Source organism: Xenopus laevis, chromosome 9_10L (genome assembly GCF_017654675.1).
Source record: "Xenopus laevis strain J_2021 chromosome 9_10L, Xenopus_laevis_v10.1, whole genome shotgun sequence".
NCBI lineage: Eukaryota > Metazoa > Chordata > Amphibia > Anura > Pipidae > Xenopus > Xenopus laevis.
This window is the reverse complement of record NC_054387.1, coordinates 76,296,385-76,537,387: the sequence shown is the minus strand read 5'-3', so window position 1 is coordinate 76,537,387 and position 241,003 is coordinate 76,296,385. Positions and strand designations below refer to the sequence as shown.

Genomic DNA, 241,003 nt, shown 5'->3' with positions numbered 1-241,003 from the left:
ATCACAGATTCTGAAATCTTTAGATACCAACAAATACAGTATGTAACATTATCGAATCAATCTATAATGAATCATACACACAACTGAATCACTGTATGATTTAGATGCTACATGGTCCCTGTTTGGCACCATAAAATATGGTCCAGTGGTATGGTCCTACAATGTTTGGCTTATGAACTAGGAAATAAAACATACATAATTTTTAAAAAATCAACAATTCAAAAAATTAGTTGATAGCTACTTAGATACTCAATGTATTCCTGTATCAACTTGAATGTACTTTTTTTTTGCTGTTGCCTATGTCAACACTATGTCTACATTCACAGGCTGCAAGGGCACACATAGTGAAATGCTCTCCCTCTGTCAATCATTCAAGAGATATGAGGAAGACGGCTGTGCTTTGCCAACAGCTACTGAAAGAAGGAAACTGATTTAGGGAGAAAAAAAAAAGATTAAGACTTGGTAAGTAATCTAGGTCATGCTATCATTGGGTGGAGTTCTCAGTAACTGTAGGATGATGATTGACAGGATGGAATCCATATCTTTAATAAAATAGGGAAACGAGAGTTTAAAGGCAATTAAGCAAGTCTGTTAAACTAGTTAAGGCCTTGATTATTTACTAGATAGGGAAAACCAATAGGCAGGTCAATGATCTGAATGAAGAAGACCATAAGTAAGCCAAAGTTCTAGAACAGGTGGCAGATAACAGGCCAGACTGCATATAGATGAAAATCAATTAATGAACCCAGAAAAAGAACTGAATAAATGCTAAATAACTTAAGAACCAAGAGCAGGGAATGGGTAGGGGCATGAACCCTTGGTTGATGGATGGACAGTAGTTGGGCTTAACAAGGTTGCAGCTTGATGTAAACGGAGGTAGCAAATGTAGAAGAGACACTTTCTACAACTATTTGCAAATATAAGCCTACAAGGCCTCCTGTTCATGAGCCAAGAAGTTCATTAAAGTCCACATTTTTAGGCAGGGTAGGTTCTGTCAAGAGTACTCTAAACAATGACAATTTTAAGAAACACAGTTTAATCATATCCTGCCTTTTAGCTCTTTGTTCACAGAAAAGGGCACTGTTATTAAATTATATTAATGAGCCAACTTACTTCTGCACTGTTTTCAGAGGGCCACAAAAACCTCAGATGTTCCTGTAATATTGTGATAAACACTGGGTAATACATATGCTGGCAAATGTTGTAGATGTGCAGCTATAAAAAATGCAAAGAGCTGTCTTTGCTAAGGACAGTAAGAACATCCCTGTTCTGTTGGTCATGTCCAATGACATTATACTCTATCCCAATGACATCATAATCCATCAGGTCACACCACATTCTAGCTTCTTTTAATCCGATTTTAAACAACAGATTTTGAGACTAATCAGCAGTTTGTGACCAACCTACCAAAGGGACAATGGCTACTAAGGAGAGGCTAAAGGTGGCCATAGATGAACTGATAAGTTACACTCACCGACAGAGAGTGTATGAGGGAACATACAACTGTTCCAAGCGGTCATGCAAAAAACACGAACAGTCAGAACAGTAGAAAGTCAAGAGGAGCTGTGGTTCTGTTGCTTAAACATGCACTGGCTGACATGGTGCATCAGCAGATGATATTTATAGTACATGGATATTGGTTGGAACTTGGGATCAGCAGACCACCATACAAGCACAAATACTTATACACAATGCTTATCTGTGCATGTACAGCCACCTTAAAACATTACATTAATGTTGCTGGGACCACACAACCAGCAAAGCAAGTGCTTTGTAAGCAACACAAAACACAGATATTGGCTTGCCATAGATGCCTGTGAGCATAAGGCTATAGGGGCCCCTGATAAAAAAAAGCATAGCTGTCCAGACCTCACAATTCACTTTGCCTCCTACAGGAATACCAGCTTGCTCCTTCCCCCAAAGTTAGCAATAGTTTGAACTGGTTCTCTATGTTTGTCATTATCTAATCAGTATAATAATTAGATGTTATCTTTATATCCCGTAAACTAGCAACATACAGTATATTTAGTCTAAACATAAAATGCTCATAGCAATGGCAATAATTTATTGTACAGTATATCTCTACTTACATATAACAACAACGTTCTGCATCTAACAACCATGCGGAGAAATCTCCCTGTGTCTGCATTATTATTTCTTCCTGACCTAGATTTTGTTGACAGGATAACAAAACAGCTAAAAATGCACATCCCAAATCAAACTTTGATTATTTCTGTATTTTGCTGGGGCATTCTTTTTTTAATAGCGGAGCAATGCCAAACCAAAAACAGAGTACAAATACAAACTATTTGGCTTCTGACTGATCTATTTATATAAAAACAATCATAAATATGTCAATTAGAAGCCAAGTAATAAAGGAAAGTGCATTGCATTCCTTCTCTGCAAATATTACAGAAGACATAGAGCTAAAATAGTTTTAAAAAAACATAATGCGAAAACAGTCTTTTGCCAGAACTAAACACATAGCAACTCCTTCAGATTCATGTGGGTTTTGTTTACATTGCCAGACGTTCCTACAATTGTTAAGAAGATAGTGTGTGGGTGGGTGTGCAAGAACATAGTATTGCCCGCTGATGATAAAAAGGGCAATCAGTTTAGCAGGCATCTTATGAAATGTACAGAGAATGCTGCTGTAGAAATAAGTGCATGCAAATTGAATAATGGTATATCATAGATGGCAGATTCATAGTTGAAATTCAGTGTAAAATCTCACATTTTTCATGCGATGCTATGATAACAGAAAAGAACAGTTGCTTGTGTGAACATAGCCACAATATGTTATATTCATTTTGGAGCATTTAATATCTAATCGAAAGGTACGAATTCCTTGGCAAAGTTAAAGAAGACTTTTCGACAAGGAAAAGCAACACGCCTGTATAATGCTGTCTACGGTGGGGAGCCTTGAAAGTGATGCCGATGCTTGTAAACTAAATGCTGCAAATTGCGGTGCAATCTGGCCATCCACACAGTTGCTCTTATATTTGAATTTGTCCCATCTATGAGAGGGGATTTGGGCATTGGTTAATTTCCAACTTTGTACAATTTACCAGTTGGATTCCACACCTCCTTATAGTTGCAGTTATAACCCCAATACACCATTCAATAAAAATTAGAGTTGGCTGGGGTAGAGCTAAATGTCCAGCCAGTTTGTTAGACTAAATGGAGTCTGATAGGACTGTAGTATTGTCTAGAGACTGTGACACCCTACCCAGTACAGAAGGACCAAGGGCAGAATGGTTGAAATTAACCAAATGTCCATTAAAAAACGTGGATATACTTTGCCATATGTAAACAGTTTATAGTCTCAATGACAGAAAAAAAGATGATCCTTGTAACCAGATAGAATTTTGAATTCGTAGCTGCAAAAGGTCATGCAAAATGCCCTGAAAATGAATAAGTAAGCAGAAGTTGCTTTACTTTATATACAAAATACTATAAATGGTTTTTTTTGGAAGCTTCCCATTTAAGCCTATTTTTATCACATTGGAAAATATGCAACATCTAAGGGGTGTGGATTAAACTTTTTAATGTTGGAGCAGAGACTAAAGGAAATAAAATGCTATATTTTTCACCTAAAGAATGTACCTGAAGGAGAGTGAGCGTAAACTTTCCTTGCAAGCCTGAGTAGGAAGCACAAGGATACTAACTGGTACAATTGATTGGTTCACTGAAAGTTTTGGGAAGTTGCCTTGTGTATACTGTGTCGTGTACAAGAAACATTTGTTGGATTAACAAAATAACACTTGTAGATTACACTCTAGGGGTATAACTACACAGGCGATTTTACCTGCGATACCTTCCATTGCTATGCGATGAGACTAATCGCAGGCATCAAGTTGGATGAGCAATTTAGGTTAGAGTAGGTACCTGATTAAAGAATCTACCTTGATGTGATACTTCCACAAACACATCTAATGCAGAGGCTAAATTATGCCTAACTCCAAGAACACAGAAAGTAAAGCAACAATATCAAATGTAGAAGCTTTTACTCTTGTGAACTGCAGCTGCTCGACAACAGTCAAATGCTATTTGGACTCCTGGGAACTCCACGAATATCTACACTTGGAACAAGAATGTATAATCTTATCCTATTTAAAATATGTAGCCATGCTAATTATGGATTAGCTATACATACTGCATATTACATATTGCAAAATATGTAGAAAATAACATATTGTCAGTATTTTATAATGGGAAAGAATAAAAACTGAAGTAATTATAGCACAGGTAGCTGTTATTCAGAATGCTCAGGAACTGGAGTAACAGATAACAGATATTATGGTAATTTGGATCTTCATACCTTAAGTTTACTAGAAAACTTGTAAATATTAAATAAACCCAATAGGCAGGTTTTCCTTAAAATAAGGAATAATTATATCTTAGTTTGGATCAAGTACAAGGTACTGTTTTATTATGACTGAAAAAAGGATATAATTTTAAAAATATTGATTATTTGGATAAAATGAAGTCTATAGGAGGTGGCTTTTCTGTAATTGGAGCTTTCTGGATAACGGATTTTCGTATAACGGTTTCCATACCTGTACACAAATGTGCCCAGAGATACCATGGAGATATTGCAAGGGTTCTGTATAGGATGCTTGAAACTTCCAGCAATAACATTCAATGCCAAAACATAAGAGACATAAATCCAGCGCCGATTCTGACTAAGGAGCCGCCTGAGGCAGCTCCTGCAATGCCGCCCCCCCCCTCACCAGCTTACTTGTCGGGAGGGGAGGCAGAAACACTATTGCGGAGAGCGCAATTGCGCTCTCTCGCAATAGTACAGCCGAATTTCCGGTTCAAAAACCAGAAATTCGGCTCCAACATCATGCAGGCTATTAACATTTTCAAATGGTTCAAGGGACTTCTGCCATTAACTTCTACATGACCTTGACAGGTTTTAGATGGTGTATTTTCAGATTTGAGCTATTTCCAGGGTTGGGGTATAATAAATCTTGAAAAAAAATTAACCCGAATGTGAGTTTTGACCAAAAAAATCAACTAGAATTTTCATGGAAAACACAACTTTGGTCAAAACTCACATTCGGGTTAAATCTTTTTTCGAGATTTATAATACCCCAACCCTGGAAATAGCTAAAATCCGAAAATACACCATCTAAAATTTGTCAAGGTCATGTAGAAGTTAATGGCAGAAGTCCCTTGAACCATTTGAAAATGTTAATAGCCTGCATGATGTTGGAGTTTTTGTTTTTTTTTTGGGAAGGTTTTGCCCGAAAACTTGAATTATGTAAGTGATTCAAGTTTTTCCAGTGGAAAACTTGACTCATACGAGTTTTCGGGTTTCACAACTGCATTCAAGTTTTTTTCTTAAATAAGAAGCCATTCTAGTTGTGAGTTCATTCGAGTTCATTCAAGGTATAAAAAAACTCAATATTAAACCTTTGATAAATAACCCCCTAAATCTATATATGGAAAACATGGTAGCGCACCTGGAACACTCAATGCTTACATTAATGGACCCCTTGGATTTCATACACTGAGCAATTGCAATTTATATCTGCACCTATTAATGATGCCCCTAGAATTTTGACCTTTATTTTTTCCTCTTCATTCCTTTTGTCCCATTCTTATTTGTTATTTCATCTATCCCTCTACAACAGTACCTTTCATTTGCAATGTAATGTTGTGAAAGAATGCAAATGTAAAAAAAATCTTTACAAAAATAAAGTAAAAAATCCAACAAGTTTTTACCTTTATCAGTACCCCCCTGTAGAGTATTGTTTTTTCAAATACTTGTACCCTCATACCTGCTATGTCATATTATCATTGACACAAGTGAACATTATATAAGTATAGATATTGCATCATTATTACCTTTGGATTCTTTACTATTAACTTATTTTGTACCAGATCTAGTTAACCCAAACGCCAGTAGCAATTTATTCTGATATTATAAGATTTATCACAAGCATGAATAAATTAATTTGGATCTTAACTGTAGCTCTATTTCTCTCAATATAAACAGTAGTTTCTGTTTTTAATCATTGTATTAAGGATTTATGTGCTGAGTCTTAGGTAAGTGATTATAATCACTGGGATTGGCAAATTGGCACCCCCAGTAATTATGCCTTTCCTTGTCTTTTAAATGAGTTTACTGTGAGAATAGCATTAGAGTTACTGCTATAGGGATGCATCAAATCCTTAATTTGTAGATGCAGCAGATTACAGAATGCTCCCTTATCTCTTTAAATGTAAATGCATAAGGTTAGATTGGTTGGCAAACATTGAAGCAAGAGATATTTTAAAAATATGCTTACAAATTATTAAAGACAGATGTTTATAAAATAGCCAGTGAGGTGAAGTAGTGAAAAAAATTGTCAAACAGACCCCAATGCAGTATATTGGTCAATAAGTAAAAGTAAATATATATATATATATATATATATATATATATATATATATATATATATATATATATGAAAAAGTATACACAGGGAAGACAAATCACTACGGCGGGAAATGATAAAGTTACATGGATGTATATGCTGCAGCAAATACATTACATTACACAAGTCCAGGGGACCTTATTAAATAAAATAGAGTTGTTATAATGCCCTACACATGAGCCCACTGTATAGTTTATGTTCCATATGTTAGAAAATGGAGGGGGGTACTCGGTTACCCCAAAAAAATTTACGTTCTACTGCGCATGCGTGAGAAGACCAGGAAGCAGGAAGAGGCTTGCTCTGTGGTGCTCTCTAGAAGAACCCCGGGCCAGTGCAGATTTCTGCTGATATAATCACTTGGGGTGTCTAACTTTTGTAATTTGCCTTCAAGTTTTTTACTCCTTTAAAGTTCAAGTTGTGTTTTCCATGAAAATTCTAGTTGATTTTTTTGGTCATTATTTATTTATCATTATTTATTAAAGTTGGAGGAATATTACAGGTATAAACAAAGTAAGCATTTTATTCATTCCCTGATCACTTACAGGTCAGGATTTTAGCTTGTTCCCCTTTGTGACAAAGTTTGTGAAGTTGCCTGGTGGGAAACTAAGGGGTGCTGGGAAGTGTGTTCTTTCAGAAGCCAGATGATATTTGGTTTTATCACCTATCAAAAGAATAAAAACTTGATGGATTTTTCAAGGAATTTCTCAAGTACTGTAATTTTGTCGTAATTAATAATATAATAATTTCCAAACGGCAGGTAAAATTGCTACTGGTATTTTAAGATATAATTAACTTTCTCATATGCATTAATAAGCTTGTTTTGGATCTTAATCATAGATTCGTATTATCTCTATATAAACAGTAGTTTCTCAATCAGTTTATTAAGAAGTTATGAGCTGAGATTAAAAGCCACCATTCTTTTACTTTCTGTCATTTAATGTGAGGGGAGATCAGGACTAGAAATTCATATAACCTTGTTAAATCAGTAGATGAAATACGGTTGATACAGAAGACTAGAGTTCCAAAACTTTGGATGGGCTGGAAATAGATTCAGGTTTTGCAAGCAGAAGTGGTCATTTAAAGGGTAACATTCAAAGCTGAAAAAGGAGAAAAGGCACAGGATACACAGCAGATAATAGATAAAAATATAGTATACAATGGGATTCTTCAGAACTTATCTTTTATCTACTGTCTATCCTGTACTTGAATAGCTACACAACAGTTTATTTACATAAACTATTATAGAGTTTATGAAGCAAAAATAGTAGTTCTACCAGTGCAGGGTAACAGTTCATTATATTGTAATTCCATTAATACACTTTAATTTTTTTTTTTTTAGTGTTGCTGTTCCTGTAAGGTATAATTTACTTTCTTGTGTGGATTATTGCATTCATTTGGATATTAGTTTTAGACTTATAGTCATATAAATAGTTCCAATTTCTAATCATTATCTTAAGGTTGTATGACCTTAGATTATAAAACTGCACAAAAAAAGGCACTCAGCATGGTTCTGGGCTGTACAGAGATAGCAGCACCTTAATTAATCCCTAATAACCCTTTCATCTTAATATTGCCACTCAGTTTCTTGAGAACTTCTTTAAAAAAGTGCATATTTCACAACATATTAACATTTAAGGTTACTGTTAAAATTCCCCTTTGCCATAATTCGTTTTAATAATTGTAAAAAGGCTCCTCCCTAAATAACTGTTGTTGCCAGCAGCCCTATGACAACTGTAGTGCAAACAAAAATAAATATTCCCTCTGCTAAAGGCCACTTTATTTGGAATACAGCCCTGCTATATTTGGCATTATTTCCCAGGAACTGCTTTTCCCCTGATATCTATTAATATCTTACAGAAACCAAGCCTTTTTTTCAAGGTTTTTAGGTATCACAAATGAATCTAACAAAATACATTTACTATATGTTCAAAATGCACAACCTATATACACAGTAAAATGTTTTTAAAATAGTCTGTTTAAAATTTCGGGAACCTTTAAATGCTGGGGAGTAAAATCGAGGTTTGAGTTTACTATGCTGCTTGACAAAGCATTGCAGCTTGACAACTTTTGCAATACTATAGCTCTCTGGCCAGTCAGATGCAGAATAATGCATATGGATAGTATTTTACACAGCTTAATTTCATGAAAACCAACGTACAGAAAACAAATAGTAATGTTTATGGAAATTTTAAATAATTACTTATGGTGAGAATTAGCAGCTAAGAAATTAAATGTACAGATTATAAGAAGAAAGAGAATTTAAGGAAAACAAGGGGAATCTTTTTGCACCAGAGTAATACCCTAAAACCTGTCCAGTTATCAGCTCTTTCACATGTATTGTCCAGTTATCAGCTCTTTCACATGTACATGACATAAAACAATGCCACACAGAGTTTATAGAGGTTTGGAGCATGCTGGGTCATAAAAATCTCTTGGAAGGCCACATTTGGCCTGCAGGTCTCTAGTTGAACATCCTTTGTCCTAATCTTTTTATAAAGTTTAAAAATACCTAATTGCACCAGAAATATTTTAATATTAAATAACATCCAGGTTAGTTTAACTGCCTGTATGAATGCTCCCAAAATAAGGGTAGTGGTTCACCAGGAACTCTTTACATGCTTATGTTGCTTTCCAAATTTTTACTTTTGAATATGGCTCATAGGTAAATAAGGTTTGAGACCTCAGGTCTATGGCAACTTTCTGCAGCCAGAATCTACTGACAGCCAGTCCGGCCTGGGTCCCTTGATCTACTGTCTACTTGAGAGCTGGCTACAATATGGTTGATATCAGCACTTCCTTAAAAATTAAATATATACAATCTTCTGTGATTTGGGCTTCAAGAGATTATCAGGCCTGGATTTGTGGAGAGGCCATCAAGGCCAGGGCCTAGGGCAGAAGAATTTTAGGGGGCGGCATGCTGCCCAACCACAATCACATTGGTTCAGAAACACTGGGATGAGCAGGAGATGCGATAAGTTTTTTAAATCTCCCGTGTGCCAATCCCCATTGCTCCGGTACCAATAATGAAAATTTGAGCGAATGAAAGAGAGGGATTGGGGGTGACGAACGACAGCGGGCCTAGGGGTGCCCTCTATGTAAATCCAGCCCTGGAGATTATGTAAAATGTTAATGGTCATGGTAGCACTTCCCTTCATATGCCCCTGAGACTTGAACACCCCAAAGAGCAGCTATTGTGTCTACTGCTAAAAAGGAGTAAAATTAATTAAATACAGATGCAGATTATTAACAGATGAAGATTTGTTTTACCTAAAATATCCCCAAACTAATATTTGCTTGTCGTCTATATACTAAGATGTTTAAATAGCCAATTATTTGTTGATATGTTGCACAAGGACTTCAGCTTCCAGAATGTATAGCCTGTAGTATGGTAAAACCAAAAAACAAGAGGCCTCAGCATCATCCTCCTCAAACGCGAAGCACTACTTTCTACATTAGCAGGTGCTCTCTTGCCCCTCTCTCTCTCTCCAGCCCTAAATACTGTATAGCAGAAAAGAGAACTCATTTTGTTTTGGCCTTCAACCATTCAACAATTCTATAGTGTAGCGGAACTAAAATAAACTCCATAAAGGATGCCTTTCCAGTAACTCCTGCCTGGAAGGAATGGATATGCAACTACATACCGCGAACGTAAAGCACTCCGCGCGTCCTCTGCGTGCTCGCCCCCGTCTTTTCCTCAGATCTGGGATAACAGGAAGCGCGCCTTGGGAAACTACCAAGGCGAGACAGAACTCGGTCGCTCAAAGACCCTCCAATAAACTACAGCGGGGGCGCGCCTGTACGGCTGTGAGTTGCTGATTGGTCAGTCCGCGGAGAGAACGCGCTGAGCTCGCCCTCGGTGTGCTGTGAGTTATTTGGGAAAAGAGAGTAGGAGGAAGGAGACGACGACTGGTGGGGAGGCTGTGGGAGGAGAAGTGATGGTGGTTCGGCAGAGTGTAGTTGAAGCGAGTCTGATTCATAGTGATTTCTGTCGTCTATTACGTGTTCGCTTGGCTTTCCCACTGGGTGGAGGAGGTCCTTTTCCCGGCGAGTAGACGTGGCCGAGGGAGAGTGGAAGTTCAGGTACTTGTGCAAACTTTTCCCCGCGGACTGGGGCTGAGAGCAGTGGAGTGAGGAGGAGGCGTGTGGTGCTGCTGAGCTCTTTGTGCCTGAGAGGAGGCAGGGTGCCAGCAGGCAGCACTCACTAACTACATTCTTTGTCCAAGGAGGGAATGAGGGAGGGCAAGGAACAAACTCCATCTCCGCACTGGTGAGCTTCGTATTTCTCTCATATCATTTTATCATTTATTTGGAGCTCTCTTGGATAGGTGCCTGTAGTCAGTAACATTATTTATTAAGAGCGAGCTTGTAACTGCTGCACTGTCGCCCAGCAACTGGGGCTGTCACCTGCTGCTTATGCTTTTTATAAACTCTCAGGGTGGGTTGTACCTGTCCCTACAGCAGGGAGCTCCAACATGTGGCCCTCCAACTGCTGACAAATTGCTCCCGCAATCCACTGCCACTTCTTTTATATATGCTGGAGGGCTGCACATGTGGCATTCTTATGTCATACAATACATATTTTTAACAACCGCCCAACCTAACACTAGTTGTTAATATAAAGTGTCTATTGCACTTGTACTATGCATCAGGTGTACAATCCACAGAGTAAATCATTAACAAGTAATTACACCACAAGGGGAATGTGCAGTCAAAAGGAATAGTTATTTGGATTGTGTTTGCCTTTATAGTAGCCATTGATAGTGTAGTTAATGTGCTGGGTCACCAGGAGATCGAATAACTTGTCCAGGGTCACAGAGAGAGAACCTAGTATTTGAACCGGGGTCTCCAGTGTTGGAGAGTGAGCTGCATTCAGACTCTGTGCTTAGCAGATCTGAGCACAAGATGTACAATCATAACTATGGTTTTAGTCTTGAAAGCGTAGTTCTAGTATGAAAAGCCCAGCCCTTTTTAAGGTGCCACTTATCAGCTTTGATGTCTAAACATGCTTTTATGTTGAACTATTTTTAGTAAATAGCAAGTGATGTCGTGATCATTATTTTGAACGACCGTTGTGGGTAGCACAGTGTTAAATTGTTTCTGCTTCTTCTGAATGTCACGCAGCACATGAACTAATATGTGCACAAAGTCAAGTTCTTAATTTCATACAAAAACAAGCCTTGGCAATTCTGCTCTTCTGCGTGAGCACAGGTGCCTGCATTCATTGGCGCCCTGGCTCATTGAGGGCATTAATGGGTGATTTCAGGGGTGCTGGGGGCAAAGCCTAGTAACGTGCATTATTGTTTCTAGGCCTCTTAAAAGTGGTTTCATGTTTCCAGGTGTAATTTAAATTTTTATGTGCCACAGGAAAGAAAATGTACTTAATCCTTATTCCCAGAATAATGTGCTTTTTATCTGTCTTGGGTTCATCATTATATGAACATCCCATTTTTGTGTGTGGCACACAAAAATATATTCTAGTATTATATAAAGCCTAAACACGCCCCACACATTTTTGAGAAAACTATGTGTAACTGTAGAATAGAAGGCAGACACTCAATGAGCAACTCCAAACCAGGCTCATAAGAACAAAGCAATAATATCTAAAAGTTCCTTTCTTGATTCATTCTTGCACAAGAACATATTCGTATTGGAAGCATGAAATGTGTACTTGTCTTTTTTTATGTGCTTAGTTTGGAGTCGTTCATTCAATGTATGTCTTCTGTTTGATGGTTTCATCTGCACCCCTTGCTGAAGGCTCAGTGTTGTGCACCAGGCCCTCTGATCGCTGTGGTGAGTTACAACATTGCAGTGTTCTCCACAGCATAACTTTTCCACCCATGATGGGTGGAAAAGTAGCTGTGGGGGGGGGGGGCTGCACCACCCCCTGCCCCAGGTTCACTTCACATAAGAAAAAGTTTTTCTAGGTGCTGTTCATGCAGAAGTTCACAGTCCTACCAAGGCCTGTAAACGGTTTTCTATTACAGCAGGTGAGGCTGGGGTACGATTTATGGGGGCATCAGGAAATGGAATGTTTTAGTGTAGAATTGTCTAGTTTAACCTTTTTTTTTCATTTTTATAATTGAATAGTATTAAATGTCTTCAATGCCAGGTCTACTCATGTCTAAAGCATATATGCAGCTGGGTATGAGATCATAGAAAGTATTTAATTACCTTATATGTTTTAATTCCTTTCTTTTGGCAGATGGCATTTATGTGGCAATGATATTACTCAGACAGCTGAACGTGGAGGGGGTGATTAATTTCTTAGGATTTCCCACAAAAGCAAGAGAGCATATCTTTATTTGATTGAAGCCGCCCATGTAAAGTTGTAGTGACTTTCAAAGTTTCTTCCTGGAAGTATCTTTTAAAAGAAGAAAAAATGTTAAAAACAGAAGGGAAAGGGGATAGGACCCTGAGAAGTGCTTCACCACACAGAAATGCATATAAGTCTGATTTTCATACCATTAAGTGTTCATTTGATGGTGGAAAGCCAGAGATTTCACCAAAGCCAATGTCTTTGAAGTTTAACACAAATGGAGCACCTGCTGACATTACCCGAGGGCGGGCCTCGTATGGTAATCGGGTCCACAAGATCAAGAATATGTTTATGCAGATGAGCTCATCACCAAATGAAGTGCAACCTGAACCTAAACTAATTAAGGCTGATTTTTCATCCCTTCCAACCCATGCATCTGTTGTAAGTGTTCAAAAAAATAATGCTTTTAATGCAAGTGGTGATCTTCCATCTCCTGAAAAGGTGATCAGGACAGGGGAGGAAGTGGACTTGGACAAAGTAGCTTTAGCAGAAAAGTTTTCTGAAACTAGGAAACTGTTTGAAAGAAGCGTTAATCGCCAAAACACTTCTGACAGGTCTTCCCCAACTAAGGAAGAAAAGTTAATCAGCCAGCAACGGCAAGGGTCACTGGACTCTGAAAGTCCCACTTCTGATCAGAGCCAGTCTAGCTCATGCTCCAAAATGACTAAGGTTACATCTCCTTCATTTAAGAGTAAAGACACAGAAGAAGCTTCCAATTACTCAAGTCAACGATCAAATTCATCAACATCCTCATCTCTTAACGCAGGGCCTATATCAAGGAGACTGGAAAGTTTTCTTTTAGATAGTGATGGGGAAGAATCTAGGGACTTCATAAACAATGAACAGCATTCGGAAGTGTTTTGCAGCCCTAGCTTAGAACCTTTGGAAAATGTGCCACAAGTGACTGAAAAAGATATTCATATTTGTTTTGGCCATGAACATACTAGTCCTTCTTCGATCCAAAACTTGGGGAAAAAACTGGATATAGATGAGGAGGTACAAAAAATAAGTAGTGTAATTCAGGATGACCAAGTCTTCATTCCAAGTAACAGTATATTATCAAACCAGACTGCAAATGATTCTTTGGTCCCTGCAACTGAAAAACCAGTGGCGGGAATGGTAAGGGCAGAGTTGGTAGTTTTACAAAATGAGTCTTCAGAGAGTGACGATGAGGAACAGATTAAAGATGATGTATTTGACGATATAAAACCTCTTGATGTGGAATCATCTGATACGATTCAAAGCGTGGACCGCGTGGTTAATCAGAACAATGAGGAATTGTTTGAAAAGGCTGCAGTGCCTCAACAGGAAAATATAAAACCAACAGAGGACATAGATGATGAAGACAGTGACGAAGAAAATGAACGTGAGTTTGATGAGCAAGTTGAAAAGAACAAAATCATGTTTGGATATTCTAATCGTGCTTTTGGGATCGAAAATGCAGCTTTTGATGGTGACAGGGAAACAGAAGTAGAGGACCAAGCTGTTGACTTCAAAGAAGTGTTGACCACTGAATATGAGAATTATGGATTTGGTAGTGACTATGAAGAAATGCCGGGACTCTCTGCAGAGGAAGACCTAGTACCTTCTCGTAAGGTCAAGTTCTCTACAGCTCCAATTAAGGTATGAGAAGTTCAGTATTGTTGAAAACTTCTGTTATGTGAACCAACTTGGGCCAGACTTAAATAATAAAATTCTTCCTAAGGGATCTCCACCTAAAAATTGTAACATTTTTCTTTCTTAATGAAAGAAAAATAATTCTGTGACATACATTTCCAATTATTCTAAATTTAATTTGTAAATGAAATGGCAGCTGGAATGAGTTTCTATCTGCACTTTGCTATTTTCTTCTCAGTTAGCCAGACTGGAGTCCTTCCACTTGACTGTTCCTCCTTAGTTGAGGACAATCTTCTCTTTTAAGGAGGCCATCTGTGTCTGCATGTAGGCCAAACTGTCAGATACCATGTGAGGGACCATACTATATATGTTATGGCCACTTTTTTGTTTTGGGAGAGTCAGACAAGCAAAAAATGTATCAAGTAGAAGTTGCTGTGAGCTTGGTAACGGAGACAAGTAACCATAATTGTCACTCTGGGATCTCCACAACATCCCTGACTTTTCATTGTGGGTCTAACTAACAGATTTTACCAGCCTTTAATTAAATTGAAGAACGCATCATATTCTGCTTTTTTTCTTGCAGTTTTAGAAGAAGGGCCTTAAGTTTACTAACGATTTACTAAAATTACGTTTTAGTAAAGTTTATTTTATTCTAAATTATTCTTAATTATTCTAAAGTTAATTTGTAAATGAAATGGCAACTGGAATCTATCGGCACTTTGCTATTTCTTCTCAGTTAGCCAGACTACAGCAGCAATGTATCAGAAATCAAAAAAGGCTCACAATGCCCCATTCTATTATTCACCTTCATAGATCTTTTATTTACAGAACATGTGAGACATTGTGTTTTTGCTGGAGGAGACCTGACTGACTACAGATTCAGTGTTGCAATGGTTTAATGGGGTGGTTCATCTTCAGGTTAACTTTTAGTATCTAATAGAATGGCTATTGGTGCATTATCTATTCAAAATGCGCTTTCTAAGTGTGTTCGTTTTTTGTTTATTGCATAAGGATTTTCCTTCCATAATAGAAACTGTTTGGAATCATGGAAAGATATCTAGAGTGAAGAGGCAACAAATTAGAAGTTTTTGTACTGGATGGCATTTGATTTCTACAAATCTTTTAGACAGTTTGATGTACAACACCCTGTGGCTTTTTAGAGCAAAAATGTACACTATATAAGATTTTGCCTAATGCAAGAAAGTATCTAGTATAGTTAAATCTAAAAAAACAACTGGACTTGCTGAATAATCAATGAAGATGTTTCACTACTCATCCGAGCAGTTTCTTCAGTTCAACTGACTTGTGTGGGAAGTTCTCGGCATATAAACTCTTCCACTAATCCAATCACAATGGCACATTGTCGATTCTGTGTAGTTACTGTGATAGGATTATCCAATGTGTCATGCAACCCATTCATTGATTACTCAGCAAGTCCAGTTGTTCTTAGATTTACCTATACTAGATATACCATGACCTGGATGAATGAAAATCTTCATAGTCAATGAAAGAAAGTCTTAATCTGAGCAACAATCATTAATGATTTCCTGTAGTTTTAAAGGGCACTTGTCACTTCTCATAATATTCACAATATGAATAGTTGTATTAATCCTTAATGTAAATATGCAGATAACTGAAATTGTTAGCATAAATTAAACAGATGGTTTATTTTCATAGAGAAGATTGCTGTGACATTTCCCACAACCAGCCTTATTATGCCTCTTAAGATGGAGCACACATGCCAGCCTGTCTTGTATTTCTCCAGAATGACCTTCCTTCTCTGAACCTTTCTGGGCAATATGCAGGGTACCATTGTGCCTCCATTGTACTGAAGGTTTGAAGAAGGAGAACTAAACTGGATTAAGGTAGAAGGTTTGTGAAAATTACATTGGGTGACAGTCTGAAAGGGGTTGTTCACTTTTGAACTAACTTTTAAGTATGACTAAGAGAGTCATATTCTGAGACAAGCAGTTGGTTTTTATTATTTTTCTTTTTTGAGTTATTTAGCTTTTTATTCAGCAGCTTTTCAGTTTGCAATCTAAGCAATCTGGTTGCTAGGGTCCAAAATACTCTAGCAACCATGCATTGATTTGAATAAGAGACTGGAAAATGAATAGGAGAGTGTCTGAATAGAAAGATGAGTAATAAAAAGTAGCAATAACTATACATTTGCCACCACACAAAACATTTGTTTTTAGATGGGGTCAGTGACCCCCCTTTTTGAAAGAGCGAAAGAGTCAGAAGAAAAGGGCAAATAATTAAAAACTATACAAAACAAAGAATGAAGTTCATTTGAAAAGAGACTTAAAATTGGCCATTCTGTAACATATTAAAAAGTTAACTTAAAGGGGTGGTTCACCTTTAAGGTAACTTTTATTATGTTACAGAATGACCAATTCTAAGCAACTTTTCAATTGGTTTTCATTATTTTTTATAGTTTTGTCTTTTTCTTCTGATTCTTTGCAGCTTTCAAATGGCGTCACTGTCCCCTTCTAAAAAACAAATGTTCTGTAAGGCTACAAATGTATTGTTATTGCTACTGTTATTAATGATCCTTCTATTCAGACTCTCCTATTCATATTCCAGTCTCTTATTCAAATCAATGCATGGTTGCTAGGGTAATTTGGGCCCTAGTTACCAGATTGCTTAAAATGCAAATCGAAGAGCTGCTAAATAACTCAAAAACCTTCAATAATAAAAAATTAAAACAAATTGCAAATTATCTCAGAATATCACTCTCTACATCATAGTAAAAGTTATCTCAAAGGTGAAGAACCCCTTTAAGGAAGGGCTGATAATGAACAATGCTAGCAAAGTTGATGAATAAAGCCAGAGTAATGCTTTGAGGTGCTAGAGTGAAACTCCATAACAGGTTGTCATTCCATAGCACCAGACTGGATTAGAAAAGTTGTGTGTATAAATGGAAATAAAAATCAGGCAAATGCAGATGTAATGAAGGCTTAGTGAGGCTTGAAAATATCAGGTAGGAATGTGCTATAGAAACTAAAAAACGGTATAAGAGACAAAATAAATAAGTATATGTGAGTAGGAAAGAGGAGTTAAAGGTGAACTACCCCTTTAAGGGTTATGGGCCTGCTGGTCAATGGATGAGGTACACCAGCCATATAAATATTAAAACAGCCAGCGGTTGCCATTTAAGCATCTGTCCATGTCATCTGGTTGGTGTCACTAATTTGCTTTTTGTTGCAAAGGAATAACATGCTAGTTGCAAAACTAGTAACATCTGCTGCACTGTGCAGCTCAAAGCTCTACCACAATTTCTTTCTCCTCTTATTATCAGGTAAAAAAAAAAAGTTATGCTTTCCCACGTGGTAGATGAGAAGTAGAGTGCTTCAATGTCCCCATTACATGCAAATGAGTTATTTATTGCTTCTCCCAGACATTCAGTGCAGCATTGCTTTGATATGTCCTGCTGGAATTGTTTTAAAAAAGTATTCTGGTAACTGCAATTTGATTCATTTTGATAAACAAAGTTGTGCCTGCAACTCCCCCACAATATCTGGGAGCTGGTAGAAGTTGCAGCATTCTGTGTTACAGAATGCCTTTTTGTTCGGCCTCCCTTCAACCAGAAAATATAATGAGCTGGTGGGATGATGGGATCAATGGCAATATATAATACATGGGGAACTATCCCCACAACCACCATCAATGAATGTATGTAGCCATGGTGCTATCTGCATGGAGATTATATGTTCTCCCTGTGCCTGCATGGGTTTCCTATAACACAAAAAGAACACAGGTTCCTGATAAAATAGACCATTATTTGTGCGTGAATGTGTGGCAATAGATTGTAAGCTCCATTGTAAAGCACTACAGAATATGTTGGCACAGAATAAAAATAATTTTTATTGCTATGGAACACAAGGGGTATATTTATCAAAGCGTGCCGTCAGAGATTACCACAGTCCACTAGAGTGAAATTCTGCCACTCTACATTAATTTCTATGTGATTTTTAAAAGAGTATTTATCAAAGGGTGAACTTTCACTTTCACCCATTGATAAATACTCTTTTAAAAATGAATGGAGAGTGGCAGAATTTCACTCTAGTGGACTGTGGTGATCTCTAATTTCACTCTTTAATAAATATACCCAAAGATTTTTTAAGCTTCATGTCTTGCTTCTTATTAAAGGGATCCTGTCATCGGAAAACATGTTTTTTTTTCAAAACACATCAGTTAATAGTGCTACTCCAGCAGAATTCTGCACTGAAATCCATTTCTCAAAAGAGAACAGATTTTTTATATTCAATTTTTGAAATCTGACATGGGGCTAGACATTTTGTCAATTTCCCAGCTGTCCCTGGTCATGTGACTTGTGCCTGCACTTAAGGGAGAAATGCTTTCTAGCAGGCTGCTGTTTTTCCTTCTCAATGTAACTGAATGTGTCTCAGTGGGACATGGGTTTTTACTATTGAGTGTTGTTCTTAGATCTACCAGGCAGCTGTTATCTTGTGTTAGGGAGCTGTTATATGGTTACCTTCCCATTGTTCTTTTGTTTGGCTGCTGGGGGGGAAAAGGGAGGGGGGTGATATCACTCCAACTTGCAGTACAGCAGTAAAGAGTGATTGAAGTTTATCAGAGCACAAGTCACATGACTTGGGACAGCTGGCAAATTGACAATATGTCTAGCCCCATGTCAGATTTCAAAATTGAATATAAAAAAATCTGTTTGCTCTTTTGAGAAACGATTTCAGTGCAGAATTCTGCTGGAGCAGCACTATTAACTGATTCATTTTGAAAAAAATTTTTTTCCCCATGACAGTATCCCTTTAATGACATATGTTCCACAAGCAATTGCAGAGCTCTGGTTTTCAAAGTATTTTTTTTTTTTTTTTTTGGATCGCAAATACTGCTACAGGTATAGGACCCGTTATCCGGAAACCCATTATCCAGAAAACGCTGAATTACAGAAAGGCCTTTTCCCATAGACTCTATTTTATCCAAATAATCCAGATTTTTAAAATGAATTTCCTTTTGCTCTGTAATAATAAAACAGTAGCTTGTACCTGATCCAAAGTAAGATATTATTAATCCTTATCGGAAGCAAAACCAGCCTACTGGGTTTATTTAATGTTTACATGATTTTCAAGTAGACTTAAGGTATGAAGATCCAAATTACGTAAAGATCCGTTATCCGGTCCCGAGCATTCTGGATAACAGGTCCTATACCTGTATTGAACTAGAGCTACTTCCAACAATTTTACCAATCCAAGCAGAGAGACCAAACCCATAGTAATTCCTGGCATAATGATGCTAAATTGCCTAGATGGCCATAAATTTATTTTAAACAGTTCTCTTTTTAAACTTATCTGGGCCAGATTTGGCCACTCACTTTTTGGGCCAAATTGGGTTGATCTGAATTTACACAATATTAAATATCTTCAGTTACTGTTTTAGCTAGATAGCAGTATCACTGCAACGAGTGAGCCAACCACCTCCCTCATCCTTTCCCTTTAGTGATGGGGTCAGACAGAAATGTGGGGCAAGTTTCATATGTTGCAAATGTTTGAGATAAAAAGATTTTTGCGTTATGTGAAACTGTAAATTATTGAGAAACTTTGATAAAAATTAATTCAGTGATTGTAAAGAACATTGCATCCTCACACCACGCAAATTGTAAGCTAGCAGATATAGTTACTATGGTTACCATTTCATTTTGCTTATATTGGTGGGTTTTAGGATACAACTACATAACATTATTTTAACATTATATGTAGTAGCTCATAAAGAGAAAATAATTCTGCTGAAGTGATTTAAAGGAGTAGTACACCTTTAAATTTACATTTAGTATAATGTGGACAGTGGTATTCTGGTACATTTTTATATTTGGCTTCATTTTATAATGGTTTTTAATGGTTATTTAGCTTTTTATTTAGCAGCTCTCCAGTATGGAATTGCAGAAGCTATATGGTTGCTAGGGTCCAATTAAACCTAGCATTCAAGCACTGGTTTGGATGTGGGACTGCGAGATGTATAAGAAAGGGCATAATTAGACAGATAAGTAATAAAAAGTAATCTAACAAATAACTGCAGCCTCACAGAGCAATAGGTGTTTGGCCACTGGGGTTATTTAAAATGATGCAGTAGGGGCTGGTGTCTGCATGAAAATTTATATGCTCCATTCAGATTTTAGGAATTGAACATCCCACGTAAAATTTTAATATTCCTGCATTGTATCAAAGTATTCAGAAGCGCCGGCGCCATTACGCGAATTTTTCGCCATCTTGCGTTTTTCTGAGAAACGGCGCAATTCCATCACTAGTCCGTATTATATCTTAATTTTTGTAAGTATGTAGGACACATGTCTAGTTACAGAAGTAGAATTTATCACAAATCTAGGCTAAAGTTTATTTGTTGTTCCCGGAAAAAAAAAAAAAAAAACTTTGAAAAAGGCTGGTGTTCCAGCTGAAACGTCAGTTATTTGTGCTCTTATTAAAGACTTTGTATATTTGAGTGAGCACCTGTGAGTGCTTCTTCTATGAACTACGTATGTGTGCGCGTGTGTGTGTGTGTGCGTGCGTGCGTGTGTGTGTGTGTGTATATACACACACAACACACCGGTTTCTTATGCTTGTCTTGCCTTGCATCCTGAGATCAGGTCTGTAGATTACTGAATGGAGTGCCACAATATCATTTAACTACCACAACGTATACACCACGTAGACTTTAGACAGCTGCAGGCACATGAAAGCCAAGAGGCCCATGTATGAACATTCTGATATTAGTGGTTGCAGAGGTTTTAGAAACCATGAAAAAACAATTTTCCTTAAACCACAAATGCCAATTAATTAATTAAGACAGCAAATCTAGAAAGCACACACGAATAAAAACATGGAATTAATCTGAATACTAATAAGAAAATGTAGAAATGTAAAAAAAAATTCATGCAATTGCAAACAAAATAATATCTGAAAACTTCTAAAAGCTGTAATTGAAGAAGGATTTTACAATTGTAAAATGACAGCTCCCGCTGACTTCTACATTCCCTTACTTGCCAATGTTTTGTATTAGTGTTTTTCATGGTGTAGAGTAGTTCATACACTGTTTTAGCAAAAAAAAAATAAGATTTTGTGGGAAAGAAAAAAATATTACTGTTAGTCAGTGATCCCCAACCAGTAGCTCGTGAGCAACATTTTGCTCTCCAACCCCTTGGATGTTGCTCCCAGTGGCCTCAGAGCAGGTCATTATTTTTGAATTCTGGGCTTGGAGGCAAGTTTTGGTTTCATAAAAAAAAGTTGCACTGCCAAAAAGAGCCTCAGTTTAGGTTCATCACCCACATAGAGGCTACCAAATGGCCAGTCACAGCACTTATTTGGCACCCCAAGAACATTTTTCATTTTAGCATTGCTCCCCAACTCCTTTTACTTCTGAATGTTGCCCACGGGTTCTAAAGGTTGGGGATCCCTGCTGTTAGTAAATGGGCCCTATATTATTTGCATTGTCTTTATGTCCAGACCCTTCCAATGTCCTCCAACATCTTGAGCCACATTTCTGATTACCTGCACCAGGTGAAGGACACGCATTTGTTAGACTACACACTTAGATTTACACATACAGAGACTTTTGGGTTGGTGGGAGGGGGGGTTGCACATGCACATTTCAACTTCTGCTTGTTTTGTCACTATGTAAAATGTGGTTTTGTGTTAAAAACTGTTTTATTGCCCAATGTGACTTGTATCAGCATTGTTCACTCTGCTTAATAGCTTTTGTTTTGTTTGAATTTCCTCTTTTTTTACAGATTTTTATTGCGTTGGCAATTTTGTTGTGGTTTCAGTTTTCCCATTGAGGTTGCTTGTTTGTGCCTTGTGCACTGGGTCATTGACTTTGTTTTTTTATTGAATGTAACTGCATTCAGACCCCATTATTTTATAGGGGAAAGATTTACTGCTGTCCCACCAACTTTAATGTAAATCACCTGTATAGGCATAGGTTCCTGTCCAAGAATGTCCTGTACTAACAGGTTCAGATGCTTTGAAAACTGGTGTTTTTTTTTCTGCTGGCCTGAAATATACAGATGGAGACACCACCTCATATGGTGCCATTCTAAAAAGGCTGCATATTTCACTATCCTAAATAAATTGCTCTTTAGTAACTTTTCCTTCAGTTTTGTCTGGCATAGTTATCGTAATCCTTTCAGTCCTGTTCCAAATCTGCATTGAATTACATGATCGGTGAAAGGAGTTCTGAGGGGTGCTCGTGTAAAGGAGTGCCTTTTGTCATGCCTTGTGGAAACAAATAGAGTGTTTGTGTGACTTAATGGACCTCTTTTTCAGAGCCTTTTCTCTTAAATCTTCTTAAAGTCTCCTTATGTAGTGAGTGACAATTGTTTGTAAGGCTTTTGTATGGCTGTTTGTTTCTACCTGTATCTACTTTTGTTTTCACTACAGGTAAAGGAAAAACAAGAGGTCATTCCTGTATGCTATATTTATCCTGTGATCCTTTAACAAAGTTCACAGTTTTGAGAATGCGCGTGTGTGTAAATATTTATCTATGTATAGTTTTGCTAGCTGTTTGAGAAACACATTTTAGTGGGCAAAAATCAAATTAAGTCCATTTGATTTTTCAGGTCAAGAATTGAGATCTCTGGAGAAATATAGTAGCTGGGGAAATATGGTAGCACCAAGGGGAAATCTTCATCTACAGTGGTTGCGGTGCAAAGTAATAAAGTAATATTTGGCAGATTCTTACATTTATAATCTAGATAACGTAGGGAACTTTAAGGGTGGTGGCACACGGGGAGATTAGTCACCCATTGACAAATCCTCTCAACTGCGGGTGACTAATCTCCCCGAAATGCTTTCCCCCACGGCAAGAATACCCATCTCTGACATGATGGCATATGAATCGCTTCAGCTTTCCGAATTTTCCTTGTGCGGTAACTTCGAGCAACTTCGGAAATGAGAACTTATTCAGAAAAATGAGTGAATACCCCATCAAATAGGTCTACCACCATTAAAACCACAGTTAATTGACAATTTTAAGAACAGTAAAATAATTATTAAAAAAAAAACCCAATGCAAACCATTCAAACAGGTTGAATTTATTGACTTTGACTTTTGTTTCTGCTTTGCATATCATCAAGGATGTAGCAGAAGGTTGCCACTGCAATATTCTCAGGGGAATATTTGCTTTTGGATTGGTACATTTAGGTGGCAATTTGTTAATTTTTTTCCTAAGGAATAAAAATAATTTAACTTTAAATCTTATCAGCTGAAACCCCATTGCGATGCAGTTTTTAGAAATTGGGTAGAGCATTTGAACTACAAAAAAATAATGGCAAGAACACGCACAATTAAGAAAAAAAAATTGCAATTTATGAGAATTGTGGTAAAAAACTGATAAATGGACCCTGTTGCTGCCTGATGGTTTAGGTGCCTGAAGGCATGATGAATATGAGCCTGAGCAGGTAGAAAATTATGATAAAATTCTATAACTAGAAATTTTTGGGTTTCAGGTTTTTAGATTTTTTTTTTTAAAATTTAGTTCAGCTGAAGACTTAAAACACTATAGACAAATGTTTGTCCATATATGGTGCAGTATTATAAGTAAAGAAAAAAAAAATCATGATTTGATTTAATATTTGGCCAAATAATTTTGAAGGATTCTTATTCATTAGAATCCAAAAATGATGGATTCATTGCATTCCTACAAAATAATTTAAAAATTCCCCCAGAAAGCAAAGATGTATATGGTGGCCACACAAGTGCTGTCCCATAGATTGATCAGCCAACTAGTAATAGTAATTTGCCACATGGTCTTGTTCACTGCTAAGAAAACAAAATGTGTGCACAGATTTTAAACAGTAGTAGGGTAGTACTGAAATCCATATTTTTTTATATTTTCTTTAAGGAACAATTTCCCAGCTGAATTATTCAAAATTTGTTAGTGCTTCAGTTACAGTGGCCATTGTTTAGAAAGTGCTAGCCAAGGCTTCTCTGTCTATAATGATGATTTATTATAGAGGGGGTTTTGGAAATAACTTTCATATTCATTCATTCATTCATTCATTCATTCATTCATTCATATTAGACCTATTAATATGCCCCATTCCCATCTACCAGTTTGGACTCCTACCCCTTGGCTAGGGAACCTTTAAATGAACCATATGTATGCTTTTTTTCTTTCTTTTTAAATGGTTTTCTGTATCTATTCTCAAAATTTCGAGAACAGCTGTGCCGTCTCTCTCCCCGTTTCGTTTTGTACTTGCAGTAGCAGACTTTCTGAAAGAAGAACGTATAATTTGGTATTTGCTTGGCTTCCTTTACTAAGAAGCTTTTGGAAAAGAATGAGAGCCATTGTGTATTGTGGCTGAGGTATTCCTTAGCAACTACACAAATTCTTCTGACAAAGAAACAGCAATAGTTTATATTATTTTTCTAATACTGCTAAAGAATACAGCTACCTTGGCAAAAAAAAAAACACAGCTGTGTGTTCGTTGAATCTACATTTATGTTTATAAAAATTTTATATTTGTCAGATAGCAGAAAATATATATTTTTTAATTATCTTTGTGTTTTCTTCTAGATGCGTTACTAATTGTACTGACTATATTTTTTAGATGGTGGCAAAATATCATTATCAAACCTGGGGGCATGGCAAAATGGTTAGGGGGGCAATCATCATTATTGGGGACACAGCCAACAGACATTCTTGGAAATATACAGGCACACGTGCTGCAGAGCCAAATCTCCAAATGATGCAGTATATGCATTAAATTCACTAAACACATTGGAACTTATTTATAATGATTGCAGTTGTCAATATCAACCACTCTGGAATTAGACTTAAATACTGTAGTGTACTGCAAGTTGGAAAATTAGAGGAAAAACTCGATATGATTGGTTATTGGTAACTGCCCTTCAAGTGCCACCTATGTTCACAAATGAGCACTAATCCTGCAGTTCAACAGGGCATCTCCGTTATGTGCTTGAGCTGTTGTGTGCATTTAAACTATTTATGTGTGTGTCGGTGGGACCACAAAACAACAATGTAAATGAGGGAAAATTTAAAATCAGGGAGTGTTTCCCTTCTAAATATGCTGTTATGACACATTTATTTGGGTTTGTGTAAGCGGTAGCTCTGATAGCCAGAAAAGCTTAGTTTTACCTACAGTCATTGCATGTGAGTGCTTAACCAGGGCCAGTTTAAGGCCTTGGGGGCCCTGGGAAAAAAATCCAAAGGTGGATTATCCAGCTGCATGTAGCATGGCAAATATTTCAAATCCATGCCCACTTGTTGACCACACCACTTAATACCACATCAATTTTGTAATTACTATACAAAATGGATTATGAGCATATTAAGCCCCCCAGACATCCCAGAAGTAACGGATAACAGTCATATTAACCCTACATCTGTCAGTAAAATAATATAGAAAATTATTAATCCGCATATTAACCACAGCTCTGCCAGTATATATAATAACTGTAGAAATGATCAGTGAGCACTCCGTCCCAGACATGCCAGTAAGATTACTGAAAATGTCCAGTTCCAGTAAGATTAATGAAAAATGTCCAATATGCACTCCATTTAACTCCATCCATTCCAGTAACATCACTGGGGGGGAAAAGGAACAATCCATTAACTCATGCAAAGCCAGTAAGAGCAGTGGATAGATTGAAAGCATTACCTGCACTGCAGAATACCAGTGCCAAAGTTTTCTTCTTTCCTTTGTTTCCACTTTGGCACGCTTTCTCTCTCCCTGGTTAAATACCTGTGAAAAAGCCATCTTGGATTTTAATCAAAAAACAGTCAGTGAAAAGAGACAGAGCAAAGAGCAGTGAGACATAGAGCCTGTGTGGCTGGGGGTGAGGCTGGCGGTGGTGGCATGGGGATATTTGTAAGAGGGAGGCAAAAAAAAAGACATAATGGCACAGTGGGCCCACCAAATCAGTGGGTCCTGGCCAGATGACCCTTTGGCCCAATTATTAAAACAACCCTGAGCCCAACCCCCCCAGAATATTGGAGAAAACAGAAGCAACACTGGAGGAACAAAAATGTCATATATGGTGAGTTATGTATTTTTTAACACAACCTATACAGTGCATTTCATTGTTATATTAATTGGGAGGCTCCTTTGTACTTTCTCATTCCCCATGCACCATACACTACTTTTAAATCATTCACATTCAGTTCAGAGCTGTCAAAAGCCTTGATTTGCCTCATTGGAAAATATACCTTCATGTACCATGTGCTGATTGTTTTTTAAATATTTGTCATCACATCAATGGTTTAATCTAATTAAACATATATTGGTAAAAGTACATTTTTATTTTAGCATGTGTTCTATTTTGCCATGTTCATTACATATTACAAATACCTTTATGTAAGCTGTGTTCTTTATGCACATTAAACCATGCCTCAGTGGTACTTGTGTAATGTTCCTATTACATTCCCATGTGCCATTATCCTTGGCGGGTTAATTGCTCTTCAGAATTCAAGTTGACTGAAGTGAAGGTTGACTCATACAGACTTCCTTGTTTTTGTATTCAGGTGTCTCTTATACAATTATGTGAATCCCTGAGCAGGAAGCCTACCCATATTTAATAATATATGTCATGGAGGCAACAATATGTAAAACATACTTGAGCTAATCAGAAAATTATTTTTATTAAATATATTTTATTACATGTAAACATTATCTGCTCAAAAAAAAACAACAAAGAGCATGAAATATCCCCCTTAACTTAATTTACACACACACATTTTATTTTTTGGGGGGGGGGGGGTGAGGTTTGTCCAGGGTTTAGCCTCATTGATGAGTGGATGTAAGCTGCTTGTTATGTCTAGCTGTATTAAGTGATCAAGTACAGTTAGGCCACTTCTTCTTATGACTGCTACAGAGTCTAAAGCTGGCCATAGACAGACATATTATAGCCTATTGTCGGACGAACGATTGTCTGTGCCAATCTTCCGACCTGCTACTAACCATTCTGATTTATATAAAGTAGTAAAGAGAACAGATGCTCGGGCCATTAATTGACAGACAGCAATTGTACGAAACTTGCGTACAACAAATAGTAGTGACCATTTCCCATTGATGAATATCGTAAAAATCGTAATTTCGTACGATGTTAACTTTGCGTCTGTGGCCAGCTTTAGGGAGAATTGCATCAGTCAGAAACATAATTTCTCATCCAATGGAATGGTTAGTGCACTTTCCCGCATTTCTAAGGTTTATCTGAATGCCCCCCTACAACATCTACCGAAGGCTGGTTGGTTCTGGGCCTTTTTAACAGGAAAAGCATTTTAACTGATCCTGCTCTGATGAACTATACACATGTGAATGCATTGATGCAAGGAAATCTAGAATTCCCTCTAGCCTGGGCCTTGGTTATTATAGGGTTCCCTTAGCCAATTGCAACAGTATCTACCGCTGACTTTTGCCAATTGAATTGGACATTAATGGAATTATTATACTCATGCACTGGAAGAGATGCCGTTCTAACCTGATTCCTGTGGAAATTGCAGCCATTAAAATGGATGTATTAAAGTGTTCTTGAAAGTGATGAAATAACAATTGTCATTGGGTGATAAATTTAAAATTCACAGACTTGACCTTTTATAATACCTTTTGACTTTTTTTTTGTTGTCGCATTAGAGGTTCCAATTTCATGTATTTGTATGGTTCATAAGTACTATGCATCTGTTTACATTGCCTCAACTAAATCCTCCTTATATTTATCTCTCTCATTGTTAAGCCACAGACATTCCAAGCAGCAGTTCAGTAAATATTTGGTCTATTTGATCTTGTTTTGTTTCATGGAACAATCTCTAATCCTGAATCTGAAATCCCTGTCATTAAGACTTGTTTTCCAGAAAGGAAATCAAATTAGTTGATGTCAAAATATAGGTTCCCCATTACCTGAAAGCAGTATAAAATATTGTGTAGCAAATTCTGGTGACATTATCTCTAACTTGCCATCGATCACAGCATTTTTTACCTTTGTAAAAACCTTATTGACAGTGTACACTTCGCAAACACGAACACTGAAAGGCAGTTTTTTCCGTTTTAAGCAAACTGATTTTTCCCTCCCAGCTATTCCTTGTTCTAAAAAAGCTTAAGCACAAGGGAGACTGTTCCTTTTCAGTGTATTAATTCTTTTGACTGGGAAAATATCATCTAATGTAATTTTTTAGAAACGTGGGCCTGTAGGGTAAGGGCTAGGGTTGCCTCCTTTAAGCGCCAACAGAATTTCCCATTTTGGTTAGGCGAAATGCCAGCCGTTTGTGAAACATTTTGTGCTCTCTCACTTTAGGGAAACCTATAGTTTACCTAGGAAAACGATATATTGTTTCTTTCGGGAGAAACTGAGCTTTCTAAATCTGCCTGAGTTTTCATGTATTTCCACCTGTGCAAAAAAAATAAATAAATTATAGCGCTAAATACGAAAAAAGTATATCAATTTATACCAGAAAAATATTTCATTTTACATATCAAAATCCAACTGATTTGGAAAGCCTTATGTCAAAAATTCAAAATTCAGAAAAATCACTTCAAAGGTTTTATTTTGCTGCTCCGCATACCCACACTAAGTACCAAGAAAAAGCACCTAAAATATGGTTGCCAGGGGTCCACTGAACAGTTTGATGCCCATTGTGAATAGGTTTACCAAAGTATCTGGCATTTAGAGACACCAATATGAAGTTAGCGCATTCAAATTGTTCAGGACTTCAGCTACTGAAAAATCAACACATTTACTGCAGTTTTTGTGGGGTAAAAACACAGAAAAATAGGTTTTCCCCCCCAAAACCATATATTTTTGGAAAGTACACATTCTACCGAACCTAAAATGGGTACACATGCCTTGCTGCTACACACTACAGAGACGCAAGGCTTCCTCAAAACTGTCAGTTTTGGTGAAATATCGGAAAATTGCCTCAAAGCTTCAAATTTCCAGCATCATATCGCCCATGTATCATTATGTACCAAGAAAAAGCACCCTAATTATGATTGCCAGGGGTCCACTGAACAGTTTGGTGCCCATTGTGCATAGGTTTACCAAAGTATCTGGCATTTAGAGGCGCCAAAATGAAGTTAATCAGCTAATGAAAAATCAACACATTCACTGCATTTTTCGTGGGGTAAAAACACAAATATATGTTTACCCCCCAAAACCATATATTTTTGGAATGTACACATTCTACAGAATCTAAAATGGGTACCCATGGCTTTCTGCTCCAAACTACTGAGTCGCAAGGCTTTCCCAAATTTGGCAGTTTTGGTGAAATACCTGAAAATTGCCTCAAAGCTTTAACTTTCCAGCATCTATTGTCCATGTTTCTTTACCAGCATAAAGCATCCTAAATATAAACACGGGGGTCTTCTAAACATTTTGATGCCCAATATGCATAGATTTACCAAACTAGGTGGCATACAGAGACCCCCCACAAGTTAAAATAGTGTATATAAATTTTCACGTATGACACTCTGGCTACCACAATAGAAGCACCTGGTATGTATATTTATGAGACCCCCTAACAGTGAGGAAACCCTAGAAAACCATATATTTTTCCGAACGCACACATTGTGATGAATCTAAAGCAGGTAATTACATCTTTCTACTGCAAACTACCAAACCGCAAAGCTATGCTAAACATAACCCTTTTTTTTTTAATTTTTTTTTTTAAATCTCTGAAAATCGTCACAGCTTGCATTTTACCCCATTATATGCCCCACATTTTGTAACATATCCACATAAAACATCCGAAATATGAATGCATGGGGTCTACTGAACACTTTGATGCCCAATATGCATAGATATACCAAACTGTGGCACACAGAGACCCTCAAATGACAATAGTGTATATAAATTTTCACTGCTGGCTGCTGCAATATAAGTACCCGGTTAGTGTATTATGCAAAATAAGACCCCCTAACAGTACAGAGACCCTAGAAAACTGTATATTTTCAGAAAGTACACATTCTGACTAATCCAATATGGTTAAATATGTGTTTCTACTGCAAACTGCTAAACTGCAAAGCAATGCTGAATGTAACGTTTTTTTATCAAATTTCTGAAAATAGTCACAAAGCTTGAATTTTACCCCATTATAAGCCACACATGTCGTAACGTATCGGCATAAAACATCCAAAATATGAAAGACGGGTCTACTGAACACTTTGATGCCCAATATTCACAGATTTACCAAACTATGTGGCGCATCCAATTGGATATATAGTAGATAACATTTACAAGGCATAACAAAAGAATACAGAAATTCAAACAAATTACTAAAATCCAATAAAACCACAAAAATCTATGCTTTTTTTCCAGCCTAGTGTAATCAGACATCAAAATTACAGTTTGAATATTTTAGCTTGGCAAAATAGGTTTTACGGACAGAATAAAGCAAGCAACACTTATGCAGAGCTGAAAATGCAATAAAATGGCTAACAATGCATCAAAATCCCCAAAATTTCAATATAATCACCAAAATAACATACAAAAGGTATTGCACAGTTAGCGAATACGCTATTCGCAAAGGCAATAAAACATTTATTTTTCAGCCAAAAAAAGTCACTTCTGAGAATATTAATAATAATAACAATAATAGACAATAGATAATTAGAAATAAAATACAATGTGAATGTTACCAATTTTGAACACCATAGAAAAATAAGGATGTTAACTGGAGTGTTTCATAAACGTATGTATTAGCTATCGCTCTTTATCCTGCAATAAATCCAGATTAAAGTAAAATTTTCGTTTTTTTATATATATATATATATATATATATATATATATATATATATATATATATATATATATATATATACCTCAAATGAACTCACTCAAATGGTTTATAATTTAAGAAAAACTTGAATTAAAAAAAAAAAACTTGAATCAGTGAATTTGGGGTTATAAACCTAAAAACTCAAATTAATTTAAAAAAAAACCTCACATCATGACAACTATTAACATCCTAAAATGGTTCAAGGGACCGCTGCCATTGACTTCTACATGACCTTGACATGTATTGGATTAAATCTATTTCCAAGTTTGGGGTATAATTAATCTTGAAAAACTTGACTTCTTTTTATTTTTTTTAACCTGAAAATTAGTTTTACTGAAAAATATCCTCGAAAACCCCATTTTTTTTTTTTCCTGGACTCTGTAAATCCTCTATTTAATTTGTCAATATATAACATACTTAAAGTTTATGTAAAGGTGAATTCATTGTTACTATTAAGGCAATACCTTTGTATATAGGTATTCCCTGAATCCATGATTTTTGTATTTGTCTTAATACTGAATCCTCCCCCAAAGATTTGGCTGATTACAGAACCAAATCCACGCCTTAATTTGAAACAAATGTAAGACAAATTGCATCATGTTGTTTAAAATGATTAAAATAACTAGACTTTTTAAGTTTTGGATTTGATTTTGGCTGAACTGCATGAGTCTTGCATGACTGAATCCCATGCTAAATCCTGGATTCAGTGCACCTAGTTTGTAAGAATTCTGTAACATCATCTAGATTGAGTTGAGATTGTGTGCCCGATTTTAACTACTGAAAAAGAGAGCAGCATCTAAGATAGGCTGGAGTCCCAGAACGTTAAACCATGTTCCAACAGCATAGCAGTCATCCCAGACTGATAATTTCAGATGAAGACAGCATTAGTAACCAGGACTGGAAGGTGATTGTGAAACTATTCAGGATTTCCGCGTTCCTCTTGATTTTTTACTGAAAAAACAAACATGTGGAATTGTTATTCTAAATGAAGAGAATGTTTTCATAAGCTGTTATTGAACATCTTCTGTTTATTCAGGTAAAGGTTGTCTGTACTCCGCATTGATGCAGTCCAAGAGATTTGCTCTGGAATGGGTGGCATTCATTTTATTTTTAGTCATAAACACCTAAATGACAGGTTTGGAAATGGTTTGTGAAAAGCCTACTGTTTCAGCAAATAACAGGGTGCCTTTCTAAAAGCTAGTAGAAATACTGCCGTAACCTCCTTTTACAATATCAAACTATGAACTGAAGCAGATCATGATATAAATGCAGTGAGTAGTAGTGCATGGTTCTTTGGAACCAAGTTGCAAGGCTTGGTGGGAAAGGCAGAATGGGGACATAATACTTATTTAATGGCAACATATTCAGCAACGATGTACAAAAAATGCATTATACATACAGAAAAACACACAAAACCACCAGTACAAAAGTTAAAGAGGGCTCTTTTGAAAAAAGCTTACAATCTAAAGGAGAAGGGCTTGAGACACAAAGGGGCACATTTACTTCGAATATCGAAGTTGAAGGATTTACCGCAATTCTTCGATCGAACGATTCGAAGGATTTTAATCCATCGATCGAACGATTTTCCTTTGATCAGAAATTGCTAGGAAAGCCTATGGGGACCTTCCCCATAGGCTAACATTGGTGCTCGGTAGGTTTTAGGTGGCAAAGTAGGTGTTCGAAGTTTTTTTTTAAAGAGACAGTACTTAGAATATCGAATAGTCGAACGATTTTTAGTTCGATTCGTAGTCGAAGTAGCCAAAAAAATACTTCTAAAGTCGAAGTATTTTTTATTGTAATCCTTCACTCCAGCTAAGTAAATGTGCCCCAAAGTGTGGAATGGTGTAAAATGTCTCTTATCTTATAATTCAAGTGAGCGAGGTATGCAGTTATACCTTCTATAGAAATGTAAAATGCTCACAAACATTGTGTTGCAACTAACAGATTTATTACAATGAAAACAACCAGTTAGTCTGGGGACCTCTTAACTTACATGTAGGTCTGCACTTTTTTCATTTTTACTGTGGTATTAAAGGAGTGGTTCACCTTTAAGTTAACTTTTAGTATGTTAAAGAATGGCCAATTCTTAGCAACCTTTTAATTGGTCTTCATTATTTATTTGTTAGTTTTTTGATTATTTGCCCTTTTCTTCTCTTTCCAGCTTTCTAATGGGAATCACTGACCCCATCTAAAAAACATATGCTGCTGTTGTTTTTTTTTTATTACTCATCTTTCTATTCAGGCCCTCTCTTATTTGAATCAGTGCATGGTTGCCAAAGTAATTTGGACCCTAGCAACCAGATTGCTGAAATTGCTGGAGAGCTGGTGAATAAAAGGCTAAATAATGCAAAAACCACAAATATTGACCATCAGTCAAAAAACCCCCCTTGAGCTGATTTACTTACATATGTTATTAATTACACCAGCACAGTTGCCTGCAGTAGCATAGAGCTTTGCTTTAATGATTAAATCATTAACCCCTAGGTTACAACCCAAATTAACTCTCCTTACCATTCAGTAAAATTTATGAGCCTTCGTGCATCAGCCCATCCGTTCTGGATTTAGAAGGGTCTAACTAAAAAATTTTTTATTTTTTTAATGCAGAGGAAAACATTTTGCTCCCTGAATCTGAAAATGAAAATATCAATAAGAATTTCTGTAAGAAGTTTTCAGGTGTATTTTTCAGTCAAAATGAAAATTTTGGGGTTTAAAAAAAAAAATAGATTTTTTTTCGGGTAATGTAAAAAAAATTCTTGGAAATAGCTAGAATCCCAAAATTCTGCAGCCAAAACCGGTCTATGTCACGTAGAATGGCAGAGATCCCATGAACCATTTGAAGATGTTTGTAGCCTTCATGATGTTCGGCTTTTTTTCAGTGGGTTTTGCTCAGAAACTTTTATTTTGACTGATTCAAGTCTTTTTTCACTAAAAACTCGATTAAGTGGAGTTTTGTAAGTTTTTCACCCCAAATTCACTGATTTCATTTTTAGAAACCATTTTTTAGAAACCATTTGAGTTGTAAAAAATCTCACAAACTTCTAAAACTCAACCTTTGATAAATAACCCCCTAAATGTATTGCCATAATAACCAGAAAACTTCTTCCTGCTTTGCAGCTCTGTTGGTTTCGACTGATTGGTTACCAGGCAGTAACCAATGAGTGACTTGAGGAGGAGGACATGGGCCATATCTGTTGCTTTTGAATCTGAGCTGAATGCTGAGGATCAATTTCAAACTCACTGAACAGTTATGTCCCATGTGGCCCCCTTAAAGTTGCAAAGAAACTCAGAGTTAGAGAGCTGAAAAGCAAGTTTTGTTCTGTTCTGTTAGACATCCGCTCACTCCAGCCTTTATAGATTTTTGGCTAAATAACTATATTAAAAAAACATGTTTATTTTGCACAACCTATCTACCCAGTTTTTATACTGAACTGCTCTTTTAAAGTGTACAGATGTGGGGTGGAGTTGGAATCTTATTTTAAATAAAAGCTACTGTGCACACCAATGTTTAAAGTAGTTATCCATCCTGCTTCTCACTTTTTATATTATTGTCAGGTTTTCAGTACATTTTCAAATGAAGATTACAACAGACGTAACGAAGAGGTTGATCCAGTCGCTGCCTCTGCGGAATATGAGTTGGAGAAGAGGGTAGAAAAAATGGACGTGTTTCCAGTAGAGCTTGTAAAAGGTCCACACTTTATCATTTTTTTGGTAACATTTTTGAATCTGTTGAATGCATAAACATTTGTTTGCATATCAGTTTTTGAGGCACAGGGTAGTTCATTTAGTAATGCACTTCGGTAAAGTGTTAACCTATATCAAGAGTAGCAGTCAACTCATTTGTTGAATGGCTGAGCTGTGTGAATTGACATTAATTAGAATGTTGGGGCATGCATTGTATTGTCTCATTGTGCCTTTATTTTGTGCGTATTTCTGTGTCTCATTCTCATCAGGTGACAGTGGTCTCGGCATTAGTATCATTGGTATGGGTGTTGGTGCAGACCAGGGCTTGGAGAAGTTGGGAATATTTGTGAAAACTATTACTGAAGGTGGGGCAGCTCAAAGAGATGGTCGGTAAGTTTACAAACCATTTTGAATTGTTAAAAAAAAAATCCATTTAATATCATTACAACAATAACATCTTTGGTTTGGTATCATATGAATTATTTTGTGTTTTTGCTGTGAATAGGTAACTCTGGGTGTTACGATTTGTGTGCGGATGTTTCCTTAAAGAAATAGTCTTAACAAAAGTCGGTTTAAGCTTGTTAGGCGGTTCTCATAGAACATCCCATGTTAACAGTTGCCATCCACTCATAAAGAATTATTGCGGTCAAATGCCCTGCCTAGTCCGGAAACCTATTATCCAGAAAGCTCCAAATTAAGGGAAGGCCATCTCCCATAGACTCCATTATAATTTTTAAAAAAGATTTCCTTTTTCTCTGTAATAATAAAACGGTTCCTTGTACTTGATCCAAACTAAGATATAATGAATCCTTATTGGAAGCAAATCCAGTCTTTGATTTATTTAATATTTACATGATTTTATAGTAGATTTAAGGTACAAAGATCCAAATTACGGAAAGAGCATATGTCAAAAATGGGTGTATTTTTCCCTATTATTGGGGATTAATGAACTCATATGGCAGCCATTGATGCTGTCAGATGGAGACAATTTAGGATTGCTCAGGTGATCCCTCTCATTTCCCATTGAGATGAATGTTAAGTTATTGATAGGGAGGGGGTAATACTGTGCTGCAAGTGTGTGTATTGCTCCATGCTTCTTGGGGTGTGTTTACTCAGTCATGCAAGTTAAATATATTAGCATTAGATGAATAGTAAGTCTAAACTGTACAGTCACTCTTCCCTTTAGGCTGACTTCAGATAGGTCACTTTCTTGGGGGTGTTTCTAGAAAGACTCACTCTGAATTTAGCTGCTCTCTTTTGGATCAGATGCATAATGACATTTGTGAAATCTGCAACTACCCAGATACATTCTAGATGCTGGCCAGTCATATGTGGCCATTTGTTTGTTCATTTTTACATACCTTAGGTATTTGGCAGTTCCTAAAATAAATACCAGAATTGAAATAGTAATACTTAATTGTTTTGGGTTTATCTTCCTTCCTATTCTAAATTGCTTGCAGTCAGGGGTTCCAGCATCCTGCAGCTCCCTTTGAACAATAACCAGTAGCAAGTTAACTGCACACACTTGGGTACCTTGCAGGCCATGGCTCTTTAAGGCACAGAGTGCAGCATTGATTTGCTGTATTTTTATATGTATTGAAGAAGCCAATTACTATAAAAGTACAATAACAGTGGTTTATCTCAAGGCTTTGGTTTGTTGCTATAATTAACAATAATAAAATAATAGTAGACATGTTGATAGCGATGGGTGGAGGGACCACAAGCTTAAGGGGTGTCCTAAACTGCTACTTGTCAGGTAATTAAGTGATTATTTTGCTCCTACTTAACAAAAAGGCACTTGTTTTTTAAGATTTTCACATTATACCTTAAATACTCTTTTCATTGTCAGAAATTACATATCACCTGTAATTTTAAGGATTATGTATTTGTGCATACCTGCAAGCAAGAAAACTCCGGGAAATCCTTGTAAAAATATAGAAAAAATGTGGTCTGATCTTTAAATATGTTACAATAATAGACACACAATGGGCCTAAACTAACAACAGTCAATCAAAATAAAACTGAACACACTCAGGCTCATATACAGACACCAAATTTGCTGTTGAGCTGTGACTGAATGGCTGATGTTTGTATATTTTTTTCCTGCAGCCTTGATATAATCTTAGAGGGCCCGGACCCAAAGATGTGGGGGGGAGGCAAAATCAGTTTAATTATCAGATGTGAGCAATAACAATCAAAATAATTTTTCATTTTATTTTTCATTGTTTTGTTGTTGATGGTACATATTTTTATTTTCAAGCAGGTGTTCTTAGCAACTGATTTTACAATAGTGACACACCACACCTGGCCAGACAAAGTAACACACTCTCACGCCCCCCCCCCCAATTCTTGTTTGCAAATATTTATTGTATTTCCCAATCTAGTTAATGATTGAAGCAGTTTTGCACAGTTCAGGATTGAACACTGTTCATGAACACCTGTTACGTTTCAGAACTGTATTGTGCTTAAATATTCACTGGAATTTTTACAAATTCCTTAATTTCTTAGCCAAATTTTTTAGTATTTCTTCCAATTTGCAGGATTCAGGTAAATGACCAGATTGTTGAGGTGGACGGGACAAGTTTAGTTGGAGTGACACAACTGTTTGCAGCTACAGTGCTTAAAAACACTCAAGGCACAGTCAAGTAAGTAATCTATTTATTTGGCTTTATATACTACTGGGGTTTAGTTTCCTTAACCTTTGGGTTGCTAATATTTCTAATAGAAGGATTAAATATTTGAGGTAATTTTGTTGCTAGTGTTTTGTTTCTGTTTACCAGTGTTTAATTGCTTACTTTCTGTTACAAAGTAAAACGTAAGGTGGTGCCATCTTTTGTTTTGGGATATTTCCAGTAACCTACCAGCCAGGATCACCACTGTGTATAGCACACATTGCATATCAAGCAGTGGCCCTGGCAGCCCCTGCATACAGCCATTATTTATTACTAAACTTTAATAGTAACTAAGTTGAATATAGTTTCACAATGAGTTTATTAGTTTTACATAAATACACTCAAAATGTCTGTATAACTGTTTCTCAAAGGCTTTTTGCCTCAGTCACATCTTGTCTTTGTTGTTAATGCTCCATTTTTTGTAGGCCTGTATAATCAGGATGAGTGCTCTCAAATTACTTGTGTTGTAGGGAGAAAAAGTCATTTGAGAGCAAATTCCCTTGTCACCCATCCCCCTAGGACTCCCAACTGGTGAGAAGCCAAAAGGAATGTGGTGTATGAATGTAACCTGAAACACTGAAACAGTAAAATCTGATTTTGCAAAGACAAAGCCAGGGATAGCCTTTGATTGCCTTTCACTAAAAGTAAATACTAACACATTTTAAAAACATGCATGCACCGAATCCAGGATTCGTTTCAGGATTCAGCCTTTTTCAGCAGGATCCGGAATAGGCCGAATGCAGGTGCCTGGCCAAAATCAAATCAAAAAATATCATGAAACTTTTTGTCACATAAACAAAGCACCAGCAGGTTTAATTTTTGTCTGGTTCTGTGCTCAGGCATCTGGTTCTTTTCCCAGGCATCTGCAGTGCTGACTGAGACTCACAAATGCCTAGTAAAATTTGAAAATTAGATTAGCCTTGGAAGGTGGGGAGTAATGATGGCATCAGATTCTTCACCTTCCAAGGGCCCAGGATGCTAGAGAGCACTTTGGGTTCTGGACTGATAAACAAATACAAAGTAAATTGAATATGTACATTTTTTAATAGATTTCTTATTGGGAGAGAAAAACCAGGGACTCAGAGTGAAGTGGCTCGGCTAATCAGTGAAACTCTGGAGCAAGAGCGATGCCAACATCAGCTGTATGAGCCCCAATATTCAGAGGGCAGTACTGGGCAGGTATTGGTTGTTTTCTGTTTTGCAGCTGAGAAATTTACTTAAAACTAACTGTACTGACACCATTTACATTTTCTGTCTCAAATCTAGCTGGAAAATTATTTTCCCTTTTTAATTTTGGTGAAATCTTCTCTTTATAAGCCACCAGTGACTTTACTGTTTCTTGCAGCTAGTAAGAGTCATTATGTTACAGGGTCACCATCAAGGTTAGTTAAAGGAAAACTATACCCCCAAAATGAATACTTAAGCAACAGATAGTTTATATCAAATTGAATGACATATTAAAGAATCTTACCAAACTGGAATATATATTTACATAAATATTGCCCTTTTACATCTCTTGCCTTGAACCACCATTTCGTTACTCTATCTGTGCTGCCTCAGAGATCACCTGACCAGAAATACTACAACACTAACTGTAACAGGAAGAAGTGAGGAAGCAAAAGGCAGAACTCTGTCTGTTAATTGGCTCATGTGACCTTACATGTGGTTTGTATGTGTGCACAGTGAATCTTACGATCTAGGGGGCGGCCCTTATTTTTTAAAATGGCAATTTTCTATTTATGATTACCCAATGGCACATACTACTAAAAAAGTATATTATTATGATAATGGTTCATTTACATGAAGCAGGGTTTTACACATGAGCTGTTTTAGTATCTTTTTTTTTTTTTTTTTAACACAAATGCTTTATTGTCACATCCATAAAAGCGTCACATACAGCATATTCAAAATAACTGTGGAATGGCACATACAATGACCTGCATTGTACTCAGTATCTTTTAATAGAGACCTACATTGTTTGGGGGGTATAGTTTTCCTTAAAGGTTCATGCACCCTGACAGCATAAAATGGGCAGTGTTTGGGTGGGGTGCTATGTGGCCAGGTTGGTGCCTGGTACACCACCATTTCACACGGCAATCCTGCATAAATCTAAGACATGACAAGACGAGTAAAATGAGCATTATCAGTATCACTTTAAGTTGCAGTACAGCTTCATTGGAAGCTATATTTACTTGCCTCTCTTGCAGGAAGAAGATTTTGAGGATGATGACGACGATCTGAGATCCGATTTGCATAGTGGGAAGTCAGTGGAAGTTTTTGATCTGCCAGAAAGCGAAGACACTAGTATATCTCTGGACATGGATTCATCACAGCTGGCACTTAAATTTAAAGAGGTACAATTACCATACTCAGTCTTTATGCCACTGTTACAGTGCAGACAAATCTGCGTACTCAGGTCTCTACTACAGCCCACAATTACGTTAAACTAAAATCAAAATTAAACTGGCATTATTACTTTACTGAAGCTTCACTAAACCACTGATTCTAATGTATTAATTCTGCTTTTATGCCTGTTCTTCTCTACCCTTTTTATTTTAATGCTATTGCAATAAACACCAATTTAAAAATACATTTGCTGACTGCCATGATTGGTAATGTGTCTCATGACTGTAAACCATTGCAACCAAAGTAATACTGGGAATAGCTGGACATTATTGCTATCTAGCTATCTATCTAGCTATCTATCTAATTTTAGACAGTTGGATTTGATTGCAGTATATTATGTGTTTTAGTAGACCAGTGTGATGTGTGCAAGGGGATCTTGTTTTTGTAAGACTACGGGTAGGACTTCACGGATAATTTCCGTGCGATCCGATGTGCTGTGCAAAAACACAGGCGTCACGTTGGACGCAACAGAAATAAGGTAAGTAATGGAAATGTCAGATGGAAGTCACAGCGTTAATCCAATGCGACACGACTGCCGGATGCAGACGCTGCATCTGCATCCGACAGTCGTGTTGCGTCGGATCAACGCTGCAACACTATCCGACAATGCTATTAACTTTCTGTCACATCGGACATGACGCCTGCGTTTTTGCAAAGCGCGTCGGTTAGCTCGGCAATCATCCATGAAGTCCTAGTGATGCTGCCAAATAGTTGAGGAGTATTTTTCTGTATAGGGAAAGGCAAGTGTAGGGGTAGATTTATCACAGGCTGAGATACTTACTTGGTATTTTCAAGTATTGTTGTAGTTTTCTGCCAGAAAAAAAATTGTCAGCTGAAAGCAATCCATTCAAAAGTGCAGGCCAAGCATCAGTCATGCACTCCCTTTGCTGAAGGTTCTGGGTGGTGCACCTGGGCCTGTTCCCTGACATGGTGAGTTGTTCTCTTTTTTTGTACGCTTTTGGACCCTTTCAGTTTTTGCCTATGTTATTTTGGCCTAAATTATTCCTGCACTCCATGTAATCAGAATTGTTTGAGTTTTCACTTATCCTTACTTCTGGCTAGATGGACGAAATCTGCTATTAATTGTCACACCTTTTGTTTGTTTTTAGCTTCAGCTAAAACATGCAGTCACTACAGCAGAAGTTAAGCAGCTGAAAGAGAGGGTGAGTTACTATGCTGGTGCACACTCCAAATAAATATAATATAATAATTGTCTTTGCAATAGAATATCTTTGTGTGTGTGTATATATAGATATAGATAGATATAGATAGATATATAGATATATGTGTAGAGATATACAGTGGTGTGAAAAACTATTTGCCCCCTTCCTGATTTCTTATTCTTTTGCATGTTTGTCACACAAAATGTTTCTGATCATCAAACACATTTAACTATTAGTCAAAGATAACACAAGTAAACACAAAATGCAGTTTTTAAATGAGGGTTTTTATTACTTAGGGAGAAAAGAAATCCAAACCTGTGTGAAAAAGTAATTGCCCCCTGAACCTAATAACTGGTTGGGCCACCCTTAGCAGCAATAACTGCAATCAAGTGTTTGCGATAACTTGCAACGAGTCTTTTACAGCGCTCTGGAGGAATTTTGGCCCACTCATCTTTGCAGAATTGTTGTAATTCAGCTTTATTTGAGGGTTTTCTAGCATGAACCGCCTTTTTAAGGTCATGCCACAACATCTCAATAGGATTCAGGTCAGGACTTTGACTAGGCCACTCCAAAGTCTTCATTTTGTTTTTCTTCAGCCATTCAGAGGTGGATTTGCTGGTGTGTTTTGGGTCATTGTCCTGCTGCAGCACCCAAGATCGCTTCAGCTTGAGTTGACGAACAGATGGCCGGACATTCTCCTTCAGGATTTTTTGGTAGACAGTAGAATTCATGGTTCCATCTATCACAGCAAGTCTTCCAGGTCCTGAAGCAGCAAAACAACCCCAGACCATCACAATACCACCACCATATTTTACTGTTGGTATGATGTTCTTTTTCTGAAATGCTGTGTTACTTTTACGCCAGATGTAACGGGACGCGCACCTTCCAAAAAGTTCAACTTTTGTCTCGTCGGTCCACAAGGTATTTTCCCAAAAGTCTTGGCAATCATTGAGATGTTTTTTAGCAAAATTGAGATGAGCCTTAATGTTCTTTTTGCTTAAAAGTGGTTTGCGCCTTGGAAATCTGCCATGCAGGCCATTTTTGCCCAGTCTCTTTCTTATGGTGGAGTCGTGAACACTTACCTTAATTGAGGCAAGTGAGGCCTGCAGTTCTTTAGATGTTGTCCTGGGGTCTTTTGTGGCCTCTCGGATGAGTTGTCTCTGCGCTCTTGGGGTAATTTTGGTCGGCCGGCCACTCCTGGGAAGGTTCACCACTGTTCCATGTTTTTGCCATTTGTGGATAATGGCTCTTACTGTGGTTCGCTGGAGTCCCAAAGCTTTAGAAATGGCTTTATAACCTTTGAAATTGAACTCAGGTGTGATAAACCACAGTTAAGTTATTTTTTAACAAGGGGGGCAATCACTTTTTCACACAGGCCCATGTAGATTTGGAGTTTTTTTTCTCCCTTAATAACGTAAACCTTCATTTAAAAACTGCATTTTGTGTTCAATTATGTTATCTTTGACTAATAGTTAACGGTTTTTGATGAGCAGAAACATTTAAGTGTGACAAACATGCAAAAGAATAAGAAATCAGGAAGGGGGCAAATAGTTTTTCACACCACTGTATATATATATATTGTTTGATTTATTTATTTTTTGTTAGAAGATTTTTATTTTCATTTTACAAAAACAAAGAAAATTTAAGCAAGGGAGCAGTTACACAGTATCTGTTACTTGCATCAAATTTTACATCATGCCTACGGTAGCATTAAGGTGTTAAACATATAATTCATTCTGGTAGAGGTATATGAGGGTTGGCGTCTAACCATGGTTCCCATATTTTCTCAAACTTCCCAGGTGTGCCCCAAGCATTGTACGTCAATTTTATTTGGGGTAGTGTACCATTTATTAGCTCAACACACTATTGGAGTGTAGGAAAATTAGGGCTCATCCATTTCATAATTAATAACTTTTTCGCATAAAACGACAGCAACAACAAGTGTAAAAGTGCTCTTGATTTTTGTAATGTCTCATCTAATATACCCAATTAGCAGGTCTCTGGAGATCTAATACCAGGGAGGGATAGGTAGACAATAATGCAGTGAGTAACTTTGTTCCAGTATGGTGCTACCATAGGGCATTCCCAAATCATGTGGAGAAATCCTGTCTCTCCCATACCACATTTCGCACATTTGCCTTCTTTTAGTTTAATATTCTCAAATATTTATATAAGTTCCAGAACCTATTTCTTGCCTTCTCATTAAATGCTGGTTCATCGGTGTCAATATGAGAAAGCCAGGCAAGAATTTCAGCTTTTAAGTTTAAAATTCTTTTTCCGTATTTTTTTGGTGTTAATGAGTTACATAGTAGACAATGTGAGCAAACCTGGTGGAAATTCAGAAATATTTGTGGAATCCTTAGCAGTAGCATACATGCCAATATTCAGTTTTAAGGGAAAAAAAATAGTTTTCCATAGGCACTCCCAATCATTGCCATTCAACCCCTTTCTGGAAATAAAGCTCTTACACAGAAATGTTATTCCCTTCTAGAGGAATGAATCTGGCATGGGGCTCATTGCAGCCGTTTTGTTCACCGCAAACAGCTGCTATGTAGGTGGAGAGAGCTTATCCAGGCAATGAGTGATGGCAGCTGTATTACAAGATGACTCTTTCACTACTGTGGATTACAATGGGAGTGCTCTGTATAGAGCTATATAGCTGCAGGCAATTTTGTTTTACTGTTTGATGACTCTGCTTTGAGTGTAGCAAGGCAAAGCAAGCCCGGCCTTGGTTTTAATTTAATTATACAGTATGCCTTGATTAGTTAACATCCCACAGATTGTTGCATTTGTTAAACTCCTACTCTTCTGTTACCTCTGCCTTACATCATTGCCATTGATCCCCATAAAATGTAATCTGCCTTTGGCTCGAAGAAAAATGGTGCATTAGTCTCCTTAGAAGTTGTTTTTATATGTATGGGGATGTTTTTATTTTTTATTTAAGATAAAAGCAGCTGAAGCTGAGAAGTTAGATTGGGAGTCCAACAAGCAGAAATACCAACAATCTGTAGAGGAAAATAAGGAAAAAATAAAAAAGCTGGAGACATACTGGCTAGAAGCGCAAGCTCTTTGCAAAACTGTCAACGAGCATCTGAAAGAGACTCAAGAGCAATACGATGCCTTGGAAAAGAAGTATGCCAAAGCCAAAAAATTGCTCAAAGACTTTCAAATAAAGTAAGTACCAAAGTTCTGTAATGGCAAGAAATCAAGTGGATTATTCTTAACTGTTGGTCCACTGTTGTTGTTGGACTAGAGCATCCTTCAGTATTGAATCAGAGGTTTAGACATACTAGGTACTGTAATTCAGCAACATCTGAGGGTCCATTGTTAAGAAACAGGGCTGTGCAGTATTTCTCATCTCTTCCTTATGAGGCAAATTAGTACTACCATGCGATGCATATGTTTTACCATTGGCAATTTACATTAATTCCAGTCCAATTTTGTCTCCTGTGCTGGAGAAGATTAAGCACAGGCAACAAATGGTCCCATAAAAGCTGCCACCTCTTCCCCACTAGACTGAGTGGGCCTGTGTATGGGACTATATTGACAGCAATATTTGGCAATAATAAGGCAGATCTCTGTTGAGCAGGTTTAATACCATTGTTTGAGGACTGCATTGGTATGTTGATGTGTTCCAGATCTCCCTAACCCCCATTAAGATCTGATCTGTGGCCCAGGAGCCAAATGATTGGATCATCCAAGTGTATTGGTGGCTAAATCAAGTAGCAATTCTTTAATTCATGACTACCTTGCTAAATGAGTGTATCTTACAGTGTATTCAGTGAAGTAAAGCTATTTGTGCAAAGACAAGCAGTCCTCTGCACTCGCCTATAATCTGTATGCTCTTAATGACTTGATAATGAGTGCAGAGGATCTCTTGTCTTAGTCTGTATGAGTTTTGTGGTCGCAGCCTCATTGCATCTCCGCCTAATGGTTTAAAATTTAGTGACAAGCACAACTTTTCCTTTTTTTTTTGCTAAATCTATTTGTGCGTCATGTTGTCGTGCTGTGAAACTCTAAATTATGTGAGCAGTTTACATAAATCATTTTTTTTCTTGTATAATTTGCTTCTAGGGAGCTGGAATTTGAGAAAAAAGAAGTGGAACATAATGAACTTTTAAAAGAAAAAGACAGACTACATAAAGAAAAAATCAAAATCCTAAATAGCAGGGTAAGCCAGTGACACTTGTCATTTTCAAGGCAGTTTCTGTTCACACAGTTTAGGCTGCATTTTACCGACATGAGAAATAGATTGGAGCTTCCCTCGGTTAAAGGTGATACTATCCATTTACTACTGAGCGCCGTACAGCATTGAATTCCCTTTCTCTTCCAACCAGCAACAGACGATCGCTTGGGTATTCCCCAACACCTGCCTAAATTAGGGGTGTTGATCAAGAACCTATGTGCAGTAGCACCGCTGAATCCAATTGCTGGGTGCCAATTAAAAATGGATATTGGCCCGATATCGCGGGCTGTAGTTTGGACACCCCCTGCCATAGACGTAACAGTTATGATCTTTCTTGGAAAATCTTCTTGGATCTTTCCAAGAAAAAGAGTTTGTTTCAATACACATGTGTAGACCTTAATCGTCGGATATACCGGTAGAAACAATAGAATTCTACCTGTAGCTGATGATTCAGCACTAACAATGGCCTTCAAAGGCCCCTGATCAAAATTTTCTGTCCAGCCCGATCGACGAGCCGACCTATATTCAAGTGTTCTGCCAGCTCTTTTCCCACCATACACGCACCGAATATCGTACGAAAATTTGTTTCATACGATATTATCTGTGCGTCTATGGCCACCTTAACTGCTGATACATATTGCCCCCAGAATAAAATACTTTTAGTAGCAGATTGTTTTATTTATATAGAAGTTTGCTTTTCTTTTTTCCCCCCTAATTATTGCAGGGCAAGGGAAAGGAACAAGCAGTGAAGGGAGGAGGGAGGAAAATGAACAGGGCAGAGAGGGGGTTAAATGAACAGGGCAGAGAGGGGGTTAAATGAACAGGGCAGAGAGGGGGTTAAATGAACAGGGGAGAGAGGGGGTTAAATGAACAGGGCAGAGAGGGGGTTAAATGAACAGGGCAGAGAGGGAGAGAAAGGAACAGGGCAGAGAGGGAGAGAAAGGAACAGGGCAGAGGGGGAGAGAAAGGAACAGGGCAGAGGGGGAGAGAAAGGAACAGGGCAGAGGGGGAGAGAAAGGAACAGGGCAGAGGGGAGAGAAAGGAACAGGGCAGAGGGGGAGAGAAAGGAACAGGCAGAGGGGGAGAGAAAGGAACAGGGCAGAGGGGAGAGAAAGGAACAGGGCAGAGGGGGAGAGAAAGGAACAGGGCAGAGGGGGAGAGAAAGGAACAGGGCAGAGGGGGAGAGAAAGGAACAGGGCAGATAGAAACCAAAAGGAACAGGGCAGAGAGAAACCGAAAGGAACAGGGCAGAGAAAGGAACAGGGCAGAGAGGGAGATAAATGAAAAGTGCAGGGAAAGGGCGGGGGGAAAGGAACAGGACAGAGAGGGAGAGAAAGGAGCAGTTCAGGGAAGGGAAAACAAGCAGTAAGGGTTAACAGATGTCTGCAGGGAAGGACAGTGTGACATCACAGACATGCCCACTAGGCAGAAAGAGCCTTGGTAGTGGAAAGTCTTGGACAGGAAGTTGCAATACAGATGTTTTTTGCCCAAAAGGTATTAAAATAAAAACTATTTCTTCTATTTCACATTATTTTACATGGTTTGATGCATTGTGAAAATGTACCGTATGCTATATGTCCCCTTTAAAGATCATTTTGATTCATACATTTGAAGCATTCCTGAAGTGTTCATGGTACAAATACTTAAAAAGTGGCAGATATTTGATTTCTACATTCCTCTTGTGCTTGTTTTAACTTGATGTTGCTGGTGTGAATGCAAATGTTGATGAATGTTCACCTACCGGGAAATCCTCTTTCTTAACAGATTTCAGATCTCGAGTACAAACTGTGCAATTATGAGCAAACTGTTCAAGGGTTGCCAGACCATAATAATCATACAAATGAGAACATTGCAGAAATTGGTGATAAGGATCCAACTTTGGTACAAGCTTGTGAAGCTCTGGAGACGGAGAGCTCTCCAGTTTGTGACGATTTAGTACCAGGTAAAAAATTCAGTACATATCCCAGAAATCAGTGCCAACTATTTAGCCACAATATAATAATTGTACTTGTGTATTTCGTTACACACGTTTACTGTTTCTATTTTCAAGTCCAACTTGATTGCACAGTACAGTTGTTAGATGAATGGAACTTCAAGACTTGTAAATAGTAACCAGTGTACAATGTGCACATAATACATGTATAGAATACAAACGATGGGTGAACACAAATAGATTCACTATAGTATACCAAAGGAAAAGTTACCAACCTCATTGCAGGTTTGAGGAAGCTTTGGGGAGGGGTGCAAAACAGATAAATGTAAATAGCAATAGCAAATAAATATTACAAAGAATATAATAAGAAACTGTATCTTTCACTTTGTAGTCCACCCAACACATTTTCTCTTTTGTGCAATATGATTGTACAATAAAAGCAACTGCAACTGAATTGTATCTTGTAACACAGCACTGTCACAGAATACATTTAGGGGCAGTGTTATCAAAATGTGAGATTAGAGCTCCCCTCAGAAAAACGCACCCACCTTCTATTCATTCCTATGCGATTTTTAGAAGTGTATTTATCAAATGGTGTTCTGTAACTTATATCTATTGATAAATACAATTGGAAAAATCCCACAGGAATCAATAGAAAGTGGGTGAGATTTTCTGAGGGGTGCTCTAATTTTGACAACACTGCTTCCATTTTTATCTTAGATTTTGATGAATGCGTTGGAGAAACTCAGCGATTAGACACTAGTGCACATAAAGCCAAAGCACAACTTGCTCTCAGAGTTAAACGACAGCGGCCATCTCGAAATAAATTCAAGGAGCCTTTCACTGGGGAACAGAGCATTGGCTTGGAGGTGAGAAATCATTTCATTTTTGCACAATATGAAATTATAGTGTAGTGTATAAGTTTGCTTAGCCACTTATATATTAATTGATTGGTTGTGTATCCCAACCTGCAATAACAAACACAGCTCAGTTTATTGGTTTAAAAAGAATTGCCCAGTGCATGAATAGTCCTTGATACAATATGCCAGACAGCATGACGGGCAGCCCACATAAAACATTCTGCCACATACTGCCTAACCATAAATAATAGCCTGTTTTTTTATAGTTTTCTACCATGATTTACATGCCTCTCATTATACAGGATGATGCAGAAGAAAGTATCCTAAAAATGGAAAGTTCCAGCCCATCTGAAAACAAAGTTGAAGAATTGGATGAGCAGACTGTCTCACCCTCGTATCCATATGAAGGTCAAAGAACTGAAAAGACTCGGGAAGCTGAAAGTTTAGGTAGCCTTCTGGAGTCCGATCCCTCCATTCCAACTTCCTCCCCCACACCCAGGACTAACACTGAACCCATTCTAACCAAAAGTCAGGTTCCCACTGGGGAAGGGGTAGATCAGACCTCCCCTGAAGCATTCAGTAGGAATACCAAGCAGAGAGAATCTAAAGGAAAAGGAAAAATTATTAAAGGTAAGCTTAGCTACCAGGCTTAGCAAAATAAATTTAAGTCATTGTGCTTACTAGCACTTTGCAACTTATAGCAGCTGACTTGATGGAAAATCTCTTTCAAATTGATTTCAGTGTGACACATATTTTTATTAAGAGGAAAGTCCAGTATAAAATCTGATAAAACTAAGGCCCTGTGTGCCCAGGTGTTTTCAGAGGTGTTAAGGGCAGAGACACATGAGGAAACTTCGTACGACTTAGGAAAACAAAGCTCTCGTGGTACCATCCCACCAGCGTTTCAGTTTGTAGCCGGCGGTAAGGCTTTTCAGGGCAGGGCGACTAAATCTCCCCGAATCTTCGCATGTGTCTCTGCCCTAAGGGTGCAGCTGAAAAGCTGAATGCTTCAGAAGGTGGTATTGCATGTATGCTGTGGCTGCATCCATATCCTGTGAGCCAGTCCTCCACTCACAGTAAATGCAAAGCTTGACAGCATGTATGAATGCATCTTGAACGCTACTTTAAAGCCAGCGGGTATGAGCGTTATGAAGGACCAAAATTATGTTCTGGGTATCGTTATTCAAGTAATTCCAACGTTTAACATACTTACGTAGTAGTAGTAGTTAAACATAATAGGTAGTGGTTTGAAAGCCATAATAAAATAAAAAATACCAAGAATTTGTGTTAACTTATTTAAAAGGTAACTAATCCCCTCTCTGATTGGTACTGGCTTCCAGTGCACATGTTCATAATTGGAAATCACCACCATGGAGCTTATTTTCAGAAACGTTACTGCAAAACATGGCTGCCTCCACAACTACTCTGCATTTGGGTACCAGCTACAAAGAAACTCTTAACTTCAGGTTGATGCAATTGGGAAGGAGGCATGGGCAATTGTTGAAAAATAAATGGAGGTGGGGAGTTTAATTGCTTTTAATATCTCATATGTACAACATGAAGAAAAGATTAGACCCATGATAGCAAGAACATAAGGCATATCACATTTCTGATAAATAGGTTTCTGTTTATTTTAATTGTTTTTCATTGTCATGTCACACATTTGCTGTGATCACTGATATTACCAGTGTGCATGCTGCCCTACCAATACATATGCATGTTTGAATGTGTTTCTCTCATTGCAAAAGGCGGTTAAGCGAGTATTGATTCCTACTAGTTTTGTGTTTTGCACACTCACTCTCTCTCTCTCGTCGGTGATTGGCCATCACAGTCCCTGCACTGTGGGATTTGATAAAAGGACATTTTTGCTTGAGTACTTAACTCTATGTACTTCATATAAAAAATCTTTCATGTCTCTCTTTTACACCACTTAAAACCACTTGTTTGGCTTGATACATGTCTTAATAGACTATCTTCAAAGGGCGCATAAAGAGCCCTTGGTAAATTTGTTTTAAAAGAATCAAAACCCCTTCAAATAAAAAAGGTAACGGAGTATTTCATAATATCATGGGATCCAGTGAGGGCCCTGCAATGCTGTCCCTAGTGTGCAAGTGTACCAGTTCTTGAAAATAAATATCTGAGCTGTTCAGTACATTATCTTCTATTCCAAGATGCCTTGGTAATCAGTTCTTGGCAATTTTGTCTTATGCCTCCCACTTGTGCTCGGGGTATATAAGATTGACTGGAGGTAGGGGATAGTTCTCAGACCTATTATTGGATATTCTGTGGGATGGAAACATGTCACTAACTCGGCTACATTTTCAGATGAAAAGAGAAATGAGGAAAAAACAGTGGAATCCAATGAGAACACAGGGAAGCATAGAAGGCGGTTTCCAGATTTTGGGTAAGTAACAGAACTCTAACCTTTAACCTTAGTATAAAATAACTTAATATGATACAATATGAAATTCTGATAACATTTGTGGGTGGTCTTAATTTTTTTCATATTTTGTGATTTTCCTTTCATTAAACTTTTTGTTCAGCTCTCCAGTTTGGAATTTCAATGGCTATCTGGTTGCTAGGGGCCAGTTTACCAATGTCTTGATACTGCAAAACACTGTTATTGTTCTACAACTGACCATGTAATTCTAATATGCTGAATTGATACTGCTATACATCTCCTTTTTTCTTCTGTGTCCTACCTAGGGTTGCCACCCTTTCTAGAAAAAAATACCAGCCTTCCTATATAGATATCTTTTTTTCCTATTAATAAAATTGGGATCAACCATCATTTTTACCGGCTAGGTGGCAACCCCTAGTCCTACCCCTGTTACTTGAAAATAAAAAGTTAACTATTAAAAAAATAAGTGAACTGCATTTTAGGTAGGTTTAATGTTTTGTATTTGTTTTTGTTTTTTAATGCCATTTCTTTTGTTATTTAGAGGACTGCGAAAATCTGGAGGCAAAGGCAGAAAATCAGATAAAGAGAATCCTAGAGGATCCTTGGACAGTCGGTAAATATAAATATATGCATAATAGTACAGACACTGATAATCAGTGGTTATTTTCTTTATTCATATTGCAAACTTCAATCTTAATAAGTGCTACTAATTGAACACATTGCTATGCATTGACTTTTTCAGGCACGGGGATTACAAAAAATTAGGGCTTGCATTGAAAATTTTATTGAAATACGGGTTAAATTTGGAGAGTTACGGATATTATTTAGGGATGCAATGAATCCAGGGGTTGGATTTAATCTTGGATGTGCTATGGGATCAGGGCATCTCTCGTGCCTGGTACAGCAAGGTGCCACAGAATAACTCCCATTGCTGCACTGACTACAGACGGGCACACTAAAACTTTAACTTTGTAATCATTAGGAATATGTCATGGGTACTATGGACACTGATACTAGTTTCCATTGACTATTTTTTTACAGGATGGCTTATTAATGTCTTGGAATTTTTATATTGACTAGATTGTAAACTCTTAAAGTCATGGCCCAGCAGTCTTGTTTTGGGATTGCTACATTATAAAAACAAGTATTAATGAAAGCTGTCATAATGATAGTTTGGTTCAGTTGCAGAGTTGTCATTAATAAAGGTAGAATGCCTGCTAAGCATTAACATTTGAATAAACTGCTTAAATTATCTTGTTAAGATGGCCATACATGGGCAGATTTGGGTGTGTGGCTTTAACCTGAATCTCAAGGTAGTACTTCACCTAACTTTTAATAAATGTCCTGTTCTTAGCAGCTATTCATCTTCCAGTTTCTTCATTCATGCACACTGCCTGGCTGCAAGGGTAAATTGTACACTGAAACTCCATACTGGAGAGGGAAGACAAAAAAATAATAAACATTTTAAAAACAAAGAATATTACAGTCTACATGCAGCAGGCACCATGCGGAATGAGGGGAGGACTTTTATCCATGCACACTGCCTGGTTGCTAGGTTAAATTGTACACCAACAACAAGGGAGTTTCTGAAACTCCATACTGGAGAGGGGAGGAACAAAAAATAATAAAACATTTAAAAACGAAGAATATTACGGTCTACATTAGAGTCTTGCAGCAGGCACCCTGTGGAATGAGGGGAGGACTTTCAGGTGCGGATATAGATGCGGGTCTCCTCTAAATTTCTTATCTTATGTATATTGCCTATATTTTACTTTTTTTTTTTTTTTTTAAAGTTTTACAAAATTTTACTGTCCTGCCCACTTTTGATGATGTCACTTCCGGTTTGCAGCAACATCACTTCCCTTTTGATGGTGGTCGGCGGGTTGCAGGTCAGGTTTGCGGAGAAGGCAGTTGTGGGTCGGGTATCAGATTAAAGTGGGTAAATATGCGGGTTGCTGTTCAGGGTCGGGTCTTAGAAATTGGTTTTTGCGCAGGACTCTACATCATGCTAAAAGTTAAATTAATGATAACTTCCCCTGAAAAGCTGTAGTTACACAAAATGCTACCTTAATGAACTAGGAGGCACAGTGGTGTACTTTCCCTCTCTCTTTATTTTGCATTTAGCTGGAGGGAGATATGTGCCTGCAGTTGCACAACAAGGAACTGGGTGTGTGTTTAGCTGAATGTCTGCACCTACAAAAATATATAAACAGATCAATTAGAGGCTGTATCAGTGTGCTTGGGCATGTCCCATGCTTACCTGCACAACACATCAGAATTTGTATATCTACAGTATCCCATTGTAGTTGAACTGAGGGAACTAGCTGCCACAGACACAAAGATGAAGTTGTACGAATATTCGTTTCGTACGATTTCTGTCGGCTAATGATATCTCTGCATGTATTGCCTATCTGACGATATCCAAGGATGACTGTCACTACTATTTGTTGGATATAACTTTCATACGATTTCTGTCTTGTCAATTAATTGCCAGAACATCTTCTTGTTCTTTTTACAACTTTATTTAATCTGAATGGTTAGTGGTAGATCGGGAGATTGCAACGAACAAGCCTTCGTTGAACATAAGGATATATTTGCATGTCTATGGCCATTTTAAGGCCTGTCTTGCAATAAGTCACAGTAGGGGGGCACAAACATTGGCTTTCTCCTGCAATTTCATAGTGCTAGGGTTATTTGAACCCTAGCAACCATACAATGATATGAATAAGAGGCTGGGATATGATTAGGAGACATTGGGAAGATGTGTATACCTTCTGGGATTGAGCTTCATCGGGAGGTATATATCAACCCCCCGGAACAGGACTTATACAAGATCCTTTTTAGGTGATGTATTGTATGTAGGCTTCTGTATTTTTATCCCTTTTTATTTTGTAACTGTTTGCTACTCTGTATGTTGTTTTGTAATCTGATCTTTTTGTATAGTTTATGCACTGTCCATTTTGGATTATTAAATATAAAATGTAATGTTTGTCTGCTGCTCAAAATGAACCTGTGTATGTTGAATGTGTATGTTGCTAGTTACAAGGAAAGCTTTGTCTGCTCAACACTGTACCCCTATAGTAAAATATAAGGATGTGTTGTATGATCATCTGCTGGTGCAGGGGGTTCAGGCATTTCCCATTCCAGTGAATAGAAGACAGCGGGGCAACATTGAGCAGAGGAAAATATTCCTTTTACCATAGAAGCAACGATTCCCTGCTATTCTCTTCTGTCTTTTGAGGAAAAATTATATCAAGATTAATCCTGCTTAAAAAAAAGTGTATTTCTTCTGCTTCTGTGCAGAGGTTCCAGAGACTTGCTGGAGGAGGCCGACAATCAGTCGCTATCTGATTCTGACTCACCAGTCCCCACTTGCATGCCGTTTTCTTGGTTCGGAGAAAGCCACAAAGAATCTCCCTCCAGTGGCAGCCTGAACTTCTCACAGAGCGGCCCTGACCTTACTGTGGAGCAAAGCCAAGAGAGAAGCAAGAACAAGGTACATTCTCACAGAGGAAACATTATGCTGCCTCCATAATGAAGCCTTTGTGTATTCCCGAGACATTTGTATCATATGTCCTCTGCTTAGCCGGCAGCCTTTCATTAGTGCTTCCTCACTTTTTGTCTAGGAAAGGCTTCTTTGTTTTTTAAAACTAATGCCACACAGGGCTGATGCTCGGCCTAATCAGCCAACCCTGGTTTTCATCTATATCAAATATGCATGGACACAACTTTGTATGAAACGCCAAGGTCTACAGCTTATATCGGCACATGTACAGTTAGTGCTAGGCCTGGGCTGTATAATAATACAAATAATGCTGGCCATACGCTAATGGATCCACTGCAAGTTTGCCAAACAAGCAGATCTTTGCTCAGTGTGGCCAACCTTGTGCTTGGTTTTAAGGAACAGTAGCGCCAAAAACAGGTACTGTTGTCCTGCACTGGTAAAACTGATGTGTTTGCTTCAGAAACACTACTATAGTTCATATAAACTAGGGATGCAACGAATCCACTATTTTGGATTCGGCCGAATACCGAACTGAATCTGAATCCTAATTTGCATATGCAAATTAGGGTGGGCTGGGAAAATGTACTTCCCCGCCCCTAATTTGCATAGGCAAATTCGGATTTGGTTCGTCTGGGCAGAAGGATTCAGCCAAATCCGAATCCTGCTGAAAAATGCTGAATCCCAAACCTGGATTCGGTGCATCCCTAATATAAACGAGCTGCTGTGTAGCAATGGTGGAAATTGAAAAAAGGCTATATGGCACAGGTTAAATAGTGGATATCAGATAACACCATTATGTTCTACAGAGCTTATCTGCTCTGTAACCTAAGACTTTTCTCCTTTGAATGACTGCCCCCATTGCTACACAGCAGCTTATTTATATAAACTATAGTAGTGTTTCTGAAGCAAACAATCCCGTTTTACCAGTGCAGGGCAACACTGCATTATATTTGTATTACTTTAAAACAATTACATATTTTGTTACTGTTCCTTTAAGTCTGGCCTCTGGGTCCACAATCTAATTCTTACATTGGCCTATGCAGACCTGTTGGGAAAGGACACCATTCTGATGTAGTTTTTCCCTGCAGGATTTTCTAGCTTTTTTTAGTCTGTTGGGACAGCTTTTATGGGTACGTGTAGGGACAGCTTTTAATGCGCATGAGTATGGTCACCTTTATACCGACCAGCAATGTAATAAGTGAAAAACTCAACATTTCGGGGTTTGAAGTACACCTTCCCTTTGTAAGGTTAGCATTGCTAATAGTCATTTAACATCCATAATGGATTATATTCTATATTATGGGATTACAGATTTTGTGAATATGTAGTTTATGTAGAGGTACCTATGAAATGATACAGGGAAATATGAATGAGAGCCAAATTCATGTTTATACAGAGCGTGAATTATTATTTGGAACAGTCATTTCCCATAGAAAGGCACAGGGAGAACATACTAAGGGTAATTGTGTTTCCCCACTCAGTAAGTTTTGTTTGTTACATTTCTGTTGATCTGGTGCCATTGATCATACAGCTATAGCACCCCATCACATATTTGGATCGGTCAGACAATCCTCACCTGCTTAGCAGTAACACAAAGCACACACAGCTAGTGGAAGGAAAAGGTTAAACGCATTGCTAATCTCTAGCGAGTAAAAGTCTCTGTGTTATTGGAATTTAGTAAACTGGAAGACATGCATGCCATTTACTCCTTTCCCATATAAGTGCAGGAACTGCTGATCATCATTCAAACAGAGGGAGGCTGTAAAATTCCACTTGTCTTCTTTCCTATGCTGCAGAAACATTGCTCAAAGCAGCTGATGTAGAACTGCAATGTGTTTTACCAGCCTTGCACTGGTACTTATGTGAGGTTGTTCTCCTTGTGGCCGTGGCTTGAGGAGGGGTCTAGTTAATGCCATCTTATCTCTACTTGTTTTCAGAGTAGAATGCTCATAGATGATTCATACAGTTACAGCCCAGGCTCTGATCTGTCAGGGTTAGTGGCAGAGCCAAGTCTGTCAGGGCGCTCACACACTTTCACCTTCTCTTCGAATGAGGTGAGTGCCAAAGTGTGTACTTGGTGTTGTGTTAGCAGTCTGTCTGTCTTTCACCATAAAAGCATGTCTGTTGTGTTTGACTAGCGCTGTACAGTGAATGGGTGGGGACAGCAGAATAGCTGTATTATATACACAATGCTGTAATCATTATGAACCTAAAGTGCCTCCCTTGTTATATCCAGTAATAACTTTCTGCTTGTACCACCTACACATGTTCCATACTGAGCATCCACTGTCTCAATTGGCTCAAGGCTGCTAAGTGGCATGAGCCACAACCCCATCCTGGGAAATACACATTTACTTTACTACAGTCAAAAAATGGGCAGTTTTAACATATGTGCCGTAGAAACCCATATGAGCACACAAACACCTCAGCGTTTGTCTAGAAATATGGTTACCGTTGCACTATTTCCAAACAACTCCCTGATGAGACTAAAATGAACAGATCTACAGCAAAATCATTTTGAAGTTGACATGGGTCCATACTTCCTTACTTCACTATGTTTTGTTTTTGTAAACTGCTCCACCCAGATTAGAAGGATTCTGTCTCCCAACTGCAGTTATCCGAGTTCTCCCACCATTGTAATGTGGGATTTAGATCTGGACACTCTCATGGCCACTTCATAAAAGTCCAACTATTATTGGTCATTGTGTACATGGCCCATGATCTGTGACACAGACTCTTCCTTCTGACTCTAAGTTCAAGAATATGCTCCATGGTGTCTTGGTCATCCCTTGATTTCATTCTGTCATGCACTTACCCTGGCCGCAGAGCAACTCCAAAACTTCAGTAAAGGATGGTGGGCTTTTCTTGGAAGTTTTCATTTTTTCTCTGCAACCTTTAAGCTTGAATTTATCTGGGAAACCAGACAGAGTATGACACACACAGGGAGCACGTGGAAGACAAAACACAGCAGGAGACGGCAACCTATGAGGACCCTCATAGGTTGCCTGCCGGTGCCCCATCAGCAGTTTGTATGAGCTGTGAACAATGTGGGCAGTTTCAGTCTGGGTCTCAGGTGTAAACAGTACAGGCCTTTAGGGGTGTGAACAATAGAGGTGTCACAAGTGTGAACAATACAGGGGGATCACAGGTGTGAACAGTACAGGGCTTTAGGTGTGTGAACAATAGAGGTGTCAGGTGGGAACAATGCAAAAGTTTACAGTCTGAATTTGAGGTGTAAACAATTCAGGAGCCAGTTAATCTCAGTACTGATAACTTTTAAAGTTTACACAAGGTAAACGGTCACATCAGACAGACTTTTATGTGGGTGCCACATAAGGGGGGTTGCAGGCCACCAGTTGGACAGCCCTGATCTACATTGTTACCACCAGACCCATCATAGTTTCTTTCTGGCCATCTGCTGGTTCCTACTCCCATCTTCACACCAGTCTGGCCAGTTCTCTTTATGTGCTGAAGGCCCTCTCACATGGCTCCTCTGTCTTCTCTCAGACTGCCCTCCGGCTGCTTCCAGTGTTCTTTTAACCTGCTTTGAGATACCCCCACAGCTCACCTCCTAACTGACCAGATGCCAAGACAAATCCCTCAACTTGCCCAATTCTAGTTGAGCGAGTTCCTCACATACGGAAATGCGTTCTGTGGCTCCAGTAACAACATATAGCCCCTTCCAACCACAAGAAACCCTTTGATATATATCATTTGGGTAAGGCTGTGACTTGGTTTCCTGGACAACTGGTTCCCTATGAAGGATACATTACCATATACTCTGGGTAAAACACAATTGTCATGATCACATGAATCGATACAAGAAAATTCCAGATGGCAATTTCTTACACTACCATAGGCCTGTATATTGTATCTGAACTCAAATCTGTCTGGCAGTTGATTGAGATTCTTTCACCACAGTTTGAAAGTCCATCTCTGTGGTCTTTGGCCAAGTTTTCTCTTGTGACCACGTCCAACATTAAGCTCTCTGGAGAAGAAATTGTAAAAAAGCATGGACAATCTCAAGGCTCCAATTGTCTGTCATCTTCTCACACTTCTCTGCTTCTCTTTCTTTTCTCAACTTTCAGTTGGTGCACACAGACAATCCATAGTGGCTGAAGGTCTACTCTTTATGTACCTGCCACACAGGAATGACTTTTTATCAAACACGTTGTTCATGTCTGAATTAACTTTTAGTATGATGTAGAGTGTGATGTTCTGAGACACTTTGAAGTGGTTTTCATTTTTGATCATTTGTGGTTTTTGAATTATTTAGCTTTTTATTCAGCATTTCTCCAGTTTACAATTTTAATCAATTACAATCTTGTTGGTAGGGCCCAAATTACCCTAGCGACCATGCATTGATTTGAATAAGACACTAGAATTTGAATATTAGAGAGCCTGAATAGATAGATGAGTAATACAAAGTAGCAATAACAAATGTGTAGCCTTACAGAGCATTTGTTTTTAGACGGGTCAGTGACCCCCATTTGAAAGCTGGAAAGTGTCAGAATAAGAAGGCAAGTCATTAAAAAACTATAAAAAATGAGGACAAATTGAAAAGTTGCTTAGAATTGGCCATGCTATAACATACTAAAAGATAACGTAAAGGTGAACCAACCCTTAAAAGATTTCTTAAATTATACAATTTTCATTTTTGAGTTTTAAACTATGTTTGTGTTACAAGTATATTTGCCATTCCAACTCTCCGTGGCGTTGGTACTAGATGGAGCCATAGTAATAAAGGGGATGCTCAGTTTGGATGATCAGAGGCCCATTACCCATCTGTATCTGTATAACTGTCAATGTGTGGCTTTACATCCATTTATAATCTGCTCATTTTGTTCTTTGTGCAAATCTCACATTTTATATTTACTTTAATGGAATCCAGGACTGGCCTACAGGTTCCCTCCATCACAGTGTGTGCATGATAATAAAGGGCTTGGGTTCAGACACATTTATATTGTCCCATTCTCTGTATATAACGGATCAGCCCAATATGGCTTGGTAGTGGGTTAAAGGCACAAATGGATGTCACATCTGATCCTCATTGCTGTTCCTGAATATATAAATATTCATTGCTGAACCCAACTATAAAAGTAAAGCAAGATCACTTACATGTGTGACTTGTCTGCATTGGCCTCGCTGCAATGACAGCTAGTGGATCTGTCTTCTTTTATTTATTATCTTTCATTTAGTTCACTGGCTGCTCTATACACTTACTTTTCTACCCGCATCGCTATTAGCTAAACTATAACTGGGACGGGGGATCATGCCATAAACATGAGCCATTATACAAACTTGTCCCAACAATACTGTCTGCCCAGTGTGCTTCAGACTGTTGAAACAATGTAGCAGAAGCCAGTCCTCCTCCCAGTTTTTTAACCAGCTGCTTCTGCTACATTGTTTCAGGAGTCTGTACTAGCAGTGCAGATACTCCTTTTATGAGCAATTGCAATAACAAATAATTTCACAAACTTAAAATGTTTTAATGTATATTGGAAATTTGCTTAAAGAGCTACTATCCTAATAATTAATATATTAAAACAATTATGCTCCCCTTTGACCCTGTCATATTAGGGATTCAAATTTCAAGAATTAAACGATAGGCAACACCTCAGTCACGTGCCTCTGTACTGCACAAAAGTTGTCATTTGTAGAAGCTTGTTGTGAAAGCAGAGCAGCACAAAGTGGCGGATCCCATCTTGGATTGCAGGTCCTTTATCTCCGCAGTTGCTGAGTCTGTGCAGTTTATGGCAGATCTGCATCAGTTCAACTGCTCTTGTTCCTATTGGAAGAATCAGAAACAGACTAATGTATTTGCAGCAGTGCTGTAAATAATCCAGAGAGGAGGTGATCAATTTTACTGTATGTCTTGTGAGACACTTGCTCTGATCCTGAGAATAAATCTGTCCTCCCTGCCAAAAAGCAAGACGTGTATCATCCTATTCATTAATAGTGTGGCTTCATATCTGTCTCCTGTTCCTTTGTATTATTTGATAACATGCCCCTTACATCTATCTGTTGTGTCTTGCTCCAGGTTCTGGATGATGATTCCTCCCCAACGGGGAAACAAAATCAGTGGCACAGCCGGCCGGTTACCAACTGGACAACACAGCAAGTGTGTCACTGGCTCATGGGAATGAATATGGAGCAGTACATCGGAGAGTTTACATCCAAAAACATAGATGGGCAGCAGTTAATGTTACTGGACAGCGAGAAACTCAAGGTACTACTGAGCGTTGAAGCCAATGTTCCGTGTGTGTGTGTGTGTGATTTTTTTTTTTTACACCTGGAAACCATTTAGGTCATTAGAATAACACTTTTATTTCTCTGATTTGTATATACATGTATATCCCATACTTCGCCTCTGTTATTACCACTAGACAGTAGCCCATAGCAACTAATCACTAACTAGCTGTTCAGACAGCAACCAGAAGACCAATAAAAGCAAAAGTCCTACATTATTTTTAAGAGCTACATTCTCTCTGTATATTATAGTAGTGATGTGATGCCATCTACTGGTGAAAAGGCTTCTTTGTTTTTTTTTTTGTTTTTTTCCCATGTGTATAAAGAAATTCTAGATCTAGACACATTGATATTTTCTGATTCGCTCTCTTGTATGAAATAGGACCAGGGCCTGTATGTAGATGTCATTTTACATGTTCTAGTGCAAGGGGTCCCTGAAGTTGTTTTACCCGTGAGCTACATTTAAATGTAAGAAGAGTTGGGGAGCAACACAAGCATTAAAAAAAGTGCCTGGGGAAGCCAAATAAGGACTGTGATTGGCTATTGGTAGCCCCCATATGGACAGGCAGCCTACAGGAGACTCTGTTTGGCAATGCACCTGGTTTGTATGCAACTAAATCTTTGCTTCACACCAGGAATTCAAAAATAAACACCTGCTTTGAGACCACTAGGAGCATCATTCAAAGGGCTGGGGGGCAACATGTTGGCTGGTTGGCGATCACTGTTCTAGTGGATTTGGGGCTCATCTTTCTGTTTCTGTCCTGATAGGCTTTGGGTGTTTCCAGCCAGACGGACAGAGCAACAATAAAGAAGAAGATCAAAGAAATCAGAAAAGCGCAAGAGAAAATGGAAAAGCAGAAGGAGAAAATCATGAAAAAAGGGGCACCGAGGCCAAGTGGGAAAGCAGCAGTCACTGTGGATTCCACCTGCTAAAGTCTATTCCCTCCCAGTCTCTATGTATATACTTGTACAATGGGGGAGCTTATATATTTGGGGTTATTGTATTTCAGATTTTTTTGTAGTGTCTTTTTCTACTTGGAAGTCACCTAGAATCATTTATATATTTTTTTTTCTCTCCAGACTTAAGAAGTGTGAAGTGAAATGTAGTCATTTAGGATGTGTAAGGAGCATTATTGTGAGGCCACTAACACAGTTAGGGTTGCACATGAATGAGCTGTGCTTCTATCTCCTATAAGAACACTGCTTTGTTTGTCATGTGCTCCCGCGCTACATTAGACTTGTTCTTTCACTTAACCACTTCTTAATCCTACTTCATGGCTGCTAAATGTATTAGTGACAAATGACCAACTGCAGCAGCGCTGTGTGTTGTATATAAATGAAAGTAATCACTGTTAGACCTGCTGGGACTGGATGGTTTCATTCGGCCATTGTCCAATGAAAATGTAGATAAATGTTGTTCTGAAGGAAACACCTGATGCATCATTTGTTTTATAACCACTTTCCTACAATGGCTGCCTCACTACACCCTGCCTTCCTTGGAAAGGGGAGATTTTTTTTCATGTACTATGTGGCCTTTAGTCTCTTTCCACTTATTCCTGAAAGGGAACTAAACTTCCAGAAGATAAATATCATGTGAAATTGTTCTTCTGAGCACTTATGCAATTTACATAATATTGTTCTCAAGATACTGACAGTTTGTGCACTGTTAATACAATGAAGAGAGTGCCAAGCCACCAATCAGAAAATGAACTTACTGAGCAGGAAGCATCTCTGGGAGCTTGTCCCTCCATTTACAAACAGCTGTCATTGTATCAACTATGAGAACACTGGTTTGCTTGTCATGTGAGATACTTCTCTGCTCTGACTACATTTACTGATGTCTAGTCAGCCGATAGAACAGAACAGCAGGGCTGCTGTGGTTCCTGATTCATTAAAATAGTGTAACAACTGCTACTGTCTTGCAAACTGATAAGAATTCCTGTAACTTGCAAAAAAGTGCAATCTGAGCAATTTGAGTTAAGTTCCCCGTGAGCACAATAAGTTCTACAGAGTATAATACTCCACGAGTTGCAGTTTGTTTAAGTGATTGCTACGAACAGTGGCTGAGATTATGGTACAGGGAAGGGAGGTGTAGCACTGACGGTACTTACTCTGCTAATACTACATCACTACTACTGATAGGCGCACGTTTCTTAACCCTTGCTGGGACACAGAGCTGCCATTTTTATTCCTATGGATTTTACCAGTATTGCACAATTTATCGGCACAACCTTAGTCTTGAGCTCTTGGATGTTGTGGGACACAGATGCAGAGAGACTGAAATGGGGTTGTGAATATGTCTTTTATGTAGTATGTGAGCTTGGGCTCCATTTGAGGATAGAAATAGTGGGTATAGGAGGGTATTTTTGTACTGCTAAATAGAAGAGATCCGCACAACTAGCATTTTATTGGAATTTAACTAAAGAATTAGGGTAATATATTTTTAAATGAAATTAACCTGTTCCATTCCCTACACAGAGTAGTATAGTGTTTTATATGTGAGCTGCAACTGTTGATTGAGGACCAAATGTTCCATTAGCTCTTCCACTAAATTAACCCCTTTAACAAAAATCATAACATTTATTATCTGTTTTTGTAAAAAGAAAAAAGTTTTATATAATAAAACTGACTCTTTTCTGAGCCTCTGTGGTTGTTTTACACACACACTTGTGTCTGCTGGACAAGCTGCAGTAAGTGGAATCGCACACTGAGGGTTTGTATAGAAATATTAAAGTTGGGGGGAATGGAGATCCCCATGTGACCTGCTGGCTATGTATGCTTCCATCACTACTGACCTCCCTTACACACTCAGTTGCTCAGGGATTCAACTTGTTGCTTTGCTCCTTAGAGGTGGGGCCTCATTTAAATTATACCCTACCCAATATTGTAGTATTTTATATTTTTATTTTATAATAAAAGGAAAGTGTCAGTGGCCTCATTCACATCACCTAAAATCAGTGCAGTGCTTATGAGTTAATATCCACTTCAAAGGAGAAGAAATCTCACAAACAAAGATTACCTTTATTTTCACTCATTTTACTATTCTATTCATTCCTATGGGATATTTAGAACTGTACTTATCAAATGGTGAGTTCTAACTTCCACCCATCGATACATACAAATCTAAAAATCCCATAGGAATGAATAGAACATGGGTGAGTTTTTATGTATTAAGCTCAACTCACATTTTGATAAATCTTGGTGTATGCACATAAGCACTTTTGGGAGATTTAAATGTATCGTAAAAAGGAATGCGCAAATAGTGTAACTATATCTCTCTGTACTTTACCACAAGTGATTTATTATTTAGATGGGTGATAATCACATTCATTGTATAATTTGAGTATTAAAACGACTACATTATATTTATATGTTGAATGACTTGCAGGGAAGGCAAGTCAAATCAAAACAGAGAGGCCTATAAAACCTGCCCTGCAGCACACAAACAGGAAACAGTTGCAGGAATATTTGACCATTATTGTTATGAAAACAAGGAATCCAGTTGGTGTTGATCCTCAAAACAAATCATTTAACCAAAATTGTTCCAGGTTCCTGTTTGTACTGAGCACAGAGCTGCAACAGTGTCATAAAGCAATGTGGTGCAACATCAGCCAATCATTTCATAGCCTTTTAACTACAATTGGATATATATTTCTCTGCCATGTGAGGCCCAGCAGAATGCCCCAACACGCCCACAAATCAATAAATAGTTTATCCTGCCTTTTTTTTTTTTTTTTAATAATTTGTATTTGTTGCACACCACACCACGGTTATTAGGGAAGGTGATTCATCAAATGTCCCTTCCAAGAAATACACACCTGTAGGTAGAACCTTATTTATATAGCAGTCATGTGTATCATCCAGGAGGAGATAACTAGGAGACAAAGTTACTGGAGGGACTTGTCCCCCTTCAATAGTTCAATGGAAATGAATGACCTGTTTCCCATGGTTTAGCAACTGCAGCTATAAAAAAAAAAAGAACAGTTACATTGATATAAAGAACAATATAATGACTAATTGTTTTCAGCCACAGATGCACAACTCACCCACGCTACAACATTTCCCAACAAACCTGAAGTTTACCTTATGGTGAATCTGTATGTTTAACCCATAATACACCTAAAGGAAGCATGAGACTTAGCCGCACCCTGTAATTTGGTGATTCTGAAAACAGTGATGGTGGGGGGTTTTATGCAGAAAGGAAACACACACCATTAATACACCATTAAGTATTGTATTGCAATAGACAACAGGTCATACAGTAAAAGGTAACAATCACTTTAACAACTGAATTAAATTAGTTTTCAATATTTTCATAGTTTTTTTTATTGACCTTCCTATTTTGCCTATTTCAAATTGTTGCATGGTTGTCAGGGCCACTGCCCCCAGCAACCAATAAAACAGATGAGGCTTTTATTTTACTGTCATTCAGAATTCAAGGCGTGAGTCAATCTATATACAGTGTATATATTATACGTGGTACTGGGTGGAAGGCCTTTATTACTGATATGTACTGGAAACATACAAAATGCATTTCCATCCATAAACTCCCATGTGACACTATCTATAAGCAAACTCAGTTCCACACCAGCACCCCCAGCAGTGAGCTGTAGTTCCACAACACCTAGATAGTGCCAATACCTCTAATTTATATTACTGCAAACAGGTTTTAACCTACACTAGTTGGACCTGCTTCTCAGAACTAGATAATGAACTGGTTAATTGGCAATGTCACACATTTATATCCAGACGGAGTTAAGGCCACATTACACTAGGGTTCAAATTCTCCCTCTCCCTCTCTCTCTCTCTCTCTCTCTCTCTCTCTAGTGGGGCAATAAATACATATAGTGATGGCTGGAGAAATTAATGAAACAGAAATAAATATCAGTTCAGAGAAAGAACCCACAGTAACCAACCAGAATTTATTTAATCTGATTGGTTACTACAGAGCGAAGCTGCCCGTGCAGGAATAGACCTGGCCAAACGCGTTAATATTTGCCCAATTTGGCCACCCGTGTGCTGGGCAAATGAGATTCCAATACAGACCTATGGACACTCATGCCGAGAGGACTTCATCAATGCTCCAATATGTTGGGTCTGGTTGTGCTACTTTTTCACCAGTTTATTGGCTCATCACCATTATACCAGTATTTACTATTCCCCACACTGTGACTAATACTCACTGTACACTCTGTTTCTTCATCTCACCAAGGGATAAGACATAAAAGTGAAATGTGGTTCTCCCTGCCTGAGATGATTTATTTGCTGTCCCTGACACAGATGGGAAGAAACCAAAGTCATGATAGAAAATAACAGGCTGAGCTTCCCTTTTAAAAAGGAGTGGGGAGCCAGAACAAGAGTCACAGGCAAAATGCAACAATAATACATAATGTAAATGCTGAAGGACGAAGTAGAAATGTGTCCAAGGACTGTGTCACCTGAATAACTGCTGATGGTTTTGTTCACATACAGATACTGAGCCCAGCTTACATGTGAGAGGCTGATAGAAGGGCAACGTTCGTTTTTAAAACTCTGCTCCGAGCGTCCGAAATTCAGTTGCTGCGAAAGGTGGTCATGTCCTTGGGCTCACTGCTGGGGACGCACCAGTCGTCTGCTTCATGGTTGGTCTTGTAATGTTTCCAGGCAGATTTATTGTACACAGGAAGCCTCTCCACTGACTCTGTTGATAAAGCCTGGCAGGGAGAAGGGTTATAATGTAATTATTGCTTTTAAAGGGGAACTGTCATGAACTTTTAATATAAGTTTCCTTATACTGAAATAAGAAACTTTCTAAATATAATCAATTAAAAATTCTGTATCGTTTCTTAAACAATGAGTTTTATCTTCACTCTTCTCTTAGCATCTCATTCAATATACCTTATGGGAGGGGGCTTTTGCCTAGAAGATGTATTAGAGCTAACTCTCTATTAAAATTCCCAGACATCATGTCTCTCTACACGCAGGATTTGTGCAAAAGGCAATTATTCAGTTAGATTTTATTTGTACTGGATTCAGTTATTTAAATGAGCTCTAATTCATCTGCTAGGAAAAGGAGTCCCCCCCCTGTAAGATATAATGGATCATTCTTTTGACACCCAACTCCTGCAAGAAGACAGAATGAAGAGAAACAGATGCTGACAGAGGGACAGTGAGTATAAACTTGATTATTTCAGAAACAGTGCAGACTTTTTAATCAACTGTTTTTATAATGTTTCTCATTTCAGCTTATACTAAATTTTCATTTTCGTTATAGTTCCCCTTTAATTACTGCTCTGAAACATTTCATATCTGACAGTGAGTGAAAACCAGTTGCTACAGAGTATTTCAAACTGTAATGCCATGTAGCGGGCACAATTTACCTGTCCCCTGGCAAGCAGACAATCTGTAGAGGGGTTGATGTAAGATGCCATAGACAGTCACTATTTACTGGGCTTGTGTTTGGGCCGCTGTATAGCTGAAATGTCAGGGGCTATTGTGAACCTCAGTTTGGATCAGGTACATGATTACACAGCGGATAAACAATGGTTTTAAATCTTATGTAGGAAGATATACATTGGGCAAATGCTATTTGTGGCTCTCTACAGGACTACAGTACAGAACAGAAAAAAACTCCCGTGCTAAATGGCATATTTGTTGCCAATAAACAGTTTGTAGGTGCTGGATGAGAGAGACAAGCTTTACATGTAAAATACGTTCACATCATGGCATTACTGGTCCTTTAAAGCTTGTTTTAGAAACAAAAGAGCCTGCCAGCTTTAGTTGTGCATCATGTGTCTGCTACAGGCTCTATATGAGAGTTGTCTGCTCCTGAACACAAGTCATGTAACTATTAATAAATTAACAGAAAAGAGCAATAAATTGGCAAGAACAGCCTTCAAGCAAAAAGAATTCTACTCCCATTAGTTAGTTGATATTATACCTTAAAGTATATAACAGCATCTGTCCCATAACCCTCCAGCGAATATAACTTCAAGTCTCCTTGAAAATACTTTGCATAGAGGCGAGATATTGGCAAGCCATACCCAAACCCGGCCTGCAACAGAAATAATGATGTGAAATGAACAATGGACAGGCATTCACATAACAGATATACAGGTATGGGACCAGTTATCCAGAATGCTGGGGACCAGAGGTTTTCTGGATAATGGATCTTTCCATAATTTGGATCTTCATACCATAAATCTACTAGAAAATAATTTAATTACTAAATAAACCCAATAGGCTGGTTTTGCTTCCAATAAGGATTAATTATATCTTCGTTTGGATCAAGTACAAGGTACTGTATTATTACAGAGAAAAAGGAAATCATTTTAAAAAAATTGGATTATTTGATTATAATGAAGTCTATGGGAGACAGCCTTTCCTTAATTCGGAGCGCTTTCTGGATAATAGTTCCCAGATAATGGATCCCATACCTGTATTAGAAATAGATATAAATATAGGGTGAAAACATTTTGTTCTTTATTTGCCTGATTTTTGTGTGCAGTGAAGCTATTACTAATATTGTATGGCTGGCACCAAAGTAAAAAAAAAAAAAAAAGTATTGGCAAAGCTCATCCCTTGTGTGCTGCTGTAGGAATGTGCATCTACCAGCACTTATTTCTGTCATTTCTTATGGTTCAAAGCACGTTATCCACAATTAGGCATGCACCAAATCCACTATTTTGGATTTGGCTGAACCCCCGAATCCTTCACAAAAGATTCGGCTGAATACCGAACTGAATCCTAATTTGCATATGCAAATTAGCGATGGGAAGGGGGGAAACATTTTTTACTTCCTTGTTTTGTGACAAAAAGTCACGCAATTCCCTTCCCGCCCCTAATTTGCATATGCAAATTGGGATTCGGTTTGGCCGGGCAGAAGGATTCGGCATTATCCGAATCCTACTGAAAAAGGCCGAATCCTGGCCGAATCCCGAATCCACAATTGAATAAATGAGTAACTCTATGGTTATTTCTTGAGCTAAACAAGGAAACTAAACAAGGCTACTTCATGTCTGGTCCTTGCAAGGCAGGAATGAGAGAGGGCCTGTTGTGTAGATTTTTTTTGTGTTACCTTTGCCCAGGTTGTATGACCCAGCAATAGGATTTTCCAATGCTTTGTAATGCTATTGGCACTGTACACAACGTGGAAGGGTCATATACCTCGCTTTTGCTTAGTAGTATATATTTAATCTTCCATTATATATAGGAACATCCATTCTCCCCAACAGAAGAGCCTTGTAATTATTCTGTGCCCCTTAGTGTCTTGTGCATTAATAAATGACCAGTCTGATATGCGCCATTTGAGAAAAGTCTGTAAATCCATTCAGGTTTGGGCAATCCTGCATCACAGATAAAATTCATCTAAAAAGAGATTTATACAAGTAGTTAAAAAAAAACTGTAACAAACCAATGGGGTAGCACGGGATGTTTCCATTCGAGGCAGTGGCGCAGTAGAATACATGTAGTTGAACAAGCGCTCGATTTTCCTTAGAGGAACACCTCCACCTCGATCACTGAGCTGTAATGCAGCACAGGCAACATGAACAGAAATCAGGAAATTTGAAGCAAACAAAAATCAATTTATTTATCGACTGGCACACTTCTCTGATGTTGGACATAGGATGCCTATAATTATTATCAAATCAAAGTATTAAAGTGCTGTGAGAATGCCAGCTGCACATAAGGACAATCTTTACTGTATAGGTTATTAAAGGAGCACAATAGTCTTTAGCTAGTGCTTAGCCATATCTTTGCAATGGCAGAATTAACACTGTTGATTTGTTTTCCCTTCCTAAAATGAACCTCACCTTTAGCCTTTTACTGCTTTAATGGGGGGGGGGGGGTTTGAAGCAAGCAAACTAACTAAACAAAATAACACTTTATTACATACAACTCAGCAAGTGATTATGTGTAAGGAACAGATGTGTTTGTAGATTGTACAGTTCCAGGCTCCCTTTGGGTCCATGCTGGGTTTACTGTCAACAACTAAAGATTCTGGCACAGAAATGGTTAAAGGAAACAGTGATATATTTGTAGAAGAACGATGGGACACACAATTTTTTCCAGAAAAAAAGAATTTAGCGATCAGCTAGTAGATTGAATGAATGTGCAAAGTGTTAGCATGTGACTGGTACAGGAGGATACATAAAGCTCTCAATTCCTGCAGTTGAATGTTAGAAATCTCACATTATGAATGGAACATTCTCCTTTAATTCTAGACTTAACAAGGCATTTGTATCACTAATCCTACTCTAGAACATGGGCAGGGCTATTTACATGTCATTAGTCAGAATATGTTGTGCAAGAAGTGAAATTACCTTAACTGTTAAATCCTCACTGCCCAAAACCACATGCACTTTTATAGGAGGATAGACTCCTTTGTCTGCCTGGAATTCCATGGTGGCTCTCATTGCATTCTGTAAGAAAAAAACAAGTAATGATCTGCTGTCCTTGTAATGCACACTTGTGTGACATGACATTCCTCATAAACTGGCACTAGCCACAGCAACCAGACAAGTTTCACAATCCAGGGGTGTGCCAAGCTCTCAAGCTGCAGTTAAATGCCAACAACCTCCCAGTCAGTATTAAATGAAAGTCAGATAAAAATTAGCCTGGTGCCTCACGTTGGACACTGTAGAAGCTTTTAGATTCTTAAAGGACAACTAAACCATAAAAATGAATATGGCTAGAAATACCATATTTTATATATACAGGTATGGGGCCTATTATCCAGTTCGGGACCTTGGGCTTTCCGGATAACTAATCTATCTGTAATTTGGATCTTCATACCTTAAGTCTACTAGAAAATCATTCAAACATCAAATACACCCAATAGGCTGGTACTGCTTCCAATAAGGATTAATGATATCTCATTTACAATGTATTGTTTTATTATTACAGAGAAAAAGGAAATCATTTTTAAAATTATGGATTTTTTGGATAAAATGGGAGTCTATGGGAGCCATACCGTAATTCGGAGCTCTCTGGATAACAGGTTTCCGGATAATGTATCCCATACCTGTACTGAACTTATTAAACCAACCCAAAGGGTTCAGCCTCTCTATAGTAGCAATGATCCAGGCCATCAAAATTATCACGTGAGATTCCCATCTTGGATTTTGTTAGGAGTGTCTGCAATACCAACATGCTCAGTGTGCTTTGAGCAGCAGAGGAGAAGCTAAGCTTAGTGGTGGTCACAAATTATCAAGAAGGTGGTCACAAATTATCAAGAAATTTTGCCATTTCCTTTTGATTTACAAATCTTTGCCTATCAATGTGTTGTGATTGGTGTTTCCATGATCCCAGTTCCACAATTTTCCAGATTTATTATATACAGAACATAAAATGAACATAAATTTCTTCTATCCAGCTTTTTTTTTCTTCAAAAATCTATGGGAATTTGATATTGTAATTTCGGGATTTGGATAATAATTTTTTTCCTCAAAAACTTGCAAATCAAAAAAGGGATTCAGAAATTAATAAATCTTTTGATGCTGCTCTGTTCAGAAAATTATGTTTGTGAGCAGAGAAAAGTCATCTGACATTTCTGTGGCTAGCTGTGCTACTTCCATATGTGTTTATCTTTTCCTTTGTTAATGCGAATTTGTGACACACACTTCCAGGGTCGGACTGGGCCGGCCCAGACCCCCTCCCCCGATCTGTGCACATGCGCACAGGGGCCCAGAGTTGGCACATGCACGCGGGTGGCCCCCAGAGGTTTGGAACCCGGTGGGCCCCCTAATGTCCAGTCCGATCCTGCATACTTCAGTAACATTACATTCCTAACTTTCCTATGACTGTTGAAATAATTTAAAAAGAATAAAGTGAACCCACACCAGCTATGGGCATGTCTTCCTGTTCAAGGTTTGGCACAAGAAGAGATTCTACATACCTTGAACAGTTCAAACACCATGTGGTAGAGATGAGATGGCACATACACCACTTGAATGGGCTGTCCTGGAGATTTAGCTAGAAATAAGGAAAGCAAAATTAAAGTAGAATGATGCGCTATGATTATTTATGTAATGCTAACATATTCTGAATCATTTAAAGAGATTATACATACAGTCAAAACAGTCCCTGTCCCTGAGGAGCTTATAATTTAAAATCCTTATCACATGCACATGAAGTGAGTTAGCCTGCCTGTATGTTTCTAGAGTGTTTGAAGTGTTTGAAGAAATCCACACAAGTGCAGGATGAACATACAGAATCCTTGTAGATAGTACACTGGCTGGAAACCTAGTACCCCAGCAATGCAAAACAGGAAACAATACACCACTACACTGCCCTTTTTTCTTTAAAAAGCCAAGTACAGCATTTATATATAATTTACTGTCATGCTCCACCTGTCATTTGTAAAGTCGAACCTGTCCCTTCAGCCATTTTGTCTGTTGAAGCAATCTGGCCATCTACACTTGTAATACCAAGCTGTATAACAAATATCCCACTACCCATGTGACCTGCTCAATAACTTAAAATTAAATCTGAAGAAAGTGAAAAAACTCATAAATCTGAAGAGAAGTGGAAAAACGATTACCGTTGAACTCTGTTAACTCTAGTTCCGGGGAGCTCATATAATACAAATCACACAGATGTTTTGCATTTTCATATCCATCTACAGAATAATGGAAATAATGATTAGTCACAAAGTTCCATGTGCTAATTTTGATACATGTAAATCATAACCAGACCTCACAAAGTGTAGTGGGATAGTCTTTAAGTCAATGAACCATGTGAGTTATGAAAATCTTAAGCACTGGACGGAATCCATCCACAATTTTTCGAAACTATAGCTCCCAGCATGCTTTAACTCATGATAAAATCTCAGATTATGCTGAGAGTTGTAGTCTAGATATATTGTGGTAGAGATAGATTGCTTCGGAAGATATACTATATAATAATATGTTTGTTGGCTGTGATCTGATATGGCTCTCCAGTTTATTAGTGTATTTACAGATGAATATGCATATGCAGAGCTATTGTTAATGTAACTTCACTCTCAGCCACTAAAGTAACTGCAAACTGCCCCACATACAGGACATCACACCTTGTCCCTTTTTATCTAGGTCACACAACTCCAAGCTGACCTCCTTAGATTGCAATCAATTTAGTACAGGTAGTCATGATTTTCTTTCTCTGTTCAGAGAATAAAGGTATGGAACATGTTATCCAGAATTCTCACAACCTGGGGTTTTCCAGAAAAGGGGTCTTTTGTAATTTGGATCACCACACTAAAACAATCATTTACACAATAGGATTTTCTTGCCTCCGATAAGGATTAATTATATCTTAGTTAGGATCAAGTACATGATAAAAAAAAATGAATTATTTGATTAAAATGGACTCTATGGGAGATGGCCTACCTGTAACTTGGAGCTTTCTGCACACCATACCTGTATAAGCATTTAAATGTATTCCCCAATTTTTTATTTTGATTGGTTCCTTACAGAAGTTCAGCCCCTGCTTCCTATAAACATCTTTCATTGACTTCTGACACGAGTAGATTAGTCTGCATAACAGTTCAACACAAGCCCATGTGACTAAATATCTTGAAAAGTCTATGAGCAGCATATTATACTGCACATGACTACAATGCCTTAGATGATATTAGTTGTAATGGAGAGCATTCCAGCTGCTGCACTATCTCCAGGTGTCATATAGACTTTAGATATTGAAGTCATACCCTGTTGTTATCCAAATTAACACATGATGTAAAACAGAACTGGTCAGTCATCTGAACGAGTAACTACAGATTCAGAGCAGCATACAGAGGTCAGGTTGAGTTCTATATACTAAAGTAAGGGGGCTGGCTCCATATTAAGTGCATGACAACTTATTATAGGATGAAGATCACTATATATATAGTGAATAAAGTACCCCCTCTTGTAAAATATAAGGATATTATAAGTTACCGAGGAGTTTCATGACCATATAAAAACACGAGGCCGAAGGCCGAGTGTTTTTATACAGGTCATGAAACTCCGAGGTAACTTCTAATATCCTCATATTTTGCAACTGGGGGTACTTTATTTATTATAATACACAAATTTCAGTGAGTCATGTGACAGAAATGACATCAGAACTCACCGTTTATAACTGATGACATCAGAACTCACCGTTTATAAGGATATAATTTACAACATATTCATGGCTTTTGTGTATTATAATAATTTATTGACTAATTTGACTAAGGATGTGCATACACTCCATTAGTTATCGTTAGCACTACTACACATATTTCTCAGCCTGTGATTTTTCATCCAGACAAATAATATTTGTTAACTATGACAAAAGTACTTACTCTAAAAGCTAGATCAATGATACGACTTTACCTTTAACTACGTCAACAACATTGCATGCTGGGTCAATGCTACCAATGTGCTTCGGATGTGCTGGATTCACTTTCACTTCCCCTCCAAAGAGCAAAGCTGCAATTCAGAAAATAGGAAGGATCATTCCTCTAACTCTACATGAATCCTAAGGACAAGTTGTTCTGGAAATTTCTCAATAACTGATCATCTATGCAAAGAAACAGTAAGGTCACATTTAAGGGGAATGTTTCTATTGTAATGTAGTTTCAGCAGATTTTATACACATGGATATTATTCTGAGGCATTTTGCAGTTGCTTTTCTCTTTCTAATTTGCATTTGATTTATCTTTTTATTCTTCCCTGACGAAAGTTCCTGTGAGGAACTGAAACTTTGGTCCAATAAACCTACACGACAGTGGCGTAACTAGATATTACTGGGTCCCACAACACATTATTTTTTAGGCCCCCAAAATGTCTAGAGGTTGACCTGTTTTACCAATATTTATTGAAATTGTGTATGAACTAAGGCCTCATGGGGCCCCTTTAACTCTTGGGCCCCCCTGCAGCCGCATGGTCTGCTTCCTCTGTAGTTACACACCTGCTACACCATGTTTTCAAGTTGACTTTGTTGTTGAATTGTCCTTGGTGTGCCGTCTATTCTCCCAAATGTTTACCCTCATTGAGATTGGCACCCAGGCTTTACTATTTTGTTTGGAATGCATTCCGTATGCTTTTGTGTGTATATATATATATATATATATATATATATATATATATATATATATATATATATATATATATATATATACATATATATATATACATATATATATACACAAAATATTTAAAAAAACTGCAACTTTGTTTCAAATACTTTGCACTATTTAAAGGTTTAAAGTATACCGGTCATCAAATGTAGTCCAATGCATTTATTAGGCAGTGGTTTATAGTTAGCAGGTGCTTCTGAGCTGATAAACATTTAGAGAGCACTGGAATCCCATGAATGAAATGAAGCCGGGAGACAGCATACTTTCTGACTAGTTACCTAGGTAGCAGGACATCTAAATAACAAACAAGTATATCACGCACAATGCAACCGCAGATACTTACTGTGTTGATTTAGCAGCATTCTAATCGATATGCGACTCATGTAAAAGCGGTCTAAAAAATACTGCACATTCTGAGAAGTTACTGGATCGACCCCAAAACTGTCTTTAAATTCAACCACTCCCTGAGCCATAGTTGGGATGACATCATTGTGTCGATTCCGGATGGTGATCACTGTGTCTGTGAATCTATTGTAAAGACAAACATAAGGCCTCTTTCATACTTTCTGTGCAAGATGAGAAAAGGAACTGCCGATTTCAACAGTCATCAGATATGGATGGATGAATTCAACTGGAAGTAAACTTCAATTTGGCATGTATATAATTTATATTTTATATATACATTTACTTGCATACGCAGCTGTCAAATATACAGGAGGAAGGAAGTCCGGTCCTTACAGTCTACCTGACTTAAACACATAGGGACTACCTACTATTAAGGGCTTAACTGCTAGTTTGAAAATACATGCACCTGTTAAATCACATGCACATCAGTTGCACCCATATTGCTGTATGCCTAGAAATGTGAAAGAGCACCCACAAAGGTTTAAAGGATGCTTGTAGTTTCTACCAGCCACTGTCCAGTTTTAAAAGTAGAGGGGCTTCATCTGTACATTACACACATATTAGTAAACTCTGATAATCAACTGACTAGGTTTGTGTCAGCCATGGTCTTAAAAGCTTGTGACTGAGGATTAATCATTTAGGACCTTGCTATGTCTGGCAGATGTAATGCATTTGGCCAACGGCAAGAGCACACAGAGTACCTGTAAATAATATCTCCTAAACCAGGAAACCTTCTAGGTCCTGAAAAGCACTGAGGAGTGGTGGCTGAAACAGCTAAAAACACCAAACTTGTACTGGAAGTTCTACGGAACAGGGACTGCATCAGAGATGTTCTATGCACAGAGCTCCTGTATCTGGTGATGTACAGGCACTATAGATTGACTGCAGACCACAAGATTTGGGGGAGGCACTGTAGCCCTGACTATATAGCGGTTTGGAAGAAAGTGCCATTCCCATAATACTGTGTCCTGAAGATGGCACTGCTGAAATGGAGAAATTGCATTAGTAGCTCTTTAAATAACTATAGTGCCCAGACAGTGGATTCACTGTATTCCAGCTTGATAAAAAATAGTGCAATTCCCATACCATAGAGAACATTGTTTAATAGGTCCTACCCAACTCCATTCAGTGGACCAATTTATAAAAGGAGACCTATTATGTGAAAAACAAGAATGTGCCAGTGCATTCAACTCTTGAGTTGAGTTTCTGGTTACTTTATTGAAAATGTCTGCAAAAACCCTACTAGTCCCGCCTATCTGTTCCTCTTCTTGCTGCCTCTTTTCCCAGGCTGTGTAGGGGAGTTGGCGGCACTCAGCATACTGCCCTGTAGGATAGGAACCAATCAGCAGCTAGGCTGACCTAGGGAACTGAAGCCTGTCTTTACTTGTGTGACTGCAGGGCTGTGATTGGCTGTCTCCCCCTACTGTGCTTTTGGCAGGGACTGTTAGGACACACCCGCCCCTCATTTGAAACACAGACAGGGACCAGTGAACATCTTTAGGGAGCTCCAGTAAAGGGTTCATTTGTAAAGACAATATCAATATATTGCCAAAAGTAAAACCAGCACCATAGAGTATACATGATTGTCTACAAAATTAGGGGGGTTTCATTTATCCAATATGTCTCCTTTAAACTATGTTATACTGGCAATCTAGTTGGTAACTATATCATTTCTGATAGGTTACAATCCTGCATCTGGTCAGGTAACATCTGAATACCTGCAAAGTATTTGAATTCTGGGAGAAAAGGGCTTGAATAAATATTTTTTCTTTTCAGCTGAGCCGCCTCCTACACTGAAGTCACTTCCAGATTACAAAGCAAAGGATACCAGATTGGAACACGGTAAACTCTTGGGGTTAAAATGCAGAGTTGGGCTACAGATTTCTACCATAACGTATATTGGAAAGTTGCTTACTGTGCAAAAAAAAAAAAAACCAAATAAATGCAGTTTTCGGCTTGAGGACTCCTGTTCAAGGTTGGACAATATCCAAAACAATTCTATGGTGTCCTTTTGATAAAGCCTGACCCACTACATGTCTGTAACAGCCCAGTACGGCATACTTACTTTTGGACTGTATTTAAGTCCTCTGCATTGGTGTCCTTGAAATCAATTATTTCTTGGAAGCTCTGAACATACCTGCATGAGACATATGTGGAACACAGGGACCATTACCCAAACTGATCTCAGTGACTGCATCTGTAGTATATTCACATAAGGAGTTCAATGCACTTTTTACATTTGAAATACCATTGAATAAAATAATAATAATTAAATAATTTAAAAATTTAAAAAAAAAAACTTTTTACCACCTGCATTGTACATTTAGATGCAACTGTAAACCAATATATGGATAGACATGGTGATGTTGCACTGCACATCCAACCCTGGACAGGCACCACCATATATAAAGCCACCAGCAGATCCCATTTCTTCATCTGCACACTATTTCATTTACATTCATTTTCAATCAGTGTCAGTACTCAAAGCAGCTCAGCTGAGAAATAACAGCTACCTGAACTCCTTAAAATGTAAAATGCACTTTGGGGGAAAGTATTCAGGCAAATGGGACCAGCACAGAAGAAATCGTTTTAAATAGGAAATGATTATTATCATTATCATATCATATTATATGATTACATATAGTGGTGACTATGGTCAATGGGAAAAAATGTATTGATTATTGATGAATAATGTGTTGTGACAACAGTCACCCATGTACCTATAATGAGTTTTAAGCCTTTTGGGACATATGATATAGTGGGGATGACAGCTGGAGCAGAAACAGAGAGAGGGTGGTAGCAGCGAATAAAGGTATATGTGCCCTTTAATCAATTTCTTTGTAGTGACATTTTACTCTTATTAGGGAACCATACCTTTCTACTTCCTTAATTGTAATGCTGCAGACAAGTCATTCTACTGGTTTGAAAATGAAGCTTGTCAATCCAACCAAGCAATATAATTAATTTCTGTTTTTCAATCCTTACCAGCTCTGAACTAGCTTAATAGATGGCATCTTCAGGAGGTTGTCTGGAAGCAAATTTATCTCTTTCATGATGTTTGCTAATCGTACTGGCAATTCATGCCTCAGAAATATAAATGATGTCTTTTCACACGCATTCACTGAACCTGGAAAAGCAAATGAAAGGAACAATCTTGAAAAACTTTTCATTTTCCCCACTTCATAGATTCTGATATTAGAACAGAGAATACTTTCTTTCATTTACCCAGTTGATAACTAGGGTTTTTGTGTGCTTTTCCCTTCACTTATTACATCTTTCTACTTGCATACATAAGCCGAAGCTTTATCCATCAGCAACATAAGAACTATCTACTCCTTCAACTGCTGCATACTTACAATCCTCATTGCTACTAAACATATATACTTAAATGGATTATGTCATGATTTTTATAGTGTAGTTTTTATTTGTAAATTACACTGTTTACACTGCAAATAATTCACTCTACCATATAAAATTTAATTCCTGAATAAACAAGTCTATTTTTTTAGTTGTAATATTGGTGTATAGGCAGCCATCTCAGGTCATTTTGCCTGATCCTGTGCTTTCAGATACAGCTAGCACTACCCAATGGAATTGTTTTCAGACATGCTATTGTTTCTCCTACTCAAGGTAACTGAAGGAGTTGCACGGAGACTTGAATCTTTGCTATTGAGTGTTGTTCTTACATCTACCAGGGAGTGTTTATCTTGTTTGAGGGAACTGCTATCTTGTTACCTTCCTATTTTTCTGTTGCTGGGGGAAGGGTGTGCCTGAAGTTAATCACAGCACAAGCCACATGACTGAGGGCACCTGGGAAACTGACATGTCTAGCCCCATGTCAGATTTAAAAATTGAATATAAAAAAAATCTGTTCTGCTCTTTTGAAAAATGGATTTCAGTGCAGCAGCACTATTAACTGATGTATTTTGAAAAAAAAAATGTTGTCCTGAGACAGTATCCCTTTAAAGTAGAAGGAAAGGCTTTGTGCACTTGGGGGGTCTCAAATGTTAGGCACCCCAAGTGACTGTATTGACTTACCTGAAGCCCCGAGCCGGTGCTCCGATCAGCAGAAAACTGCACCAGCCCTGGGTGATATCAGTGAGCACCACTGAGCAATCCTCTTCCGTCTTCCTCTTTCTTTGAGCGGCTGCACATATGCAGTAGAACGAAAAGCCAAACTTTAAATAAAAAGTCAGCTATTTCGTTCAACTGAGCATGTGTTTTCCCTGGGAAATTTAAAGAAAGAAGAATCCAGAAGAGGATTACTCTGTGGTGCTTACCGGTATAACGAGGCCGGTGCAGTTTTCTGCTGATAGGTGCACAGGTGATTTATTTATATGAAGCAGATTATTACATATGAGCTGTTATGCAATATATTTTATAGAGACCTACATTGTTCGTGGGGTATAGTTTTCCTTTAGGGTAAGGGCACACGGGCAGATTCGGGGAGATTAGTCGCCCCGGCGACAAATCTCTCTATTCTTTGGGGCAACAATCCCCCCTGAACTGCCTTCCCCAACCTTCCGCCGGCTATAATGAAAAACCTCCAGCAATATGGCACTGGTGGCTCTTCGTTTTCCATAGTCGCCCAAGGTTGCCTCACAAGGAAACTTCGGACGACTTCGGAAAACGAAGCGTTGCTGCTGGAGATTTTTCATTATAGCCGGCGGGAAGGCAGTTCGGGGAGATTGTTGCCCTGAAGAAGAGAGCGATTTATCGCAGGTGCGACTAATCTCCCTGAATCTGCCCGTGTGCCCTTACGCTTAAACTGCTTTGTGCACCATTGTTTGCAGGGGCCTGCCTTGCACTGCAGGTAACAGATAAGCTAGTGAGAAGACAATGGGTTCTTGTTCAGTAATAGAGGGCAGGCTGCAGGAAAGCAATGTATGATATAGCATGGACAAGGTCATGTTCTCTAGCAGAGAGCAACATGTACTATTACTTGCACTGTTACACAGCAGCAGTGGCATGACTAGAAATTACTCTGGCCCCACAGAAAAATATTTACAGGACCACCTAAACCTCTGTGCCGATCAGCTACTTATAACATATGCCTTTTTATAAAAAATGTGCAATGCTCTGTTACTGCAGTTCCTTAAAAAAACACAACTCATACAATAAAAAGATATTGGCATATTGAAATGTAAATAAATGTCCAGCATATATTCATTGCAAAGTTATTTGTAAATGTCATTGCTACTGAAGGCAGCATCGGTCTGGCCATTACTAATCTCTGCACAGATTGTCCAGACTGTTGAAACAATGCAGCAAAAGTCCGTACTCCTCCAGACACAACTCCAAAGCCCTGTATACTTCCCCATAAAGAGATTTAACTGGACAACAGCTGCTTTTGTCACACTGTAAAATAATTCTAATACTGGGTTGAAGTGTAACAGAAAAGAGCACAGAAACTGCACCTCCCCAATTGTATTTTAAATGGTATAGTTATATTGGCTCAATAAAAAATACAACACTTGGGAAGACGATGTTTCTTTGACCCTGCCATTTTGGGTTGAATGTTAAGCCAATGGTACTACTTGTTCTATGTATTTTGGACATAAGAACACCAATTAATTAGCAGGTAATTGTGTTGAACATCTGCTCAGCCTGATAATTCCTAGATTTTACCTTTTTACCTGCCCTAAGCCGGCCGGGAGAGGTACTCTTCCCAGAACCATTGTTGCAGAGTCAGTAGAGTAAGTGTTAAATGAGGACTCTCAGAATGAATGTATCAGTCAGGTGGCAGTGGTTCTTAAACAGTTAACAGGAAATGTATTTCATAAATTATTATTTATTTAATAAGAATAGTGATGCCAAGATTTCTTTAAAAGTATAGCTGCAGCTACTTGTAATATAAGTAGAAGACAACAGCAACTACAGAAATCCTATACTCACTTATATGGAGCTCAAATGAGGCAAAACACAAAGTAAATGGAATATGAACCAGGATAGATGCAGAGACACCCAGTGAATGGCATCCAGGAGTAGGCTAGTATTGTCTGGGGATTGCTAACCCCACTGATTCTCATATGCTGGGGCACTGAGCTGCCCATGCACACTAACCCAACCTGCCTCACAACCCTGCGGTGTACTAGGACTATGGGTACTATGGGTCTGACAATTCAATAACTGGTATCCCAAAAAGTAAGACCTAGTCCATCCTTTGGGCTTCCAGCACTCCTCAGGCAGAGTACCAAAAGCCCAGCACATGGTGATCCCACCGCTTTTATCATCTATGGAGAGGGACCTCCTATAACACACAAAAGCCATGAATATCTTCGTAAATTATATCCTTATAAACGGTGAGTAGTGATGTAATCAATCAGTTATAAACGGTGAGTAGTGATGTCATTTTTGTCACATGACTCACTAAAACTTGTGTATTATAATAAATAAAGTACCCCTCATTGTAAAATACGAGGATATTAGAAGTAACCTCGGAGTTCCATGACCTGTATAAAAGCAATAGCATATGTATATGGTCATGGAACTCCTCGGGGACTTATTCTTATATTTTACAATTGGGTACTTTATTCACTATATATCACAGTGCTAAATAGAAACACTTCAGCTCCTTCCTATCTCACATCCTGTCAGTAAGAAAAAGAATCATTATTTCACATCCCTACACAATATTATATATTTTTAATAATTTGGGGAGATTACACAAGCAGGTGAAAAGTGAAAAAAAAATTGCACTTTGCCCCAAGTCATTGGGGTAGATTCAGAAAAGGGTCAAATTGTCACCAGCGACCGCTTCACCATACATCGCACAACTTTGCCAGGCGCAAATGCGATATGAATATGCTAATTCACGAAAATGCAAAGTTTCGTCCAGCACGTCAAATGCTGACGACTTTTTGCTAGAGTTACTTCAGCTGTGCTAGCATTTCATAGCGAAGATGCGCAATCGTTCATTTGTGCCTAGATCTTGCGCTTAGGTCAATTTGCATAGGGCGGGTAATTTAAAGTTGCATGGAGGTCTTTATTATAAATGTTGGTGCAAATACTTGAAGTTACCACTTTTTCAAATACATGTCCAGGGAACCTCAATAAAAAGACAAGAGAGTTAATATAATGCCTTACACATGAGCCCACTGTAAAATGTTTGGAGATAACCGGTTACCCAAAAAAGTCAGGACTTTTGCAGGCAATTCCGCTTAATAAAAAGAAAAACGTTTTTGGAACTTTCATGCATTTTTGACACAGAATATGATGTAAGTGAAAGAAGATAGAGGAAGATCTAGCTTCTTTTAAGCACTTCGCCTGGTCTGAGGTGGCAAAGTCAACTATGGCGAAACAGGCAACGTTCACAGTAAAATCCACACACTTTAGTGAATTTGTGGAGTAACGATTGTTTGCCGGAGAGAGAAAAGTCGTCTGGCGATAGAGTGAGAATGAATGCTAGAGACAGTCCCGTCGCTAGCGAATTGGCGCCTGTTAGTGAATTGGCGATGTCCCTGCGCAGGGTCGGATTTGTCTGAGGCCTCAAGGTCCTAGCACAGCACGCAGTTAAAACAATTTTGACTTCCTTGTTTGTGTAATCAAAAGTCACATAATTTTTTTGATTTGGATTCAATTCGGCTAGGCACTTGGATCCAGCCGAATCTTGACTGAATCCCAAACCGAATCCTGGATTCTGTGCATCTCTACATACAATACAGTGATGCTGAAAGCTACCATACAGTGAGTTACATTTTGACCTCTTTTCTATTTATTCACCACCCTGTATTTACTAAAGTTGCACTCGTGATCAGCACTTTATTCCTTATCTGTATTATAAGGCTAATGTTAGACTGGGAGATTTCCTAGTAGCAGTTAACAGAGGGAGTTATCCAAATTTCCAAGCAAGTGCTTGCTAATTACACCAGTCCCTGGGGAAGAGAGCTGGCCTTCAAAACAGTATACATGGGGTGAAGTCCCCCTCAGCCACAACCAGGAAGTGCTCTCAATATGGCAATGTATATAGAGATGGGGCTCTGTAAGTATGTGTATGGATTTGTCAGATGATTGATATTGAGAGGGTACACCATCACAGTAAATTCCTTACGGTGCCTAGATCTCAGGCCTGATTACAGAATTCATTCCATGAATGACCAAGAGATGGGGGTCTTTAGGATTTGCTAATAACTGGTAAAGGTATGCCCTTGAACCCAGGTAAGTTTTTTTCTAAATTGTGCATGGAACAGTAGGGGGTAATAAGAAAGCATGTTCAGAGACTGCAAAGATCAACAATAGAAGATACAGCAGGCAAGTAATAAACAATGTACTTACCATACCTTTATACCTACAAGATAGGGCTTATACTGTGCCACCAAAACTATGTATTCCTAATGGAGTGAGGGGGTCAAAAGCCCTATCTCCTCTTATAAAAGTATCTAAAAATTAAATAAAACCCTATGTCTCCATTAAAAACTTAAAACTAAAAAGGAATGTTTTTTATTTATTTTTATTTTTTTTTATTAGACCCCCTACCCTAGAAGCATAAGGTGGAAGCAAATGGGTATGGAACTTTTGATAATTCACTACCACAGTGGCCAGAGATTGAGGTGGTCAGGTGAAAGAGCTCACTATATCTCCTTGGTTACTTTCTCACGCCCTCCTAGCTAAAGACACAGGGGCTCAAAACCACCTAATAGCCAGCCTCAAGATCAGGGATCCAATAAATCCCACACAGCCCTGTACAGACACCCCAGTGCATTTATTCATTTCAACCATTTCTCCATCATACACACAGTTACCAAGGGGTCCGGACCCTACCCTAACACACATGAGAATATTAAAAGCAGGAGTATGTCACGGCATGCAGTGGACACAAAATATGTGAACGTACACATGCACAATGCCACATTTTGATGTTAAGGCTTTGAACAAGCTATTTATAGAAGCTGTGATTTCCCTACAGTCAGACTTGGTTAATTTATGTATTTCATATGTATTTTTTATTTCATTATGTATTTCAGCATCAATAGATACCCACAATAACCAAAATCCTCACTGTCATAGGCAGCAAAGGTATAATGCCTATCTATCTATACACAAGCAGGCCCAATACTTTCCCCAGCCCAGTTTGTACCTGCATAAGCAGTGAATTGCTCAATGTTAACAAAACAAGTCTAATCTTACCCATAATTACCCAAAGCAAACAATAAACATGTTGCTGTCACAGGTTTACTGCAGCTGATTGCTCAAGTTAATAGTAACTCATAACAACCAATCAAAATTTGGCTTTAAGTCTTACCGTATCAAAGCTGAGTGACTGCTATGGATTATCAGTCCAGAGTAAAATTATAATAGCTTTGTAAACCAAGTTGTATAGGGGAAATGTAAACCATATCAAGCAAACAACACAAAACCTGAGATCAATGAGATATAAACCCCAAAATAATTTTTTTTGCCTAATGAAATCAACTGTAAGTCTACTTTCCAGGCAGCACCTGCCTTTCTATATTCTGCCCTGGAGGATCTAAATTTTGAAATAATGTAACAAACAACCTGCTACATTATGAAGAAACATGCAACTATGCCTCCTTTCATATTATTTCAAGAGACATAAATAGCAGTGCAGAAAGGGACAAATCATACTTTCAATTTGCAAATAACTTAAAATCCACAGAAAACATGTAATAGACAAATATTGGATGTTGCTTAGAATGAAATTTTCTCTCTTTTGGCAAAATTGTATTCTTGGTTTAACATCCCCTTTAACAGTTTCAAGATCAAGGAAAGCAATTCTGTTGCTATATAGAACTACTTCATAGTGCCATTTACACCATTTTTTTGGATTAAATGTTCTCCTGGCCATCAGTATGGGTGCTATTCAGACCAGAAATATCCGCAGTCAATGAGAGATTAGTGATCAATGTGCTGTTGAACTGGAATATTTGATTGTATGAGGGATGCTGGGAGTTGTAGTCTCACAACAGCTGGAGGTCAGCAGATTGGATGCTACTGCTGTGTATAATAGTAATAGCCAACAACTGTTACATACTTACAGTTCATGGCACCAAGGGGCCCCTGAAATACTTGGCCCACATCAAATGCTCTTCCCTAAATCCAGTGCCCATTATCCAAAATGCCCAGGGGCCTGGCAAAGACATCTCAGTCAAACCCTTGCATTACTTCAGCAGCATCAGCTGACCAACAGGCCCGAAGCACTTAAGTGTGTGCCTACCCAGACATGACCCATTTGGGCCCTTGGCGGGTCCCCAACTCACCGAAATCCAGGAACTGTTTCATGGACAGGGGGGACGGGGAAAACTTAGAGTAGAAGTCAACCAGGCTTGGGGTATTTCTGCTGGATAGGGGGGCGCTTCTCATCAAAGCTCTGAGTAGCCTCATCTTCACCCTGGCACGCAGCGGGCACTACCAACTAAGGAGCGCTGCGGGGTACACTACCATACCCTCCTCGTAGTCCTTTTGGGATTTACCCAGCATGCACCACTGAATGCCGCCTTATATACAGGCTTCACCAGGCGCTTGTCAGTGCTCACAAGCTACCCGAGTGGCACCGCTCACCCTCACCAGCCATACACCAGAGGGCTCAGAACCCCAGTACCCAGCAGCTGGCCAGTCCGCAGCCTCTCACACGCGTCCTTCAATATCCAACCAACCAGTACCACCGGAGTGAAAAGGGGCGGTACCTAGTCTCCACACAGTTCCGTCCCACCTTTGCCAATGAGAAACGGGAAAGTGTTGTGGGGGCGGGACAATAGGCGTCAAAACTGGAAGCCATTTTAGAGAAGGTTATGTGCTCAAACGGAGTACAAAGAATTGCGGCCATCATCAGCACCCAATAATTTCAGGGATAACGATTCTAAAAATCTGAACTTCCATTGTCCCGCCTACTGAACGCTTCCTTACTGGGCTACACTCACAGACCGTGCCCTATTGGCTCTCATAGATTTGACTAAATACGAGCCTTCTTATATTTTTAGCTTTTTTCCTTGTTGGTAATGGCATCAAGTATCTTTATTACCGGCCAGGTGGAAACAATTGAACCACCAACTGCAGTGACCCAGCTGGCATGTGTATTATTAATGTTCTTATAAGGCATTTTTGCTCTTCCTGGCATGTGGGGTTAATATGCTCATTGCACATAGGATGAATGGTAGCAAGAGGCAGTTAATGGAATGCCAAGACCTGTGTGTTTCTCATGAATGTGCCCTCTGAGGACTCAGACACCCTATTATATTTCATCTTTTATTATATTTAGGCTTGCAATCTGGCCGGTATTTTACCAGCCTGGCCAGTAAAAATGATGCTTGATGCCATCATGCCAATGTTATTAATAGGGAAAAAACAGCAACAATATAGGATTTTTTTCCCAGAAAAGGTGGCAACCCTTATTATATTGGAAATTTCAAGTGTAATGAAGCAGAGGCCTAAGCTCAGTTTGTAACACTTTCCAAAGCAATGTCTAGGTTTTACACGAATATACGAGGCTCTGCTTTCCCAGGATATTTTACTTAGGACACTTGTATGGGTTATTCTGTAGTACATTGCTAGTATAAAGGGGAAATATACCTCCCTTTCAGACCGGAGCTCATTCAGGTGGGTTTAAAGAATCAGTAACAATTTAAAAAAAAAAAGTTAATATAGAACGGAAAAAAAAACACAAAGACAAATTAAACCTTTAAATCGCTAAGTCTTTATTAAGAAATAATTTACCGAAACTCCGCTTGCGCTCCTCTTTAGAAAAGGCGACACGGTGAAGATCCATCATGCTGCACTCAATTTCTCCTCCATGGTTATCTCCTATAAGGAAAGCAGGGAGGAGAAATTGAGCGCCGCCCAATGGATCACCTTTTCTGAAGAGGAGTTTCGGTAAGTTATCTCTTAATAAAGACTTAGCAATTTAAAAGTTTAATTTGTCCTTGTGGTTTTTTTTTCGTTCTATACTAACGAATTTCTCTTCTATTTATCTTATAGTCTCTCATGGAAACAACTGCCTGGTTGCTAGGGTAAATTAAACCCTAGCAGCCAGATACCTGCTGAAATTCCACATTGAAAATCTAAATATTCTCAAAAAAACAGAAAACTGAAAAAAGAAAGACCAATTGTAAATTATCTTGATCATACTAAAATATACACTGACCATTCCTCCAGCCGCCCAATTCTGGGAGCTGTAAAATAGCTGGATGGCAAAAGTTCAACATCCTAAATTTAAGCAGTGACATCCATTTTATTTATTCCTGCCAGCTGCCACATTTATTTACAGTACAATCTCAATTGATGCAGCAGAAAGGCTGAGGCCTTTTCAAAAGGGTATTTGGTTATGAAGGACAATATTTGGTCAGCTATATGCGTGTGTTGCCTGAAATGTTAGCAGATGAATAAAATACGGAATAATAAACTTGTGGTGTAAAACAAAAGGAAATTAGAAATCAGCTAAAGTGAAAGTTAAGGAATTTTGACCTCTAATATTCTGTATAATTTCATTAGGGGTACATTATCTCTTAAAGGAGAACTAAAGCTTAACTAAAGAAGTAGCACAGTACATTGTTTTGGGCATCTACACCAGCCCAAAGAGAACCCCAGCCCTTTTAGCAGGGAAGATATTTGCCCCCAAAGATGCCCCAGTAGCCCCCCCAGCATCTGCCATTGACAGGTTTTAGCTGGAGTATTTTTGGATTCAGATTTTTAGCAGATTTGGGGTATAATGAATCTCTTAAAATTCAAGTTTTTTTCTTCCTGAAAAACTTGAGTTTTCCCCTTTAAAAACATGGACTGGATAAATTTGAAGTTTAATAAATGGGCCCCTTAGTGTGTCCATTCTAGATAAATACACTGACCATCCCGCTAGTAAGCAGAACCTAAATAGTAGTTTCTTCAAAGAACAAGAGCATTACACAGCCCTCCCTGAGAACTCTCTTATTATGACTGACCACCTCAAAATGGCATCACTGACTTGCTTGGCCTCTGATTTTGTCAATTAGTAAAGTCTGTGAGAAATATACAGATTATAGCAAAAAAAAAAAAGAGGAAGTTGTGCTCACCAGTAAATTTTGAACCGTAAGGAGGCTGTGAACTCAAAATTCATACAAAAAAAATTCTCTGCCAGGGTCGGACTGGAGCCTTAGGGGCACACCAGGGCTGCAAACGAAGGGCTCTCCTGGCAGTCCCTGGGGCCCCCTCCAGACCTCCAATTCCCTGGCCTGCCCAAGGTTCATTTCTTTATGGGGCAGCCGGGGTGCAGGTCTGGGTCGGTGTCCTGCCGGCCTAGTCCAATACTGTTCTCTGCACTCACCCATTATCTATGTTATTGCCTGTTCTGTTTAAAGGAGAGGGCATTTTTTAGTAGCTTAATATACAAAATGTCTTAGGGGTTCTCATTGTTTCAATAAAAAAAGCTCGAACAAACTCCCATCCCCAATTTTGTCCTATTTATTAATAAAATAACTCAATTTAATTGGATCGGTAAAAAACTTGATAATAACATGCGAAAACCCAAATCACTCGTTTTTTTGGGGGTTTTGCCCGATAACCCCAAATGTATCAAATTATCGGTCTAAACCCAGTGCAGACCACAATACCTTCCAGTTGGGATAGGGGCATCTCCTATTGACGTATACATGACCTTGACAGGTCTGATATGGCGGATTTTCGGATTCTGACTTTTTGTATCATCGGGGTATATCATCTCAAAAAATTCGTTTTTTTTTTACTGTGAAAAATGTTTTTGATCTAAAAAGCACTACCAGATACATGTGAGATTTAGTAAATAACCCCCTTAATGTCCTATATGTATATTGATAATGGATGAGTGCAGAACTTTTATTTTAAACATTTATTAAAAGTAATGTTTTTGGGAATTAATATATAGTTCGTCTATTAACTTAAAAATAAATAGCAGAAAAAGCGGTCAGCTGGCCATTACTGTTTCCCCACAATGATTGTAGTATATCCATGAATTCAGTGAGAGGAAACAGGAAGTGGGCTCCACTTCCTGTCCCAGGTCACTGCCTTGCATGCAGATTTCCAGTCAGATCAGTAAAGGCCAAATTGCTAACCATTAAGTACATTTTCACTCAGATAATTCTCTCAGATTATTGAAAGGAAATTGAAAGAGATTTTTAAATGCAGATCTCTTTCAGACTATTACATGATATATTAATAAGGGGGGATCATTTTCACTTAATACCCACAATAATGGCTGTTTTGATCATTCTGAAGTAAATGCCCAATTTAGCAGAGACAAAGGGTTCAGAGGCAGGAGAGAAGATCAGCATAAGAATGTGACATTTATTCAAATTAAATTCTGTTCCTTTTTAAAAGAAAGATATTAATGTACACTCTAGTATTTACATATACAGAACATAGGCTGTGGGTTTGATCAGGTACAGGATTAACAGACACATTGTCAGAGTATTTAACATAAAAATTCAGTAGTTGTGTCTCATTGTCCATTCATGAAGGAAATATTGCATTACACAGATGAGCTGCTAACAGTTGTCCATCTTGATTATTTGTATGTTAACCCCAAAAGCAGCAACAGATCACAGATAAATCTTTGGCGTTAACAAAAAAAAGGGCAGAAGAATTGAAATATCAATAAATATCATGAAGGCACCGTTATATACAGCTAACACAATATATAAAAGTTGGTTTTAAAGGGACAGGAACACAAAAACATTTTTTTAAAGTTATCTACTTATATTGACATGCCAGTTATTGTTATCCAGTACATATAAAACTTGATTTTCTTTGAAGTAGAATTCCTAGTCTATATTACAGTGTGTTTACTCACAGCAGTAGTGTTTGCAGACATTTTTAATCTATTGCCTAAAAACAATATATAAATATTATATATACATAGCCACCCAAGGGTTCATGCCTAGGTTAGCAGCCCTCAGGTGCCTATATATAGGCACATGAAGTATATATATATGTATATATATATATATATTTCTTTATTTGAAACAAGTTTATAAAAAAAAACTCTCCTCATCCTGATGCTGGATAGTTGGAACTAAATCCAGCAACAGAGCTAAGAGGAAGGGATGGTACCCCTCTCTCTTCCAATTAGAGCATGTGCAAAGACTATCCTGGGAATGTGCCAGTCTGTGAGGAGACAAACGGCTGGTAACTATTAATACAGCCCTGGTCCCCACCAGACCTGTTGTGTTCTGAAGTCTTGAGTATGTGTTATCAGAAAGCCCTACAAAACACCAGCACATTGAATTTCTAATAAAACTACTTTGCAATCTAGAAACAATGCAGAATTTTCAAATAGGCAGGCTAAGTAAACCCTGCATATATGGCATTTTCATTTCCTGTTACAGCTCCCTTTAAATAAAATGGCACTGTATTTAGTTTGTTGATCTACTGCACATTTAACTAACACAAAGTATGAAAATGCATTTAGGACTTTAATGGTGGGTAGCTTGCTTTCAACTTCATTGTTTTTGTGTGTGTGTGAATATATACACTCAGGTATGACATCTATTATCAGGAATGCTTGGGATCTGGCTTTGGTTTATGCAGTGTTAGTTAACATCAAGTATGAGGTACTATCTTATTGAAGATTCTATAACTGCGTGTTTGTGTATGTTTATATATAAGACCAAGCCTACATTTTTGGGATTGGCACAAACATCTTGCATAGGATAATGCATAACAACGAAGGCACCACAAAGCTGTGCCCTAATGATGTATACAGACAGATCTAGGCACCAGCTCGGCTGTGAAAGGATTATATATAGACCTTGGATAAATCTCTTGGGGACTTTGTACAATATATTACAATACATTTCTTCTAGCATGACATTGGCACATAGTTATGCATTAAGGCAGATTACACTGTGTATATGGAAGACTTGTTGTGGCTCTGGGTAATTCAATACAGGATGATGTGTATATCTGTGTCTTTAGTAGTAAACTTTCTTGATTGCAGCGGCAGCACCCAGCTAAAATATCTGAAGGCCACTTTCTTTCCCAGAGTAGCAATCATAGGGCTTCACCACGTTCCCTGCTGATGTGACAGCCACAGCAGAAGCTAACAGATCTCTCCAGTAGAACAAGGTTCGGTGCAACCATTTAAATACAAGTCTGATTTGAAGTCTACGTCCCCATTAAAAAATACAGTGCAAACTGAAATAGCCATGGCATAAGTAACAATATACAAGTCAGTTAAAACAGAAGCCTAATTTTTCAGCCTTTCTGACTATCTTACATGGAAATTCAATTCATAAAAAAAAAAAAAAAAAAAAGATGAAGGAAATAGAAAACTCTAGGAATAGCTCTCATTTTCATTCCATTTTGTGACCCACTGCTTTTTTTCACTGTTCTTAGGCAATTTTCCATCTTTGTACTCTCGTTCTTCTTTGGGAATTCGTACAGCGTGGTATCGTGGGACACTGTCATCGTACCTGGATCGTTTGAAGAATCCACACTGCAAGAAAGTGAATAAAAGGCATATGTTATTAAATGCATTGCAAGGTGTTGGCTTAGAGAGACCCTTATACTTTTGGTTAAAGTGTTAACTGCAGCCAATGGGAAGGTCAACTTGGAAGGATAGATGCAAATCCATGCGCGAGGAGCAATAAACAGAGTGCAGAGAAGCTTTTGCAAGCAAAACATCCACACCAAGCAAACACGTGAAACTGTTAATACAGGACTTTAGATAAAGATGCAATTTAATGGAGAGTAAAGATAAAGTATGTTACTTCTGTGAAAATCGATATAAATTGTATAATTCATAAATAATTATATTTATTTATGTATTCCAGAGCTTATGACATTTTAAAACCCTGTGCTTAACCAGCTGATTGGAAAAGTTGTTTGCTTGACTAGCAACATAAAGGAGACGTAAAGTTTATAAAATGATGCTTATCACAAAGGTTCTTTCTATTAGAATTGAATTTGCATATGCTTTTTTAATCAAGCTGAACTCTTTAAAAAGTATATAAATGAGATGCCTGCATATGTGTAGCATGTGCTAACTAGCTAACTACTACTTTCACGGAAACACTCTCTGTTATGCCCATCCATTGTTGTTTATGATCCAATAGAATGCTGGTAATTCCTGTGTAGTGTGTATAGCTTTTCTGCATGCCCCTTTTACCATAATCATGGTGTGCCACAATGTGTTACCATTAAAAAATCTCCTTCATACGCTATCCAATTACTCTTAAGTACATGTAATTATTTTCAGATGGTGAATGGTCGAAGTCGAATTTTTAAAGAGACAGTACACAAAAAATAGCTCGAAATTCAAATTTTTTTAATTTGAAAATTCATCTTGACCTTTGATAAATCTGCCCCTAAGTGTGCCATTCGCATTAAGGCTATGGTATATAAGGCATTTCGTCACAACAAATGGAATTAATACATGATGATCCAAAACTGTGTGTCATAACCATTATAATAAATCAGCATACTGGTTAAGTCTTAAAGCCAAAAAGCCAAGGGAACAGTCTCATATTAATGCAGACATGACCAATATCAAAATAACCAGTAATAACAAAGAGTAGATGAAGTAAAGACAGATGCAATCCCAAGTTACCTCATATTTAGAGAGAGAACACATAATTATGCCAAGCATGCACATTCCACTGTAGGCACAGTTAAAATAAGAGCTGTTTTGAGGTTAGTGTTTGGTAGGTGTTACATAAATGTAATTCAAATGGAATTAATTATTTTAGTTATTAGTTCTACAGTCCCATGGGTACCACCTACCATACAGTCTCTTGCTTTAGTAAAAAATCCTAGTACTGGTCCTCAGTAAAAAAGCCTAATACTGGTCTGGTTCCTAAGATAAATCGTTATATTAAAGGGGTTGTTCATCTTTAAGTTAACTGTTAGTATGATGTAGAGCAGGGATCCCCAACCTTTTGAACCCGTGAGCAACATTCAGAAGAAAAAGGAGGTGGGGAGCAACACAAGCATGAAAAATGTTCTTGGGGTGCCAAATAAATGCTGTGATTGGCCATTTGGTAGCCCCTATGTGGATTGCCATTCTACATTGAGGCTCTGTTTGGCAGTGCACCTGGTTTTTATACAACCAAAACCTCCAAGCCTGGAATTTAAAAATAAGCACCCTCTTTGAGAAAACTGGGAGCAACATTGAAGGGGTTGGAGAGCAACATGTTGCTCACGAGCTACTGGTTGGGGATCACTGATGTAGAGAGTGATATTCTGATAAAATTTGCAATTGGCTTTCATTTATTATTATTTGTGACTTTTGAGTTATTTTGTTTTTTATTCATCAGCTCTTCAGTTTGCAATCTCAGCAATCTGGTTGCAAGGGTCATAATTACCCTAGCAATCATGCATTGATTTGAATAAAGCTCCCCATAGACGCGATGATTCTTCTTGCCGAACGACCGATTTCTTATCGTGCGGTTAGTGGTATTCGAACGATCGTACATCTTACGATTTTTGGCCGACATCTGTCAGGAAATTGATCGGCCAGGTCAAAAAATCTTTGTCGGTCCCAGTGCAATCTATCTATGTTTGCAGGGCCAAGCAGGCAGCTCCCCTTTGTTTTCCTGGCAAATTGGTCTTTTTAGTTGATGGTAAATTCGTACGATCGTTCTGAGAAGATCGTGGTCTCACGATCAGGATCTGATCTTTTAAAAATCTAAACATCTATGGGGAGCTTACGAGATTGGATTATGAATAGGAGAGGCCTGAATAGAAAGATGGGTGATAAAAAGTTGCAATAACAATAAAGGTGTAGCCTTACACCGTATTTGTTTTTTTTAGATGGAGTCAGTGACCCCCATTTAAAAGCTGGAAAGAGTCAGAAGAAGATGACAAATAATTCAGAAACTAAAAAAAAATAATAATGATGATGTCCAATTGAAAAACTCTTTACAATTGGCCATTCTATAACATACTAAAAGTTATTGTAAAGGTGAACCACCCCTTTAATTCTAAAATGGGTGTGGATGGTCTGCTAGGGGTTTTTTCCCCCTTAAGTGTGCATCTGAAATCCACCCCATGTGTACAGTAAAAATTAGGAACAATAGTATTGAGCAATCTGGCATCTGCCATTACCATAATGATAATTGTATAGAATCTGGCTCTTTGAGTTTACCCGATTAAAGCAACTGAAACAATACTTTAGCTTGACTAAAGAAGTGTGTGTTTCCCCATTACTATTAAAGACAGGAAGGACAGAAGCCCAGTTAGAAACATAATCCTGAAGATTTAGTAGAGATTTGTGCAGTAGAAGAATTTGCAGGCAAACCACTTCCCACAGCCAGCAAATAAAACGATCATTTACCAAATCACAGATTGTTGATCAATATTATGCATCAGAAGTTAGCCTCTCTTTGTCTGAAGGCTGAGCATGAATCTCAGCCTTGTGATATGTGGCATCAAATTGATCTTTCTTATCTCTCCTGAAGAAGCCACACTACAAAGAATCAAGGGGAATTGATAAATTGCATGCATTTTGATGATTGGAAAAATGTGAACAGAGATATGTAATCAATAGTTATCATTGGTGACATATATTTATAGCATTGCAAAGCATCTTTAAACAACAGTATACACTGTGAGCAATGAAACAGGGTCCCCCAAAAAATTGCAGTGTCTGAATTATAGATTATAGAAAGCGGAAGGGCCCAGCTCAAGATATATTTTTATAGTCTTCTGCCAGCGCAAGGGCTCTTACTTTTTATTCTATGACATTGTCATTTTATACAATCCATCCTGTGAACTGATGTATTAGCTGATTGGTGGTTGAAGCAAAACAGTAGACAACACTGATATAGGAAAAGTGAAAATATATCACTATGATTAAATGAAATATGATCCTACTAAATGACTGATGGTATTAATGGGTCAGATTGTGTATTGTTCCATGTTAATAAAGATACTGAATCCTACAGGAAATAATATACTAGGACAATAGGGCCAGTTGTGAAAATCATTTTAATTAGGGGAGAAACTGTGCATCTCACTAGTGGCTTCAGAGTAACAACTCCCAGCAGCCTCTGCCCATCTAAGTACAAATCCCATCCACCTTTGCAAGCTCACTATTTTAAACAGTCACCCTCAAAGCTCCCATTGCATGTCACACATGCCTATTTCAAACATCACTACCAGAATTACAATTAGGGTTGCAAGTGTGTGCAAACATTACATTTATATACATTTTGATATTAGCCCCAAAGCAGCTCCCTCTATCAGTAAGGACCACTCAGGCTTCCCACTATCTCATTGGCTATCCCTGATATAAAACTCTTTCAGCCTTTTTCAGATCATCATCTTACTGTGAATGTTTACAGAGCTAAGTAATGTATATTTTTGATTTTAGACAATGAGAACATAAACATATGTAAGTACATATGTAAAATGATAAGCACATACCTTCCACAGCAAAAACACTAAGAGTGCAAGCATCAATATACCAGCAAGGATAGCCACGAAAATAATCCACCAAGGTACACCTGAGTATTGAGCAACTGTCTTCTCTGGGAAAACGGTGACGCGAACCTGTGAAAAAAGATAGAGGGAATCTTCTATGCATATTTACATTCATAAATATGGGTTAAAGCTTCCACGTTGTTTGTCTTAGCTGATGCATTCTTTGTAGGCGGCAACAGCATCCCTAAATACTAGAACGTTTTCAGTTCTTTATTTATTCAAATAAAGCAATGAAGAAACTCAAATTGCATTTCTACACTTCACTGGAAGACTCAACAATATTTCAGACACTTCCCTATAGCAAGGGCCAGAAAGCTATTGTATTATGTTAATAGCGGTACAGGCTCAGTCTAAAGTATGCAGTACAGTTTTGATTTCCAGTACAAAGGATTCTTTAAAGAACTATAGAGAAATTAGCAATTAAACAAACTGGGTATGGAAAATCTCACTTAGGAAGAAAGGCTGGCCACAATGAGGTACTTTATACTGGTGCAGAGTCATTTTAAAGAGGATGTGATTACAATGTGTGAATATAAAAGTGGACCATAGATTTAAGTTTCTTCATTCACCAGTAGAAGTTTTCAGAGAACAAGAGGGTATCCCTTGAGATTAGAGGTAAGGTTAGGCCCAGTTCCATTAACTCACACCAATCAATCAGATGCTTGCTTTCAAACAGATGCAAGCTGCTGGTTGCTGGTTGCTAAGGGTTGGCAGACTTAAAGCCAAGTTAGGACTTGTTAAGACTTTGCTGTAAAAAGCTGCACAGAATGGCATTGCAGTAGTTCAGAGCTTTCTGGATAATTGGTTTGCGAATAATGGATCCTATACCTGTACTAGATACAAGCCCTTACCTGGTAACCTTCATTGGCCAATTTAATGTTTTGTGCTGCTGTGTCTACACTTATGAAAGCCTTCACAAGGATATCAAGGTAATTCATCTTTGAGTATTCCTATTGGAAATAAAAAGCAAGTATTCCATGAACAAACAAAACATCCAGTAGCCTTAATTTACATTAACATCCAGGGAACAAGTATTAAATGCATACCTCTATGAAGGTACTGTTCCATAGTCTTGACCTTGCCTTAATGACTGCACTACTGTCCATACCATGGAGAGGACATTTAATAGTCACACATTTTGCTTGGTTGTTGCAATCCTGGAACCGACATTGATTAGTCATTAGTTGAAAATCAAATAATATAACATTTCCTTATACATAACCACATATAAATAATGCCAGTTTTTTAGGCGTTTTTACTGCTTAAGATCACTATCAAACATAATAATAACGTGAAAATTACAACTATCACATCTACCATGGCTATAGAAAAGGTTCAGAGTGACTAGGGGGTATAGTAATCACTGAGGACATAAATTAGCTGAACAGAGGTGGCCTTGTATACATCCTCAACACCTTATATGCCACAGATTATAGAACATGTACCTGCATACTAAGGATGTAGATTCTACATTTCCAGGCTCTCTTGAACTGTATGTGCACTTAAAAGATTGGAGATGTCATTGTTTACTGTGGCCCTCTTTCTAGCAAAAAAATGTGTGGATACAATGTGCATAATATGTCTGTTATTGGAGAATCCGTCTTACCAATGTCATGTACTTCCTCTCAGAAAACAGAGAAAACGATTTATCACTTGTTCCACTTTGGCTTTCTCCAATTTCACGTCTGTGTCTCGTTTTACCTGATTCCTATCAGAAAAAAATCCAGCAGTTACAACCTTTCATCTGGTTTCTCTAAAAGAAATAGAACTATGGTAAACCGGAGATGGTTAAGGGTAGCAAAATATGTTGTTCCCTTAAAGCCAAAACAACTGCAACAGCCGAAATGTGAAGTAAAGGCTTGGATGGAGGTGAGCAATGCATTTTTGTCCCTGCTGAGCTGCTGCACATGTGCTAATTAATACAATGGGCATATGCACCAGAGACATCAACAATGATCACAAACAATGCAAAGAGGTCAAACGATAAAGTGCATTTTTTATTTTTTATGGCAACATTTATGTTTGTACAGCTGCCAGGTACATTCAAAGAATATACAGATGCTTTTACAGACTATAATAATGATGTTTTGACTAGAAGCATTTAGGTCATAATTTACAATATCTAGTAATTATAAGTCTACAGTAACTGGAAGATTACTCCGCAAATCCAATTACTTTAGACTTATCGCTGCTAGTTACTGTAAACCAGCATTTAGTAAACGAATACACTGCAAACAGGTAGTAAACCTATTATTTATAAAGCTATGGGGTAAATTTATCAAAGAGTGAAGTTCCGCAGCTCTCTATTCATTTATATGGGATGTTGAAAGGCGTATTTATCAATGGGTGAAAGTGAAATTTCACCCTTTGATAAATACGCCTTTAAAAACCCCATAGAAATGAATGAGAAGTGGCGGAATTTCACTCTAGTGGCGGAACTTCACTATTAACTTCACTCTTTGATAAATATACCCCTAAGTATTTAAGTACATGCTACCTCTGCAGTTTCATACTTTGGATGTTAAAAATACATCAAACATGTAGCTGTATGTATGTAGTAGCAACCTTGATAGCATTCAGCATTTGTAGTATTGTGAATTTGACAAAGCAGCTGTAGATGCAAATAAAAACCAAAGTACTCATTGTTTTTATCCAGCATAGCTACTTAATTAACACCTTACCAGCAATTTCAGTTTATTTATTTCCCCAGCAGGCTGACACTCAATTTTGTCAAGCCCCTCTGATTCAATTTTCACCAAGTAAAGCAACCATTTGCCATTGTGGATTTCTTTTGGCCACTGAATATTCAGGAAAGTAGTACCAAGTGCTTTAAGAGGCCTTCCAAAATTCGTTACCTGAAATGAACACAAAAACAAGTAATTAGGTACAGAAAATGCAAATGTGTGTAACTTTTTTTGATTCTGTCTTGATAAATTGTTTGAAATAATTATTTGAATGAATTATTGTGACAACGCTGGGAAATTGACAAAATGTCTAGCCCCATGTCAGATTTCAAAATTGAATATAAAAAAATCTGTTTGCTCTTTTGAGAAATGGATTTCAGTGCAGAATTCTGCTGGAGTTATTAACTGATGAGTTTTGAAAAAAAACATGTTTTCCGATGACAGGATCCCTTTAATGAATACCGTTCACAATGTGAACTAAAAGTAATTGTATTTCTCCAAACAGAGGGAGCTTAAGGCACGACATTTTGACATGATTTTACACAGTACTTACTCGGAAATCAAACTCTATTAAGTTTCCAATTTCCTCTTCTGACTTCATGGCGCTTTCGCCAACAACATTGCCCCCAAAGTACACTTGGGAAGGTTTGGCAACTCTGAAAGATAAAAAAAAAATGATTTACAGAAGATATATTTCAAGTTTTTATTGTCTTGTCATTAAATGAACTATTACATGTGCATATTACATTCTAGGTCCCATATGGATTGTTCTTTAGCTGCAGTTAAACTTCTGACTGATAGAGTCCACTGTAATGCTATAAGCCAGTTCTGTAACAAAGGAACACAGGACCAGCAAATAGGAAAACTGATGCCCTTATGCTGATTGTGAATATTTACGAACATGTTCCCCTGTACCATGACTATTATGAGTGTGCAGACAGAGTAAGACCAATTTATACATACAATCAATATACTGTACAATACAACAGCGCAATTTATTCATGACCAGTACAGTTTTGTTTGCCTTAGAGCAGTGTTCCCTAACCATTGGCTCAGAAGCAATATGCTGCTTACCAACCCTCTGGATGTTACTCCCAGTGGCCTCAAAGGTGCTTATTTTTGGATTCTTGCCTTGGAGGCAATTTTGGTGCATAAAAACCAGGTTTATGGAGACCTGTAGGTTGCCGGTCCACATATGGGGCTACTAAATAGCCATTCACAGCCCTTATTTGGCACCCCCTGGAACTATTTCATGCATGCGTTGCTCCGTGACTCTTTTTACATATGAACGTGGCTCATGGCTACAAATTAAAGTGAGAAACTGTAGGTAAGCAGATATATGAAGGGAAGGACAGTAATTCAAAGACTTACCCAGAGACAGAAAGCAACAACTCCACCACCACTCTGGCCTTTGCAACCACAGGGTCCAAGTTGGCTTGGGAACTTGTTCTGTAATAGATAACCTAATGTAAATACATTTTTAAAAAAGTAACCTCAGAAATTTGGAATATAAAATGTAAAAAAAAACATACGTTTTCAAATTAAGGTCAATATTCAGCTCAGTAGTATCAACTGATATCTCATTTGTGCTCAGGATCAGATAGAAAGTCACCTGTAAAGATGCAATAGATGAAAAAAAAACACAATTACAGGGCATTAGTATAATGTGTTTTGCCAACAATCCTATTATCTTATCATCTTCATGGCTTCCAAGCATATAAGAAGCATATCCCCAATCATAACTATGTGTGTGTGTATATATATATATATATATATATATATATATATATATATATATATATATATATATATATATATATATATAAAACTTCGAACTGGTGCACACGGCAAGCAAAAACGTTAATGCCTGTGTGCTGGTTTATACAAATCATGTTGTAACTAAAGAAAAAAACCGCACCAAACAGGTCTCAGCATAGTGTCAAAAAGGAGCAAAATTTATTATCGACGTTTCGGCTCTGTAGATCGAGCCGTCTTCAGGAATATTCCTGAAGACGGCTCGATCTACAGAGCCAAAACGTCGATAACAAATTTTGCTCCTTTTTGACACTATGCTAAGACCTGTTTGGTGCGGTTTTTTCTTTAGTTACTATATATGTATATATATATATATATATATATATATATATATATATATATATATATATATATATATATATATGTCTGGAAATATCGAAAATAATTTCATCAGTCAAAAAGTGTAGCATTTTATCTGGAAGGAACATTTGGTGGTTGATGGCACTTCTTCAACAAGGCGGTTCTGTAAGACTTACATTGGCATTCCGTTTAAAGGGGTTTCCAAGTTCACAGAACACCACTGAGCCATTGGGGTTTGATGCACAAGGTAAAGTTTTATCCTGTGTTCACAAAAACAGAGAAGAAAAGAGAATATCAACATTACTCAAGTAATAAACAAACACACCACTCAATGACTTTCCTTATTGGTTACATACCAGTTGAGGATTCAGCTCTTGATATCTAGAATAGGATAAAGAGCTGGGAAGTTCTGCAGTAAGCTGCGCTTCGTGGGCATCATCGCCATCCATTTTTGGATTTGCTGGATCAGACGGTTTGTTAGTGACAGTGATCTCTAAAGCAATTTCTTTCTGGTTTTTCAGAGCTAACACTGGAATACCATTCTCTCTGTGTCATTGAAGGAAAAAATATCAATGAATTATAAAAAAAAACCTGTTTCTACTAGAAGGAAGTACAAACTGAAAGTTTTTTCTTACTTCTTTAATTCTGTGAACGAATCTTGGCTTCCTTCTCTGGTTAAAAACTTGTATTTCAGTTGCATGTTGCTATTGCAGATGTTATCCTCCCCGCATCCTTCCTTCAGAAACGGGACCTAGGGAAAATGAAGGTGCATCGGTAAAAAAGTTCACATTTGCATACACTGTTAGCATGTTAGAGATGGGTCTATTCTAAATATTATTTTTTAGTAAATTTATTTATTTTGTATTGTTTTGTTTTTTTAAAATATTTACCCTTCCTTTTCTTCATTTTCAGTCTTCGGCTAAAAATGCTAACTGGTTCTCAGGGGCACCGCCCAATGTTCCCTCTAATTCCTTCTTGGTTATGTGCACACATAAAAAAAATTATTTTGTGCGCACATTTTAAACTATTGTTTTAAAGGACATGTCAAGCCAATAAAAGAAAATACAATTATAAGCAACTTTCCAATATGAATTTATTAAACGTATTAATGCTTAAAAGTTGTTTCTACATGTAATTGCTATACATGTAAACGCTATTACATTTTAGACAATGTTGCAAAAGCCAGTCTCCTCCAGCAAGAAAATCTCTAGGCTTGTCTTACATTGTTTCAAATGCCAGAACCACCAGAGCCGAGAATAGGAAGGGACAAACAAACACTGATTTCAATAGCAATACAAATCATTTAAAAACCATAGAAAATATATTATGTATTTTTTTGAGCTGACATGTCCTTTAAAATTGTGTAGGAAAGCAAAATGTTGGAGCAAGGCACTCAAATAGGTCACACATGGAGTAAAAATAGAAATTTTATTTGTATAAACAACTCATGCCTGACATGTTTCGTGTCTAAGACACTTAGTCATAGGCTCAGGTCAGAATTAATACAAAATGTTGTGTTTTCACACAAAATTCTTTGTGCACACCACAATTTGTTGGGTGTGTTGGCCTCAAGAGCACACACATTTGTGGGAACATTGGCACTGCCCAAAAAAAGATTTACTGTTTAGTTCCATTCTATTGCAATTCTTATTTGTATTGAATACATTTCCTTTTAGGCCCTCTACTACTCATTTTCCATTGTAAAACTGCTTCCTAGGTGCAAAGCAGGATGCAAGTAGCATGTTGGATTGGGTCCATTTTTTGCACTTGGCATCATGCCCTGCACTTAGTAAATGAGCCCTTCAGAGACAAAGCTTAACAAACCCTGATCTAATACATATTACATTTCAATATGAAATATTTTCTTGCACAGATCAATACTGACATAGGTAATGGGCTAGAACTAAGTGTAGGCAGAAGAGGCACAGTACTAAGGCACTGGATATGTTCCTCAGCTACCTGCCTACCCATAGTTCTGGCCCCATTCATATTGCATATTGCATCACCGTTTCCAATCCACCTCCCCCAAACTCTGCCCACCCTTTCTTCACTGTGAGAGGGAGGGGTGATTAAGGGAGGTGCAGTGCCATGGGCACACCTCACATTTGGCCCAGCACTGTCTTCAGAGCAAGAATACTTACATTGGCGGTAGCAGTCTTAGGCTCATTAGAATTCAGGATTGGCATAAGTTCTGGGAGTGGACTACTTTGTCTCTTCTTCCGACTCACACTTTTTATGTCTGCACTAACAGACACGGCAAAGGGGTGTAGCTTGTCTCTAATACTTTCCTGAAATGAAAATTTATGGGAATTATGTTTAATTGGCCATTTGGAATTATGTTTAATTGGTCATTTGTAAGTATAATGGCAGTTATGTCATTATTGTACTGACATTACTTGCTTGCTGGCTTGTTCTGTATAAATAACTTGTGACACACACACAAAATAGACAGCTATGCCCACACACACAAAACAGACAGCTATGCCCACACACACACAAAACAGACAGCTATGCCCCAAACACACAAAACAGACAGCTATGCCCACACACACACACACACACACACCCACACATACACAAACAGACAGTTTGCCCAAACACATTCCCAGTCTAGCAACTCTTAAAAAATAGGTAGAGCTTTATTTTCATAATTCTGTCTCAGCAAGGATAATATTTTCATAACAACTGCTATAATTAGAGCTAATTGCTGTTTGGTGGCTTTGGGTTACAGGACAAAGTAACTACTTATGCATAGTCTCTTAACTGCAACCGGGGTTACCATAATCTACCATGAGATTGACCTGGTCACACCTCCAACCAAACTAGACCCACCCAACCCCTGCCCTAATACGCCAATACCCTGCCTACTTCTGGGAAGCCCACCCATATTTTAGCTGATCCATACAGTGCTCTTATTGGTGCCCCCCCCAATGGTGCACCCCTGTGCAACCATGAAATACATTATAATCTGTCCATGTCACTGGTGTTACTGCCAGGGGAACATTGGTCTCAACAAGGGACTTTGGTAGGTATGTGACTCAAATTCAAATTCTGACTGGAAAGATGAATCATAAAGAAACATAGTTATAACAGATTCAGTGGTTCCCAAACTGGGGGGGGGGCACTTTCGGAGCCAGAACAGTGGATGTTTTGGCTCAGTCTAAAGGCCTCTTAACTAAAATTTGAAAAGCACACCTATTTGCCCTTCTATATACTCCTAGAAACCCAATGTACATTTGGTGATATCTGGAGCGAATATGTATCTGTTATTTTATATATATTTGGAACTATGGCTAAAACAGCAATGTTTCCATGTACAGTATGAGTGAAGGAGGCATGGACTATATTTTGTCCTCATATGGTTGCTTGAACTAAAAAAGTTGCTGGCAGTAAGTGCATATTTCCCAACAATACTGTAGGAAAATAGGATTACACATAAGGGGACAAAAGGACAATGCTGATAAAGGGACATAGCCAAAACCGTCCCATTTTTAAATTTCCAATGAGTAATTGTGATAATAATGTTAGTAACACTGTTCTCTGGTTGAACATTGTCTAATTCATCAACACAGTGTATAATTCCAGTACTTGGGGAGTTAAATGTGTGTGCCCAAAATAAAGATCTAAACTGTTTACCAGAAGCTGAAGTGCTGTTGTGACACATCCTCTTTGATTCTGACCTCTAAGTTCAATGGTTTTTGACAATTTGCTTTCCTGGGGAAGTTCTTTAAAGTTCATCCTTAATGGCTTGTGCAATTGTCGCCTGTCAGTTTCAAGTTCAAATGTGTAGTTCAGGGCTAAGAAAAAAATGAGAACTTGGTTGGTAAAGGATTCTGTGTGCAATATAAAGAGTTAAGTCCCTCCTAATGCATTATTCAACACTATAACGATATCAGCCCAAAGTATACTGTATATAGCATACCTAAAACTATGGGCCAGGATACCAACACATTGCCTTACAGGTACAAGGTACATCTGAAGATGTTGGCACACAGGGCATTTGCTGGTGAAGAATCACACGAATGCCCCTGTGCAGCCTTTAATTGACTTGAATGGAATCTATCTGTCAGTAACATTGACAAGAAGATTTTTCCAGAAGTGCTTGAGCGTGTGTTTGTGTTGTGTGATACAACAAACTACCCACCCTTGAGTGCTGTAACCAGCATCTACTTGTTACCCTGCACAAAGGTCTGCATTTTCTCTGCCAGCAAAGAGAACACCAAGGGGGTTATTTATTAAAGTCCGAAAGCCAAAAACCGAAAAATTTGTTTGTTTTTTTTTTACTATAAAACGATTTGGGTTTTTTTCACGATTTTTTCAGGTTTTTAAAAAGCACAGGAAATTTTCGGTAAAGTGTATTGATAAATAAGAAGAAAGAACCGTGCGGATTTGGTCAGAGTAGTTTTCAGAAAATATTGAGATAAATTCGGACTGTGATAAATGGGCCTCCACGTGTGACATTGTCCTTAGTGTAACTGTGAAGCTTCTTCATTTACTTGTTATTCTTACCTTTCTAGTTAGACCATTTTTTATTTACCTTTCATCCCTGCATTCAAAGCACTGCCTGTAAGTAACTACTGGCCACAAGACACCAAATGTTGCACTTACTTAGAACTGGATTGTAGCTTTTAGGATTTGCAGTGTATTCAAAACAAGCTTCTACGTCCAAACTGAAATTATAGAATAATATTTATAAGCATTAAACGTTGCAAAGATAAGGGTGATTGGCTGTTTTGGATTATAATACATTGGTAGATGTCTTCATGTTACTTCCAGTGCACTTGGAAAACATCTAATAAAATGCAGTTGTGATCTATGGAACTGAATATGTCTTTTACATTTAGGGGCAGATTTACTAAGGGTCGAATATCGAGGGTTAATTAACCCTCGATATTCGACTAGGAACTAAAATCGTTCGACTTCGAATATCGAAGTCGAACGATTTAGCGCTAATACTTCGATCGAACGATCGAAGGATTATTCGTTCGATCGAACGATTAAATCCTTCGAATCGAACGATTCGAAGGATTTTAATACAATGATCGAACGAATATCCTTCGATCAAAAATACATAGGCAAGCCTATGGGGACCTTCCCCATAGGCTAACATTGAGTTCGGTAGCTTTTAGCTGCCGAACTAGGGGGTCGAAGTTTTTCTTAAAGAGACAGTACTTCGATTATCGAACGATCGAATAGTCGAACGATTTTTAGTTCGAATCGTTCGATTCGTAGTCGAAGTCGTAGTCGAAGGTCGAACTAGCCCATTCGATGGTCAAAGTAGCCAAAAAAACACTTCGAAATTCGAAGTTTTTTTTATTCGAATCCTTCACTCGAGCTTTGTAAATGTGCCCCTTAGTGTTAAGTATCCCTAGCTATACTATCCACCTATAATATCTACCTTGTTATAACCATTATAGAAGTCAGTTATCATCCAGCCCCAAATCTGTTTTTTAGCTCATTCCAGGCTGTTATCTAATGTTTAAAATATGAATACATTTGTTTAAAGCTTTTTATTTAGCATTTGGCAATTAGGGATGCACTGAATCCACTATTTTGGATTCAGCGAACACCGAATCCTTTGTGAAAGATTCGGCCAAATAACAAACCGAATCCAAATCCTAATTTGCATATGCAAATTAGGGGTGGGAATGGGAAAACATTTTTTACTTCCTTGTTTTGTGACAAAAAGTCACGCGATTTACCTCCCTGCCTCTAATTTTCATATGCAAGTTAGGTTTCGGATTCGGTTCGGCCAGTCAGAAGGATTCTAAATGAATCCTGGATTTGGTGCATCCCTATTGGGAATACAGTGAATCGTTTATGGAAAAAGTAGGTTAATACATTTTTATATGCAGTTCGCAATGACTGGACAGGGAGTCATGCTGGCCACCAATATGAAAATTTATCTATATGAACTGCTGAATGCATTTGGAGCAACTAATTTCTAGATCACACAGGGGCAGCTGGCAGATCAATTATGCTCAATCAATCAAGTGTGATAGAGTATTGCTTGCAGACAGACATATCCTTAGGGGGTGGCAGCTGCTTGTGCCCTGTGCTTGAGAAGAACAGTGGGGGCCCTGTGTTGAATGCAGAATCACATAAGTAAGAGAATCTATTTCATCTGGGCACAGCCTTGCTACAGCCATAAGAATGCAATTTTTGAAGACCTTCTCTTGGTGTTTAAATGCCCCAATATCACTTTGATCATACATTCATGGAATTCATAAAATTACATACCAGATTCCACTCGGGGCATCACAGTTTTTCTTGTTGAAGTCTATTTTATCAGGTGTTACTTTAATAGTCTTTTTCACAGTGATAACAGAACGGGATCTAAACAAAACAAAGACAGAACTCTGATATTTAAAATAACATCAAATAAAATCTCGATTAAAGATTGAATTATCACATATCATTACATACCTGAACACTTTCACAGTATCTGATAAGGACCCAACTGCAATATCTGGGTAAGAATTTTCATCTAAATCCAAATTTCCTGCAATGGAGTAACCAAAGAACCGCGTATTTGTGCTTCTGCCCTCAATAACCTTTAAAAGAAATACATAATTACACATTTCATTATGACAATAACAGACAACAGCAAGAACAGTGTTAAAATATAATGTACATGAACATATGAGATATCTAAAAACTACACTCTTGTATATTATATCAGAAGCAAATAAAATTCTACAAAGCCAAATCTGTTGGATGATAGTGGTATTGCAGCACTGCCGCCATACAATTTTCACAGAACAAACCCTAAACACAACTATTGGAATGAACTATAAAATACTGTTTAGGTTTGGTTCCATGACTACCACAAGTCCTCACCTGAGCAGGTTCTGTGATGATTCCATCTTTAGACCCATGGTACACATATACTTTGCCAAATCCATCATCATACGGCGCTCCTACTGCAATATCTAAAAAGAAAATCAATATTGTAACAGCTAACAATAATTGCAGTTCATTTGCTTACAACAGATCCCATGTACAACATAGTTAGATCCCTAAACCTTGAACAGGGCATAGAAGAATGGTGGGGAGTGTTCCCAACATAACTATTCAAACATATTACAGGGCTGATGCAGAGGGGGTGTCAGGCAATTTTTCTGCATCAGGTTGTGTAATAAAAATGCTATTTATTTCTTTTTAAATATGTGCCTCCATAAATGTCACACTGCTCTCCAGTATTTGTTACAGTGATTCAAAATGGAGTGTGTACCCCAATAAATAGAGTGTTGTCTGTGTTCAGCAGTGCTGTATTCACAGGGCAGGGAGAAGCTTGTAGGTGCAGGAAAAAAAGAACAGCCATAACCCTCTAAACTACTTTTAGAATGAGCACTAAGAGTCGCTTATTACCAGGAAAGCCATCTTGATTTATATCCCCAATGTTCTTCACTGATATACCAAACATAGAGTCCTTGGTTCCTACAATGCGGACAGGCGCAACCTCATTCCATTTTCCATTCTTATTTATATAGACATAAATGGCGCCTCCTATGTCTCTATTATTTTTATCAAAATATTGGGGAGCACCAACAACTATATCATTCCACCTGAAAAAAAAAGAAAAGAAAACATTTAGCACGGTTGCCCTAACAGAAGTAGTGCACTCACTGTTAATAACTCTCTGTATATGAATATATGCATATAGTAATTAAGGGATAATACCATGCCTATGTCAACATGAACCCTTTTAATGCTATGGATTTATAAATCTACGGCACTTGTTTCCTTTATTGTTAATTATAATGCACTTACTAAGTTTGACCACTAGAGGGCACAGGAAATCCACATAAGAAGTTAGATCGTAGAAGAGGTCCCACAGTTGCTGTAGGTTAGGGAATTGCCCTAAGAAAATCTAAGGGGGGAGAAGATGCCAAAGATCTCTTAGGCTGATATAACATGGAGTTGATGTCAAGGGAACATACCTCAGTAGAGTTGCCAAGTTGAGATTCAGAAATTCATCTGTACTTTTGACTATTCATACCAGATATTTTAAGGGTAAATACTGCAGTTGCTCATGTTAGAGGGTGAGCATTGGGACAGACCAACTATCAATGGAGCTTTTCAGTACAGTTACAAAATGGCCAGTGATATTGATATCCCTAAAAAGTGAAGACTCTTTAATGCAGGCATTAAAGAGTCATGTTAAAGAGGCATGTCCAAAGTCTGGCCGTTTTCAAACTGACACTGGCCCACAGCCTCCATCATGAAATGAATTATAATGCAGCCCGCCAGCACAGTGCGAGAGCGGCGCATCACTGCGTGCCAGTACGCGTCTATTGCTAACACCTTCAGAACACTGGCAGCAGTATAGACTAAGTGGCAGATAATTTCACTGATGCGCCCAAATATTATTGCTATGGCTACGTGATTCCTTGTTTAAATGAGTTAAATGATGTTATTGGTTCAAAGAATCTCAGGCTGAATGGTCGGCCCCCACACATTATACCTCACCAAATCTGGCCCTCGTTGCAAAAAGTTTGGACACCCCTGCTTTAATGTGTACTGACAATAATGTAATGTGTATCTAGCAATCAATGCATTTTTCAAATCAGAGTTGTATTAGTATCAGAATCAGTGAAACCTCATTCTGTTCAATGAGGTGTTCGAGCTCAGCAGCAGCCCTGTGTCAGTATCAGAATGTGAGCACTGCAACCTCATTCTGTTCAATGAGGTGTTCAAGCTCATCAGCAGCCCTGTGCTCTAACACCCCCACTGTATCAATAATCCCCCAAAATGAACAAATTAATATAGATATATTTAATATTCCAAACTGTGCTTCTCAGACATGCACACACATACAATACGGCAGAGACATAACAGCCGTGCTCACAGGAAGGATGTGAGCCCTGACCTGGAGATTAAAATGAAAGCAGATCTGCTGAACAGTGTCAGAGTAAAGAATTTGTCATTCACTTTGTGTTTCCTGACAAATTCTTCTTATCTGTGTTTTTGTTTCTTTACACCATTAACAAAGTGAGGTGATAATGACAACTGAAAGGCAGTGGCACAGAGCACTTTGGCTGACAGCATATGTTGGTGATACATTTCGCAATAAGTGATATCTGTAAAGCGCACGTTGCAGTTTTTCATGAACAGTGACTCCCACCTCTCCACCCCAAACAGAGTAAAATCTATTTTTGCCACCTGAGTCACAGGGACATTGTTCCCTATGCCTCGGATGCCACAGCGCTGAGTCTCATCTGTGCATATCTCTTAAGTTCATATCATCAGGTCACAGCTATTGAATGTGCTCCTTTTGAGCTTTCATGACATATATACAAGGAGCCTTACCTATCTCTATTAAGATCAACCACCGCTACATCATAACCAAAGGACGATGCCAGCCCTTCTCCTTGAAATGTGTGTACAGCAGACAACATCCTCTCATCAGGTGGAAACTTCCGCATCAGGACTACAGCTCCACTGTGATTGGCTCGCGGGGCTCCAGCAACAAAAATCATTTCATTCTGGGAAGATATCCCAAGCCCAGTATCCAAAGAAAATCCTACAAGTTAAAAGTGAAAAACCAGAGAAAATTGTAATTAGATATACCTATGCAATTTGTCTATCTAACTTTAATGATGGTTGGTAGTTTTTTTTTAAAGGGATCATTACAATATTTACTACACTACTTTTTACTCCTACACTACCATTACTAACTTTCTAAAATGAATAACAACAGTGCTCTAAACTTGCTGAACCAGTCTTTGCAGTCTCACTCAAAAATAAGCCAAGTTGAAGCATTCCTTGACATCATATCCTTGTCAGTGTCATTTCTGGTGGGAAAGATGGAGCAGTTGGACTCCGGTACAGAGTTAGATTCAAAATATTTCCTGGCTTTTCAATTAAACAGAGGCCCAAACAGCTTTAACCAGAACCAGTAAATAGTAGGGATGCACCGAATCCAGGATTCGGTTCGGGATTCGGCCAGGATTCGGCCTTTTTCAGCAGGATTCGGATTCGGCTGAATCCTTCTGCCCAGCCGAACCCGAATCCTAATTTGCATATGCAAATTAGGGGCGGGAGGGAAATTGCATGACTTTTTGTCAGAAAAGAAGGAAGTAAAAAATGTTTTCCCCTTACCACCCCTAATTTGCATATGCAAATTAGGGTTCGGATTCGGTTCGGTATTCGGCCGAATCTTTCACGAAGGATTCGGGGTTCGGCCGAATCCAAAAAAGTGGATTTGGTGCATCCCTAGTAAATAGTGACTGTCCATGGCATCTTACAGGAGCCCATCTTTCATTCGCTAGAATCTACATATTGCATGTCTAGATCTGGTTGCAGGAAGTACCCTTCTTTGTTGATGTCAAAGACCGACAGAAAAGGAGCCTGAACAACTGGGTTGATAAGACTTTACAGCACTGATATGGCTTAAGTAAGTCAACTAAAGTTATTCAATGGCCATATCTTAAGAAGCTAAAAACTCTCTTGCTATTTTTGACTTCTATACCTAGACTGGGACTAAAAAGTAGGGTAAGGATAATAATCCCTTTAAGTGAATACAAATAACATGCAAAAAATGAATATGCGCCTTCATTACCATACAGAAGCTGTTCTGTTGTAAATATGTCTCTCAATAACATTATGAAATGAATACAAATAACTCAGTACATGCATTTTGATGATACCAAGCTGCTATACCAAAGATAAGTCACATACATACAGCCCCACCAGATCTGCTGAAGAACATCTGGAGCCGCAGGTGTCCCATGTCTGTGCTATACATTTGGAGCAACACCCAAAATGGTGGCTACAAAAATTGGTGCAAATGTCTTCATGTCATGTATAAACTAAAAGTTGTGTTTCAAGGTAATACTAAATATGGGATGGATTAAGTAGGAAATACTTAATATACAGCAATCTGTAGAGGAATTTTCGAATTGTTGTCTTACTAAGTGACCATGAAACACATTAGAGTAAATATGTCATGTATAAACTAAAAGTTGTGTTTCAGGGTAATACTACAAATGGGATGGATTAAGTAAGAAATACTTAATATACAGCACTCTCTAATGGAATTTTAGAATTGTTGTCTTAGTAAGTGACCATGAAACACATGAGCGTAAATATGAAATGCAGGGATATCTCCCTACTGATATTGTTGAGATGCATCTGACTGAGCATAGTCACTGCTAGAGGAAGAACGTGACCATAATGGTATGTCGCTGCCAGTGATGATGCCACAGTTGAGGTATGAAGGGAAATTGCTTCTGCAGCCAGTCACCACAAACCTAGGTAGCTATTAGTCATCACATCAATAGTTTTCTCCGACCTGGCTCTGGGGGGCTCAGATTTGTACAAAAACTGGTCTGGATCAGTACTGGACATAGTTGTCATGAACAGAAGGCCTATACGTACGTATGAAGTCCCAGAGGAATGAGAAAGCAGATAAACAGAGAGACAACAAAGTTATGGAAACACAGACACAAACCAATATATCAGCCAACCAAGTGATAAAAAATACAATTTAAAGACAGTAGATATGTAAATGTGTTCCTCCTGATTTTGAATTCCAACTCACGGAGATGTGTAGCTCAATAACAGATGGAATGCTGCCAGTTAAACATAGTTTTCCTACTGGAACAGTCTTGAAGTTATAATATGACGAAACTAGACCTGTTAGAATTTGTAGTTTAACTTGCAATACATTTTGATGATGATTCTGTTTTAATCCATTGGGGAATGTAGCCACATTACAAGGAACACCTACATTTATAATTAGGGTTTAGCCTTCCCTTCAACAGAATGTAGAAAGGCAAAGATCACCGTATGTACAAAAAGTGACTTACCTGCATATTTGTAATGACATAATTGGGAGAACTGAATATCGCTTCTCCCACTTAAATGACAAAATGCAAATAGGGAATGCTCTTTGAAAGCAAACACCTTTGTCATCATATTTCACAATTTGGTTAAGGGAAAGTAATTGTGCAGTAAAGCCACGTTACAGACAAAAAGAGAAGTGGTTTGTAGGCTCAGACTATTATTACCTAGGTAACTGTTATCTGGTGCAGGAACTAAATCTGAATCTCTTTTGTTTTCACCACCAGTTTCATAAGGTCCATCTTCAAAAATATTAAACAAGTCTTCCAAAGTGTTATTTTTTTGTTCTGCCCGAACCACTCCTAAAGGGTGAAATGGAAAATTATGGAAAATTATAAAAAGAAAAATGACACCAAAAATGAGTTAATGGGGTAGTTCACCTTTAAATTATCTTTTAGTATTATGTAGACAGTGATATTCTGTGACAGTTGCAGTTGGTCTTTGTTTTTTTAATTATTTAGCACTTTTTTGCAGTTCTCCAGTTTGGAAGTTTAGAAGGTGGTTGTTAAGAGTCCAATTAACCTTTGGAACCAGGCATTGGTTTAAATTAGAGACTGGAATATGAATAGTAGAGGGCCTGGGTAGACATACAGTATATGTAATAAAAAGTAACAACAGCATATTATGTACAGTATATAGAATTATCCATAATTATAGCCTCACAGAGCTGGGGTCAGTGACCTCCATTTCAAAACTGGAGAGAGGCAGAAAAATGCTGATCATTAAATAACTATAAAAAATGAAGACCAGCCCGAAAAGTTGCAAAGAGCAGTATGTTCTATAATATACTAAAATGTAACTCAAAGGTTAACTACCCTTTCAAAAGGCACACAACTGAATGCATGTAAAAAGTAAAAGTGCAGTGAAACACGTGATGTATGGTCTTTGCATATTTTCAGGAAATTCATGAAAGCAAAATGCAGTGAATGACCTTAAATCACTTCTAATTAGCGCAATAATATCTGGGTCCATTGTAGGCCTTTTGCCTGAGCATTCTTTAAAGGAACAGTAACACCAAAAAATTAAAGTGTTTTAAAGTAATGAAAATATCATGTAATGTTGCACTACACTGGTAAAACTGATGTGTTTGCTTCAGAAACACTACTATAGTTCATATAAACAAGCTGCTGTGTAGCAATGGTGGAAATTGAAAAAAGGCTATATAGCACAGGATAAATAGTGGATATCAGATAACACTATTATGTTCTACAGAGCTTATCTGCTATCTGCTGTGTAACCTGAGCCTTTTCTCCTTTGAATGGCTGCCCCCATTGCTACACAGCAGCTTATTTATACAAACAAAAGTAGTATTTTTGAAGCAAAAACATCAGTTTTACCAGTGCAGGGCAACACTGCATTATATTTGTATTACTTTAAAACACAATTTTTTTGATGTTACTGTTCTGACAGGGGCAGTGGAGGGGGATTTCAGAGGTCTGGACCTGCATATATGTCTAGGCAAAAAACCCATTTGCTATTGCACCTATAGCTGATACATGATTACAGAAGCTGCATACCATACCACGCAGCATTTCCCAAAAACCATAACTAGAAGTGATTTGAGGTCCAAGTTGGGTACAATGTAATACAAGGTGAAAAGTTTGCCCCAGGTCCATCAAGCAAACTTTCTTCCTGTTATTAGTTGACCCCTTATTTGTTTGTCTGCCATAAGACATCACTGCCCATAGTGAAAATGAAGAGCTGTTTTTTAAATGCATAAATAAAGGCTATATGACATAGTGTAATGGACATTGGACTAAAAATGCTTTGTACAAATATGGATAAAATAGGGATAACATAATATGAGATGACATGCAGCCCAAGTGAATCTAGATCCCAAGAAACTTGAATATTTAAGAGTACTGCTAAAGGTTCAGTCTGAAACAGAATAATTTGAGAGTATTTCTTATGACCCATTACACGTCCTGTAACATCTGATACACTATAGGGTCAACAGTAAAAAAATGTATGGAGTAATGATATTTTGGACTCCAAATAGCATTTTAAGTACAAAGTGGGCCCAACCCGTCCAATTAATTGTGACTGTCTGTAGCATCTTGTAGTAGCCCCTGAATCTGAATCAACAGATTGCCAGTCTGAGCCTGGAGAAATGTACAAACTGGTTTCACAACTGTAGGAGACAAAGTGGGCAATGCACAGATTGTTTATATAGCAGAAGGACTTTAAGTCCCAGAATCCATCACTTCTGAACGGAACAAGGTGAGGCAGGGGGTTGAATAACTCCAGTCGAGAGGGCTAGGAAATGTTCTGTGCAAATAAATAAGCTTATACTAAAAAAGGGGGTCAGCTGAAGGGAAGCTGCTGTGGCACCAAGCTGACTTATATACCCTGCATTGCTATAGAACTGTTAAGGCAACCATCTGTAAGAATAGATACACACAACAAGTTTAGAAAGTTTAGAAAGCTACAATTATTCACACACACTATCATCATGTAATACATTCCCTCAACAAAAAAACATTCATTGTTATAGCTTTCCACGTGGCATTGTCTTATATCCTAATATATAGCCAAAATGTCCACCTTATCAAAAAATAAAAGAATTCTAGAAGTCACAAAGGAGTACCCTAACCATATAAAGGCAGGAGGTCACTAGCAGGTGTTTTTACAAAGTTTATGAAATTCTAAAGTGAACCATGAATATCCTGTAAATGATATCTTTATAACCGGAACTTAGTGATGTCATTAGTTATACTTGTTATTTAGTGATGTAATTTCTGTCACATGTCCAGTGACAAGAACTTGTGTATTATAATAAATAATGTACCCAATGTTGTAAAATGTTAAGATATTAGTAGTTCCATGACCTGTATAAAAGCATTCAGACTTTATATGGACATGGAACTCCTTGATGACTTATATTATCATTATATTTTACAATGGAGGTCATTATTTACTATATTAATACTATTCTCTGCCATTAAATTTCTAGAAATGTTATATCCATCAAACATTCTCCGGTCCCACCTTTCCAGTTGTATGTTCCAGGTGCACCAAATACGATATAATGAAAATCTTTTGTGAATGTAGCAGCTACACCTTGTTGGCAAGAACCAAACTGTTCGTGCCCCCTCCTTCGTCCTTCACAGAAATTCCAGTCTCCACCATCCATGTCATCTTTCATGGTGAGGTCTTGGCTGAACACATAACATCTTCCAGTGATATCACGGTTTTCATAGTTTGTATTAACCCCCGTTCTCCTTTCATAACGATGAGCACAAGTCTGTTGCGGAAAATATATTTTTATTAAAGGGAATTTTTATCTAAATCAATGGCTACAAAACTGTGACTGGGGTGGGGCAGCAGAGTGAAGACAGTTTACGGGAGATTTGGGAACCATGCGTATTTTCTTTCTTAGATAGCCCTGCATTTTAATATTGTTTAGTTCCCAAGCCTAGTATTTCAAATAACTGGATTCTAAAATATTGTGATCCACTTTTACTAGCATGGGGTAATTTATAAAAGTAGCAAAACAACCAATTAGAAAATGTGCTTTTGATCAGGTGACAAGTAATGCTTAACTTTTATTGATCGCTTTGGGTTATTAGACCTGATAAAAACCTTGCAACTTTGTGTAATACTGTTTTATATTATCAGTAAATGAAATTTGTCTCAAATGAGGCACACAGCCACATTGCAGTTTGTGATTTCTTTAGTTATTTTAATGCTGAAATTGTAATTCTCATTTAAACTACAGCAAGATACTTGCACATGAAAACTTACCACAATTTTCCCACCAGGCCCCTGGCTTTGAACACTCACACCCATCCACTGATTTTCTTTGCTTTCTACATTAACATCAGCTGAAAAGGAGAGAATAATGAAATAAATGCAAAATAAACTGACCTAAAGACTGTTTAGTTCACTCTCTGCCATAGAACAAGGGTAGACTATTAGGAGGTAATCATAATTGGGCTGTCCAAAGATGGAGCGTGTGACATTGGGGGGGGGGGGGGCAGGATGATGAATTTGTGGGGGGGCAGACAGGCCAGTAATGTCAGGAGGCAGGTTTATGACTTGGGTTCCAGGCCAGGATTTACATATCGGTTGCCCCAAGACTGGCAGCTCTTGCCGTCCCCCATGCTCTTTACGTGCGAATGTGCACATGCACATGTTGAGCACTAAAGATTAGCACACAGGAAATTGAAGGATCAATTACATTTCCTGCGCGTCTCCAGTGCTTAACATCCAATTAAGATTTGGCTGGGTGGCATGCCTCCCCTTAAATCCCGCTGACCTAGGCCCAGGCTTTTGGGGCCTGTTGGGGCCCACGATTAGCAGAATTGTGAGGGAATCAGGGCAGAGTCTTATCCGGGTTTCATATTTCTAAAATCTAGACAGGAAGTTTTGATCCGTACAGGAAGCAACTCTAGGGTAATGTAATAAATGGTTTTAAGTTTGCTACTTGTCTAGTAACCCATAACAGATAAAAAAAAAACATCTGGTTGGTTGCTATGTGTTACTAGATGTGAGCAAGACTTTTTATGTCCACAAAATAACCCCCCAGTGACAACCCTGGACTCTTATGCTAAGATGGTCTAGTGAACAGTATTTGGGAACGGCACCCTCCTAAGTATAATAGAAAGAGAAAATACTGGCACGCAAGACTCCATGCAAGCAGGGATTACCCCTGCCTGTTTATTGACGTGTAATGTTTATTGACATGTTTTGTGTCAATAAACATGCAGGGGTGATTAACAACAGATTAACAGACTTGTCTTGCTGGAAGAGAATGGCATTTGCAACATTAACAACCAGTAGTTAAAGGGGACCCGTCACCCAAAAAAATTATTTCAAATCCTATTTTATAATGCTAGTCAAGCAAAATGAACTTTAATTACACTGTATAAATTATTTGAATCTTGTTTCCATAAGTCTGGGACTCATAATTATAGTAAGCAGGCAGCAGCCATTTTGTGGACACTGTTATAAAGACAAGCCTTGCATCATCTCAAGAGTCTTGTTTGTGCACCAGAATGGGGGACCCAATGTCCATCCCCATGCCCTGGCTACACAATTAAATGGTTAAGAGAACTGGGGGAATGTAGGGAGAGCAGTGACACCTAGGAAGTGCTGAATGGAAAGTGAAATTAATTGCTTGCCCCGCCTCTATGCCTAGGCATAGAGGAGGGGCAGGCAATATTTGATTGACAGCTGATATTTTTAAATGAGTTTACAACAGCTATGAATGTGTTAATAAAAAAAAGAAATTGGATTTCATATTTAATTTGAAAAGGACTTGTATTATACAGATTTTTATGTCTGGGTGACGGGTCCACTTTAAATAAATTCTGCTTTCAATATTATTATATTTGCAAATAACTAACAATTTTTAATAAATTCATATTGGAAAGTTGCCTATAATTGTGTTTTCTTTTGTTAGGCAAACACTTTTTTTTGGGTTGAAATGCCCTTTAAGGTCACATGGCTACCAGATAGTAACTTCAGTAGCATTACTAGACACCAATAACATTTTCAGGTACAAATGATACCAAGATCCACCCTACTGAGAAAAATAAGAGATTTCCTCTCAAAAATATGCTAACAATATATGAAATTACTTTATCACAATCTTACAACATACAGAAGCCATTCCAAGAAAATAAGTAAATTGTATTATATAAATTGTTTGTGGTACCTGAGTCATCGAATGAAACCCGATCGCATTTTGTAGAAAGCGATGTGAAGTCACAAACATATAGCCCGCCTGTTACATTTGCTCTCTGTGCTGGCAAAGCTTTAGCTCTAGGTGATCCAACCAACAGCCTGTAGAAAGAAACAGAAAATAATATATCTATATTGTTCAATGCAATAAACTCTTACACATCTGAAAATATGAAAGTCTCAAAAAGGTAAAATAAACTACATGTGTACAGATTCCTTCAGACACAACGGTATAACCTTTGTCATGACATGAAAACCCATCTCTAAATTGGCATTGGCTGATCCACTCCTCAGTCATCTAGATGGGCAGCTATATGTGTCTTCATATATAGCTAGTATTAGAACTTGAATGGAGGAAGAGTTAAAATAGGGGTACCAGATTACTTGATAATTCATGGGCACAGGTAATAAAGCATGTTACAGGGCTACTTGATTTAATTGCAATCATTGCAGCCCTTTAAACTGGATTTTCTTGACGTGTCCCTGAATTTTCTAGTGATCTGGTAACCCTAAAAATAACTTCTTAGGCTAAAGGAAAAGAGCACATGCACCAAAGATTAAACTGCCTTATACAAGGACAAAACCATCATAATTTTCAAAATTAAATAAATCAATTCCCATTCACGAAACGCTATAAAAATTTTAGGCACAAACACTATTTTATTCTGATTAAAAACGCTCTATAGCTTTTTCAAATGTAAAGAGCTCATGTTTTCAAGACTGCTTTGCTATACACATTATTCTATCTGTGGCAACAGTATCCCTTTATTAAAAAGCTCACAATAATTTTGTTTAAAACAGGGGAAATAAAAAGACTAGGTAACAAATCAGCTTTTTAATTAAAAGCCATTAAGAGAAGTTAAAAGGAAACGATTCCTTTTGTTAATATTATGCATTAGGATTTTCAGGGATAAATCGAGGGCATTCTTTGGCATATCTGTTGAAACAGTAACTCCAGAGCAACATTATCTGTGACCCATACAATGAATTTTCCCCAGTGGCTCTGTCTTGGCAAAGACATATGTGATAAGCCAAGAAATAAAAGTGTATTATGACTTGTGAGAGGGTATAAATAGCCAAAAGTAAATGCATTACATTAAGTGGTGTAGTGCAATGAATTTTAAATGAATTCTGCAGTAATCCAAGTGCTAATCTGCTTGATTGGATTCTCAAACTAAATTTGTGGCATACTAGGGTCACGGGTACACAGACTTCTGTATGCCAGACGTAGCTCACTGGAATGGGAGGTAGAGGCAGGGGGTATACCGAATATTACAGTCAAGGAGTGGAATCCATGTAAATGCATGGCAGCATCACTACCTGCATAAAGTACAAACAAAAATGTATGTGATAAAGTTCAGTTGGGATCCAGGATCTAGTTTGTAATTCTGCCAAATCCCAGCACCCAACAAAATCCAAACCATTATAATCATATGACTTGAAAGTGCTGGATAATTAAAGGCAACAACATTTCAGATAGTTTGGTATTCAGTTGAATTGTTTGCTATTTGTTTTTGTAGTTTGTTATTTGGTTGAATCCAAAAATGATGAATGCAGCACATCCATAGTATATATGTATTGGATTGCCCTGAATAGGCTAGCTAAGGTTGAAGTGAAAACCCTTTATTTATTTTTTTTTTTATCAGTGTTTATTTTATTTTCAACTTAAGGGGGTACAGAAGAGAAGGGAGTGGGGTTTTCAGGTACAGCATCTAATCAAAATTTGTTAATACAATAGTCAGCATTAACAGTTATTCCAAGTCAAGTTCACATGGATACACTGGAAGTGGGGGTTTTATTGGCCTAGGTGTTAGTTGCCCTAATGGTGCCCCTGGTGGGGCCCTTACAGAGCTCCGTCCACTCATCCCAGATTTTCCCATATTTGTCTGGGCAGCCTCTGGCTAGGTACATCTGCTGTATTGGAGGGAGGCACTTGCTGATTAGGTTTAGCCAAGATTGAAGGGAAGGTGGTTTAGGGTTCATCCATTTAAGGAGGAGTGCCTTCCTGGTATAGAACAGCAGGGATCGCCACAGGTCTCTCTTTGCATTCAGTGGAACAATCTCATCTATAACACCTAGGAGACATACTTGTGAAGACATTATATTGGGGAAGGTGTTTTTTTCCTGGATGTGGGTCATTACTCTGTCCAAATACTTATGGATCTTGGGGCAGTCCAATATCATTTAGAGGTACCCCACCGCTTGCTGTTGGCATTTCGGCAGCACACTTAATTAGTGTCGCCCATTTGGCTAAGTAGTAATGGTGTAATGTGGAGCCGGTGTATCACCTTGAATTGGATGAGCCTGTCCCTTGTTGCAATGAACAAAAGGAACACCATGAGCCCCAATAGTGTAATATGTATTGGTAAGGGATAATAAGAGTAGATAACATATACTCACAAACCAAGGTTACCAATAGGCAACCACTGTAAAGGCAGGTGGGGAGATTGTCCTCACCCCACTCAGGATTAAGAAGTCGCTCTCTGTAGATAGAAAAAGGGTATCAACCCTCCACCCAGGGTGGTCTTAGTATTGTATAAACTTGGTAATCAGAGGAGGCAGTAGTGGACTTACCTCCTCCAAGCAGACACAACGACTGTAATTAAGCAGTCAAAATTTATTAACGAACTCCAATCGTTAATGAGGTATTGATATGCGTGCCTGAATTGCAAATATACTAGCTGGTTTCTTTGGCCCCCGGACTAACCTGTAGCATTTGTTCTCTAGTAAGCATCTGCCCCTCCGGTGCTGCATCCTTTAGTGTGTCGTAATCCCCACCCTGGGCCACCTCATATTGCTGGAAATGGGGTAGATGAGAATTGCCCCATAGAGGAAGGTTACTGTAGCTAGCGAGTTACGGAGATAGCTAGCTCTTAGTACCACATTCCAGGCCTTATATGGGGTGGTGAGAATTGGGTGCCTCACTTGCAGGTCTGTCTTTCTCCAATAGGGTATGTATCTCAGGGTGTCTGCTGAGCCAGTTAGAGTAGCTTGCAGTTGAAAATTGGGGTTGTTGGGGTCTGGTGTGAGCCACGAGCCTATGTAGTACAGTTGGGAGGCTAGAAAATAATAGTACAGGTCTGGGAGCCTTAACCCCCCTTATCTAATGGGGCCTTCAGTTTCGATTTTGCCAATCTCGGGAGCTTCTTCCTCCAGACAAACAAGGATTGGATCTGTTCAATATACTTGAATATATTTAGGGGAGTTATCTGGGATATATAAGAATTTAGGGAGGAAAATCATCTTTATCAGACTGATTCTACCCCAAATTGTTAGGGGAGATTTTCCCATGGCCTAAGCTTAACTATCATGTTTCCTGTAATTGGAGTAAGATTTAGCTCCATGTATGTGGTGCTTTGCCTTGTGATCATGATACCCAGGTATTTACAGGAGTTTACCCATCTCAGCTGGGATGGGGGGGTAGTCATTGGGGGAAACCCCTTTATGAACAGCAGTAATAATACTGTAACATGATAGATAAAGCAAGAGATATGAGTATTTTCCTAATAATTCTAGGTTAATCAAGTTAAATGTTTCTGGGTAATGAGTCGCTAGTTTTGCTTATTGAGGGAGGAAGAACCCCCCCCCCATTCCCACTTATGAAGAATAGTTCCAAACTACCATGTTCGGCTCTAGTATGAAGGCTCAGTTTGATCTCATTTTCTCCCTTACATTACATTTAGCTTTTGAGACACTTACGTAAAATAGTCTGCAGTGACACTCATGTCAAATATGACAGTGTTGTGTCTTCATTTACTTGAAATGTCTAAATTATTAGAAAATACCTAAGTAACCTATTAAGCATAAGCAATACTATATGTGCTACTTTTCGCCAGTCCACCAGCAATCTGAGAGGGTGCAAGTACCAAGCAATATACATATATGTTGAATTGTAACTTGTAAATTAACAGGAGCAGCAGATCTTTTTAGGTAAAGGGGGTGGTGAATGACTTTAAATGAAAAGTTTTGCCTTATGCACACATTTCTCTAATGGACAATTTTGCACCATTGACTGCACATTTAGGTTACTTGACCTTCACACATGTTTTCTTTTGTCTTTGTAAATTAGATCCAAGGAATTATTAAGCACCCAAAGAATGAATGCCTCTGTAGTTAAGCAACTAACGATCCTGGCAGGAAAACATGAAGCAATGAGTAAATGACTAAAAAAATATTAATATACTCTACATTCATTATGCTAGTCCATTCAACACCCTCAAAGGAGAAAACACAAGTATTATACACATAATGATAAGAGCCCAGTAATGATCACTAGGTAGTATGCAGAGACAATCACCACATTGGCAGAGCAAGCTTCAGTTAGAGCAGTCCAGACCTATCTATGGGGGAGCTGCCTCAGCCCACCATTTTCTTTGGGTACCATTTTCACATAGAGCAAAAACATTACAGCTATCAAATTAAAATGACCCACATTCCCCCAACTAAGACATCACAACCTTAAGCACAACTGGCTAATCAGTGTTTCAAAATCTGAATAGGTAGGTATCAAGAAGAGGGTTTATGTGCTGAAATGGGCTGTGAAATTGATGGAAGGTCATGCAGAGCATCCTAGTGGGGCCAGTGGAGTAACTAAAACACAGCAGACCCCATAGGGTTTGCAGTATAGGAGTCCCCCCAGCCCCTCTTCTGCCTAAAATTTCAGGCTGGGTGGGAAGGGGGTTCCCCTTAACAGGCATTTTGTGCCACTGAAGATTTTCTGTGTTTAAGCCACTACCTATTGCTGATATTTAAGTGGGTCCCAAGAGCCAAGTACTCAACAGCAGCAATATCAATACAAAATTGGGGCCCCTGCTGACATCCTTGGTGAGAGACAACCCTATTGTGCCATGAAATATCATGAAGGTTACTGCTAATGTCATGGAGGATTCCTCTAAAATAATTTGTGGAAAAGGGATATACTGTATATTATCAGAAAACTACTTTGCATTAAAATAGCACAACAAATAGGTAAAACTATTTAAAAGTTTAAAAACTTTAACTTTTTTTGATGATATTATACCTTTCAATCACTTTTAATCACAGTTGTCCCCCTACTTGTACGACCTTAAGGAAAGTGCAAGGTTAAGCATTAATGAAATATGTTCATGACTTTTTTCCTATTATAGGAATTTCCTCCAGGTTAGGTGGCGGCCAACACAGCATGCCTTTTGCCCCAAGGTGTAATATTCTTACAAATCTAACAAAATGGCAAGTTTATTGCAGGTTCCTGCAGATGTACAAGGCCATGTACATCTGCAGGATTCTGCAATAAACTTGCCATTTTTCACCGGAGTGCCGTCCTTTGTTAGATTTGCTACGTGTGCTTGTCGTGGGGACGCTGCGGACAGAGCACCCGGTCTCAAGTGAACAGTGGGGCAGTGAGTTTGGAGCGGTCCCTAGCGTGTGAGAGTAATATTCTTACAGTTAAGTGTCTTAATTACATTGGGGGAGGAAACAGAGCCTTCCCACCTAACCTACAAAGACAAATTAAGGCAGAGACTCACAGGAAGATTCGAGGAGGTTTAGTCGCTGGCGACTAATCGCCTTTTCTTTGGACGACTAATCTCCCCGAAAAGCCTTCCCGTCGGCTAGAACCTAAATCGCCGACAGGATGGCACTCGGAGTGCTTTGTTTTCCGAAGTCGCCCAAAGTCTCCACTTCAGGCTTTTCAGGGGGATTAGTCGCCCCGAGAAGAGGTGATTAGTCACCAGGGCGACTAAATCTGACCTAAGTATTGTATATTTATAAGAACAATATTCCTTTCTCTAACACTGTAATCATCATAGAGCACACCAACAGGAGCGCCACAGTCAAAGCCAACACACTTTATTTATAATAATTTTAATTCACCAGGAACACAAGTGCAAGTCACACATACCCTAAGGTGACAAAAATTCTACCGGTTTTAAAATTTAAATCACACAAGAAAAGAAGGTACTGACACATACATTTCTGTAGATTCAAGAACTTAATATTGCATGAGTAATACTCACAGAGCTGAGCTGCCAGACTGAAACACCAGAGGAAGGAACATTAAACTTACATTTCAGAAAAATTGTGAAAAAAAAAAAAAAATTAAAATGGAAAGCAATATAAAAGTCTTTATTTCTGGAGAACAATCTGAAAACAACTGAACTGAAAAAAAGTTTTTTTTAATGGTGAACAACCCCTGTAAACACAGGAAATATCTTTCTAAGTGCTGCACAAATTCAGCACAAGCCCTGACTTATTTGTATCTACCTGTTCTCGTACAGAGAAAAAGTTCAGAGTGAATATTTTATGATCTTCCTTTGGAGCACAGAGCAAATGATCCATGTCGTTTATAAATGGGCCGATCAGATAAGGTTTCGTTTGTTTGAGATTTCAGACACAGAAGCCCTGCAAAGTGATCCAGCTACAGTTGGCGTCTAGGCATGCAAAGTGTCAGATTTCAGCAAAACAAAGTATTGGCTCTGTATCTGCTGTTAACAGGGAATTAAAAACCAGTGAAAAGTAATAGAAAGCTGAAACTTGCCAAATATACAAAACACACAGACCAAAATCTCTTATTTACTTTAACTGATGCCTATGAATTAGAGAGCACTTTATTAAGAAGAACAATCTCATCTGTTGAATTTGACCCACCACGGCTGTACCCTAAAAGGCAGTGGCGGAAATACCAGGGGAGCAGGGGGTGCAAGCAGGCCAGGGCCCGCACCTCCTCAGGGCCCCCCGGCCGCGCCACTGAAAATGCGGGCCGTATGGAGGGGGACGGGGCCCGGCTGCACGTCACGCACCAGGGCCCGTCCCCCTCTAGTTACGCTACTGCTAAAAGGGTGATTTCCATTGCCTTGGGTGATGCCCTCCTGAAAACTCTACAGTCAAGGCAGATGGTAGAGTCCTGCGCGGAACCAATTTCTAAGACCGCAGCCCGCGTCCCGAAACGCAACCCACATATTTACCCACTTTGATCCGCTTCCCAACCCCGACCCACTACTGCCTTATTAGCAACACGCCGACCACCATCAAACAGAAAGTGATGGTGCTGTGAACCTGAAGTGATGTCATCAAAAGTGGGTGGGGACAGAAACAAGTTTTGTAAAACTTTAAAAGGAGTAAAATATAGACAATATTACATAAGAAAAGAAATTTAGATGAGACCCGCAACCCGACCCGTGACCCGTAGCTATACCCGCACCTGAAAATCCTCCCCTCATTCTGCAGGGTGCCCGTTTTTTTTGCGGGTAACCCACGGGTACTCGACCTGCTGCAGGACTCTATCACATGGTAAGATTTGATTTGATAAATCTGCTGTACTGTGGGCAACGAATCTCCCAATAATGCCTTGCCATTGGCTAGCATTGCAACTCTCAAACATATATTTACATATGTAAAACATATGACTCAATACAATCTGCAAATAAGGTGGAATAAAAATATAATTTGTATATAATATGTTTTATTTCTTATAATATGTTTTATAATGGTATGAGAAGCAAACTCTGGAAGTTGCCCCATGGTCTTAGATTTTTTTGTTTTAAGCCAAGGCCACACAGCATGGTTTCTTCACTGGCATAGAGACGCCAATGTAGAATCTTCAATCAACTGCATTCTACTCTAGAATGGAATCCAAATGCAAAATTATGCATTTTCACACCAAAATCCACTTGTGTGCATTGACGGACCAAAATCAGTGCAGTTACAGACACGGGACCCTGGCCTAAGATACAGTAGCTCCCCTTATTTGATAATGTTCCATTACTTACTAGTTAGGGTCCCAGGTTTGATCCTTGTCCAACTTGAAAAAGGGGTCCTAAGAGTGTGGGTTTAAACCGTTTATTTTATTGTATGATGATGTGTATTACATGGAGTAGAGCAGAATAGGGCCTAGAGCCAATACATTTTTATAGTTAATAATTATATTTTAGTTTATAGTTATAGTTAAGTGGTTGCAAAGTATTAGTAATCTCCTGTCAGAGAGTGTGGGGAGGCATTTTCCATGTACCCCTTTGACATTACACTGAAAGAAGGTACACTCAGTGACATGCAGGAATTAAGCAAACTCAGACTAAATTCCTTACTTGCAGGTTTATATTCTTATTAAATTACACGTGTGTAGGAAATCAATGTAAACTTGCTTTTATTTTGTGAGTCGACAAAGCTAAAGACATGTTGTTAGAAGCAGTGTGGGGCCCCACCCAATGACTCACACACCTGCCTTGCATATATATATATTCTGTTGCTGCTAATGTGAAGCCACTGTAGTGCCGTTAACAATGAAACTACAGGAAATCCTTGCACTCCCTTCTCCAGGACACACATGCACACGCACAAACACATCTAGAAAACTGTCCAAGGCAAGTGCTCACACACCCACTGGCCATTTATGGGCTTTAATCTTGATTTCAGAGAAACGGATATTGCAGGAAGCCAGAACTTGTTTGCTCTTTTGTACAAAGGACCTTTATTTCTTACCATTCCTGAAGAACCCAAAAATGAAACATAGATTTCAGAAAACGTGAAGCAAGGCACCCGCTTACTTACACATAGGGCTCACAGGAGCCCAGGAGAAAGAAACGTCTAACACTGAAGGTTGTTTAAATTTAAGACAATCAAGAGACTATAGGAAACATTATGTTAAAGAATGTATAAAGCGCAGAAACAATGCCACAATCAGTCACTGTTTTTGCACTTTGTACACTGCATTCTTATCTGGCAGAGTGGCCTCAGGCCTTTGTGCTCTGTTTCGGAGTGCAGAGAACTGCATATAGACCCTTGAATAGATTATGCAGAACTCTAGGGGGTAGGTGGGGGAGGCACGTAGGCATGCCCTCTTAAATTAGGGAGTGGCAGGAGTAACAACAGAGCTCTGTCCTTACCATAGGCAAGTAGTAAGAACAGGATTTTTGATGCAGCACTTTGCTCCTCACACTGAACTGAAGGTGAATGATTGCACCTAAATGACCCCTTGTATGAGCTTGATAAAGCAGGTATATATTCTATAACCAGTGTTAAGCATGCAAGAGTACTTCTTGTCATGGCTATTTCTTATTTATTATTCAACACACATTTTGTTTGTGTCCTGGATTAATGAGGTGCTTACTTGATAATTCAATAAGAATACTATATAAGAAAGAAAACAGAACATTGATACCATATACTGAAGCCTTGGAAACCCAAAAGCCCAGGCCAGGAGCTCATGAGCAGGCTCTCCAGTTTCTAACATGAATGGCAGGGTGGGGGTTCAAGAGACCATCCAGTGATGCTATTGGATTGCATATATATATATATATATATATATATATATATATATATCCAATATAGCTGATAGGCTGGGTCACCTCAGGGTAACTTTCACCAGACTAGAAAGCAGCTGTTCCTCTGCACACAAGTAATCAAGCAATAATCAGGTTACAACTGCAGTTTTTCACAGGCAGTAAAGGCAAATAGTCTTTCTCCAGCAGTCTGCAAACAGATGGCTTGTTATAAAGCTGTTCTGTCAACTGTAACCTGCCATTTATCTTCATAAACGCTTGTTATGCAAAATAAACCCATACCTTTTAGGAACTTCTGATTTTCATAGTACTGAAAGGTAATGTAGTCAGCTTGATCAGCAGGATTTAAAAACCCTAACTCAAACTTCAAACCTGTGCCATATGTGCAGCAACACAAAGGGTTAATTATAATTGCACATTAAATCGTTTTTATTTTTATAAATAATTAATTATACACAGCATTGTTCAGTTTAATCAGGCACACTGGGGATATACAATGAAACTTCCAAGCTGACATAAGACAGAACCTCTAAAGGTGGCCATATACTTGGTGACATTCTTTGGTATCGAATTACCGGCCCGTGGGCCAAACAGTCAATTATCACACAAACAGTAATATGCAATATGACCACTGAGTCAACAGTCTAAATGACTAGAACAGCAGAAAGTCACGAGGAGCTCCTGCTCATCTCACTCCCTCATCTGCCACTCATTGACCAACATGGTGCACTGGCATTTTCATACATGTCAACGAACAAACCTTTATACATGATACAAAGATATTGTTTGAAAATCACGTTTATGGTCAGTTTAATGCTTTTGCCACATGGGCTGGAAATCGACTAACTGACATCAGCAGGCAGAGAATCAGCCCCTATACGAGCATTAGCCTCCTGTTCTGTCTGTACCCAGATCCATTGTGTCTGCCTCCATTGTGTCTGCCCTATGCCTGCAATAGGGCTGACACATGGTCCGGGTTCAGGCAGGACAGGTGGCTAATGCCAGCATAATGACTGTGGATCCAAAAATTGCATCATATTGAAGCCAGTCAGGAGAGGACTTCATCAACTAGCCAATGCAGTCTTCACCAAACTGGATTTAAACCAACATGATAGATACCTGGCTAGTCCTTGGTCAGATATCTTCCCCAAGTCACTCAGTGTTTCTGTATTTTCTGAAAATTCTTTGGAGCAGGCACTCAATAAAGCCAATCTTCCACTAGGCAGTTCAATAAAAGTCAGCTGTGGACTCAAACAACTATTTCACTTTGATTCAACTGCCTGGTGGAAGATTGCCTTTATTGAGTGCCTGCTCCAATTAATTTTTGGTTTGTCTGCTCCCCGTGCTGAGGGCTCAGGGTGCACCTGGGCCTCTTTCTTGATGTGGTTAGTTACTATATACTATTTGGAGACCCATCTTTAGATTTATTTTTCTGTATTTTCTGTCCAACTTCTTCCATGACACATACAGTATTCCCTATAACTATATATTAACCCTGAAGTGTTAATATGACCCCCTTAGAGAAAACTGGAAATACATATTCAATGATGAAAAATAAACATATATTTTTAAACTAAGGAGGAAAAGCCTTAAAAAAATCAATATAAACAGTCCATTTGCCCAGGCTTAGGACAATTAATGGCTTTTCATAAACATAAGACTACGAGCCACTCCTAATTAATACAAGACTGTTCAAACCATATAATTCTCTTTTTTTACATTGCTAAAGACAGCCCTGAACAACTGCATATATAGAATTGGCAAGTTTAACATGCTGATAAACTTTTACCCCATAGACTTGTACAGTATCTTATGGCTTATGCCTTGCATTCCCCAGCAGACAGCCTGGTACTAATTGCTGCCCATTCACTGATCTAGTGCAGCAGATATCTGAAGGCTAAGGTGCTCAAGGCACTGTAGCACTCAGGCAATAAAGCAGGTCCAGGAACTCCAAAGCTTTATCTTTATGAGCCACCAAGCCCTTGTAAGCATAGTTATTCCAGCTCTAATTACCCCCAGACAGATGGCTATACCATTCACATCTAAGAGCTTTGACATACCCAGAAGGAGAAAGAAGTCCTTCCCATTTCATTGACAAGATTATCAGTAACTGCCTACCAATTGCCTAAGAATAGACTTTTCTTGACAAAGAAATCACAAAAAGCCAATATGCAACACAGCATGAGCTCCATATAACATTGTAGGCATCTGGTGGAGGGTGGTGAATACTAAGGTTCAGGAACTTTCTGATACTTATGGCAGAAGTTAATTTGGTGATCCAACAAATAGGGTAATGTTAATAATTTCTATTAATATACTCCTATTTATTTACAGTGTATGAGGTATTACTTTTCTCTTGAGCTTTCAAAGCCGAATAAAGCTATCACATAGACCAGTGCTGTCCAACCGGTGACCCACGGGCCCCCCTTGTGTGGCCCCCACATGAAGTCTGCCTGCTGTGACTGCTTACCTTGTGTAAGCTTTAAGGGAGCTAGCACACGGGCAGATTCGGGGAGATTTAGTCGCCTGGCAACTAATCACCTCTTCTGTGGGGCGACAATCTCCCCAAACTGCCTTCCCCCTGCCTTCTGCCTGCTAGAATGAGAAAACGACAGCGCCAATGCACTTGCAGCACTTCGATCTCCGAAGTCGCCCGAAGAGTGCATTGGCGATGGCGTTTTATCATTATAGCAGGCGGAAGGTGGGGGGAAGGCAGTTCAGGGAGATTGTTGCCCCGCAGAAGAGGTGATAAGTCGCCAGGCGACTAAATCTCCCCGAATATGCCCAAGTGCTTGAAACCTAAAATGTATCAGTACTGAGATAAACTGGCCCCGCATTGTTTACACCTCAAATTGAAACTACGTTATTCACACCTGTAACACCTCTACGTTGCCTGCCCTATGCTCCCTGTGTGTGCCGTTCTGTGCCTGCCCTATGCTCCCTGTGTGTGCATCATACGCTGCCTTCACTATGCTACCTGTGGGACGTGAGCCTGGTATTTTTTGTTCCGGGCTTTGTTAGCCTTTGGGAACTGTTGTTAGGGGCCCCTAACATGTTTAAACATGTGCTTGGGGTGGGGGGGTGCTGTGTTATACACAGGGGAGGAGGAGGCATATGGATTTAAGGGTATGTTTTAATATGACTTACATTTTTCACATACGAGTGACGAGTGATATCCCTGCAGTGAGCACAAACCATTTCGTTTTTTGGTGTGCTACCACCATTAATGTGGACATGGTCTTTAAAGTTCTTGCGGTAACATGGGTGTTGTTTAAAGTAGGTGTGGCTTAAAAACAGGGAGTGGTCAACACTGGCTTCCATTGTTCCAGCCAACATCCCTGAGTTTATTTTCTGTAGCATGTACTGACTTGAATTTACACATTTCAAATGATTTAAAAAACTGCAGATCTAACCCGTGTGCAATAAAAATCCAGTCATAAAGATACTATTGAATGCTATGAGATACAGATACAGTAGTGTTCTTAATACTTTCTGCCTGTAATTTCCTAAAGCAAGATTTGAAGCTGTAAAATCGAGTTATTGGATATTCCACAAAGAGCACTGATATATCGGCCCCTGCAGAGTCAATAGAGAGAGATTTACTATCATGCACTCTGTCTTCTCCTGGGAGTCTGACCAGTTTTGCAGCAGGGTAGGGACAAATGATATGCTCTTGATCCCCTGGAGCCACATTATGTACTTGGTCACAATATATTATAATTTTTTTTATAACGAGTAAAACATTTTCTGTAGTAAATTGACATATACTCTAAATACCGACTGATGAAAAAGTTAAAGTGACAAAGGGTACCATACACAAAGGCTTACATTCTACTGGGGTAATTAAGTGGTTTGAGCAAAATGTGGCTCAGTCCGTCCCTTAGCTCACAGCAACCAGGCTTCCCAGCAGTCGGTACCTCTGGCTACAATAAACTGCTCTCAAACCACAGGCTTTTTCTTTAGAACTATACAAACTATCTTTCTGATTCCATGGTTAAAGATGTAAACCAAATTATATATATATATAATTTGTATCTGTTTCCCTTGGATGTGATGTATTAAATCAAGAAAATGACTTAGACTCATGGCCTTTAGCAGAATTTATTGCAGTTATACTATTTCTACATTTCTAAAAGGGTCTTAGTATCAGGCTGAAAAAAAGCCCTGTGTGTCTCCATTGTGTGCCCACACATAAAGTATGCAGTCAACAAAGGAACCCGGCATACTTACCCAGAATATGTGGGAGGAAGACAAAGGAATTTGTATAAAACAGACAATATTTCCCCTTTATATTAACTGTTATGTTGCAGATGCAAGAGATTTAAGCAACTTTGCTGCTGCTCTTTTTTTTTTTCTGATTATCTGCTTAATTTGCCTTTCTCTGGAACAGACACTTAAAATGCCATCTAGTTTCTAGGGCAACCACAAGGCAGACGGAGATTTTATTGCTCTTATTATTTTACTGCTTATTTTTCTGTTCAGGCTTTTTCCTATTCATACTTTACTCTGACAAATGACCAGATGCTAAAATGAGCACATAGCAGTCTAAATTCCACACCACAGAACAATAGTCACTCACAATACTACTGCTATCTGGTTGCTAGGCTCAGCAATCTTAGCAACTGGGCATTTGATTCAGAATAGAACATGTTTAGAACAGTAAAAATAATGAAACAGAAAACAAAAATGACGAAAAAAAGGAAACGTAATGTTTTGAATGCCTTGATAACTAAACCCTTGTCAGAGGGATACTTTGCTCAGGTATTAAACCGGGAACGCTATCTACATGGAGTTTGAATATATATATATCTCAAATAGAAATGAAGCCAAAGTTGTTCATTTGGCTTGAGAAAGGGCACTTGGTTTGTCCGAAACGTCACTTTGTGATGTTCTGAATTTTAATACACTTTTTGCATCAATCGAGTGCTGCTTCATTCATTTCTATTTGCTATAATACGAGGAGATGAGACGGCGTCCCCCAGGGAGCGAGCACCGAGGTTTTCATTGATACGCTGAAGAAAGTGCTGGGGCATACTCCATTATTGTATATATATATATATATATATATATATATATATATATATACCAGAGCTGGTGCACCAATCACCAAAGTAAATACCTGGGTGCTGGCTATATTCAATTATACAAGTCATCAAAAATGAAACCGCACTCCAAGGACTTTGATAAAAAGATTGTGCTTGATTTTATTTCAACGTTTCATCTCCTACACTTGGGCCGTCATCAGGAAGTGAAACCCCAATCCCCAACCATCACTTTTAACCCCAGAAATGGTGCCAAAATCAGGGGTGTGTCGTCATAATTACACCTATATGTGAACATCCCATGGGCTGTAAGTGTTGATAAACAATAGAAACTATATATATGCCATGCCACAGCACCAGATCATTATTATATACATATATATATATATATATATATGTGTGTGTGATAATGTAGAGGTTTTAGAGGTAAGTTCCACACCCTATAGGTTTTGCTTAACATTGGTAGTGACATTCACACTACAGGAATAAGTTGGACAGTGGTGGTATAGGAAATCCTTTATTTGCCCTTTTCAGCGTCTTTCGGGGAATATTAAACAGTTCATTGACTGTGAAAGCTTCCAGTGTAACTGGGCAGAAACACAGATGCTATAAAACTTGAGTTTGGGAAAATTTATAGTCCAAGGTCATTATTTAATTTTATAATAAGTAGAAAGTCTTACCCAGTGTTACACACATAGACCAATGAGCTGAAAATGAGAGGGGTTTTTATACAAAGGATTGATATACAAAATCACAGCCCTGGTGGATACTGGAATAATATTATTATAGTTTAATCTTGTAAACAGATTAAATAGTTGAAACAAAGAATACATACTTACAAACACACACAAGCCTGGCAAATTTTCTTTGTATTATACCAGCCATACACCATACCCACAGGACCTTTGGCTGTAAGGGTGTAGTACATCAACAATTCACAAACACACTACTGCCACTGCAAAAATTAATAGCAACCAATCAGCAAATGTGTGGCTGCTATGGATAATAACACTGGCATAAGATGTCTACTATACTTGTCAAGTTCCCCTTTAAAAGGGCAGTTGATGGAGAAAGATAGGGGCTTGATATAGATTCAGCAGCACTATAAAAAATAATTCTTGTTGGGTCTTATCTCTGCTTCACTAATCCTGGAAGTTTGCACAAAGTTGCACCTTCAGGATTGCATAGTTTTCATATCTGTCTTTATCTGTTGCCAGTTTAAGAGATACTAATGCATTCCTATAACTGATATGAATGTGTAAGTGTCACTAGTGAAGGTGGGCAGCGTGATTAATTTTTTTTAAAAATACTCCACTAAGCAAATCTCAGAATAGCCAAACAGATCTTTATCCAATTTGGCCACCAAAAAACAAATCTTAATGATGCACAAGTTTGGGGATAAAATATCTTGCTTCCGTGCTTAGGGGATAGAATATCTCTGCTTAGGTAGACATCAGGATAGGGGAATTCTACAGAGGCAGCACTGTATTCACGGGGAAAGCAAGGACAAGTGGTCAGAGGCACTAACAGCAGAGCAGGGTGCAAAGTGCGAAAAACATGGCAGCAACCTACCCTTACTAAATTACCACTTAAATAAATGTGATATGTGCTTCTGTGTTTTCCAGGGAAAAGCCCCACAGTTATTTCACCAAGATCCCACATACAGATTGTGAAACAGATTTATTAAATGTTCAAATATAGTCTGGGTGCATTTCTATAACTATGACTAATCCCCTTTAAGAATTACTCAATGTTATCTTAAAATAACCAGGGCACGTTAGATTTGCTGTTAAATCATGTTTATTATACTAAATACACCACTGTATTACTGAACCAATATATTCACTGTAAAATGGAGGCATTGAGCAAATGATATGCTAAATTCCACACTCTCATCATAAATCATCTAGAGAGTATACTTTTTTTTTTGAATAAGTATGTTCCCTACACAGTATGGGCAATATTTACCATCCTATATTTCTAGTGCTAATAACACACGGGGATAGAAAAATTGCAGGTGTCTGCAGTCTGCAGTACACTGTGGGTGAAGCAGTGCATTGTGGGAACTGAAATGTAAAATTTGAAATTAGTTAGGAAAGCAGGGCTAATAATACTTCTCCATCACTGCACATAAGCACATATAGCTGTATTTACAATTATGTATTTGGTGGGTGTATATATAAGATTACCAGTTTAGTTTTGTTGAAATGGGCCATTCTGATATGGATATTAAATAATATGGTCCTAGAATGTGTACCCACCCCTAGATGTGGAGAACTATTGTTGAGAAAACAAGAGGTATGGTGGATACATCAGTTAAACTCATACCCTTTAGACGCCATTCAGGCGCATTGGAGTAACCAGTGAAAAACAATACAGTTTAATTTACAGCTCATCAATCTTGGGTGGGGAATGCTGGCTGTCAGCTCCTGCTAGGGAATTCATTAGAAATTCCATTTCAAGTGTTTGGTCCCAGAATTCATTGTGAAAATGGAGGGAGGCAGAAAACATTAAACTGCTCTTGAATAAAAAGATGTAATTTATTGCAAGTGTTTCGGAATGTGGAATGTAACCCGTTCAGTGTCAGAGGGCCTTAGATCACATGGGTACACAATGCTCTGCTGGCACTTATAGGCATATAAAATGGAAAGAATTCTCTTACTGCTACAGTGTCAGCCCTGTTAACCTGACATAAACTGGCCTGCAGTACTAGGCAATAATTTGACAGTTTAGGCGTTAACCTTTACCAATGGGTATGGAAAATCTCCGATTAGATGAGAAACTGCTTTAACATAATTGTGCCCCCTTTTTAAAGGACAACCAATACACAGGTAAATGTTTCTCCTCCTCCAGTAAAACTGCAAAGCTGGTGTACACTTCTAAGTATACCCTAGTTATTTTTCAGGGACTCTAATCAGCAACTATGCAATCTAAACAAATGTATTTACCCAGCAGCAGGCAAAATACAGCTGAAAACGTAATATCTTATGATTTTATTGAAAGAGCTATTGTTCCATGTCTTGCAAATATTCATTTCTGTGTGCATGTGAAAAACAGTAATCAACTGCAGATGGATCAAATAAGATCAATATTAAATCAGCCAGGGTAGAAAAGAGGCCACAAAGCAAATGCATTGCCATCTGTATGTAGGAAATTAGTGTAGCCCATAAAGCAGAGCTGCCTGGCTGGCACACCAGAGCCACTGCTGATTTGACCTTACACAATTAAACCTTACCTTAAACATTAGGGCCATGTCTTAATTTGAATCACTGTAAACTTGCAGATATACATGTAATCATAAACACAGGTATATTCGTTGTCCAGGCTATTTAATTTGTATCATTCGCTAAAACTTGGGCTCCCTGCATTGTATACTCATACAAGCTTGGCAAGGAGTTTATTTACAATATACAGACAGTCCCAAAGTTACGCACAAGATAGGGTCTGTAGGCTTGTTCTGGAAGGGCACCCGTTGGGCGAAAATATTTTCCACAACTAAAGGTGCGGACGGAGATGTTGGCCCGTGTGTCCTGATAAGCTCATTTTACGTTACTTTACATTGATGACTTGCTGACACTATATACACTATGTATGCAATTACATAAACACCAATGATATAAACATATGATTGTTTACTCATATCAAACAAGTCAAAATGATTGAGCAGAATTTATTGACCAATGGGCTGATCAACATGACTTCAGTAATCCAAATGTATGTTGTATACAAACTATAACTTTTATCACAGCCTAGTGTGTGTGTTACAAAATGATATTACACAGTCAACTTGCAGTTTAACAATTTTATTTTCCCTGTCACAGTGGGGAGGGGGAAACCACTTTGCATCTCCTATTCATTAAAAAGGCAGTTTACTGAAAAAAGAATAACAAAAGGCATCCTGCTCCAATCCCAGCCCCAAAGCTTCAGAGCTGTGACCTCTTTTGTTGCCTTGGAATTCTTTTCTGTGCAGCAGCAATGTGTACAGGCAAGCATGGACTACTGTCTGCAAGTGCAGTGTGTTGGAAAGGAATGACAAAGAATTTGAGATATTGGGAGTGGTCAGACTATCGGATCTCATTTGGTCTGTGCAAATACTACTTAAGAGCTAATCTGCTTTAGTGATCTCCACCTGCCCATTCCAGGGCTTCCATTATATGCCATTAACTTTTCCTTTTACATGCCTCTTTATTACATGTTCAGTTATAGTCTGACTCTGATCTGTATTTTCAGCATGATGTATGATATCAATAGATATCGAATAACTCACTGCCTGATATAGAATAATGTAGAAAGACAGCCAAGGTAATTATAAGGAAAGACACCAATTTCTTATGTTTCAGTAGGGCAAATTCCCATAGGACAGAGTTTTCTGGGACAAAACTCATCAGGGTGGCAGTGACAGTCTATGTACTGAACTACACTGCAAAAAAGGGACATCTGCACTATATAAAGTAGTACAGATTCTACTGTATAACATTATAGATTGTTACAGAGAATTTGACCAGCAAATGTTATACACTACAGGAAGAGTATGAATTGTCTATTTACAGTACTACACACTCAACTGTCAAACACACTGCATTATTTATGGGTTTATTACATTTGGTACATAGTGTACATTCACATTCTGAGCCATATTCATTAACATTGGAGGCAAGCATCACCAGTGATGTTGCCCATAGCAACCAATCAGCAGTTGGATTTGAACAGTCACCTACAAATAAAAATGTTGGGCTACACCACATTAGCTGTTTATGCACCCCTCCCCATTCTACACTATATTTGAAGTCTGCAATCAACTAAATGTATTTTACTAGCAAATATTTAAGACATGAAGGCCACTAAGCACTATGTAGTGTATGTTCTACTGGAAAAAAACAATACAATACACTCACATTCAAGGCCCTTAATAATGAAACCCCTCCTATATTTCATCTCTAATCTCCAAATACACTCCTTCACGAAACCTACGCTCTGCTTCAGATCTTCGCCTCACTTCTCCTCTGGTCACTTCTGCCCATTCTCGTCTACAAGACTTCTCTCAGGCTTCTGCTTTTCTCTGGAACTCGCTGCCACAAGCTGTCAGACTTTCTCCTTCTTTCCAAACTTTCAAGCGCTCCTTAAAGACCCATCTGTTTAAAGAGGCCTATTCGATGTACCTTAATTAATCATGGCTGTATCAAAAATGACAAAGTGTTTATACAATCCTAATGTCTCAATTGTACCCTAACCTTTTAGTTTGTAAACCCTATTGTACTCTGTAATCCTTGTCTGTTATCCACCATTTATTCCCTGTTTGCCATAACTGCAGTAAAGCACTGCGTATCTTGACAGCGCTATATAAATAAATGATGATGATGATGATGATGAATACAGGGGGTTTCTGAACAGTCTCCAGGAAACAGAACTCTAATGTAGAATTGGTACTGTGATTTATCAACTGTCATATTGTATGCTCAAATTATGCTCGGGGATCGTTCTTGGCATATTATCCTGTGTACTACAATCCCCATGTCTCCTGTTTAATTCTCCCATCTGGAAATTATAATTGTAGGATTCAGGATCCTTAATGACTTGAAAATGATTTGGTAAAATTGTAGGTCCCCCAGGGTAAGGAATGTTCCTGCCACCCTATGCCAGGAGACGATCATCTCACTGAGATCCAGGTCCATGGGAAAAGTAGTTACACAGTCTTCATGTCGACTTTTTCTAGCAATGTACTTTACAGAAATTCACTTTGTAAACATCCACTCAAATTTCTTGACTAGTTAAAGTGGTATTATAAATGTTTCCATCCCCTAGGGTGTGCTCAGACAACCACTCACCTCTGGATAAAATGATGCACAGTATATACTTGGCAAGTCCATCATGTGGCCCTTATCAGGGCCAATTTACCAATTTTCTACAAAAGACATTTGCATCATATTAGCTGTTATATTTTCACAATCTATGTAGTGATTTACTAATCTGAGTACTCCTTGTCTAGACACTACTATAGTTAAGCATAAAACTCTACAATACTTGAAGCATAAAAATCAGTGTCTGCTTTAGAAATCTAAGATATATCAGGTGCCGGTCTGTTAAACCCTCTCACCAATGTGCAAAGCACAACCCAAAGTCACCACGAGGATGTTTCTAACAAACATCAACTCTGCAGCAGTTCTTGTGGGCTCAACAAAACACTTTATGTGGTTTTCCAGTTAGAACCCTCCACCCTCTCTGTCCTTGCAGGGAAGCTTTACTGCCGTGCTGACAGTCAGCATACAAAAAAAAGCCAGCCCAGTGTGAAAAGCCAACACAAGTAAGCAGGGAACAATGCAAACATTAGGAGATGGGCGAATGAACAGACTAGCAATTGACTCCCTGTGCCTTGATAGTTTTAAGTTTCATTATTTTGGCCACCGAGAAAGGTCATCTGTCTTTTACAGATGTAGTCAGGGATGTCTTAGTGGTGGTAGGGCCCTGGGACAAAACAAACTTTTGAGTATTTATAAATAATAGATCTTTACTATAATGTTGATTTGCATCACCAAACTAAGTTACAGTGTTGCTAGTCCTAGGATCTCTTAAATATTCACAACACGAATTCCTGCCTAGGGGTCGTGCTGTGCAGTGTTCTGGGCAGTTAGTCAAACCCGTCTTTAAAAAGGCAGCTTATATATTAGCATAGTATATCTTTTCAATAGAACTTATAATCATGACTCAGTAAGCTCAATGTGTGTTAAATTGTACAAGAGATGCAGCAGCTACACTGTTTTTTTTGCATAAAACGGTTGATATAATTTGCCTGGTAACGTGAATTATATGAAACTGCATCAGCCCTGCTAAGGATAATAATATATAAGGGTATGTAGAGAGTGCAAGTCACTATACAGCAAGATATTTTTCAGGAAAAAAATACACTAAAGCAAAGTCCTGCTTTGTTATACAGCAGTTTAATGATCAACTCTGGAGATCAAGCAGTGGCACTGTTGCAAAGTTCACAGCATACAGCACCTGGTGAGTTTTAGAGGAAAATCTCTCCCAACCAAGGGAATATATATTCAAAAGGATCCCAATATACATTGCTCAGAGAGCAGAAATCTGATATATTTATTCCTTGACTGTGAGATTCAGTCATTAGAAGCATAAATGGCGAAGCAGCCACCGACCTACTGTGCATACAGATACAACCTGTCTCTGCCAGACAGAATAATGAGGAAGTCTCTTTCACTGAGCAACGCGTGACTGCAATGAAAGGCACACAGGCTGGCAATTTTATTGGACTGACATTGGCCCACTGCAGAATTTCTTCATGGTACCCTCAGGAAGAAGAATGAAGTCACCACAAGAGTTTCTGCAGCAGCTGTTGCATATCATTCCCACACACTACTGGGTTCTATACATCACCCTACAACCACCGACTGCGACAATCTGTGAGCCAACATATTTGCCCCAACAGGGCATCTCAGCCAAATTCAGTCAGAACTGCCCCAGGCACAGTTAGGAGCAATTACAGGCGTCATTCCATTCTAGAAACATGCCAATGGTTTATAAACAATGTGCAGAGTTGCGTTTAAAACAATACATATATAAATAAATAAACATGTTACAGTGTAACAGTATTTTACAAAAAGCGTATGTAAATTCCAAACACTATGATGGTCCAATGCCTATAAAATCATTTTTCACTGGCACATACCCTACTATACCTGCTATCCCACAGCCACAGACCCTTCCCAAAGACTAATATCCCACTGCTACTATAGGCACTATCTCTCCCTACTATAAAGTAATACCACAGCCACAGTCCCTTCATAGAGACTATTATCCCACTGCTACTATAGGCACCATCTCTTCCTACTATACCTGCTATCCCACAGTTACAGTCCTTCCCAGAAACTATTATCCCCACTGCTACTATTGGCACCATCTCTCCCTACTATACCTGCTATCCCACAGTCACAGTCCTTTACCAAAAACTATTATCCCCACTGCTACTATAGGCACCATCTCTCCCTACTATACCTGCTGTCCCACAGTCACAATCCCTTCCCAGAGACTATTATCCCCACTGCTATTATAGGCACCATCTCTTCCTACTATACCTGCTATCCCACAGCCACAGTCCCTTCCCAGGGAACTATTAACTCTACCATACCTGCAGCCTCACAGCCAAAGTCCCTTCTCAAACCAGAGACTACATTGCTACTAGGGGCAGTGCTGCACTACAATCCCCATTGCTACTAAGAGCTGCAGTGCTACCGGCATAGACAACAGGTACATTTGCTGAGTGTCACTGTGCTTTCCCATGCTTTTACTACAACTGCTCTCAGTCGAGGCACCACCATGCCCTCACGGCAACCCCAACCAAAGTCGACTCTGTTACTACAGAGGATACAAAATACAATGGTTGCCCTTCCGGCTGGGCAAGCAATTTGGGGACTTACAGCCTCCTGTCCTCTGGGTCCAGCTGCCAGTGCATGGCCATGGAGAAGCCGAACAAGCTCCCAGGGTCCCCGCTTTTGGAGATGACATTCTGTGTATCCAAGTTAAAAGCAGCAATGAAGGTGCAGCAGTAGCCGAGCAGCAGGTTAATCCGAGCCACCGCGAGTTGCATGTTGCACACTTCTATTATTCTCCCAGTGGCAGTGCCAAATAACAAATCCTCGGGTGTCTCTCCCAGGTTCCTTTCCTGCCCCCCTGCTTGTGCCCTTTCCCCTGCGCTTGTCCAACTCTCGCAGGCTCACACTGAATGGGACTGTTGTTCTCCAGAGAGTAGAAGGTTTTTATATGAATTGCTGAGGAAGCAAACCCCGCCCTGCTGCCCAAGCCCACAGCCCGGGGATCCGTTCTTTTCTTCTTTCTCTCAGGGCTTCCCCGCCCAGGCCACCACTTGCTCTGGTCTCCTGTGCTGAGGGGCTTGTGAGCAGGTGTGCTGTCAGTGTGCACATACGGAGCAATAGAGCGAGGGGCGGCGCTTACACTGGGCGAGCCGGTGCCTTGGCTTTGCTCCAAGCTGTCCTGCCTTGCTGTGCCTCAGGTAGCGCAAAGTCTCTCTGTGCTGATCTTCTAGCTGTGCTGTCCAGGGACGAGTTAATGTCTTGGGCAAAGTTCAGCTTGGTACCCCCCCCCCCAACTTCACCTCTCCCAACAACTAGAGTTGCCACCCACCCCTTTAATAGCAGTGAGACACATATTCAGTGGCATAACTAGGTATTTCTGGGCTCCAAAGCAAATTATTCTCTGGGCCCCCAAAATGTTTAGAGGTTGACCTGCCAATATTTATTGAAATTGTATTAATAAGGGCCCATATACCTCCTGGAACCCCTGCAATCGCAGTTACTCCCCTGCACACATTGAATCCACATCCTGCATAGTTAGTTGGCAATTCATTTACATGCATGCTGCATGGCTGCACATAAATCAGTACAGTCTGCAGCATACATACAAAATAATTGCTGATTAGCCCTGCAGGATGTGGTTTCAATATGAGGTCTGTATTAAGGCTAATGTCACTTGGTGGAATTTATATACCCCCCCATAAATCTATACTACTGCTAGAGACTAATATCCCAAAATGCTTTCCCATCACAAATAGTGTAACTCACTGGTGGGAAAACATAGGTGCCACTTCGTTTTTCAGAAGTCATCCAGTGTTACCTTGCGAAGAAACTTTGGGTGACTTTGGAAAAACAAAGAGATGTTTTCCTACCAATTTATAATATTGCCAGTGGGAAAGCATTTGTCAGGAAATGTGTCACTCATGGTAGCACATAGCTCTCAACATAAACTGCTGAGGTGCTGAGGGATAATGGGGTGCATGCAGCTCGCCACCGAAATGTAGTGGGTGTGGCTTATGGGGCATCATCGCACACTCAGTTAGCGTACAGAACTGGGGGTATGTACTTAATTGGTGGGATATTTAGGTGACTCACGAAAAAATGTTGACAGATCTTGGTAGTGCAGGTTTAATGCGGGCAACAAATCTTCCTGTGTGCCATGGCCCTAAAGGGGTGAGGTGCCAACCCTAACAACACACCCCCCCCCCCTTTTTCTGCAGGGGCACCAGCTCTGTATCTTGTTTTCTTCCTCATTACTCTTTGCTAACAGGTCCAAGCTCATCTCCCTTCCTCCTCCTCTCTCCAACCTCAAGGGTTAAATGCAGATTAGTAAATGTAGCAGCAGAGGCAGGAGAAAGTCTGTTTCAGCCCTGACAAAGCAGGAGGAAGGGCTCCTGGATTACATTTGAAAGGGGTGGCTGAGGGAGAGTGCCTGAGTGGGATGGTTTGGAGGGAAGAGTATTAATCGTTTATTCAGAGAGAGGAGGAGGGGTGAGGCAGCCAGGAGTGTGGTGGACCTGTAAGAGAACACTTGTTAGAGTTTGCATTACTTAGCCCGTGATTGGGGTGATGCAATTGGCAGGACTGATTTTACTGTATATATTTGAAACATAGGTTCCTAACATAAACACTTTATATTAGGCCCCCTAGAATCAGTGGGTCCTGGACAAATGCCCCTTTTCCCAATTTATTAAAGTGGCCCATGTGCTGCCTCCAACAAGTTGCTGTTGTGTGATGGGGTGTGGCTCACTTTCCATTAGTTGATGGAAACCCTTCTAGCTTCAGTTGGCGATGCTGTGTAATAATAATAAAATGGTTATATGAGTTTATAAAGTGCATAGTATACTTGAACTAAGCAAAGCAGCGAGCTTTAGCCTAGGCCTAGCTGATGCCACCATCAAGGATTGCCCATGGGAAGTAGCAATTCCACATAGCGCCCTGGTGTTTTATGCTTGTTTGGCTGGAGTCTAGGGATTAAATGCTGGAAAGTTATGAAGTAATAATCACTTGTCATGAAACTGAGCTGGGTGAGATCAGGCAATTCCCATTAATATGAATAAGGGATATATCTGGTTAGTTTGAACCCTGCCTAAGGAACTATAATATGCTGGGGAGAAGAAATGCATGAAATCGTCCATAGGTCGATAGAATGGAGATTTGTGGGGGGGTTAAGAATCTGATTGGGGGGGGGACAGGGGTGGTTTGGGTATAGTAAGTTATTTTGCAACGGGGCCCCTATGGATCTCTTGATATGCCAAAGCCTTGGCCAGTGGTGTAACTAGATATTACTGCACTCCAAAGCAAATTATCTTTTAAGCCGCCAAATTGTCTCATGTTTGACCTGTTTTACCAATATTTATTGAAATTATATATGAATTAGGGCCTCATAGGGTCCTTATTCCTCCTGGACCCCCCTGCAGGGTCTGTTCCCTCTGTAGTTACGCCCCTGGCATGGGCTTTCTCCATATCTGGGGCCCTTATGCTTAAAAATTAGATATAAGCATACATCATGTGTTGTTAACAATTGTTTAAAACATTTTTAAAATATGCATCATCTTTTGGTATTTGTTGAGTTATAATTCTCAGCATCCCACCAATAGTCAAAGACTGAGCATTTTGCCATCCACCAAGCTGGGAAACATATAGGGGAATACACTTAAATTATTACCATTGCCCTAAGGGCTACTTAAAAAATATGAAGTGTTGCTACAAACAAGAGGGCTGAAAGCACAGAACCCAGCACAACTTTCAAGCTTCTAATCCCCGCAAACAGTGTTGCCCTACTTGTTCCATCAGTACCTATAAGTATGGAGCTTTCATTAAGGCCAAGAGCCACTAAAATAATAATATATGAGGGACCCCTGGCCTCTAGCAGGACAACTCTATAGTGTAGGAGTAGGCTGAAGGGGCATCCCTTTCGGCTTCATGCTCACTCATGTGTGTCAGCACTTGTGTCCCATTGGCTAAAGTACTAACACTGACAGTGGGAACTTCTCCATGGGAAGTGAAACTCGTGGGAAAGATGGAGTAGGCTGTGTTTCTAAACTGCTGTCACACTAACAGGGTACAATCCCATGGGAGGTAATTTGCTCAATTCTAGTACAAGAATAAATCTGGTGTGGCCATAGCCTTTTACATAATTTCATCAATGTAATGAATACATGTATAAAATCTCCCTGGTCTGCCAGTGTAAATATGGTTAAAAAAAATATAACAATAAACTGAACACAAAATGATTCATAAAGCATGGGGTAGTCTTTTTTGCATAGATATAAATATGCTGATAAATAAGGTACCTCGTGGATTATACCCACAAAAAAAGCAGGATTGTTTATCTGTTTATCTGTCTTTTCCAGTTAGCTGGGGTGTAGATAGTATGGAAGAAGCACAGAATTATACAAGGTATAAGGTGGCCATACACGGGCAGTATGAAACAACCGATTTTAGCATAATCTAATCTTATCATTAAATACATGGGGTGCAAACTATTGCACTGCTCTGACAATTGTCCTAACAGTCAATTGGTGAGGTTTAAACATTTTTGTCATGAAAGATGAAATTGGTCCGAGTGGATGGGACAATCAAATAATCATTGTTAAATGATTGTTCACTGAGCATGCCTTTTGCGAAAGTAAACAAAGGGACAGACAGCCATCGGTTAATGCGAGATCTTGTCTTAATGAAAAGGTCTTCTCACATTTTGTTTACCATGGATGGATGAATAATTTGTTTATATGGTCGTTAAGCAAAATCTGCCTGTGTATGGCCACCTTTAAAGTGGTGGTTCACCTTTAAGTTAACTTTTAGTATGTTATAGAATGGCTCATTTTAAGCAACTTTTCAATTGGTCTTCGTTGTTTAATTTTTATAGTTTTTGAATTATTTGCCTCCTCCTTCGGACCCCTTCCAGCTTTCAAATGGGGGTCACTGATCCCATTTAAAACAAATGCTCTGTAAGGCTACAAATCTATTGTTATTGCTACTTTTTATTTGTCATCTTTCTTTCTAAGCACTCTCCTTTTCATATTCCAGTCACTTATTCAAATCAATGTATGGTTGCTAGGGTAATTTGGACCTTGGCAACAACATTGCTGAAACGGCAAACTGAAGAGATGCTGAATAAAAAGCTAAATAACTCAAAAATCACAAATAATAAAAAATTAAAACCAATTGCAGATTAGCTCTGAATATCCCTCTTTACATCATACTAAAAGTTATTTTAAAGGCAACCCTTTAAGGAGAACATTTATTGCTATAATGGATTATGATTCCAGCTCTTTCTTTCAAATCTTTTTATTGGTTGCAAAAACAGCATATACTTTTCTCATAACAAAGTTTTATTATGCATTCGTAGATATAGAAAATGTGTATCCTCCTACGCAGAGGGGATCATAAACATAACATACAAATGTCTTGAGAGTGAAGGAAGAGCAACGGCTCCGGACACTCCACATAGCGACATATCAGAAAACATCATGCAGTATAAGTAAAGAGTATATGTTGAATAAAAAAAACAAAATAAAAAGAGAACTAAACAATATACCGAAGCAACCGTGTCCGTATTCATTAAATAGTCAACAATTAGCTCTTAGTTCAGGTTTGAAACTGCCTTAAGTTCCATCATATAGGTTTCAATTTAGTATAAATCACTTGATAAACCAGGTACAGAGTGGTACAGAGACATTGGAAGATGGAAAAAACCTGCACTAGACAAAGTTTAGCGTATACTGGCATAGTGCATCCAGGGAGTCCAGATCTTAGTAAAGGTGGAATAGGTATCAGTAGATATACTCAATAATCTTTCATTTACCATTATCCAATTCATTTTTAAGCGAAACATAACCATAGGAATAGAAGTTTTTTTCCATGAGGCAGCAATAGTTTGTTTCGCTGCTACAAAAACAAACTGTATCAACTTGCGATGATATTTATCCGAAAGTGGAATATTGGTATTGAGTAAGACCATCTTAGGATCTTTTCGAAGCCTAACTCCCAGTATTGAATCTATCAATGTGAATATCCTGGACCAAAATCTGAACGCCTGTCTGCACTGCCACCAAACATGTAACATAGTGCCGTCCATTCCACAATTTCGGGAAACAGAGGGGACTGACAGCGGGATAATATTTATGCAGTTTGGTAGGAACCAAGTACCATCTAGAGATCACCTTGTATAGAGTTTCCTGCGCCAATGTATTTATGGAGGATTTGGCTGTATTCACCCACGTTTGTTGCCAGGAGGCATCGTCTATTATATTACCCAGATCCCGTTCCCACTGAGTAGTATATTGTGGAGGGGAAGTAATTGCTGAATTTAAAATGTCCTTATATAACATAGATATTATACCCCCACTACAAGGGAACTTAACACACATTTGTTCCCAAGCGGAAGAGGATAGGATATCAGCACATCCTTTAGTCACTTCAGTCAGAAAATGCTGGATCTGAACATAGCGAAAGCTTTCCGCTCGTGGAGGATTATACTGGTCGACTATAGTGGACCATTTCCTGAGGCCTTGCAAGCCAAAAAACTGAGTGACATATAGCATGTTGTGAGAGTGCCACCAATGAAAATCAGTACCTTGTAGACCTGGTCGAAAAACAGGGTTGCCAAGAACAGGCATAGCCGGACAATGGGGTGATTTTAATGGAGTTCTTAATATTACTTGGTCCCATACAGCCAGCGCCATTTTTAAAATTGGGGTGGAAGCGACGGGCCGTTTACATTTGGAAATCCAAGGTAACACTGCAGGGTTAATCGGCTTGAGTTGTGCGGCTTCTATTTGAGCCCATAATGGGAGGATAGGTCTATAAAAATGAATTAACGGCGCAATTTGCGCCGCTTGATAATAGAAAAAAATGTTAGGGACACTCAGGCCACCCCTATTCCTGGGTAAAAAAGAGGTATTTCAGGCCAAACGTGATTTTTTCCCGGCCCAAATAAAATTCGCAAATTTTTGTTGTATTTTGTATAATTGTGATTTTGCAATTTCAATAGGCAGAACGCGGAAAAATATAATAGTTTAGGTAAAAGAACCATCTTAATTGCATTTATCCTTCCGAACCATGAGATATGTAGTTTAGACCAGGCCGCAAGAGACTTAGTAATATCCATCCAAAGTGGAGGATAATTAGCTTGATATAAACCTTCGAGATTTGAAGTAATTTGCACCCCTAAATAACTTAACTGTTTGACTTTCCACTGCAAATCAAAATTAAGCTTAAGTAATTTTTCTTGGGAGGGAGAAATATTCAAAGGAAGGGCTTCAGACTTAGTCGAATTAATCACCAGTCCAGATACCCGCCCAAAGTGATGGAGGACATTAAACAAATGCGGGAGAGATGTCAGCGGTTTCGTTAGGGTCAGCAATAAATCATCAGCAAAAAGCATTTGTTTGTGAGTGTGATGAGCTATTGTCATACCAGTAATCTTTGAGTCCTGCCTAATCAGTATTGCTAGAGGTTCAATTGCCAGAATAAATAAAAGTGGGGAGAGGGGACATCCCTGTCTCGTCCCTCTGTGGAGGGTAATCTTATCAGAGGCAAAAGGACCCCATTTAAGAAAGGCTTGTGGAGTGTTATATAGTGCCTGAATTGATGAAAGAAACTTATCCCCAAAGTGATTCCAGCTCTTTCATGTTGATAGGATTGCCATTATAGAATTCCATTCAGTGTGGACAAATATTGGAAGCACATAATCTAAGGGGAAAAAAGTAGTTCCAACTTCCACTGGGTCACTGCCTTACAACAAAAATTGCTTCTATTGTGTGTCTAATAAATACTATCCACTGTACATTTGAGGAGCAATCAGCAGACTCATTCTACTGCTGGAATTATAATGGCTGGGAAGTGATCAGTGGTGATTCATCCTAGAAATCCTCTTTATCGTGCTCTGGCGAATTTCCTTGGCACATACTGAGTCCACACCTTATTACCTCCAAAGAATACACGCTGTTCCGAGAGTATGTTGGGCATGTAGCACATATAATGCTTTCTAAAGAGTTACAAAACTGGAGCTATGTTTTTGCTTTCAGCAGGTGGAAGGGAAGCAGTTTTCCTCTGGGCTCCCCATTGTCAGGAGTTTGTAATGTACAATGCCAAGAACAGCAGGAAGTGGTATGAGGCAGAGTTAATCTCTTCCACAATCATAAAATATGCAATGTAACACATAGTGAAGGCTATAAAGATTTATACCAAATGACTTTCACTGTTAAATCATCACTGAGAAGATAAGTGAAAATACAATGCAAACCAATTCCGATATCTGGTATTTGGTACTAAAAAATATATATACTGCATATACAGGATACATGAGACTTAACACACACACACACATATATATTATATATGTATATATATATACTGTATATACACACATAGGAATTACCCTATGTCCCATTAGCCTGAATGTTTTATGGAGGTTTTGGTATATGACCAAATCCAAAAATTATGTATTTGGTATATCCTTACAAATTACCTTTCTGTTGTACCATAAAGGGCAAGGAAAGCTAAAGTCACTGGGGGTGCCAATTTGTTAGGCAACTCCCCCAGTGACTTCTTTACATATGGCATAATCCTAAGGATGGATGATCACCATATTCTCTCTTTTCCAAGGCATACCCATGCTAAGGCAGGCTTGGTGCATGTACAGTTCAAAGGGCATGCTGTTAGCTGTCAGAAAAGCCCTCAAAACTGCTTGTGCTGCTTCCTGTTGACTTATATGAAAACCTAAGTCTAAGTGCACATTAACTTTACTATATATCATTAAATTTGCTAGCGTGAATATTTTTAGATTTGTTTAGCATATCTTTCAGCCATCTCCAAGCTTTGCTCCTGCAGCTGTTTTTAAAATTGCAAATCCTAACAAACCACTGACAGTAAATGGCAGGTAGTGTAGGGAAGCATGAGACAGGGACATATCATAAGACTTCTGCACCTAAGATGATACAGTGGCTCTCTACTACCAAACAATAAAGCTGGCAAAGCTAACAAATGGATATACTTGTTTTTAAAATTTCCTAATTTACACACGTGCACAAATATACATGCAGGCACATAAAAAACACATACACACACATTGCTGCTGCTGGTACAGCAAATGTATTTTAGGTTATGTTAATGGAAAGTTTGCCTACAAGGAAAAGGAAACAGATAAGTTCTTCAAAGATTACATTTGTGAAGCAATTATCAAATGTATTTCCCTTTGGAAGAAACTCTTTATTTGGCATCAGTGTTTCCTTGGTTTAAAAAAAAGGGGGGACATGCTGTTTCATGCTGGGGGAATGGCTCGTAAATTCTGAACTGAAAATACACCTTTATTCTATGTTAGCTTTATAGTGTATGTACCACCTTGAAATAGTTTGTTTAGTAGATACCACAGCATAACATATGTACAGAACATATTGGTATTGTGCACAAAACCCATTTCTATTTATACATAATGTATTAACAAGGACCGACCCATTGCCTGTGGAGAATTTCTAGGTTTGCTTTAACCAAGGCAAATGTGATATGAGTTTATGAATATGCCGAAAATAAATGTTCTGTAGGTTGTGTTGTCTATAAATCTCCTCTTAGCAGCTACCTTCTTGATCATCATTTGCCATTACTCACATCCTGTTTGATGCTAATCTCACATTGGCACCCTGCTCAAATGCTGGCATCATACAATTATGTAAGAGTACAATTAAGTAGTTAAGCAATCATTTGTATTTGACTCTTTATTACTGCAGCTATATTATATTAAAAACTTCAGTCTTGATAGTATCACCTTCATGTCTTTTATGTTGTTTCTGATTTTACATTTTCTGGCACACCCACAGCTCATTTATTAGCACCAGAGATTTCAGATATGGTTATATGTGAGGTTGCCATATGTGAAAATATAGGCGTTTTTGTTCTTTTGAAATGGGAGTGCTGCTGCCTTTTTCAGTTTGAAAGAAAATGTATGTAAAGGTGAACATATCAAATTGCGTGCACCCCTTGAGGAAAGTTCGCACCGTGTGCTGGAGGACTATTCTATTGTACTAATAATATCTCAAGTGGCAGCACATTCAGAGAGGTCACTTTCAGAACCACATATAGTAGCTGCTGCTAGTGGCACATGTGGAAGGTGCCACATGGTTTCTAGGCACATTCTGTATCTGAACGTAGGCAGAAGATAAAAAAAAGTCACTGTTAACTTTAAATGACAAAAGGAATCTGTAATTAGTGACTACTACAATTGTAGTCAAGTGCTACCTCCCCCATAACAGGTGCACTCAGGGACACAAAATCTCTCCCAGAGCTCCCAAAACATCTGCTTGGCTAAAATGATCCTACTCAATAGGGCTTTTTTACAAGTACAAATTCAGTGTGCAAAGTGCAATTTTGGGTTACCAACAGTGCAGTGTTTTTCCCAACAATTCCAAAATTAGTAAAAATAAAATAACAAATTAAAAAACAAACAAATACAAAAAGTATTGTAGAAGTGATACCTATATTGGCTAACAATAAAAAAGATACATTGCAAGATTTCGGAGCACCAAGGCCCCTCCGTCAGGCAAAATACAAATGAAAGCTAGAAAGGCACAGCATATATTCTGTTAGATCAGTGAAAGGTATTCATGGGCAATAAATTAGGAAGTTACAGATAGATAGAGATGAAATGAAGAGATAATACAATGAATTAGGGTGGGTTGTAAATAGTCCAGGAGTCTGGATTCAGTCAGGTCACTTAGAGTAGTGATTCAAACGGCTTAAATAACAAGTTCATAACTTGCATTGTCTGCTTTACAAGTAGCTGTATAAAAACACAAGTTCTAGCATGGGTCTTTGACCTCTGATGTTTGTAAAGCTGGCCATAGACGCAAAGTTCTCATCGTACGAATCGAGGATTCGTTCGATTTTCGGAACGTGTGTGTAGAGTCCTGACATTTTTCGTCCGGCAGAGATCGGTTCTGTGGTCGATCGGACAGGTTAGAAATTTTCTGTTGGCTGCCGATAATATCTCTGCGTGTATTGCAGATCGTACAATTTTCAGTGGGAGACTGTCACTAGCTTTGTCTATCGTAGGATTGCTGTCAGGGGCAGAACATTGGCTGATCTTTATTGGCTAACTTCTTTATTTGGTCAGAATGGTAAGACTTTGATCTGAATGGTTAGTGGCAAGTCGGGAGATTGGAAAGTCTGATCGTACATTGATTCGTACGATCAGATTGCTTCTGTGGCCAGCTTTATGCTTGTTACCTTATTTATTCATATTTCCTCGTATGTAAAACAGAGAATTCTCCCTAATTACGGACATATTTGCATATTCTCTGATTTTTCTCTGGAGACCAGCTTCTCAGGTGGCTTCTTGGGATGATCAGTTGCTTGGTTGCTAGCATTAATAGACACGGTTGAAAAGATGTTATTACTTTACTCCTACCCCAATCATTTGTACCTGTAAACACATTATTCACCAAATACTGGACTGTTAAACTATGCATCTACTAAAAAATTCTCCTGTCAATTGTGTTTCCAGACATGGTACATAGCATAACACTATTCCAAAAATCACACTTCGGAGAACGAGAACATTTAATTATTCTGCCCAGTACCAAAAAGGTAATTTTAAAAATAAATTGAATCATGGCAATGACGGCAGTTGGCATAAGGTCTTCTTTATTTCATCATTGGAAGCTGAAATGGCTTAAGGAAAAGGCGTGAAAGCTACTGTTTAGACAGATATGCCATTGTACAGAGCAAGTCAGTGTATGGAGAATGAGGTAACTATACTAAGACACAGACAAGCTCCTTTTAGGGTGGATATTTGTGGAGTGTTAAAGGAGTCTTAGTTCTCCAGCCTATAACAGAGTTTACCTTTCCTAAATACCTGCTTGGTCGCTACTAGTTACAGGAATGTGGAAAATGAATGACACATTCATGTGATATGACACTGAAAAAGAAGCATTTGCAATGAATGCTGGTGTTTAGCCTTGTGTTTTTCCTTCAAAACCCCTGACTTACAAGTAATCACATATGTGCTTCTGACAGGGATATCAAATGTTCAGCCATTCAGCTGCTAACAGAGAATTCTGGAGCTTGCTGTTTACAAAATCCCTTGGGCAGCTTGTTCTGTCAACATTTTTGGTACAATTAACCTTTTTTTAAATGTGGCATTCATGTTCTGGGGATAAATATATTTCATGTATAAAAAAACTTATATCTAACATTTCCCTATATGTGTGAGACATGTGGACATTATATATATGTATATATACTGTATGTATATATATATTTATATATATATATATATTTGTATTTATACATGTATTGGGCAGTTCAACCTCCCAGCTTAAGGCTGTAGCCTTGGGCCTCCTTGCTATGGTAAATACACTCAAGGACACTAGCTTTAGACATACCAGTGGGAAAATAGCTGAGAATCTGTGTACTCTTACTTCAGAACTATTTAAAGGCAGTGGAGTAACTATAGAGGAAGCAGATCATGCGGTCACAGAGAGTCTGGGGGACAGGGGGGGCCCAGATTGCACAGTTTGCTTCTTCTTCTTTAGCTGTAAAGAACTCCCTCCTCCCCAGCTGCTCTCCTACTTGTGAGTCGGAGGCTGGAGGACACAAGTGGGAGGGGGCCAGGTAGGGATCACTGTGGCCCAGTAGGGGTAGTATACCCATTTTTGAAAATTATTTCAATGAACCAAGGGCTCATGCTAAACATAGATTTTGTTTATTGCAAGAAAAAACAAACACCATAGGGTTTATTCCTACAACAGAAAGAAAAAAAGGCAGCAATTAGCCATTGCCACAGGCAATGAGGCTACCCCTTTGAATACAATGCTGACTGTGATCATCAACACTGTATTGTTGAGGGGTGGGTAGGGAGTGGCACGTAGAGATCACCATCAGTAGAAGATGTAGGCTGCAACAGGGCCTGCCATATGGCCTGTGCCTTCCTTCCTATGCTGCACTCTGCTCCTTACACTGGAATTTCAATCTGTGCAGCATTTCCCTGAACATAATTAAAATATAATTTACTATTGCTGTGCACTGGTACAACTGGTGTGTTTGCTTCAGAAAGACTACTATAGTTTATATAAACATGCTGCTGTGTAGCCATGGGGGCAGCCATTCAAGCTGGAAAAAAGGCAAAAGTTACATAGCAGATGTACCGTTCCTTTAAAGGAGAAACAAACCCCTAATTAAAAAACCCTACCCCACATAGACCTACCTCCCTCCCCCCCCCCAGCCTAGCTGCTAACCTGGGCAACCCCTAACTTTTTACTTACCCCTCCGTGCAGATGCAGGGATCAGAGTTTACAGCAGCCATCTTCCAGGTCTACAGTAATCTGAGAATGAGACCAGCATGGCGGCACATGCGCAGTTGGAGCATTGCTAAAGCGCCGGAAGAAGACACGAAGACCCGGAAGATGGCTGCCGATTCCTCCGTATCCCTGAATCTGCACGGAAGGGTAAGTAAAAAGTTAGAAGCATTTGCCTGGGGTAGCAGCTAGGATTGGGGGTGAGGTAATCTATGTGGGGCTCGGGGAAGGGTTTTTTAATGAGGGGTATGTTTCTCCTTTAAGTTAACCCAGTTCCCCTAGCTTATTCCTGATGTTTGTCAGACAGGCCACCTCACAATGAAACAGCTTTTGAAACATAATAAAATGTTTCAATCATAAAAAAGGGACTTCTGGTGAATACCAAATCCTGATGCCCATATAATGATTATTGGGCTATTACACATTGAACCCATTTTCAGCACCCCATAACTGATGCATACAAAACTTCTCAGATTATTCATGTATATGTAATTCATGTAATTACTATAAGTGGTTTATTAAGTGCTTTTTAGGTGGTATTTGACTCCAGCTAGAATTATTATATTTGCTTCAACAGGAGACATTTGTCCCAAGAAATGCTACCATGCAGGGAGGTGCCAGATAAATACATGTAGTTAGGGACCACCATATGGGGTTTACCTTGACGTGGTATGGTGGTTACCAATTTGATGATCATAACTTTGTAACTAAAAAACCCTGTTTTTGTAATTACATGCACTTGCATGGATACTTGATTATTTATGAGACAGGGGACCAGGGAATTTGCATCAATCGATCCACCCTTTTTTTGTATATCCAACAGCTAATAGCAACTGTTTTTTGCGAGTGTTCTACTTTGGGTACTATGACACACATATGGTGGACCTGCACCTAGGCCATTTGCTTTTGGTCTAGGGTACATACCCTGATCCTTTCTGTACTTCATGTTAACCTAAAGAGAACCCCATGTAAACCCCTGCTTGCCACTGTCCCAGAAGATCTCACAAAAGCCCAACTTCAGTGTGTTTATTATATATATTACCAACAGGACAACAGACACTAGAAAAATACTGGAAACAAAGATCAATTGTCTTCCCAATCTTCAAAACGAAAATAGGTCCGATATTTGTTAATGAAAAATTAACCAGTATTACATTTGATAAACACAACTTGCTTAAGAACATATGGCAACACTGGATGTATGCACACACTGGGCTGCAGGGTCGGACTAGGCCTGCTGCACTGATTAGCGCGTCTCTGTTCACGCATGCATGCGACATGCAGCTGTTTGCACATGCGTGCTTGGGCATAGTTTAAAAGTCGGGAGGGGTGACTGCCAGGAGGGCCCTTTGGATTGCAGTCCCAGTGGGCCCCCAATGCTCCAGTCTGACCCTGCTGGGCTGATGCTTGGCCTGCGCTTATACGTCGGCCTGGGTGCAGGCACACGGAACAGATTTAGACTCTGAAATGCATACAAATGGGTTCAGGATGCAGACGCAGAGGAACACTGATTCAAGTGTAGGGGCTGATTCTTGTTATGCAGGCTGAGAATCCGCCCAGTGTGCCATAGCCTTATATACAATAAATGAAGGGACACTTCCCCACAGTCTCCTGTCACTTTATGGTTACTTTGTGGAGACAGTCCACCTTCCCTTGGAAGTATCATCAGTGCTCTGTTTTTTATTTTTTTTTAACTCTTTGTTATATACTCTGTATGATTTTATGTTTTGCGTGTTTTCTTAAAAAAAAAAAACGTTATAAAAACATATTGCAACAATATAGGGACTTCTGGAAAATATCTGGTTCCAGATTTACAGCATAATACTAAACAGAAGCTCTTTATAACCCTTTATAATTCTGTAGCGGCTGCATTGCTTTCATTAAACATGCCTTTAAACATGTAGAATCCTTTCACTAACAAGCAGAAAGGGACATTTGTTCAAATGAATACTGTTCAGTAGCATTTGTCTTCCTAGCTCTTGACATATCTAGGGAATGCATTCCAAACATTGTGCTGGAGCAGCAACATAGGAAGGGCAGATTTTTTCATTTAAACAATTACTGTTTATTATATTTTATATGAAAATAATAAGTGTAGTAAACTAAAATGTGGAATGAATTAAATCGCAACAGTTAAAGTGAAATTATAACCTTAAACATTGCACATTTATATAAAAATATATCACATACCAATATCTAAAACACAATTTTATGAAAAATACATCTAAAGCCTGTTTGTATGTTTTGGTCTTGTCTGCATGGGTGCCCTCCAACACTCCAAAAATATACAAGCAGGTAAACTGACTCCTGATCCAGTGTGGAGAGTGAATGTGATCAGGACCTTACATTGTTAGCTCCCTGGAGCAGGGACAGATGTGAATGATAGTTACATAATTAATTTGGGTTTAGAAAAGACCAAAGTGCATCAAGTTCAACCCCTCCAATGAATGTTCTGGCCTAAAAGTGACAATACATTTGTGGCATACAATGATGTTTTTTTTTTTTTTTTACTGTGTATTGTGGGTAGAGAACATGGAGAAATTTACCAGTCTTTGTATTTGTCACTTTCATCTTCCCACGGTTCAATGAACTTTCAAATTTAGTATTTTGCTAATGATTTAAATGGTTTAAATACAGTAAACACATTCACTATATATATATATATATATATATATATATATATATATATATATATATATATATATATATATATATATATATATATATATATATATTGTATTTATATATTAGAAGATGTTTCTAGCTTTGTGTAGAATTTTCATGGATTTGTTTTGGGGTTCATTTCTTTCACTCTCTCTTTATATATATAATAATACAGAAGTATGGAAAAAAGAGCATATACTAGGTTCTCTAAAATGTGTTTATTATAGCATTATGACTTGCTGCAGGGGAAGGTCAAAATCTAAATATGTCTAAAGAACAGGTCAGTTGCATACAGTCAGATTCTGGTGTATACACAACAGTAAAAGAAAACAGGATAACACAACTACCCTATAGCCAATCCAGTCGACTTTCTGACATTTGCCACATGATTTAGGCACATGATTATATTAAGCCGTACTCAGAGCTGGTTGGAAATGTTGTGCAGGTTTAAATATTTACTGTTCTAGTTGTTGTCATGGCAGGTAGGATGCATTTCCCACACAGTGGTCTTGTTTTGTGGTTGTCTTCTTCCCTTGCCCAATAATCAATATAAAACATTTCATTCAACTCAATAGATCCCAACACAAGGGGGCTTTAGAATAAGGAAGTGATTGGCTTTGAACTAATGCCGGTAATGCATTGGGAGCATTCCAAGAATTCTGCATGAGTTGTGTACTGTGTAGTCTGCATGTAACACATGGTATTAAACACTGTTGTGGTCCTTTTATTCATGAAATGAATGGAATCCCAAGTCCTTATTTGACTAATGCTTAAAGCCTCATCGCCATGCAAACTATGTGCTGAACTCCCCTGAAGTGAAGCCTTAGCAAAAACAAAGAGCACATGTAAGTGAGAGCCTTTCCATTCTATTCATGTTCACAATTCCTGTGAATGACGTAGGGCTTCAGAATGTGAATGCATAGGGAATATGTTAAACACTGTTAAGCAGTATAATTGCTCTTGCAAGAATACACATCTCAGAGTTATTATCACATCAATTGTAGGAAGTGTAAAGGTAATATTGATCTAAGTATTGGATGTCAGGAATAGTGGAATGAAAAAGAAACCTTTTAATGTAAGTCATGATGGATTTAGCAACTATTCATGCCATAAAGAGTTTCTACAGCTTTACAAAGCAACTCCTTTGAGTATTGACCCTTAAATTCTGACACTCTTTAGTTGTTTATAGAATATAACTTAAACACTGGCTGTAAACACACACCTGATCACCCCAATCCTTCTGTACCATCTGTCTTTCACATTAATGGAAATCACCTTTCATTACCAGAAATGGCATGGTGACATGCAGTTTCCATGATAGAAAATGACAAGCAGCACGGGGGAGATTCAGGTGATTTTTCAAACAGCTGAAAAATGCCATAAGTGAATACTTTCCTTGGGCCATTAGCCTTAGACACAGGCATTTGGTTTGTGCAGTTGTATCACAATTACCTACCCTGGCTGCAGCTACTTTCTTCTTATTCATTTTCATTTGGGAAGAGTGCTGCTTGTAGCACTTTCAAGTTGGAACCGTCAGGATCACCGATATTCCTGAGCAATCGTCTACTCAAGGCAAAGAATTTCCCATTCCAGCTTCCATTCAAGGCTGTAGGTGGGGGAGGGTGTTTTCACCACTGTGTTCAAACCTGAGAAAACGGATGATTTGTAAATACATCATGTGCCATTGTTCTTTGGGAGAATATTTATCAGGCAGAGTTTTCAGACAAGGACGATTAAGTGCCTCTGTTCAACCTGCTTTGAGCACAATAGATGTATGCATAGTAAGTGGGGGTGTAAATCAGTTATGGGAGCATGTCTTAAATGCCTATGCTAATCAATAAAATAAGAAGGTAAATGTTGGTAGTTCAAAGCTGCCATTTATGAGTAATACCTGTGTAACAGTGTAACAAGCCTCCTTATTTACTGGCAGTTCCTGCTTTTAGAAAAGGAACCCTTTTATCCACAGACAATAAAGAATTATTCTAACAATGAAGTGCATAGAACCCTTAACTAAAATAAAGCTGCAGTTAGTGCTGCATGCATCATTTACTCAGCTGTTATTGCAACCAAGAAGACCCAGCACATACACATTCCCTCTTTGCAAAGAGTACAGTTTTCACGCACACAGTGCTTACCATTTACGTAGTCAAGCTTGTACTTTTTCAAACTGACACGCTCAGGTACAAATAACTTGACTTGAAGGAAAATTTCTCTTTCATGATTGTTTAGAGACACCACCCAGATTTTTGGTGCTGTTTGTACTTGCAGCCATTCAGGAATCATAGCCCTGGGTATTTCATATCCTCCCTGTAAGGTTTTGACAGCAATGTACATACTATGCTGTATCAAGCACATCTGGCAAGGAAATCATTTTATTAGGCTACCAGAGCACTAAGCCGTCAGTCATTAACACAGGGTACATCTTGCATTGCTCACACCTTGGCAGCCACGCACAGATCACAGATTACTGCAAATTTGATTACAAGTCTAGGCAGTGTCGGACTGGGACAACAGGGGCCCACCCAAAAACCTGAAACCAGGGGCCCACCATAAAACCTTAGACCAGGGGCCCACTCTCAGTACTAATATTCTTCATCTCCTCAATCAACCTCTATTCTGCTAGTTTGTTTTCTTTACATACAATAATCTATTATTACATCTATTTAGCCTCTTTGTTCTCATAGAATAGGGAAAGGCCATGAAATAGGCTAAAAGTTTAGCAGCATGAGGGTCCACTGACACCTTGGCCCACCGGGAGTTTTCCTGGTATCCCGGTGGGCCAGTCCGACACTGAGTCTAGTTTACCTGGAAAATAACATAAAAACTGAAATTGAATATTTCTTGTTAGGAAAAATGCCAGTATATGGAAATAAATCGGTATTAAAAGGGGCCAGTGGTTTGAGTTGCTGGGCTATTGCCAGTCCCACTTCCATGTAAGATGAACACTTTCTCTATTCTAGGTGAATACTCTGTCAGAATGGGTTGCAGGGTATCCCTAAACTGGTGGATGCTCAAGCTAATCTACCCAGAGCCAGTAGCATGGAGGAAATTAAGTAAATGTCTGCTTATGCACAAGGTGGCTGTAGGTCTTCAGTGCCCAGAATATCCTTTATGGAAAACAATGCCCTACTTTGGCATAAGCTCATTCAGTTGGATTTATTTAAAAAAAGTTGCATAAACATAATCTGAACAGTATAAACAATGGTAAACGGAGAAGACACTAAAGGCTTATCAATAAAAACCATCTATATGGTTGGTGAAGTACAGGTCCCATCAATATGATGTAAGTTGCAATGTGGGTGGGGCAACACTGATATTAAAGGTTTATGTCTCGATGCTACAAGATATTTATCCTATGCAAATTCAATTTGCAATATAAACATGTTTGCAATAAAACTGTAGATGTGCTTATATTATGGAATGCTATAGGAATGACTTGCGTGTTCCTGTTTTCTTAAAAAGTTAACCCCACAGGTTTAATCTTTGCTAGTATGATAGAAAACTGCAAACATTGGGGGTAATTGCAAACTCAATGTCAAATGAAGGGCCATAAATTAAACAGTTGTACTTTACATAAGTAGCGGGGCCCCCACAATGTCTGTTGTCCATGGCCTATCACATCTAATTGGATTCTCATAAGATTGAACTTGAAAATTCTTATTTTGATGGAGCATTTCTTGACAGAGGTAGAGTTAGGGTGCTGTTTTTCTTAGCTATCTTTAATTGCAAAAGGGCAGCTTGCAGAATGTTGCTTTTGGGTCTTAAAGGTCTTAGTAGCATTTTATATGAGCTCTGAGGCAGAAACATTTATGTTGATCCCATTAACGGGTATTGGCTAGGTGTGTTAAGGGAAGTGTTTGCTGTGGCAATGTATATATTTAAAATACATCCATGGGTCAGTTGAGAGTTATTAAAGCAATTTTTGTGTAGGAGTCAAATCAGTGCATGAAAGAAATATATAAAAAAGAGGAGGAGGAAAATGAGCAAACTGTACATTTTATGTACCAGCATGTAACATTTTCCTTTAAATCATCTTTAGAAAAAGAAATCTATTTTGGTCAATGAGTTTTATTCTCCTTAATGTTTCGTGCGGTTGTTTGGACCAAAGATTTCTTAGTTTTTTGCCTTAGTACAGTACATTTGCCCCTTTGTCTTGGAAGGACAGCATGTCATCATGCAGCAATGCTAGGCACAGCGGGTTCATGAATATCACCCTTCATACCCAGAGACAGAAAGTTGACTTTATACTCATAACATTGCATTACACTGAGTATTTCCGTACTACACACTCCCTGCAGGCTACAGATGACTTTTAACATTTTGGGCTCTCAAAGACTTATATTTGATGTAATGTAATAGTAATTTTCTTATATTAAAACTATCTTATGTATCCTTATACTGCTCTTCTAAACTGAACTGTACACAGATTTACAGATAGATAGATAAATAGATTGATGATAGATAGATAGATAGATAGATAGATAAAGCACTGCGTATCTTGACAGCGCTATATAAATAAATGATGATGATAGATAGATAGATAGATAGGGGCTTCTAACTTGCTGATTCCTCCAGGGCAGTCATTAATTATCATATAGCCCAATACTATAGCGCCTTGCACACACAGTTAGATGAAAAAGACAGCCCAATGATGCCCCAATTAGGTCAACACCCATTATATACAGCTGGATTATATTGGACATAATAAATTCAGATATAGCAGAATAGAAAGATGATATTCCTAGGAAGATTATTTGGGCTCAGTGGGCCATCCAGAGGCCAGTAGAGCTAAAAAAAAAAACAAAAAAAAAACAGTGCCAAACAGTGAGAGCAGATGGTGCAGGGACTATTCTGATTGTAAAAGGCTTTTGCTTAAGAATTAACCCATGTAATATCAGCTGTAAAGCATTACTGATTTTTTCTTTTTGGTGTAGAATAGCATGTTCCTAATTTTTAAATACATACAGCTTTTTTCCCCGTGGTTGTGCTTGGATTCTACCTAGCCCCAACTACGTATGATAGTCTTAATTTCAATCCTGTTGTAGATGATGCACAGCTGCTTTTGCTTTGTTGGTCAAAATTTTCTTTTAATCTTTTTGATCTTGGATCAGAACTCAGTGGGTCCTGGTGGCAGCCCCGGTAGGCCCCAAACACCCCAGTTGGACACTGTCTTGGTCCTGGATTACTGATTTACCCTCTCAGATAACAGCCTTAAAATCCCTAGTAAGCCCTTCTCTTCAATTAGGAATTTAAATATTCTTACTGGGCACACATTATAGCTCTGTCTGAGCAAATCAATACCAATAAGTCTTCATTTTAATTTACTGCTACAATAAATATATTGTACATAAAATACTTCTTTATACATGGGACATTGGTCAACATATTTAGTTCTCCCCACAATGGGCAGAAAGAAGAATTGTTATACTGACCTGTTAGGTTAGGACCAGATGGGGCTGATTTCCTCTAGCCAAATATTCTTGTCTGCTTGCATCCGGAAACCTTTTGTCAAAAAATCCAGCAAGTCGCAGAGTAAAACATCAGCAGGTGCAGGCTAGCCCTGTCCTGATCATATAGGTGGAGAGTGATATTTTTGTTTGGGGAGGTTAAATGTACCATACTTATATGTTTGCTACCTGACCCCAGATCCAGAGCAATCTGGCTAACAGAACTTATACCTGCACTATTAAAACTGCCAAGTGTTTTACATATTTTTGCATGTAACATATACAAGTTTTTTAATGAGAGTAAAGTGTGCATCTTGCCGATATTATTTCACATGTGGGGAAACTTTGACTGTGACACAGTACTCCCATAAATATGATGTTGTAGCATGCTCCCCCCCCCCCATGGTGTCCCACCTGATAGGCTGCCCATACTGCTGCACAAGAAAAATACCTGTCTCTGTCACCCACAAGGCATTTGTTAGGAGGAACACCTTCCACATTCTAGTCTTTGGCATTTCCCCTTAAGCTAGGGCTAAACAGTGCCAAAATCAGCCTGCTTAAAATTTCAGCAGGCCAATTTCAGCCCCTACTGCAAGCAGTATCCTCTTTGTTTATTTGCATCCGTGTTGGCTCTGATGCCAACACACTCACACATACATTTAGTTTCTTTTCTGTGGACAATCAGAGAGAGATCTAGTGAGCAGTCTGCTTATCTCTTGTAAGAGCTCCCCTTCTGGCAGACAGCGGGTACAGCAGGTCAGAATTAGTTTTAAATTATTGTCTTATTGTCTGATTTAGCCTCCCCAAGCCTAATCGCCTGTGTAAACCACATGTGCCAAACGCAGGCAGTGCGAGGTCCGTACTGAGAATTAAAATAGGCCCTGGCATTTCAGGTACACAGAGGCCCAATCAGCCCACATAGAGGCCCAAACAGCCCCTACCAGCCCACTAAATACTGACTTTTTATGGGACCTTATTACAGCCCCTCTGGCATTTGCCAGAACCCACAGATTGCCAGTCTGGGCCTGGGCAGTTCTGTATTCATCAGAACAGCTGCAGGTCTTTAAACCCCAAAACAGAGCACAGAGACCTTTTTCAAAGCAGGGAGGTGTGGTGCAAAGTGTAAAAAAATGTCAGACAGTGCCTGTTTTTTGCACAGTGCACACTGCTTTCCTACATGTAAATGTCCCCTTTTACATTTAAGCTATAATTTTTCCCTTGCATGCACAGTAATTATAATAAGCAACATATCTTACCTTAATAAATGTTCTATTATAAGATTATTTAGGGAAAAATACAGTGTCATTGTTACATGTTAATAATAATAATAATAATAATATATATATATATATATATATATATATTTATAAGTAAAGGTATACTGTTTCTTATAATTCAAAGGGTGAATTCACAAGGTTGCCAAATGAGTGGTGGGTCACATTGGGCTTATCCTATTGTTTAGACCAAAAATCAGATCACATTAGGGACCTATTGGGAGAGTACTTGAATAACGACTTGATGTGGCCCTTGTCCAAGAGTATTTTCCCACCTTCCTGACCAAGACCTGAACTAGTTCTGATCAGCCAACTTTAATGCACCAGCTGGAAAGACCCCTGAGAGAACTACATCATTTATGCCTTTTGATTTACACACAAAAGACAAGCGTTATGTGGTTTCTTGACATTGCACAGTGCATTCTAAAGAGTTAGAGGATAAAGGCCCCTGCTGTGTACACTAGATAAGGAGTAAAACAACATGTTTAAAAATGTCTAAAATGAATAGGGAAGCAGTTGTTTCCTTAATAACTGGTAGGCTTCTGAAAAAACAAAAGGTAATAGAAAAGGAAATGTTAGTAATGATACTTCTCTTTAAGAAAAAAAGATATTAAAACATATTTTAGTTGTTTTAAAAGAAAATAAAGGGGTAATAATTATTGGGGTCATTTCTCAATCCCATATGAATCCAGTAAAGCCAATGGGGTTATATTGGGTTGAGTTAGCAGAACCCCTCCACTGTAAGTCAACTTCCTTTAAAAGTGGTTTAGCATCCCCCAACAGTAAGTGCAAAGGCTCACTAGTCTGGCACATGGTGATGATCTAGCTAGCTTATACCAGAAAGTCAAGGACTGGTTCAGGTGCACACTAAACACCAGGGTGTACATCAGTAAAAATGATAGAGTGAAATCCATAATGTCAAAGGCTTATTGACACCAATTCGCCCACTCATGTAGTTTTCAGGTCTATCCCCCTGTGTCCCCTGCTGGTTGTGCAGTCTGGATTTATGTCTATTCTCCTGCTTCCCCCTAGCTTGTGGTAGGCCCTCCCGTTGAGGGTAAGTGCAGCAATATCTTCATACACTGGTATTGACCTTTAGGGCAATGACACACATGCTGTTTTGTCTTCTGCATTTTGTTGCAGCAACAAAATGCCAGAAAATTCTTTGCCATAGTGGTGGCTGAGAATCATGTGGAGGTGAACATACGTTTGTTGCGTGCACCCTGATGAGTTAATGACTTGGAGTGTATTGAAGTGTGCTGGATAACGACTGTGAAAGGCTGAGAATCATTACTGGTAAAACACTTGAATCTCATAATCAAACAATTTTACCTTTGTTTATATTGTGTGTTTCATTGACCTTATCCATACTGTTGTGGACGCTTGATTGCCAATACCTATTTATTGCCTTGTGATTTACTTTGTCTCCCTACCTGCTTTGTACTGCAATAAAATTTATATCAGTTTGAAAGCATCTGTCCTTCATCTGTCTCGGCCCTACATTTTTATCCTCTACTAAATTCAGAGAACCAGTGATGATGCTTTTGGGCCTGGTTCATGCCAACTTATTATGCTATGGGAATTATATTAGTATATACAGTATAATAATACATTCATTTATAAGTTTGTATACATGTTTTAATGGGAAGGAAACCGTATTTATATACCTAGACAGGAAACTAAATTGCCTTTTATCAATAATCATAATGTATTCTAAAAGTTTTTCCACAGAAGAAAAAAATTTACAAAATCCCCTTTTCCCCCCATTTGTTATAAAGATTCCATTCTAAACAACACCTACAGCCAACGGTGTAATGTCTTCTTTTCCTCTAAGGTATCAGGGGTTAAATGTAGAGATTTTACCGGAATTAATGAGCAATGTAATAGAAGGGTGTGTATTTGTACTGTACACTTCAGGTGACCAATTCCTGAGCTGGAAGGGAAAGTCTTTTACTCAGCCCCAAGGATAAACATTTTCTAGTGTGTGTGATGATGATGATTATGGGGTGTGTGCTTGTTAAAGATTTATACAATGAATCCAGCTAGGAAAGCATATCCAGAAGACTTCATAGGTGATGAGTAAACACTAAATCTCCTAAGAGCCATTGAGGTGTTACAAAACCAGGCGTACAAACCATCTGTTGTTACATTGCTCAGATCATTGACAAGTCTGTGCCTGCTGCTTCCATCAGAATTCTCTAATTTTTGAGTTAGGTACAGAATCTTCTCTGTAAACCTGTCAGCTACATGTAAGTGATATCCAGCTACATACCACAGAGGCAAGTGCCATGTCTGTGCTTTGCACATGTTAAAAAAAAGACTTGCACTTTTTTTCCAACAATAAGTAACATTGGTAAGTTTGAACAATTCATATAATTCTACATATCCAATATCCCATCGTGTTTTCATTGTCTATGTGCTCCACTGTATTATGGCAGCCATGTTGTGCCCTGCTTTTCCAAAATCATGCATGTTTGAAGACGTATTGTTGAAAAGTGTATTTACATTAGCCTCTAAATTCCTGTTTCTGAGATAGGAGGATTTTAAGGATTATCTATGTTTTTGCCCAAATTGTTTGAATTGGCAAGGTTTAATATAATGGTCAATATCACTGTACTGGAAAATAATAGGTAACTTGTTATTAGGAGCATTCCATAAAATTCCAGACAGCCCCTGAAATTTAGTTAAACTGCTGTAATGCTCAAAGAGCAGCTGGGAAACTGTCTGACTGCCCTGTGATAGAGAGCTCTATCAGACGTTTATTCCATGGTTTGCATTTATTCCCAAGGTAAGCTCTGCATGTCTTTTTTTCCAAATATTATTGAGTTTTTCAAAAAGGAATGACCGAAACGATTCGAAATATGTACATGTAATAAGTAGAATATGAAGAAATGAAAATAAAGGAATGTACATGTTCTTTCCTAAGTGCAATTACAAAAGAAAGAACTGAATCAATAACATGAATATTATTGATAAACTGTATAGTCAAGGATTTTGATTTCTGGGGTCCAAAGCCTTCTTCGTGTGTAGCATATGTTTAGACTCCCCATAGCTCATAACATGAGATTCTATAAAGTCTTATCTTAACACTGACCCTGCTAGAAGAGCAAAATAGCATTCAATCCAGTCCTTATCCTGACTGAAGTTCAGTCTCCGACCCCTTTTAGTGCATAACAAGGTCATAGACTTGTGAAAAAATGGTCCTAAAGTTAATCTTATAGCTCCAGGGGTAACAAAAACAGCAAACAATCATTTGCCTTCATATTTCACTTTAATTGACTGCCAGCCTGGGGAGGGGAATCTGCACAATGTGGAATCCACTACAGTAGATATGGAGAGAAACCTTTTACTGTAATGTATAGCACACAGTGACACAATATTATAGCAACTGATATATTTGTAGCCCCATATGAAATGAGATAGGGTTTTCCTAATCCTTGAGTGAAATACCGAATGATACAGACACCTGGCATGTCTACCACATGAAGATAAACAAACCTCATTCCCCACAGCTGCAAAAGTTTGGGCAAAGCTGTTTTGCTGCTCATATTTGGCTAGGGCCAGACGAGTCAGATTTTGGCCTGTGGAGAAATGCAGGCCAAGGATCTGTTTCTCTACTGCTGCCCTTCTGCCATTTGTGCCTCCACCAGGAAACATTACCTCCACTTGGGTGCAGGCAGAAGCAGCAGAAATCCATCACGTCTGCCTGCACATCACGTATAACTTTATTATGAATCTTTTTGATTGAGTCCCCAAGCTTTTTTACCCATGAGCCACATTCAGATGTAAAAAGAGTCGGGGAGCAACACAAGCATAAAAAATGTTCCTGGGTGTCGCAAAATAAGTGCTGTGATTGGTAGCCCATATGTGGACGGGCAACCTACAGAAGGCTCTGGTTGGCAGTACACCTGGTTTTTATGTACCCAAAACTTTCCTGCAAACTATGAATTCAAAAATAAGCACCTCCTTTTAGACCACTGGGAGCAACATCCAAAGGGTTGGTGAGCAACATGTTGCACATGAGCCACTGGTTGGGGATCACTGGGCTAGAATTTGGATATCTTTACTGCATGTGTAGTTGGAGGCTATTTTGTACCTAAATGTTCCATGTTGACTGGGGGAAATCTTTGCTGGCTTCAGCTCTCTGACATAGGTTTGCATTTAATAGCAGGAGTAAGGAGGAGTTCTCAGCCTCAAAACTATAGGCCGGTTAGTCTGACGTCAGTGGTAGGAAAGCTTTTCGAAGGGTTAATAAAGGATAAGATACTGGACTTCAAGGGGTTGTTCACCTTCAAACAACTAGTTGTTATCAGATAGATCACCAGAAATAATGACTTTTTCCAATGACTTTCTATTTTCTATGTGTCACGGTATTTCTAATATTAAAGTATAAAGTGTCATTTCTCTCCTTCTGAAGCAGCTCTGGGAGGGGGGGTCGCCGATCCTGTAAACTGTTCTAAATTGATACATTTAGTTGATACATTTCTTATCTTTTTCCCTGCTGAGCAGAATCTCTGGGTTTCATTACAGGCAGCTGTTAGACTTGATACAATTGTTGCTAATACTCCAGAGATGCTGCTGAGAAATGTATCAACTAAATGTTGCAAAATTGTAACAGTTTAGAGTCTGCACCTGGATTACTGAGCTGTCAGACTGAAACACCACAGACACGAACATTCAACTTTAAACTTAGATTTTGGAAAAAACGTAAAAAATAAATAATGGAAAGTAATTGGAAAAAGTCATTATTTCTAGGTAACAATCTAAAAACAACTAAATTGAAAAAAGTGTTTGGAAGGTGAACAACCCCTTTCATAGCAACTCATAATACTATGAGTTTGTGCCAGCATGGTTTTATGCGTAATAGATCTTGCCAGACTAACTTAATTTCTTTTTATGAGAAGGTAAGTAGAGACCTCGATTCTGTGATGGCAGTGGATGTGATTTACTTAGACTTTGCTAAAGCATTTGATACAGTGCCACACAAAAGGTTACTGGTTATACTAAGGAATGTTGGCCTGGAACATAGTATTTGTACCTGGATAGAGAACTGGCTAAAAGATAGACTACAAAGAGTGGTGGTAAATGGAACATTTTCTAATTGGACCAGTGTTGTTAGTGGAGTACCGCAGGGCTCTGTACTAGGTCCCTTGCTTTTCAACTTGTTTATTAATGACCTGGAGGTGGGCATTGAAAGAACTGTTTCTATTTTTGCAGATGAAACTAAATTGTGCAGAAATATAGGTTCCATGCAGGATGCTGCCACTTTGCAGAGTGATTTGTCTAAACTGAAAAACTGGGCAGCAAACTGGAAAATGAGGTTCAATGTTGATAAATGCAAGGTTATGCACTTTGGCAAAAATAATAAAAATGCAAGTTATACACTAAATGGCAGTGTGTTGGGAGTTTCCTTAAATGAGAAGGATCTAGGGGTGTTTGTAGATAACACGTTGTCTAATTCTGGGCAGTGTCATTCTGTGGCTACTAAAGCAAATAAAGTTCTGTCTTGCATAAAAAATGGCATTAACTCAAGGGATGAAAACATAATTATGCCTCTTTATAGGTCCCTGGTGAGGCCTCATCTGGAGTATGCAGTGCAGTTTTGGACTCCAGTCCTTAAGAGGGATATAAATGAGCTGGAGAGAGTGCAGAGACGTGCAACTAAATTGGTTAGAGGGACGGAAGACATAAATTATGAGGGTAGACTTTCAAGGTTGGGGTTGTTTTCTCTGGAAAAAAGGCGCTTGTGAGGGGACATGATTACACTTTACAAGTACATTAGAGGACATTATAGACAAATAGCAGGGGACCTTTTTACCCATAAAGTGGATCACCGTACCAGAGGCCACCCCTTTAGACTAGAAGAAAAGAACTTTCATTTGAAGCAACGTAAGTGGTTCTTCACAGTCAGGACAGTGAGGTTGTGGAATGCACTGCCGGGTGATGTTGTGATGGCTGATTCAGTTAATGCCTTTAAGAATGGCTTGGATGATTTTTTGGACAGACATAATATCAAAGGCTATTGTGATACAAAGCTCTATAGTTAGTATAGGTATGGGTATATAGAATTTAATTAAAAGTAGGGAGGGGTGTGTATGGATGCTGGGCTTTGATTTGATTTGTTTTGATTTTGGGGTTGAACTTGATGGACTTTGTCTTTTTTCAACCCAATTTAACTATGTAACTATGTAACTATGTGTAGTGTATTCATATTTTAGACTTTCCTTACTTTTAGGGACCCATTTATTAAACCTCGATTGTTTCTGTTTGGGGTTTTTAGAGGTAAAATTTAATTTTTAGTGGAAAAAAACCTTCAAATTTTTAGAGATTTATCTTACTCCAAAGCTGATCTCAAACCTGTCGAGGTCATGTAGAAGTTAATGGCAGATGCCCCTGAAGTTTTCTTGGCATTGTGATCTGCTATGGATAATTTGGATAATCTGGAGTTTTTGGAGCATCATTCATACAATATAAATTGATGCCCAATTTTGTCACTCGAGAAAAATTATTGATAAATAAGTGGAAGGGAGTTAGGTCAACTCTGTTTTGAGAAAGAAATTTTAGTAAAGAGTTTTAGAAAATATGCCCCTTAGAGTTCCTAACTGTTGTTTTTGCTGTTTTTCCATAATAAAAAGGTATAGGAAACACAAATGGTACCAGTGATCCACAGAGTATGGTTTTAAGAAGTTCAGTGATGCTTCTTTATGAGCAGGTTTTTTCTGACCACAGTCCACAGGAACAATTAACAGAAGCCAGATAATTGCCATTTTTAATAAAAGCATTCTGAAAAGAAATGAATGACACTTCTCTCCACAAAACTTTGTTGTCTGCCCTTTGTGTGGCCAAGTTTCTTATACCTAGAGAAAGTAACTGTATCATTCTGTCAAATGGTTAAAGAGGAAGGGTTGACCAGTGGAGGAATGTGACTGTAAGAGCTATAACTTTGCTAATGACTTTTCAGCAGAATAGTAAACCTGATAAATGCATTGCAAAAGTTCTTGTTGATACTTGTGATTGCAGGCTTTCTGATGGCAACTATTGAAAATACAAGATGCAGGTCGGTGCATCTGTGGGTTGCAGGTTGGGGTGCAGGTCTTCTCTTCATATTATATTCTCTCTTTTATCTATATTTTACTCCTTTAAACACTTTTTAAACATTTTTTCTGCCCCTGCCCACTGATGATATCACCTCTGGTTTGCCGCAACAGCATGTCCTGTTTAATGATTGTGTGCAGCCGTGGATAAGGTGGTTCGGGTCAGATCAGGTAGTGGGTCCAAGCAGGTAAAAATGCAGCAATGTGTATAAGAATTATTGTAGAAAGCCCAACCAGCAATATTTATTTGCAAAGGAAACTGTGAAATTCAATGAATAATTCAACAACATTCCAGTTATTTTAACAATTTGGCCAGTAACAATGTTGTATCTTCATTGAACTGGATATATACTTTCCCTTGTTTGTTATAGTTCTACAGGAGCAGTGACCAGCTCCATGTTGTAGCTCCCACCCTCTCCAACTATAGTCAGGTGATCCCACTGGTGTCTAATAAAAGGGCAGCCAAGTTTGGGAGTTTTACTTTGAAAGCAGCTAGTAAGTTGCAGGTAAAACATATTCGTCCCTTTTATAAAATGTATAATGAAACTATAGAATTCTTAATGAATAAGATGAAAATTGAGCATAGGACTGGCCAGATATGGGATGACTTTGACGTAGTTGGCCAGCTTAAATATATTGCAATATATGGACAAACAATCCGTGTTTTGTTTAAAGGGTAAGGCATTTTTCAGTAGCAGTATGCACAAAATGTCTCTGTCTTAAATATATTGATAATGGGTTGAGTGCTGAGGACTCTTGTAATTGTCTATATGTATTTTGTGGTCACAGCCTCGCTGCACCCCCGCCTAATGTTTTTAAAAACTAGTGGTGAGCACAACTTTCCCTTGTTTGTTATACTGTATATCTATATATATATATATATATATATATATATATATATATATATATATATATATATATATCTATATCTATATCTATATATATATATATATATATATATATATATATATATATATATATATTTTATTAAATGTTTTTATTTGAAGTCTGTCACAACCATAAATTAAATCCGATATGCCTGTTGTTTGCCCTATCTATGGATGTTTGGGATATCCATTACTACCTATATCAGGGATCCCCAACCTTTTGAACCCGTGAGCAACATGCAGAAGAAAAAGGAGTTGGAGAGCAACATAAGCATGAAAAATGGTGGCAAATAAGGGCTGTGATTGGCCATTTGGTAGCCTCTATGTGGATTGTCAGCCTACATTGAGGCTCTGCTTGGCAGTACATCTGGTACACCAAAACTTTGCTTTGAGGCCACTGGGAGCAACATCCGAGGGGTTGGAGAGCAACATGTTGCTCACGAGCTGCTGGTTGGGGATCACTGACCTATATGTTGGTGGACTCTGGGAGGCAGCCAGTTTTATTGTCAGGTTGAGATCGCTGTAGCAAGGACCAGGGGGTTGGTGCCTCATACCAACTGGGTGTATTTTTACAACTCAGATAGGATTCAAATGACAACCCCAAGCTAAATGTCATATGTGCTTGAAAATATATATGTCAATCACATCCAAACCTTTTTTTTGAGTAACACTGAGGGGCTGATTCACTATGGGTCGAATATCGAGGGTTAATTAACCCTCGATATTCGACTAGGAATTGAAATCCTTCGACTTGGAATATCGAAGTCGAAGGATTTAGCGCAAATGCTACGATCGAACGATCGAAGGATTATTCCTTCGATCGAACGATTAAATCCTTTGGATTCGAAGGATTTAAATCCAATGATCGAAGGAATATCCTTCGATCAAAAAAAGTTAGGCAAGCCTATGGGGACCTTCCCCATAGGCTAACATTGACTTCGGTAGCTTTTAGCTGCCGAAGTAGGGGGTCGAAGTTTTTTTTAAAGAGACAGTACTCCGACTATCGAATGGTCGAATAGTCGTATGATTTTTAGTTCGAATCCTTCGATTCGTAGTCGTAGTCGAAGGTCGAAGTAGCCCATTCGATGGTCGAAGTAGCCCAAAAAATACTTCAAAATTCGAAGTTTTTTTACTTCGAATCCTTCACTCGAATTTAGTGAATCGGCCCCCTAGTTTCCCAAAAAATGTGTGAATTTGCAGCTTTGCAAACATTATTCCTTCAAGGTAAATCGTAGCTTTATCATGGAATATGTTTTTTATCCCTAATAAATGCATGTCTGTGTATTATCCTAGGTTTTCTATCCACTGATCAAGAACAAAAATCCATTAAAGCCGCTTTAACATTGTATAGTTTAATAAATTCTGCTGACTACAATAAGGGTTTTCATATTTCTCCTACAAACAACATTCCTACCTGTGCTTAAAGTTATTATTGTAACCTTATACTATATCTGTCATTGATAAATATGTTTGCAGACCCTCTTAGAGGATATTTACTGTATCTGTCATCACCACTTCCCATGACAGTAAATCTCTTTTTCGATAAAGAAACATTTCCTCTGTTCATAGCAAATGAAGGTTTCCCTGAGGCGAATAATTCTTTATACTGTATTATAATATGATGTATAGATATATAGGGATCAACTAACAGTGAAATATCAGTTGTTTTTGTAAAAAGGTAATGTAAGGTAAGATTTTTTTGTATCATCAAACATAGGAGACAAAGTAACAGTGTCAGATTCTTGAAGCCTTTGACTCACTTATCTCAAGGTTTCCTAAAATACTTTATGAGGATGGATGGAAAAGCACAAAAACTCCTCTGTACTCCATGTGAGCTGTGCAATTAAGTGCAAATAAAGGGCATATTTATCAACGATTGATAACAGAGTTCACCACAGTTCAGCCAAAGGGAACTCTCTGTTTACTTGTAATAGATTGTTAGGGTCAGGGAACAAAGGCAGATTCAGAGAGATTATCTCTTCTTCGGGGCGACTAATCTCCCCAAACTGCCTACCCTGCCTTCCCGCCTGCTAAAATGTAAATCGCCGGCGGGATGGCACTTGGCTCGATTCATTTTCCGAAGTTTCCTCATGAGCTTTATTTTCACTCCTTGATAAGTATGCCCCTAATCACACAAGTGTAAATAGAACTGCAAAAGTTTTTTCACTATATACACTTTTTGTATTGTTTTCGTTAGAGGTAACGTAGAGGTGTATGTAAAGTACACATTTATGTTAAGCATGCCAATAAATTCGATAACTAAACTTAAATATTTTCCATGTTTTTTGTCTTTATATTCTCAATAACATGATGTCCAAGCTTCTCACATAATTAAAACATAGTGCTTAATATGAGTTTTGACCTCCCATATACAGTATATATTGATAATTGCATACAGTCAACAGTAAGCAAACTATTTCTGTCATTCTGAGAATTCTGGAGAAAAGGGGATGGTGTAGGTAGGGGATATGACTAAAGCTAAATTGGCTTAAATTTTTTTTGTTAATTTTTATCCTTCCATTAATGTTTTTGGAACTGTTCTTTTAATACCGATCAGTGTTTGTTAATATCACCATTGCATTGTTTTACATAGAGTTACCCTATTCTCCACCTTGATTTGTGGTTTTGTTAGCTATTCCTAGTATCACTATAATATACTTACTGCTCAAGGGCAGGGTCAGACTGGGCCGGTGGGACACTAGGGAAAAACCTGGTGGGTCCTGCCTCTCATGGGCCCTGCATTCCCAGGCCCATTCCCTGCCCTTACTGCTCTCGACCACCCTCTCTGGCCCTGTCACAGCAAAAGAAGGTGCGCGCATGGGCACGTGTGTGAAGGGGTGGGCTGAAGGGGGTTGCGGATGCGTCAGGGGTCCATAGGGGGCTTTGTGGCAGGGCTGGGGGCCCTAAGGCAAAAGCCCCGGTGGACCTGAGGCTCCCCAGTTCAACCCTGCTCAAGGGAAGTATTTTCCTTCTTTTATATATAGGTATGGCTTTGCATGAAGTTGTCTACAAGAGGATCATTAGCAATATTTATTCTTTAAGACAATAAATGTCAATATGCAGCTTAGTAGAGAAACTAGAGAACTACGGCCCTATGGGGCAAATTTACTAAAGGGCGAAGTGACTAACGCGGGCAAAAATTCGCTAGCGAAGGAGCTAGACTCTATCGGTACTTTGCTCCCTAACGCCTGGTGAATTTGCGCTCTGACGAATGGATGTAAGATGCAGATTTTACTGAACGTTACCTCTTGAGCCAGGCTTGCCTTCGCCACCTCAGACCACGCAAAGTGCAAAAGAGTAGATAGGAGTTCCTCAAAAAATATTTGACAATTAAAAAACTATTAAAAAGTGTCTTTTTCTTTTTCGGGGTGGTAGGCTGAAAAATAGAGTAATTTTTTTGGGGGGTAACCGGCTTCCCCCTACAATTCCTAACATATGGCACATAAACTATAAACTAGGCTCATGTGTAGGGCATTATAACAACTCTGTTTTATTTTATTAAGGTTTCCCGGGCTTGTGTAGTGTAATGTATTTGCTGCAACATATACGTCCATTGAACTTTAACTTCCCGCGTATGCAAATTAGGCAACGCTAGCGCAACTTCGCCCTGGACACAACTTCGGATTTTAGTGAATTAGCGTTGTCCTGGTGAATTGATGCCTGGCGAAGTGTTGCACTGTGATCGAAGCCGACGCTAACGAATTTTCTGAGGTTGAATTTGCCCGATAATGTTTTATGTGTATGGGACTCTACTCCTCAGCACATCTAAAGGATATTTTATACTTATCTTATTTAATTAAAGTTAAGTGTTATATTATGGCCAGCACTCCTATGCACTGAATAGTGCATTGGCCTTGAGTACTTCTCCTTGGGGCATATTTATTATGCTGTGTAAAAACAAAGGGATAATATACCACACATCACCAGGCTTCACCATGGAAATAATGGCATAAAAAATGGTGTAAAATTTTTATGCGTTTTTTTTTTAGAGTGACTTCCGCCGGAAGCAATGTAAAATAACGGCGGCAAATCTGGCATTCGCATCACGTAAAATAACATACACCTTGATAAATTCGCCATTTATTTTAAACAGTTTTTTACACTTTTTTTCAGCAAATTTCATTTTACACCGCACAATAAATGCGCCCCATTAAGTGCTGCACTGCTATCCAGTGCACCAGAAGTGTGCACTGGATAACATTTTTTTTGTTGAGTTGATTCTCTATTCTGTATCTCAGTACTATATGAGGAGCGTGAGAAAATATTCTAAGTTTCCACATATGTTTTTATTTACATCTCCTATGCTTGTGCATGACTCTTTAATTAGGGTGTAATCGACTTTGCATCTAAGCATGGCCACAAGTTTTTATAGAGTAAGCCAAACTATTTAGCAAAGTTGACTTATGAGGCTGGAGGCATGCCAGTCTAAAAAGGGTTTCTGTTGCTTAATTATTCTTTTTTAATTTTAAATTTTTCTTTTTAATTTAATCTTTCTCCATAGTTATAGAGGGCTGGCCTGGAACAAAACCATCCTACCTACTATTTAAATACCCAAGTAAAATCCATGTCACTTGCTTAAAAAGACATTAATTCACACAAAACCCATTCTCCATCCCCACATAAACCATCACAGTACATTAAAAAACAAATGAAAAATATCTGAGGAAGAATTTTTTCTTTTCATCATTGTAGCAAAACAGAATGCAGTCAGTTATCCTGCCAGTAAGACTGGGAAGTGTAAGAAGAAACTGGAGTCCATATGCAATCATGGGGAGAACACACAAACTACTTGCAGATCGATACCTGGCTAGAATAAAGCCTAGTATAGCGAGTAACAATCTAAACCATTTATCAATTCTACTTTCACTTCTGAGGAGTAAAGGTGCAGTTCAGAAATCTGACTTCACGGTTGTAATAAATAGTAATTTGTATATATATATATATATATATATATATATATATATATATATATATATATATATATATATATATATATATATATATATATATATATATTATATATATACTATATAATAAAATCCAAGTGTCTCTGCGTCCAGTCCCGTCCCTGTGTCCGTGGAAATGCGCATGTGCCCCACCTGCCTGTGAAGTCACTGGGCTGCCTGTGAAGTTACAGGAATGTAGACAAGCAGAGGTGAGAGGGAGGAGGAGTGTGTGCTATAAAGAGCCCAACGAAGCTTTTTGCTGAGCTGTGACACCTGGTTTTGTCGAAAATTAAAGGGCTGGACTCGAGGTCAGATTTACTTCACCAGCTTAATACAGACAAGATGATTATACACATTTCATGCCTTTCTGCTCATTTATAAGCAGCCAAGCTTGAAGGCAGATGCTAAAGTATTGTGGTGGACAATTCCATTTGCAGAAAAATCAGCAGATGATAACTGCCATTAATTTTAGTCAGCCCCAGTAGCTTTCAGCAGCAAAGGATTGTGGGAGTTAAGGAGTAGCTGCTTACATTCACTGCGGTACCCACATTTTGTGTGAGAGCTTTTCGGGAGGTGTAAGTATCGCTGTGGGACTGCGGGCTGGGTTGGGAAATACGGGACTGTTGGGCAGCATACACTTCCCTGTATTACCTGGACCCTCAGTGACCTGTAGACTCCTGCTGCCAAGCACTGCCTTCCCCGGACTCTCTCCCTACTGAGCTCGCCCACCCGCTCCGCTATCCCCCGGGCTCAATTGCCCTGTAATCAAACACTGCTCCAGTGTCCCCCCAAACCCCAGCATGCATAGCGGCACTGACATAAGCTCCGAGACGGGACACCTAATGTCGGCAGCGCTACAGCCCGGTTTTCGCACCGGTTGCTGTGGTGTGTGGCGGCTCCATGTGCGCAGCTGCTTCTTAGCCTCGGTCAGTGCCACAGACCCGCGCCTCTGTCGCTCCCACACGCGCAAACATGGACCCCAACATCCTGATCGAGGCCCTGCGGGGCACCATGGACCCGGCCCTGCGGGAGGCGGCCGAGAGACAACTCAACGAGGTGAGAGTGGGGCCTGGCCCGGCCTGTCTGACACTTCCCCGGGCCTGTGTGACACTGGAACCCACAGTTCTTATCCCTTCTCTGTGTGGCAATAGGAATGTGTGGGAAACACTTATGTCTTCTTTTCCAACTGCCCCCAAATAACGTCTGTTCCCTCCCCTGTCTGTCACACTGCCCCCCAATAATATCTATTATATCCCTGTCACACTGCCCCCCAATAATATCTATTATATGTCTGTATATCCCTGTCACACTGCCCCCCAATAATATCTATTATATCCCTGTCACACTGCCCCCCAATATCTATTATATCCCTGTCACACTGCCCCCCAATAATATCTATTATATGTCTGTATATCCCTGTCACACTGCCCCCCAATAATATCTATTATATCCCTGTCACACTGCCCCCCAATATCTATTATATCCCTGTCACACTGCCCCCCAATAATATCTATTATATGTCTGTATATCCCTGTCACACTGCCCCCCAATAATATCTATTATATCCCTGTCACACTGCCCCCCAATAATATCTATTATATGTCTGTATATCCCTGTCACACTGCCCCCCAATAATATCTATTATATCCCTGTCACACTGCCCCCCAATAATATCTATTATATGTCTGTATATCCCTGACACATTGCCCCCCAATAATCCTATATAATAAAGTTGAAGTGTCTCTGCGTCCAGTCCCTGTGTCCGTGGGATTGCGCTACTGCGGCATGTGCCCCACGGACATCTACCTAGATGAGAAAGAAACAGCACACAGAGCATTTTAAAGCGCATGTGCCCCACGGACCTCTAGCACCCGTTAATTTAACGGGCTTAATGTCTAGTATATATATATATATATGCGCTATGATATGCTGGATATCTGGAGAAAACCACTGTATTGTGGGGAAAAAAAGATTAAAAAAATGCACTTTGCTCCTGCGCCTGGTAAGTAAATGCTCTTTTATAAGCTGCAGCTAATATCTCCAGTTTCCAAGGTACTGAAAGTGACTTTGTAGAAGAACATTCTCATGAATGATTCAAGAGATCTATAAGCATTATCTCTGCACCATGGTCATTAAAATTTCCCAATAAATTGATTTGAAGCTCTTTACTTTGATATGGTCCGACTAAAAGAAAAGTTGTAAAAAATTAAATCATTAAAAAGCCACCCTTGCTGTCAATATACCGTATGGTTGCCATTGTAATTAAAGCTGACAACTAGATGGATGGACTAGCACAAATAAAATAAAGACAGAACAAAGATGTGATTAATTTAAAACCAAAGAAATACATATTTATACAGTTGCATGATTTTAGATTCACTAATGATTACAATGACTGGTGCCCACAGATCCATAATTATTTTGATAATACGGTATAGGATCTATTATTTCGAATTCTTGGGACCTGGGAATTTTCAGATAAAGGATCTTTCTGTAGTTTGGGTCTCAATACTTAAGACTTCTATAAATCATTTAAACATTAAAGAAACCGAATAATAATGTTTTGCCTCCAATATAGATTTACATCAATGAATTGATCAGACTTGTTTAACCAGTTATAACTTTACTGGAAATTGAACTTAATTGATAAGAATCCTGCAGGATTCCCCAAGAAAACCTAGCCTTTAATATGCTTTATATTTATCAGAAAATAATATTATGTTGATTCCTACAGAGTATTCTGTTGTTTCTGATGAATTAGGGCACTCTCTTTGCCTTAAATTGGTTCTAGCTGTGTGACTGGCTGAACAAATATCTTTAGAGAACAGATTCATTCTCCTATTGAAATTGACATTTTATTCATTCGCTGGGCAGACCCTTGAGTCATTTCTCAGGCTTTGGACACATTCTGCTTTGCAGAAGGAAGCTGTACAATCACATTGGATTATAACTAGTGTATATCAGGCCTGACAGTCAGATAATGGCACTATCATTATTCCAGAAGTGAATTGTTCTGCTCTGTTTCCTGACCCCATTCACCTACTGTTACAAGGGAATAGTTTGTGCCTGATATCCATTACTTGCACAGGGATTATATCAGACTTCACATATTCCAAGGGAACTGTGCAAATCACATAAACACACAACACAATGAGTTTGTGTCCTGCATGATAACATTGTTGGGCAGGCTATAAACTGCAACACAATACAAAGTGATACAGCACGCCCTCGTGTACCATAAAACTGCCTTTATTATGATATGGCATGATCTCAGCAACATTTTATGTCTATACATGGTACTGACCCCAGTGGCCATGGTCAGTGCATAAGAAATGTAAAACACATTCATTAAATAAACACATTGAATCCACATTCATTCATGTAAATCAAAATTAATTCCTATTTGATTAAAATAGATTTTAAATAGATTTCAAGACAGGCACTACAATAATCCACAAATGAAAACCAAATTCACATTATATTAATTTAATTAAATCATACTCAGCCCGATTAAAAATTGAGGCCAGGTGGATACGTAAGCCAGAAACAATAATGCCTATAGGTCTTAACAGAGTATTTAACAATATCATGTATTTAATGCATGCAGGGGGCCCAAGAGTTATAGGGGCCCCATGAGGCCCTAATTCATATATATTCAGTTTAAATAAATTCTAGACATTTTGGGGGCCTGAAAAATAATTTGGTGTGGGGACCAGTAACATTTAGTTACACCACTGTATACACGTCACTAAAAGCAGCCATATTGCTTTCTTTGCATTTCTCTTACTCATGGGTCACTATCAAGTAGCACCATGTACAGAGTCAAACTAGGGACTTGGTGCACAGGACCCCTGCACACCCAGTCCCAAGTGCTCTGGTTGGGAAGTATGCCCCCCCCCCCCTAAAATAGTGCTACTCTATGCCGGACCATTACAGCTATCCCACAAATACGGGCCTAAAGATTTAGGGATATGTGCACACAATTAATAAATGGATAATGTAACTGTATGCACATTAATAAGTATGAGTGTATTAAGAGAGTATTAATATAGATAATTATGGACCAATAATTCTATGATTGCTGTATTCTTGACAGCAGTGCTAACTGTTAATTTATTAGGAAGCAGATACACAGATACAGAGAGCAGCTGGTTTACAATTATGAGCTGGAGCAGCTGCCACTGCTTTTTATTTGATTTTCAAACAATTTCCTTTTCTTTATAATAACAGTTCCTCAATGCCTAATAAATTACTTCAAGGGGAATATAAACCCAAAAATAATTGTTCATGCTCCAGGGACCAGGGTGGCCACAAAAAAGACTAGAGGCTTTATCCTGTGACTACTTCATCTTGTATTCTGACTGGTGTCCGACTAAAACTGCATTAAAGATTTTATATGACAATATGCACCAAACGTGACCACACAATTAGAGACACTACAACCTACCAGTAGAATGGCTGAGAGCATCACCTTTCAAATATAAGAACATGGCAGAACAGCTGTTCATGTCATGAGCACCGAGAGAAAAGAAAATACAATATCTTTGCATTAGTACAGTTGTTCTTTTTATGTGTTTGGCCGTTGGCATGAAACGCCAACTGAGATCACTTATTGCATGTATCGTCATCCATTAACAGGCCCTGTCCAATAATTCATCATTCTGTTTGAATTGTCACTTAGTAGAACTATAGCTGAACACACAAAAATCTGGCAACTCACGATATAGGTTACTTATATAAAATTTACAGTGCTTTTTACCAATAAACAGCATTTTCCCCCCTAAATTTTGGAGTAATAGCGATCACACAGGGAGTTGTATCATCAGGGTTGGACTGGGCTGGCGGGACACCTGGGAAAAAACCCAATGGGCCCTGCCAGCCCAGACCATCTCCCTGCATCCTCCTGGACTTTTGCACTCCCTGACTTTCCAGGCATGCGCTGGTATGCTGGCAGATATGCGCTAGCGGAGGCTAGGGAGGGGGATTAAGGCTGCTGCAGGGGGCCCATGGTCCAGATGCTTAAAAAAAACATGATTGCATGTGAGTAAGATAGGAAAGTGTAAGTTGTGGTTAACATTTTCAGAGTTCTAGCGTTCTACCGCACCTATTGATGGAACCCTCTGTGGGGACCCTGCAATTGCCATTACATTCAGGGTGGCAGTAGCTTCAGGGTTCCTCATTGTCAGTAGGTGAACTTGGTGACAATTGAAGACAGACACATTGGTGATTAGCGAAACTATATGGAAGTACCACCACCATAACAAATCATGGGGCCACATACTAAGTGAGCAGGGCCCTCCACTCCAGGAGTCCTGGCAGCAAAGATTAGTAATTAGGCTTTGGTGGCACACCAGCCAGTAAATGTACAATATACAGCACTACAATGTATGCCTGCTTTGATATAAAATAAAGGGATACGTTCTGCACTGTATATATTTACTGTACATGCTTTGTGTTATAACCAAATTTTAAAGAAATTAACCTTCCTAGAGTTAATTTTAAGAAGTTTGTTTCTTGGTTTGCAAAAACATTTTTAACATGGATGTGGATATAGAAGTACATCTTTTCACCCTAAAAGACAGGGACCCCTTTAATTCTAAAAACTGCACAACAGCTGCTTCCTTTACTAGCATGAGCCTCTGTCATAGCGCCAGCAGCTGGTGTTGCTTTAGTGCTTGCACTGAATAATACAAGCAGCTGTACAATAAAACCACTACAAGGTGGATAAGCAAAACAAACACAATAGAGATATGATCATTCTGATCTTCAGGCAGAAACAAGGCTTCTTTTTCTTGTAAACATGTTTATAGCTTATTTCTCATTGCAAAAGAAGTAAATATAGTCTGCATTCCCTCTACAATGCTACCTTGGGGACTCCTCTGGGGCCTTCATTTTCTGTTACTCCACACAGTAGCTAATCATAAATATGCCACAAGACCATTGAATATTCTTAACCCCAGACATACCAATAAGATTGTTTCAGAAAATGAATAGATTGAAATTTTTCTGTCTCCCAGTAAGCTCATGCTGCTTCCGTGTTCTGCATAGCATAGCTGAAACTTCTGCAAAAAGTGGAATGCATGGCCATCTTTAATTTATTTTCTCTTTCATAAGAGAGAACTGTCTGAGCAGAGCATCGGGCAGTCTGTGGGACTTGGTGGGGCAGTGGGTGGTAGCTGGCGGGGGAACATTTGGTTGGTGGAGCTGAAACATAAGATTAGACTGTGAACTTTTCCTGATTTTTCTCAATGACATGATGGAATTGTGAAGAGAATGTATATTTAATATATAATAGGGCTATCAAAGAAAGAGAACCTTCAAGAAGAAACACAGTGATCAGAACACCTGGCCCCACTAACAGCAACTTCCTTTCCTCTTGGTAGCAGATGTTTCTGCTGGAAAGCAGGAGTGACTGCACTAGCATTAGCCTACAGAATATCTCCCTATAAAATGAATGGAAATTATTCAAATGAAGTATTGATTGATTGCAAAATTCAGGCAGTATTATGGATTCCTCTAGAGTTTCAATTTCCTGTATGAGAAAAGAATAATCTACAATAGAGCAAAGATGGAGATTTCAGTATTTTACCAAGTATGATTAAAAAACCACATGCAATTCTAGCATTTCATTCTCTTTGTATGGATTTCTATACTCACTATAATGGATCGATATACCACTTTTTCACCTGAGTTCTGTTTTACATCATATACTTTATCATAATTCCTTTTCTGAATATCTTTCTTTGAAAACATAGACTGACACTTGCCTATTTATTGTCAGCACAGAGTTTTTCTTTAATAGACCCAAATGTCAACAGTATCCTATACGTTTGCCTTTTATAGAAGGTGTTCATAAAATAGCATTCTATGGAAAATGCACAAAGATAAAGTGTAAGGCTTCTTCCACCATAAAGACAAAATTGTTGTTGAAATAGAAGGTATATTAAATGCTTTTTTGTATGTCCCTGTTGTTCTTCCTGTCAGTCTGCTGTTTTCCCGAGTGTCTTGCCAGAAGTTGTGCCAGGTCCTAAAAAAATGCATCCAGAACATTTTAGAAATGAAGGAGACAACATAGACTACCACAGCAGCCAGAGTGGCACCTAACTCCCTTTCTGTCAGGAACTCCCTGGTTCCTGTATTGCTGCTACTGCTCCTCCCACTTGAGCCACAGGAGCCAGTGTGGCAGCAGTCTGACTCCCCCCTCCACGGGCCCCCTGCAGAACCTGCCAGTTCGTACCAGCGCATACCTGGGAGGGAGTCAGGGCATGCAAAGATTTAGGAGGCAGCAGGTAGCAGGTCTGGGCCAGCAGGGCCAGTACCCCCCGAGATTTTTCTGTCTGACCCTGTCCAAGCCAGAATTCCTGAAGGTCTTGTTTCCTGATTCTGTGATCCTGTACCTGATCCCTGCTCTTGTTCTGGTGACTCTGCTTTGTACCTGCCCTGTCCTTGATCCCTCTAGTTCTGACTCCCTGGTTTGACTCCACTAGGTCCACTAGCGCCTGTCCTGACCTTCGGCCCGTTTTTGGATTACGTTTGCCGGCTGCCTGCGTTTGGCCTGTTTCAAGGACTTGTTTTACTGCCTGCCCTTATTTGTGCTTATCTGAGATGTGTATGTTTTTTCTTTATAACTGAATAGTTACTCTGCACATTGGCTCCTGTTTAATCAGGTAAGATAATCATATAGCTGATAAGGACCTGCTTGGCCCAGAAGTGAATATGAAGCCCCTGTGTTCTATGGAACAGGTTGTGGAAGCATAAGAATGTTTCCCCAATAAGAGTTTCCCAGAATCTTCCAGGTATCCTGTGCTTGTATCAGAAAGTATATAGCAGCCTAGACAGTATTGGCTATAGTAACCCTCATCAGTCCAACAATTCAAAATTGAGATGGGAGTTCTCAAAAATTAACATGAAAGTTGAAAGCCAAATTTCCTATGTATTACTGACACATGCAGAACAGTGGCATGGCACGCAGTTTGGCTGAAAGGCTGTCTAATGCCTCCACTGCATTAACAAGGGATTCAAATCATCTAACCCTAATTTAGGTGTAGCAGGCTCACCAGTAATTTAAAGCCAAAAATACAATATTGCATTATGGAAGCACATTTAATTTTTCATATACATTATATTAAATATTTCCAGTGATTTAAAAGTCATTTGTAAATGTAATTGTTTTGCAAGCAGTATTTGTACTATTCTTTGCACTGCTGCCTCTGACTACTGTTGTGATATTTTTACCTCGTACTTAAAGCAAAACCAAGAGATAAGGCAATTCCAAATACAATGAAATACGAATGCTTATCAAAGATACTCCCACATAACAAAAGTTTATATACCCATTTTGATATGATAGAAATGGGGGTATACTGATACCATACATGGTCTGACTCCTCCTTGTACGTTATATGTCTAGATGATTTGCTTAGCATTACATGTTTTTCAGAATATATTGCAACATATTATTCCGGGTTCCAACGGTCCGTAGCCTCGTAAACATCTGTTGGCTAAACATAGCCATTGTGGTAATGCCAGTAATTGAGCACTTCTGCAAAAGGGGCCCCAAGAGACATGCTGACACTATGCTGACACTCTGGAATCTAAGTAACAGAGTGGAGATCATTTATTTGTATGGCCTAGTATAAGTTATATGAATGACCATAGTCCACAGTTGACCATTAGCCCTTATAGCTAATCCTGGCTTGGACCTTGTAGCGTTATTGCGTCATAGAGGGCTGGGGTAATAGATATTGACGCTCTGACACTAGCCATTCATCCGTCAAAGAAAATAGACCGTTCCAGATATAAAAGAGATATAAAAAATATAAACACTATATTCAACATTGACTCAATGTTATAGTCATCAACTCCCCCTCATCCATGGCTACAATTCCCACTGTACCTTGCTTGTTCTGTGATTAAAAGAATTATAAAGGAGAAGAATATCAGATGTGTTCAAGACTTTGTGAGAATGGGAGTTTTGGCTAGAGGTGAGCGGCCTAATACTACGTCAGGACTGGAACTCAGAGTAAGCAGAAGAGAATGGAGGCGATAGGCATCTACCATAACTACCTGCCTATACCTAGCTTATACTGCATATTGCACTGCTGATTTAACTTGTCACCTCCCCCCTCCTTCATCAAACCACACCCCCTTCTCTCCTCACCTCACTATGGTGATGGGGATGAGGGCTTGTCTAAGTTGCCTCATAAGAAACAGGCAGATATGGGTATGAGTATCCCTACATTTTATTGGGACTGTGAGCATTCCAAGTTGATGCACTACACTAAGCACCTACAGTGGTTCCTATGTATGTTTTATTTATTTGAAACAAAAGTAGGTTATAACAGATGCTGTGGACCACTAACCTTATATCAACAATAAAATAGTACATAAACCCTATAGTATAAAAACATTGTGTTACCTCCACACTGATATACACAATTTATTCAATTTAAAAACTAACTACTGTATATTTATGGGATACCCAGAGATCTCACATATGTGTGTTCCTTTATGTTGGCAAGAGACTCTTTATATTTGTTCTTACCAACCTGTGAAAGTACATTTAACGGGGAAATTCATCTATGCATTATCATGTTGTGGCCCATGTGTGACTAATAATATTTTTTGCTTGCTAAACTCAATTCCTTATGTCTCATATTTTTCAACTTCTGAATGAAAGTAAAATCAGAATATAATGGAGACCATGTGACAATTACAGCAAATACACAGTGGACTTAAGATCCAGCAGTTAGTGTTCCAACACAATAGCTTTTAAACCTGTTTCCTCTCATAACCAAGAAAAAATACACTGAAAAACAAATATGTCCCCCACTTTCTGGCTGATCTGTTGGGCAGGGCATCCTGCAATAGGGTGGGGTATGAGATTGTTCAAGAAAATGCTGGATCAAGGCCAGCCTGCTGCATGCCAATTGCACATGTTTAAAAAAAAAGATGTCTTTATGTCTTCTAGGTCTTATGTTGACTTAATATCTATCATTCATCCCAGTGACAATTGTGTGCTAACCCTTTTAGACATATACATATTCTGCAGGTACCTAATTATAGTATAAGATCTTGTTACAGTATGTATAGACTAATGTCATACCGTGATTGTTAGCTCTTGTGAGCAAGACCCTCATGTTTGACTTCTGCAAACCTTGTATTCTTATTTCCTTTCTGCCTTAGTTCTTTTCTACTTTCATATTAAAGTATCTATTTTAATATCCTATAATTTGATGGAGCTATATAAATTAATGCTGATGATTACCTGGAGCACCACCATGTGGCACTGGCCACCCTCTGGCTCACAACACCCCTATTTTCGCTTCCACTCCCCAACCCACTTCACACACGTCCGGAGGTGCTGTCCCGACTGTTGACGGGCTGACTTACTAACATAGTAAGTTGAAAAGTGCAGGTGCAGTTACAAATAGCAAATATATCTAAATCTGCTTCTTAGTTTTAATATGTAGAATCTAAATATAATATTGTCAAGTGCACCAAATTACACCAGAATAAATACTGAGAGTGTATCCTATTTTATGTGATAGATATACAATATATACAGTATTCACCTAAAAACTTCTATTAAACTCTTTGTAACCATGACCAGTGTGTTCAATGACAATTAAACCTTTCCATAGTGCGAGAGCCAAGAGTTCCACCTAACTTGTATTTTTTTCCAAATAAGATCTGATTCTTGGCCTTTTAATGTCAGGATATCCCTATGATAATTCCAAAAGTAGCTCTTTGTATAGAGAGGGGATGTCTGTTATACTATTCTGGTACTGAGGCAAGTTCCCATGGGAGCAGGATACATCATAGTCTCAGAGCAGGGCTGTTTTTACTGCTATTTCTTACATTTTTATTCGTTTTCAATATGCCCAAAGAAATTTTACAATAAACAAAAAAAAAAAAGAAAGAAAGGAAAGGAAGGTAAGGTAAACAAACAATGTCAAGTACAGATTCAAATCTAATAAAGCAGGGTTGACAAAAATAAGCTAGAAAAGTGTCAAGTGATCACAGAAAAAGAAATCGGGTAGGCAAACCCCTAATTGTAGATACTGAAAGTTACTCACGATTTTACTGTCTGTAGACAATGGGTTAGAGCGTTAGAGGATTATGATCGTGATAGAGTGGAAGTAAACAGCTGGTTAAGATGATGACTCCTGGGGGTTCCTGTCGTAGGTGATTGTTGTGGATTACCCACGGACCGCAACAGGTGATCCGCCTCACAGACAAGATTGGTCCCCAAAAGCAGCTCCCTTTCGTACCACGTGGTGTTTTGAAAAATTTGGAGAGTAAGCGATTGTGTAAGTGGTGTGAAGGTGTTTATGTAAGACATCCAGGTGTCAAAAAACAGTTCAGTGTTTTTTTCTTTGTTTGTTAGGGTTTCTATCCAGTCTAAGTGGAAAAGGTATTGCAGTTTCTGTCGCACCAAAGAGATTGGCGGAGGAAGACGGGACAGCCAGGTATGTAGAATGGCCTTCCTGGCTGCCGCCGCCAGTCTTTCCGCCAGGGCCTTCTCCGGCTTGGAGATATGTGGGGCAGAGGGCAGTTTGCTAAATATAGCCCAGGTGGCTGTAATGGTAATAGATTTTCCAGACAGGTTTTCCCAATAGCTGGCGACCTCCTTCCAGAACTGCTGTATAAGTGGGCAGGACCATAGACAATGTATCATATCAGCTCTGGGAGTTTCACATTTTAGACAGCTGTCTGAGTGTGTTGTACCTTTGTGAAATCTTTTCAAAGGCGTCAGGTAAGTATGGTGTAATAATTGCAGGGACATTTCCTGGTAAGTACAAGCAGGCAAAAGTTTCATCATTCGTGTGTGGTATCGGAGAATATCCACATTTTCAGATTGTGGGATGATGGATTTCCATTTTGTAAAGGCCATAGTAGTGGTATTAGGATCGATAGTAGTCCTAATCGGTTTGTAGAGGTGTGCGGTGGATTTAATAGTATCATGTTTCGGCCATAGGGAATCAATTGGGTTGTTTTTATCGGTGTCCGTGAGGTTGGACAGTTGCAGTGCTGCGAAATGTAAGAGTTGAAAACTGATGGAGCTGCAAAAATGGGTATTTTTGGAGCAAGGTCGAAATGGGTTGGATTACAGCAGTAGGGTTGATCACGTCTTTAATGGTTTGTAGGCCTTTCGTATGCCAATCCTTGAAAATCAGGCTATTCAAGCCTGGGGAAAAGGCTTTGTTATTGAGCCAGATGAGGTTTATCGAATTAAAAGGAGATAAGGCCGCTTTCTTATGAATGGAGTGCCAGGTTTTATACGTGTGGATAAATAGGGGATTTTCCTGCATGCTCTTGGGGATTTCCTGCAAAGGCGTATGTAGTAGTGAGTTAAGTGACAACCCTTCTGACTGGGCAGCATCTAAAGACAGTGTAGTATAAATATTCCTGTGATGGAGCCAATCACCCACATATCTAAGAAGGGCAGCATCATTATATTTCAGTACGTTTGGGAGATTGAGGCCACCATCTTGTTTTTGGTGCTGAAGTGTGGTAAATTTTATGCGCGGACGTTTCTTATGCCATATAAAGGTCCGAAGAATGTGTTGAAGTTGTTTGTCATCAGTGGTAGAGATGCGGTAAGGTAGCATCTGTAATTTATATAGTAGTTTAGGGAACAATGTCATTTTTATCAAATGGATTCTTCCTGAGAAAGTTAGGTTTGCGTTCATCCATTTCTGAGTGTCTTGTTCAATTTGGTCTATAATACGTCTGATTTGTACATGTCTTTGTGATGTTGTGACAGATGGATTCCTAGGAATTTTATGTGAGTTTTGGCTTTCTTAAATGGGAATGGACTGGTCCAGTCTGACGGGGTGGTATGTTGTAGGCGTAAGGCTTCGGATTTCCCCAGATTGATTTTAAATCCAGCTATAGTGCCAAATGCGTCAATCTTTTGCAGGAGTACAGGTAGCTCCGTATTTGGCTTATTTAAGAAAAGGAGAATATCATCTGCATATGCTATAAATTTAATCTGTTGTGAGGCTACTTCAATACCTTGAAAGGTGGTGTCATTAAGTAAATGTCTCAGTAAAGGGTCCAGAGCTAAGTTAAAGAGTAATGGCGAGAGAGGACAGCCCTGCCTGGTACCTCTCCGTATTGGGAATCTGGGCGAGTTCAGTCCATTCACCGTGATATGGGTATAGGATTGGGAATATAAGGTCCTAAATAAGTTGAGCATATGGATACCAAAGTGTTGGAATTTAAGCAGTCTTTTAATGTGGGTATGCGTAATTCTATCGAAGGCTTTATCAGCGTCTAAATTAATTAATATGCCATGTTTCCTCTTTTCTAGGTTACACTGATATATAGCAGCTATTGCTGTCCGCAGAGCTTGGACTGGGTATCGCCCTTTAAGGAATCCTACTTGATGATTGGTAAGTATGTGTGGGAGGATGAGTTGTAACCTATCTGCCATGATTTTAGTCAGGATTTTTAGGTCCTGGTTCAATAGAGAGATGGGTCTATAGGAGGATGGGAGGGTAGGATCCTTGCCCTCTTTTTTTAGGGATTAATATGATCCGTACCTCATTCGCCTCCTTCCATAGGGGATAGCCTTGTAGAATATTATTAGAAAGGAAAGACCCTCCTCCGGATGATCCTGGTTCTCTTCGTAAAATTGTTTAAAGTAAGATTCGAGTTCCGCCATAATGGATTCAGTGTCTCGAGCCCAACCCCCCTTTGTCTTTACTTTCTTAATGAAGTGGGAAGCAGTGTTGAGTTTAGTTAATCGAGCCAAGAGCCTACCCGGTTTATTTCCCCATCTATAAAACCTGTTTTTTGTGTGAGAGATTTTGTAGTGTGCACTGTCATGTAATAAAGTGTTAAATAAAGCCTTTGTGTCTGTGTATTTTTTCCTGTCCACTTCGGAGTTCGTACGTTTGAAAGTTTTGTAATGTGTCGTGAGTTCCTTTTGTAAAAGCGTGTACCTGTCTTTGAAGCTTTTTTTCTGTTTTATTAAGTACGCCGTGATATGGCCCCTTAGAACAGGTTTAGATGCCGCCCATAGTAGGTTGTGATCGTCCCAGTGCTGTAAATTATCGTCCAGGTAATTTGCCCAGTGTTGTTTAAGGTAAGTTTGGAAGTCAGTGTTAGCAGTCAGATAGGAAGGAAATCGCCAGTTAAATGATGTTGCTTTGGAAACAATTTGGTTCAGAGTTAAAGTGACTGGGGCATAATCAGTTATAGTTATGTTGCCAATTGTGGAGGCTAAGATGTTAGAAATTTGGGATTCAGCTAAAAGGAAGTAATCAAGTCTGGAATGCGTTACATGTGCGCCAGAATAAAATGTGTAATCCTTGGTGTCTGGGTAAGTAAATCTATACGTGTCATGCAGTTGCAAAAACTCACACATTGTGTGTAGAGGTGTGATCCTGGAGGTGGCATCCGACCTGTCCATGAAGCGGTCCCATACTGTATTCATATCTCCACCCATTATCAGGTTAGTGGGTCCCCAGGAGTCAACTCTTTGCATCAATTCTGAAAAGAAAAAATTGTTTTCATCATTCGGAGCATATACATTAACTATAGTGTAAGTCGTTTCAGGTGTTTCAATATCGACAATCAGATAGCGGCCATTTTTATCTTTATATGTTTTAGTCACGGAGCCATTCAATGATTTACTCAATAAAATTACTACACCCCTAGATTTAGTAGTATATGATGCTGCTACTTGCTCCTGTATCCAAGAGTCCCTCAATATTGTTTTGTCAGTGTTTTTCCAATGTGTCTCTTGTAAAAGGGTAATATGGGCTTTTTCCCGTTTTAAGAAGTCTAAGACCTTCCGTCGTTTTATCGGGGTGTTTAAGCCATCTACGTTCCACGAGAGTAACTTAAGGTGCCTGGGAGGACTATTCTGAAGTGAGTAAGGCATAGGTTCACCCATGTTAGCAGTATTAACCAATACCCCTTTTAGGGGTCAGTTGGGTGATCCATCGTAATTTGGGGGTAGGCATTCTGTCCCAGCGAGCAGATGCCATCCCGGGGTAACTGTAGTGGTAATCTCGGGAGGGGGGCAAGTGTAAATCTGTACTAATCACTTGACAAAGAAAAAACAAAACAACTATGTACAATGGAAAAAGAGAATTTTCTGAATTGGTCGTAATAATCGTGAAGTTACAAATACAACCTTACTGGTACATGAAAACAGATTAGAGTCGTCAGGATTAACTGAGGAGTTCAATTAAGAAGTTTAGCATCGTTGCAATAAGCAAAATACGTAGTAAGAGAGAAGAGAACATGGAGACATGCAAGAAAACAATGAAAATCAGCATCTCCTGCTAAGTATGGAAAACTTGTGAGAACATCAATGGATAGCAAAGAGCGAGTTGTGGGGAAGGATTATCAGAAACACAATATTCAATTAAACCGTGGAAGAGTAAAGCAGTGTGGTCCATAATCCAAGGACATCAGCAGTCATGTTAACAGTTCCTGAGGTCATATGCAGTAGCCATTCAACTGCAGATCGTCAAGCCATCCCCTTCGATCAAAGTCCCATGAAGGTGGAGCAAGAGAAAAAAATAAATAAAGCAAGAAAAACAGTGTCTATGAAATGAGGACATCAGCTGCACGAAAAGGGCAGAAGGGCTGCACATCACATGAAGCAGACAAGCATCAGAGTCCTGTGAAAGTCCCCATGGCAAGACAACGTCTTCGGAGTAAGTCAATTTCAACTGTTAAGGAGGGAAGTCCGACAAACTTCTCAAGTTTGTAGTCTAGAGTCAATATATTGGGATGCTTGCTTGTGGTCTTCAAAGAAGTGCAACTTGTTGGTATCTTTCTCAATTATTTTCAGAAAATTTGTATCCGGAGTTGTAGAGCTTTTTGCACACCGGTGCGAATTCTCTGCGTTTCGCCGTCACTGAAGCAGAGTAATCTTGGAAAAGTAAGATGGTGTGCCTATCATAGTTGAGGTTCCTTTTCATCCGATAAGCTTATTAGTGAAATTGAGAAGTTTGAAAATCACTTGCCTCGGCCTTTGCGCGTCTTTAGCAGGCGGTGGGCCAATTCTGTGGAACCGTACCACCAGATAAGGAAGATATTGGTCATCAATGTTAAGGGCCGCAGGTAGCCATTCATGAATGAGTTTTTCCAGGTCCTTAGTTTTGACTGACTCAGGAAATCCCACTAGTCTAAGATTGTTCCTTCTACTACGATTTTCCAAGTCTTCTACCTTGTCTGACAAAATAGAAATTTCCTTTTGTTGCAGATCAATGGTAGATTGTGCCGTAGTTAGGTTGTCTTCCAGAGTAGATATTCTATCCTCAGCTTGGGTTAGCCTTTGAGATTGATTGGTCAGCTGTTGCAAGATTTCAGAGACCGATTCTTTAATGCTGGCCAATTTCTGGTCAAGCAAAGGGCCCAGGATTTGGACCATATCTTCTGCTTGTGTAGTAGCGGAGTCATTTTGGGGGCCCGTGTCTGAGTCATTTTCAGGCTGAGTGACTTCTAGTGTTTGCTTCTTCTCTTTTGGTTTGGTTACTGTTTTGCGGGATGTCATAGTGGTAGGTTGTCCCGAGTATTTTTCCATAACGTAGTGGGAGTTCTAGAATTGCGAGATGTGAGACCTGTTTAAAAGGAACGTCACTTCAATTGAACATGCTGCCAGAGGTTGTATCACTTGCAGGTTTTTACGACATCTGGATTGTGGGAGCAGGTAACATGTCTCTGTCTTCCCTCCTCTCCGTTTTTATCCCCTCGTCCCCTTTTACAGTCTTCCCCTCCAAATCTGCAGTGAGTCAAAGGAAGAAGTACAGAAGTTGCAAATAGTCAGTGGTGGTGAGCCGTGAATTGAATCAGCAAGGCAGATGTGGAGACTGTAGCTGTGGGTCGTGGCACAGTCAGTGTATTGATATGGTCGCCTGTGGTGCTCAGTTGTAGTTGCAATTAAAGCAGGTAGCGCCCTGTGGGCATGCAGGGTTAAGTGCGTGAGGGAGTCACCTGTAAAGCCAGTTGTCCTTTATGGCACCTCTCAGTGGCTCTAGAAGGAACCGTTAACACCACTGCAAAATATCAGACATAAGCTTCTCACTGCGTCATTGGCTTACGAAAAGGTGTATTATGAATAGCAGGGGGATTTGGTATCCAAATAAAGTATATTCGTGCGTTGTGAAGGTTAGAATTTACAAAATAGACCAGGCGTAGTGCCCGTTGTCAAGGTAGGCCTTATAATGTGATAGGCCTAATGTCCGTGTCGCCCCACTGCGCAGATAAAAATGGTAAAGCCGGATATGCGGGTGTAGCCGCCTCCCGGAGTCGGGGTACTTAGCTGTGGGTGCCTTATGTCGACGTATGCGCCTCACTAGGAGCAGGCCCGTCCGATCGGCAGGCTGGCGTGGGTGGCGTGGAGGCGAGCTGGTCGGGACCGCGCCCAAAGCCTGGAAGCGCTATGCGCTGTCTTCCGGGGTCGCAGAAGGGGGAAGAGTCGGGAGATTGTAGGCCCCCGTTTATCCCCAGTTGTTCCGCAGTGGTTTCGCTGCCTTGCCGTGGCATTTCTGCAGGCACGCGGTGAGCAGTCCGCAAAGTTAGGCAGGCTGGAGCGGAGCTCTCTTAAGATGCAGCCATTGCTGTTGGCACGCCCCCCGGAAGTCCTCCCACAGAGATTTTTTTAAGTTAACGTCTAAATGAGACATGGTGTGGTATTGACCACAAATGGTTCAAATCACTATGGTTCTAAGTTCCCTTTTGTTCTCTGTGGGTTTCCTTCCACATCCTACAACCTAAAGCAATGGCATCTGGATTCTGGTGAAACTGACTTTAGTATATGTGTGTGTATGTTCAATTGTTTTAATGAAGGCGGCCACGTCTGGACTGAGATTCAAAATAGGCCCTGGCATTTCACCTATACAGAGGCCCAAACAGCACCTCACCAGCCCAATAAATAGTGCCTGTCTATGGCAACTTACAGCAGCCCCTCTGGCATTTGCCAGAACCCACAGATTGCCAGTCCGGGCCTGAAGGCGGCCAATTTTACATAAACTGTGTGTTAATAAGAAGTCTATGTAGTCACTGGGCAGGCTAGGGGGACATAAACCCCCCTTTAAAGGTCACATCATATAGCCATGTTTATTGTGTAAGTATCACATCACTAACCTGTGTAAATGTTGTTCCTGGTCACTGTTTTTTAGAGACCATCATTATTTTGAAATTCTGGAAAATTCTATAATGTCATTAGAAAACTTGGCAGAGAGCTACAATATTTTGCACTAATTTACAAAATTAGCCTTGATATGTTATGTGAGCTGTTAAGTTTGTGAATATTAATTGTAAGCTTTCATCAGATTCATGATAATTCTAAAAATTCCTGTAGAAATGGAACAAGTTTCTGTATGAAGGCTAATGGCACACTGGTCAAAATCTACACCTGTACCTCGTGAGGTACATAATTAAATTACCAGCATACAAACCCCTCCATTTCCCCTATGTTGATACTGTTTTGTTAGCAGAAGTCCCTTCTGCAGGGGGAGTATCTGTTTTATATTTAGTTGCCCGGCGACAAATCTCTTCTTCGGGCGACAAATCTCCCCGAAAAGCCTTCCCGTCGGCTAGAATCTAAATCGCTGGCAGGATGGCACTTTGAGCACTTTGTTTTCCGAAGTTGCCTGAAGTTGCCTCACGAGGAAACTTCTGAAAATGAAACGCTCTGAGTGCCATCCCGCCGGGAAGACTTTTCTGGGAGATTAGTCACCTGAAGAAGAGTCGATTTGTCGCCTGTCGACTAAGTCTCCACAAATCTTAGCGTGTGCCCTTACCCTTAGGGACTAAACATGGAATAACTTCAATTTCCCTGTTTAGCTCAAGACATAACAAAAACTCAAGCTCTAGTTATGCAACTGAGGTGAAAAAGGTGATTTACTGTTCCTTTTAGCCTAAAATGCAATTGTTTTAAATTTATTTCTGCTTCTAGAGTGTTGATCCCCAACCAGTGGCTCATGAGCAACATGTTGCTCACCAATCCCTTGGATGTTGCTCCAAGTGGCCTCAATGCAGGTGCTTATTTTTGAATTCCAGGCTTGGAGGTAAGTTCTGGTTGCATAAAAACCATGTGTACTGCCAAACAGAGCCTCCTATAGACTGTCAGTCCACATATGGGCTACCAAGTAGCTCTTACACACCTCTTATTTGGCATCCTCTGGGACTTTTTTCATGCATGTGTTGCTCCCAAACTCTCTTTACATTTGGTAAAAAAAGGTTGTGGACTCCTGCTCTAGAGTCTCCAACCTTACAGACAACCTACAGTTCTTATTCTGTCTTATTCTGACTATTCCCTTTTTGCCCATATATTATACTGATGTTTATTACTTGAATATTATTTAGTGCATGTCTTATCGATACAGCCTACTTTGTATTGATCCACTGACTCCACATTAATATTTATGGCATTTCTACTAATAATTCTGCTTACAAAGGACAAAATATACAGTAGCTGTATACCACATGAGTAAGTACATATGGAATGCATTTAGTGTTGACCTTATTGTATTAATATTTAAACACACAAAGGCGAAACCAAAGTGCACCTTAAGTTATATGACAGTGTTAAATAGATTGATAGATAAATGATATATGATATAGATAAATGCATAGATTTAAAATATAATAGGAATAAATGAAAAATGTAATACTTATGAGTAACAACTTCATTTTTGCATTTATTTATAAAAATGCAGTTACCTATTTATATGTCGAACAGCAAGGCTGTATATACAGAGAGAGAGAGAGCAAAAACACTCTGCCCCTGCAAGACTTTAAATATGTAATATTAATTTAAAGCCCTGTGTGTGCATTGCATTACTTTTGCTCTATGTGAGTAACGTGTACTGGCCCTCTAGAATTCCATGCTAAGTTATTTGGGATGTTCATCAATGTGCTAGCATCTGCTCAGTAAGAACAGCATTGGCCAGTCAGCCAATGGACCAATGTAAAATTCTTACTGTCAACTAATGAAAAAGTAGAAACATCTTAAATGTTGTTATCTTCTACCAACAGTCAAATTAGAAGCAGCAGGCACCTACATTTAATTCTATGATTAATTTCACATAAAGCATTTTCTCCTCTGCCCTGCGCAGAAGAGGCAGATCTCAATCAGAAACTGCACACTTGAGCATGTGTGTGACATCAGCCTTAGAACAACAGCTAAATAATATAAACCGATTGCTCTGCCATGCAAACAATTTACAGGCAAAAGGAGAAGTGTCACCTATTGTCAATTGCCAGATTGTTTCTTTAATGTATAGGAAATCATGTTCCTCTGCTACTGTTTGCATTCTATTGTTTATGTAAGACTGAAATGAGTTCAAGATCTTGAGATGACAAGAAAGTGAGATAAGCTGTTTCCTGTTTAAAATGACTTTTCAATTATCCTTCCGTTTGCACTAAAGCCAAAGTGCTGCAACCCATTGCATATTCATATGGAATGTCCTTTTCGTAAACAGGTCCCGTGCCCGTAGATGTCATCAGGGGCAATCCAGAAGAAATTCCCTAAATGGAACTCTTTCATCTCTGGCATTATGCCTTCCATGCAGAGTGTTTAGTGAAAGAACATTGTCTGGAGGGAGAAAAGGAGTCCTACAATTACAGATTGCAGGTATTCTATCCACAGCTGTCTGCAGGCAGGTGGTTAAACAGTATCATTGAAGAGCAGTTTTTTTAACTTGCTTGCTAAAACGAAGGAGGATGATCAGGGGCTGTCTTTTCATGAGTCATCCTTTTTATAAATGGAACCTTTAAACTGAAGCGTCTGGAAAATGAGAAGTTAAAACTTTTATAAGTCAGTTATGTAACTTTTATTTGGGAACTCCTTGTACCAAGTGGGTTTCTGATGGTAGAGCTGTTGCTTATAATGATTGAGAAGTGCCATAGGATATTTCTTCCTCTCTAGCAAAGAGATGTAAATTCTTGAGCTGTTATCAGTTATAAGCAAGACATAGATGGAATTTGATGAATAGACCAATATTTCATTCATAGAATTGTGCAAAGAAGACTTTAGTGTGCTCAATTATTTAAGAATGTGGAGTAAAATAATGTGAGTTTTAAATTATTTCTATGATAAACTGTTTGAATATCTGAGACCCTGGTAAAGTGTAGAAAATGTATTGTTCATTAGCACCTTCTTTACATAGACATCTAGTAACTGGAGAATTTTGCAACCATAACACTTTGCAGAAAGAGATGATAATTTGGTAAATCATCCAGAACTATTTGCAGTTACTTATAAAACCAATTTGACAGGGTTTCATTCCTTTATCAACTAGACCAGTCAATACCCGACTATTTAATCTGATACTTTAATTTAGATCTTCTACTCATTTTACTAAGAAGAGGAATTTTTATACAAAGTCAATCACTAGGAAAAAATCTTTGAGACAGGGTTATGAAACCACAATGACCTATTTCCATAATACTCATCAACCTGCTCTGACACCACAGTAACTTTCTGCTGGATCTTGTGGCGTCTACATGCTCTTTCTTAACCTTAAAATAGGTCCTGCAGGTTTGCATTACTTCTTGTTCTCCTATGTGTTATTCAAGAGCATTGTTTCCCTGTATATCCTTTCCTTTTGAGATTAAGGGGCCGATTCATGAAGCTCGAGTGAAGGATTCGAATGAAAAAAATTCGAATTTCGAAGTATTTTTTTGGTACTTCGACCATCGAATTGGTTAAATTCGTTCGAATTCGAACGAAATCGAACGAATCGAACGAAAAATCGTTCGACTATTCGACCATTCGATAGTCGAAGTACTTCCCCTTTAAAAAAAACTTCGACCCTTTACTTCGGCAGGTAAAACCTACCGAAGTCAATGTTAGCCTATGGGGAAGGTCCCCATAGGCTTGCCTGTGATTTTTTGATCGAAGGATTTTCCTTCGATCGTTGGATTAAAATCCTTCGAATCGTTCGATTCGAAGGATTTAATCGTTCGATCGAACGTAAAATCCTTCGATCGATCGATCGCAGGATTAACGCTAAATCCTTCGACTTCGATATTCGAAGTCGAAGGATTTCAATTCGAGGGTCGAATTTCGAAGTATTTTTAACTTCGAAATTCGACCCTTAATGAATCTGCCCCTAAGTATTCCTCCGTAACTTTTACAATGATCTTTTCAAGCATTCGCCAAAAAACGTCTTTATGAAAATGGAAAGAAGGCAGATTGGATTTGGTGCTTGAGTGTGCCAGTTATACAGTTGAAAACACACTGATTTCGGCTGAAAATTGAGACGATGGTTAAAGGCAAAGCTATAGCAGTCTAGTGAATAGACTGCTCTTTATCTACTAGATCTGTGTACCAGTAATGTTTTTTCTCAGAGTAGAACACAGATGGATAGTGTGATGGTATGGAATCAGGTAAGAAAGCATTCAGCAATCATAAAGCCAGATTCAAGTAAAGTTCCTGATTACTATACATAACTGTTTTTTATTGAAGATTAAAGTATAAGATGCAAAATCAATTATATAAGTTAAATTAAAGACACTATATTAAAAGGCCATTAGTATCCTAATGTTTAAATAGGTTACCAGGTCATTGCCTTACTCGATAAATGTCTAAGTGCTAATACAAAGCTAACTTCCTAATAAAAATTTTATGATTCAAGGAAACCAGTGACTGCACAGAGTTTCCTTCATACATTCCCCAGAGTCTATATTGAATGGGCAGATTAAATCAGCGCAGTTATGACAAATTACTGCTTGACCTTTAAGGCATATTGAACAAAGACAATTGTAAGGATGAGGGGGTTGCAGGACATATGCTAGATGGAATGACACATCTCAAGAAGAACATTCAGAGTATCAGAATCTATATGGGACAGAAGATTAAGAAAGCTATCACCAACATTTGGGTGATTGGATTGTCTTCTAATTACACACAAAGTGAGAGCCCAGGAGCATTAATTGCTTCGTTGAATTTAGTTTATTTGAACAACCTTCTTGACTGGAGAGTTCAGAATTGCTCACAAATCTGAGCCTGTGCATAAATCCATAACAATGGCACAGCAATCCTATGGGTTTTAATATTTAAAGTGTTCCTGATTATTAATCCCATACATGAATATGAAAACATTTTTAGCAGCCCTTTCAAAAACACCTTAAATTTAATCACAATCCAAGTCTCTAGCCTCCTCAATAAATAAGCACAATCTCATACTAAACTGAACACAAAAAATAACTGATTATCCCACCTAACCTGGACACCACTCCACCCATTATAATTGACTTATGATGGCATGCTCAAAAAGCATGTTAATTTAGCACACTGCCTTGGGGAAAGCTTTCACTCCTCCCTTTCCTTCTCTAATCATGTTATTACCATTGTCAAAACCTGTTTCTTTTCCTTCAGCTTTGTGCCTATTTATTTTGTCATGGACCCTTTGTCATTTCCTAAGGAAGTGCAACATGCATAATATTTATGCAATTTGCTGCTATTTTTTTTAGTCACAATATAGAATGCTCAACCAGAGCAGTAGCAAATATTTAAAAATTTAAAATATATAAAAAAGTTTTAAGCCATGCTTTGTAATATTAAAAACTCTAAAGGATCAAACATCCTAAATCAGAAAATCTCTATAAACAAGTGAATTCTATAGTGCCATAATGACTGATCATTCCTGCCAATGACTGTACTCAGTGAATGTCAATATAGCATAAGCTCTAACAAACGTCGATTTATGAATCCTGATACAGTGCTTACATATAAAGTCAGGTCTATGTGATTTATTTGCTGCAGAATTAGTCAATGAAAGTATGTCGTTCAGATTGATGGCAGCTTCGGTTAAAGCTTTTGTTTAGCCTAATTAATTAATTCACTAAAGAAGACTTACTTGCATATTATTAGCTGAAAGATTATCAATAATAATTCTCACGCAGTGGAAATGCACATTCAAGTATGTTAATTTTTTATGGACTCTAATAGATTCTAAGGGCTAAAAGCAATTCACAAAAATACAGAGTGTATTCATTTATGATATACATAACCATATATATTATATAAATAAATAATTAATCTGTCACATGTGATGGTTTAGCTCTGCAACCACAGATTGGCAACCAATGCCTTAAACTTAATCTGGAACAACCCAACATATTGCTAACTATTAAGACAAGGCTTGTGAGTATTATAATTATAAAATCAATATGAATTACTATACTATGTGCTGTCTTTTTGATTCTAAATTATATCCAATGAATAAACGATAACCTTTAATAATAATAAGAGTAATATTTTCAGAATCCTTTTGTGTTCACAAAAGAGTATGTTTTCTATACTAACAGCTGGGAAACAATTTAGAAAACTGTTATTGACAGCTGTGATACAAAAATGACTGGAAGGAAGTCCTACTCTGTTCCAGAGAGGTACATATTAGGTTACTGCCAGTAAACACTTTCATAACAGTTCTTTCACTATGTAACAATAAAGTCGTTGTGTACAGGGTATTTGCCTGCATAGAAAATTTATAAAGGGACTATATGACATATACTGTTATGTTCTCTATCGTAACCATAGCACAGAGGCCTAGATTTATAATAAATGACACAGACAAAGCCCTATAGCCTTATTTACTAATGGGGCTAAGTGCAATAAAATGGTGACATATTTCTCTCTACCCCATACCATGCAAAAGGAATGATCAGTATGATAGAAATACAGACAACTACCCCAAATTTCACATGAAAACTTACTTTCCAGCTCCAATGAAATTTATAGAATCATCACCTAATTCCTAAGTGATCCGATTTAGCCCAAATCAGTATAGCAGAGAGTACAACAGGGGGCTGGACAGAGATGTAAAGATAAATAGAATATTGGGGAGCACCTCCCATCAGCAATTGAGAACAGTAAATGGTGTGCAAGGTCAAGTAGGCAATCATATGTGAAAAAGAGAGAAAAAGAACTGACCCATATTTCTGCACCCTCCCATCTGTTACATCCGAAATCTCATATAGAAAGTTAATTAAAACATAACTTATAATAACCAAATTAAAATAAAAAAGTTGTCCAGTAATCCAGTAGCAGAGACGAATTGACCAGAAGCAGTGGATTGGTCAGGTGTATGATCACTTATGGCATGTCTGGGGAATTGTTTAACCTGCCTGATGCAGTAAACTATATCACAGCTGCAGGCATTTTTCGGTAATGGTTCAGTGGCTTAGGAGATCAAACCCTTAGCCTTCTCAGGCTCCAATCCACCACCATCCCCTTCACCCACATGAGATCCCCTCCCAGACCGTAGATAAGCAAATGGACTAATCTGTTGCTCTAAATATGCTGTGCTTAGGCACTTGATTCCTCCGAGAACGCTACCCAAAGATCCACTCCACCACCAACCCCATCACCCACAGCGCATTCCCTCCCGGATCGTGAATAGTTGCCCCTTAACTAGTCTGTTACAGCACCCTGCCTAACCAGCTTCTAAAATTGTGCCGATGCGCATTTCGCCCAAAACCTGCAGGCTTTATCTTAGTTAAAGCCCGCAGGTTGTGGGCGAAACGCGCGTCTGCGCAATTTTAGAAGCTGGTTAGGCAGGGCGCTGTAACAGACTAGTTAATTTTTGGTTCAAATAGGGCCTTGTGACACTGGAAATTTCCCTGCCAATCTCATTGTCTGCTTGTTGGTTTGTGACAACCCCTAAGGCTAATTCTCAACAGCTGCCCAGAGCACAATGACCATGTGCAGTGTCACTGATACTTAAAAAGAAAATCCAAGATGGGGAGATCTGTTGACAACATTGAAGGCCTGGATCATTACTTTTATAGAGATGCTGAACCTTTAGACTGGTTCAGTAATAGTTCAGATATTGTTATTGTTGTATCCCAAGCCAAGAGCAAACCCAGAGGTCCTGGTTGCGGCTCAGTCTTCCGCCTATAACAGCCGCCTTTTACTTCAGGAGGAGCACTCCGCTACTCGGGTGCCACTAGGTCTTAGCGTGAGAGGACCAGGGGGTCCGCACGTTATACAGGAATGTAGAACAAGATGCGTAGTCGAGATCTCAGGCCGGATGAAACCAAACATGAAAGGCAGTATAGATTCAGCAAGCAAGAGAATAGTCGGGGGTTACAGGATGGGTCAAAACACACCAAAATCTTACCAGTACCAGCCAGGAGTTCAAGACAGTAGTCAAAAAAGTCAGCAGACTAGATGAACAACGGGAACAGGCAGGGTCAGAAATAAGTCAAAACAGAAAGCACCCAGGAACTTCAGAAAAGACCTTTACGTTGGGCAATGAGAATTTGCCCATGGCCCCTTAAAATATTTAAAGTTCGCCCCAAAACGTGATGACATAATAACGCGTGGCGTCTAAACCCGGAAGCGGGCCGGTGCTCGTGCCATAGAGGATATGCAAATCAAGCTCAGAAAGTTAGGGCTGCGGGCAGGGCCGCCATTAGAAATCACGGGGCCCCGTACAACAAAATTTTTGGGGCCCCCTGGGCCCCGCCCACACTGACGACCAAGCTCCGCCCCATATCCCGCCCACATCGCAGTTAAAAGACCACACAGACATCAGCGCTAAAAAAGTAACCCCCCCCCACACAAGTTGTAAAAAGCTATTGATGGTCAGGGCCCCCTTATAAAAAAAATTGGGGCCCCAAAAAAAAAAAAATTTTTTTTTTTTTTTTCTTAAAAAACATTGGTGGCAGGGGCCCCCTGTTAAAAAAAACTTGGGGCCCCAACAAAAAAAAATTTAAAAAAAACTAAAAAATAAACAAACATTGGTGGCAGGGGCCCCCTTCTAAGTTAAAAACAAATTGGGGCCCCAAAAAAAAATTTGAAAAAAAATTAATTTTTTTTTTGAAAAAAAAAAAAACATTGGCGGCAGGGGCCCCCTTATAAGTTAAAAACAAATTGGGGCCCCAAAAAAAAATTTGGAGAAAAAAAAATTTTTTTGAAAAAAAAAAAAATGGTGGCAGGGGCCCCCTTACAAGTTAAAAACAAATTGGGGCCCCAAAAAAAATTTAAAAAAAAAATAATTTTTTTTTTGAAAAAAAAAAAAAACTGGTGGCAGGGGCCCCCTTACAAGTTAAAAAATTTGGGGCCACCAAAAAGAAAATTAATTTTTTTTTTTAAAAAAAAACCCAAAAAAAACAATGGTGGTAGCAAGGGGCCCCTTACGAGTTAAAAAAAAAATTGGGGCCCCAAAAACAAAAGTTTTAAAAAAAAGATTGGTGGCAGGGGCCTATAGAATATTAAAATAATACATTGGTGGCCAGGGGATTAAAAAAAAAAAAACACAAACTGGTGTTCAGTAGAATTGAACTCATGGCTTCAGTACTTCAACTTCGCCTCCTTTCGTGACTTCGGGTCTTTTCACCGCTTCAGGACTTCGGCTTCGGCTGTTTTCGTGACTTCGGGTCTTTTCGGCGCTTCGTGACTTCGGCTTTTTCCGTGACTTCGGGTCTTTTCGTCGCATCGGCTTCGGCTTTTCGGGACTTCCGCATTCGGCACTGAAGAGGCAAGACGTACGGCTGGGGCGCTCGTAAGGGGGGCCCGGATCTTCAAAAAAATGCAGCGCTGCCGGGCCCCCCTTCATGCCCGGGCCCGGTACGCTTGTCCCCCCTGTCCCCCCCTGATGGCGGCCCTGGCTGCGGGAGTCCGGCTGCCCTCTGGACCCACTATACCACCAGGTAACCTCACAGATATACCTGAAACCCCAGCATGACGGTCAATTATGGTGAGATTTGGGGTGAACAGTTATGTCCAACTTTCAGGTGGGAAATGTTTATTAGCTCATCATAAATGATTTTATCTCTAAACAATTAGGTCATCAAAGTGGCCAGCCAGAAGAGACAAAGATCTTTTGGAATGCCTGGCTACAGAAGGCATTATTTCTAGGTAGGGACAGCTTCAACCCTGTTCTTTATTATTACCCATGATTATATTTTTATCCACTCTATTTAAATCACTTTTTGCACACAATGCCACATTTCTTTTACGTATTCCTTCATTTCCTATTGTATGTATTTATCTTTCCTTGGCTTCACATTCTCCAAATATTACTCAGTGCAGACTGCAATTAAACATAGCTCATGCAGTTATACACATCATTTTGTGTTTGGTAGCTCACAGAAACATTCTGTAACAAACAAAAAATATCCTGTGTCTGCAATGACTCAACTGTAGATAAGCAAATGATTATAATGTTTCCTCTTGTAGAATATTTGGGTTTGGGTGGCGGCTCAGCAAACACATTGTCCTTAAATTTTTACTACCTGCTGAGGTCAAGGAAACTATCTATCATCTAATCTGCAAATTTCTATTAGATGAATCTAAAAGTCTGATATTCCATATAATTAATATTACCCTACAGTAGAGAAAGCAGTTATTTACCCACAACGGGAAACAATACGGAGTTATTTGCACCATTTAAAAATAAATTTTGAACAAGAAAATTCTGTTTCACCCAGGTGTACACACAGTTCTTACTAGGGCTCATTTACAAACACAGTTACACGAGTGCATGCTAAAATGGATATGGCTACACATTTTGATGCTACTCTTTAAGGGTACTTGAACGTGTACTTCAATATAGTTACTCCATAGGCCATTATGCAGTCTTCTCTTTTCGACTGCCCATCCATACAATATTTCTCTGTCATATAAGCTGATGCTACAGGGTTGACTATTAAAGTCTGCTGCATAAGGCTAAACGTAAATTACTGTTTACTAAGGCTTCTTTTTTTGAGCACGGGGAGCGGGTGGGTAAGCTTCTCGCATATGTCTCTAGAGCTGATAATCCCACGCCTGTAATAACAGAACTAGAAAACCAGCAAGGGCTACTGTGTACTCAACCCAGTGAAATTCAGGACCTACTGACCTCTTACTTTACTGAAGTCTACAAATCTACCAATGTTACGTCAGTGGAGGAGAGAGAAAACTTTTTAACTAGCCTTGGGTTGCCACGGCTGTCCCAGGCGGATAAGACCCTGTTAGAGGAGGCAATAACCTTGAGAGAATTGTATGATGCTATAGACTCCTTTCCATGCCGGAAGGCACCTGGCCCTGATGGCCTCCCCATCGAATTTTACAAAAGGTTTAAGGAGAGTATTGGGCCCTATTTACTATCAATGCTACAGTATGCTTTTCAAGGGGGACACCTTCCTCCTTCCATGTATGAGGCCTCTGTTGTTTTGTTACAGAAGCCTGGTAAAAACCCTACCCATTTGGATGCTTACAGACCAATCTCTCTTCTCCCAACTGATATAAAAGTTTTGGCAAAAGTACTAGCGAATAGGATCAATAAGGTCATCCACACTGTTATTGCAGAAGACCAGACTGGGTTTATGCAGGGGAAGTCAACTGCTCTCAATATTAGACTACACATGACAACTCCGGCCAGAGGGCAGTGGCTGTCTTAGACATCACGAAGGCATTTGACACGGTCGAATGGCCCTATATGTGGTCCGTTTTGAAACAGTTTAATTGAAATCAATTGAAATCATTTACTAATTGGGTGAGACTCATGTATTACTCGCCTAGAGCGGCCCTAATAGTAAATGGCATACCCTCAACACAGTTCCCTCTGGAAAGGGGTACGAGACAGGGCTGCCCTATGTCTCCCCTCCTTTTCGCCCTAGCCATGGAGCCCTTTGCGCAAGCAATCAGAATACATGATAAATTTCAAGGGTGGCGCCTTGGAGATAGGGAGGAGAGGATTCAGCTCTATGCTGACGATACCTTGATATATCTCGGGGATATGGGGCCATCCCTACAATGTCTAACAGAGGTAACAACGAAATTTGCACGCCTCTCCGGGTTGGTCACTAGTGCAGCAAAGTCCAGCATACTGCTAGTAGATGGCACAATTATGCAAGGAGAAGAGCCGCAGTCTCCCTTTCCAATAGTTGATCAATTTACTTATCTGGGAGTAGTGGTCAAGCTGCCTATTTCTGCTTACTATAGTTCTAATGTTCTACCCCTGCTGTCAACTGTAGAAAAGAAAATTAAAGCGTGGGAATCCTTGATGTTAAGCCCTATGGGTAGGATACAGCTCATAAAGATGATTCTTCTCCCTAAACTGACATATATCCTTCTCCAAGCTCCGGTTTGGATTAAAAAGTCCTTTTTTGCCAAAGTTGACTCTAGCTTTCGTCGACTGATTTGGGGGGGCACCCGCCCTCGATTGAGTTTAAGTACACTTACCAGGGACAAATTCCAAGGTGGGGTATCCTTTCCGAATATTTTCCTATACTACTTGGCTGCTCAGCTAAGTCACCTAGTGGTGTGGGTGGGAGAATCCTTTCACCAGACTCTTTATCAACTGCATAGGCTAATACTGGGTGGCTCATTCCCCCCATTCCAGTGGCTTCTCATTAAAAAACCACGGCCGATGAAATACCCAAATCAAGTGCTGTCCTTCATGCGTACAATCTGGGGGAAAGCCTCTCAAATTGCCATGATTGACAAATTTCTTTCCCAGACACCACTCTGGGAAAACTTTTGGTTTCCGGGCATTGCTAGGCTGGGCAAAAATCCTATTTGGGCGCGGTGCGGGATTCGTACCATAGGGGAAGTTTGGCATGAAGGGAAATTGGTCCCGTTTGATAAGCTGCAGGAAGATTTTCACCTACCTCCGCACCAGTGGTTACGGTACACTCAAATACAGCAGAGCCTGTCCTATCAGCACAGCCAGCAACCAATTCAGCTAGCTCATTATAGCTTGGTTGACTGCCTTTCGCAGGGCTCCACGAAGGGTATTATATCAAAGCTATATGCGGGATTGCACACTTTACATTTCAATAAACCTCTATTGTCCCTGAAAGTTAAGTGGGAGAGTGAAGTTGGGGTGCTTGAGGATGAGGAGTGGGAGGAGCTGGTGGCCTCTCCTACCACAGTCTCCGTCAACTATAGAGATAGAATGATACAGTTGTACCTAATTCACAGGGCATACTACTATCCGGCTAAGTTGCACCGTATCTTTCCTGAATCCTGCTCAGAATGCCCCAGGTGCCGTGCTCCTGATGCCTCCCTCACCCATATGATATGGGACTGTCCGGTCCTTGCTTTATACTGGTCTGAGATCCTTGACACGCTTGATGCGATTATGGAAACCACACTCCCAAGAACAGTGAAAACCTGCTTTTTTGGCATAGGCCTCAATGATGTCTTTACGTTCTTACAAGCTCTCTTTGTAAAGGAAGGTTTATTTTTAGCAAGGAAGCTCATCACAAGGAAGTGGAAGGATGCCCTACCTCCTTCCTCAGCACTTTGGAGACAGGAGGTTAAATCTCTATGTAACCTAGAGGCCTTGATTTATAAAAAGAGACGTAGCACTAAGAAGTTTAACAAAATTTGGGATAAATGGCTGGATTGGGTACAAGACTAGTGGATCTCTGTTATTCTGTAGAATGTGGTACACTGTTATGCAATTCCTGTGGTCACTGTCGAGCTATGTTTTAAGTGAAGAATTGCTTATGCTACAGATTGTGCCTTTGGCAACGACTTTTATTTTTATGTATAACCAAATGTGATGATGTGATGTATTGCATTGTATGTCTTGTAAATTGAGTTCAATAAACCACACCTGAATTCAAAAAAAAGTCTGCTGCAAATTGCAGTGGTTTCTGTGCTGCCATGAAATGAAAATCTGAATGAATTACTAATCAGCAATGAATTGTGACTTTTATCTTCTATTTATACAGTATATTGTCTTGTGAAGCGGCCCAGAAAATGGACTACTAGTGGGGGCTAAAGGGCTGCAGTTGCCTTAGGCTGGTAGGGAAACATAATGTGCAGCATGTTTACACTACTTTTTTGTTAAAGGGAATAGTAACGCCAAAAAACTGAAACTGTTTATAATAAATAAATGACAATATAATGTAGTGTTGCCCTGCACTGGTAAAACTGGTATATTTGCTTCAGAAACTTTACAATAGTTTATATAAACAAGCTGCTGTGTATCCATGGGGGCAGCCATTCAAAGCTGAAAAGGCACAGGATACACAACAGAAAACAGATAAACTCTGTAGATGGGTTTCTTCAAAAGGTACCTGTTATCAACTGTGTATCCTGTGCTTGAATGGCTGCCCCCATGGCTACACAGCAGCCTGTTTATACAAATTATAGTAGTGTTTTTGAAGCAAGCTCTGTACAAGGAAGGTCACGTGTACACTCAGGCCCTTCAGTAGTGTTTCCGCTTGGTGCTTAGAAGCCCTAGGGAGACGGCACCCCCAAAATAACGAATAATCAAGTAAAGCAGGCTAGCACACACAGCGAGTTAAACCGGGGGTCATACCCCTGGTGCGTTTATTGCGTCACAATAAACGTACCAGGGGTATGACCCCGGTTTAAATCGCTGTGTGTGCTAGCCTGCTTTACTTGATTATTTAAAGCAAGCACAGCACTGCAGAGCAACAGTACATTATATTGTCATTCCTTTAAACACTTTCATTTTTTGGTGTTATTATTCCTTTAAGCTTTAGCTGGCCTTTAAATAGATACAACTTTTCCCATTAAAATAAACACAGTCACATGTTTGTACATACTGTTTTTGCCACCCATTCTTTTTAGTTCCTCTATACCTAATTACCATACTCGGATTTGTAGAAAGGCCACCAAGGCAGGATTCAGGGTCCAAATGCACCCACATTTGCTCAGAAACAATGGGTTAACATAGTTTTTTTTAAATTTCCTATCCACCAATCCCCATTGCTCTGGTCTCGGTAAAAACTTGAGTGAATAAAAGGGAGGGGACAGGGATGCCCACTATGTAAATCAGGGCCTGTTTATTACACATACAGTAAAGTATGAGGGTTTTGCCTATTATATACATTTCTACTTCTTGTATTTATACCTATGAGAGGGTTCTGCCACATTGCATTCCTAAATCAAGGTTTTTTTTTCAAGACATTTACAAAAGAATCATGCATATGGTCAAATATATTATTAAACACGGAGGAACACGATTAAAGGAATGGGTATGGGGGTACAAACTCATCATGGGTCATGAGGGGCAGGGGGGAGATCATGTAGGAGACCCCTCCCATCCCCTAACTTGAGTGTCACAAAGATGTGCAAGTAAGGAGCAATGTCAGACAAAGGCCAAAATGGAGACCTTTATTTATGGTCTGCCCTATAGCAGATGGTAATGGCAGGGCTGCCTTGTGCCTGTTGATACCCTCTCTATACTTCTCAATTCAGGGCTAGGTGCAGAGTGCAGTCAGACCCCAGACATAGGTGCTTTAAAATAAGCACCAAAGACTGCACTTTTGGTTAGTTCTACGAGGTCTCTGTAAATTAACCAATGAACGTTGACCTGCTTTCCTGATGAGTAAAGCTTGCAGAAATACAAAATATAATAAAGTTGTGGGTGCACTTTCTAGGCAGCAGTTTTCCCTGCCAGAGTGGAAAGAGTCAGCTCTATCAAAGCTTTACAGTCTCTGCTCTACAGTATGTTTTTAACCACACCAAAGAAAAACCTGACATTAGGTCAGCAGCACAAGACAATAACATAATGCATCTAATTAACACAATCAGCATTCTCTTGAGTGGGATGTCTGAAGACATGGTAATTAGGTCTTTTGCTTTATTTATTAAGAACACCAGGCAAAAAAAGGCAAAGTCAGGACACATTCTTTTGAGAATTGCTGAGCGTGGGAATTAAGGTTTCCTAGGTAATCACTTTAAATAGCCCAACAAAGACACTCGGCAGCAACAGATCTACAGTACGTTTGTCTTTATTCAACCTCAGAGCTTTCTTGACAGTTTAATCAACATATACTGATGTGCTGTAGGATTTCCATGCTTAAGTGATAGCGTTTCTAGGCACACACAGGGTGCACACACTACAGTGCAAATGGAATATTCTGACATTCTACAGATTCTTAAGGGAATTGTTGCTAATTTTCAGAAGTAGACATAGGAAAGAAAAGAAAACATCCTCATAGGAAGGTGTCACATCACTTATGTTTTTCAACTCATGTTGTGTTAATTGGTTTGGCCCAAAAAATGTACTGTTCTTGTATTGCAGGAAGCAGGCTTTTTTTTGCATACAATCTGCTATTACTGAAGTCACGACTTTATATTGCATTCAGAACTATGAGTTCATATCATTTGTTCTAAGTGCAGCAGGTACAGGGTACATCCAGGACTCTGCTCAAACCTGTCATGTACCACTGAGAGTTGATGTCTGCATCTTGCCCTGGATTTTCAATCTGGTACAAGGGCCAAAGCACGTCACATGGCACAATGGGCAAAATGCAAGCCATTTATATATGTGTAGCTCTAGCCCTTGTGTTGTGCCTTTATTAAATTTACCATTATATCCAGGTTTCTGACTTTGCTAGGTGATACTGTTTTTTTTTCTTTTCATGTAATGAACTTAAAAGAATAAAAAAGCCTTTATGAGGGGCTGATTTACTAACAGAAATGTAACCAGTGCAATTAATAAAAACAATTTATTTTACTCACTGATCTACTAGTTAGAAAATGAAAACAGATATCTGATCAGGATTGTGATGGGTAACTGCATTGGGGCAATTTGGCAATTATATTGTAAATCTGCACAATAGGCTTTTATCTGGCATCATTTATATAATATTGTAAAATGTTGTTGGTGAAGTCGTACAAAGTGTTCCATGGAAATTGTTGTATTATGACAGATAGCAAATGTTTTTGCCTAGGATGAAAAAAAAAATGCTATGTAGGTGAAAAATTACTTATGAAGTAAAGAACTTTAGTGAGTCTATTCTTGTAGCCAGCTATTTCTTGAAATACGCAAATTATTCCTGGCAACTATCTATTTTACTTTAAAATAGCACCAAATGGGTCCCCAGCTATAGCTGGTTTAAAAAGCTTCTTACCTGTTTATGTATTGAGTATAACTAGTGAACAAAGCTTAACACTTTAAGTTCTAAGTGCAGCAGAGAAGAACACCTCCTATCTACTGGTTCCTTATCATTAGCAGGTGGCCAAGCTTTGCTCACCTATTCCTTACTATAGATCTTTTGACTCTGCTTGAAGATACAAAATCCTACCAATGCCCCTAGGCCAGTTGCATCCATGTCATCCTCCTACCCATCTGGCAACCTAGCAGCCAACACTCCTTGTCTCCCGTGCAGGCATGTGCACCCACAACTACTTTGTTCGTTCTTTCAGCCACTGGGGGCTAGTAGCTCCTGCTCATCCAGTTCTCCAGAGCTATTTAATTAGATGTGCCTGAGCAGAATGCCACTAATTTTGTGCTGCCCTAGGCACAGGCCTTTGTGCCTTCCTAAAAATCCAGGCCTGGTCATGTGGCTGCTCACAGGAGATGTTGCATGCTTACAATTGGAGCACATATAACTAAAGTAACAGAGTTTTAATGTAGAAAAGCATTTACTTCTGAAGTGCAAAAGTCCCGTCCAGCCCATAGACTGTCTAGATAGACCATCCTTTAAGTTAATAGAAGAATGGCTAGGCAGTGGGACAGCATGGGTTTGCTCGGCTGTGGCAGATAGTCTGCCCCAATTAGTTCCATCTCTGAAATGCTACATGTTGGTGAAATAGTAGTTAATTTGATATTAATTAGCAATACCCTGGTGGTAAATGGAACAGCTAGAACTAGCAGTTATGGTGGAAAGCTTGGTGCAGAGCAGAATGCTGCTCCCTACCCCTCTCATAACTATTTTTTTATATTTCTTTCTATACACTGGTACAAATCTTTCAAGGTGATGATACTTTTTAAAAAAATATTTTCTCAGAGCCTTAGGGTGTTGTAGGGAAATATAATATTTTAAACACTGGGCTAGTGCAGGCAAATGGCAGGCAAGACTTTGAGGAGAAGGCTTCACTGAAAGCTCTGGCTGGCAGCCATGGTGGTGTTTACTAACCTCAGCTTTGTGGTTTACTTTTAGGGGAAAAGAAGAAAAATGACTCAATAATGCAATGTGTTTGCCTCTAGTGACTGTGCTTCCAATTCATTTGATTAAGTCAACCTTTTGACTCCAGTAGCCTATTACAATTGATTAACAGAATAATCAATAAGCTACAAAATTAAGACTGCAGTACTTTAGAGAAAGCTTTGTCCTTTCAATAAGTCACTTGCATCTTTAATTAAGGACAAACAGAATCAAAAAACAAGAGCATATATCTCACAGATGACAGCATTGCAGTTAAACTGGAGGAAGCTATGGGATCAAGAATTCATTCAGCATTCATCAGAGCTGAAGATTAAACTTCATATTTTAAAGAGACTTTTCTGTATAATTGGTCTAGAAGGGGTTTGTCGATGATGCAACTTCATACATTCTAGTTGGCATTCAGCTCATGACGGATATGGTGCTCATATTGTATAGTCCATAAGAGTCATCTGAACTAAAAATGTTCTTGGGTTTAATACTTTTTGTAGTTAAGCACACATGGAAAATTAACTCTTTTAATGGGGTCAATTGTAAATTAACTGAACATATTCCAAGCAGCTATGAAATTGGTCTTTATTATTTATGGTGTATGGTTGTGGACACAATAGCATTCTTATCCTGCAATACTGCATATTTACAGCCTTAAACTATAAGAGCTATGACCCTGCCCAGTTACTGCTGTTGCTGGCCACAGAACAGAAACAAGTCACTGACACCAATAAGGAACTTGTCTCAGAAGGTTGATACTCTCAAGGTAAACCCATGATCAGGGAGCATATCTCTAATTGCATAGGGCTTGGTACAAACCTTTACACAGCACTGCTGTCCTAGGGACTCCTCCCTTGACAGTCCCCTCTTTGATTGGAGTGGTGCTTGCATATAGATTATTGAGCATACACTGTTTAGATTGAAGAAGGCTACCCTACTCATCATTATTATATTTTGCCTTAAGTATCCAGCATCAGGCTGAGTTTTTTAAAGATATAGCGATATATATATACTGTATATATATATTCATAACCATTTTAAACCCTGGGGGTGCAAGGGCACTAATGGGAAACATTTTTAAAAGGAGAGATACATTTGAACAGAACAACAGAGACACAATACATGTAGAGATATTGGCATCTGGCATAGAATAATCTTCTGCCAATGTCTTGGGGATCTGACAGTGTATGACAGTACCTGAATTAATATTCTGAGAAAAGAGGAACATTATTGTTTATTTATACAGCACAGACAAGTTACACAGCACTTTACATTTACATCACAAACATGGGTCTTACAATAATTTAAACAAATTTTAGAGAATAAAATGGTATTAGAGAGCTCACAAAGCTTACGATCATGGAAGTAACATCAGAATAAATGGCAGATCATTTGTTACTTAATTTTCTAGTAAATGATGTGTGATTTAGTAGCCCAAAGTGTGGGAATATATTCACATACACATCCCTCTGGTACTCTGATAGGCTGGCCAACCCTATATACATAGTTAGGGGAACATGCAGTACAAAGAGCCAGCTAAGCAAACCCAGCACCTCCTGCCAGAAGTAGGTCATTTTGGGACATGTGAGCCAAGTAACCTTGATCCCCACATCCCCTGTAACATCTGGGAATGTGGGAAAATGGTAAGAAGTTTAGCTGGATTATATTACAAAGATTTTATATACAAACATTTTACATATGTTTTTTCTTGTACTATCATTTTTATTTGTCTTTTAAACTTACATTTCTTATATAAGGCTGACACAAACAAAAGATTATTTTAGCCATTTTCTCATTTACGTGCCCCTATGTTATCTGTCAGAATATTATCCTCAGACAGTATATCGATTTCATTGTATATAAATTAGATAAAGCTTGTTTGGCTCATTTGATCAAAGCACACATCTCTCAAAAGGATCTCTTGCTGAATAGTGTTTTTTTTATGTCTAATAGCATTTCTAGATCATGATTTATCAAGCTGTGTATGTGGACTATTTGGTAAAGTCAGGTCTGCAAGAAATCCTATGTCAAATATTACTGGCAACATCAGTGATTCAAAGGGTTTTATTGGCTATTGTTTATTGGCTTGGGGAATAACTGAATCGAAAAACCACACTAGCACACGAGACTTGTGTCTGCAGGGCAAGCCCTTGCAAAGATTATACCTGCGGTGGTGCAACGTTTCGGGGCTCCGCCCCTTTGTCAAGCATACTACATACAGGTGTAGATGAACATTATAAAGGCAAACCAATTAGTGAATAATTATACAATAATGAGAGAAAAAATGTGAAAAATATCAATTTAAATACAAAAAATACAAAAGATAAATCAGCATCAAAGAGAAGTCTTTTAAATACTCAGGTTCTTTCGCAAATATTGTACTTAGGTGTCAAAGTAGATAAACGAAAAATTGTACTTTTGAGTCCATATTGGTAACAAAAAGCAGCAAATTCAAAGTCCACCTCAATTGAAACAATTGTTGCAATTAACCTAAGAGGAAGATAAAAAGTTACAAAAAATATATACAAAGTTAAAAAGGTTAAAAAGTTATCTTACCCTACATATAAAGGAGGAAAATTACAGATACCTGTCCCTGTAATTTAGGCAAAGAAATTTTCTTATCTGTAAGGGAAACGAAAAAGCTTATTAGAAACGTATTTTACATGAAACAGGTCAAATTAAACTCTTCATTCAATCCCCTCGGATATCTTGTTTGCAGTAGCCAAATCCAATAACACTCTCTCTGTGAGAGTAAACGTTTCTTATCCTGTCCCTGTTTAGTTGTAATTTTTTACAACTAATTTGCCAGCGAATTTGTGCCACATGGTGCCCATGTTCAAAAAAAAAATGTTTGGCTAACGTGGTCTCTTTTTTATATTTTGTAACCTCAGCCTTTGTATCTGCCCCAGTGATTATAGGTGGATGATAATTACGTATGACAGATTTGTGTTCGTTTAGGCGGACCTTTATAGGACATGATGTCTGTCCCACATAAGCGAGCCCGCATGCAATAGATAACATCGTAACTGTCACATGTAGAAAACCCTTTTATTTTGTGTTTTGTTCCTTGGTGGGGGTGTGTGACTGCATTGCCTGTAATTATTCCGTTGCAGTGGCCACAATTTCTGCAAGGAAAAGTACCAATAGAGTATTCAGTTAGACGATTGGTATTCGATTGTTGGTCACTAGATTTAATAAGTTGACCTACATTTTTTCCTCTCCTATATGAAAATAAAGGGGGAGCTTGAAACAAATGTCCAAATTTAGGGTCAGTTTTTAATATTCCCCAATGTTTGAGAATGGTTCTTTTACAGAAGTGGGAATTGTTGTCAAAAGAACTGATGAAGGGAATTCTTTTGGCTTTATCTACCTGACTGAATTGTTTTTTTAACCAATAGCTCACCCCTTGGGATTTTTCGTACTTCCTCTTTTTTTGCCTGCAGGTTTACTCTGTCATAGCCGCGTTCTTTAAATTTGTTAAGCATTAGTTCTGCTTGAGTATCATACAAATTATCAGAGTAGGTAATACGTCGGACACGTAATAACTGACTTTTTGGTAGCCCCTTAGTAAGCCCAGGGGGGTGGAAACTACTGGGTCTTAATATGTTATTTCTGTCAGTAGGTTTAGTGTTTAATGAGGTTACAAAGGTCGACCGTATAGCTGTAATGTTGACATCCTTGGGATTAAATTCGAGGGTAAATTGGACTGTGGGGTGGACTTTATTTAGATGTTTTAGAAAATTAGTCAATGTTTCAGGTGTGCCAGACCTTAGAAAAAATGTATCGTCCACATATCTCATGTATGCATGGATGTATTTGGCATACTCTTCATTGGAGAGAATAAACGTATTTTCGAAAAAATCCATAAAAATGTTAGCGTAGGCTGGCGCCATGTTGGCGCCCTGTAACTGGAGATAATACTCATTGTTAAATAGAAAATAATTCTTGGTGAACACGTTCTCCAATAGCTCACAGATAAAATTTATTTTAAAGTTAGGTAAGTTACCTTGGGACAGGTATGTACACATACATTCTATGCCCTCCTCGTGGGGTATGGAGGTAAAGAGATCCTTTACGTCCAAGGAACACAGAAGAAACTCACATGCAGGCACAGTTACTTCGTTAAGCCTATTCAAAAAGTCTGTTGTATCGACTAGACAATATTTTAAGGTGGGTAAAACATCTTGTAAATACATGTCGATAAAAATAGCTAACGGTTGCAAAAGTGAACCTATGTTAGATACTATAGGACGACCTGGGGGTTTAATGAGACATTTATGGATCTTGGGGAGGAAGTACACCTGTGGAGTTTTTGGGCAGTCATTGATCAATCGTTTGTACAAGTCTTCTGTAATTATTCCATCCATAACTGCAGCGTTAAGCAGTATATTAATGTTATTTTTAAATTTTGGAGTGGGATCTCCCATCAATTTTTTGTACAATGCCTCATTGTTCAATTGACACTCAGCCTCAATAATATAATCAGAGGTATTAAGTAATACAGTTCCTCCACCTTTGTCAGCTCTTATGATGGTTATGTTACTGTTCCCTTGTAACGATTTCAGGGCCACCCGTTCAGCACTAGATATATTATGTTGGATATGTTTAGATTTTTGCTGCTCTTTTGGCCTAGTTTGCTTTTTAACACAATGGCCATAGGGTCCCTGGGAACATTAGATGCTCTATCCCCAAAGTAGGCTTTAAGCTTAAGGGACCTGATAAATTTAAACATGTCCACAGTAAAAGTGAATGGGGGAGCAGTATACGCCGGAACAAAATTAAGACCTTTGCTAAGTACAGTCAGTTCAGCTTGAGTGGGGTTAGGGAATAACTGTACAGATGGACAAGCCAATGCCCAGAGCAAAAATGGCCGCACCTGCAGCGGCACCTATGATTCCAAACAACTATTAATATTGTCTGATTAAACTCAATTGCCAGCAAAGGAAAACACCAAAACCTTCTGATAAATGTCAATTCAGTACAGAATAAGGTATTCACCATGTCCTTCTTAGACTTTCTGGGGTCAGTTGCAAATTGCACTGAAGTACACCACACTTCCTAATAGCCCACCCCACTGTGGCAATCTCTACGCCCCTGAACTTTTTCATTACTGAACCTCAGAGGAGGTTTCTAAACTTGAATTATGGTGTCCGACCTAAGGTCAAAGATTGAATGAATGAATGAATGATGGGCAAAGGGTCCTTTTAAAATAACATATAACAACTGTTGACCAAAAGAAATGTAAATATGGTTGCAGGAAATGAGTCAGGAATCCCCCATAACAAACCCAGTGTTATTTCCCAGCTCTTCAGTAGGCAACCTAAGGCTAGGGCCAGACAATGTCAGATCTCAGCCTGCGTTTCACCTCTGAAACATGCGCTGCAACGTGACTTTTTACATTTCGCTCCGAAATATGTCCACAGTTGAAAAAAGGCAAGGGGAGCAGCAGGGCAACAGAGAATCTGCAGCATTCACATTGTCTGCCCCTAGCCTGAAATAACATATACAAGAACATTATACCAGCACTGTCTCAACCTTCATGAAGTTTGGCTTGCTGATGCAACAGTGTAATCAGACCTCACAAGGACAGATTTTGGGCTGTTTTGGTATTTGGTGATAAGAAAAGTGTTTTGTCTGCTAGACATGATTGTGGGAGCATAGAACAGTAAGTATCGTGTACACAGAGCAGGTAGGATCTCACTGAAGGATGCATTAAGTAGGCACTGTGTGTGTTTGTATCCCTGGAGACTCCATGGATCTACTAGCCTAAGTAATACATCTACTCTTCATACACAAATGACATTTTATCAGATGCCGTACAGTATTGACCCATGTATAACCAATTTCCTTTCCACGGGTCACTTTTTGTTCCCCGTATAGCGTGACCCTACAAAAACAGCTATTATTCTTGATTTAATTTCTAAACAGCTGTTATTCTGTTGCTTTCCATTAATGTTTTTCCTATGTCTGTCACATAATACACTGCACAATACCGTCGTAATGACTTTTGGCATTTGGGAGCAGAATTAAGAAAATTGTGTTATGTCATCATGAGTCCCAGGAGCAAGATTCTCATGGGGAAACACTTCATATATACATGACTGTGTCAATAAAAGTCAGCTCGTCACTCAGAGATTTCAGTCTCTACTAGAAGGGATATTCTGCCTGTCAATGTCATTTCAGTTGCTCTAGGAAAAACTCTTGGGCGCCTTGAAATGTATGGCTTGCTAGAGTCTAAGGTAGTCTAATGGGGTCCATTTAGGGTCTAGAACTCATGTTTATCTCCCTTAAGTATGTAATGTATCATCAGTAGAATACTAATGACCTCAATAAGAATGAAGAAGTCTAATGCTTCCCAGAAAGCTAGAACTAAGGCTACATCTGTGACACCTAAAATTGGGCTTAATACAGTATACTTCCACTAAAGATTTGATTAAAGACAAAATTGAAAGCTAAGCTCAGACGTGTGTAATCTCCATGCCATATTTTTGTTCACAGCGGTGGAGTTTTTGTAGCAGTTTCACCCAAATCTCCAGGCCTGTCTTACTTAGGTAGTTGTTTTGCCCCCTGCATTGCTTTTTACAAACGTGGCTGAAACCAGTCAGATCTGAAACTTTAAATGTTTCAATGGCTGGACTGCCAAAAAAGTCACTCTTTAGTGAGATGAAGAAGTCACAGATGTGGCCTGGCTGTCTGGAGGACATCAGTAACACAGAGAAAGAATCAATCAGCAAATTCCCTCTTCTAACATCATATTTACCCTCTGAATTAGAAACTGATTTTTGCGAATAATGAAAGAGGAATGATTCCAGAATCTGCTTTTAGACATGAGTTTAAAGGAACAGAAACACCAAAAAATGAAAGTGTGTAAAAATGGCGGAAATTGAAAAAAAGACTATATGGCATAGATTTAATAGGGGATAACAGATAAAACCATTATGTTCTACAGAGCTTATCTGCTGTCTGCTATGTAACCTGGGCCTTTTCTCCTTTGAACGGATGCCAGCATTGCTACACAGCAGCTTATTTATATAAACAATAGTAGTATTTCTGAAGTAAACACAGCAATTTTACCAGTGCAGGGCAACGTTGCATTATATATTTATTACTTTAAAACACATTAACTTTTTGATGTTACTGCACCTAATATGTTTGCATTCAATGAAGAGTTTGGTTCAGGAGAGGGTAAAGGGCATGTATGTATGGTACACAGGATACCCCCCCCCGAATTACTCGGCTACAGGACAATGCTGAATCATCCTTTTACAAGGGCAAGGTTGCCTCCCAACGTATTTAAGGTGGCTGACTAAGGAGAAGTACAAATCGGAAATTAGTGAAATTCCAGTGCTGGGAGGGGCATCTTATTGGAGATATGTGATTTAGTGTTAGTCTGTGATTCCCATCTTCCAACCTTGGCCCTCCAGTCATACTAGAGCCACAGTACCCCCATATCCTCAGGCTAAGAAATATGAGAGAAGAACTAGATCATCTGAATTCGGTTTCCCTTGTCTATGCAAAGTTATAAAATAGAAAGTGCACTAATGTTTATCTATGTGATTTGCAAGTCGAATCAATCAATTTTAGCCATTTAGCCAAGTGATCCAACTCTGCTCCAACACATACTATTATTATAGATAACTTTATTGTTATAGTGCTGACATGTGTATACAGCATTTTTACAGAGATTATACACCATTCAATCAGTCCCTGCCCCTGAATGAATACTATAGGGCTAATTTGCTATGGACACAGTATTTGCACATGATGCTACTGATTAAAATATACTTTGTTCAAAGATACTTCTTGCACTTCGTCTGTCCTGTTCGTATTTCAAATCACTAGCAGGTGCACCTATTGATGCAGGGGAACCCTGTGGTAACTACCACCTTCATGTTGCCCAGGTAATCCAGGGTTTCCACAGTGGGCTGTGTCAATCGGTGCATCCAAAGTTGAACGTTGCACACTAGACTGGCTTTAATAAATGACCCCTGATGTTTTTTAACTTTCTATGAGTAAAAACGCCTACCTTTTCACTCACCCGGGAGCAAGACTGCTGTTGTGTTGGTCTGCATTAGGAGAAAGGGTCAGTAAGCGAGTAAAAGAACACACTGCTAATGAAAATACGCACCAACTACAAGTTGTAAATGGGACCCTGTATTGCCACATGACTTGAAGCATAGCTGAAGTCAGAACATATCATAATAGGCCTATAGGCCAAATGCAGCGTGTAAAGAGCAAAAAATTGGATCCAGCACTGACTAACACTGACTAAGGTACATAGGCGTGCACATATTACTCCGTATCATCTTAGTTACTATTAGAGGGATACATAATGTAAAAAATACAAGGGGGTATGTGGGAGCACTCCAAGGCTAAGTAAAAATGTATTTAAATACAATAGAAGTGCAACTGATTTGGCCAATTAATCAATGCACATTCCCTGGTCCCCTGTCTAGTCCAGTATATATATGCAAGTGAATGTGTTTATAAAAACAGGGGGTTTAGTTACAAAGTTATGATCATAAAATTGGTAAGCCACCAAACCACGTCAAGATAAACCCCATACAGTGGTCCCTAACTGTTTACCTCTGGTCATAGTATAAAAGTAGCATTCCTTGGGATCAGTGTCTCCTGATCTTGGCATTGGTTTCAACCCACCACTAACTTTTGCGGCTTTTAAGAGAGAGATTGCCCAAACCAACGCCCATTTTTAAAGGAATTAGACCACCTTTGTTATAAGAGCGGGTATGGTGGTGCTACAAACCACATAACCTACTTCTGGATACATAATGTAACCTTCTTCTTTAGACATGAGAGGAGAAAGCTTTGTTATAACAAGAAGTTTGTGCCTGCAAGGTAAGTGTGTGCCCCAACAGAGATATTTGTTTCTGACACATCAGTAGACATCACTACGAGCTCACATATTATCATCCCAAGAGGCCATTACACTAGAGTGATTTATTCCCTGGCTTGGGTGTGGCCTGTAATACTAAAGGAAAACAAATTCTAAATTAATTTGCGCCCAGAAAAGTGTTATCCACATTCAAGCAGTAAGGTCCCACCAACTACTTTTAAACTAAAACTGCCAGTCTCCCCATCATCTGCAGCACTGCAGCTAGAAAGCCCTGCCCTATAGAAACTGGGTGTAAGAGGGTGTTAAATATCCTCTGGGATCAGAAGGCCCATTGGTAAGATAAATAAAGATACCAATACAAATAATATATTATAATGTGTAACAACTGTTAAATATTTTTCAGTCATTGCTGTCCAACCTGTGGCTCTCCAGTTGTTCCTGTATTGCAACTCCCTCCAGCTGTCAGGTCATTCAACCAATATCGTCGGGAAAACCAGCGCTCACTAGCACGAAGTTAGACAAAAAAAGGAAAGAAAAATGATACCAATATAGTGCAGTATTTTGTAGATATATTAACACACCGATTAGTGCTTAAGCGAAATATTGAACATCAGTGCCTTTATTATCCTGCTTATCCAAACCGTGCACCCCTTATAACGCCACTCCAAAGCATGCAATGTGATATATTCAGATGGTGGGGTACTTATGAACGTTTAAAAGGCAATATGCATTAAGAGAGTTATTAAGTTGAAAGTTCACCAGTCTGCTCCAAATCCTGCAGCTCTTTCTTATTGGGTGCATGTGGGCAAGGCTTAATTTACATACTCAATGATGGGAATTATAGTTCAGCATCAGATGGAGGGCTGAAGGTTGGTTGTGACTGATGTCTGTAGTTTCTTGACCCCATCAAGTTGGACCCCATCATTCCTGCTATGCCAGCATAGCCCTTTTCTTTAATTCCAGCACTGGCAGCATTGTAAGACTCGTGAGCATGCTGGGAGTTTGAGTTTGACATTCGTGCTCTATGACTTTCCATTCCTGATCTGTCTAAATGACTCATGGGCTCACGTTCACTGCAAACCATTACATTGTCTAAATAATCAATACATTACAGTCTCTTTGAGGAAAATGATTTATAGTGCAAGAACTATGACTGTTATGACTGAATAACCTTGGGCTGGGAAGGGAACAAATTCATGCTCATTGCATGGGCTCTTAAACTTCAGAGTGCAGCAAATTGCTGATAGTGTTTGTGTGAGTCACAGGGAGGGCTGGGGACAGCTGCTCTAGACTTGCAGAAATAAATAGAGGAAGTGTCTCTGTAAGTAGCAAGAATGTCAGGGAGCAGCATCTTTTCACTGCTACAGCTCGGCAAGCCACAAACAGAAAATGCTTTGGAAAATTGCCATCAAATGCAAAATATAAGGGCATATGTGGACAGGATAATGATTTTCTAGTATTAATGCATTTCACTGGGAGCTGTCATATTGCTTGCCAGTTTAGAGGAAGAACATTTGCTGTAACACCCAACCCCACCATAGAACAATGTAAACGTTTAGAGAAAATATTATACTGTGCATATTTTTTATGTATATATTTATTACCCACTATTATACATAATTCACAACAGTTCCTGTGGAGTTTACAAGTCCTTATCACATTCACACGCACACTCTCTAGTTTTTATCAGAAGCCAATAAACCTGCCTGTATGCTTTTGGAGTGAGAGAAGAAACCAACAGAACTATTAAGAGAATACACAAACTCCCTATAGACAGTTCCTTCCTTGGCTGCAATTGTACCCATGGCCCCTGTGCCACTGAACTACCCCCCAGCACTTTGAGCTGTTCAGTATACATATTAGGTACAGTATGTTCAACCTGCTGGCATTGCTGTTGGAGGTAGGGTTGCCACCTGGTCAGTAAAAATGATGGTTGATCGCAATGTTATTAATAGGGAAAAAAGATAAATATATAGGACGGCCGGTATTTTTTGCAGAAAAGGTGACAACCCTAGTTGGAGGGATCCTTAAAGTTGTAGTTCAGAAACAGCTGGGGTCTGCAGTTTGGACTGCACCAATTTATGTAATTTTCAATGGGGGGGGTCAGAACCTTAATTATGATAAATTATGATAAATTCCAGCCTCAGATTGCTTCAGCCAACATGGGCAAACTACACTTTTTTATGCAGCTTTGGTTTCAGCCAGGAGATAAGCGAGAGCTCCCAAGAAACTTCTCACTTCTGTGCAAGAGGCATTGTTGGTTGCCACAGGGCATTGTCTGACAAAAGGATCTTTTTTTTTTTTTATAAATTCTTTATTTTCCAATAGCACCGTCATACATCACTGCCATCACATGTGTGTACAGAAATGTTCAATCACATCAAATAACATGACCAGGCAGATCAAGACATGCAAAAAGAGAAACTACAGTGCAGTATCATATGTCTATTGAGCTAGTTCAAAGATAGAGAAATGCACAACCAAACGAAAACAAAAACAAAAGGATTATGCCATAGGTAAAGCAATGTATAGTGCTATATCAGTTAGCATGGGTAAGGAAAAGTATAAGAGTCACTGTTGAGCAAGGAGGACAAATCAGCACAAATCTAGGTAATGTAATAAGGCACGAAGGAGGAGGCCCGCCGGGGTCTCAGCAATCCCCCCACCAATTATAGTCAGAGCAACCCAACGGCATTAATACTGAGATCGAGACCCTGTTAGTGGAGAAGAGCCGCACATTCCGGCGATTCCATGAAGAGAAGCCAATGGGTCCATTTCTGTCGAAAATTATCTTCCTGGGAACGTTGGTCTCTGGGGATCTTGAGTTTCTCAAATTGATAGATTTCCTGAACCTGCAAAATCCACTCTTTGACTGAGGGAGACTTGTCTGTCCTCCAATACCTGGGTACTAAGGCTTTGGCCGCATTAATCAAAGTGGAAACAATGGAGCGTCTATATTGAGCCGTAGACATCATGTTGTGATGAAGTAGAAAAAAGGCTGCAGAATCCACAATCTCGAGACCTGTAAATTTAGACAATAGCTGCTGAATTTTTGACCAGTAAGATCGTAGCCCCGGGCATTCCCACAAAATATGGGACAAAGTCCCCCTCCCTCGTCCACACCTCCAACATGTGTCCGGGACATCCGGGAAGATTTTTGCTAACTTTACAGGGACCCGATACCAATGAGAGAGAACTTTATAGTTATGCTCCTGTAGTTTGGCACTAGTTGCAGTTTGGAATGATCTATCAACAATGGCGGACCACTCATCGTCAGTAAAAGTAACATTGAGTTCCTGTTCCCACTTCTCTTTGAAAAGACCCATCGGTGAGGCCTGAGTATCAGAGATGATTCTGCGTAACAACGAGATTTCGTGAGGGTATCTGTTGGATTGGGTAAACAATTGTTCAAAAGCGGTATCCGCACTACTGCTAGAATCCAACGCGCCTTCCGTCAGCAAGAAGTGTTTGACCTGGTAATACCTCAGATGGTCTAACGATGAAATCCTATCAGGTTGTAGAATCTCTTCCAATTTCTTAAACTCTCTTCCCCGCATAAGCTGGAAAGCCCACAGTGTATCCCCTTGGATCCATTGCGTGAAGTTAGTCTTTCGTAAACCTGGCGGAAATTTCGGGTTATACAATATCGGTACCATTCTAGTATTAGTATTTACCAGGCTCAGTTTCCTTCGCAGGCTGTCCCAAGTATGCAGAATATTGAGAATAATCGGATTCCGTGTGTCATAAGCGACCTATCAGATTTTGCTATCCACGGTAGTACTTGCAGTGGAACCCTCGACTCTTCTTGAAGTATCGATATCCACATTTTCGCCTCTTTCGCATGCCAGATGTCCAGCAGTCTTTGCAAAATCGCTGCTCTGTAGTACGACAGGAAATCCGGTAATCCCACCCCTCCTTTGGTCTTGGGTTGAGTTAAAAAGTTAAATTTAAGCCTAGGCCGTTTCTTTAGCCATATAAAGTGAGAGATCAATGCATTCAATTTTTGAAAAACATGTTGCGGTATCTGGAAAGGAATAGTTTGAAAAAAATATAAAAACCGAGGTAAGACAGACATCCATCTTCACTATATTCATGCGGCCAAACCATGAAAAACCAGGTCTTTCCCACCGAGCCAGGTCTTCTCGTGTTCGTTTGAGTAAGGGAAAAATATTAGCGGCAACCCCATCTTCTACATTAGCAGTAATTTTCACTCCCAGATACGTAATGGACTTATCCTCCACCGCAAAAGCAAAAGAGAGCTTCACTTGGTCCAGCAGTGCAGCTGATAAGGAAACATTAAACAGACTCGATTTCTGATAGTTGATCTTTAGGTTACTAACTGAGCCATAAGTCCGAAGTTCCTTCATCAAATTCGGCAAAGATATAAGTGGGTTTGTGACAAAAAACAACATATCGTCGGCGTATGCCGCCACTTTCTGCTGAGTATGAGCTATGGGAACCCCAGCGATATCAGGATTCATTCTGATTTTGTGTAAGAATGGTTCAAGAGTGATAATATACAACAGCGGAGATAATGGGCACCCCTGTCTTGTCCCATTGTTGATCTCAAAAGCCTCTGACAGCGACCCATTAACCCTAATGCATGCTCTGGGGTTTTTATATAGACTCTGAATGCTTTGAATAAATTGGGGACCCAGACCCATCTTCTGGAGACATTGAAAGATAAATGACCAGGATACGCGGTCAAAGGCCTTCTCTGCGTCCGTGGACAACAAGGCCAGCGGGATGTTGTTTCTTTTGCAATAGCTCATAATGCCATAAACTCGAAGCGTATTGTCCCGAGCTTCCCTTGAGGGAACAAACCCCACCTGTTCCGGGTGGATATATGTGGCTATCACTGTCTGCAAACGAGTCGCCAGAATTTTTGAATATATCTTCGTATCCACATTTAGCAACAAGATAGGACGGTAGCTCTTCACATCTAAAGGATCTTTACCTTTCTTGTGAAGCAAAGTGATGTATGCCATAGTAGCGTCTTGTGGTAACATCCCTGTAAGTTGCGTGTTCTGTAAACTTGCCGTGAAGTGTGGAAGTAAAATATCTTTAAATTTTTTATAGTAGAGACCAGTGAACCCGTCAGGGCCAGGCGCTTTCCCGTTTGGCGTAGTCTTTATAGCCAATTCTACCTCTAAAGCTGTAATTGGGGCTTCCAACCGGTCTCTAAGGTCAGATGCTATCTGAGGTAGAGAAATGTCGTGTAGATATTCCTCACCTGCTGCCCTTTGGGAGTCTTGACTCTGAACAGAAGATTGTAAATTGTATAAAGAATGGTAGAACTCCCGGAACGTCCGGGCTATAGTTTGTGTATTTGTCGTGGTTTCCCCCTTGTGGGTCCTAATCTTCGTAATCTGAGTAGATTGCTGTTTACGTTTCAACGCATTGGCCAGTAGTCTACTGCATTTGTTCCCATGGTCGTAATATCTCTGTTTTTGATAAAAAATGGCTTTTTCCGTATAGTTAGTGAGGATTGCTTTAAGCTTCTGTCTAGTTTCGGTGAGAAGCTGCAACACCTGCCCCGACTGGGCCTGCTTGTGTTCAGTCTCTAAGCGTTGCAAGGTTGAAAGTAAGATATTATATTTTTCAGTTTTTTCCTTCTTCTTATGAGTCCCTATTTTAATGAGCTCCCCCCGGATCACACATTTGTGAGCTTCCCATATCATTTGAGGGTTAGTACCTGCTTGGCAGTTGTCGGTAAAATAATTCTGAAGTACTTTCCTAAGGGCATCTAGCTCAATTTTATCGTTCAACAGAGATTCGTTCAATTTCCAATGCCATTTGTCCATTCTGGGCTGAGTGAGTGCTAGCAGTAAGAAAATTGGAGCATGATCAGACCATGTAATGGGCCCCATGGATGCAGCGATGATGGTTGGCAAACAAAAATGCGGTACTAAAAAATAGTCAATGCGGGAGTATTGTTTATGAGCATTGGAGTAGAATGAATAATCCTTGAGAGTAGGGTTATGCAATCTCCAAACATCCATAAGATGATGGCCATTGAGAAGCGATTTTAGCTGTGAGGTGCATCTAGTGGAGAGGGATGATTTCTGTGCAGAGCAATCAAGGTATGGGTCAAGTGCAACATTCAAGTCTCCGCCTATCAAAACAAATTCCTCAGCAAATTGCTCCATCCGTTGTAGAAATTTCTTTAAGATCAGATGCTGGCCCACATTAGGGAGATATATGGATGCTAATGTGTACAATTTCCCCTTCACGAGACCTTTCACTATATTGTAGTGGCCCTGCGCGTCCGCCGCCTGGTCCGTTAGAATCCACTCCGCGCAGTCAGCAATCAGAATCGCAGTGCCACGAACTTTACTCGGTTGAGGTTTGCTAGTGTATATATGAGAATAACCCTTTAAGTACAGTCTCGTGGTGGCAGCACATTTGATGTGAGTCTCTTGTAATAGCGCAATATGTACATTGTGCCGTTTCAGTTCCAATTTCAAACAATGTCTTTTGTGAATTGTATTAATGCCATTGACATTAAGGGACATGCAACACAATTTTTTATCCGCCATGTAAGAATAAGATAGAGAAAAAAGGTGTCAATACTCGTTTATAGCTGTCCTCCCAGCGGACCCCCTCCATGCCGACCAGCAATTGTGTAGTATATACTAAACCTGAATCAGTAAACCATAATGGCATAATCCAAATAAACATCTTCAATAACATAACTATAGCAAGTAAACTGTGACACTCAAAGTAAAGCTCATGTATTGCATAAGCATTCCCACCTGTCAAACCTTCAGTGTCTGCCCAAAAACTCATTTTGGGTATACAATATCCCGCAACTCCCCTAAGATGTTATGGGGGGAACAATCAGTGCGGAAAATATAAGTAGGGTACGTGAAGTGGACTAGAGAACCCACCAAGGTGATCAGAAATAACTGACACTTTACATGTCCCCTGTAGCTCCCACAATATCCTCCCATGTATATCCTCCCGTAAGTCCCCTTAAGAGGCATATCAGTTGTGCTCCCAAATATCCCTAGTAGTACAGGTCCAAGGGCGCCATGTCACTATCTCGGCTGCGCGCCCTCAACCCAATGTCACAGCAGTAATCGAGTATGGATATTTGTATATTAAGAACAACCTGCAGAGTAAATCAAAGGACATAAAAAGAGGAAGTCCATATTAAAAACTGAAAAAGAAAAAGAAGAAAAACCAAAAACCAAACCGTAATACTCATCGAAGCAGTTCAAAGTCACTTTCCCGGTAGTGGCCCCTACCGGCAACACCGACGGACATCATCCGAGACCCTGCAAAAAGAGAGGAGAACAAATGGGGGAAGATTCCCCTAGCTGAGTAGAGCGTTCAGTCCTTGGGTCTGTTGTTGTTGGCCCGCTGCCTTTTCGATGGCGATTCCCAGTCTGAAGCCCTAGGCACAGGCAGGTCACCGCCGTGGTAGATCAGTTGCCTCCACTCCTCGATCTCCATTGCTGGTAGGCCTAACTCCTGACAAAATTGGCGTAGATCATCTGGTTCTTTCAAAGTGTGGGATCGGCCTTCTTTATGCGCCACCAAAGCAAACGGGTAGCCCCATCTGTACTTGACGCCGTTCTCATGTAGAAGTTTCGTGAGAGGCCGAAGAGCACGCCTCTGCTGCAGCGTGATCCAGGCCAGGTCTTGATAAACTTCCACCTTCTGATCCGAGAATAAAATCTGTCCTGCTGTGACAAAAGGATCTTAACAGAGTGCTTGGGGTGTTCTATCTAGGGCATGGGTAGCCCCTGGATTTGGTTGGAGTTTGATGTTTTTGACGTTGTCTAGACTCTAGATCTTTGAGATTGGATGTAAGTAAACTGACTTGCTGGCATCCTATTGCTTGGCTGAACACTGTCTGCTGGCCTATGGTTAAAAGTAGAAGCTTGGCAGCAGTTTCAAAATGGGCAACTTTCTTTTAGCGTTAATGGCAATTATCTTATTTAGAATAGGCACTTTTAATGTTTAAATAGCACCTCTATTGTTTTACCATTGGTTTGTTCCGCCTTAGCTCGTAACTTTATATGGTTACAAAAAAACAAATACCATTAAATTACCAAAAAAAAAAGACTAGGCCTGAACTGTCACACTGTTAAAATGAAGGCAGTAAATAATCATTCTGCCAAAATCTCACACTCATCACATCATTTCCTCTTAGACACATTCCAGTCTCCTGCATTGAACCTTCCTGGCTCAGCTGCCTTATAGTTTGGCTGGTTGGATGATCACTGATTTTTATAAGGCTGGGTTCCAAGCTGTTGAGTTGCTCCTCCCTGAGCTTCCATTTGGTTCTTCAAAATGCCAAGGTAAGCATCAGCCAAACTACAGAGGATTCACTGTGGGGAGGTTGGTGGTGTTGGTTCACAAAGCCTCTCTATTTATCACACAGAATGGAAATCCATTAGCTTGGGCTTTACAGTTGCACAGGCTGCTTTGTGATGTGCTACATCATGTACTGTACATCACAATATAGACAGAGTGGGCACCAAGCATCTCCAGTGATCCATAAGAGATTCTTTTGTACAGGACACCACAAAAGGCCTGGGCAGCATTCCTATCTTATTAACTTCAACCACACATTCACTGCTTTGATGCCAAATTGTATGGCATTACATAGACTGACACAGGCATGGAAAACATAGGGTGGTTCACTACACAAGAGCTATTCTTTTCAGAAATGTAATTAAGTGATCTGTGAAGTGGTTTGGGTCAGTGATTTATGAGAAGACCCCCACAATATATGTAAGCCACTGTTTAACAGCCTGAGAAATTAATCAATGGGCTCTTGTGTTCAGTGACTGATAAAATGATTAACCCATTGCAGGCCATAACAGAACCATCAGCATGGAGGCATGTCACCAGCGCACACATGCATAAATAGGCCCACTGTTATTCAGCTGGCAAATGAACATACATATTTAGGTTTTAATCATTACAATTGTATAATAATAATAATAATAATAATCAAGTGCGCTCTTCTTTTCATTTTATGTTTTTAGAATAATCCTGCAATGGAGGTAAAAAAGGCAATTAGTTTCGTTTGAGGGTCCATCATCCAACAACTTGCTTGAATGCAAGTCATATCTGCAGTGTGCAGCACTTCTGTCAGTGGCAGAGCTAATTATAACATATGCTATGTATGAGTGACTGCTATGTCAGCGTGCAAAATAGGAAACAAGAAATACTGTATCTGTTATAAAGCCATTGCACAAGTCTTGCAAAAATATTCAACAGTTCAGATAATGTGTTTGTTGTGGAGACAGATATAATGATGTTGCTCATATACATATGGGTTACATGAGGCATTTGAAGGGCCTGAAAATAAATATTAAGTGAAGCAGTTATCAAAAGGAAGAGGCCAGTTTAATTTCAGTTATTTCTGCTGTCTTCATTATGGGGCAATGGCTAAATGCTTTTGCATTATTACAGCATATGGTGCATACTTATTGAGGCAATATAGTAGCATAGTACATTGTACAGAGAAGGAATATTCTGTGTACTGTGTAGGTCTGTGATCATGGAACATAAACTCTGGATGTAAATATTAATACTATTATAAATAGTTTCATTGTTTCACACAACATTTATTTGTGTGTGTAATTTCCATGTCAGTTCATTACTGCTGTGTTCTTGCTTCCCCCGAGCTATACAGGCAAAGGGAGCCCTATCTTATATGATGCTCTGAATTCTTAGATGGGCCATATTTTTGTAGTAATTCTGTTACTAGAACTTCATCACCAAGTGCTCCAGGCACCAAATTTAGCAAACTTTTTGGGATAGGAACTTGCATATTCTGTGAACAAGGCTGCATTTATTATCTAGTGCTCTCGTATTGTTAAACAAGAATAAAGTGATAATGATTCATTAATGAAGCGCCTCTGTACCTTTTATCTGCTCTGACAATAGCCTTTGTTATGACTCTGGCAGTACTAGATTTAACAAGCAACTGTTACCCACTGACTTAGATTGTAAGCTTTATGCGGCAGGGATCCCCTTCCCAGGAAGTAAAGACATAATTTTTGTGAGTGAAAATATATATATTTTTAATTTATATTGCAGGCTGTTAACTCTGCCTTTTTTTATTGATATTAATTGTAGAAAGGTACAGTGCTCTGTACACAAGTAACAAATATAAAGTGATATCACCTCTGTAATATATGGTTAGGCTTACTACACAGCAATGGTGCTCTCTGTACTGTGTGCAGTTTTTGCCTACAAAACATCATAGGGCAAGTTGTTTGCTTTATGTAAATAAAGAATGTTAATCCCCATAAGGAAACAATCAGGCTGGAAAATAAACAGACAAGTAACAGCAAACTGAACTTTTTAATACAGTATGATTGTTAGAAATTGTTACAATTAGATTTAATCCATCTAAGCTATAGTCTCAGAGATTAACAGAATAGCTTGTTTCCCCACCATGGTACACAATTCCTTATTCAGGGTCTTACAGAGGAAGCAGACCTTGCGGCTGCATGTGGCGCCCAGGAGGTATAGGGGCCCTGTGAGATCCTTATTCATTTACAATTTCAATAAATATTGGTAATACAGATCAATCTCTAGACTTTTTGGGGGGCTGAAAAAAAATTGCTGTAGGGCCCAGTTATATCTAGTTACCCCACTTTCCTTATCATGTTTTCCTCATTTGCCCTCTAAAACTCAGGCAATTCCATACCCCAGGAAGCACCTTCTGGGGGATTAGATTTGCTTCTAGCACCCCATTATATACAGCAAGGAGATTTGTAACAATTGTGCCTGTATATGGAGGAAATTATTTGTAAAATTTACCACCTCCATACAATAGATTTTTTTGTCAAGGGAAAACAAAAATAAAGACTTTTTTCAATCACTTTCTATTTGTGACCATTATATATTAGACCATTTTCTAATGTCTGTCTTATGTCTTATATTTAGGCCCTCACCTATTCATATTCCAGTCTCTTATTCAAATTAATGTATGGTTGCTAGGGTAATTTGGACCCTAGCAACCAGATTGCTGAAATTGCAAACTGGTGAGCTGCTAAAAAGCTAATATCAGTTATCTGAGCTTACCTAAGCTCAGCGCATGTGCAGTGAATCAACAGCAAAGAAGATGGGGAGCTACAGGGGCCTATTCAGAGATGCCGATCAAGTGCTGAGCTCCCCTTGGGCTATTAAAGAGACCCAAAACATAATGTGGCATTTCAAGTATACTTTTTCTGCTTTGGCTCTGCTTCATGAATAAAGATATTGAATTACTCTTTGATCATGTTATTGGTATATAGATTTAGATGCCTGGGGGAGCTGGCTTTCTGTAACGACAAGATCAATAACTAGAGAGGTACATTTCCTGAAGAAAATGTGAGTGGTGCTTGCCGTGGCAAAACTCAGGCCCAAATCTGATTGGCTGTTGTTGCCCCGCCCCTTTTTTTCCTAATTGTGAACCACAGTCACTCAGTGACTAACATACCAAAGTTTGGGAATGCTGTCATTTAATGTGTAAAAATGGCAGCATTTCTATTTTTTTCTATTGAAAATCAATGAATGAAATTTGATTGGTTGTTGGTGGCTCCGCCCACTTTTTCTAAACTTGAAGTGGAAACCCCCAGCGACCACATTTGTGATATTCAAGGTCCCTGACATCAATACTGAGAGAATGGCAGCCTTCTTAATTTTTCCCATTAAAACCAATCAAAGAAATCTGATTGGTTGGTTTTGGCTCCACCCACTTTTCTTAATTTTAATCCCAGTCCCCCAGTGACCAACTGTGCCAAGTTTGAGGACCCTGCCATTAACCGTCTAAGAGCGGCAGCAGTTTAAAATTTTCCTATTTAATTGAATGGCTGAAATTTGATTGGCTGTTGTAGACTCCGCCCACTTTTTGTAAATTTTGGCTGCAGTCACCCAGTGACCCACGGTGCCAAGTTTGGGAGCTCTGGCTTTATTACTGTGAGAATTACAGCTGTTTACATTTTCTCATTGAAGTCAATAGGGAAAATCTGATTGGTTGTTTGCGGCTCCGCTCACTTTTTTGGGTCCCCAAAATAGGACAGAAAAGTCACAACACCCCATTCCCGAATAAGCTGAACGGTTTGACACCTCATTCATGGGTCTGCGACAAACTAATTATTCGATAAATTCCCCATTATAAGTCAATGGGGCAAATTTGGGGACCTCTCCTGCCCCGGGGGTAAAACTTATACCCTCGTGTGGGGTATCATCTGACACAGGTCGCAAACCTCTTCAAATGTGGTAAATTTAACATTTCTACAAGATTCCCTCTCTGCGCTAGAATCCGTCAAAAGTTGGCCTCAATGTTAATCTATGGGACTTTTCGGGGTGGTTAATTGCCCCCGCAAGGGGCAATTAACCACCCACCCCTTAGAAAAGTCATACCACCCCATTCCCGATTAAGCCGCATGATTTGACACCTCATTCATGGGTCTAGGACAAACGGTGCGGGGCTAGTTACGCGCCAAACTTTCATACGGAAGAAGAATAAAAATAAGTTTGCAAGATAACAGTAGTGATGCTTTGCTTCGCAAGCACCACTAAATAAAAATAAGTTTGCAAGATAACAGTAGTGATGCTTTGCTTCGCAAGCACCACTAATTACTACTAATCCACTAATTTAGGATTCAGCCGAATCCTGAATACTTTGTGAACGTTTTGGCCAAATCTCAAACCGAATCCAAGCCCTAATTTGCATATGCAAATTGGGGAAAGAGGGAAAGAGAATGCGTGCAGTTAAAAGAAATTTAACTTCCATGTGTATGCTACGAAAAGTCCCATGATTTTTTGGATTTGGATTCTGTTCGGCCAGGCACTTGGATTCAGCCGATTTCTGCTGAAAACGGCCGAATCTTAGCCTTATCCCAAACCGAATCCTGGATTCAGTGCATCCCTATTACATACAGAGAGCTCAGTAGACCTCATCTCAATGGGCTCCAGTTTTCATCAGCAACAGACTTCTGGGTGTTTATAAAATAAAAATATTTTGGATTCATACATTGCAAATGTTGGAGTCCCAAAAGTTCAAATAAAGAGTATGATTTGTATAATTTCTGGGTTTTTTTCATAGTTCTGTCATAGATCTTTCAGGATGGCAAATCCTGAAAAAAAACATTACACTGACCTGTTTTATTGAGCATTTTATTAAAGGGGTTGTTGACTTTCAAATTAACTTTTAGTAAGATGCAGAGATATTCTGAGATCATTTTTATTGTTGTGTATTTTTTGTTTTTATTGTTTGTGGTTTTTGAATTATTTATGGCAAGTGAGCCTGCATTTTTTTCTGCAGGTGGAGAGAAGTGGATCCATTCGCTTCCCTATCTCTGTGTATGTGAAAATTACCTTAGTAAGCAGGCAGTGGTGTGAATGAGAGTCAGGAAGATGAATAGGAGAGGGCCTGAATAGGAAGATAATGAATAAAATTAACAATAAAAATAAAAAAACAGCCACACAGAGTAATATTTTTTGTCTGCTGGGGTCAGTGACCCCCACTGTAAGCTGGAAAGATTCAGAAGAAGGTGGCAAACCATTGAAAAACAACAAAAAAAGAAAAAGAAAAATAAAGACCAAAATAGAATTGGTCATTCTATAACACACTAAAAGGACACGTAAAGTCTATTTTACTTGGGGGTTCCAAAATATTAGGCGCCCACAGTGACATAGATCGGCAAGTTTTTCCTCAGGCTGGTGCTCCTGTCTCAGAGCTGCACCAATATTTTACTTATATTTCTACCAGCGTCCCAGGCATCCCTTGTGAATATATCTGCTTGTACATGTGCAGTAGAGTAGAGTAAATCCAGCAAGATCTACTCTACTGTGCATGTGCTGCGTGCTAAACAACAAAGGAATGAAGATGTAAAGAAAGGAGATACTGATGTAGCGCTTTGGTAGTTTTTGCATGGGTTGGTAGGGCTACGATGGCCAGGTCCCACAACTCTGCTTTACATGTCCTTTACCTTAGTAACTAAGGTGAACTACCCCTTTAAGTTAAATATGGATACTTTATCATGTAAACCATTACCAGATGTGTCAACCTGTTGGAATAAAAATCCAGGTGACTTGGCTACACCCCTGTTTTACCCAGGCCCTGACCCAGGGATCCCCAACCTTTTCAACCCATGAGCAACATTCAGGATTAAAAGGAGTTGGGGAGCAACACATGCATGGAAAATATTCTTGGGGTGCCATATAAGTGCTGTGATTGGCCATTTGGTAGCCCCTATGTGGATTATCAACCTACAATGAGGCTCTGTTTGGCAGTACACCTGTTTTTTATACAACCAAAACTTGCCTCCAAGCCTGGAATTCAAAAATAAGCTCCTGCTTTGAGGCCACTGGGAGCAACATCCAAGGGGTTGGAGAGCAACATGTTGCTCACGAGCTACTGGTTGGGGATCACTGCCCTGACCTGTTCCACCCACATTATGTACCTTGCTCTTCCCCAATGAGGGGTATAAGTACATATAAGTAAATGAAAAATATGGGAAATTTGACAGGTCTGTATTAAGGGTATATCGGTAAACCTTATTAAGGGTTTAGCAGTATAGATTCTCCATTAAATAGGCTACTTGTGGCTATATGTTTTTGACTTAAAAAAAGTCATATTTTAGACGTTGTACTTGTTATTACTTCAATGTACTACATTCCTGGATATACTGGAAATGTGCATGATATTTCCTTCCCTGTTGCAATGGGCTATGTCAGTCTGCAGACCCTTTTAAATTGTGGTTCCACCCAAACAATAAAAAGAGGTTAAAAGCAGATAAAATACAAAGCTAAAATTATATGTACTGTATATATTCTGCAGCATGTGGCATTTTAGGCAAGCAGGCACTTGCTAAATCTCCAGCCTGTAAGACAAGTTAAAGCGTGAATAATCTGACAGAAGGAAAACTTACCCCAAGGCTTGAAAAATTACATAGAAAAAAATTATGAAGACATGGCAAACCTCCAGCAGCCAGCCTGTAAATCAACTCTATTATCTGGGCCCCTGTCACATGCAGAGTTACATACAGCACCTTAGAAAAGTATTTACCCCTTTATCAATCTAGTCAACAAACCCTACACTGAAATATTGCTCTCATATATTTAAATCAATTTTCTTTTGACATTTGTTTATATTAAGCATTTAAAACTATTCATTTCCTTTAACCATTTGCCTTTTTCAGCATTAACAGCTTTATTTGGATAATGTCATAAAATGCACAGTTACACATGGCCTAGCAACCCATAGCAACCAATCAGATTTTTGCTTTAAAGAGCTGCCCTGTAAATGCAACCTGTTGATTGGCTACTATGAATTTCTAGACCTGTGGCCTTCTTTGCACCTTCCATATTGCAGAATCAGTATGAGAAGGTTAGTCACTGGGGTTATATGTCATGAGTGTGCCCAAGCATGGCAGCACACAACGGGAATAGGCACCCAATATGGGTGCCTCAGTACTGGACTGGGAATGCATTTTTTTGGTTGACACTATTGTTTTCCCCCATCCAGAGTGCAGAATTAATCAGCCCATAACGGAAGTGGGTTATTGGTTATGCCCTTTATGTTTTCCCTGCTTAATAAGTATTGACTGTAGGCACACATTAACTTAATGGCTAGGCATGAGGAAAATTACTCCTACTCTACTAACTGGCTTTGTACGAACCAATAAATCTTTAGCAGTTCACTAAGATTAGAGAGAAATGGTACCAGTTCCCAATCTGGCTTTGGCAAATAATTAACCACATTAAAATGAAAATGAGGAAAGCTGCTTTTTCCTGAGAAATCGTGTACATGGCGTATGCAAAGTTTGTCTCAGTCTGGTAACTCAAAGCTATATATTATCTTTCTCTTGTCAAGTGTGTTTATGCAATAAGAAAGCAATTATCTACTTGGCTGCCACTGGATTACTGCACTAGGCCAGACTTTGTCCATATTAGTACATAACCCTTTCAGATAAACCAGGGTGTAGCTTCACAAACAGAAACTGTTTTAACTACTTTTCTGAAAGATATTTAAAACCCTTACATCACAACTAAACCCCTCAGTAAACATTACATCACCTCTGTTGGCTACTAGCTCTATGCTCTATAACTCTATAAAAGCATTCCACGATCCTCCACTCTGACCCTCCTTCCATAGATCTTCTGGTTTATTGGGTGCTGGGGTGCTTGGAGGAGGAGGGTCTCTTTAGAGCAGGGGTCCCCACCTTTTTTAACCCGTGAGCAACATGCAGATGTAAAAGGAGTTCGGGCGCAACACAAGAATGAATAATGGTCCAATGCCAAATAAGTTGCAATTGGCCATTTGGTAGCCCCTTTGTGGACTGGCAGCATTCACAAGGCTCTGTTTGGCAGTACATCTGGTTTTTATGAAACAAACTTACCTCCAAGCCAAAAATTGAAAAATAAGCACCTACTTTGAGGCCACTGGGAGCAACATCCAAGGGGTTGGAGAGCAACATGTTGCTCACGAGCCACTGGTTGGGGACCACTGCTTTAGAGGATTGCAAAAGTGTAAATGTCACAGGGGTAGTAGCTCAGGTACTGGCTATGATAAGTGACACAGCAGTCCTGGATTGATTATCCTTTAAAGGAAAACTATAACCCCAAAATGAATACTTAAGCCACATATATTAAATTAAGTGGCATTCCAAACTGGAATGTATATTTAAGTAAAAACCGCCCTTATACAACTCTTGTGCCACCATTTTGTGATGGTCTCTGTGCTGCCTCAGAGATCACCTGATCAGAAATACTACTACTCTAACTGTAACAGGAAGAAGTGTGGAAGAAAAAGACAGAACTCTGTCTGTTAAATATATTCCATATATACTTAAATACATATTCCAGTTTAGTAAGATTCTTTAATATGCCACTTAATTTAATATAAAACATCTGTTGCTTAAGTATTCATTTTGGGGGTATAGTTTTCCTTTAAGTAAGGCTGAGCAGGGGTGATGAGCAGATAAGCTATTTTACAGATATCAGGAGTTCCGACAGCACCCTCTCTTTCATGAGTCATTGTTTCTCACCTAAGTGACTGTACCAGAACATTACGCCCTGACCTTGGATTTTATCTTGCACTTTTATATAGCGCTATAGCGCTTCCGCTGGGATGTCTGCTTCAGTCTTAAAGTCACAGGAAACAACTCAACTGACTCACAGCCAGTAGTTCACTTGGGGCCCTGTAACACAGATTTTTTTTGCATAGCTCCACCCCTAGGATACCCAAAATATTAACTTCTCCAGGGTACGGCTTTCAAAAAGCAACATTGGCATCACACTGTAAAATGTAATAACAATAGTAAATAAATATAGCACATTTAATCTATACACTACACTACATATAAAGTATATTCAGACCTATAGTACATTCATACATGCACAGATTGCAATGCACAAATACAGTATAGTCATATTTGTACAAAATTCCTAGACACCCAGGGCTGTCTCCGTAACTGCTGCACTTGCAAGGAAAGGAGAAGTAGAAAAAGCTCCATTGTTCCCAGGAGAAGTGTCTCCCGTTGACAGATCTGGATTTATATCTCTTTTCTAGGGAAGAGGTGCATCTGAGACTCTGTGTCTTTGGGCATTGGTAACACTATATATTAGGGCTGTACAATATGCAGCCTCCAGCTATTGTGTCATTCATTAACAGCTGGAGAGCAGCAGATTGGATTATAAATACTGGGGAGAGAAAGACTGTTTTGCTCTGTGTCCAACCACACCGCCTGTCAGCCCCAGTGATACCCTCCAAGGCCACAGGCAACAGATATATTCTCCTGTCTCCTTAATGGTATAATCATGTTTGAAATAGCACTGGAATGTGAAAAAGACAGAGAAATAACAATGGATGAAAATATACTACTTGAAGGTCAAAGAGGAGAGAATTCTTAGGCTGAATCAGACAGCTCCTGCTTACAGATAGCAATCCTGAAACATAGCACCTATTAATACTGACTTCTCAGCTTAAAGGGGAACACAACCCTACTTAGAACTCAGTTTCTCCTTTCATATTGTTTCCTGCAGACAAACAGTAATATATCAGAGCACAGCTTACAGTGTCCATACGTTTGTTTCTCCATCTATTTGCCTCATTTATACAAAAAAAGCAGTATCAAGCAGGATCCATATGAAAGGGAATATTGCTTGCTTTGGAAAGGACATATGTAAATCAATACCCCTAATGATAGAAAAAAAAGCCTTGCAGTCTCTAAGGGGAATGTTTGATGTGAGAAATCCAGTATGTCAACTGATGCTAATACACCTAAGTGTAAATTAATATCCCATCTGCCCTTATTTAGCTAGGGTTACTAGCTGGCTAGTATTTTACTGCAAAAAAATTTAATTTCATGCCATGTCATCAATAAATAATAAAGGCAACTGAGATAGGAAGGGAGTTATGTTATTTCCAGCAATAGCAGCGAAGGGCAAATTTTCTATACAGGAACCTCAAGGTGCATTCCTAGGGAATCAGGTCCATGGGGTGGTCCTTGAGTTTCTATACATAAAAATGTTAAAAATGTTTTATGTTTTGGGTAGCCGAGGAAGAGTAGAGTATAACAGTGCTTTATTAGCAGAGTCATGCAGGCATTACACAACAGTAAGCTTTCACTTTCACTTTTAAGTTACCAGAAAGTATGCACAGTATAAGTATGAGCACAGTGACATCTACAGGCCATTTGCATGAACACCACATATTCCCCCTATAGTAGGAAAGCATTTGGACAACTATAATAAACAGCAACATTAAACAGTATGCATTTTAAAGCAATAATATACATTATTCACATCAGATAGTCTTTGGTCCACGTTGGTGGAATTTATATCTTCCAACAACCACATTTACTCTTGGCACGAAAAAGTTCTTTATAGCAGTAAGAGCAGTTTCATAAGTATCATCAGGTAATGGTAATGTATAGAATATACGCTGTCCCAAAATTCCCCCAGTCCACTGGCAGACATTTGTGGTTGAATGAGCGGGAGGGCAGTCCCTTGCAATACAGTAATGCACTAACTTGCAGAAGGGGGTTTGACAGTTGCATTTGTTTACATTGTCTGTTTCATGTTGTCACTCCCCTAATCGATTATCCAGACAACCCTATGCACCCCCCAAATATATATATTCACTATTATCTAGGATTTGTGCTTTGCACCCAGTTGTGAACATACTAATATCTTGGGAACCTCTGTGGACATTTAAATACATGGCCCAGCAATACAGAGGGTTAATATATGGCACTACTGTGCTCTAGGGGAGTAAATGCGAAGGGGTTAATGCCCCAGTTTTCAGCTTTTGACCAACATTAGAACAGAAGAGGCTTGTGGTTTGGGCCACATGCAGTACTTTCTAGCAACTTCATTATCAAGGTTCTCACAAACAGGGCCTGAATGTTACTGCTTCAAGATGCCTAGAAGTGCGTGGGAATAGCAAATTCCCTCTGGAATCCTGGGAGCATCCGTTCATATCCTGGGAAGCGAAACACCAGAAGACAATGAAGACATTCTTAGGAGCCGAAGCTAATCAAATCACTCAATTCTGCACGCTTCAAGGAGGATTTGGGGCTCCGCTGACACCTACTTATTTACCTGCAAAAGGGAAATCTAGAATAGTTCAGGGTTTTACAGTTGCCATTTCTATCAGGGTGAATGACAGGGTCACTGGGAGTCTGGGGGAACTTAACTCATACTGTGTTAGCCTTGCTCATTAGTAACATATGGGAACCTGCACCCCAGGAGAATCTCATTGGACAAGTGCTGGGAATAATGCCATAGGAGCCATGAATACTGTGCTTGTGTTAGGGCAGACGCTGGAAGCTGGAAGATGTTATTCAGTAACAGAGGGTGGGTACCTCCAATTGTCTCTATTTTAACTCTTCAGATGGTGCCCATGTTTTCATACATATATATATCTATATATCTATATATATATATATCTATATATCTATATATCTATATATCTATATATCTATATATCTATATATCTATATATCTATATATCTATATATCTATATATCTATATATCTATATATCTATATATCTATATATCTATATATCTATATATCTATATATCTATATATAGAATCCGTAGAAAAAAGGTGCACACCAGGATTTTTCAATAAAACTTCAAATTTATTAAATAATTTTAAAACAGGAACCGGCCAACGTTTCGGTCATTCTCTAAGACCTTTATCAAGACCCTTGATATCTTGATAAAGGTCTTAGAGAATGACCGAAACGTTGGCCGGTTCCTGTTTTAAAATTATTTAATAAATTTGAAGTTTTATTGAAAAATCCTGGTGTGCACCTTTTCTCTACGGATTCTAGATCATGCAGCTTTTCTAGGGTAGCACCCAGGTATGTGATTTCTATTTTTGAATCTCCATTGGATGGTGTGCGTTAGAACTTCGAATTTATATATATATCTATATATATCTATATATATCTCTATATATCTCTATATATCTCTATATATCTCTATATATCTCTATATATCTCTATATATCTCTATATATCTCTATATATCTCTATATATCTCTATATATCTCTATATATCTCTATATATCTCTATATATCTCTATATATCTCTATATATCTCTATATATCTCTATATCTCTATATCTCTATATCTCTATATCTCTATATCTCTATATCTCTATATATCTCTATATAGATATAGATATAGATATATATATATATCTATAGATATATATATATATCTATAGATATATATATATATCTATAGATATATATATATATATATATAGATATATATATATATATCTATATATAGATATATATATATCTATATATAGATATAGATATCTATATATAGATATAGATATCTATATATAGATATAGATATCTATATATAGATATATATATATCTATATCTATATATATATATCTATATATAGATATATATATCTAGATATCTAGATATCTATATCTATATCTATATCTATATCTATATATCTATCTATATCTATATATATATATTTATATATATAACAAACAAGGGAAAGTTGTGCTCACCACTATTTTTTAAAACCATTAGGCGGGGGTGCAATGAGGCTGTGACCACAAAATACATATAGTCAAATACAAGAGTCCTCTGCACTCAACCCATTATCAATATATTTAAGACAGCGACATTTTGTGCATACTGCTACTAAAAAATGCCTTACCCTTTAAACAAAACAGGGATTGTTTGTCCATATATTGCAATATATTTAAGCTGGCCAACTACGTCAAAGTCA

General features: G+C 38.9%; 3 protein-coding genes across 9 annotated transcripts; 1 reads left to right on the top strand and 2 right to left on the bottom strand.

The window, feature by feature from the left end:
* Positions 1 to 10,123: 10,123 nt before the first annotated feature.
* ppp1r9al.L (protein phosphatase 1 regulatory subunit 9A like L homeolog) lies at positions 10,124 to 62,815 on the top strand. 5 transcript variants are annotated; one of them, XM_018235912.2, is made up of 19 exons: positions 10,124 to 10,291; positions 12,631 to 14,367; positions 34,672 to 34,804; positions 35,070 to 35,190; positions 37,341 to 37,445; positions 38,522 to 38,651; positions 39,680 to 39,826; positions 40,988 to 41,041; positions 43,986 to 44,215; positions 45,116 to 45,212; positions 46,992 to 47,169; positions 47,881 to 48,029; positions 48,323 to 48,650; positions 50,346 to 50,424; positions 50,963 to 51,034; positions 53,725 to 53,917; positions 55,864 to 55,980; positions 59,967 to 60,155; positions 60,944 to 62,815. In XM_018235912.2, the coding sequence occupies exons 2-19, from the start codon at positions 12,808 to 12,810 to the stop codon at positions 61,106 to 61,108; spliced, it is 4,047 nt and encodes a 1,348-aa protein (XP_018091401.1). In that variant the 5' UTR covers positions 10,124 to 10,291; positions 12,631 to 12,807; the 3' UTR covers positions 61,109 to 62,815. The 5 variants fall into 5 exon arrangements, with proteins under 5 accessions (XP_018091401.1, XP_018091400.1, XP_018091403.1 ...); XM_018235911.2 differs by lacking the exon at positions 10,124 to 10,291 and adding an exon at positions 10,298 to 10,508; XM_018235914.2 differs by lacking the exon at positions 10,124 to 10,291 and adding an exon at positions 10,298 to 10,695 and having other exon boundaries at positions 48,323 to 48,467.
* A 1,580-nt stretch (positions 62,816 to 64,395) lies between these two features.
* On the bottom strand, positions 64,396 to 85,061 carry pdk1.L (pyruvate dehydrogenase kinase 1 L homeolog). Its single transcript, NM_001091547.1, is given in 11 exon segments — positions 64,396 to 65,868; positions 67,095 to 67,208; positions 68,568 to 68,678; positions 69,478 to 69,576; positions 71,052 to 71,128; positions 71,697 to 71,774; positions 73,492 to 73,587; positions 74,581 to 74,765; positions 76,708 to 76,779; positions 77,628 to 77,769; positions 84,860 to 85,061. Coding segments are annotated over 11 exon segments (1,239 nt in total). The 5' UTR covers positions 84,984 to 85,061; the 3' UTR covers positions 64,396 to 65,727.
* A 3,805-nt stretch (positions 85,062 to 88,866) lies between these two features.
* Positions 88,867 to 157,005, bottom strand: itga6.L (integrin subunit alpha 6 L homeolog). 3 transcript variants are annotated; one of them, XM_018235908.2, is made up of 26 exons: positions 140,078 to 140,545; positions 117,327 to 117,454; positions 115,412 to 115,491; positions 114,656 to 114,911; positions 111,835 to 111,969; positions 109,133 to 109,346; positions 107,192 to 107,388; positions 106,661 to 106,752; positions 106,247 to 106,374; positions 106,061 to 106,156; positions 104,429 to 104,490; positions 103,457 to 103,617; positions 101,962 to 102,108; positions 100,456 to 100,571; positions 100,177 to 100,366; positions 99,997 to 100,080; positions 99,238 to 99,317; positions 99,077 to 99,154; positions 98,259 to 98,361; positions 97,703 to 97,876; positions 96,628 to 96,729; positions 96,068 to 96,178; positions 95,873 to 95,971; positions 94,965 to 95,090; positions 93,874 to 94,005; positions 90,967 to 91,035 (listed from the first exon to the last, which is right to left on the bottom strand). In XM_018235908.2, the coding sequence occupies exons 1-25, from the start codon at positions 140,245 to 140,247 to the stop codon at positions 93,898 to 93,900; spliced, it is 3,237 nt and encodes a 1,078-aa protein (XP_018091397.1). In that variant the 5' UTR covers positions 140,248 to 140,545; the 3' UTR covers positions 90,967 to 91,035; positions 93,874 to 93,897. The 3 variants fall into 3 exon arrangements, with proteins under 3 accessions (XP_018091398.1, XP_018091396.1, XP_018091397.1); XM_018235909.2 differs by lacking the exons at positions 93,874 to 94,005; positions 140,078 to 140,545 and adding an exon at positions 156,887 to 157,005 and having other exon boundaries at positions 88,867 to 91,035; XM_018235907.2 differs by lacking the exon at positions 93,874 to 94,005 and having other exon boundaries at positions 88,867 to 91,035; positions 140,078 to 140,544.
* Between the last annotated feature and the right edge of the window lie 83,998 nt (positions 157,006 to 241,003).

What these genes read in the sequence shown, in the direction of transcription:
- ppp1r9al.L (XM_018235912.2), top strand. Translation starts at nt 12,808, where the DNA reads ATGTTAAAAACAGAAGGGAAAGGGGATAGGACCCTGAGAAGTGCTTCA. An exon ending in AAGAGAGAAGCAAGAACAAG is followed by an intron (nt 53,918 to 55,863) that starts GTACATTCTCAC and finishes ACTTGTTTTCAG; the next exon opens with AGTAGAATGCTCATAGATGA. An exon ending in TCACCTTCTCTTCGAATGAG is followed by an intron (nt 55,981 to 59,966) that starts GTGAGTGCCAAA and finishes GTCTTGCTCCAG; the next exon opens with GTTCTGGATGATGATTCCTC.
- itga6.L (XM_018235907.2), bottom strand. Translation starts at nt 140,247, where the DNA reads ATGCAACTCGCGGTGGCTCGGATTAACCTGCTGCTCGGCTACTGCTGC. An exon ending in GGTTTCATTCGATGACTCAG is followed by an intron (nt 115,492 to 117,326) that starts GTACCACAAACA and finishes TCTCCTTTTCAG; the next exon opens with CTGATGTTAATGTAGAAAGC. An exon ending in TCGTTCACAGAATTAAAGAA is followed by an intron (nt 100,367 to 100,455) that starts GTAAGAAAAAAC and finishes TCAATGACACAG; the next exon opens with AGAGAATGGTATTCCAGTGT.